A 273859-nucleotide genomic window follows, 5' to 3' on the forward strand; every position below is an offset into this window, starting at 1 on the left:
TTAAGTGAATATTCTCAGGGAACTATTGATATAAAGACACCAGGAGAGAACGATTATAATCTGGGGAAATTTGACAACTCCAAATGGGAATTTCATTGCAAGATGTTTTTTAAATTTTTCCCTATTTTCCTATAAGTACAATGCTGTCTCTTATTTAAAGGCACATCACCTTGTATTTGTACTACTATTCCTTTCGGTTAGTCTATTAAGTCTAATTAAATTTAACTACTAAAGAACCACTTTAAAAATCTGGAATGTCTTAATATATTTTGCAAAAAAATAGCTACATAACAATTTCAGCAGATAGGACCGTAATAGAAGAGGATCACCAATATGTGGTTGAATGTTATAATATCCTAGTCTCTTCATAAGAGGTAAAAATTAAATTGAGTTATATTAACATAAAATACATTTTGGCAGAATAAGTCCAACAAATGAATGAGAAAATGCTACATGAAATTGGAACTAAGCCCCAGTGGGTCTCCTTATCCTTATTTCATTCTTTATAATAGTGAAAACTGTTTCTCAATACCTCAATTTACTTTGTGCATGGAATTGTTTTTACTACAATTGTTTACTGGAGAGGAAATTGTCCTACTGCAGTGCGGAATTTTGAATTAATTAAATAACTTATAAATTCCCAGAAATCCCCAAGTGGGATATAATTTAACTGTTACTAGACAAGGGGATCCACTTTACTGTGGATTTTTAGAGTAAAATCTCAGCAAATATCTCATGTCATTTGTTTTTAGATGATCATAAAACAAAATTGATGTTAATCTAGCTCACAGGCACTTAGACTGGTTTTATAGATTATGGGCTGACTCATACTCACTATAGCCATCCATTTTATACCAGCGGCTTCATTAGCACTTCAGGAGGACAGATGACTGGGAAACAAAGGAATCCACAGTATGCTACATGGTGCACATTTCCCAGAGTCTTCCAACTGTTTTTATCCTTTTACTTAAGTATGTCAAAATGAGCTACTTTATTCCCACGTTGAAGGGAGGAAAAGATTATCCCTAGTTTTAAATGGAGAACTGTTAGGAAATTTTACTTAAATTATGAGTGAAACACAGAAACATGGGCAAAGTACATAATGACAGACACCAAATGCACAAAAAGAAATTTAACTGCATGGCAAAGACAAGTTTTCACAGAGGGGTACCATGTACTAGAGAGAACATTTCAATTACTATCTTTGGTACAAAATTACACAGTGTATATACACAGTATCTACTATATATATGACATACACATACTATATGGACATACACACATATATATACATATATATTTAGGATAGTCTTTTTTTTTTTTTTTTTTTTTTTTTTTTTTTTTAAGATCGAGGTCTCCCTGTTACCCAGGCTGAAGTGCAATGCTGTGATCACAGCTCACTTCAGCCTCAAACTCCTGGGCTCAAGCAATCTTCCCATCTCAGCCTCCTGAGTAGCTGGGACTACACACATACTCCATGATGCCTGACTAATTTTTTAAATAATTTTTTGTAAAGATGGGATCTCACTATGTTGCCCAGGCTGGTCTCAAACTCCTGAGCTCAAGTGATTCTCCTGCCTCGGCCTCCCAAAGTGTTGGGATTACAGGCGTGAGCCACCATGGCTGACTAGAAGAGTCATTTATTTTTTTCCTAAATCTGCTTGTACATTCTTCTACAGGGGTATGTTGCAGATAATTCTGAAAAAAAAAATATATAGAAGAGTAATTTTAGGGAAGTTCAGTGCTCTTTTCCTTCTTCTGGTAGGGAAGATGTTCACAAAAATGTATTTATTGACCATTAACTTTTTGCTGTAAGAATTCAGTCATAAAAAAAAAATAGTTTTTTTTTGTTGTTGTTGTTGTTTTTGAGACAGAGTCTCACTCTGTCATCAGGCTGGAGTGCAGTGGTGCGATCTCGGCTCACTGCAATCTCTGCCTCCTGAATTCAAGCAATTCTCCTCCCTCAGTCTCCCAAGTAGCTGGGACTACAGGCACGCACCACCACACCCAGCTTATTTTTGTATTTGTAGTAGAGACCGGGTTTCACCACGTTGGCCAGATGGTCTCGATCTCTTGACCTCGTGGTCTGCCTGCCTCGGCCTCCCAAAGTGCTGGGATTACAGGTGTGAGCCACTGCACCCAGCCCATAAAAGAATTCTAACCCTGGGGAGGATGGTATCTCTACACAACTTATCTTTTGGCCTTTATACTCATTTTGAGGCACAATTAGTTGCCCCAATGCACAATGCTTTCTGGAATACATAAAAGAATGTTCATAGAAAATACAAATATAGGAGACTGTATTTACAAGGGCAGGGAACTAGTGAAGTTATCTGTCCCTCAAATTCAGGTTTTTGGACCACCTGCGTCAGGGTCATCAGCAAGCATGTTAAAATGCAGATTCAGGCCCAGCATGATGGCTCACACCTGTAATCCCAGGACTTTGGGAGGCTGAGGTGGGTGGGGGAATCACTTGAGGTCAAGAGTTTGAGACCAGTCTGGCCAACATGGTGAAACCTGGACTCTACTAAAAATACAAAAATTAGCCAGGCAGGCTGGCATGCACCTTTAGTCCCAGCTACTTGGGAGGCTGAGGCAGGAGAATCACTTGAACCTGGGAGGCATATGTTGCAGTGAGCTGAGATCGTGCCACTGCACTCTAGCCTGGGTGACAAAGCAGGACTCTGTCTCAACAACAACAAAAACTGCAGATTCACAGACCCAATCCAATAATTAATGAGAATCTCTGGGGATTCAGGAATCTGCACTTTTAATACATCCCATGTGATTCTGCCGTGCACTAAAATGTGAATCACTGCTACTTTTCTGCAACCTTTAAGAAGAACTAAGGTGTGCGTCTCATTTTACTTGTGGACGGAGCCCTGACAGCAATGTTTGCTACGGCCTCCTTCTGCAGTTAACCTAAAGCAAGGAGCTGGAGGTAGACGAGGCAAAGGTAAAGGAGACCAAAACAGCATTTTAAAGAAAAAATCATTTATCTTCAAACAGGCTCCAAACCCAAGGTAAGAATGTATGGATTTCATTGTACTAAAGGGAATACACAAACCCTACTAAAAAGAATGCTGGCCAGGCACAGTGGCTCACGCCTATAATCTCAGCACTTTGGGAGGCTGAGGTGGGCAGATCATCTGAGTTCAGGTGTTCGAGACCAACCTGACCAACATGGTGAAACCCCATCTCTACTAAAAATACAAAAATTAGCTGGGTGTGTTGGCATGTGTCTGTAGTCCCAGCTACTCAGGAGACTGAGGTGGGAAGATCACTTGAACCTGGGAGGTTGCAGTGAGCTGAGATTAAAAAAGAAAAAGAAAGAATGCTGAGGATATTAAGAGACAGAAGTACTGGCTGGGCGCGGTGGCTCACGCCTGTAATCCCAGCACTTTGGGAGGCCGAGGCTGGCGGATCACGAGGTCAGGAGATCAACACCATGCTGGCTAACATGGTGAAACCCCGTCTCTACTAAAAATACAAAAAATTAGCCGGGCATGGTGGTGGGCACCTGTAGTCCCAGCTGCTTGGGAGGCTGAGGCAGGAGAATGGTGTGAACCCAGGAGGCGGAGCTTGCAGTGAGCCGCGATCACACCACTGCACTCCAGCCTGGGCGACAGAGTGAGACTCTGTCTCAAAAAATAAAAATAAAAAAAAAGAATGCTAAGGATATTAAGAGACAGAAGTACTAGAAGTACTATAATAGTAATGCATAGTAATGCTTTTAAATGAGCATATAAGTTTATAATCATTTAGATATCTTAGATTTCAATTTAAGGTAAAATGGGCAAGAAACAAAAAACAAAAATTCTTATGTCCAAGTGCTCTGCATCTCTGGTAAAGAAGTTCTTTTTTATTTTCCTAGGGTTATTATTATAATGCTAATTTACTTTTTTCGTTTTTTGTTTCTCCCTGCATCTGATAGTGCTCTTTTTTTTTTTTTTTTTTTTTGAGATGGAGTCTTGCTCTGTCACCCATGCTGGAATGAAGTAGCACAATTTTGGCTCACTGCAACCTCCACCTCCTAGGTTCAAATGATTCTCCTGCCTCAGCCTCCCTAGTAGCTGGGATTACATTTGTGTACCATCATGCCTGGCTAATTTTTGCATTTTTAATACAGATGGGGTTTCACCATGTTGACCAGGTCGGTCTCGAACACCTGACCTCAAGTGATCCCCCACTTCAGCGTCCCAAAGTGCTGGGAGAACAGGCATAAGCCACCACACTCAGCCTATAATTTACCTTTTTAACAAAAAGGTAACAGAATATATTTTCCCATAACATGCCACCAAATTCCTTTTTCTCCTTTTGCAATTTCCAAACAACACTGAGAAATCACCTATATATACACAGTTCAACGGGGGGAGATAGCATGCTGACCTCCACATAGCATCAGAAATATAAGCGATAGGCTGGGCACGGTGGCTTACACCTGTAATCCCAGCACTTTGGGAGGCTGAGGCAGGTGGATTACCTGAGGTCGGGAGTTCAAGACCAGCCTGACCAACATGGAGAAACCCTGTCTGTACTTAAAAAAAAAAAAAAAAAAAAAAATTAGCTGGGCATGGTGGTGCATGCCTGTAATCCCAGCTACTCTGGAGGCTGAGGCAGGAGAATCTCTTGAACCTGGGAGGCGGAGGTTGTGGTCAGCCGAGATCACGCCACTGGACTCCAGCCTGGGCAACAAGAGTGAAACTCTGTCTCAACAACAACAACAAAAGAAAAAAGAAAAAGAAAGAAATATAAGCAATATCCCGCACATCATTAACAATATAAAAACTACAAATTCATTTCCACAAGGACATATCCAAATGGCTAGATTCTTCATCTGAATAAAAAATCACTGTTTCTTGTTATTTTCATGGCAACCCCGCATTTCGTTTAATCACAGAGGGTATTTTATAGCGCTGATTTACACAGTAGGCATAAATCATTGTGTCCACCTGCTACACACGATAAAACCCTAAACCAAAACAACAGTGACAATAACCATCACCCTCCCTCCTCCCCATCAAGAAACCAAAAACACTTTCTTCAGTGCTAAGAATTAACTATTAACTATCATGCTAAAGGTCAAGACTTAATGCATATTTCAAAGCAACTTAAATCAAACCACAGCTTTTCTTACAAATATACCTATACAGAGCAGATAATCAGAGGCACGTTCAAAGTGTCGCTGTACCCCTCTCCTTCCACTACCTGTCCATCTTCCTCACTTTTGGTATAAAATTTAGAATAATAGGTAAGAAAATCAATACAACTACTGAGGAAATTGGTGTTGAAGAATTTTTCACAAAATCAGTTATTTCCCAAATAAATTTTATTTTGAAAAGAATATCACAATATAGTCATGTAAATTTAAATATGGCACATTGAGCAGTATTGACACAAATTATACAGTCATGGCACAACACATTTTGGTCAACGTACCATATATATATGATGATGGCCCCACAGATTATAATGGAGTTGAAAAATTCCTGTCACCTGCTAGGGACGTCTTGATCCTGACCCTGCATAGACCTAGGCTAGTGTGTTTGTCTTGGTTTTTGACCAAAAAGTTTAAAAATTCAAAATTTAAATATATAAAAGCTTATATAATAAGGATATAAAGAAAATATTCTTGTACAGCTGTACAATGTGTTTTAAGCTACGTTATTACTAGAAGAGTCCAAAAATTGTTTTTAAATAAAAGTTTCTAAACTAGAAAATTTACAGTAAGCTTAGTTTATTATTTCTATAAAAATTGTAGAAAAAAAATTTTTTTTTTTTGAGACAGTCTTGCTCCTCTGTTGCCCAGGTTAGAGTTGCACTGTTTTGATCTTGGCTCACTACAACCTCTGCCTACTGGATTCAAGCATTTCTCTTGCCTCAGCCTCTCAATTAGCTGGGACTACATGCATATACCACCACACCTGGCTAATTATTGTATTTTTAGTAGAGATGGGGTTTAACCATGCTGGCCTGGCTGGTCCCAAACTCATGACCTCAAGTGATCCACCCACCTTGGCCTCCCATAATGCTGGGATTATAGGCATGAGGCACCACAACCAATCAGAAGAAAAACATTTTTTATAAATTTAGTGTCGCCTAAGTGTACAGTGTTTATAAAGTCTACAGTAGTGTACAGTAATGTCCTAGGCCTTTACATTCACTCACCACTGATTCATCCAGAGCAACTTCCAGTCAGCTCCATTAGTAAGTGCCCTATACAGGTATACTATATATATATATATATATATTTTTTTTTTTTTTTTTTTGAGATGGGTTGTCACTCTGTCACCCAGGCTGGAGCGCAGTGGTATGATCATGGCTCACTGCAGCTTTGACCTCCCCAGGCTCAGGTGATCCTCCAACCTCAGTTTTTGTACTTTTAGTAGAGACGGTGTTTCGCCATGTTGCCCAGGCTGGTTTTGAGCTTCTGGGATCAAGCAATCCACCTGCCTCAGCCTCCCAAAGTGCTAGGATTACAGGCATGAACCACTGCACCTGACCAGATTTTTTACAAAATCTTTTATACCATATTGTTATAGTATCTTTTCTATGATTAGATATGTTTGGATAAGCAGACACTTGCCATTGTGTTACAATTACCTACAAGATTCAGAACAGCAACATGCTGTAGCCTAGGAGAATTGGCTATATACATATTCTACATGTGTAGCAGGCTACACTATCTAGGTTTGTGTAAGTACACTCTATGATGTTCCCACAACGATGAAATAACCTAATTAGACATTTCTCAGAGTGCATCTCCATCGTTAAGCGAGGTATGACTATACATGTGAAGTCACAGTTCATGTCTGATCATTCCCACTAACAGAAGGTGCAAAGGTATGGTGAAACCAAAAAAACCAGGTAACTTAAAAACCAAAACTTGTGCATATGTTTTCATTTTATACTTGTGTCCAAATGTTTAGATGAGAACTGATACAAATTCACAGGTTTTTAAAAATGCTGCCTGAATAATCAAAACTCTTTTTACTTTTCTTGCCCTACTATAGATAGCATCAGTAATGTTTTTGCAGAGTAGCACCGTAGGACAAACTACTCTCTCCTCCCGTCATAGAGTATAAGGCTCTCTGTATTATGGCTTAAAACATTAGCAATGACTTAATAGTTTTAAACACACAGCTGATTTTGTTGGAGAAAAGTGTTACAGTATAGTCTTGTTAAGAACTTTATGTTTCACTGAGGAAAACATGAATATATAATCAGTGAAAGTGGTCTACATATGATGTAATAATTGTTCATAATTCTTTTTAAACAACAAATGGGGGTAAATAGGAATGAAAGAAGTAAAACACATCTGGAACCTCGTGTTGTTCAGGGTTTTTGAGGCAATTCAGAGCTAACTGCAAGATTATGCTATGAATCTGGAGCCATTTAGATATAGTGAGAATTCTAATGTACCAGAAACAGGCAGAAAGCCATCTTCAGAGAATGAAGACTCAAAGATAAACAGCGGAACAGCAAACTAAAGAGAGAATTAGGCACAAGGAAAAATTTCACTTTTTCATTAGTAGAGGGCAGTAGAAGACACTGAACTTGGGGACTGAATACTGATTACCACAGGTTAGTGCTAACCCTGGGCATAACAATCAATCTTTTTGAATGACAATTTCCTCATCTATAAATTAGGTATAGTGAGAACCACCAGCTTATTTTATGACTCAGAGCCATGAAAATCAAAGATAATAATGCACTTAATATCATTTTGTACACTATAAAGGGCTATTCTTAGAAAATGAAGATTTGATGACTTAAAAAAAAAAAGAATTAAAGATAAAAGCCAATTTAAAATAAAATTATAATTTTTTTTTTATTTTTTTAAGTCCAGGATAGGTATTTATTCAATAGCAGCTGCTGTAGGTCTGCTTAATTTTTTTTTTTTTTTTTTTTGAGATGGAGTCTTGCTCTGTCACCCGGGCTGGAGTACAGTGGCACAATCTTGGCTCACCGCAACCTCCACCTCCCGGGTTCAAGCAAATCTCTTGTCTCAGCCTCCCAAGTAGCTGGGACTACAGGTGTGACTAATTTTTGTATTTTTAGTAGAGACGGGGTTTCACCATGTTGGCCAGGCTGGTCTTCAACTCCTGACCTCAAGAGATCCACCCTCCTTGGTCTCCCAAAGTGCTGGGATTACAGGCATGAGCCACCACCCCCAGCCCACTTCAGTTTTTGATAAGACAGAAATGGGAAAATGTAGACTGGTTTACTACTTTATCTTACGATACAATGTTATTGTAGTATAATATACTATAGACTTAAATATACCATTAAAGAACCAGGAAGGATATTCCGCTAGCCTTAAGAAGTAAACATTGAATATAAATATAACTCTCTACCTCATCTATAACATATTGATAAATTTTATTACAAAGAAACTAACACATAAATGATTTGTCCTATTTATCATAATAGGCCACCAATTACTAGGAGCCAAGCTTCATCAGCTTAAGTCCTAGGTAGCATGTCTCAATGCATACATATTTATATGTTATTAACCATGTTTTCTTTTTTTTTTTGAGACAGAGTGTCCAGGCTGGAGTGCAATGGCATGATCTCGTCTCACCGCAACCTCCGCCTCCAGGTTCACGTCATTCTGCAGCCTCAGCCTTCCTGAGTAGCTGGGATTACAGGCACGCATCACCATGCCCGGCTAATTTTGTATTTTCAGTAGAGACGGGGTTTCTCCATGTTGGTCAGGCTGTTCTCGAAATCCCGACCTTGGGTGATCCACCCGCCTCAGCCTCTCAAAGTGTTGGGATTACAGGCATGAGGCATTGCGCCTGGCTATTAACCTTGTTTCTAACTTCAGCATTGCACATCTCCTTAGTAAAGCAGTAGCCATTAACAAGTCAAGTCCAACCACCATTTTCCTCTGGTCCTCAAGCAGAGACTCAGAACCAGTTACAGATAAACTATTTCATTATAACATGAAATAGCAAGCCTTGGGCTATTGCAAAAGGCTTTTCAAATGTTGACCTCTAACTTGGAGATAATAGAGGGAAGCAGAAATATAGGGTGCTAATTTGTGCTATAACCTGGTCTCATGTCGTGGTATGTTCCCAGTTGCAACATTTTAAATTTACAAGTAAGAAAGTAAAACAAAACTTCATATCTGTGAAAGTGAAAAATTGTCCAGAAGTCTTCTATGCAAAGACAAATTAGCTTTTTCTTCCCAATAACTTACCAGAAAGAAATAGGTACTTAGAAACCCTAAGGGGTTCTTTAAATAGGGGTCAGAAAAAATATATAAAAATAAAAAGCAAAGCAAGAAAGAACGTTGTTTAAAAATAAAATGTTCTTTAAAGATGACTGCCCTCTCTTGAAAGATGAGTGCTATATTAAATGGGTAGATGTATCTCTATAACTCATCATGTTTATATGTAAATTCTCTGGCAGATATAAACCCATCTTTGTCTTCATCTTCTTTATCAAAAATATCCTCCACCAAAGCATCATGATGACTTTCATTCACCACCGCACCATGTTTTTCAAACTCCTTCTTTAAATATGCTTTAACCTATAAAATAACAGATCCCATTAATAACTTGGATTCATAAGATACCCACATTAAGCCAGTCAATATCACAGACATGGACTGTTATTATATTTAGTTAACTGAACTAAATATAATAACTTATTGTAATAGTTAACTAAATATAATAACTTCTAAACAGCCATTTTATGACATAGTTCTAATGATAGTTAAAAAATTATAAGAAACTTTTTCCCTTAAAAAAACTGTTGATAAACTGCTACAGTGGAGACACAAAATATTGCTCAAAGGCAGGGCCAGGTGTGGTGGCTCACGCCTGTTATCCCAGCACTTTGGGAGGCCCAAGTGGGAAGATCACTTGAGGTCAGGAGTTGGAGATCAGCCTGGCCAACATAATGAAACCCCATCTTCACTAAAAACACAAAAAAAAGGTTAGCCAGGTGTGGTTGCATGCGTCTGTAATCCCAGTGGCACCATCTTGGCTCACTGCAACCTCTGCCTCCCAGGCTCAAGCAATCCTCTTACCTCAGCCTCACAGGTATCTGGGACTATAGGCATGCACTACCACATCTGGTTAACTTTTATATTTTTTGTAGAGATGGGGTTTCACCATGTTGCCTAGGCTGGTCTTGAACTCCTGGGCTGAAGCAATTGATCTGCCTCAGCCTCCCAAAGTGCTGGGATTAGAAGCATGAGCCACTGCACCCCATGGACACTTCTCTTAAAACTAAATAGTGGCATCTTTGACTTGAATAAATGTCTGCAAGTAGTGGGTCTTCTGGGTTTGGTTATGATCATGCCACACTGATTAAGTCTAATCACAACCTTCCAATCTCAGAAAGTCAGGCCTGATAAGTGCCTAGACTACAATTTTCCATTTTCATTTTTTTTTCTTTTTTTTTGAAGTGGAGTCTCACTCTGTCACGCAGGCTGGAGTACAGTGGCGCGATCTCGGCCCACTGCAACCTCCAACTCCCAGGTTCAAGTGATTCACCTGCCTCAGCCTCCCTAGTAGCTGGGATTACAGGCACCTGCCACCATGCCTGGCTAATTTTTGTATTTTTAGTAGAGACAGGGTTTCACCATGCTGGCCAGGCTGGTCTCGAACTCCTGACCTCAGAAGATCTGCTTGCCTCGGCCTCCCAAAGTGCTGGGATTACAGGTGTGAGCCACTATGCCCCGCATCCATTTTCATTTCATTCAGATATTTAAAAATATAAATATTGTTTTAAATTTCCCACAAGATTCACCACAACGCAAATCAGCCTACATTTTCAGTTTTAATCACATCGCCTCTCTTCCTTCTGTTTAGACCAGCAATTTCAAATCCTCTCTCCCCCAGCTTTCAAGAAGTACACATATAGTATATATTTATTTTTAAGTTAAAGTGATTTAATGCAGTTTTTTAAAAAAGGGGTGGGGGAGAGCTGATGAAACTCTATGGATTAATGTAGAATGTATTTCTAGGATATATTGTGTGAATAAAGCAAAATGACAAAACAGTATGTATAGTTTGCTACCTTTTGTGTAAGAAAGGGGGAAATAAGAGTGTATTTGGATTTGCAGAAAGAAACATTGGAAGGATATATTAGAAACTAATAAAACTGAGCCGGATGCAGTGGTACATGCCTGTACATAGCAAGACTTCATCTCTACAAAAAAATAAAATAAAACAGAGAGAAAGAAAAAAGTAATAAAACTGGATGTGGGAATAATAGAAGAGGATGTAGGTAGGAGAAAGACTTTAAAAAATATGTAAATAGGCTGGGTGCGGTAGCTCACGCCTGTAATCCCAGCACTTTGGGAGGCCGAAGCAGGCAGATCACAAGGTCAGGAGCTCGAAACCATCCTGGCCAACATGGTGAAACCCCATCTCTACTAAAAATATGACAATTAGCTGGGTGTGGTGGCGTGCACCTGTAGTCCCAGCTACCTGGGAGGCTGAGGCAGAAGAAAAGCTTGAACCTGGGAGGTGGAGGTTGCAGTGAGCCGAGATCACACCACTGCAATCCAGCCTGGTAACACAGCGAGACTGTCTAAAAAAAAAAAAAGTAAATAATAGAAACAAAGTTTTCCTATGTTGGCCAGGTTGGTCTCGAAGTCTTGGCCTCAAGCAATCTTCCTGCCTCAGACTTCCAAAGTGCTAGGATTACAAGTGTGAGCCACCTCGCCCAACCAAGACTTTTAAATAAATGTCTTTCTGCTGGGCATGGTGGTTCACATCTGTAATCCCAGCACTTTGGAAGGCCAAGGTGGGCGGATCACGAGGTCAAGAGTTCGAGACCAGCCTAGCCAACACGGTGAAACCCCCATCTCTACTAAAAATACAAAAATTAGCCGGGCATGGTGGTGCAGCTACTTGGGAGGCTGAGGCAGGAGAATTGCTTGAACCTGGGAGGCGGAAGTTGCAGTGAGCTGAGATTTTGCCACTGCACTCCAGCCTGGGCAACAGAGCAAGACTCCGTCTCAGGAAATACATAAATATCTTTTTGTTTTGAACCATCTGACTTGTTATATATTCAAAATTATTTAATGAAAGGGAATTAAAATTTATCTTGGATGGAAGAAAAAGTCATATGACTGGTAACACTATGAGGTGTTATAAATTTAGTGGCTGTGGATCATGAACCCCTGGTTCGTAACAATTTGGCTTATTCAAGACTTAATCATTTCCTGGCCATTAGAATGAATTTGATCAAAGCATAGAAAGGGACTTGATATCTGACCAGTCAGGACAGAATGGAATATGAGTAGATAAAAAACAGGGATAAATATCTCTCTCCACTTCTTTCCCCACAGCAGCCAGACTAAGACAGGTATGTGTAACAATGGCCGAATTATAAGGAGAAGCCTCTTTTTCCTTTCTCTTTACCCAAAGGCTCAGACTTTGATGGGGCTGGAGCCCTGCTGTGTAAAACCCAGGCTGGGGTCTCCTTTATCTGGGGCAACCTGAACAAAACTGAGCATGTAAGTTGCTTGCTGTTAATTGCTAGGAAAACACTACAAGATGTATTTAACAGCCAGTCTACAGTTTTAACAGAAACTGTCCACATGAGATATTTCTCAGGACAGCTAGCTTCTTATACAGTAACTCCAGATGGAAACGGTCTTGGCAAAATTGTTTTTTCAAAGACCGAAGGGTAAGGATAAGATACAGTGAACCCTAAGCACTGGGAAGAAAAAAAGCAAACGATTGAATGGTGCTTTTTAAGTCTTAATATATTTCTCTCCAAAACAATGATTTATTATGAAAAAGTCCACTTTCAAAGCATCAGTATTTTAAGAAAACTTATAAATAAATGTTATCTAAATAAAAGTAAATTTTAAATATACACATATTTAAAAAGTGAGTTACAGAAACAAAACAAAACCCCAAACAACCAAAGAAAAGCAGAAAGAGGAGTAGGAAGAAGGGAAGGTCACCTCATCTTTAGAGAGTTTCCAGTCATCATTAAGATCCATTTCTTGGAATGATTCATGGGATCTTGGTCCATTTCGAATCTCCAGGAGATCAATATTAAATATCAGGGTACTTTCTGGGGGAATTTTACCTGACATGAGGAGAGAAGGCAGAAAGTTTTAAAAGAGCCAAAAGTTTTAATAATAGAAAATTTATGGTAATGGACAAAGTATTTTTTTTAACTGAATTAAAGAGCCTTCCTAAGATTGTCATATATGATGAAAATTATGTATATTATATTTTACTCAAATAGAATAGAGTAAAAGAAGAAATAATATAAACTAGCAGAGCAAAAGCATTCTATCTTTGGCTTAACAAAATGTAAATACACACACAATGCATATATATATATACACACAGAGATGTACCTAATGGCTTGGGTATTAAATTTCTAATATAATTAATATATATTGTATGTGAAGAAGGACTTAAAGGGTCTTAGATAATTCGGAGTTAAGTATATTATAAGTAATAAACTAACTTTTTGGTCAGAAAGTCCTGACCTAGAAATACATATAGTATTGCCATTTCTACCACTGGAAGGCATTTCTACCTATATAATTGAGTGAGCTCTGGTGTCACACTGTCTGAGACTGAAGTTTACATTTGCCCATCTCTAAGCCTCAATTTCTTCATCCATAAAATGCAGATAATAAATTTCCTACCTCAAGAGTCTGTTGGGAGGATAAAGGGAGAAAAATCCATGCAAAATACTTAGCATTAAGCTTGACAAATAGTAAACTCTCAATACATGTTACTGAGGTATAATTTTCTCACAGGCTTTAAAAATAATGCAGGAAGGTTTAACAATTTCAGAAAGTTAGGAAACACTACCTCAGACATAGAACATTATATATATGTTGAAGACATTTCATGGGATGGGAGAAATTAAAATGAATTTCTGAGAGGGGAGACTAAAAATCTTTAAAAGTGAAAAGAGCTTTGTTAAAATCCCAGGAACCTAAAACAAACGAACACCCATCTGTGGAGTATGGACAATTGTTTTCCTCAAACTTGTTTCCTTATAACTATATTTAACATACAGGTCTGAGTAAACATGTTAAATATTTCTTAGTCGTCCTCCCCCCATCCCACATATTTCCATGAAAGGGCATTCATAAATTCCAAAGAGAAGACTTATAAAGTGTCCTGAAGCTTACCATTTCAGATCTAGACAGAGATGCGACACGTGCTAGGTTGCTGATAAAACTGGTATCTTTCCAAAAGAGGCATGCAAGCATGTACTAAAAGACTACAAAATTAGTGTTAAATACAGATTAGAAAAATTAGTTTCATGGCATTCAGTTTGAAGGAAATGACTCAAATTTAGATCTCTACTTATTGTGAAGTAAACTTGAGTTAAATATAGTATGAGAAAGAGTAATGGACGAAAACAACATACAGTAGTCTCCCCTTGGGTATGTCCCAAGAACCGCATTGGATGCCTGAAACCGTGGATAGTACCAAACCCTATATATACAATGCTTTTTCCTATACATGCATATCTGTGATAAAGTTTAATTTATAAAATAGTCACAGTAACAGATTAAAAATAATAAAATAGAATAATTACAACAACATATCACAAGAAAAGTTATGTGAATGTGATCTGTCTCTCATTCTCAAAATACCTTAATATTTTCAGACTGCAGTTGACCACAGGTAACTAAAACTGTAGAAAGTGAAACCACAGGTAAAGGGGGACTACTGTATATAAATACTAAAGGTGAGATAATAAAGATAAAATGAAAAAATTCTCAGTATCAGAAAAAATTTTCTACATACTTGGTTTTCTTCTCTAAAGAGGATTATAACTAAAAGAAGAATTGAAATTGGTTAGTAAATCTTATCCTATGAACAAGATTTGTACAGATTTGTATATTTTGGAATACATAATGCTTCCCATATGGCATCTATTTTCCTTCTCAGGAAATGGGCTGGGAATCCTGACTCCTCACTTTGTCAGTGGTTAACCTTAGACTTCAGGATGCTATAAAGTCTGTATTTATACTGTATCAGAGTGGTTGTCTGGTTCTGATGACTACTTAAATTTTTTTTTCTTCATTACATAAGTAATACATGCTCCTTGTAGAGCATGTACTTGGATGATAAAACCAGAAGTAAATATGATTCCCAGTATCACAGTCCATTCTTAACATTCTTATTTCCTTGTGATTAACTATGTATATGTACTTTTTCCTATATTTACTATCACATTATATATACTACAGCTTTATTTTCTACTTTTATATATAACACTGTATCTCACACATTTCAGATATAATTTTTAAACTCTTTGGAAATGGCATTTTAAATAACTGGGCCATATTTTATTTAGCTAAATTCTTATCAATATACCACTTAGGACGGTTCCAATTTTTTGCTTAGAAACAATGCAATGATGGATATCCCTGTTCACAAATTTTTTCCTGATATCTAATTATTCCCTTAGGTTTGAAGGAATTATAGAATAAATGCATATAGACATCTTCAGACCTCTTTTTTTTTTTTTTTTTTTTTTGAGACAGAGTCTCACTCTATCCCCCAGGCTGGAGTACAGTGGCATGTTCTTGGCTCATTGCAACCTCTGTCTCCTATGTTCAAGCAATTCTTCTGCCTCAGGCTCCTAAGTAACTGGGATTATAGGCGCACGCCACCATGTTCAGCTAATTTTGTATTTTTACTAGAGACAGAGTTTCACCATGTTGGCCAGGTTGGTCTTGAACTCCTGACCTCAAGTGATCCATCCTCCTTGGCCTCCCAAAGTGTTGGGATTACAGGCGTGAGCCACCATGCCTGGCTCGGGCCTCTTGATATATATCACAAAGCAGCTCTTTGGAAAGTTGCAGGGGTTCTCACTTGAATACCAGTATATGTGTCTGCCCTGAAAAACTAGCACAAAAGCTATCCGGACCAGTTAGCCAGCTTGCTTCTGCTTTGTGACACAGGGAGAATTAAATTCATTTCATGTCGCTCTATGATTTTTAAAAAAATACATTATTAAAAGCTTTATAAATAAATTTTAAATTGGCAATTAAAAGAACTCCCAGTTTGCTGTGGGAGACTTAATATTTGTGAAGTACAACCCATATACAACCCACATCTAAAATGTATTCAATACTTTAATAATCTATATAATAAAAATAACCTATTTCACAGGTTCAACTCATCCAAACACTTATGTTAAGGGATCTTTCTTTCTGCATTGTTACAGTAAATTGGTGAGTTTCAGTCCGGGAAGATGAGAACGTTCTGAAGATGGATAATGGTGACGGTTCCACGATAATGTGAATATATTTAATGCCACTGAACTGTGTACTTAAAAATGGTTCAAATGAAAAATTTTATGTATATTTTATCACAATTAAAACCCACCATATTGGTGAACAGTATTAATAGAGCTCAATGTTCTTTTTTTATTGTTAGTATAGTTGCCCATTTAGACATTAAACAAACTGGCCCTTTCAATTGATAATCAAGACATAATACAGTTGCTAAAGGAATACATGCCCCCATTAACTTCTAGGGAAAAAAAAAAGTTGTAGTGACTGTAACTTATGTCTCCTAATCCAGAGACCAACTCTAGTGCTATAGTAAGAAATACAGAAATACTATTACCTTTTCCTTCTTTTCCATAGCCCAGAGCAGGAGGAATGATGAGCTTTCTCTTCTCTCCTACACACATTCCTTTCAAGCCCTGGTCCCAACCTTTGAGAGCCTCCAGGATGCCCAGGGTAAACCAAATGGGTTGACCATTGTTATGTTTGTGACTATGATAGAAAGAAAACACATTACAACTCCTTACTAATTCTAAAAAAATTTCTTTAGTGCATTTTCCCACCAGTAAGTGGTTAAGTTTATTAGTTTAAAATTTAATAAATACAGCTATTCTGTATTTGCACACATACACACACCTCCAAGTCAAGTTTATAGGAATTCAATTCACTGCCCATCTTTCTTGATGCAAATTTCACATACTTGACTGGGCTTAAGAAAGACAGAGGAAATAAAAACAATTAACAACCATTTGAACATTTGTCGTATACCAGGAATTATTCTAAATTTTATTTTATGTTTTGCCTCTGAACCGTTACAATAAGCTTATAATGTAAGAACCATTACTACCCCATTGTACAGATAAGGAAACACAGGTTAAGTGTTCCAGTCTTTAAACCTAACTCCGAAGTTCAAGGTCTTAACCACAAAGTTATGTTGTCCCAGGAAGGCCACTAGGTTGTAGAACAGGGAGAAAATAATGGAAAAATGGCTGAGTTTGGGAAGGAGATTGAAAGGCTAAGGAGAATTTACTGCCAACATATGTGGGTCCATATGCACACAAATATGGAGAGTGAGAAGCACAGTGTCTTACATACTGCCTACAAACTTTCCTTAGCTGCGGCCTGCTGATGGCTCTGATGAGTAGAAAAGGCTGCTTTTCATCCCTAAATCCCCACTCAGACCCTAGCCTGGTTTCCTCCTCAGGGGTCTATAGTGGGGCTATATAGGAAAGTCTGGAAGAGTAGCCCCTCAAGGACTGGTGTATTAGTCCATTTTCCTACTGCTATGAAAAAATATTCAAGACTGGGTAACTTATAAAGAAAAGGAGGTTTAATGGACTTGCAGTTTCACATGGCTGGGAGGTCTCACAATCATGGCGGAAGGCAAAGGAGGAGCAAAGGCATGTCTTATATGGTAGCAGGCAAGAATGAGTTTGCAGAGGAACTGCCTTTTATAAAACCATCAGATCTCGTGAGACTGACTTACTATCACAAGGAGGACAGAATGGGAAAAACCTGTCCTCATGATTCAGTTACTTCCCACCAGGTCCCTCCCACAACATGTGGGGATTACGAGAGCTACAATTTAAGATGAGAATTGGGTGGGGACACAGTCGAACCACATCAACTGGGGAAGAGGGAAATAGGATGTCCTGGATCATAAGCTGAAGAGAGTCTAGCCTAGGAAAACCAACCTGCCAAACTAAATACAGGGGGGCTTGAGGGCTGAGTAATGTCTGATCCCTACTTAGCTCCCTTTCAGCGCAATAAGGAAAATACTCTATTCAAGGATATCTTGTAGGTAAGAAAAAGAAGTCACTGTACTAGGCTTCATGATTACTAAATCTCGGTAATGCCATTTTTTCCTGTAATTTTGCCCAATGATCAAAGAACAAAATGCCAACTGGAGAAAATTTGGGAAGGCTAGAAATGAAAAAAGCAGGAAACATTCTACTACTCATTACTGACTACAATTTTAGCACAGTTCTTGTTAGGGCTAAGCAATTTACCCCATAGGTTATGGTTCTAGAGATGGCAAACGTGCTTACAAACTGATCATTTGATGGTATTTCTTTTTCTTCAGAGCAGAGTCTCGCTCTGTTGCTCAGGCTAGAGTGCAGTGGTGCATTCTCGGCTCACTGCAGCCTCCACCTCCCAGGTTCAAGTGATTCTCCTGCCTCAGCCTCCTGAGTAGCTGGGACTACATGTGTGTGCCACCACATCCAGCTAATTTTTGTATTTTTGGTAGAGAAGGGGTTTCACCATGTTGGCCAGGATGGTCTTGAACTCCTGACCTCACAATCCGCCCACCTCGGCCTCCCAAAGTGCTGGGATTACAGGCGTAAGCCACTGCGCCCGGCCCATTTGATGGTATTTCTTCATGATGTTTACAGTTAGCAGCTTCTGACCATTTACATGGAGGCTGCATGATAACAGTCCCCTCATCAGGTATTAGAACTCAGTAGCAAACTACTAAATAATATTCCATGGCTACCACCAAAGTCAGCCCAGGTTTTTGGTTCAGAGATCTGAAAGAAGTCAGGCTGAGTCTAAAAGAGATCAGACTAAAAATAACAATGTAACTGAATATTCAAAATGCAAATCACATCATTTAATGTTGGCTGTGGCATTCACCTAGTTGACAAGAATAAAGGGCTGTTGAGAATTCTAAGGCAAGCCATGTTTCTGGAACTTTTTCCCAGGGCTAACAGTTCAGAGAAGAGCCCCATTCATTTCCCCAACCCTCAAGAGAGACCAGGTCTGAATGCCCAGTAAAGGCAGTTTATTAGAAAACTAGGCCAAGGATGGGCTATGAAGATTCACTGTTTTAATTCATGTTATTCCCTCTACGTACAACATCCTTCCTTCCCCACTTTTCCCCTGGAAACCTCCACTCATCTTCCAAGGCTCACTTCAATTACGGTCTCTGGGAATTTTTTCCCTTTCCCCACCCCCATGGAGCATAACTACTTCCAGGTGCAGTTACGCTTTGCTGGCACTTTGAATATTCTGTACCCTGTATCACTTGCATTATTTACTTGTCTTCCTCCCGCCTGTAGATGGTATACTGTTAGAGGACAAGAACCTGCTTCTAGCCATCTTTGCGTCTCCAGGACCAGACTTGTGACCATTCAATAAGAGTTTGATAGATGGACAGATTAATGAATAGATGAAGATGATTAGAAGCTAAAATTTCTGAATCTCCCTAGCACCCAGAACATGGCTTAACACCAAGGAAACGCTCACTAAATACTTTCATAATGGAATGAATGGAACCGATGCCTAATTGAAAATCATTAGGCTGTAAACCATTTCCATGTTCCAATTTCTTCATTTATAGAACAGAAATGATAGTGTAACCACCTGAAAATCCTTCACCTAAACTTCCAAAACCACACCCACCTCATGAATGAAGTGTGACTCTCTAGAAAGAAGCAAATGACTGAAATCATGGTCCTGTGCCTTGACCAAAATATCATCCGTCAGAACAAAAGTTAAGTAGGTCAGTGAAACGGCATTAGTATATCCTTCAACAGGCAAATAAGTGATTGTGTAGTTTGCTTTTGAAGTCGCTGTGAAGTTTTAGGTGAACATCACCCACACCACATTAAAAATGGAATCAAGTCATTTTCTCTAAGAAATGGAGTTTGAGATATGAGCATTTTTTTGGGCTTTTTCTACTTATTGCCCAATTATACATCCAGATATATTTCTGCAATATTTCAAAGATTCTAGTTCTAATTTTTATAATAAAAAAAACTGACAGCCTTTTCCAGACCACATGTTTCCAGTAAGACCTTCAAAGGCCTCGCTCGCTACATAAAACTGGCTTTAAACAATTTCCTTTCCCAAAGAAGGAAATAAGATATTTTGGTTTTGTAAAAGAGGTAAAACCAGGTACAAGCCACCTTTCCTGCTGGAGAGCTGGCATAAGTGAGTGAATTCTTAATTATTATTTTACCTGCGGGGCATAATTACTTACGTGGAGTGAAATAAGGAGCCGTCCTTTTCTAAGTAGCCTTCATAGTGGACCAACATCAAATCCCCTCCTTTGGTCTTGCGATGGCAGATGAATGGCTTCTGGAGAACTTCAATTTTCACTTCTGGTTCAGGGATCAGAGCCCCAATCAAAGAAGTGACGAACAGCATCAAGACTGCGTTGCACAAGAAAAGTCTCATGTTGCTGAAGCAGGAAAGAAGTCCCTACAAAAGCAGCGAAAGGGCGCTCAACTTCATAGATTTAAGAACGTAGTTCAAGGCTTAGGGACAACGGCTTCAGGCAAGTTTAGGACTCCCCCCTTCTTAGAAGACGTGGCACATTTACTACCAACTACTTTCTCAGGGGGCGCGAACCCACCTTTGAAGAGTTAAGCCCAAATGAGGGCCTGATTGGTTCTTATGACGTGGCCGCTGGGAATAGCGGCCTTCCATTGGCTATTGGTGCTGTCCTTCAGGAAGCTCTCAAGCCAATGACGCTGCAACGATGGAATTTACAGCCCGGTTGAGCCGGGCAGCTGCCAAGCGGCGGATCATCCAGTGTGGTCCTAGAGCCCGGGGGTTTTCAGAATTCAACCCCCGTGGATTTTGGGAGAGTGGTGGGGCGCCGACATAACCGGAAACTCCTCCGGCTGATTTATCTCTTTGAAGAGCCCCGCTGAGAGACGTAGGAAGAGTCCCGGGCCTTATGAAACAGTCGGGGTTCCAGGAAAGTCTCGTTTACTCTCGCCGTTGGAGAGCGGTCCTCCAAGATGCCACGATCCTAGGATTTTGCTATTGCTCGTAAACTGTAAAGACTGACATAGTGCTTTAGGAATCACAAAGCGCGTTCCTGTTGCATGAACCTCACTACAACCAGTAAGGCAGGTTCTTTTTTTCCCATTAAAAAGAGAAGTAAATTTAGACCAGGAGAGATTAACTGTCCTGCTTAAGGTTATTTGGCCCAGAAGCAGATGAGCTCTGCCTTCAAACCAGGTCTGATTCGTTCCACAGCACCACGTCATGTTATGGCTGCTAATAATTTATTCCTTAAGTTACCTTAGAGGGTAAATAATGAGTTACGACTTGCAGACTTCCGCTTTAAAGAAGAAATGGTAATCATGGCTACGAATTACACAGTCTCATCTTAGTTTACATTTTCTAGTTTTCTATTTTTCGCCTAAGTTCAAAAGCAATGCATGTTCATTGTAGTCAATTTGGAAGAAATTGGAAAGCACTAAAGTAGGATTTCCAGATAAAATTGGGGAGTCGAATTAAATTGGAATTTCAGATACATAACGAATAATTGTTTTGCATTTTTATTTACTAAATCAGGCAACTTTACACTAAAGAAAAAGAAAGCTCGTCGGTACTACCACCAGCCGCAAATAATCCTCTTAATATTTTGGTGCATGCTTCTGTAACATATACCTAAAGCGATTTAAATCGTATTGTACTCTTTTCCCACCTTCTCTTTCCACTTAATCTGTAGTTAACATTTTTTTCTGGTCAAATATCCTTAGCACAGTGCATTTCCGCACTCTATGTGCATAGGAATCCCCCTGGAGATCTTGTTTAAAATGCAGATTTTGATTCTGGAGGTCTGGGGTGGGTGCAAGATTCTGCATTTCTAACAAGCTCTTTCTTAGGTGATGTCAATGCTCCGAGTCAGTGGACCAACACTTCCAGTAGCAAGACCTTAGAGTCTGGACAACACCTGTTTACACTGGCCTCATAGTATTCTACCCTGAAATTCCAATCATCTCTTTACGCCCTATTATCGGCTACCTCAAGTGTGTGAGATCAATTAGGCAGCTTTGGAAAAAGAACACAGGGGGTATCGTGAGAGGTCACGTAGACCCCCAAACGTCAGGCACCCTTTACAGTCAGAACTGTGCTCTACACTTGTCTCAGGGGCGTTCCTCCTCCCATCGCCTAGTCACCCGTCCGCGTCTCAGGACTCAATTTCCCTGCGTGCCTTGCCCACAAAGTCCGCCCCGCCGCTGCCGCCGCAAAATCCCGGAGTGGATTTTGGGAAGGGGCGCGCGAGCGGCGCACTGGGCATGCGTGAGCGCGTCCCGGGCCCGGCAGGTCGAGGGTTCAGGTAGTGCGCCGTGGCGCCGCCTGCGACCGGCAGCTTGGTCGCCGCACTTCGGGGGCTTCGGCTGCCCCTCGGATCCACGTAGGGCTCGAGCCCGCGCCTCCTTGTGAACAGCGTGCCTGGCTTCGCAGCACGGGCTCACCGGCTGACTGGGCTTCTCGCGCCGAGGCCGCCGCAGTGACCCCGCCCCCGGGCCGAGGATGTGAGGCGGACCGGGCGTCCCCACACCGGGCCCGGGCGCCGGGAGTGGGCGTCTGGGCCGCGCCGGGTGATGGCCCTGCTGCCGGTGCTCCTCGCCTCCTGGGGTCTGGGGCAGTGAGGGGGCCGGCGGGCGTGGGCCAAGTGGCCGCGGGCGCCATGGAGGGGGTGCTGTACAAGTGGACCAACTATTTGAGCGGTGAGTGGCCGCGCCGGGCCAGGGGCGCGCTGGGGGCCGGTCCTTTGTCTGTGCTGCGGGAGGGCGGTGTCTGGACTCGTCCGGGGCGGGGGTCACGGCCCTTTCCTGAGGCCAGCGTGGACCGGGAGTATTTCCCAAAGCAGTTCTCTCACGGGACCGTGTCACCCTGCTGGACGACACGGCCCTCTCTTGGGATTGAGTAAGAGCTGTGGCTGCCCTTTCGCTTCAAGGAAGGCTACAAAGACTGAGATTTGGGATGACTTGAAAGGCACGGTGCTCTCATGGCAGCGGGAGGAAAGCGCAGACGTCCCGCCGTGGGGTCCTCTGGGAATCTCTTGAATTTTGGCGAAGGAACCGGACTCCCTTGGCTCGCAGCTAGGTTGGAAGGTTTCAAAAGAATGCCAGCAGTAACCTGGAATTCCACAGGGGAAAGATCCTTTATCAAAGTCCTCAGTGCAAACATTTTCCCTTTGTCACCTTCTGAGTCATCTGCGTGCACACCAAGGTGTCAGAGTCCCAACTCCACAGTTTCAAAGCTCTGCACAAGGTTTTTATATTTTCTCGTTGAGCATTTCCTTTTGTTTTACAGACTCTGAAATTACCGTTAAATGAATGCAAATATTTGCAACTTTCTTGCCGTGCCTTACAGATTGGCTTTAAAATAGTACCCGCCCTTTTTGCTAGTTTGTGGAGGTAAAAGCTTCATATTTTGAGAAGGTTGTAACTATTCTACAGCTGTGAAAAATTATTCGGAACGATCATTCTTTTCATGTATGCAACTAGTATTTTTAAAAAACCTACTATATGCTGGAAACTGTGCTAGCCAATTTTTTGGAAGTAAACTTTTTATCACAGAAAATAGATTAGGTCTTTAAACTTTTAAAGGCAGTGTGTTTGAAAGCAGAAATGTTCCCAGTATCCCTTAGAGTGGGTGAGAGACGTTTTTCTTTCTTTTGTGGGATAATTTTTAAAAGGTTGTAGTATGGTAATGCGCCGGGTGTTTTAAGAATGGGTGTGTTTGGGAGGATCAGTTGGCATAGTAACTTCGAGGAGGTCACACATAGCACAGCCAAAGGTGCCCGTGTTGAGCGTACCCAGAATCTCTTCCCTTTGCCTAGTATAATTAGCAGTGAGTTCGCCTGTTTATTTTTTTCTGTAATCATTAGTAGAGACTAGATGAGAAGAGGTTTTTCTTGTTTGCTTCAAGGACCTTCCGTGATGTCCGCAATTAGATTAGATGACAGTAACTCAAAGCTAGGCTTTGGTTTGGTGGATGCCAGAGGCTGATCAGCACTGCTAACCTAAGGGGAGGAGGCTTGACCTGGCAGTTTTCCTCTTGAGGTCTCTTTAAGCTCTCAGATGCATATACTTGAGTAAAATTTAGTTGCTGGTCCTTCAATCCTTTCCATTCATTACACACACTTTTTACCTTTTTTTCTTTCATATTCGACACTCTTCTTTTTTTCCCATTCTTCCCCACCCCCAACTTTTTTTGTTCTGTGGGGTTCCCCCCCCCTTTTCCTTCTCCTTTCTATATGGAAAGTTTAGTCTCTTGATACAGTAACTATTTCCTGGTAGTGAAATGCTTTTGCTGTTATTGTTGCTGACTGTCCTTGTGTATCCTTCAATAAAGCAGAACTCTCTAGAAGGATCATTTGGAATCTTTGTCTTGTGATTCCTATCTGTTCCTAAAAAGAGTCTACTTTTTTCTTCCCAAAGTAAGAGAACTTAATGCTGTGAGTGGTGCTAGGGTGGAAACCCTGAAGAAGAGGGCACTGGAGCCATTGCCAAAGACAGCTTTACATGATGCTGCTTGTTCCCTTAACCCACGTGCCCCGTCCTTGTAGGCATACTGTTCATAGAAGCCCATCACGCCACTGGGTACTTTTCCACATACACTTAGAATGATGGTTCGGCATATTCTCTCCTTTTAGGAGATAAATTTACTTGGGAAAGAAATGGTAATAGCCTAGGAGGATCACATGCATTCTTGTTTCCTCCACTCTCCACTTTTCTACTTGGTCTTTCAAAATGAGCATGTTGTGTTAGTGACAAGTTACTTTTTCTTTTTCTGAAGCTTGTTTTAAAAAGCAACTTTTTTTTTCTTGTAGGTTTACACATGGTAACTTTAAAATACATGTAATCCCAATCCAAGTTTTTGTTCATTCTGAATTTTTCTCCAAAGGTAGTGTATAACCCATGCCTCTGTTTGTGTGGTTTGTGTATTTGTCATGCTGACAGCTTGATATGGGATGCCTTGTGTCAAATTTGAGTGAAGTTAGGAAATCAGTTTATCACTTGGTCTTTTGAATCCTTAGGGGATGTTGTTAATTTCATTCAACATCTACTGTGCTAGGCACAGGGGAAGGAATGTTGAACAAAGCCAGTGCCCTTCTTGAGCCTACAGTCTGGTGGGGGAAGAAAGATATTTATTGGATAAGTGGTTAGAACCATGTTTCATTGTGTGTGATTGGTTGGGGAGGAGGGAGGGCAAAGAGGCTAGTGCAGGTTGTTAGAGAAAGCTGCTTTGAGGAAAAGTTTAAGCAGAGTCTGAAGGATAAATCAAGCTGTTAATAGTTCGGTGGAGAGGCCAAGGCAGAGGTGTAGTTAGAGGAAGTAAAGAACTTTTCAGGCACAGGGAATGCCAGTGTCAAGGCCCCAAAGCAGAAGGGAGACGTGTGAGTTTGAGGAAAGGAAAGAGGACCCGTCTGGCTGAGAGCTGAGGAGAGTGAGGCTCCAACAAAGATGCAGGGGTGTGCAGGAGGCCAGATATTTCAGGGCCTCATAGGCTGGTTTAAACACTGTGATGTGATTGTGTGTGTGTATGTGGGTACATGGATGCATGCATCTATGAAAGAAAGAGAAGTGATGAGATTGTTTAAAAGCTTACTCTGGCTTTAGTGTAGCATAGAATGTTTTCTGGTTACATCTTTGTATCCTGCTGCATTTATTGTACTTCACTAAATACTACGTATTATTATTTTGTGAGCTTCTTTTGCCTCTTGAATTTTAAATTGATAGGTATTCATTACTGAAGGTTAGAACTCATCAAGCCCTGATAGTAGCATCTGAGGTTTACATGAGTGTATTTCTAGAATGCAGAAAGAGAAAAGAAGTCTCTTTCTTTAAATGCTAAGCATATTCAGGTATTCTATCCTCCTTCAATGAAATATTTAAAAAAAAAAAGTTTACATGTATTTTCCCTTACAGTCTGGTGCCATCCTGCCTTTTGGACATTCCGGGATTTAGTGCCAGTACCTTTCTTCAGATGTTAGAAGGTTAAACTTGGGATGAAAAGAGAGTGAATTAAAAACATGTTACAGATTCCCACATTGTATGAGATACGCTTCTAAAGAAGCACTGTGTTTGTTAATTTGTGTCTTTCAAGACCTAAAAGTTAGTCAAGGAGTATCATACATGCAGGGGTACACATTAATGCTCTAGAACACTGGTTGAGGAGTCAAAGAGACCTGAAGCCTGGCAAACAGCCCTGTTACTGCCAACTGCAGGGTACTTTAGCATTTTGAGCCTTAGTGTCTTCCTCCATGAAAATAATGGGATTTACCAGTTTATAATTATAAGAACAGTTAAAAATTTATTAGTACTTACAATGTGCCAAGCACTTTTCTAAACATTTTACATAGATTAACTCAGTCTTTGCAGCAATTTCAGAAAACAGTTGCCTTTATTATGCCCATTTTCCAGATGAAGACACTGAGGTATAGAGACATGGATTTGCTGAAGGTCACACAGCCACTTATTAAGTGGCTTCAGAGTCAGTGCTCCATTAGACAATACTTTTAAAGGTCCTTCTTGCTTGATCATTATGTAATTCTAGCTGATTCATAATGTACCTATATTTAAAGTATGTTTGACCTAGAATAGCAAACTCTATTTCGGGAGTGGGAAGTGGAGAGGAATTCAGGAGTGAAGAAAGCTTTGACGCCCAATGTTGTGCATATGTTTTGCCACAAGGAAATTTCCTAACCTGTACTTTCTACTTTGTAGTTTTAGGTCCTTTTCCTGCCCACTCAGCTGATAGGAGGGCTGCTGTCGTGAACTCTAGCCAGCCGCGGGCTGCTTGCGCCTCTCCAGCAGGTTAAGGCTCAGGCACATTGCATTACTGCATCCTGAAAATAACAAAAGCCTGCATCATACTGGCCAGGTGGTCTTCATTAAGGAATAATTTTGTTCCCCCTCAGGTGGAGGAAGGTGACTCTTGCCCTATATACTAGTGCTGTGTAAACAGTACCAGGAAGACATCTGGAATATGAGGATTCCTGGTTTCTCAACCACTGGTCAACCCTTTTTATTGTTAACATTTTAACATCTTTATGGAGTTAATTCATAAACCATAAAATTCATCCATTTAAAATGTACAAGTCAGTGATTTTAGTATATATAAAAAGTGTAACTATTACCATGATCAATTTTAGAACATTTTCATTATCCCAGAAAGAAACCTGTACCCATTAGCAGTCACTCCTACACCTGCCCTTCGCTGTTGGCAATCACGAATCTGTCTGCACAGATTTGCCTCTTCTAGGCAGTTTATATAATTGGAATTATATAATATGTGGTCTTTTGTGGCTAGCTTCTTTTCCATAGCATAATGTTTTTTTTGGATAGCATGTATCAGAACTTCATTCCTTTTTATTACCAAATAATATTTCATTGTATGTGTATATCATGTTTTATTTATCCATTCTCAGTTGAAGAACATTTGGATTGGGCTGTTCTTCTTGTTTTTGTTTTTGTTAATTATTATGAAATAACACTGCTGTGAACAGTCATGTACAAGTTTTTGTATAGACATGATTTCATTTCTCTTGGATATCTATAATACCTAGGAGTGGAATTGCTGGAGTCATATGATAACTATTTAATAATTTGGGAGACTACCAAATAGTTTTCCGTAGTGACTACACCATTTTACATTCTCATCAGTAATCAAAGAAGTTTCTGTCTTCACATTCTCATCAACCTCATTATTGTCTTAGTATAGCTATCCTAGTGGATGTGAAATGGTGTCTCATGGTTTTGGTTTATATTTCTCTGACTTGATGTTGATTATCTTTTTATATGCTGATTATCCATTTGTATATCTAGTTTGGAAAAATGTCTGCATTTTTTGCCCATTTGTTTGGGTTATTTTTTCATTATAGAGTTGTAAGAGTTTTTTCTTTTTTGGAGATAGAGTCTTACTCTGTCACCCAGGCTGGAGTGCAGTGGTGCGATCTCTGCTCACTGCAACCTCCGCCTCCCGAGTTTAAGCGATTCTCCTGCCTCAGCCTCCCCAGTAGCTGGGATTACAGGTGCCTGCCACCATGCCCGGCTAATTTTTGAATTTTTAGTAGAAACGGAGTTTCACCATGTTGGCCAGGCTGGTCTCGAACTCCTGACCTCAGATGATCCGCCTGCCTCAGCCTCCCAAAGTGCTAGGATTACAGGTGTGAGCCACTGCACCCGGCCAAGAATTCTTTATTCTGGGTATAAATTCCTTGTTAGATAGATGATTTGCAAATATAGTTGACCCATGAACAATGCAGGAGTTGGGGTATCAACCCCCACAGTCAAAAAATCTGCATGTAACTTTCGACTCCCCCAAAATCTTAACCAGTAGCCTGCGAATAACCAAAAGCCTTATGACGAAAAGCCTTATGAATAACTTTAACAATTAACACATATGTTATATGTCATATGTATTGTATACTGCATTCCTACAATAAAGTAAGCCAAAGAAAGGGTTATGAAGAAAATTATAAGGAAGAGAAATACATTTACTATTCATAAAATGGAAGTGGATCATCATAAAGGTCTTCATTCTTGCTGTCTTCACATTGAGGAGGCAGAGGCAGAGGAAGAGGAAGAGGAGGGGTTGGTTTTGCTATGTCAGGGTAGCAGAAGTGGAAGAAAATCCGCATGTGCACCCTTGAGATTCAAACCCATGGTATTCAAGGATCAACTGTATTTTCTTTTCTGTAGGTTGTCTTTTTCATTTTCCTCCTGGTATCATGTGCAACACAAAAGTTTTAAATTTTGATGTAGTCTAATTTATCAGTTTTTTCTTTTATTGTTTGTTTTTGGTGTTACATTGTCTTAGGAAACCATTGCCAAACCCAAGGTCATGAAGATTTAAGGTTTTAAAAATAGTTTTTAGCTCTTACATTTAATTCTCATCCATTTTGCATTAATTTTTGTGTACGATATGAGGTAAGGGTACAACTTTTTTTTTTTTTTTACCTGGATATTCAATGCTCAACTCTTTACCGTGTAATTTATGGTTTTAGTGATAAAGTCACAAGCCAGCATTGCACCAATGCTTAAGTGTAAAAGGTTGGAGTCAGAGAGCCCTGAGTTTGAACCTTTGCTCCACTACTTAGTAGTGCTAATACCTTGAGCAAGTTACTTAATCTTCCTGAATCTCAGTTTTAAAATGACAGCAACAATAATAGCCGTACTTAGGTTTGTTAAGAATATGCTGTGGATATTTAGCTTAATGTTAGCAGTTTCTGGATCGTGCCCGTTAGTGTCAGACACTCTGCAGACATGCTCCACTGTGTACCAGGAAGGTTCATAGTTCACTTTAAAGGTAGGTTAATTAGATCACTGTTTTGATTAATGATGCCCAGAAACTTTAGTCTGTGTGTATTCAGCCTTCTATTTGCAAATTGTGGTTCCTCGTGGATTCTTTCTCATATAATTATTGGCCATTGCTGTCTCTTCCATTGTGAAGTGTCTATTCAAATCTTTAACCCATTTTTAAAAGTTAATTGTTTTTATTACTGAGTTGTGAGAGCTCTTTATATATTCTTATTTATTTATTTCGAGACAGTTTCACTCTGTCACCCAGGTTGGAGTGCAGTGGCGCAATCTCGGCTCACTGCAGCCTTCGCCTCCCGGGTTCAAGCAATTCTCTGCCTCAGCCTCCCAAGTAGCTGGGATTACAGGTGCCTGCTACCATGTCCGGCTAATTTTTTTTTTTTTTTTTTTTTTGTATTTTTAGTAGAGACGAGGTTTCACTATGTTGGCCAGGCTGGTCTTGAACTCCTGACCTCGTGATCCACCCTTCTTGGCCTCCCAAAGTGCTGGAATCCCAGGCATGAGCCACCTCACCCAGCTATATATTCTTAATTAAAAGTCCATTGTAGACCGGGCATGGTGGCTCACACCTGTAATGGTGTGGGAAGCTGAGGTGGGCAGATCGCTTGAGGCCAGGAGTTTGAGACCAGCCTGGCCAACATGGTGAAGCCCAGTCTGTAATAAAAATACAAAAATTAGCTGGGCGTGGTGGCACACGTGTGTAATCCCAGCTACTTGGGAGGCTGAGGCAGCAGAATTGTTTGAACCCAGAAGGTGGAGGTTGCAGTGAGCTAAGAGGTTGCAGTGAGCCAAGATCACACCTGTGTTCCAGCCTGGGCAACAGAACGAGACTCTGTTGCAGATAGATAGATAGATAGATAGATAGATAGATAGATAGATAGATAGAGACTCTGTCTCAGATGGATAGATGGGTGACAGAGCAAGACTGTCGCAAATAGATAGTGTAAGACTCTGTCTCAGGTAGATAGGATAGGATAGGATAGGATAGGATAGGATAGGATAGGATAGGATAGGATAGGATGAGATAGATAGATAGATAGAATTAGAGTAGATAGTCATCAAGATGAGATAGATAGATAGATATGAGTCTGAACTTAAACCATGGTTTCCTCACTCCATTGTCTTGAGTTAAGGTGCTGGTAAGACATATGAGAAGCAGTGTGCAGAACAAATAAATATTTAGTTTGGTAGCGCAAAGCACACAGGAGAGGTGACCTACATCTTCTAGCAGAAGGTTTTAAAGATAATTTGATATAATGTATTGTAATTATAGTTGGTCTTCTCACCATCTACATGGTAGACTCTTAACTAATCTGTCGCTCCTTGAAGCTGGGATCTTTTCTCTAAATCTCCAAACCTGACACATTATAACTGCTCAGAAAATGCTTTGTGAATTAATTAATGGTAAATTAAGAAGCCTATAATTTAGCTAATGCTTGATTAACTGTTACAATGAGGAGTGTTTCTTCTTTCTTCCGTCCTGCCCAGCTACAACAGAACTCTTACTGACTGACCTGGCAGAGGAACCCAAGGCTTTGCTGTCCACATCCCTGTCTGGAACTCCCCTAGAGAAGCTGAGGTTGGGGAGGGCTCTAATGGGATGAGGTATGGCTGAGCGCTCAGGTTGGACATTAGAAAACACCAAGGCTATGGAGGTCAGGGGTAGTAAATGAATAGCTCTGCTTTGCTTCAATTTAAAATGGTAGATTATTTCACTATTAACATCTCTATATAGCATACGTAATATATGATATCATAATATACATGGGTTATGAACATAGAAACCATAATTTATAATGAATAAATTGTCTTGACTCAACATTTCAGATTGTCAATCCTATCAAGACATTAATTTCACTTTTTTTCTTGGCATTAGTTACTTTCTCTTTTTTTATTTAAAAAAATTTGTTTGGAAACAGGGTCTTGCTATATTGCCCAAGCTGGTCTTGAACTCCTGGCCTCAACTGATCCTTCTGCCCCATGAGCCACCGTACCTGGCAGTTACTATCTCTTGAATCAGATTCTGGGAAAGATGGGAGTTTTCTGTTACTTTGTGTTAGGATAGGTTTTGAAAGCTGAGAGAGACTTCTAGGCATCATCTAAACTCCAGCTGAAATTTTGTAGAAAAGGAAACTAAAGCTGAAAGAAGTAAGGGACTTAACCTTTTCTTTCTCCCATTCTGTTCCCCCTTTATTATGGTCACTAATTTTTCCTCTTATTGTTAATGAAAAAGCACCTTTTGTTCACTTTTTTTCTTTACTTTTGGCTAACTTTTCTAGAAAGAGTTTAAATAGTCCCTTTTCATTTTTTTTTTTTTTTTTTTCTGCATTTCTACACAACAGTAGTTCTTACGGATTTTTTTTTTTTTTTTTTAATCTTCAACTTTAAGTTCAGGGGTACATGTGCAGGTTTGTTACATAGATAAATGTGTGCCATGGTTGTTTGCTGTACAGATCATCCCATCACCTAGTTATTAAGCCCAGCATTCATTAATTTTTCCTGATCCTCTCCCTCTCCCAACCCCTCTTAAGGATTTTTAAAATTCACAATATGTTAATTTTTAAATTGTTTTTCCTGTTAAACAGTAAGATTATGAACTTCTGCTTTCCCAGAACACCTTAATTTTTAAGGCAAAAGTTCTGAAGGAACTGTGGTAGACTGAAAGGCAGAATGATATACTCTAGCATGAGGCTAACTAGTAGGCATTCTACTAGTTGTTTATTTAAGAGTCATTATTGGGCCAAGATGTAATAAGCCCATTGTAATTATTACAATAAACTGAACAAAATACAACAATAGAATATTGCATTTTTTTCACATGCACATGGAACATTCACCAAGATAGACCATATTCTGAGCTATAATAGTAAACCTTGCCAAAACTTGTCAAAAGAATGTTCTGTGTCTTTAATAGAAGTAAACTACAGACCGGGCGCGGTGGCTCACGCCTGTAATCCCAGCACTTTGGGAGGCCGAGACGGGCGGATCACGAGGTCAGGAGATCGAGACCATCCTGGCTAACACGGTGAAACCCCGTCTCTACTAAAAATACAAAAAAATTAGCCGGGCGTAGTGGCGGGTGCCTGTAGTCCCAGCTATTCGGGAGGCTGAGGCAGGAGAATGGTGTGAACCCGGGAGGCGGAGCTTGCAGTGAGCCGAGATCACGCCACTGCACTCCAACCTGGGCATCTGAGCAAGACTCCGTCTCAAAAAAAAAAAAAAAAAGAAGTAAACTACAAATTAATAACAGGTGTAGAGAATCCTCTGAAATATTAGGAAATTAAACAGTACACTTCAGAGTAGCTTATGGGTCAAAGAGAAGGTCTCCAAGAAAATTGCGAAATAATTTGAACTTAAAATGAAAGCACAACAGTGGTTGGCCAAGGGTAAAGGGAGAGGGGAAGGCTTGATCACAAAGGAGTAATACAAGGGAATTTTGGGGACAATTTTGGTAGAATGGAATTTTCTGTATCTTGATTATTGCGGTGGTTATTAAAGGACTATGCATTTATCAAAACTCAGAATTGTTCGCCAAATAATGAATTTTATTTTATGTAATTCTTAAAACTTTTAAGTGTCTATTTAATGGAGTACAGTTTTTCATAGTGATGTGTTTGGATGAGGCACTTGTCACAAGGCTGCTGCCAGAAGAATGAAGCGAAGCTACAGTACTTTCTAGTCAGAAGTGGGTATGACTCATAAGTAATTACTTTTGGTTTGGATCTTTTAAGGGAATAGGAACATCTCCATTTAGAAATTTTGACTTAAAAACGGTGGTTGCTGTTGGGAAATTTAAAAAAAGAAATTTTAGTGTAAAGTTAACATGAGGTATGCCAGTTTAAATCCAAATATAAATGCATTTTTTGAAGAAAGTTATGCTCATTGAAAACATATTGTTCAACATTAATTGAACTGAAAAGCCTTTTGGCTAAGATTTTTTTAAAGTAAATTTTACACAGTTGTTTGTCCATTAAGTATAGAAAGGCACTGCACTATGTGAGAAAAGAATAAGCTGGTAGCAGTTTTGGAATAGTGATTTTTAAATCTTTAATTTCTTTGAATAATGTTTTGTAGTTTTCAGTGTTTTACACTTATTTTTAAAAATTTATTGTTGGTCAGCTGTGGTCCTCACGCCTGTAATCCCAGCACTTTGGGAGGCCAAGGTGGGTGGATCACCTGAGGTCAGGAGTTTGAGACCAGCCTGGCCAATATGGTGAAAGCCCATCTCTACTCAAAATACAAAAATTAGCCGAGTGTGGTGGCGGGCACCTGTAATTCCAGCTACTTGGGAGGCTAAGGCAGGAGAATCGCTTGAACTCGGGAGGCGGAGGTGGCAGTGAGCCCGGGTCACGCCATTGTACTCCAGCCTGGGCAACAAGAGTGAAACTCTGTCTCAAAGTAAACTAAAATAAGATTTTTTCTTAAGTAGTTTATTCTTTTTGATGTTATTTTAAATGGATTTGTTTTCTAACTTTCATTTTCAGACTGTTCATTGCAACTGTACAGAGATACAATTTTAATTGTATGTTAGTCTTATATCCTATTTCCTTGCTGAACTTATTTATTCTAGTAGTTTTTTTTTTACTGGTTTCCTTGCGTTTTGTTTTTGTTTAAGCCCGTCTGTGTTTAGAGCTGGGTTTGCTTCTTCCTTTCCAATCTAGATGTCTTTTATTTCACTTATTGACTAATTGCCCTGGCTAAAAGCTTTAGTACAATGTTGACTAAAAGTGGTAAAAACAAACATCCTTGTCTTGTTTCCAATCTTTGAGGGGAAGCATCCTGTTTTTCAACTTATACACATTAACTATGGGTTTTTTGTAGATGTCTTTATCAGGTTGAAGTTCTCTTCTAAGTTTGTTAGGTATTTTTATTATGAAAGGGTGTTAGATTTTTGTCAAGTGCTTTTTGTACGTTTTGTGAGATGATCATGTGATAGTTTAGAGCTTTTGTGTTTGCAGAAAGACCCAGTTCATGCAGGCTTAAAGTAAAAAGGGATGTTTATTGGTTCATTTAATAGAAAAGTCTAGGGGGCGTCTTACCTTCAGGAATGATGTGGGCTGATCAGGGGGTTCAAACAATGTCATCCAGATTTTCTTCCTTCTCCTTCTATCCCTCAAATCCTTCCAGTCCCATTCCCTTTGTGTGTGAATCATGTTTAGGTCCTATGTGATGGCAAACTGCTGCAGGCAGCTGCAGGCTAACTTTCTTAAGACCAGAGAGAAAAGAAATAGTCCTCATTTCTTTATGCCTTTGCCCAGTCCCAGTAAAAGTCCCAGAATTGTCTCCAGTTGGGCCACTTGCCCATTCTGGGTATCATTGAGGATAGGGGATGTGAAGCTTCATTTAGGCCTAAATCACATACCTACCCTGGAGCTGGTCACCCCCACCCAAACCCCATGGATAGAGTGTGGAGAAGGGAGTTTTCGTCCGTGGAAAAGTACTAGGTAGATGCTGGATTGCCAAAAATTAAATGTCAAGTATACTTTCTGTAGTGAAACAATCCAGGATAACACAAAGTGTATGAAATTGGTATTTAAATACTCTTTTTTAACCCCCTACCCCATCCCTGGCAATGATAGCTAATATGAGCTAAAACTCTCCCCTGCTCGTTGAAGTTTCATGTGTAATCCTTCCAAGCAGGGAATTTGGGTGATACCACATTGCATCTCTAATAGAGGATGGCATAAAAAAGGGTGGAGATTGGATAGGAAGATAGTCTAGTGGTCATCTAAGGGAGCAGGGAGTAGTTCAGACCAACAGTTTTCATCTGCCCTTTAGTTCCCTTGACTGATCATTTCTGAGATAACTGCAGATTAATTTAAAATAGAAACTGGATTAATGGTCTCTTTTTCATCCATGCCTGTTTTCTCTACAATTCATCATTCCTGGGCCGTATCCCAGTTTCCCAGCAGTGGACATTATGAAAGAGCAGTATGTCCTGGTGCTAATCTGAACTCTCTCCATCACTCTGCATTTAAATTTTGTCTAATAGGAATGAGATTTCTCTGGTCTCTTAATGTGCCTTTTGAAACTGCAAGAATTTTGTGCTTTAAGAAAAGTTTTTCCTGGTCACAGTTTGTGTAGTTACAAAGGACAGAATAAAATTGCCATATATTGAATATCCCTTGTATAATTATAACCTCCCCTAGATAAATACAGAACCTGTTATAAGGAAGGTAATGTTTCAGTTGCTATCATAATTTACCAGCTACCTTTTTTTTTTTTTTTTTTTTGAGACAACATCTCACTCCGTCACCCAGGCTGGAGTGCAGTGGCGTGATCATAACTTACTGTAGTCTCGAACTCTAGGCTCAGGCAGTCCTGTCTCAGGTGTATCACCTTGCCCAGCTAATTTTTAAAATTTTTTGTGGAGACAGGATCTCACTATGTTGACTGGGCTGGTTTTGAATTCCCAGCCTCAAGCAATCCTCCTGCCTCAGTCTCCTAAACTGCTGGGATTACAGGAGTGAACCACGGAACCCAGCCTTCAAGCTGCTTTCAGAATTTACTGCAGCTGTGCTTTGGGTGGGGTTGAGAGCTGCTCTTCAACATTTTTCAAATTCTTGTAAGATAAAACTAGTTTCGTACATTTTTTTCAATTTTAGGACACTTTTTTTTTCACATTTCTTTTTTTTTTATTATTATACTTTAAGTTCTAGGGTACATGTGCACAACGTGCAGGTTTGTTACATATGTATACATGTGCCATGTTGGTGTGCTGCACCCATCAACTTGTCAGCACCCATGTAAAAAACTCGTCATTTACATCAGTTATAACTCCAAATGCCATCCCTTCCCCCTCCCCCCTCCCCATAATAGGCCCCAGTGTGTGATGTTCCCCTTCCCATGTCCAAGTGATCTCATTGTTCAAGTCCCACCTATGAGTGAGAACATGCAGTGTTTGGTTTAATGTTTTTGCGGAAGTTTGCTGAGAATGATGGTTTCCACCTGCACCCATGTCCCTACAAAGGACACGAACTCATCCTTTTTTATGGCTGCATAGTATTCCATGGTGTATATGTGCCACATTTTCTTAATCCAGTCTGTCACTGATGGACATTTGGGTTGATTCCAAGTCTTTGCTATTGTGAATAGTGCTGCAATAAACATACGTGTGCATGTGTCTTTATAGCAGCATGATTTATAATCCTTTGGGTATATACCCAGTAATGCGATGACTGGGTCATATGGTATTTCTAGTTCTAGATCCTTGAGAAATCGCCATACTGTTTTCCACAATGGTTGAACTAGTTTACAGTCCCACCAACAGTGTAAAAGTGTTCCTGTTTCTCCACATCCTCTCCAGCACCTGTTGTTTCCTGACTTTTTAATGATTGCCATTCTCACTGGTGTGAGATGGTATCTCATTGTGGTTTTGATTTGCATTTCTCTGATGGCCAGTGATGACGAGCATTTTTTCATGTATCTGTTGGCTGTATGAATGTCTTTTGACAAGTGTCTGTTCGTATCCTTTGCCCACTTTTTGATGGAGTTGTTTGGTTTTTTCTTGTAAATTTGTTTGAGTTTTTTGTAGGTTCTGGATATTAGCCCTTTGTCAGATGAGTAGATTGCAAAAATTTTCTCCCATTCTGTTGGTTGCCTGCTCACTCTGATGGTAGTTTCTTTTGCTGTGCAGAATTTGGCTTTTGTTGCCATTGCTTTTGGTGTTTTAGACATGAAGTCCTTGCCCATGCCTATGTCCTGAATGGTATTACCTAGGTTTTCTTCTAGGGTTTTTATGGTGTTAGGTCTAACATTTACGTCTCTAATCCATCTTGAATTAATTTTTGTGTAAGGAGTAAGGAAAGGATCCAGTTTCAGCTTTCTGCTTATGGCTAGCCAATTTTCCCAGCACCATTTATTAAATAGGGAATCCTTTCCCCATTTCTTGTTTTTCTCAGGTTTGTCAAAGATCAGATGGCTGTAGATGTGTGGTATTATTTCTGAGGGCTCTATTCTGTTCCATTGGTCTATATCTCTGTTTTGGTACCAGTGCCATGCTGTTTTGGTTACTGTAGCCTTGTAGTATAGTTTGAAGTCAGGTAGCGTGATGCCTCCAGCTTTGTTCTTTTGACTAAGGATTGTCTTGGCAATGCAGGCTCTTTTTTGGTTCCGTATGAACTTTAAAGCAGTTTTTTCCAATTCTGTGAAGAAAGTCATTGGTAGCTTGATGGGGATGGCACTGAATCTATAAATAACCTTGGGCAGTATGGCCATTTTCACGATATTGATTCTTCCTATCCATGAGCATGGTATGTTCTTCCATTTGTTTGTGTCCTCTTTTATTTCACTGAGCTATGGTTTGTAGTTCTCCTTAAAGAGGTCCTTTATATCCCTTGTAAGTTGGATTCGTAGGTATTTTATTCTCTTTGAAGCAATTGTGAATGGAAGTTCATTCATGATTTGGCTCTCTGTTTGTCTGTTACTGGTGTATAAGAATGCTTGAGATTTTTGCACATTAATTTTGTATCCTGAGACTTTGCTGAAGTTGCTTATCAGCTCAAGGAGATTTTGGGCTGAGATGATAGGGTTTTCTAAATATACAATCATGTCATCTGCAAACGGACAATTTGGCTTCTTCTTTTCCTAACTGAATACCCTTTATTTCTTTCTCTTGCCTAATTGCCCTAGCCAGAACTTCCAACACTATGTTGAATAGGAGTGGTGAGAGAGGGCATCCCTGTCTTGTGCCAGTTTTCAAAAGGAATGCTTCCAGTATTTGCCCATTCAGTATGATATTGGCTGTGGGTTTGTCATAAATAGCTCTTATTATTTTGAGATATGCTCCATCAATACCGAATTTATTGTTTAGCATGAAGGGCTGTTGAATTTTGTGAAAGGCCTTTTCTATATCTATTGAGATAATCATGTGGTTTTTGTCTTTGGTTCTGTTTATATGCTGGAGTACGTTTATTGATTTGCGTATGTTGAACCAGCCTTACATCCCAGGGATGAAGCCCACTTGATCATGGTGGATAAGCTTTTTGATGTGCTGCTGGAATCAGTTTGCCAGTATTTTATTGAGGATTTTTGCATCGATGTTCATCAGGGATATTGGTCTAAAATTCTCTTTTTTTGTTGTGTCTCTGCCAGGTTTTGGTATTGGAATAGTTTCAGAAGGAATGCTACCAGCTCCTCCTTGTACTTCTGGTAGAATTCGGCTGTGAATCTGTCTGGTCCTGGACTTTTTTTGGTTGGTAGGCTATTAATTACTGCCTCAATTTCAGAGCCTGCTATTGGTCTATTCAGGGATTCAACTTCTTCCTGGTTTAGTCTTGGGAGAGTGTAAGTGTCCAGGAAATTTTCCATTTCTTCTAGATTTTCTAGTTTATTTGCGTAGAGGTGTTCATAGTATTCTCTGATGCTAGTTTGTATTTCTGTGGGGTTGGTGGTGATATCTCCTTTATCATTTTTAATTGCGTCTATTTGATTCTTCTCTCTTTTTTTCTTTATTAGTCTTGCTAGCAGTCTATCAATTTTGTTGATGTTTTCAAAGAACCAGCTCCTGGATTCATTGATTTTTTGGAGGGTTTTTTGTGTCTCTATCTCCTTCAGTTCTGCTCTGATCTTAGTTATTTCTTGCCTTCTGCTAGCTTTTGAATGTGTTTGCTCTTGCTTCTCTAGTTCTTTTAATTGTGATGTTAGGGTGTCAATTTTAGATCTTTCCTGCTTTCTCTTGTGGGCATTTAGTGCTATAAATTTCCCTCTACACACTGCTTTGAATGTGTCCCAGAGATTCTGGTATGTTGTATCTTTGTTCTCATTGGTTTCAAAGAACATCTTTATTTCTGCCTTCATTTCGTTATGTACCCAGTAGTCATTCAGGAGCAGGTTGTTCAGTTTCCATGTATTGAGCAGTTTTGATTGAGTTTCTTAGTCCTGAGTTCTAGTTTGATTGCACTGTGGTCTGAGAGACAGTTTGTTATAATTTCTGTCCTTTTACATTTGCTAAGGAGTGCTTTACTTCCAACTATGTGGTCAATTTTGGAATAAGTGCAATGTGGTGCTGAGAAGAATGTATATTCTGTTGGTTTGGGGTGGAGAGTTCTGCAGATGTCTATTAGGTCCACTTAGCACAGAGTTGAGTTCAATTCCTGGATATCCTTGTTAACTTTCTGTCTAATGTTGACAGTGCGGTGTTAAAGTCTCCCATTATTATTGTATAGGAGTCTAAGTCTCTCTGTAAGTCTCTAAAGACTTGCTTTATGAATCTGGGTGCATATATATTTAGGATAGTTAGCTCTTCCTGTTAAATTGATCCCTTTACCATTATGTAATGGCCGCCTTTGTCTCTTTTGATCTTTGATGGTTTAAAGTCTGTTTTATCAGAGACTAGAATTGCAACCCCTGCTTTTTTTTGTTCTCTATTTGCTTGGTAGATCTTCCTCTATCCCTTTATTTTGAGCCTATGTATGTCTCTGCACGTGAGATGGGTCTCCTGAAGACAGCAAACTGATGGGTCCTGATTCTTTTTTTTTTTTTTTTGAGACGGAGTCTCGCTCTGTCGCCCAGACTGGAGTGCAGTGGCGCGATCTCGGCTCACAGCAAGCTCCGCCTCCCGGGTTCACACCATTCTCCTGCTTCAGCCTCCTGAGTAACTGGAACCACAGGTGCCCGCCACCACCCCCGGCTAATTTTTTGTATTTTTAGTAGAGACAGGGTCTCACTGTGTTAGCCAGGGTGGTCTCGATCTCCTGACCTTGTGATCCGCCTGCCTCGGCCTCCCAAAGTGCTGGGATTACAGGCATGAGCCACCACGCCTGGCCAGGTCTTGACTCTTTATCCAGTTTGCCAGTCTGTGTCTCTTAATTGGACCATTTAGTCCATTTACATTTAAGGTTAATGTTGTTATGTGTGAACTTGATCTTGTCATTGTGATATTAGCTGGTTATTTTGCTCGTTAGTTGATGCAGTTTCTTCCTAGCATTGATGGTCTTTACATTTTGACATGTTTTTGCAGTGGCTGATACCAGTTGTTCCTTTCCATGTTTAGTGCTTCCTTCAGGAGCTCTTGTAGGGCAGGCCTGGTGGTGACAAAATCTCTAAGCATTTGCTTGTCTGTAAAGGATTTTATTTCTCCTTCACTTATGAAACTTAGTTTTGCTGGATATGAAATTCTGGGTTGAAAATTCTTTTCTTTAAGAATGTTGAATATTGGCCCCTACTCTCTTCTGGCTTGGAGAGTTTCTGCCGACAGATCTGCTGTTAGTCTGATGGGCTTCCCTTTGTGGGTAACCCGACCTTTCTCTCTGGCTGCCCTTAACATTTTTTCCTTCATTTCACCTTTGGTGAATCTGACAATTATGTGTCTTGGAGTTGCTCTTCTCGAGGAGTATCTTTGTGGCGTTCTCTGTATTTCCTGAATTTGAATGTTGGCCTGCCTTACTAGGTTGGGGAAGTTCTCCTGGATGATATCCTGCAGAGTGTTTTCCAACTTGGCTCCATTTTCCCCCTCACTTTCAGGCACACCGATCAGACGTAGATTTGGTCTTTTCACATAATCCCATATTTCTTGGAGGCTTTGTTCATTTCTTTTTCCTCTGTTTTCTCTAGACTTCTCTTCTCGCTTCGTTTCGTTCATTTGATCTTAATCATTGATGCTCTTTCTTCCAGTTGATCGAGTTGGTTACTGAAGCTTGTGCATTTGTCACATATTTCTCGTGTCATGGTTTTTATCTCTGTTAGTTCGTTTATGGCCTTCTCTGCATTGATTATTCTAGTTATCCATTCTTCCATTCTTTTTTCAAGATTTTTAGTTTCTTTGTGCTGGTTACGTAGTTCCTCCTTTAGCTCTGAGAAGTTTGATTGACTGAAGCCTTCTTCTCTCAACTCGTCAGAGTCATTCTCCGTCCAGCTTTGATCTGTTGCTGGCAATGAGCTGCGTTCCTTTGGAGGGGGAGATGCATTCTGATTTTTTGAATTTCCAGCTTTTCTGCCTTGCTTTTTCCCCATCTTTGTGGTTTTATCTGCCTTTGGTCTTTGATGACGGTGACGAACTGATGGGGTTTTGGTGTGGGTGTCCTTTCTGTTTGTTAGTTTTCCTTCTAACAGTCAGGACCCTCAGCTGTAGGTCTGTTGGAGATTGCTTGAGGTCCACTCCTGACCCTGTTTGCCTGGGTATCAGCAGTGGAGGCTGCGGAAGATAGAATATTGCTGAACAGTGAGTGTTGCTGTCTGATTCTTGTTCTCTAAGCTTCGTCTCAGGGGTGTACCCAGCCATGTGAGGTGTGAGGTGTCAGTCTGCACATAGTGGGAGATGTCTCCCAGTTAGGCTACTCAGGGGTCAGGGACCCACTTGAGTAGGCAGTCTGTCCATTCTCAGATTGCAACTTCCATGCTGGGAGATCCTCTGCTCTCTTCAAAGCTGTCAGACAGGGTCATTTACCTCTGCCGAGGTTTCTGCTGCTTTTTGTTTAGCTATGCCCTGTCCCCTGAGATGGAGTCTACAGAGACAGGCAGGCCCCCTTGAGCCGCGGTAGGCTCCACCCAGTTCGAGCTTCCCGGTGGCTTTGTTTACCTACTTAAGCCTCAGCAGTGACAAGCACCCTTCCCCCAGCCTCGCTGCTGCCTTGCAGTTAGATCTCAGACTGCTATGCTAGCAATAAGGGAGGCTCCATGGGCATGGGACCCTCCCGGCCAGGTGTGGGATATAATCTCCTGGTGTGCCGTTTGCTAAGACCCTTGGTAAAGTGCAGTATTAGTGTGGGAGTTACCTGATTTTCCAGGTGTTGTGTGTCTCATTTTCCCTTGGCTAGGAAAAGGGATTCCCTTCCCCCTTGCACTTCCCAGGTGAGGCAATGGCTCACCCTGCTTCAGCTCTCTGGTCAGGCTGCACCGGCTGACCAGCACCGATTGTCTGGCACTCCCCAGTGAGATGAACCCAGTACCTCAGTTGAAAATGCAGAAATCACCCGTCCTCTGTGTCGCTCGTGCTGGGAGCTGGAGGCTGGAGCTGCTCCTATTTGGCCATCTTGCTCCGGGATGGGGGTCTTTTTTCACATTTCAACAACCGTGAAATCAAGAAGCATCTTAGAAACCTGTGCTATGTCATTGTTTAGTTGGTAGAATTTTTTTCTTTCTTGTGTCATGTAAAATAATGGTGTGTCTTAAAATCGATGATGTGATGGTTTATTCTGGTTGGATCTGGAAGGATGTTGTGGAGGCAGTTAACATTTGAATCAATAGACCTAATAAAGTAGATTGCCCTTCCTAATGTGGATGAGCCTTATCCAATCAGTGAAAGACTTGAAGAGAACAAAAAGACTGAGTAAGAGAGAATTCCTCCTGCGACTGCCTTGAGCTGAGACATTGGCCTTTTCTAGCTTTCATTGGTTCTTCTTGGGTCTTGAGCTTGCTAGCATGGAACTTATCCTGCTAGCATGGAGCTCTCCTAGCTTGCTGATTGCAGCTCTTGGGACTTCTCAGTCTCTAGTCACATGAGCCAGTTACTTACAATTTCATTACATGCACACATACCCACCCACACATCTTTATAATACCTTTACACAGACACCCTAACACCCTACTGGTTCTTTTTCTTTGGATAACACTGACAAATACAGATGGGTCCTAAATTTGATAAAATACAGTAATTGAGGCTGTTCTAAATGCTTTCTACACAAACGTCATGGTGGATTTGGGGAGTGTTCACACCAGCCAGCATCATGGGAGTTGAGGTGTTCACACCAGCCAGCGTCATGGGAGTGAAAAGATGCTGTTGTTCTATACCAGGACAACTTTCTGGGAGTGGGGAGCCAAGGTTTGGGAGCTTTCGTGCCTTAAGGGGCAGTATAGAAAGAGAGTTTTCTTCCCAGCTCTGTTGTGTACTTCCTTTGTGACCCTAATTAGGTCACTTAATTTACCTGGGATTGGTTTCCTTATCTATAAAATATGCTGGTTGGACTGTGTGATTTCAAAGACCTCTTCCTTTTCTCAGGTTCTCAGAAATTGACTCTTCTGTTTCAGTGAGGGGAGGTGGCCTAGAATGTAAATAAACACTTTTGCAAAGAGCTGAAACGTCACCAATAATGTCTGACTCCTGGAGCACTGATTCTCTGCCCAACAAGATACAGTCTGAGGATTGATTTGGTTTTTCAGGTTGTAATGTTTGTACAGGAGTGGTGGCCTTCACAGTTGAATTTTTGTCGAATTTGAAGCCAAGGTCTAGAAGTATCACATTGTTTGTTTGTTTGTTTGTTTGTGACAAGGTCTCACTCTCACTCAGGTTGGAGTGCAGTAGCACAGTCATGGCTCACTACAGCCTCGACCTTCCAGGCTCAAGCAGTCCTCCCACCTCAACCTCCTGCTGGGACCACAGGTGTATGCCACCACACTTGGCTAATTTTTGTATTTTTATTAGAGATGAGTTTCGCCATTGTTGCCCAGGCTGGTCTGGAATTCCTGGCTTCAAGTGATCCACCCACCTTGGCCTCCCACAGTGTTAATATTATAGCTGTGAGCCACCATGCCTTGCCAGCATCACCTTCTGAAATAAAAATTTACAAGTTCATCCCAAGAAGTTTGCCAGCTGCTAGCGTAGAGATAAGGCCTAAGGGTTCCTGACACTCATTAAAGGGTCTAGGTCTCTGGGAAAGAAGTCCTTTATATAAAATGTAATAAGAAGAGCAAAAGCCATAGTTTAAGACAAGATTACTTATCTTTGGTGAGAAGATAAGTTCAGATATTATGGGAGAGTGGATGCTGAGAATTAGTGTTAGTTTTATTTAAAGAAGTAAGAGACATGGTACCTGGCAGGCCTGAGTATTACGCTTTCTGGAAAAGCAGACCCTGATTAAGTAAATGATGAGCGAAATATCTTGCCTACTTACCCAACTCCTTCACATAGATTTAGTGCTGACTATTCAGGCTTCTGGTTACAGTGTAGTTCCTTGTTCCATGATCTTGGGCTGGGGGTGCTCCAGGAAGTGCGGTAGCCTCCTATTAAAACGTAATAAAGTGATACCTTTGGTGTCCTACCCACTTGGTTTGTGTGAATCAAACCCCAAGGGCCCATCAGATGTCTGTAGCTGAGCAGCCCGTGGGGCTCTGCCTTCTCTCTGGCTTCCTCAGCCATGGCAGTCCCATGAGAGAAATGTATCCCTAGAGGGCTATGGCATTTCAGAGAAAGAAAAGAACTGCATCTGACTGAGGAGGCCTGAGAAGACAAGGTTTACACAGAGATAGTCAGGAATGATTTTTTTTTTTTTTTTTTTGAGACGGAGTCTCAGAAAAGATCTCCGCTCACTGCAACTTTCGCCTCCTGGGGTTCAAGCGATTCTCCTGCTTCAGCCTCCCGAATAGCTGGGATTACAGGCACTTGCTGCCACACCCAGCTAATTTTTGTATTTTTAGTAGAGATGGAGTTTCACCATGTTGGCCAGGATGGTCTCCATCTCCTTGTGATCCGCCCACCTTGACCTCCCAAAGTATTGGGATTACAGGTGTGAACCACTGCGCCTGGCCGGGATGACATTTTATGAAGAGATCCAATTGGAGCAAAAGTTCAGAGACAGAAATACAGCAAATAAGTGCTTTGACTAGAATATAGGGTGTGTGAGAGGACTAGATAAGATGCATATTTCTACTACATATGGTTTGTCCCCTGAAATTCTCTAATATTGAAGTGAATGTAGTTAAGCCTTGAATGTTTTAAGATTACCTCATTTCAATGGATCAATACTAAATAGTAAGTCAAACAATGTTACCTTTTCCTAAGGGTCATAGGATTCTAGACAGGCTTCTTAGTTGGTGCTCTGTATGACATTTGTTGAAAGGACCTTGTCATCTTTGTTGCCTTATTTCTAAGTTTTGGATAATTTTTCTTAGAAGAGAGGAAGGCAAGCGTGTGATAACTGTAATGTTCAGGACATCCTAATTATTCGTCTTAGAAAAAGTAAAAATCACAGACTACTGGTACTGTATTAGGAAAGAAATAGAATACAAATCTTTTATTTTTGTAAATCCTATTACCTAGAGAGTCATCAGTGTACTTGTTGCTTATCCTTCCAGACTTCTGTAATCATGTGACTAAAAAATACATACCTCTGGCTGGGCGCGGTGGCTCACGCCTGTAATCCCAGCACTTTGGGAGGCCGAGGCGGACGGATCACAAGGTCAGAAGATGAGACCATCCTGGCTAACACGGCGAAACCCAGTCTCTACTAAAAACGCAAAAAATTAACCGGGCGTGGCAGCAGGCGCCTGTAGTCCCAGCTACTTGGGAAGCTGAGGCAGGAGTATGGTGTGAACCCGGGTGGCGGAGCGTGCAGTGAGCCGAGATCATGCCACTGCACTCCAGCCTGGGCGACCGAGCTAGACTCCATCTCAAAAATATATATATATATATTTTTGGGGGCATTTTTAATTTTATAAAAATGGAATAAAACATACAGGTCTCTCTAACTTAATTCTTTCTCTTACAATAATCCTGGCAATGTAAAGCTCCTTGGAGCTAACCCAGTATCCTATGTTAGGCTCTATTTCTGTATCTTGGGAGGTACTTCATACACAGGCAGTAATTGCAATGATGCTCTTGCTTTTGTTTTCAGGTTGGCAGCCTCGATGGTTCCTTCTCTGTGGGGGAATATTGTCCTATTATGATTCTCCTGAAGATGCCTGGAAAGGTTGCAAAGGGAGCATACAAATGGCAGTCTGTGAAATTCAAGGTGAGGAATCAAGCAACTTGCGAGTTTTATTTTTCTCTCTGTTTTCCCTCAAAAACAAAAAAGCCCCTGGCCCCTGCATACCTTTCTCTGCTGCTTCCATAGTACAGACCAAAGGACGTAGTGTTATGTGTCAGAAGAAAGCCTTGCAAATAAAACCCAAAACTGTAGCCAACTTTTATAAGAAGATTGGCTAAGAGGTGGTCAAAATAAATGAGAGCAACGTGCTTCACTATTCAACTAGCACTCATTCCTTAGTGACCTGCTCACCTGGGACCAGTGGCTGTTAGCAAAACTTGAAGTCTTTACTGCAGCATCAAACACTTTTGTGTTTAAATCAGGATGGACACACACACACCCTCCACCAAAACAAAACAAACAAAAACCTAACAGACTTTCAAATAGTCTTTACTTCTTGTTTTTGTCTTGAGACATGCTGACAAGGTGTGGCTCAGAAGAAAAACAGATTAAATGGGAATTTAGATAGTGGATGTGGGTGAAAGAGTTCAGTTTACTTGTTTCTTCTCCTGAAGGCCTCTGAGAAAATTCTCACACTTTTGGTCTGACTTGTCAAGGGAAGTAGAAGATGGAAAAGATTGTATTTTTGATTATTTCCCAATAAATCCAAGGAGGTAAAAAACACACCCTTGTTTCTTGGCCTCAGAGCAGCCTACTTAACACACATACCCACTGAAAGAGAGGTTCCTTCTCTATTCCGATAAGGGATCAGTTTAACTGAAAAGTTAAATTGGGTGATTATTGTTTGGGCCAAAGTCTTGGTGATGCCTTGGGGGTATTGCAAGGTTTTCCCTCTTGATTAACAGAGATGTCTAAGATGAGATAAGTGAACAGAACTTTGTGTGAATTAGGAGAGGTAATGAGGACTGGCATCCTCTTTGGGAAGTAGCCTTCAATGACTGCCATCATTTAAGCTGAAGAAGTTGGGTGGGATGGAGGCTACCCAGACAGGGCTCTTCTAGGTCTCTGATCTCCCTTTGTCTTGGTCCCAGTTCATTCTGTAGATAATACACGCATGGACCTGATAATCCCTGGGGAACAGTATTTCTACCTGAAAGCCAGAAGTGTGGCTGAAAGACAGCGGTGGCTGGTGGCCCTGGGATCAGCCAAGGCTTGCCTGACTGACAGTAGGACCCAGAAGGAGAAAGGCAAGTATTGATTGTCCTTTGCTGTGGAAACCTTGGGAATCACCCACTGGCATCTCTGATTTCCCTTGTTTGTTATCTTGCTTCTGACCAGAAGTATCATGCAAATGCTATGTATCTTAGTATAATGTAAGCCAGGGTCCATATCTAACTCTTCTTTCTTGGCATAGCATAGTGCAAAGAGTGCAGGCTTTGGAGCCAAACACAGCTGGGTACACATGACGGCTTTGCAGTTTATTGACTGTATAACCTTGGCATTGGTCACTTAACCTTTCTTACTCTTAATTTCTTCATCTTTTAAAAAGAGGTAATAGATCCTACCTCAGGAGGATTACCATGAGGATTAGTGATGATAAAATGGTTGAGTATCCAGTCTGTGGCCAAACTTGACCTTTGGTGAAGAGTAGTTGAGCCGGATAAGCCTTGGATCAGGGTGTTTTCTGTAGCAACACCCTGCTCCTCCTTACTTTTTTTCTGGGGTGGGATGGGTGCTTAATTGTCAGGTTCCTGTTGCTTCATGCTCATTCACTGGACATTGTTAAGTTCTCCAGAGAACCGTGGCCTGGCTTTCTCTTTGGACTAGGGCAAGAATACCAGGGCTTACTGCCTGGGTCCTAGTTGCTACCTTCCCTGCCCCATGGCCCTAAAGGTACCCTGAAGAGATGAGCTGGGGTGGGGTGAAATGGGAAAAAGTGTTCCAGGGAACATCTATCATGACAGGTGTGGCAGTTGTGCTTAACTCTTTACATAGATTCATAAATTGGCCTCTTCATTGGTTGTTTTAATGTTAAATTGGGAGCAAATTCTAGAAGCTTTTGGCTTCGACTCAGAGCAGATGGTAATGTGTATGCAGTTTTTTTTTTTTTCATGAAGAAGGAAACAGAAAAGTAGTAACAATTGTAACTGAGCCCACAATGCCAGGGTGAGTGGAGAGCATTGCTAATAATAATGGCGGGGTGCCATTAGTCTTGACAAGGCAGCATACCAAACCAGTCCTCAGCTGAAATTATGAACGGTGTTCTTAGTGATAATTGGACGCTACAGAATGTTTTTCCCAGGTAAGAGTAGAGCACTGCATTAGTAGATAAACAGCTATGACCCCATTTTATAGATAGGAAAAACTCTCTGGCAGAACTGAGGCCAAAACTCTGAACCCCTTAGCTCTGCTGCCAGTTCTGACAGGAGTGGGTCAGACAGTATATTGTCTCCTTCTTTGTATACTGGTGATTATTCGGTATGTTGACTTAATACATAATGTATACTACTTTAAAAGACTGGAGATCTACTTTTTCTGTTTTTTCTTGTTCTTATGTCTTCACCTGTCACATTTGCAACCATACTTTAAAGATTTGTCTTTGGGCATATGTTCTGTGTGGTATCCTAACTAGTAAGGATTCCACTTCTGCGTAGTATCCTAACTAGTAAATCAGTTGTTTGTTTTGGTTACTGAATTATCATCATTTTGTTATTTAGAGTTTGCTGAAAACACTGAAAACTTGAAAACCAAAATGTCAGAACTAAGACTCTACTGTGACCTCCTTGTTCAGCAAGTGGATAAAACAAAAGAAGTGACCACAACTGGTGTGTCCAATTCTGAGGTAAAATATTATTTCTTAATATTATTAATATACATGAATAATATAAAAGAAGTGACTACCAGTATAGCCAATTCTGAGGTAAAATATTATTTTATTAATATTACTGATATACATAAAAAGCACCAGACATTCCTTCAGGTGGTGTTTACTCTCACCTAATTTTATGACTGTCTTGGAATTTACTATTTTATAGAGGAAAAAAGTAACAAAATTAAACAAAGAGAAGCAATATGTACATTTCATCTTATGCAAGTGTATAGCTTTCCTTCCTGGAATGAATTGGGGATTAATTAATTGATAATATTTGAAACTTTTAACTTTAGTACTGTCATACTAAAATATGTTTCTCTCCAGTTTCATATTGTTTTGTTAATTACAGACTTGTGTAGCCATTTCTATAGCCGTAGCTATTAAGATGCCAACTTAGTGTCTTACATTGATGTGCGTCTATGAGACTAACAGTATTTTGTTTTACCTTTGTAACTGGGCTTTGGAATACACTAGTGCTTTCAAAGATGGAGACACAGCTTTTTTTCTCTTCGTTGTCAGCAAGGATTGTGATTTTTAGTATATATTAATATAGTCGTTATTCACTTATTTTAAAACATACATTAAAAGATTTCTCTGGTGTTAAGCTGTGTATAGAATGGCTCACATTAACCAGGGTGTCTGCTCTACTTTCAAAGAAGTTTCGATCTGACAAACAATGCATCTGCAGATTATAATGAAAGATTTTAATTTATTTTCTTAGGTAGTAGTAGAACACTATACTGCTGGTAGTACGTGTGTTTTGAGTTTTTCTTAAAAAGGTGATTTAATCCACTTGCATTCACTTCCTTTTGGGTGCTCTTACTCATTCAGCAGCTGCCTAATATGTATGAGATAGACTGTGAGGGGACTGGGAGGGAAGATGAAGGATACCAAAAAAAGCATTTCAATCCTGCTCTTGGGAAGTTTATAATCTAGAGCAGTGATTCTCAACGAGGGATACTTTCGGTTGTCGTGACTGAGGGAGTTACAATTAATGCAACGTAAATTGAACTACTTTACTACCTAAGGCTTTCAGCAGCTCCCTCATTGCTTGTAGGTTAAAGTCAAATAGTGCTGATAGTTACTTGATTAATAGATAAATTGGGCTTTTCTTCTATAACTGATGTACATATTTCAGCAGGTGGATACATTATTATTATTTTGTGGACAACCTCTAAGGGCATTCCACAATTGGGCTTTTTCTTTTTTGGCAAGGTAAAGGAGTCTTCCACTCTGGTTTTTTCATAGGAGGGAATTGATGTGGGAACTTTGCTGAAATCCACCTGTAATACTTTTCTGAAGACCTTGGAAGAATGCATGCAGATCGCAAATGCAGCCTTCACCTCTGAGCTGCTCTACCGCACTCCACCAGGATCACCGCAGCTGGCCATGCTCAAGTCCAGCAAGGTAAAAGTCCAGCTCAGTTTGGCTGCAACAAGGCATCATGAAAAGTTTCAAAGTTTATAGTGAGTTATGTTCTCTATTACCCTTTAGTGACTTATAAAGACAGTTTTTTAATGGACTTTGCTTTATGTCCTTTTTTATATCTGTCCTCAGCACCCCATATCCAGTCAGTTACTTGTGGCAATTTTACCACCTAAACATGTTTCTAATGTAGCCTCTTTCCAACCCCTTGTCCAGTGAGTCTTGCCTAAAGTTGTGATAGTCTTCTAACTATTAATAGTTGCTTTCAGCCTGACCTTTCCAGTCAACCATATTTCTATTAATGCAGTATAAATTGAACCACTTAACCTAAGCCTTTCAGTGGCTCCCTCATTGCCTGTAGGTTAAAGTCAAAACTTCTTAACTGCTTCCCACATTACCAGCTCTTTCTCTGTCATTACCTAGCTTGAACATATTCATTGCTTGTGTTAATAGTTCCTCCCACACCTTTGTGCCGTTTTCCAGTGCCGGGAATGCTCTTCACCTCTCTTTCCTGGATTAGCTCATACTCATCCTCAAAGACTTAGTCTCTTACCCGAATCCCTAAATTGGGCTAAAAGCCTCTCTTATACATACTCCTATTTTATTTATATTCCTTGTTTTGTACTGAAATGATATTTAGAGCAGGAACCCCATAGTGTCTACCTTTATACCTCTAGTATTTGATATAATACTTGTGTCATAGTTTGCTACTTATTAATGTTTAATGAGCATAACTGAAATTACAAAGAAAGCTAATCACTGAGTTTGACTGTGATAATTAGGTCTGTCAAAAGATCATCTTCCTTTTACTTAGAAATGTATTTGTATAAATAAGAAGGACTAGGTGGAATCAATGACTCCCTTTTGGGAAGACCTAAAATTGTTTCTGTTTAGTGGGGCTAGTGTATATTATGGTCATATGGTCGTATTTACCGTTTTGTATGTAATAAGATCCTCAATATGTTCTGTTCAAAGTTTTAACATGTGAACTTTCCTTTCTTTGCTTCTTTTAAAGATGAAACATCCTATTATACCAATTCATAATTCTTTGGAAAGGTACAGTAGCTATTTTTCTTCTTGCTAAAAATTTTTAAAAAAAGGATATTTTTATTCCTTGTTTAAAAAAAGATACTTTGATCATGTAATGGTTTTTCTCAGGATTTGAAATAATATGGAAGTGAACATATCTGACTTTCCTCTTTTGAATGAGCCTGAATCAACCCAGAGCAGACCTTTTATTTAGCACTAATAGGGAATATGTTGGCATTTTCCCTAAGATGGATCTCACCCATCACATCTAGTAACTTTTAATCTCTCTAGGGTGTACTGAAGGTTGAAACTTCTCTTGTAGAGGAAACTTCTCTCGGAGCTTTGTTTTAAGTGTGCTTTTATCTAGAAATGATAGTAGTGCTATTTTGTTGTGTTTAAAAATAAAAATCTTAGGTAGTGTTGCAGGTTGAAAAATAACCTACTATCAAAATCTAAACTATTTCTGTTCCCCTAAATGCTCCTTCAATTTTTAAGGTGATTTAACCCATGAAAGTGGGTTAAATTACTGTAGCCTCAACATCCCGGGCCCAAGCAATCCCACCTCAGCCTCCCAAGTAGCTGGGACTACAGGTGCATGCCACTATGCCTGGCTAATTTTTGTTATTTTTTTGTAGAGACAGGGTTTCACCATGTTGCCCAGGCTGGTCTTGAACCCCTGAGCTCAAGCGATCCACCCGCGTTGGTCTCCCCAAGTGTTGGTATTACAGGCCTGAGCCACTGTGCCCGGCCTCAAATTATTTAATAGTTCGTCTCTTTATATACTATTGCTTACTTCTTTATTACAAGGATTGTTCCCAATTTAGTTATTTCCAGTTTTCTCCTATTCTAAATATTCTTACTAGGAGCATATTTGTAGGTTTTTTGTTGTTGTTGAGGTCTTTGCCTCTATATGCTCCTACATTTTTAATTACTAGGTTGAAATACAGTATTTTTTTTTTTTTTAAGAAAATAGCAAATACTTTTCCTGAAGTTACTATGTAGCTTGGACCCTTCCTCCTTATTTTTATTAGAAGAAAATATTTTTGTTCTAATTAGGCTAGGTATAATCACCTAATTATAATAATAAGATATTATGATTGTTCCTTTAACTGATAGAATTAGCTGTTCTACATGCATGTTAATTGGCTTTTTCTGTTACCCTAATGTGCTGACATTTCCCTCTGGATGTGTTTTGATCCTCCTGGGTTTTTTCTCTCAGACATGCTTTATAAGGAGTACTCTCCCTGGCCGGGCATGGTGGCTCACGCCTATAATTCCAGCGCTTTGGGAGGCCGAGGCAGGTGGATCACCTGAGGTCAAGCATTCAAGACCAGCCTGGCCAACCTGATGAAATCCTGTCTCTACTAAAAATACAAAAAATTAACTGGGCGTGGTGGCAGGCGCCTGTAATCCCAGCTACTCAGGAGGCTGAGGCAGGAGAATCACTTAAACGCGGAAGCCGGAGGTTGCAGTGAGCCAAGATCATACCATTGCACCCCAGCCTGGGCGACAGAGCGTCTCAAAATAAAATAAAATAAAATAAGATAAGATAAGATAAGATAAAGTTACTGGCCGGTCAAACACAGAGAAATGGCCAGTGGTGTAGAGAGAGAGAAGACCCCCAGGGAGAAGTTGAGGAAAGTAAAGTGTACAAAGTGGCACTTGGAGAAAGCTGATTGAAAACCAAAGAGCTGTCAATGACTATTTCCTGATGCTGCTGGGGAGCAGGAAGATTGGGACTGCTGAGGGTGCTGGGAAAGCCATTAAGGGCTCTTTGATTTCTAAATTGCAGCCTTGAGGCTGGACTGCTCCCATCACAGGCCTTGGAGGCAGAAGACTGGGAGGTTTGGGTTGATTTAACAATTCTTTCAGTGGATGTTGAAAGGATCACATTTACCTGGGCAGTCAATTTATGACCAGGCTTGGCAGGTGGCTCATGCCTGTAATCCCAGCACTTTAGAAAGCTGAGGTGGGAGGATTGCCTGAGGCTAGGTGGTCAAGACCAACCTGGGCAACATAGTGACACCCCATCTCTACAAAAAATTAGAAATTAACTGGGCATGGTGGCAGGCACCTGTAGTCCAAGCTACTCAGGGTGGAGTGCTCAAGTAGGAGGATTGATTGAGCCCAGTATATTGAGGCTGCAGTGAGCCGTGATTGTGCCACTGTACTACAGCCTGGGTGACAGAGTGGAGACCTGTTTCAAAAAAAAAGACCAAATAATGACTTTCTGGCTTTTTTTCCTTTTAAAAAATTTGCAGGCAAATGGAGTTGAGTACTTGTGAAAATGGATCTTTAAATATGGAAATAAATGGTGAGGAAGAAATCCTAATGAAAAATAAGAATTCCTTATCTTTGAAATCTGCAGAGATAGACTGCAGCATATCAAGTGAGGAAAATACAGATGATAATATAACAGGTAAAAACAAAAGTAAAGTCTGAAACAAACCAGTTTTAGATGATAGAAGATTTGGGAATTTGATGTATATCCACGATAGGGATTAACCTCAAGACCATGTAGTGGTGTCTCTTAAGGAGGATATTGGCTGGGTAAGATAGGTTTTGTGACTGAACAACATTCTTTCATCCAATCTGACCCTGACCTGGTGTTGAGAAGGCAGAGTGAAGAGGAAGATTCCTGCTCAGTGTTCTTGGCTGTGTTCATGGGCTGCAGTGAGCAGAGGGCCTTCAACCCTGTATCTTAAAAGTCCTTTGAACTTAGATTATGATGTTAGACTTAACAGTGTGTAAAATTACCGCAGTTCAGTTTTTCATCCTCCCGGTTTCTGTTGGGCCTGAGGATGTCAGAATTCCCCAGTCACCATGAAGTTTCTACGCAGTCTTCTCTGTGTTTACCAAGCCAAAGTCCCACATTTGAGGTAATAGGTCTGTAGTTCAAATATGCTAATCCCTTGGCACTAATCGCTAAAATCTACTTCAGATCAAAGACAACTATATTAGAGCTTTTAATTATAAGTACTTAATAATTTGAAAATGAAATTAAAATTTCCTCCTCATCTACCTTGAAATAAGAGACCTTGTTTTTTCTTGATGAATTGGGGAGCAGTGTGAGAGTTGAGGGAAGGAGCTGTGTTTTCTTAGCTGTTAATCTGAGAGAGACAATCCACACATCATTGAAGTCTTATCTCTTGGGTAAATAATAAAGAGAGGAGAAAATGTCTGTCCAAACAGTGCAGTCATTTATTTGCTCTGATAATTTTGCTTCTAGGAATTGTTCTTCAGTGAATAGTTAGATTTAAAGAGAAAGACCTATTGACAGGGATGTTCTTTTAGGCATTACAGTCATTATTTGCAGTAGTTACATTTTATTGAGTCACCATGACCACTGAATTAGCAAATACTAAACTGTTGCTCCTGGGGGAAATACAGGGTTAGGTTCCTGCAAGCCTCTGGTCACAAAATTTTTGTCTACCAATCAATACGTAGCCTTGTTTTATGTGTGTTTTCGTTTAAAGACACTTTAATATGTATTGTTGATTCATTAACATTGAACTCACAGCAAACAGCACTATTACTCATGCTTGAATGAAGCTTATCTAACACACATCTTTTTTCCCTTAGGCACATCACAGCCTTTTTGTGGGTAGGAACACTAGACGGTACTATACTTGGGAGCCCTTTTAAACAGCAAAAACAACAAAATGCACAAACATGCGTAAAATGTGGCACTAAGGAAGGACATTTGTCCGTCCTATGAGAGCTGAAACAAGAAGGCAGAACATCACATTGCTCTACCTCAGCTAGGAATATGTGTGTCCAGCAACAAAGTTTTCACCACTCTGCACATGTCCACAAATGACTGCAAAAGTGCCGCGTGTATTGATTTTGGGGTTACAAAATAAATTTTAGCAAGTAGACAAATTCACAAATATGTATAGAATGTGCTAATAATGAGTAGTGATTGTATTTATAATTGTAAAATTTTGGAAGCTACCTAAGTGCCCCTCATGGGTGTGATACAATATAACATGGTCATTAAAATCATGGTTTTGAAGGGTTGAATGATGATGATACATTGTTTAGTGAAAGCAAGCAGGATTCAAATCTACACATATTTCAAGTTTTGTTTGTGTCTGTAGATGTATGTATATGTGTATGTGAAAAGTGTTTCATGAATTTTTATTTCTATGTATTTTTCTGTGTTTTAGAAATTTTCAACAATGAATATGTATTTTTATAATAAATATATAATAGGTTAGTAATAGATATTTTCTACTTTGCAGTCCAAGGTGAAATAATGAAGGAAGATGGAATAGAAAACCTGAAAAATCATGACAATAACTTGACTCAGTCTGGATCAGACTCAAGTTGCTCTCCAGAATGCCTCTGGGAGGAAGGCAAAGAAGTTATCCCAACTTTCTTTAGTACCATGAATACAAGGTATTCTAGACTCTCTAATATCACTGATGCTTGGATACTAGCTTCTATTCTGGAAAATCAGTCATGGTGTTCCTTTCAGGTGACGGCATATTCTAGGAGAATAGAGAATGTAGTATACCAAGTACCTGCTTTACTGTTTGCTCTTTCTTACCAATGAATAAGAAGGAACTGATTGTGAAGTGTGCTCGGTGAACAAATGTTAGCTTGCTTTGGTGGATTATCTTTGGAAAATTATTTTATGAGACCATATTAGAAAAACAGTCATTGGGGCATATCAAGTCAAATGATTTGCCCTACAGAGAGGCAGCTGTTTCTATGAATTACCTCTGAACTGCAGAGTGCTGATACTGTATTTTCAATCTTTTCTCCTCCATATCACCAAATTGTGTAGCTTTAGTGACATTGAGCTTCTGGAAGACAGTGGCATTCCCACAGAAGCATTCTTGGCATCATGTTATGCTGTGGTTCCAGTCTTAGGTAAGATTCCTGCAGTTGCCTTACATTCATTCATCTCTAGAATCTGCCTCACTGTAGTTATTTTGCAGGAGAAATACCCCGAACTGTGTGTACAGTGAGATGACCCTTCTTAGCTATTTGTTCAAATCACCAGACACATAGTTAAAACTTTGTGACCTTAAGCATTATTGCATATTCCCATTTCATTTCTAATTATGATTAAATACTGACCTCAGAATAGTGTAATTTAAAAAGGGGATCTTTCTAGAAACCATACATAAAAGTAAAAAAAGTATTTGAGGAATAGGCCTTCAAATATATTGGCACTGTGAAAAAATGTGTTTTACCAGTTAAAACTTTTTTGTTTTTGAGACAGGGTCTTGCTTTGTTGCCCAGGCTGGAGTGCAGTGGCATGATCTCTGTTCACTGCAAACTTCACCTCCCAGGCTCAAGCAATCCTTCCACCTCAGTCTCCTTGGTAGCTGGACTATATGCGCATGCCTGGCTAATTTTTGTATTTTTTTGTAGAGATGGGTTTCATCATGTTGCCCATACTGGTCTGGAATCCCTGGGCTGAAGTGATCCTTCCCTCCCAAAATGTGAGCCACCATACCTGCCCAAAACATATTTTCTTTCTTTTTTTTTTTTTTTTGAGACAGAGTCTGGCTCTGCCACCCAGGCTAGAGTGCAGTGGCGGGATCTCCGTTCACTGCAAGCTTCACCCCACCAGGTTCATGCCATTCTCCTGCCTCAGCCTCCCGAGTAGCTGGGACTACAGGCGCCTCTCACCACACCCGGCTACTTTTTTTGTATTTTTAGTGGAGACAGGGTTTCACTGTGTCTGCCGGAATGGTCTCCATCTCCAGACCTCCTAATCCGCCTGCTTCGGCCTCCCAAAGTGCTGGGATTACAGGCTTGAGCCACTGCGCCCGGCCTCCAAAACGTATTTTCAAAGATTTTTTAAAGATATATTCTCTCTCTCTCTCTAGATATATATGTAAAACATATATATCACATGTATATCACATATCACATACGTATCACACATATATCACACACATATCTCACACATATATCTCACACATAATCTCACACATATATCTCACATATATATGTAAATAAATAAAATATATGTTATGGCTGGGCACAGTGGCTCATGCCTGTAATCCCAGGACTTTGGGAGGCTGAGGCAGGCAAATCACCTGAGATAAGGAGTTTGAGACCAGCCTGGCCAACGTGGTAAAACCCCGTCTTTACTAAAAATACAAAAATTAGTTGGGCATGGTGGCGCATGCCTGTAATCCCGGTTATTCAGGAGGCTGAGGCAGGAAAATCACTTGAACCTGGGAGGCAGAGGTTGCAGTGAGCCGAGATAGCGCCACTGCACTCCAGCCTGGACGATAGATAGCCTGTCTCAAAAAAAAAAAATGTATATGTATATATGTTATGTGTATATATAGGTGTTGTATTTATATTTATAATAAATATATCTATATTATATAATATATATAATAAATATATAATATATATTAAATGTTATATGTATTATATAACATTTATAGATATATAGATATATCTATATATGTAACATTTAAATTATATGTAATTTATATATATAACAAATATATCATTTTATATATTATATATAGTGTTTATATATATAAAAAAGTTTATGTCAAATTCGCTTTTACTTGTATAAAGTCAGTAATACCAAGAATGGCTAATGTGTTGAAATTTGCTTTATGACCCATTTAACAATACATCTTTTGTAAAAATTGAGGTATAACTTGTGTAGGACTTAACTGTTATGATTCAGTGAATTTTGACAAATGCATCTACCTCTGTAATCCATATCCTTATCAAGAAATAGTATGTTTTCATCATCCTGGAACGTTCCCTGTGTCACTCAGTCTAAAATAACCATTTTATTGATTTCTGTCACCATAGGTTAGTTCTGCCTATTCTGAAACTTGAAATAACTGGAATATTATACTCTTTTGCCTCTGGCTTTTCTCATACAGTATGTTTTTGAGATTCATCCTTGTTGTCTGTATCAGTAGTTCATTCCTTTTTATTGCTAAGTAGTATTCCATTAAATGAATATACCACAATTATTTATTCACTCTCTTATTGATGGATGTTGGGTGGTTTGTAGTTTGGGACTCTTTTTTTTTTTCTCTTGAGACAGCCTTGCTCTGTCACCTAAGCTGGTGTGCAGTGGCACTATCTTGGCTCACTGCAACCTCCACCTCCTGGGTTCAAGTGATTCTCCTGCCCCAGCCTCCCGAGTAGCTGCGATTACAGGCCTGTGCCACCATGCCCGGCTAATTTTTTTTGTATTTTTAGTAGAGACAAGGTTTCACCGTATTGGCCAGGCTGGTCTCAAACTCCTGACTTCATGTGATCCGCCCACCTTGGCTTCCCAAAGTGCTGGGATTACAGGAGTGAGCCACCGCTCTTGGCCAGTTTGGGACTATTATAAATGAAATTGCTCTGAACATTTTTGTGCCCATGGGCCTATGCTTTCATTTCTCTTGAGTAAATACCTAGGACTGGAATTGCTGGTTCATAGTTTAATTTTATAATAAACTGCCAGACAGTTATAATGGTTGCACAGTTGTTCATAGTGTATGAGTATTCTAGTTGTTTCACGTCTTCACCAGCATTTGGTGGTGTCAATATTTTGTTTTTGGCCATTCCTGCATGTCTCAGTGATATTTCATTGTGGCTTTAATTTGCATTTCCATGATGACTAATGATATTGAGCACTTTTATTGGCCATCGCTATCTCTTCCATTGTGAAATGTCTGTTCAAATCTTTCACCCATTTTTAAAAGTCAATTGTTTTTCTTTTTATTACTGAGTTGGGAGAGTTCTTTGTATATTTTTAATTAAAATTTCATTGTAGACATGTGAGTATTTTCCCCCAGACTATGGCTTGCCTCCTCCTTTTCTTAATGATGCCTTTTCAGAAGTTTTAAATTTTGATGAAGTCCAGTTTCTTCTTTTATGCTTAGTGCTTTTAGTGTCTTAAGAAATCTTTACCTATCCCAAAGGTCATGAAGATATTCTGTTTTCTTCTAGACTCCTCTAACTTTTACATTTGTGCCTATGAACCACTGGAATTATTTTTTGTGTGTGGTGTGAGGTAGGGAGTTGAGGCTCATTTTTTTTTCCCCCTTGTGGTATCTGGTTGCTCAAGAACCATGGGTCAAAATATGTTTTCCCTTTTACATTGCTTTGGCAACTCTGTCAAAAATCAGTTGAACTTATAATGCTTATAATGTGGGACTGTTTCTGGACTCTCTCTTCTGTTCCAGTGATCTTATGGTATCTTAATTATAAGGCTTGAAATCAGATAATGTAAGTCTCTCAGTTTTTTCTTTTTCAAGGTTGTTCTGGAAATTCTAGGCCTTTTGATAAATTTTAGCTGTTCAATTCCTATTTAAAAGTCTTTTAGGATTTTGATTAAGATTACATTGTATCTGGAAACCAATTAGGGGAAAACTGGCATCTTAAACAACATTGAAGGCAGGGCTTACTGGCTCATAACTGTAATCCCAGCACTTTGGGAGGCCAAGGCAGGAGGATCGCTTGAGACTAGGAGTTTGATCCTGACCTAGGCAACAAAGTGAGACCCTGTCCCTATAAAAAAATTAGCCAGGTGTGATGGCGTAAGCCTATAGTCCCAGCTACTTGGGAGGCTGATGCAGGAGAATCACCTGAGCCTGGGATATCAAGGCTGCAGTGAGCCGTGATTGCACCCTGTACTCCATCCTAGGTGACAGAGCAAGACCCTGTCTCAAAAACAAAAACACTGATAATCTTCCAATTCATGAGGATGCTATATCTGTTTACTTAAGTCATTTTAATTTTCTCTCAAGAATGTTCTATATAGTTTTTAGTGTATAGCTATCATACATCTTTTGTTAGGAATAAAGTTAGAATTTTTTGTTTATTCTGTTGTAAAAAGTGTTTTATTTAATTTTCCAATTATTAATAGCATGTACATATAAATTGTGTTTATATGCTGAGTTGTTTTTATAATCATGAATGAGTTAACTTTATAAAATGTTTTTTCTTTATTTGCTGAAGTCATTTTTTTTTTTTCCTGTAATTTGTTAATGTAGTGAATTACATTGTTTGGATGAATTTCATTCATTATCTTGATATTTGTTTCTATCATCTTGCTACTTATTTTCTGCTTTTCTCTATATGTTCTTTGTTCCCTTTTTAAAAACTCCTTCCCTGATTTCTCACCAGTTAATCAATTTTTTTTTAGTATTCTGTTTTATTTCCTCTTTTGGCCTCTTAGCTACCTATCTTTGTCCCTGCCTTTCTTTTAGATCAATCAAGTTTTTTTTTTTTTTTTCTTTTTAGAGTTCCACTATCTTTTCTCTTTTGGCTTTTTAGCTATACCTCTTTGTTTTATTTTTTAGTCATTGTTCTTGCCCAACAGAAATATTCCAACCACATATGTAATTTTAAGTTTTCTAGTAGGCACATTATCATAGTAAACAAAAATTAATTTTAATAATGTATTTTAAAACCTAGAATATCTAAAATATCTCAACATGTAATAAATATAAAAGAATCATTGGGCCGGGCGTGGCAGCTCACGCCTGTAATCCCAGCCCTTTGGGAGGCCAAGGCAAGTGGATCACAAAGTCAGGAGATCGAGACCATCTTGGCCAATGTGGTGACACATGCCTGTAATCCCAGCTACCCGGGAGGTTGAGGCAGGAGAATCGCTTGAACCAAGGAGTTGGAGGTTGCAGTGAGCCGAAATCATGCCACTGCACTCTAGCCTGGTGACAGAGCGAGACTCCATCTCAAAAAAAAAAAAAAGAATAATTAATAAGTTTGGGCATGGTGGCTCACGCCTGTAATCCCAGCACTTTGGGAGGCTGAGGTGGGCAGATCACTTGAGATTAGGAGTTCAAGACCAGCCTGGCCAACATGGTGAAGCCTGTCTCTACTAAAAATACAAAAATTAGCTGGGCGTGGTGGTGGGCATCTATAATCTCAGCTACTTGGGAGGCTGAGGCAGGAGAATCGCTCGAACAGAAGGTGGAGGTTGCCGTGAGCTGAGGTCACGCTGCTCCACTCCAGCCTGGGGACACAGTGAGAGACTCCATCTCAAAAAAAAACAAACGAAAAAACCAAAAGAATCATTAATGAGATATTTTGCAATCTCTTTTTCATACTTAGTCTTCCAAATTTGGTATGTAGTTTACCTCCAGTACATTTTGGTTAGTACTAGCCACACTGCAAGTACTAGCTAGCCACATATCTAGTGGCTACCATATTGGACAGTGCAGCCCTAAGGATTACTATATGAATCCTAAACTTATAAGATTGTCTTCATCTCACCTGTCACTTAGGGCCTCATTATAACTCACCTTGGAGTAGTGTAATAGAAAAAGATGATAATAGTATCCTGGAAGCTTTTGAAGGTGTTTAGATAATGATTTGGAAGCAAAAATTAAAGTTGTTGAGGATCTGCTAAATTTATTATTTCTTTATTATAAAAACATTGCCACTTAAAATTGTTTTTTCAGAAATGTTTTTGATCTTTTCTTCTAGACAAACTTGGCCCTACAGTGTTTGCTCCTGTTAAGATGGATCTTGTTGGAAATATTAAGGTGAGCATACTGGTTTGTCTCTGTGGAAACTTTTAAATAAAGGAAAATGTTGTCAACATTTTTGTGCTTGGCAAGAATAGATCAAAAAGTGGAAAATGTATCACTGTTCTTTAAGAGAGCAAGCATCTTTCTTCTCACATTGTGAATGCTCAGTAAGGGAATTACTAAGCCTTTATTATATGCTAGAGTTAAGCTTTATGGGGAGTAGAAGATTCATTTTTAAAATGAAACCAGGACTGCCTTTTCATGTGCACCGTGTGGCTCAGTAGGGTTTCACTCTAATGTCCACACTGATTCTGTGCTTTTTTAAGTTGAAATGATGACAAGTTATATTTTTCTAAAAGCTAGGTTATATAATGAAAATAGCTGTCAGTGGCCTGGGACTCAAAAGGCCCATTTCCAGTGGTAGTTGTGGGACCATCAACAACTCACCAAATTTCTCTGAGTCTCTTCTTCCAGGTAAAATAAGGGATGGGTCTCCTTTTAAATGTAGATTAAATGTTACCTTCTTGAGGATACAGTACCTAATAAAAATCTGTCTTTTTTGTCATTGGAGACTAGTCTTTGAGGAAGCACTATTAGGAATTCCTGTAGATATACCTTTCTTTATTGTATTTAGGTGGAATAGTTGCAAGTAGTCTTATTAGAACAAATGATTGTTGAGTTTTATACTCAGAGTGAAAAGTATCTGCCAAAGACAGCCATGAGAGAGGTTCTGAGGCAGAAAAAAGAACTTAAAGAACAAAACTTTAAACCCTGAGACTATTTAATTCCAGTTTAAGCTACATAGAATTCTCCAAAAAAAATATTATCATGAAAACATAAGGAAGAAGGTAATAGAAGCTTAATTTGTTTTCTTAGAGGCCTGCTTGCCAAACTTACAAGTCTCAATACTATACTGAGTTGCTTGATAACTTCGGCATTTTAAACTTAGGTTGTTTCCCTGCTTTCCCTGCAGAAAGTAAATCAGAAATACATAACCAACAAAGAAGAGTTTACCACTCTCCAGAAGATAGTGCTGCACGAAGTAGAGGCGGATGTAGCCCAGGTTAGGAACTCGGCGACTGAAGCCCTCTTGTGGCTGAAGAGGTGAGGCAGTTGGGGTGGGACAGCAGTTAAAATCTAGCTAAAAAAAAATTACCAGCAAAAAAAATTGTTGCACAAAGGAGACTGCTTCTGAGTGAAGGATCTAGTTGAATTGTGTAGCCTTTTCTAGAAGGCCTAATGAATAATACCACTTTTTTTTTGCCTCCCTTTTGATGGTGATAAATATTGTTAATAAGTATATAAGATAGGAATCTTAAAGGCATTAAAGTCAACTGGCTTCTCTTTAAATCAATAGCTCTCCAACTTCAGTGGCATCAGAATCATCTGGAGGACTTGTTAAAAACACTAGACTCAGAACCAGTTTCTGGTTGAGTAACTCAGATGGGGCCCCAGAATTTGCATTTCTAGCAAATTCCCAGGTAATGCTAAAGCCACTAGTCCTGGGACACATTTTGAAAACCACTTCTTTAGGTATATCAGATGAGATGAAGGATGGGCTCCAGAGCAAGCTAAAGGGAAGTGAAGGGAAGAGGTTCAGGAAGGAATGCCATATGATTTGACCTATTCACTGCTGTGCCTGAGATGTTACTGAAATGGAAGCTAATGTCTGCCGTTTCTTTGTACTCATTCAACATAAGGGAACTTTGAAAGTAATATTTCTTCCTTTATTTTGTTTTAGAGGTCTCAAATTTTTGAAGGGATTTTTGACAGAAGTGAAAAATGGGGAAAAGGATATCCAGACAGCCCTGAGTAAGTGTTCTTTATGTTTTGTCAGATGAATCAATAGAATGTGGAATGGAGACCCCTAGAGGAGGATACAGGGTATAGGGGATATTTCTGCTTTTCAGGATTTCATTTTGTTTCTTTTCTTATTTTGTTATTATTCATTGCTTCCTATATGCTTTGTTTTAAAAGTACCTATGAGACAATGACCTGGTAATCTAGATATAACTTACTAAAAATCAGTATATTTTAAAGAAGTGCTGAATGGAAAGCCATCTCTTAAATATAATAGGAAGACCTAATATTATCAAGAAGTTAGTTTTCCTAAATCTTCAGATATATTATAGTCCTTGAAAATCATACATATCCAAAGAAAAGCTTGAAGTCCATAACAGCGGATTGGCGTGGGGGAATCCCAGGGATATGTCCTGGAGTAGGATTAAAGGTTTTCATCATCCTGTACTCCTCAAATATATAATGCTCTGTGCATCCCAGTTTCTAGTCGTGGAGCCAAAATGGGATGAAGGGCTTGGTCAAAGGAGATCATCTTGTATCTCCAGCACCTTAAGGTAGTGACTGCAACATTGTAGGTGCTTAATAAACATTGGACAGGTAGGTAGATGGATGGATGTGTGGATAGAGCCATTTATCAGACCAGTTTTGGAAAATGTTGAGATTTGGAAGCATCCTTACAGTGCTTCCAATGGAGTGGCTGAACTCTCACCGTTGATCTGTAGGAAATTCTTCTAGCATGGGCCATGAGGCATGTGTGGAGAAAAAAATGAACTGTGACAGAAACTAATTAGATGCTTCTGGTTTGAGAGGGAGCTAGTGTTCTCTGTGGCTTTTTTTCAGTGTCATAGTTGGGTTCTACTTCCTTCTGTTAGTTCTCTCTCTGGGCCATGAGTCCTCAAGAATTGTGCCCTCACATGATTTCCCGAGTCTGCCCCATCTAGCAACTGCTGATCTGCCATAAAAATGAGAGCTGACATTTTGATAGCACTTTGTGAAGAATTTAGACTTCATAAACTTAATCCTCATTTCTATCCATTTTTACAGGTTAGGGAACTGTAAGATTAAAATATTGCTTAAGACCAACATAGGGAGGCCGGGCGCGGTGGCTCAAGCCTGTAATCCCAGCACTTTGGGAGGCCGAGACAGGCGGATCACGAGGTCAGGAGATCGAGACCATCCTGGCTGACACGGTGAAACCCCGTCTCTACTAAAAAATACAAAAAAACTAGCCGGGCGAGGTGGCGGGCGCCTGTAGTCCCAGCTACTCGGGAGGCTGAGGCAGGAGAATGGCATGAACCCGGGAGGCGGAGCTTGCAGTGAGCCAAGATCACGCCACTGCACTCCAGCCTGGGCGGCAGAGCGAGACTCTGTCTCAAAAAAAAAAAAAAAAAAAAAGACCAACATAGGGTCTGAAGCAAAGTGGCTTTGACGCCCCTGCTTTGAAGGTCCACATTTCTCCTACAGAGGGTCTTCTCCACCATCCCTGGGCCACCTGCATTTTTACATTCCCCATACATCCCTGAATTTCAGAATGGTCTCAGTTATATTCTCCCCTCTGTGTCCTGATTTCAAGTACTAAAAGTGTATTCAGCATGTCTACTCATGCCCCCTAGCCCGTGTCTGTCAAGCTTTATGGCTTGTGGAGTGATTAGGATCAGGAGCTCTGGAGTGGCTCTCTGGATTCTGCCACTCATTAGTGCTCTGCCTTTAGGCGAGTTATTTAACGTCTCTGATCCTCACTTTCCTCATCTATAAAATGGGAATGGTGATATTATTTCCCTAATAAGTTGGTTGTAAATATTAAGTAGGTGTATGTGCATGTGAAAAAATTACAGAAGTATTTGGTACACAAAACAGTATGGCCGGGCGCGGTGGCTTATGCCTGTAATCCTACTACTTTGGAAGCCTGAGGCAGGAGGATCACTTGAGTTCAGGAGTTTGAGACCAGCCTGGGCAACATGGCAAAACTCCACCTCTCCAAAAATAATACAGAAATTAACTGAGTATGGTGTTGCGTGCCTGTAGTCCCAGCTACTTAGGGGACTGAGGTGGGAACATTGCTTGAGCCAAGGAGGTCAAGGCTGCAGTGAGTTGTGGTCGTGCCACTGTACTCCAGTCTGGGTGATCAAGTGAGACCAGACTCTGTCTAAAAAAAAACAAACACTGCTCAGTTGTCAAGATTAGCATCTATTGTTGTGATAATGATGTTTTGTCATCATTATCATAATCATGATACATGAAGTTAATAACCTGCCAAAAAATAAGACTTACTTGTCCCAAATCAGTAATGGAAAGTTTACAAAGCTTAGGTGCCAAGCCAGAAACTTCTCTTCAAACTGACTTATTAGTATGGAATTTTCATGCCAGTAGAAAGACTTCTCCACCTGTTGGAAATGCAGAAGATACAGGGTTCAGCACTGCGTGCCCAGTGGACTCCGCATGTCTTATGCTGCTATTACTTTGTTAGGGCTGTGTATGGAAGGGGAGTAGGACAATGTTGATCCCATTTAGCCCACTGCAGGAGCTGGGGTGGAACAGAACCCATCTGCTTATGGGCTTTGACCGCCTGCTAGAGATAGAAAGGAAACTGAGGATATACCATTTCTGTCCAGTCCCAACCCTGATTCTGCCCACTTTTCTCTCTCCTTTTCTCCTCAAGGTTTCTCATCAAACCTTGTACTTGATTTGGAGACTGGGCCCAGGGGATGTGTTGACTTTGTGAAGAAAGAGGAGACTTTGAAGGGCAAATGCTGCTTTGTGACTGCAATAATCACAGCCAGTCTCAGCTTTTTCTTCCCTCTCTTCTCCTTCGGCACAATTTTTGATGGAAAAGAGAAGGGAGGCTGTAAATTTGACATTTTCATCCTGATGTTCAGGCTTATTTCAAAGAAGTTGTTTATGATTTAAATCCTATCTTTGATTGTGGAAATCCCTAGATTCTTGCTGCTGCTCAGAGTGAGGAGATAAAGTTCCACTATTAAACCCACCCTTCCTCCAAAGTTCCCCTATTAAACCCACCCTCCCTCCCCCACAGACACAGACACAACAAGCTCTGTGTAAACGGTTTTTTGAGAAATGTTTACACAATAGTCATTCAGAACCTGTAGGTTCCTTGATGCATATTTCTTCTGGGATAATGGTTCCTTTTTCTCATTTTGAAGTCCCAGCCTTTATAAGTAGAACTGATACCTTGTTTGAAATGAGGGAGGGTGAATAAGTAGGTAAAAGAGTGTGCAATTTATATGCCATTTAAAGGCAAATTTGTTGACTTTTTTAAATTCTAAAGTTGAATTTAAAAACAGCTATCACTTATAATAGAGCACCCAGTGTAACTACTACACTAAGTTCTTGATAAATATTTTATTTAATCTTCCAAATACTCTCCAGTGAATAAACTGAGGTTTAAAGAGGATAAATACTTTCCCTAGGGTCTCAAAATCTCCATCAGTGGTTCTCAAGCTGGTCCGAGGTCAGCAGCATCTTTATCACCTGAAAACTCATTAGAAATGCAGACTATCCAGTTCCACCCCAGACCTGCTGAATCAGACACTCTGATGCTGGGGCCTGGCAGTCCATGGTTTAACAAGTCATTCGGGTGATTCTAATCAATGCTAAAGTTTGAGACCTAGTCATCTAGACTTGGGCCTTTGAGGTTCACCTGTCACTTGTCTACATCTTGATCATTTTGAGATTTTGACAGCATCTAAGAGATTTTTAATAAGCAGAAGTAAAACCGCTGAAATTAGTTATAGCATCAGTTGATTTTGCCTCCTTTTCATCATAATTAGACAGCTTTCCAATAAAAATACTGCTTAAGAAAGGTTTGAGGTGAATGTTCATGAAACTTGTGTGGTCTTAGTGGCCTTGGAAATAGGACATTTATATGTAAAAGTCCTAAATAACATATAGTAGAAGTCATGACTCAGTTACCTTTCTGGAAAATGCATCTCTAGTTATTGCATTGCTGCAACTCTGTGATCTGGAATACTTCCAGCATCTGGAAGAGGCCTTAGACTTTCCACTGCCCCTTTTTGCAGTTGAGCCATTACTTGGCTTCCCCATAATGATGATCAGAGTGGAACATTTTGGGTGGTTTCATGCTAAGAGCTGCTCTGTTCCCTTAGTGTCCTCTAAGATTCTATAGAGGTCATTTTCAGGAGGGAGTTGAGTTCACAAGGCAGATATGTTTAATGATCTGCCTTAGAGCTGAGTCCCCCTCTCCATTGCATATTCCACATCAAAAAGAGGTTTTGGAAAGCATCCTTGCAAGTGGAAGGAAGGAAAGTTGCTCTGGCATTTCATGCACCATTGTGTTAAATGTTATATGCTCTGTGCTCAGTGGGATAACATATTGCCACATACCTCACTTCAGAATGATCCCATAAATGTCAGTAAAAATTAACACAACCAAGATCCTTCTCTGGCATAGAATAGAAAAGATTTTAAAAGGATGCTCAATCACGTATTTAATATGAAAGGCTTTCATGGACAAGGAGAGATAAGTGAGAGAGATAAAGTCAGAACTCATAATCAGATATTTGACATCAAATCATAACTTGGCCATTCTGAAAATACTATGGAACGTGAATTGTTATACTCTTTCCAGAGCCATTTGCAGCATATGCCTCCGCTGACAGGACTGGCTGGCAGCACAAGCGTTAGTCTTAACAGTGCCTGAAGTTAACAAAGGGCATCTCTGGGTACTTGCTTTATCTCTTTGCACTTGTTATTGTCCATACAACTCAGTTTACCTTAAGCTTAGTCACTATGAAGAATTCAGAGGTTACTTTCCTAGTAGCTCTGTTTTTAAAAATACATGCCCAAGTGCTGTAATCCCAGCGCTTTGAGAGGCCAAGGGAGGCAGATCACTTGAGCTCACGAGTTTGAGACCAGCCTGGGGAACATGGCAAAGCCCCATCTCCTCAAAACATACAAAAATTAGCCATGTGTGGTGGCACAAGCCTGTAGTTCTAGCTACTTGGGGGCCTGAGGTGGGAGGATCACTTGTGCCAGGGACGTTGAAGCTGCGGTGAGCCATGTTTGCACCATTGCACTCCAGCCTGGGTGACAAACCAAGATTCTGTCTCAGAAAAGAAAATTATAAATAATTCAGCCATTTAACAAATATCTACCACTTGACCTAATAGAAAAAATAGTTCAATACAGTTAAGTACCTACATGTCACCCCTTAATCCTGTGACTCCCATCGTTTTCCAGAGATCATCATCCTGAATTTGCTGCTGTTCATTATGTAATACATGTTTTTATACTTTTACTGTATATTTATGTGTCCATAAGCAGCGTCTAGTATTGTACTACATGTTTTAAACTTGTATATGTGGTATCATATTGTATACATTCTTCCTTCTTCACTCAGTGTTTTCAGATTTTAGCCACTGTTGACGCTTGTAGTCTTGGCTCATTCCTTTTCCTTGCTGTTTAGCAGTTCATTGTATGAATAGACCACGGTTTAGAAAAACTAATATACTGTTAATGGACACAGTTGATTACAGATTTTCACTGTTAAAAGCAATTATACAATGTACATGTTTCTTTCACACGTGTTCTCTATCACATGGAAAATTATGTCCAGAGAGCACACCAGAAAAAGGAGGAGGCTTCTCATAGCTAAGAGGGACTGGCCCAGGGACTTTGGCTGTCTACAGACTGGTAATTCATGGAGCCTTACTGCTTGAGAAGCTGTGCTGCCAGAACAGTGGTTCTCAAACTCTAGCCTGTATTAACCTCACCTGGAAGGCTCCTTGAAACACAGATTGCTCTGTAGGTCTGACGTGAGGCTGAGACTTTGCATTTCTAACAAGTTCCCAGGTGATGCCGAGGCTGCTGGTTTGGAGACTGCACTGGAAACTGCTGCTGTAGTACATAATAAAATTGGAATGGCTGAACCACATGACTGGATATTGCCAAATTGCTCTCCAAAGTCTATAATTACCAGCAGAGTAGTGAGAGTTCCCAATACTCCACATTCTTTTTAGCACTTGTCATTGTCAGCCTTTTAAATTTGTGCCTGATGGCTGTAAAATGATAGAATATTGCCAAAGTTTTTGTTCTTAGATAACAAGTAAGGTTGAGCAGCTTTTCCTGTCTTCATTGGCAATTTGATTTCCTTCTGGTGAGTTGCCTGTTCATGTACTTTGACCACCTTTCTCTTAGGTTTCCTTTATCGACTCCTGGGAGTTCTTTTTATTTCCTGGATATTAATCTTTTTCAGTTATGGGCTAAAATGTCTAATCTTCTTCAGTTATGGGTTAAAATGTCTTCTTTCAGTCTGTGGCTTACCTTTGCTCTTTATTTATGGTGTCTTTTGGTATACAGAAGTTTCAGTTTTTATGTAATCAAACATGTCATTCTTTCTTTATGGCTTGCATTTTTTATATCTTGTTTAAGAAATCCCTTTTTCCCTTGAGGTCACAAAGATGTTCTCTGACATTTTCTTCTCAAAGTTTTGTAGGTTTGCTTTCATATTTATGTCTTTAATCTTCTTGGAATTTATTTTTGTGAATGGTGTAAGGTGGGGATATAATTTTATTATTTCCAATCAGAAAGCCAGTTGTCTTAGCAGCATTCATTCCATCACCTGTTCTTTTCCCCACTTGTGTGTAATACCAACTTTGAGAGAGAAAGAGAGAAAGAAAGAGAGAGAGATCTGTTCTAGACTCCATATTCTGGTCCATTGTTCTTTCGCCCACCTATGCTTTAAAAAGACATGAGTTATCGGATGAAGATTCTTACTTTTCTGAGTTACTGGACCGTTCTCTCTAGAAGTCATAGGACCTTAGGGCAAGCACACTTCCCCAGTGCCTATCTGTTTCCCACCAGCCTCCTGCCAAACTTGACTACCTGCTTTCAAATCTCCTAGTTCCTAATTCTTGCCTCAGAAATGTCTAGTCAAGCACATTTGCAGAGCTATGATTGTCATTTCCTCAGCCTGGTGAGTAATTCCGTCCTTTTTGGCTTTGGTTATCTACTTTCCAGGCTTTCTCTTAAGACTTAGATTGATATTTCTCTTGTCTTCTCTACAAGCCAAATAACTTTACCAATTATAGGTTTACAGTAGAAAAACACTTTCCTATACAAAGTTCCTGGACAGAATGGTTGTCCACCAACAGTAATGGAAGGGTTGTTCTCTTAGTTACTATGAAAGCTTTAGGCATAATCGCTAAATACCTGATAGCAAGTTTCTGAGTTACTAATAGTAAATGAATGAGAACTGTGCTGTTTCCATAACCAGAATAAGGTGCTAATTCTTTCAGAAAAACGATTGGAAAAGGCCTATTTTTCATTTTTATTACATTGTTTACAGAGTAAATACTAGTTTTTTGACAGAATGTTGTGATGCAACAAGAGTGTCCCCAGGTCTCATTGCTTTTAACTTTGTGACCTTGGGCAAGTCACTACCTTCCTGGGTCTTCCATGTCTTCATTTCTAAAAGGAAAAGAATTAGGCAAGGTGATTGTCAAGGCTTCCTACTCAGAAATTTTGACTCAGTCTTTGGGGAACTGACACATCTCAAAGAACTGGGAGAAGGGTATCATTTATGTCTTTCAGAGGCCAAAAATACTCCCAGATTATAGAACATGCATGATGATAATGAATGGGTATTACAGTGAAGATTAATGTATTTCATTATCTAGTCTTCTCTAGGTAACCAAAATAGGTCAGGCTTAGACTTCATCTTATTTTCATGCAGCCAGTCTCACATGGCAGGGATATTTGCAGCCTAGAAGTCAGCTAAGGACTTTGGGAAGTCTTTTTTTTTTTTTTTAAATGACTTTTATTTCATTTGTTGATTTTAAATTGCAGCAGTGATCTCAGTCAAGACCCAGCCCAAATTCTTTTGACACACCTTCTCCCATTAGATCATCTGGCCCACATTTTGCCAGGTGGAACTCTCCTCTGGCAAGGTATAAGCATAACAAGGAACAGCTGCTTTGTCTACTAGGGCCAATGGGAAGACAGATGTGCTGCTGTACAAACACTCTCCCATCCTTAAGCCAGGCTCCCCATGCTGTTTGGACTCACAGCACCTTTGTCTTCCTTGTCTTTTTGTTGTCTTTTAGAAGAGGGCATGGGAAAGAGTTTCTAGGCTTTTTTGAATAGTTAGCTTGAATGGCAATGTATAGGAAAAGTATAAGGTCTCTGAGGTTGGCATAACACCGAATCCAGAGTTTTTTTTTTTGAGACAGAGTCTCTCTCTCTCTCTGTCGCCCTGGCTGCTGGACTGCAGTGGCACTACCTCGGCTCACTGCAACCTCCGCCTCCCAGGTTCAAGCAGTTCTCTGCCTCAGTCTCCCGAGTAGCTGGGATTACAGTTACCCACCACCACACCTGGCTAAGTTTTGTATTTTTAGTAGAGACGGGGCTTCACCATCTTGTCCAGGCTGGTCTTGAACTCCTGACCTTGTGATCCACCTGCCTCAGCCTCCCAAAGTGCTGGGATTATAGGCGTGAGCCACCATGCCTGGCCCAGAGCTCTTTTAAAAAGCAATCTGTCCAGCCAGGTGGGCCTTGGAGCTGGAGGGTCAGGCACCAGTACAGCTGTTATTTGCTACAGACTGTAAAGAAGTGTGAATTTCAACTTGTTACTTCCCTACCACAATTCTGAATCAGAATGATCATGACTTTGCTAACAGAAGAAGGTAATATTCTCTGTACAGGGGGAAAAAACTAAGAATATTTTTCCAGAATGCCCACTGTGGTTATCTCTGGGAGAAAGGATTATAGGTTTCTTTAGCTCTCTCCTTTTAAAGTATTTTCCTTATTTTCAACAATGGACATCAATCGTGAAACCCCAAAAAAGCAATAAATGTTATATTTTTCAAAACTTCCACTATGCCTCAGGTGGAAGATCATAATTTTTGACATGATGGATAAAGGTCCTCACAATTTGGCCCAACCCAGTTTGCAAGCCTTGGTGTTCTTCAGATCCAATGAATTTTGCTCACCATCGCCCAGCATCCCATGACCTCTCACAACGCAGTGATGCTCGCTCTGTCTGCAGCACCATCTACCACTCTGCTCTCTACCCTATCCAGCCTTCAGGATTCCTTCTGAGAATTTTTTGTGTCCACACGGCTCCCCACCAGCCCAGGCTGAATTAGTTTCTCCATTCTTACTGTTCCTGTAGCACTGCATACAGATATGTACTCTAGCAGTTACTGACTTATACAATAAAGATTGTTACACGACTGGCTCTTCTATAAACCATCAACTTCTTGAGGACAGGGAATTGACTGAATTTAAATCACCTAAAGATACTACTGTGTGGTAGACTTGCCCTGAATTCTTGTTGAATAGAGCAGGTGTTCATGGTAGATATCCACCAGCAGATTTTAATGGTATTTCTTTATTTCTAATGGCATTTGATGCCCTGCCTGGAATACCAACACAAGAAAGAGGATTCGCAGTATCTTACCTTGGTAACTTACCTCAGGATGTTTTCCATGGACCTGTACACTCTTGCCAGCCCAGATGGCTGCTCAAATGGTTGAAAATTTGGTTGTCTTGCTGGTTTTTATCAGAGGCCCATCGGTACTATACACTTTGTGAATCAGCAACCCCTTTCTTCACATTTCTCAGGATATCCTCACTAAGGTCTTGTATACCATCTGAAATTTCCTTGATGCCATATGTCTTCTTACAGAGAATCACCTATGTTTTGTTTGGTTTACATTGAAGACATACATCTTTGACCATGCCCTAGTTTACTCAGACTGTTCTCCTAAGAAAAAAGTTAAATTTAATTTTGGGTTCTCCTTTAGGCTCTAAGAGTCTTCTTCATACTTGAATGTATTAATTATCACTTATTGCTCCTACTTTACCATTAACACACTGGATAATGGCATTCCAACATATCCTAAGCTTTAGAGAGCCAAAGGAATCTGTTGTTATATTTCACATGTACAGTCTTTTATATAAAATATATTGCAATATGTATTATGTATTTTATGTAACATAATTGCATTTTGTGCAGATTTGAATATGTAAAATTGAAATGGTAGGATATACTAAAAGTATTAATAAAGCCTCACTCCAATTTTTAAAGTAAAGTTGACTAGGATGACATAATTTCAAAACTGGAAGGCTTGAGTCAATTGTAAACTGTGTTGAAGCTGCAGCCACATGGCAGTGCCATTTTGGCCAGTAAAATGCAAATAAATACCTGACTTCCCTTGACAATGTCCTGTGAACCACATTGCTTTTCACTGCATAGGAACTTGTACTTGTGGTTTTAGTGTCTCTTTATCTGTTATTTTAACATCTTCTCTTGTTAGAATTGAAAATATTTTTGTAGCCTTAGAATGTCACACTAAGCATTCATGAAATGGTGGTAGTACTTGTGCTGAAACTAGCACATGAAAATAAATACGCTTGGAATAGAATTTAGATACGGAGAAACATGAAGAAGGTCAAATAGCCCCCATGGTACACTGTGCTGTTAATTTAGAAATGAGTGCTCTGTTGCTACTGGAGATGATGCTTAGGAAATAAAGTGGAACATTGAAATAAAAATGCATCATGGTGATGTAGATCTGTGCTTCCTGAGAATGCATTTAATCCTGTGGAGAAATCAGTTTTGAATTTTGCATATATTGAATTATTCAAATTTCAGGAACACATCCTTTGCATAAAATGCATCCATCTGGTTCTTGGAATTTTTTTCATAATTAAAATTATGATATGCCAGTTTCAAAATCTCCTTTTAAAATACATTGGGACAAAAATTATAGATTAAAGTATGAAACATGAATGACTTTTATTAATATAGTTCTCACCAATTACTTTAGCTTAATAACTTCAAGCCATTCTTTCCATAAATATTTTTGAAGGTTTCTAGCTCTAATACTGTATATCCAGGGTCATAGGGTCATTTAGGACAAACATTTGGTATCTCAGAATAGAATGTTAAAATTGGAAAGAACCTTAGAGATCATTTTACAAAGGAGGAAACAGATGGTTAGAGAGGGCAGCTAAGGGACTGGCTCAGGGTCACAAAACATTTCAAAATATTTCTAATTGTATTGTCTCAATTTTTCAATATCCTTTCCTCCTCCTTTGTTTCTTCATATGTATTGACCTTTTCCCACCACGATAATAAGCTGAAGTTCAGATATATTGATGGACCCAGAGTAAGAGTGGAAGTGTCTGCATTTCTTTAAAAAAAAAATTTTTTTTGAGATTTTTTTCCTGCTTTACATTTTTGGGGTCCAAAATCTTGTAATTAGATTTTTTTCATAATTTCCAAATACCAATAGTATTGTGCTACTATGCATTATACAAATATGGCCAAGCACGGTGGCGCACACTTGTAGTCCCAGTGCTTTGGGAGGGCAAGGGGGGAGGATCGCCTTAGCCCAGGAGTTCCAGAACAGCCTGGGCAACATTGCGAGACCTCGTCTCTACAAAAAATTAAAAATCAGTAAGCTGGGCGTGGTCATCCACACCTGTAGTCTTAGCTACTCGAGGAGCTGAGGCAGGAGGATCACTTGAGCACAGGAGTTCAAGGCTGCAACTATTATCACACCACTGCACTCTAGCCTAGGTGACAAAGCAAGACCCTGTCTCTTTAAAAACAAACAAGCAAACAAAAAAGTACATTATACAAATAGCACATCAAATTCTGATGAGAGTGTTCCTCATGGAGTTTTTCTTCTTTTCAAGATAACGCATATGGTAAAACATTGCGGCAACACCATGGCTGGGTAGTTCGAGGGGTTTTTGCGGTAAGTGATCCTTCTTATCTCCTATTATTAACTGTATTGGGTGTGCCAGTGGCTAGGGCTAGAAATCTCTTCTTATCCAGTTATTTATCTAGTTACGATTGTCAGAAACAAGGTAGTGTGTGTGTGTCTGTGTGCGTGTGTGTGTATGTGTGTATAGTGTTTTTGTTTGCTTTGTTTTTGAGGATAAGAACAAAATGTTATTTATTTCATTTACATTTATAGGCCTTTGGTGTGTGGAAATGTCAGCAGTAAAAAGTATCTAGAATAGCAAAGACTGTTAAAGAAATATGAATAAAAGAGTTGATGCTTTACCCTAGCCAATTCTAATTACTCTAGCCAGTTCCAATGACCTTGTGAAGATTTGCCTCATAAGTGGTTGTCTTTCTGATAAGGTAGTAAAAAGCTTAAGTATCCTAGCAGAAGTAGGTAGGAAGCAGTGACCCTAAATACTTATCATTGAAGGGAAATTATGCATTCAGGTGATGTAGTCAACCTAATAGCTCCCTCTGCTGCTCATTGTATTCATTCCTTTTAATTCTTAGGTCTTAGTTGATTTTTTTTTTCCCTAATTGAATTTTGTCTTTGAATATTAACTGTATTGGGTGTGCCAGTGGCTAGGGCTAGAAATCTCTTCTTAGCCAGTTATTTTCATCGTGAAGGTGTTTTGTATTCATATGTTTTGGCTCTGATTACCCACCACCCTCTTCTTCCCAGCATGTTTAACTAGGAAGAACAGAAACCTGAGACTCCTAGTCTCCTGGGGAGGTCACTTATCCTGCTTTATAAAATAGCAGGAGTAGGTGGCTCCTTTACGTCAGCAATACACTCTGTGATTCTTCCCATCCAGGAGAAGGTCAGTCTTAGTCAAATCTGGTCATGAAAAGGCAGTCTCATGCAGTTGTATGTCAGGAAACCTCATAGAAGGTACTCACATTCTTTGGAAGGTTGGGGAATAAAGTAGCCTTGTAGATGGTATCTTTTACGGATGTAAAGGATGTATCATTTGCCTAAAGAAAGAACTGTTTGGGTCATGCTTTATTAGGGAGGCCAGTAAAGTGGGAAGAATGTACAGCACAAGAAATCAGATTCTAGTGAAAATGAAATATTTTTTGAAAGCATGGAGATTAAAGCTCCATATCCCATTCACTGTTCACTGGGATAGGTGCTGGACCAAATGAAGCTACAGACTGCTCACCCTTACCTTCAATACACCTTGAATAATCATAATTGCTTCCATGTAGCTATTGGCACTTGTTGTGTACCAGGCACTCTAACAGGTACTTTCATATTCTTTATCTTCATTAATTCTCAGGATTAACTCCCACTATTTTATACTTTCAGAACAATTAATTCCAGTCCCCACGTACTAGAGTGAGGCTATGTCAGAGCCTAGGTCTAAACTCAGATCTGTTATCTCCAAGGTGCTAGTGCTCACCTCCATTAGAGCTCTCTGCAGTGAAGACAGTCACTGAGAGGCCTCTACTGAGTTCTTAGGCAATGGATGCTCACTGTGTACATTGATCTCCCTGAGTGAATATTGTGATTGCTAGCTTGTGCCTGACACCTGAGTTGCCCCAAAACAAGTGTGGGGGGAAGGGTTCATTATAGAAGGCAAAATTTAATCCTGAAATATTGAAGATCCCAGAGATATTGTCAATAAGAATGCAGCTATAGTAGAAAACTTATCAGCATAAATCTTTTTTTCCTTTATCCTATACTTTAATGGATGCAAAGCATAAGTCTTTAAGAGGACTTTATAACTTTATTATGCTAATTTAGACTCATAAAAAATTTTAGAAATCATGGTAGAAAGGGAAGAAATTAAAACTGTCCATATTTTCCTTTTTTAACATTTTTGTGTTTTACCGTCTTAGCTTCTTAATTTACATATTCTTTTAAATATTGACCTATTTTATATACTTAAATATAATATAGATGTTTATATATACATGCATATCGTATATGTGTATAATTATCTTTATTTTGTATACTTACTCTGTATGTGTATATACATTTTTTCTACCTTTAGCTTGTATAATTTTATATCCCCCCAACTGAATAGAATCTATCATTATCATTTTTAAATGCCATAAAAGAGTCTTTGAAAAAAACACTATTTTTAGTGACTGTATAATATTTTCCCTAGTATGGAGATATCATAATTTATTTGCTCAGTCCTCTGTGTGAGAGACTTAAGCTGCTTCTAAGTTTAGAATAAAACAGGTTGGAAATAAAACAGCATCTGTTTATATGCATTTTTGAATAAAATTCTTATTTCCTCAAAATAAATTCCTAGAAGCAGAACTGCTGTGTCGAATACTAAGAACTACAACCACAGTTTACAGTTTTGAGCACTTAACATGCACTAGATGTTGTTTTAAGTGCTTGACATACATAAATTTCTAGGTCTCATAACCCTGAGATATATTCCATTATTTTCCCTGCTTGTAGACAGAGAAACCTGAGACACAAAGTGATGAGGTAATATACCCAAGGTTGTAGAGTAAAAACATCTTGAAGGCTTTAAATATTATTGCCAATAAAGGTGCCGGTTTTTAAGAAAATAGATTATGTGATGCATTTGGCAACAGCCTTATCAGTAGAGGAGTCTGTAGCTAGATTGGCCCTTTCACCCTCTCTATTACTCTCCAAGTCATGCCTACTCCGGAAGGTTTATAAGTTTTCTAACATGGTAACTTGCAGAGCCAAATTCATGTTAACTAATCTCAGTTGCTGCGGGAAACATTGTTTACATCCAAGGAATTTGACTTATCAGCCAAATAGTGACTTTTTAATCTTTGAATTGTCTACTGAGCTGATATCCATTTCAGGCAAGGTGGCTGCCTCCATCTTGGTCACTAACTAGCCTTCATTTGACCTTTTTGGTTTCATCTTCAATCAGACTGGACAGTTGAACTCTATTACTGGTTCTCCCTTTTTTTTTCTAGAGTGCTGATGGCTGAGTGTAGAATTCTAGGTTAATAAACATTTTCCCTCCAAATTTTGAAGACATTCTTCTATAGTCCTCCGGCTTCCACTATTACTATTGTAAAATCCTATTCTGTTATATATAATCTGTTCCTTGTCCCTTTCGAGATGTTTTAGATTGTTTACTTTATCCCCACATTCTGAAATTTCGTGATGCTCCCTTTTGGTCTTTATCACTCATTATGCTGAGCACTTGGTTAGGTCTTTAAATCTGAAGACTCCTATCCTCCAGTTCTGGGAGATTTTCTTTTGTTATGTTTTTGGATAACTGCCTTCTCTTCATTTTCAGTTTTCCTACTCCCTTGTACTTTTACCATTATCTAAGTATTTATCATGTGCCAGGCAGTGGGCTAAATACTTCCTACAGATCCCATTAATCCTTAAAATAAGGAAAGTGATATTAGTCTTCTTCTGTAAATAAGGAAACTGAGATTCTAGGAAGTTAAGCACTTTGCATAAATTCCTCAAACTAGTATGTGAAAGATCTGAGATTCAAGTCCAGGTCTGCTTCATCTAAGTCTGTGCTTTTTAGCCACTGCATGACAATGCCAGTCACTCTCTTACTGCAAAAATGGGGAGGGCTGATTCTCAAAGACTTTCAAAGTATAAGGAAGATCAGGAAAGCAACTGTGGAATGATAATTCAAGATTCTCCAAAAAGCCTCTGCTGAGATCTAGTGAACACCAGAAGACAGATTTTAGCAAGCTTACGGAATATTGGCCCGCAAAGGAAGAGAAGGATAAGATGCCTAGGAAATCTGTTAGGGAAGTGGCATAGTATGGTGGTGTGATTGAAAAACACAGAGATGATCCAAGTTCAGAGCCTAGCCCTGGCACTCATTAGCTGTATGACGTTTACATATAAAATAGAGATATAAACTGTACGGGGTTCTTATAAAGATCAACTAGAATAAACTATGTTAAAGCATCAGCGCACAAGCAAACAACAAATGTTAGCTCCCTTCCTTTCTAGAAAGCATTCAAGAGCACAAAGGAAATATTGTTATATGGGGGAAAAATAGAAGATATGCAAAGAAATATATAGAGATGAGATACGAGAATGAGATGCCCTGGAAGACGGGCCATGTGGGAATAAAGACCATGATGGCAATATGCATATAGATTCTGAAGATCTGAGGGGAATAGTCTGGATCACACTGTGGATCAGAAGGGAGCTTTTCTCAGACTCTCTCTCAGCATTCCCTGATGTGATAGCATTATTTATCCTTAAGGTGGCCCAAGTACACACTTGTTTCTTCTAGCCTTAAAGTTATTTGAATTGGTCCTTGAAACATAATTTTAGAGAAGCCACAAATTAGAAGGGTAGTCATATTTCTTTACTCTTGCTCTTCTCAGCTGTTTGTATGTGTGAAAGTATGTGTGTGCATGTGCACATGCATAAAAATAAGTGTGTGAGAGACAGACTTGATGCAGATTCTCATGGGTTATTCTTTTGCAGTTAGCTTTAAGGGCAGCTCCATCCTATGAAGATTTTGTGGCCGCGTTAACTATAAAGGAAGGTGACCACCAGAAAGAAGCTTTCAGTATTGGAATGCAGAGGGACCTCAGCCTTTACCTCCCTGCCATGGAGAAGCAGCTGGCCATACTGGACACTTTATACGAGGTCCACGGGCTGGAATCCGATGAGGTGGTATGATGGCTGCTGGGCAGCACCTCCTAACTTCAGGGATTAAAGTGCTAAAGTGTTTTGTTGCCCTACTTAATTTCCAGCAACAGCCTCAACCCTCTCCAACCCCTTCACTTTGGGGGATGGACAGGAGGCGGCAAAACCCAGTGCTTTTATAATTTTTAAAATGCGTATGTGTTTTGTTTAAAGATCAAGGTGCTATATATTTCAGTTCAGCAGGCCTACTGGAAACCAAATGATAAGCTGCTGTAGACTTGAACAGCAAGTTATAAGAGCAGATTTAACAAACAAATTTGCTGTTATTGTGTATTGTATTGTTTTTATATTTTAGTTCTAATGGGCCACCCAAACCCAAGCTGAAAATCAACAAAACCCATATTAATCCATAATTCATAGTCAGTATTTCAGCCAACTTAGACTAGACATTTGGAGGTAGTATAAGCTGCTTTGTTGAAGCTGTGTAGAGTTTGCTGTTCCTAGATGTTCTTCAGTGGACCCTCTTCATTGCAACTCTGTCAGTGATAAGGGCCTGTGTAGTAAGGATGTTCAGGGCATTCACGTGACAATGCAATTGTGGGAGGCGAAGAAGATGTGGACAGGAGTCCCATCCTTGCTGACAGGCATGAGACCGTTGCTCTGAGAAGATTAATGGTGTGCCCTAACCCCAAGTTGGAGGGGAGAATATGAGAGAGGCGGGACAGGTCATTTGAGATGACACCTCCCAACTGCCTGCCATTTACCAGCATGTTCCCCATGCATTATCTCAATTGGACATCACAAGGAATGATACTCAAAGGGATTATTACCCCACTTCAAAAGCAAGGTTTAGAAGTTGGGGGATCTGTTCACAGTCACATAGTTTCTAAGCAGAGGAGCCAGTTAATTTCCAACTGTGACCTGGACTGCCTCTGCACCATAGTCATATGGAGTGCTTGTTCAAACAGCAGATTCCCAGGCCTTATTTTGACCTAAAGAACCAGAGTCTAGGTGGTGGGACATAGGAATCTGCATTTCGATAAACTTCACATGCGATTCTTCTGCACACAGTATTGAAAAGCAACTAGATTAAATTCTAGTTTACAAAATTACCAGTTTTCTTCAAGAACTAAATGATATGTCCTTTTTTTTCAAAAAGGAATAGGCCGCCATTTAAATAAAATAGCTAAATGGAGAGTGAGAAGTGGAGCAAGTTTACTCAGCAGCATTCTTAATTGAGCCAGCATTGACACCCAGCCAGTAGGCCTTTGCATTGCATTCAGGGGCCATGGCTCTGAACCTGCTTACCAGTTAATCTCGGTTTAATCAGCAAAAATGCAGAGCAAGCAAAATGTAGCTGTTTATCAATCTCAGAAGCTTTGGGACAGCGTCAGAGTTGAAAGGTGAGACTTAAGAAAACAGTTTCTTAAACTTCTTAAAACTTAAGAAACATTATTTCATAAAACAATGTTGAGTGGGCATTCTTCTGCACAGTGTGATGCTCCAACCCTGGCCCTAGTCTCAGTAGATCATGCTGCCTTGAGTGTGCATTGGAAAGAAGCCATGGGTACCTTCCCCATTAGAGGCTACTTCCTTCTAGTAACAGGAAGGGAAGTTCCAGCATAAGGTAGTTATCCAGGGTCAAAGGTCCTTTGAGGGGCTTGGTTGAGTTGAGCATCATCTCTAGATGATGCTGTTCCTGCTGCAGATCTCTAGGATGGAGGGAATTCTCTCTTTAGTCAGAGAAGTTTATGTAGGGAGGGGTACTGGTTTTGCCTTTGTGTGTTTTTAAACAAATGAACATTTATTTAGCTCAGATTAATTAGGTATTTTGCCCACATAAAGACTTCTGGAAAATACTTAAACTTCAAAAATCAGTATCACATGTTTTAAGGCTAGGGCGAAAGGGGGGGTATTAAAATGATGTTGATTATTTTGTATTTTGCCAAGGGGTGTGTGTGTGTTATTTCCCTTCCACTCTCATGAGCAGTGAGTATAGATCTCCTTCTCTGATTAGTAAGAATATGATGGCAGGACTTGGGGATAGTCCCTGCCCTTGACATAGCCCCCTAAAACGGAAAAAGAAAAAGCAGCCAGTTTTTGCTTGTAGTTGGAATGAAGATGTTTTAGGTATTGTACCATTTAGAGGGGATGATACCAGGTGGTTGGTAGAATTGTGCAGCGTGATCATTCTAAACAGCTGCTGGTGCTCCCTGCCACCTGAGGTGAACTCTGTGGTCTCTTGGAGAGGTAGCAGTCTGAAAATACCTCAGGTTTGCCACCCCAGCTCTGAATACACACAAAAGGAAAGCTGCTCAGCATGGCCATTTTGCATTTGTATAGGTAGTGCCTAGATGTACACAACTCAATTTGCCGAGAATGAGGGGCTTAATATTATCTGAGATCATTGAGAAACCAGATCAGACAGAATAGCTTGAATAAGTTGCATTTTCCAATTACCCTGTAGAAAGAGGGTAATATTTTTAATAGGTATTTTCCCCACTGGAGCATATTAAGTTTGCCTAAGATGTATAAAAGTTTAAGATGTATAAAAGTTTGCTTAAGGAACTGAGGATCCTTAAATAAAAATATTAGAAATTGAACCTAATACTAAACAGTAAATTCAGCTTAACCTGAATCCGGGCATAGTCAGAGGTTCCTCCTACATCCACAGTATTTGCTCTCTGTTGTAGTTAAAGTCATAATTTGTGCTGATGTGTAGTCACTTTGCAAGAAAGGGGCAATGAGAAAAGATATTTAAAGCTTTCTCTCCATTGCCCTCCAAGACTTCTGGGACACCTAAGTTTACTTTCACCATTGCTGTGAGAGGAGGTGAGAAAACTCTAGTATTTTGTTGGCAGAGTAATCACCTTGTTGTCATTGCTCAAAGCATTTTTAGGATTATTTTTCTAGCATAACCTTTAGAGAGAACTGGAAGAAAAAGGAAATTGGTCTGTTAGGTATTATAGACACAAATAAGTAACATTAGGCTAACCCCTTATGAGACAATTCCACACAATTTCATTGTGCCTGTACTTCTCCCTATGGTAAAAGCCAGTGTTTACACTTTGTAGGTATCAGGGTGTATTTGTTGAATTAAACAAAATATTTTCAATGATGGCAAGTCTCTTGACTTTTAAAAGCAAGCTAGATTCCTTATAGCTAATGCTGGTGAGAAATGTTAAATTGGAGAGATCCCTTTTGGGAGTGAAACCAAATTGTAACTGTGAGGAGATGATCTTCTCATTGGCTCTTGATGTAGCTCTGAAGGGAGTTCCAGAAGAGGAGCTCTCACAGAATGTTGGGCCTGTGGGCCCAAGACATTGACTTTGAAGGGTAGTTCTCATTAGGATATATAAGTAGTGGCTTCAGGCACCTTCTTACCATTATTTGCATGTCATTCTGATTATTAAACTTCCCCCAATGCCATATTCAATGATGAGGGATTTCTGAACTTCATAGTCCAGCCTTGTTGCTTTTCTCTCTTCTTTGCTGCTGAAAATTGCCAGCAGTACTGCCATCAGCACGCCAGATCTGCCCCCACTTATGTTTGTTCTGCCCCATTTCTCAGGAGCAGCTTCTAGCACATATGTAGAGCATCTGGCACCAACTTAGCCCAGGGCTGGGTGCCTGATCAGAGGGGATTCTGTTTCCCCACCTCCAGACTGCAAGAGCTTCTTAAGAAGGAGCCCATATTCCCATTTGTAGCTGGAAAGCCGGTGAATGACATGACATGGGGCACCTAGGAAAGATGATTATTAGAGGGGTGCAGCTGGAAAATTTGCACTCTTCTCCTTTTGGTTATTACTTTCCATGTATATTAACAAAAAGTTGATGCTTTTAACTTTATATTTTCAGAAAAGTGTTTTTAATTAAAAATATGTGATAGGGACCAAATAAGTAAAGTACATTTTTCTCCACTAAATTTGAAGTGAGGGAAAGAGGAGCTGAAGTAAGAGGTTTTTTTTAAGGAAACTTGATCTGATTGTGAAAATCATACATATGGAGAAATATCAGATAAGGCAGTAGAGTCAGAGGGTCATGAGCAATAGACGATGATGTGAGGCATTTGGGGAACTTTCTGGAGGAAAATTAAGTTTTTTCCTAGCAAACTACCATGTCCTATGAGAACCTGGTTATATAATGGTGCATTTCTGAATCACTGATTAAAACCAGTTGCTTCTGATTTTAGTCACAGGTTTTACAACTATTCAGCTCTCCCTCATGTTTCATTTCTTTTTTTAAGCTAATCTATCAACCTTTTTTAAATTTTAAAATTTTTAGATGTAGAATTTATAAGTAAAATATATTTTCAGCCATTGTTCTGTTAGCTGAGCTAATGTGTTTGGTCTTTGAGGGCCTGACTTCAGATACTCTGTGATCTTGTAAGGTCTCCACACAAACTTCATTATGTATGGTAAATTTGTATTCCTATGAATTGTATATAGAATGCTTTCGTTAGAAGTACATTCTACTTCTGTACGTCCCTTTGTAATCTGCAGTTGCTTACTCAGGGGTTTCATAGTCATTTCATAAAAAACAATTCACTAGCTGTCTAATGGTATTTTAAGACTGTTTATCTGTATTACAAGGTCATTAGGAGTTCTTTCAACAATTCCATAAATATACTGTTTACTAGACCTTCCCTGTAAATGTTCCCAATTCCCATCCTGTCTCAGACAGTCAATAGTCCTGTGTACAGTGACCATTTGCATGATTTCTCATTGCACTGCTGCATTCAGGCACTCCAGGGCATGATTAAACAGTCATTAACAGTGCCTCTCTGGTACAGTTGATGCATGCATTGATCTTTCTCCTCTGCTGTTTTTATATAGCCTTTAATTAAAAGGAAAAAAATACCACTACTCTGCAATGCAAAAGTCTTCAAAATTCTTTGTTTCCCGTATTAATCACTTCTGTTCCAGAGTGAACAAATGTTTTCAGCTAAGCTATGTGAGAATGTAAGAATAACATCCTGCTTGTTCTAAATATTTCATATATTTAAAGTGTGGTCAGTATTTCCTCCCTGTACCTTACAAACAGAAACCACCCTGGGATGGTGGATATCCCTTACAAAGTCGATCTTACCCACACAGACTCCTGTGTATACATGTCTGTTTATAGGTGTATATGGAGTCAGTGTTGATAGGAAGGATGCTCTAGAAGTACTTCTGTTGTTTCCTAGAAGGCTATGAGCCAGTTCCACGGCATGTTTAATGTATAATTCCCATGTATCATGAGAATTTCACTAGAATGTCATTAAACAGCCCAACTACCTCATGTGAAATTGGCTGTGGACAATCTGTCAGATGAGAAATGTGGTCAGATAAATTTAATCTGGTTGATAGATTTAACAAATTGATGTCTACATAAAGAAGAAACATGATAGACCAGATGCCAAAGGCTAAAATGTACATAGATTTCCTTGGATTAATTTTTTAAGTCACTGTTTAATTCCATGCCTAGTATTCTTATGAATGTTTGTGGTTTCATAGATTTATGCACTTTGAATATCTGTCACGTGCAGTATTAACGTTACCTGTTCTTGTCTCTCAGCATTTTGAATGAGCATTATAATCAGAGTAGAAAGCAAGTTAAACTATAAAAGTGTCAAGTGGCTTGTTAACTTCTTAATTTAATGGGCCTTTACTTAGAATATAATATGTTGGAGCCTCTTGGGACCAACCGATGAGCGACAGTTTCATGTTTAGATTTGTATTGTTTCTCTGTCCAAGTCCTTATTCTGTATCTGGCGGGGAGGGGGGAAAGGGGAGGGTTTTACTTTTTTTGCAAAAATGTTTGAAAATATCTGTCAGATTTTATATTCGTTAGTTATAATAAACTTATTTTTAAAGTATTAAGTTCTGAAAGATTTTTGTGTGGTTTTCTGCCTAATTGAATATGTCAATAAGAAGTCTCATTTATGCAACACACATGACTTGCTGGGCATCAACCTAAGCCCTTTACAAATATAAGCACATATCATCCTCCTAATAACTCCATAGGGCAGGTACTGTTGTTATCCTCGGGTTACAGCTGGGAAAACTGAGGCATATATTGGGGAAGCCCCTTGCCTAAGATCCCACAGCTAGGAGGAATAAGCCAGGCTACAAACCCAGGCAACCAAACTCCAACATGATTTTTTTTTTTTTTTTTTTTTTTTTTTGAGACAGTCTTGCTCTGTTGCCCAGGCTAGAGTGCAATGGCACAATCTCAGCTCACTGCAATCTCCACTTCCTGGGTTCAAGGGATTCTCATGCCTCAGCCTCCTGAGTAGCTGGGATTACAGGCGTGCGCTACCATGTCTGACTTGTAATTTTAGTAGAGATGGAGTTTCACCATGTTGCCCAGGCTGGTCTCGAACTTCTGGCCCCAAGTGATCCACCCACCTCGGCCTCTCAAAGTGTTGGGATTACAACTTGAGCCACTGTGCCCAGCCCCAAGCTCCAAAATTTTTATGAAACTGCTTAAAACCTAAACAAAAGATGATTTTGAAGCATCAGAGGGCCTCTGGAATGGCCTTGCCCTGGGTGTTTTAAGCATTCAAGAAAGACTTGCTCCTTTCAGAGGTAGCTATGTTCTTTGGCTTGGTTTAATTCTGTTTTCAGAGACACTAGATGCAGAACAATTAGTAGATTAATTTGCTAAGCATAATGTTTCAGTGGCTGTGTGCTTAATTAGATGACATCAGTAGCAGACACTTTTTTGCCTAAATCACTTGATGCCAAAGTAGTGTTTAACCTGTCAGGTTTCGCCTCTCATACACTTGTTTGTGCATATTAGGATACCTACAGATATGTATGACTGGCATTGGAGAGCTGTCCTGTCCACTCGCTTCTCAGGGAATCTTCCCACTATTGCCCACTTGAGCCCTCTCCAGCTGCCTCTTTAAACACAATAGCAGAGTCCATTAGAATTAAGAGTGGGAGGGATTGAAAGAAGAGAGACACAGGAGTGTTGAGTGGTAGGTGCTTGAGCAAAAGGGTCAAGTAGAGTTGGGACTGGGGTGGCTATGTTGCACCATGTGCAAGAGAAGGAAGAAGAAAAAGCTGGTGTAGAGGAAGGATGGTATAGGCACACTGAGAAGCACTGATGCAAAATCATGTAGTAGCCAGGGACACCAGCAAAGTTTCCTTGAAGGCTGGCTTCCCTTTCCTAATTCCAGCTGTCTGGAGGCCCTTGTTCCTTGCCCTAAAGTTCCTCTTCTTGAGAAACCTGTACCTTTACAATACACTGCCTTGACCTTTTTACTTGCACGAATTTTAATAGGCCACTATCCCTTGAGACAATCACTATGACGAGCTCCTCTATCATTGTTTCACACTGAATATAGACAAATCTTAAAGCAAAATCCAAATGAGATATGTTGAAACACCACTGTCTTCCTCACTGTGTAAGAAAGGAAGTGCCTTTCAGACCAGTCTGTATGGGCTTATTCTAAGTTATGAGCAGTACCCCACTGAACCCCAGGATCTTTCTCATAATGGCTTCTTATAAATCTGAAACATTAGTACCGCTGGAGCAGGCTGTGTAAGGACCAGCTATCTACCTCTGGCCTCTCTGTGCCTAGGTGAAGGAGTGTGCTCAGATGGGAGGTATATGAAGGGAGTTCATTTCTGTTCTTCAGCTGTATCCTTTGGGGCGGTTGGACTGCTGTCTAGAGGATGAACAGAGCTGGTTTCAGAAAAAGAATGTGTTTGGATGTCTGTCCCAACTTCCAGTGGGTAGAGGAGTACAGCAGCCTTGTGGTCATGAGGGTCCAGCTAAGGAGAACAGAGTGTGGCTGTGCATGCCACTTGCTATTACTCCAGAAACTGCAGGTACTGATGCATTTTCTGTTCTACCATCACTCTACGATAACCTGGACACACTGGAAGATCTGTGCTCATCTGTGCTGCAGTAGAGAAACCAAAAGAACAAGAAGGAATAGAATGACCCTAGAGTTGATATTTTTATTTTTTCTTACACTCATGTTGGTAGGTTAGAAGAGATGCTCTTTTATGATATAAGCACATGTCCTGTGTGTGTGTGTCCACATGGATTGACACACACATCCTGCCACTGTCATTATTGTCATCCTCTCCAGAGGCATGAAATGGAGATAACCACTTTTGGAGCAGTGTGGTTCAGGTTGATGGAGAATTGATGAACGATGATGGTCTGACATCAGCACTGAGGACACAGATCACGTTTGGGGTGATTTGCTATATGAATGCATTGTCCTCAGAGAACAAAGTTGTCGCATCTTTGCTGACACTTGTATATGGCCAGTTTTAGGACCTTTTGCTTTGGCTTGAGAGTCCAGCTTGTTGGAAAGGATTTTAGATATTGTGAAGTCAAATCCTGCTTCAGAGTCTTTTATGAGATCACCTTAGACAGTGAATTCCCTCATCCTCGCCTTCCCCTGATCATTATACTTCAGTGACCAACCCACTTCCCCAGAGTTCTGTGGAGATGTGATGATTCTTCACCTTGTTCCTAATTTAGACCTGGCTCTCTGCTCTCCTCCCTACAGATAACCCTTCAATTATACTTCAGGCACAGGTCACTCACCTGGGTTGTGGTCTCGGAGCTCCAATCCAGACCCAGCTGCCTCCTGACCATCCCTTAGAGACCCTACCTTCACTTGAAACCCCAAAGCCAAACTTGGTTGCACCTAAAGCTTTTCCATCCAGGTCAGTTGAGTCACCATTGTTCTAGTCTCTCAGGCAAGAAATTCGGACACTCCGAACTCTTCTCTCACTTCCTCACTATACCTGCTGTGACAGCAAGGCCTGCCTCCGCCTCCATACTCCCAGTGCTGTGCACAGCTACAGCTTGATCTCTGGATTCTCTGCTCTTAAACCTGTCATGGCCTTCCAAACCTGAAAATGCTCCCTGTGACTCTATGCCAGGCTTTAAGTCCCTTTACAAACTTGGTATGCCCTTTTCCTTATTCCTGGAAACCCCTCAAAATCTTCCCAGACTCAATAAATCTCTGCTATGGATTTTACCTCTAAACATCCCCTGCATTTCTAAATGATACTTTATGAATTACAACTTAGGGATGGGAAGTGTGACTCCAAGGTAACTGGACTAATTCTTTGGTGTTAGGTTCTAGTTATTGGCGTAGCCACATCTCTCATTAAATCATGAACTTTACCTTCATGTCAGTGTGCCCCGCACCTGACAATGCCTTCCTTGTCTGTGGTATATTTCCAAAACTGTCTTAAGAGTTGGGCGTCACCACCATGTGCTTTGTGATTCTTTCAGATGTGTTAGTTCTGTTAGCCAGCTAGATAAAAATATTTTTGAAGCAAAACCATACACTTCTATTCCCTCCTGCTTCCTTGGCTGCTCAAGAAATACTTTGAGCGACTGACCACACAGAGTATAAATAATTTATGTGTTTTTTATATTTTGTCTTTGTTAATGCACATGCAAAATGTTTGTATTTTATAGGTGCTTATATATATCAAATTATGAACGATTAGAATGCAAGGTCCAGCTCATGGTTCTCACCCTGTTTGTGCATTAGAATCACTGGAAGGACTCAAAAACCAAGCAAATAAGAAAAAATATATATGCCACTTATAGCTGGGCATCTCCCAGACCACTTTAATCAGGCTTAGGAATGTGGCCTGTCACTGACGTTAAAATCTCCCCAGTGATTCTAATTTGCAGCCCAGAGTGAGAACCCCCAGAGCTGCTGGTTTAGTCCTTTAAAATTGTACTGTGGGATCTTTCAGGATAATTTTGGTCAGATCACAGTCACTTCATCCCCTAAAGCTAAACCTAAAGAACCACCAGACTAAATAAAATTCAAAAAGTAAAACTCAGTTTAAAAAATTCACTAGCATCCAGGCAATGGAAGGAGCTCCACCTTGTTTTTATGTCTTAAACTTCAAAAGATGACAGTCAAACAAAAAGACCAGATTTTCCTGGTAAGAAAGAAGAGCTCCTAATCCCACCTGCTAGAGGGGATTGGCAAGATGCAGAATACTCATTGAAATTTCAGGTTTTGGAAAGAAGTTGACTGGTGAATAGGGGCAGGATGAGTATCTTTATCTCTTCCTTCCTTTGAGTGGGGGTGTTGTAGGGTGGGGTGGGGTGGGGGTGGGTTGGGGATGGAGTTTGCTGGGGAGAGATGGGTGAAACAGAGGACTGGAACTAGCTCATCCCTGAATTAAGAGACAAACCCACATTCCAAAGACTGTGTCCTCTGTACATACAGTAGATATGTCTTCTCTCCATTCAGAATTCACTCTGGTGCAGGACTTAATGCAAGTATCAGAAGACAGAGCAGAGTCCAGTCCTCTAGTAAAAGCCTCTACACAGCTCCTTCCTCCTCCATATAGACACAAAGACACGGACAGGCTGGGCTCATACTTGGCTGGTACACACTAATGTGGCTGTGCTGGTTATTAAAATATCAAAATACTTCCACACCACAATGGAAAGAATCACTTATCCAAGTGTCTCATGCTGTTCTGGCCACCCCAGCCCCTCTCACAAGAAGCCCCCCACTCCAGACCACCCTACAGACCAGCAACTACAGGAGTAACATGTGGCCTAGAGCTATGACCAACCTCTGTTCTGTCTGCTCAATGTCTGTGACATGTTGGTGCTTAAATATTTTCAGTGTTATCCATTCGGAAAGTATATAGAACACAAGCCTACAGGGCAAAAGAAATAGATGCCAAACAAGATGGGAAATATGTCAAGGAGAATACACCGACACTGTATGAAGGCAAATACCTGGTCTTAACAGAGCTGCTCACCTTAAAGATGAGCAAATGTACGGAAGATGGCCTGGCAACTATGTGACTATGCTACAGCCAGAAAGGGGATGGGGCGGAGTGGGAAACAGATGAAACCAATATGGAGAAACAGCTAGCCCAAGAAACAAAAGTTCCCACAGGTGTGTTGTGCTCGCAGAGAACTTAGAAAACATGAACTCAATAAAATAAGTACTCAGGAACTGGTGAAACAACAGATTCAGATAAAAAGGCAGATGGCAGAGATAAGAAAACTTGCCTAAAATAATATAGAACAAATAAATGTATTAGAAATAGCAAAAAACATGGTTGAAAATGGAATTGATAACAGAAGAAAAGGCTTGAAATGATGCAGAGAATGAATTTTAAAAACAGGGATTCAAGTAATTCCTGAAAGGATAAATGTAGGAGTATCGAGATATTCTGACATAAGAGTAACTGATGACCAAAAATAAAAAGGAACTATAAAAGTATCTGTAGATAAAATACAAAAGATTTTTCCTGAAACGAAGGAAGGAATCTTTAGATTAAAAGAGTGCACTATGTTGTAGGAAATCCAACAGAAAACACTTGACACCAAAACATACCCTGATGAAGATCCTGAACTTCAAGAATGAAGAAACAATTCCTCACCATTCAGGCAGAAAAAGCAAGTCACCAAGGGACCTCAAACTTCCTTTCCACAAGATTCTGTGACAGGAAACAATGGAGGAGTATTTCCAAAGTTCTGAGTAGGAAAAAAGAATGACTCAAATGTATTATTGCCAACCAAGTCGTCAAATCTAATGTCAAGTTCTCTTAAGCAGAACACAACACCCGAGTGCCCTTCTTAAGGAAACCATTTGATAGGAAAGATGAACCAAATAACTCAATGATGGATGAGCTGGTAGAAAAAAAACTGGTGGTGAACCAAGATCAAACTGGAAATTATAGTCACAGTTAGATACAGATTATAAATATTACAAACCCTAAGATAGCTAATAAATTGGGAATGGGAGAAGGGAGGATATAAGAGCACTCATACCCTCTTATTTTCATAGCAGAGACTTGCTACTGTCTAAACTTTTTTCAAAAACACATAATTTCTTAAATTTTTTGGTAATCTTTTAAAAAACAGATTTCTAAAAAGAAATATGTATTGTTCCAGTTCACTTTAGTTTCTTAAATACAACCCAATTAGCTGAATGCTATTTATTTAAAAATAAATGTGATAAGAAATAAATTAAAAATAAATGTGATTCTACGTTTATAAAAATTCCTCAGCCAGGCATGGTGGCTCACACCTGTAATCCCAGTGCTTTGGCAGGCCAAGGCAGGAGGATCGCTTGAGCCCAGGAGTTTGAGACCAGTCTGGGCAACAGAGCAAGACCCCTTCTCTACAAAAAAAATCTTTAAAAATTAGCCAGGCATGATGGTGCATGCCTGTAGTTCCACTACAGGAGAGTGAGGTGGGAAGATCACTTGAGCCCAGGAGTTCAAAGCTGCAGGCCACTGCCCTCCAGCCCAGGCAATACAGCAAGACCGTATCTCTAAATATATATTTCCTCTATCTCTCTATGTAGAGACAAATCAAGAATTATATTCACCCAAAGTGGATTACCATTATTTTTAGGTGGGTGTTGATTTTGTTTTACTCTTTTTTTTTTTTGTACTTTACTATATTGCTTGACTTTTGTTTGATACCCATGATATCTTTTTATTTTTTAATGGAGGATGGGAGGTGTTATTCTAGAAACAAGGTTAAAAATCACTGTAGAATGTGGTGGGCCCCTGGCAGGTGCTGCTCCTTATAATGACATTTGCTTCATACCTCCTATCAAGGTTCTTTAAAATTGCTAGCTTTATCTCACCACCTTTTTTTTTTTTCACTGATATTTTTTCTCACAAGTTGCTATTCCTTTATCCACATGAAGCTATTGCTCATCCAAATATTCTATTTTATACAACTCATTAAGTGTTGGGACATTCTTTTGGGGCTAAAAGGAAAGACTGAATGCCAGTATGATACCTAGGGACTGGACTTGCCCAGTGCATCTGAAATAAATGGAAAATCAGGAAAAAAAGCCATTTGGAGTGGCTGACAGTCATCTTACAAGAAGCCAGAAAGACTCTTAGCAACATGGGGATTTTGCACATGAATTGGCTGCAGTTTATCAAAGGAGCTGAAAGATTTCTTTCTTTGTGCTTCTGTGAGTTTGGAAATGAAATGTCAGTCCTTTCTCTGCCCAAGTGAAATTGCTGGGCCATAGAACTTTAATTCAGGATTAGCTTATGCTGATCAAACCCAGCCATCCAGAGATGGCAGATGAGAGAATGAAGCAGTAAACTTTATTCTACATGCGTTTGTTTTAAGGACCATTCAGCCTTATGTTCATAGAAGCCCATGGAAACCCTATAATCTCTTGTGGCATGTGTGTGAGCAACTAAGGACCCTCTCTCTGTGTGTTACACAAGACTTTTATAAAATCCCAAATCCTCAACTTGATTAGTATGAAGAGATGATCACAGGAGTGTGGAGCGGGAAGACGCCTTCATTCATAGTGAGAGTCATATTGCAAAAGATTGTTATAAGGATCAAGTCGGGAATTGTGCACAGTGTCTAGCACCGGGCAAGAGCTACAAAAACGGTGGTGGTGGTAATAATAATCGTTGTTATTGTTTGAAAGGGAAGTATGGCTCCATCATGCCTGGAGTTTACCTGGCGGAATAAGCCTTTCCTTATTTGGTCCACTTGTCCCTGCCCTCACAGAAGATTCACTGCTGCCCCTAGTCTCCCCGCTTTGCACTGTGTGTCATGGCACCTTCAAGAAGAAGACCCTCATCTAATCATGTCTGTATGTGAATGTGGCACTACCTCTTCCTTGCCTGAGCCCCGGAGCCAGCTGCAGTGCTTCACAGCTGTATCCCAGTTGGAGGATTCCAGAATGGCTAACTGAGCATTAGGGTGCACCTGACACTCTCCATAGGACCCCACTCTCCATACTCCAGAGGATGTCTATTTTTCTGCCTTCATCTCCTCCCCTTATTCTGGAGCACACTCTTATTCCTTTGAATGAACTGCATTCTCCACTCTGAGCTCTGGTTGGGCTGCCGGTCACAGTTCCCAGGCCTCTGGCCACAGCGGGGGCATATGATCCAGAATAGGCCCATCATGGGACTTCCCTGGGACTGTGTATTTAGAGACTGGGAGAGAGGATCCCTTTCCCCTACGGTTAAAGTGAGATTGAGAGAAAGAGGATAGGGATATGACATTGAGTTCTGAATCGAATCATGCCTGGGGCCACCTCCATGCTTGCTTTTTCTGGTTATGTAAGTCAATAAGTCTCACTTTATTTAAAGCTCGTTGGAATTAGGATTCTATCACTTGTAACCAAAAGAAGCCTGGTAAGTTTTCAAATAAGTCCAAGACATGCCTTTGGTCAGGTTATCAGGTTTTCTCTCAATGCTTTCCTCCTCTGCATAACATATGGGCATGTTATTTTATAGTGGGGTTAACAGAAGAAAATTGAGAAACATGCCTAAACTGGGGCCAACTGGGGTCCAATTTCAGTTATAACTATTTGGTCTGCTGCAACATCAGGACACTGGGCTGTTAGCTTTTACTTCTTTCCTAAATTAGAATAATAATTATGAATACTTGTGTACTACCAACCATTGTGTGAAAAACTTCATATAGGTTCTCACTTAACCCTGAGAGTAGCTGTGAAGTGGACACTATTATTAACCCCAATTATAGGGGAGAAGAAGAAATGTTGCTTGTCTTGCTCAAGGTGGGTGAGAAAGCATGTGGGCAGTAGGACTGTGAGCCCAGACAGGCTGCCCCTAAGCCCACAGCCTTACTACTATGTGGCTATGTCCTGTGATATAAGACAGAGCAGAGGCTGGAATCAGACTGGGGGTCAAATCCCAGCACTGCCACACCCTCACCGTGGGATTTTGAGCATGTTAGTTAACATCTCTGGATTCACTTTCTCCTCTGTATACTGAGATAAAGAGATTACACAACCCTGCTCATAAGATTCTTGCAAGGATTAAATGAGGCAAGGGATGTAAATCACCTGGCATGTTGCCTTACTCTCCTGGACAGCCAAAAGTTTGGTGTTTTCATCATGACCCACTTCCAAGTTTCCTAAGCTCAGCTGCCTGCCGCATCCATGGGTATTCAGCTCCAAGCAGCTCCTCTGCTTCCTTCTCATCTTCCTGGGTGTGAGCATGGAAACCATGTTGGACTTGGAATGGTCAGATTGGACTCCAGTGCTGCCCTTGCAGTTTACAGTCTGGGTCACCTTGGACAAATCCTTTAACCCCTTGATCCTTTGTTTCTTAGTCACTAAGACTGAGATGGTGTTGTTATGAGGATTAGCTGAGATGACACATTGCTAGCATATAGCACTGTGCCTGGCGCATGGCTAGTACTAGTTATGATAATGGAATGGTTAGGGGACGTATGTATCTGTTTCTGACGGGTAGCTAATTCCTTTTCAGCTCACTCTAACTGTACCTAGACAAAAAGGAAATTACATTATCAGAAGGGACATCTTTAGACTGTTCATAAATGTCATCACTCATATTTAATGTCTTTTTCTTTTAAGTTCCTTTTAGTTCTTTGATTTAATCTGCTAAATATTAGGGATTGATAGGAGAGCAAGTTTCTACTTTTTTTTTTTTTTCCAGATGGAGTCTTGCTCTTGTTGCCCAGGCTGGAGTGCAGTGGCGCAATCTCGGCTCACTGCAACCTCCACCTCTCGAGTTCAAGCAATTCTTCTGCCTCAGCCTCCTGAGTAGCTGGGATTATAGGTGCCTGCCACCACGCCCGGCTAATTTTTTGTATTTTTAATAGAGCTGGGGTTTCATCATGTTGGCCAGGCTGGTCTCGAACTCCTGACCTCAGGCAATCCACCTGCCTCAGCCTCCCAAAGTGCTGGGATTACAGGCGTGAGCCACCGTGCCCAGCCTTTTCTTTCTTTCTTTTTATGATTTCTTACAAGTTTTTATTTTTATAAAGTACTTAAAATATCTCAAATTTCAGAAAACAAGATATTTAATCACATATCCAAACAGAATTCTCTAATATAGCCCCTTATCAATTCCCTGCCTCCAAATCTCTCTCTCATGAGGAGACCTGTCATTGGATTTAGAGTCCACTCTAATTCAGTATGACCCCATCTTGACTATATCTGTAAAGATCCTATTTCCAAATAAGGTCACATTCACAGGTACCAGAGATTAGGATTTAAATATATCTTTTGGGACTGGGCACTGTGTGTGTATGGTGGTGTACACTTGTGGTCCCAGCTACTCAGGAAGCTGAGGCAGAAGAATCGCTTGAACCTAGGAGGTGGAGGTTGCAGTGAGCAGAGATCATGCCATTGCACTCCAGCCTGGGCAACAAAGTGAGACTGTGTCTCAAAAAAATTAATTAATTAATTAAATGAATCTTTTAGAGGAACACAATTCAAATAATAATACTAGATATCATTATACCTAAGAATATGATAGTATTTTCTCCCCAAGATTAAGGAACAAGTAAGGATACCTGTTGTCACCATAACCACTTCTATTCATTATTGAAGTTGAGGTCATAGCCAGAACAGTAAGTCAAGAAGAGACAATAAAAGGCATACAGATTGAAAAGGAAGAAATAAAAACTACTTGCAAATGATGTATATAAAAAAACCTAAGGATTCTGCAAAGACTATTTGAGCCAATAGCTAAATGTAGGATGTTTGCAAGATGGATCAAAGTAGAAAAGTAAATTGTAGCTGGGCATAGTGGCTCACGCCTGTAATCCAAGCACTTTGGGAGGCCAGGGCAGGCAGATCAGGAGTTCAACACCAGCCTGGCTAACATGGTGAAACCCTATCTCTACTAAAAATACAAAAATTAGCTGGGTGTGGAGGTACACACCTGTAGTCCCACCTACTCGGGACTCTAAGGCAGGAGAATGGCTTGAACCCGAGAAGCAGAGGTTGCAGTGAGCCGAGATCGCACCATTGCACTCCAGCCTGGGCAACAGAGTGAGACGTGGAAAAGAAAAAAAAGAAAAGAAAAGTAAATTGCATTTCTACATACCAACAAAAACAATTCGAAAATGAAATTTGAAAGACAATGCCATTTAAGACAGAATAAAAATCTGTTTTAGTCTATTGGGGCTGCTGTAACAAAATACCATAGACTGGGTGGCTTATCAACAATGGGAATTTATTTCTCACAGTTGTGGTGGCTGGGAAGTCTGAGATGGTGGTGCCAGCATGGTTGGGTTCTGGTGAGGGCTCTCTTCCAGGTTGTAGACAGCCACCTTCTTGCTGTGTCCTACATGGAGGAGGGAGCAAACAAGCTCTCAGGGGCCTCTTTTATAAGCACAGCAGTCCCATTCATGAGAGTCCTACCTTCATGATCTAAGCACCTCCCAAAGGCCCCACTTCCTAATACCATCACCTTAGGCACTAGGATTTCAACATATGAATTTGGGGAGAACACAGAGATTCAGACCATAGCAAAATTTGTAATCAGGGAAAATTTAATAAAATATGTGCAAAATCTTTACACGCTGAAAACTATAAAAATATTCTGCAACAAGTTAGAGAAGACCTAAAGAAAAGAGCTATACCACATTCATGGGTTGAAAGATCTGATATTGATAAGATGTCAGTTCTCAAATAGATCTCAAGGTTCAGTGCAATCCCAATCTAAATACCAGCAGGTAGATATGACACTAAAAGCATGAACAACAAAAGAAAATAAATAAATAAATAAATTGGACTTTATCAAATGAAAAACCTTTTGTGCATCAAAGGACATTGTCAAAAAAATGAAAAGATAACCTACAGAATGAGAGAAAATATTTGCAAATCATACATCTGATAAGGGACTAGTATCTAGAATCTATGAAGAATTGTTATAACTCAACAACAGAAAGACAACCCAATTTAAAAATAGGCAAAGGACTTGAATAGACATTTCTCTAAAGAAGACATACAAATGGCCAATAAGCACATGAAAAGATGCTCAACGTAGTAGGGAAATACAAATTAAAACAACAAGGAGATACCATTTCATACCTACTAGGATGTCTGTAATAGTAATTTTTAAAATGCAGAAAATGAATATTGGTGAGGATGTGGAGAAATTGAATGTCTTGTCCATTGCTGGTAGGAATGGAAAATGGTGCAGCTGCTGTGGAAGCAGTTTCACAGTTTCTGAAAAAGGTAAACATAGAATTACATTATGATCCAGCAATTCCACTCCTAGGTATAGACTCAAGGAAATTAAAAGCAGAGACTTGAGAGATACTCGTATGCCAATATCCATTGCAGCATTGTTCACAGTAGCCAGAAAGGGGAACCAACCCAAGGGCCTATCAGCAGATGAGTGGGTAAACACAATGTGGTATATACAAACAATGGGATATTATTTGGCCATAGGAAAGAAATCAGGATCTGAAACATGCTAACATGGATGAATCTTGGAAATAGTATGTCAAGTGAAATAAGCCAGACACAAAAGGACAAATATTGTATGACTCCACTTATATGAAATATCTAGAATAGGCAAATTCATAGAGAGAGGAAGTAAATTAGAGATTACCAGAGGGCAGCCAGGTGTGGTGGCTCACACTTTAATCCCAGCACTTTGGGAGGCATAGGTGTGAGGACTGCTTGAGGCCAAGGCCCAGAATTCCAGACCAGTCTGTGCAAACACAGGGCAAATGCAAAACAAAAGCCCTTCTCTACAAAAAATATTTTTTAAGTTAGCTGGATATAGTGGCTCATGCCTGTAGTCCCAGCTACTCAGGAGGCTGAGGCAGGAGGATTGCCTGAGCCCAGGAGTTGGAGGCCACAGTGAGCTTTGATTGGGCCTCTGCACTTCAGCCTGGGTGGTAGTGCAAGATCTTGTCTTTAAAAAAAAAGAAAGGCCGGGCGCGGTGGCTCAAGCCTGTAATCCCAGCACTGTGGGAGGCCGAGACGGGTGGATCACGAGGTCAGGAGATCGAGACCATCCTGGCTAACATGATGAAACCCCGTCTCTACTAAAAAATAACAAAAAAAAACTAGCCGGGCGATGTGGCGGACGCCTGTAGTCCCAGCTACTCAGGAGGCTGAGGCAGGAGAATGGCGTGAACCCGGGAGGCGGAGCTTGCAGTGAGCTGAGATCCGGCCACTGCACTCCAGCCTGGGCGGCAGAGCAAGACTCCGTCTCAAAAAAAAAAAAAAAAAGAAAGAAAAAGAGAGAGAAAGAGATTACCAGGTGCTGGAGGATGGGGAATTATTGTATAATGTTTACAGAATTTCTGTTTCGAACAACAAAAATGTTCCAGAACAAAAATGTTCCAGATATTGTGCACAACAAATGATGCACAACAATGTGAATATTTTATGTTATCTATGTTTTATGATAATTTTAAAAAATTAATAATGTAATATACCAAAAGTTATTGCATGAATTATGCACTTTGAATTGTATACTTGAACTGTACACTTTAAATGTATGAATTGTGTGGTATGTGAATTATATCTCAATAAAGTCGTTCTAGAAAATACCAGCAATGTTTTTGTAGAAATTGGTGTGCTAATCCTAAAATTTATGTAGAAATGCAAAGGACCCAGAATAACCAGAATAATCTTGAAAATTAGCAAAGTTGGGAGACATATATTAGTGAATCACAAGACTTTCTCTAAAGCTGTACTAATGAAGATGGTATGTATTGGTGTAAAGGTCCATGGAACGAGAAAAAGTTCAGAAATCAGGCCCCACTTATATAGTAGTTGATTTTTTATCAAGATGCCAAAGCAATTCAATGGTGAAAAGATCACTTCAACAAATAGTGCTAGAACAACTGCTTATCTCTATGGAAAAGATAAACCCTACCTCACATCACACACGTGAAATTGTTTGAGATAAATTATACAACTGAATGTAAAAGTGAAAATTCTGGATAAAGCTCCTACAAGGAAACATAGGGCAGTATTTTTTAGGATACAAAAAGCACTAACTATAAAGAAAAAAATGACAAATTGGACTTCATCAAAACTAAAAACTTTACAAAAAAACAAGCCATAGATGAGGCACAGTATTCACAATACCTGCACATATGGCTGAGAAAAGCTTTGTATCCAGACTCTTACAACTCAATAATAAAAATACCAGAACAAATCATTAAAAAATGCACAATGACTTGAACAGCTGTTTTATAAAAGACTACATACAAATGCCAGTAAAATATGAAAAAGGGTTCAATATCATTAGTCACCAGGGAAATGCAAATTAAAACTAAACTGAGATAGCACTGTATACATCCACTAGTTTGGTGAACATTAAAAGAACAAAAACAACAAACATTGGCAACTGGAATTACCATACGTTGCTAGTTGGAGTCTTAAATGGTATAACCACTTTGGAAATTGATCTGGTAATTTCTTTTAAAGTTAAACTCTATGACCCAGCAATAACGCTCCTAGGTATTTTTGCAAGATAAGGAGTTTTTCCGTAATAGCCCCAATGACCCATCTTCTCCTAGAAGATACATTCTGCCTATCTGTTGATAGGCAAACTGGTTTGTCTCTTCACTTTGCTAAGTGAACAGATAAACACATTTTGGTGTGTGGAAACAACGGAATACCACTCAGCAATCACAAGGAGAAAACTACTGATAGACAATATCCAGCAGCTTAGATGAACCCCAGAAACATTATGGTGAGCAAAAGAAGCCAGATACAAAATAGTGCATACTGTCTTATTCTATTTATATGAAATTCCAAAACAGGCAAAAGCTAATTTATGGGGCAAGAAATCATAACATCGGTTGCCTGGATTATAAGGATGGGTGTTGAGTGGTAAGGGCCACAACAACTTGCTTTTTTCTTTTTTTTTTTTCTGAGGCAGATTCTCAAGGTTTCTTCCTTAAACCAATTAATATGGTACATCTCATTAAGAGATTTTCTAACCTTAACCATCCTTGCATTCCTAGGATGAATCTAATTTGGTAATGGTGTATTTTTAGAAGACATTTCTGGAATCAGTTGCCCACTGTTTTATTTAGGATTTTTGCATCCATATTTAGAAATGAGATTGGGCTTTAATTTTTCCTTCATATACCATCCTTATCTGATTTGCCATCAGAATTGTTACGCTTTGTAAAATGAGGTGGGCAGTGTTCCCTCATTTTATATTCACTGGAACATTTGTTTTAGATAACGATTATCTGTTCTTTGAAGTCTGGGTATAACTGGTAAACCTTCTGGGTTTAATGGGTTTTATTTTTATCTTAATTTAATTTTTTTTTTTTTAGTATGGAGGGTAGATTTTAAAACTCCCAATTCAAGTTATAAATCTAACCAAAAAAAATGTATTTCTTCTTGAGGAGTTCTGTTAAGTTATATATTTCTAAGAAACTGCAGTTTGTCTATGTTTTCAGTTTATTAATTATGGGTTTTAAGTAGAATTGTGCATAAATGACCCTGAGAACTTACTCTGTGTAGTCTGGACAAGATGCCTGCTAGGACTGGTTGCGCCTTCTCCTAGAGAGAGAGACTGCACCCAAGTTCAGCTTCCCACAGAACCAGTAGCTCCCTTCCTTTGGCAGGAGGGTCTGTGGCTTGCCAGAACACCCCAGGTGTGGGGCTTTCACAGCAACTCCAGTAAACAACAAGCACTTAAATACAAATAACTCATACTAAGCAGTCTGTATGCCTCCCACAAACAAAGTTAATTCTCATGCTGGCACTGGTAGAAGATAGAAGAGCCTGGGGCTAGTGATACCCATGAAATGCAAACCCACTGTGGGTCTGGCTCATCACCCTGGTCCTGCCGTGATTCTCTGTCCAATAATGGGAGGACAGCGATTCCATCTCAAATGGTAGTTTATATACCATTGGTCATCTCTAATTGCTCACTCTGTCTCTCTATTAAGTGCACTAAAGGTTTGTCGTGGTCGTTTTCACTTTTATTTTGGAATAATTTTAGATGTACAAAATGTTGCAAAGTTAACACAGAATTCCCATATAACTTTCACCCAGTTTCGCTAATGTTGACATTTCATATGACTATGTGCATTTGTTAACAGAGATTAACATGGCTGGGCACGGTGGCTCACACCTGTAATCCCAGCACTTTGTGAGGACTAGTCAGGTGGATCACCTGAGGTCAGGAGTTCGTGACCAGCCCGGCCAACATGGTGAAACCCTGTTTCTACAAAAAATTAGCTGGGCGTGGTGGTGGACGCCTGTAATCCCAGCTACTCAGGAGGCTTAGGCAGGAGAAACACTTGAACCCAGGAGGTGGAAGTTGCAGTGAGCCAAGATCGCGCCATTGCACTCCAGCCCGGGCAACAAGAGTGAAACTCTGTCTCAAAAAAAAAGAAGAGATTAACATTAGTGCAACACTGCACTACAGACATTATTCAGATTTTCCTTTTTCTTTTTTTCTTTTTCTTTTTTTTTTTAAAGACAGAGTCTCACTTTGTCACCCAGGCTGGAGTGCAGTGGTACAATCACGCCTCACTGCAACCTCTGCCTCCCAGGCTCAAGCAATCCTTTCATCTTAGCCTCCCAAGTAGCTGGGACCACAGGCGTGCACCACCATGCCTGGCTAATTTTTAAATTTTATGTGGAGATGGGTCTCACTTAATTGCCCAGGTTGGTCTCAAACTCCTGGGCTCAAGCAGTTATTCACATTTCAGCAGTTTTTTCATTAATATCTTTTTCCTGTTTTAGGATCCAATACAAGATAACCACACTGCATTTAATGTCATCCTATTTAATTTTGTAAAACTCAATTGTATTGAGAAAAATTAACATATCATAAAATTTACCCACTTAGCATATATAATTCAGTGCTTTTCATTATATTTACAAAATTGTGTAGTCCTTACCATAATCTAAGTTTAGAATATTTGCATTACCGCCAAAAGCAATCCTGTACTCATTAAGCAGTCACCCCCTACTCCTCCCTCCTATAGCCCTAGGCAACTAATTTTTCTGTTTCCATTGATTTTCCTGTTCTGGACTTTTCATATAAATGGAATCATACAATGTGTGTGGTGTTTTATGTCTGGCTACTTTCACTTAGCACATTTTGCAGATTCATCCATAGCATAGTATTTATCAGTACTTCATTCCTTTATATTGCAGAATAGTATTCCATTGTATAGGTATATGGCATTGTGTTTATCCATTCACCAGTTAATGAGCATTTGGATTGTTTCCATTTGGGGGTTATTATTAATAATGGTGCTAGAATATTGTGTACCAGTCATCATGTGGATGTATGTTTTCATTTCTCTTGGGTATGTATCTAGGGGCACAATTGCTTGGTCATATGGTAACTGTGTTTAACATTTTGAGGAACTTCCAAAGTGTTTTCCAAAGTGGTTGCACCATTTTACGGTCCACCAGCAATATATAAGGGACTCAGTTTCTTTACATCCGCATCAGTGCTTGTTACTATCTGCTTTTGTTTTTCCTTTTGTTTTCAATATAGCCATCCTAGTGAGGGTGAAGTAGATATCTCATCACGGTTTTGATGTGAGTTTTTCTTTTGGTTAATGATGTTGAGCATATTTTCATGTGCTTATTAGCAATTTGTATATCGTCTTTAAAGAAATATCTATTCAAATTCTTTGCCCAACTTTTAATTGTGGTGTTTTCTTATTTTGAGTTTTTTTGTTTGTTTTGATGGAGTCTCGCTCTGTTGCCCAGACTGGAGTGCAGTGGCGCGATCTTGGCTTGCTGTAACCTCTGTATCCTGGGCTCAAGCAATATTCCTGCCTCAGCCTCCCAAGTAGCTGGGATTACAGGCACACACCACCATGCCCGGCTAATTTTTGTACTTTTAGTAGAGACGGGGTTTCATCACTTTGGCCAGGCTAGTCTCAAACTCCTAACCTCGGGTGATCCGCCTGCCTCGGCCTCCCAAAGCACTGGGATTACACGTGTGAGCCACCACACCTGGACCTTATTTTGAGTTTTAAGAGTTCTTTATATATCCTGGATGCAAGTCCCTCTTCATGTATATGATTTTCAAATATTTGAAAATGTTTGTCAAAAATCAATTGACTATTAATATAGCAGTTTTGATTTCTGTAACTTTGTAACAAGTTTTGAAATAAGAAAATGTAATTCTTCCAACTGTGATCTTTTTGTAGATTGTTTTGGCTATTCTGTGTCATCTTATTTTAAATTTTTTTCATTTAACCACTTTTGGTTTTGGGATTTTATTTGTTGTTTCTTAGTTTTCTATTTCATTCATTTCTGTTTTATTTTTATAATTTCCTAGCTTCTATGTTCTTGGGTTTGCATATTTGCTTTATAACTGTAAAAATGAACATTTATTTTATCACCATTAGGACTTTTTTTTTTTTTTTGAGACAGGGTCTCGTTCTGTCATCTAGGCTGGAATAGTGTGGCATGGCCATCGCTCACTGCAACCTCTGCCTCTCAGGCTCAAGCAATCCTCCCACCTCAGCCTATCAAGTAACTGGGACTACAGGTGCATGCTACCACACCCAGCCAATTTTGTATGGAATGATACATTTCTCAGAAGTACCCCTGTAGTTAAGCAACACATGACTGTATATAAGTATATATATATTTTAAATCCATCAGTTTAAAAATAGACTCTCGGATATAAGACATAAAAAGCCAACCATAGGCTGGGCGCGGTGGCTCAAGCCTGTAATCCTAGCACTTTGGGAGGCCGAGACGGGCGGATCACGAGGTCAGGAGATCGAGACCATCCCAACATGGGCTAACATGGTGAAACCCCGTCTCCACTAAAAAATACAAAAAACTAGCCAGGCGAGGTGGCGGGCGCCTGTAGTCCCAGCTAATCGGGAGGCTGAGGCAGGAGAATGGCGTGAACCCGGGAGGCGGAGCTTGCAGTGAGCTGAGATCCGGCCACTGCACTCCAGCCTGGGCGACAGAGCGAGACTCCGTCTCAAAAAAAAAAAAAAAAAAAAAGCCAACCATATGCTATTCACAATAGGCATGCTTAAAATCTAATGATCTAGAAAGACTAAAAACAACGGAATGGCAAAATAATTACCAGGTAAATATTAATTTTTAAAATTGATAGCACAGAATTTTATAGCCACAGCAGAGGCCAGAACACAGTGTAATTATGCTGCTATTAGACAAAAAAGACTTTAAAAGTATTTAGGGATAAAGAAAGTCACTGCAAAATGAAAACATGAACAATTCACTAGGAATATTCGACAGTTCTGATTTTCTGTGCAACAACTAACAGCATAATTGACAGAAAGAGATGGAAAAAATGAACAAATTCACTGTCAGTATGGGGTAGACAAAAATAGAATATGAAAGGTTTGAACATGGCGATTTTCATGACTCAGCATATACCAAAAAGTCAAGATTTTCTGACCACAATGTACTACAATTTGAAATTAGTTAACAAAAAGATAACTCCTTACAAAAAACCTTAAAAAATACTTCTAAATGATTCACATGTCAAAAAAGAAGTCATAAATGAAATGAGTACATACTTAGCACTGAAAGAGTATGACTACAATACATAATAAAATCTGAGGGATGTAGCTAAAGCAGAACTTGAGTCATTTGTGGGTTTAACTGCACACATTCAAAAAGAAAAAACTGGCCAGGCATGGTGACTCATGCCTGTAGTCCCAGCTACTTGGGAAGCTGAGGTGGGAGGATAGCTTGAGGCTGGTAGGCGGAGGTTGCAGTGAGCTATGATCATGCCACTGCACTCCAGCCTGGGTGACGGACCCAGACCCTGTCTGGAAAAAAAAAAAAAAAAAAAAGCCCATCTCTATAAAAAAAAATACAAAATTAGCCAGGTGTGGTGGCAGGTACCTATAGTCGCAGCTATTTGGGAGGCTGAGGTGGGAGGATTACTTGAGCCCAGGAGTTCAAGGCTGCAGTGAGCCGTGATAGACCACTGCTCTCCAGCTGGGGCAACAGAATGAAACTCTGTCTCTTTAAAAAAAAAAAAAATTTTAACATGTATGCTTAACTTAAGCTTAAAGTTTATCAGTATCTCTACCTTTCTCCTAAAATATACAAATAATCTTAGAACATTTTAACACCAGTCACTTGCCTCTTGTCTGACATGTTTTTGTCATCTGATAGTTTTGTGCCTCCTTGTTTTTATGTCCCTCAAATTCATCATCATTACTATTAGCAGTAGGAGTGGTGTTTTCTACAGTCAGTGGTTGCTCCGGTTTACCCACATTTGCTATTTCTTTGGAGATCATTAGTTCTTGCTTTCTGCATCTTTCCTCTGGTTTTGATTTGCTCCTTCTGGAAGTAAAATGTTCCCATAGTAATATTTTCTGGAAGGGCCTATGAATGGTAAACTCAGTCTTTGCCTAAAAATGTCTTTTTTCTGCCTCACTTTTGAATTACAGTTTAGGTAGTTATAAAATTCTAGCTTATCAATTATCTTCCTTGTATATTTTGAAGATATTTTTCTGTTGTCTCCTGGCCTCTGACTATTGAACACTGTGCTGTCAACTTATTTTTTGCTTTTTTATAGGTAGTCTGTCCTTTATCTCTGGTGGCATTTAGGATCTTCACTTTGTTTTGTGGTCTGCAGTTTCCCTATTATGTCTAGTGTAGATTTATTTTCATTTCTTATCCTTGGACTCAGTGCAGGCTTTTATTCTGCAGATTCTTTCCTTACAATTCTAGTAGAGTCTATGTTATTATCTCTTTGAATACTACCACCTCACTATTCTCCCTATTACTGTTTCTGGAATTTCTATTAAATACATATTAGACTATCTCATTCCTTGCACCTCATAACCTCCTTTTAACATTTTCCATCTCTTCATCATATTGCTGCATTTAGCATAATTTCCTCAGATGGGACCTCTAATTTACTAATTCTCCCTTCAACTTCTTTTTCAGCTTACAAACTTTTAATTTAATAGCTAGTTCTCATTTCTAGACATTCTAATTTGTTTCTGTTCAAAATATTACTTTTTTTTTTTTTTTTTTTTTTGAGACAGAGTCTCACTGATGCCCAGGTTGGAGTTCAGGGGCATGATCTCAGCTCACTGCAACCCCTGTCTCCCAGGTTCAAGTGATTCTCCTGCCTCAGCCTCCCCAGTAACTGAGACTACAGGTGCACACTACCATGACTGGCTAATTTTTATATTTTTAATAGAGACAGGGTTTGCCATGTTTGCCAGGCTGGTCTTGAACTCCTGACCCCATGTGATTCACCCACCTCAGCCTCCCAAAGTGCTGGGATTACAGGAGTGAGCCCCACCTGCCCCACTTTTGGGGTTTTTTTTTTTTTTTTTTTTTTTGGTTACAATAGTAGCTAAACTCTGTGCCAAGCATATGTGTACTTTTCTAAGCACTTTACATATATTAACACACTTAATCCTTACAACAACCCATTGATACAGATACCATTAGTATACCTACTTTACAGATGAGGGACTTGAGGCACAGAAATATTAAGTGACTCACCCAAGGTCACCCAGGTGGTAGGTAATAGTGATAAGATTTGAACCCAGCACTTTAGCTTCAGTTTCTGTGCTCTTAACTACCATGCAACAGTGCCTCTCATGAGGTTTGTTCTTTTCTTGGTGTTTTAATTACATCTTAGGGCTTTAATAATTTTAAACATGTTTATTTTACATTCCCTTTCCAATTGTCATTCTATGATATGAAGTTTTAGGGTATCTTTTAGTGTTATTTATTGTGTCTGCTGACTTTTAAGTCAGCAGGATTTTGTCCTCCTGCATTTCATTATTTGTGTTTGTGAGCTTATCTTTAAAGAAGCCTGTTTTTCTGTAACAATCCCCTGTGACCTGGTTGTAGATGTGTCCCTCAAGAGCAGTTTTGCATTTGCCACAGAAAGATCACCAGATCTGGACCTCTTTTTTGGCTGTTTATCATTTTGGGAGTCATTTATCATCATGGTTCCTGGACCGTCTGCAAACTTGAACCTCCAAATTTGAGGTAGAAACAGACCCTGAGAATTAATTTCTCAGAGGATATTTTTCTCCATCCAGACAGAGGCATATAAATTCTTTTTTGTCTCTCTGTGCCAGTGAATCGATGGTTTTCTTAATCTACTCTTTTCAGGATGGGTGTAGCCTTTTAAAAACTGCTGCAGTTTTTTAACTAAGCCCAGCTGTGGCAGCATCCCACATCCTTACCACTCACTTCCCTCTTTGTTACTGACACACCTGGAGACTTCCTTTCTCTCTTTCCAGTTCATTCATGCATTTAAAATAATTTTCGCTGTATTTTGTCAAGCATTTTAAGGCAGTATGGCAGGAGAGTTTTCAGACTGTTTTCTCATATCTTCTTTTAAGAAAATTAGGAGTCTCATTCCACCCTTTAAAAAAAGTATGATGTTAATTATTTTCTCTTGGTAAGAGTGATTAAAAAATTGGGGATATCCATAGAAGTGTTAGGAGGAAAATGCAAACTACTCATTGTACCACTACCTAAAAGTGGCCATGATTTATATGTTTTCTCCTTTTTGTATTATATGTGTTTAGATATACATATACATATATGTGTGTGTATATATATGTACTATATAACTTGATTCGTGTGTGAATATCTGCTTATGTGTGCGATTTTTCATCTAAAGTGTATTGTATTTTTCTTACATCATTAAAATTCATTGAAGAACAAACAACTGAAGAAAAACTTCTGTCTTAGAAGCATAAGGATAAATGGGGGGCATCTTCCTGCATATATTTGATTAGCTGTTCTGCAAATCTACACTTCTGCACCTAGAAGTAAAAAAGGGACTAGCTGCACTAAGAGCCCTAGAATCCTAATTAACATTGTGCTGCTGATAGATGCCTTACATTTAAAGCAAGATCATTTGTTTCTCTCCCACAGAAATGATTTTCATTGACTATTCTGAATAACTTTATATTTCCGGTCTCCAGTTTGCTGCAACTAAATCTTAACTACTCCCCCATTCTAGCTTTCTTGTTGAAATTTCTCTCTGAGCAAAGCCTGGAATGTCTGAAGTCATTCCCCAACACAGTTGCTAGAGATGGGCTGTGAAATAACAGAATTTAGCAGCAAGTCTCTCCACAGGCCAGTGTATAAAAAGGATCTGAAACCTAGGCTGGGAATGACAAGTATGCTAGAGGGAATGGCACTCCCCTGCCCGCCTTCCAAAAGCAGTTTGGCTTCAGGAGAGTGGGTGTGTGTTTCACTTGGTCTTGCAAATGTAGGTCTAACTTTGTCACCGCCTTTCCGTCTGCCCTCCAGCATCTGTGCCCAGTTGACGTAATGACTGTGGAAGGCAGATTGAACACTATTGAGAAGACAGTCTGGAAATTGCGAGAGGCAGGCAGGGTCAAGGATGGAAAGCATTCTTGGGAGACTGGGGTTCTCAGCTCACAGTAATTGAGAAATCGATTCAAACCCATGGCATACAATGAAATTATATGCATGTGTGTGCATTTTCTAGAAGTTACCCCATGGCCCTTCCAAGTTAAGTTAGCACTATACAATGTCTTGGCCAAATGAATTTGAGCTCCAAGTTAGGTACTTGAGACTCAAATTAGTTCCAAGCTAGTTTCTTAAAATTTATAGTAGAAATAATAGCCTAAAAATGTAATTTATTAAAAATTAAATTCAGGGCCAGGCACGATGGTTCCTGCCTATAAACCTAGCACTTGGGGAGGCTGAGGTAGGAGGATTGCTTTAGCTCAGGAATTTGAGACCAGCCTGGGCAACATAGTGAGACCTCATCTCCACTAAAATAAAAAATTAGCCAGGCATGGTGGCACACACCTGTAGTCCCAGCTACTCAGGAGGCTGAGGCGAGAGGGCCACTTGAGCCCAGGAGTTCAAGACTGCAGTGAGCCATGATCATGCCACTGCACTCCAGCCTGTGTGACAGAGCAAGACCCCCCCTCCAGAAAAAAATTAAAATCTTTAAAAAATAACAGTTTTGATTTACAACTACCAGAATTTATGAGAAAAAGAATTTTAAGTTTCAAAAGTTTAATGTGTACACTAAAAAATGAAAGCACAAAGCTTACGTTGCCAATAAGATATTAGAAACAGATTAGAAGTATAACTACACAACTCTACTTCCTGCAGATTAAAGTTTGCCAAGACTTTATTTATATTTTTATTTTTTAAAAAATTTAAAAACTGAGATGTTGATTCATTTCTAACAGGGACACACAAATGTCTGATGGTAGCCCAGAAGGGCTGTCACTCAGAATCAGGTGGGTGCAGAGTGGCGTGCAGGAGATGATGACCTAGCATGAGACAGGATGCATCACATCTGGGTGACGCCTCTCTCCAGGGAATCAGCCTGGACTAAATGCCTCTCCTGGGTCAGGATGCCCCGCATGCCCCGAGATGCCTTCTGGAGAGAAGGAAGTATGTGAGAGTATCCTGAGTTAAGTGAGATCTAAAAGGCCTGAGAAAACCCTGAAATGACTGAGTCTATCTGGAGCTTATTTGATTGTTTTTCTGCCATCAGATAGAATGAGATCTCAAAAGACAAATTAAATTATATTACAAGAAAATAAAACTCAATCGCTTGCCTATTTGAGTTTGTGGCCTGTGAAAATCTTGTCCACCAAACTACGAGAAGCAACATGAGGGGCTTTATGATAACTCTGCAGGTAGGTGGGCATCTCATGGAATCCAAGGGGAAAGGCATGGGCTAGGCTGAGAAAGGACTAGAACCAGGAGCCGAAAGTCATTGGGATCTTTTCTCAGCTGCCACGGCTGCATATCTGTTTCTGTCTTCTCTCTCTGAGGCTCATCTTTCTCCACGTCTCCCATTCATCTGACAGAATATAGTGGCATCAATGCCTAAGTTACGTGACACAGTTTTAGCCACATGCAGATTCTACCTTTCTGTATCTTGGTCTCATTCCCAAATTCTTGGACAAGAATCTGATTGGCCCACTTAAGTCCCATGTCTGTCTTCCTCCATTCAATCAATGGTGGCCTGAGGGGCATTAGCCCATGGTACAGATATGACTGCTGTGGGTTTATCACCTTGGGTCAGGGGACAGTTCCCAGGTAATTGGAAATGGCTGTGAGCTGGGAGGACACCCCAAAAGATGATGACTTCTCAGTCACTATGGGACCTATCCCTCACTTTTCCCATCTAGAAAATAGAAGGAATAATATCTATAATATTCCTAATTTTAAGTGAAGGCAAAGGGAATTAACATGTATTGACTTCTCTCCATGTAGGAAGTCAACCAGCTTAGCACATCCTGAAAACAACCCTAAGAGGTGGGCATTTTAATTTCCTTCTTTATAGATAAGAAAATTGATGCATGTGGAGGTTAAATACCATAGTTAGTACATGAAAGCTCAGATCTAAACCCAGACAGAACCTGTGCTGCAGCCCTGGAAGCAGCTGTTAAGATTGAGATAATGTCTCAAAGCCGTGCATTACATTCTCAGCTATTAAGAAGCTGCCGAGGACAGTATCTTACATGTAATAAATGCTCAGAATTGGAAGTCTCATTAATAAGAGCACTCTCCCTTCAATTGCAGAGGAAGTCTTATCACAGAATGTTTTGCTCCAATTAATCCACCAAACACCTCTGGGAAGTGGGCACCCATCTCCTTTGGAGAGGTTTCTGCCAAGACACATTTTATTACAATGAAAAGGGAGATGAAAACAGCCGCTTATACCTCTTTTAACTGTAACTGACCTTCAGCCACCATTTTGCTGCAATGGATTTGAGAGCTTCCATCTGCTTCATGTTGAGGTGTGAATTTGTCACCTTAGGAACCTGTTGTCACAGTCTTTAGGATGTATTTATGTGCTCTGATCTTCTGGCCTCCTGATGCTAAATATAACTCTTTTTTATTGGTACCGAGCTGATGTACAAAACTCAGGCTCTTTTTGTGAATGTTTGCTGAATGAGAGATTTGTTAACACCTACTGTATTCTCAGCTCTGAGAATATTAAATCCCTAAGATACAATGCAAGCCTCTGAGAGCAAACAGTCTTCTCTGTGCTATCAAAAAGCTAAGAACTTGGTCATTAGGGAATTGGAAATCAAAGCCACGATGAGATACCTCTTCATACTCAGTAGGATGGCTATAATACAAATAATTAAAAAAACAAACAAAAAAAAACAGAAAATAATGTGTTGGCAGGTGTTAAAAGAAAAATCTTTAGACAAATTAAATTTAACAGAGTTTAACTGAGTAAACAACAATTTGAGAATGGGGCAGCCTCTAGAATCAGGGCTGCTACGTGGTTGGCTAACATTTACGGACAGAAAAGGGAAAGTAATGTACAAAAAGGCAGAAGTGAGGTACAGAAACAGCTGGATTGGTTAGCTCAGGGTTTGCTGTATTTAAATACAGTTTAAACAGTTGGCTGCCTGTGACTGGCCAAACTAAGACCTGTAAAGGAAAGCAACATGCCTGTGATTGGCCAGAACTCTGCGATTGGTGCAAGTGTAGGTTACAACAGTCTGTTTACATATCCAATTAGGTTCCAGTTAAACCTTTAGGCTGAACTGAAACATGTAAGGAGGCAGCTTCATGCTAAACTTAATTTAATACAGTGATGTGGAGAAATTGGAAAAAAACACAACTAAGAACCAATTTTAAAGTCACCAGTCAGGTCTAGTTTGGGTGAAATTAATGCATGTTCACTTGAGAGCATTAGTTGAAACTTCCTGTAATTCAATTGGCTTGATTGGTGGCCAACTTGCTTTGGTTAAAGATACAAATAAGGGACTTCAAACACCGTAAGTAGGTTTCTGGTCTGCTTCTCTGAGCATTAGTACCACAGGTAGAATGATCATGTAATTGATCATCCAAACTGTGACAATTATTTCCAAGACAAATGCTAAAACAAAAAGGACACTGGGACAATAGGCCAACCCATGGCTGCCTTTGCTGGAGAAACACCAGTAACATATTGACAACCAGACAACTGACTTTTTCTTTACCAAATCAATCATGGTAGATCTTACCATTAATCTATTTAACCTGTGGGAAAAATGTAACAATGGCCCAATGACTGAACCAAAGGATACATACTGTGATTTACTAGGAAGCAGCAGTGGCAGGGTTCCACATGAAAAAATAGGTATCTTTTTCTCTTTTTCAGGTCTGCCTCTTCTTTGACCCATGCATGCTACCGTTTTCTTCCATGGGAGGTTGGTCAGAAAGTGGCAGCTCAGGGTAGATGTCAGGAAGACAGTAGTCAGAAACAGACCCAGAGAGGGATTTGGGCCACTGTGATAAGAGAGGAGTGGTTAAAGGTATGAAGAATTTACAGTTTATTGGCTCGGCACGGTGACTCATGCCCGTAATTCCAGCACTTTGGGTGGCTGAGGCGGGCGGATCACTTGAGATCAGGAGTTCGAGACCAGCCTGTCCAACATGGTGAAACTCCTTCTTTACTAAATATACCAAAATTAGCTGGGTGTGGTGGTGGGAGCCTATAATCCCAGCTATTTCGGGGGCTGAGGCAGGTGAATCGCTTGAACCCAGAAGGCGGAGGTTGCAGTGAGCAGAGATTGCACCACTGCACTACAGCCTGGGCGACAGAGTGAGACCCTGTCCAAAAAAAAAAAAAAAAAAAAAAAAAAACCTACAGTTTATTGATTTCCTTTTCTTTACAAGGAAAAACAGTTGGCTGCCTTCATGTGTGACTTTTAATCTTGTATCTCTGCCCAGAGGCACATTTTGGAGATGATGCTGTTTAAATTTCCAAATCAATAAATAATCAGGGTCAAAGATCCAAAACTAGCAAATTGCTATTTCCAGGAAAAGATGCTGGCCTTGTCAATGTGATTCTGTCCTGCACATACCAGGGAGTTCACACTTTTCCTGCCCAGTCCTAGAGTTGCTTGGAGCTATTCATTCTACAGAAGTTCCATCCAACTATCTTGGTATGATTGCCACAAAGAACGTTTGAAGAGGGCTGAACTAGGTGGGCCTTAGAGACCTATAAAGGAAAGTAACATGCCTAGATTTTTATGTGTATATAAAGCACTGTAAGCGCTATGACTAAAGAAATGAGAATGTCAGTGTGAAACTTTTTGTGATTCTGCCTGGGCGTCCATCAGATGGCCTTTCTTCTAAGAGGTAGAATCAGAACACATTGGCTTAGACGCTGCTGTAGAAAACTGGCCCATCTGGCTATTCTAATTGTTTCAGAAAAGAAATACCACTGTATCTATATATGGATCTCTTGGTGTCCTCACTGCCAAATATACATAGATCATACAAGACCCTAAAACTGTTATCTGTTATGCTTTTGGCTACACTTTCCACTGGGCTTTTTTCCCCCACTTTCTTAAATAAGGTTATTATGACTCACATTCAGCTTCCTATATTCTATGAATTCACCCCCTTCCAAGAAGTTGTTTTTTTAAAAATCATGGTTGTCTAAAAGCTTTATAGTTGTAAATTTCTCCTTTCCTTATGGTAGTACCTTGCTGTCTGTATAGAAAAACAACCACAATGTAACTGTTGAAATAGATACCTTTTGCAATGTCTTCCCAGCTCAGTACCCCCTTCCACTGAGAATATCTCCATCTCCATGAGACATAACGTTTGTGATGGTTCACTCTGCTCTCCTGTCCGTGAAGGGACTCCTGAGTTTGAGGTGCGCCAATCAAATTGGAGCTGGGGTTCAGTAATAGACAACCTGTTAATTGGAATGAGGGTAATGGAAACTGATGAGCAGAAGCTGCCATCGTAGAAAAGCATTCTCATCCACATGCTAGGAGAAGCAGGAAAGTGGATATTTTAAGAGAAGAACAGAACAGATGTGCAAAGTAAAGGATGGAAAATGATCTGGCTAGAGACAAAGAAGAGGAGGGGTGGGAGAGAGAGAGGAAGGGACTGGAAATAGTAGTTCCTGGTAGTTTTCTAGTTGCTGGTTCTCAGCTGTCATGAAACCCACTCCTGTCCTTGGGTTCTGTGAGATATTCTAGACTTTTATACAAAGGTCTCCTGATTTTTTCCCCTCTAAGCTAGCTTGAATGAGTTCCCGTTATTGACAACCAGAAGACCATTGACTAAGACAACTAGAACCTACTTCATCTTCTCATCTCTTTTGAGTCCCAGAACAGAAGAATGAACCTGGATTCTTCCTGAATTAGTGAAATACAATTATAGACATTTAGATCTGATATAATTTAATCCAACATATTTATTTTATGGATGAAACAGTAGTGTCCAAGGAAGTTACATGGCTTACCCAAGGTCAAGGTCACACAGTTAGGGGATAGTAGAATTGGAACTAAACCTTAGGTCATTTGAATGTCAGTCTGGCTTTCTTTCCACTAAACAAATCTGCCTTTTAATGAAAACATTCAGCGTCACACTTGGTGCAGAGAACAAGTGCTCCCTCTTCTGAATGATGTGGTAGATCCTGCAATCAAGGGATTCCCGTCCTCAAACACAGTGGTGGGCCAGAGATCCAGGCTGAGCTTTTAGAGTATCACAGACTTCTAGCATCAGTGATTGGCTCAGAGGTGGGCTTCAGCTCCAAGTAGAACTACTTAAGGACTTTTTAGGGAGAATAATCAGGCACTTAGAAGGAGAGAATGTGGATCTCTCGTTTTTGAGCTCTGAGAAATTAAGGATCACATGAGCTTAGAGCTGCTAGGGGTTGTCTTTTCAGCATGAGAAGACAGACTGCTGAAGAACAGAGCCAGCACAGAGGAAAACAGAACCGAGAGATGGAGAGAGATGGATACCCGATAACTTTACCTGGGCACCTAGATTTAGCCATGCCTGAAGTTATCTAGTTCCTGAACTTATCAGTTACCTGACCCAGTGCATTTTCTTTTCTACTTAAGCTAGTTTGACTTGACTTTCTAGTATATGCAGCCAAGTAAGGTATAATACCAAAACATTGATGGCTAATCCTAGTTTAACTTTACATGCTTTTGCTTCTTATTTTTATATGCTACAGAGAGGCTATATCTATGGGTCATTGTAAACAGATGTCAGCTATTTTGGTTAAAATGTATTTAATATGACTTATTAAGACTAAACTAGGAGAAGTAGTGACAAATACAACTGTGTGTGTGCTTTTGTTTTCCAAGGAAGAAGAATAAGTTTGTCCTAAAGCAGTAGATGGGCTTTTTTCGTTTGTTTCTGACCTCTTTTACACTTTTAGGACTTATGGAGGACCCCAAAGAACTTTCGTTATGTGGGTTCTGACTATCAATATTTACTGTATTAAAAATAGAAACTGAAAATCTTTAAAATATTTAGTGATTCATTTGAAGATAGCAATGATGAATGCATGTGAACACAAATAATATCTTAGTATTATTATAAAATTAGTTTTGACCCTGCAGGCCCCCTGAGATCTGTTCTAAAGAAAAATGTCAGTTTGTGTGGGATAAAAAAGAGTGAAATGTAGGACAAACTTGGAAAGTGAGTTTTATTTGCCTTCGTTTATAATACTTGAGTCTGAAAAGGAGCTCCATAATCTGTTGAAATCTTAGCAAAGTTTGCCTAATTTTGGTAAGCCTTTTTCGTTGTTTTACTGATTAATGCTTTCACCGACAATGTAAAAGGTTATTCATTACTTGCTGTGTAATCTGCCTGCATAGCAAAGATTCTAGGTCTTACCAGAATAATTTCCTGTGCTTTCTGTTGACCTTACTAGATCCTCGACTATTTAAAAAGAAAAAGTACAAAAGGTTTTCACTTATGAAAGAGCAAAGGTTCTTTTTAATCATGTTGCCTTCTATGTTTATTTCAAAATGCTTTTTTTGTGACTCAAATAAGTAATAAAGTATTGTTTCTAAGGCACCCAAGATCCTATCTTAATCAAGCATTCAAATATGTTCTGATAAGTTTTTTTTTTTTTTAAATTTTTGTTCTCACAAAAAAATCAGATATTAAATTTAGGAAAAAATAAAAAAAGATCAGATTTTTTTTTTTTTGCCATTCTTTCATCACAATTTTTTAACCTTTTTTATGGTAGTAAAATACATGGAACATAAAATTTAACATTTTCCCTATTTTTTAATATATAGAAAATTAGGATATCTATTACACCTAAAATATCTTTGAGATTTTCCAGTGGGTCCCTTGAAAATCACAAACTTGTTTCTTTCATCACATAAAAAGATAAGGGTTAGGTTTCTTTGATGTGTTACTATTGTAGGATTTGTATGAGAAGAGTTATCAAACCAGAGAAGGTACTTAGTCTTTCCTAGGTTAAATTTGTGTAGATAAAATATTGTTAATGTAACTATTTCAGAAATGGCATACAGATGGCCCCTAACTTATAATGGTTTGACTTATGATTTTTCAACTGGGTTTATTGGGGTAGTAAGTGCATTTTTGACTTCTGACATTTTTGATTTACGATGAGTTTATTGGGATTTAACCTCATTGGAAACCAAGGAGCATCTGAACTTTAGAGGAAATCCCTGGAGATATATCAGTGCCCTGACTGCTCATGATTTATTTTTACCCTCAAGGAAAACACTGATCAAACTCTTATGAAATTGGTGTGTTTTCTTGTATTTATCAGAGTCCTGACAATGCTTTGCCCAATGATATTAGACAACAGTGTAGTGTTCTCAATCCTAATTTCAGTTATTATTTAAAATGTTTCCTTAGCCTGGCCACAGTCTTAGATTTTTAATTTGAATTTACTATCTCCTAAGCTAGTTGTTTTCAACTATGGAGTTTTATAAAAATTAAAATGCCTAGGCCCTACTGCTGAATCTCTTTACTTCATATATTTGGTATATTATGTCTCATAATTATGTTATATCTCAATGTATTTTTCTCCATAAAAATTGTGTTCCTCCATTTTTATAAATCAGATTTTTTTGAATGCAAACTTAATTATTATCCTTAGAGACAACTTGCCTATTTTTTTATTTTTATTTTTTGGAACGACTTTATTATCTTTGGCATGCCACAGAAGCAACCACATTTCTTTACTGGTTGCATTATAATTATGCACCCCTCATCTGACCTGTCACATTTGAGGGCTACCAGTTATAAATTACAAACAGCCACTCTAGGTCTCTGTCATCTGCAGATTTTTTTTTTTTTTTTTTTTTCACTCTGAGGCTTATGTGAAGGCCCTGCTATGAGCTACAGGCCAGATTTTGTGTCTTCAGCCAAGGACAGTCTCAGGCTTGTACTAAGGCCCTGCAGGCTTGTGTGAAGACCCTGCTAGAAGCTACAGGCCAGATTTTGTGTCTTCAACCAAGAAAGACAGTCTCAGAGCTTCATGGCGAAGGACTATATTGGATACTTCAAACTGTTGATACTTTAAAACATAGACTCTTGGGTATAGCTTTCTGAGCTGATATCTCTTAGATAACTCTCAGCTCAGATGAGTAAACTCAGTCAAGATCTCTAGGGCTCCTTTTAGTCTGGAGAACTGCTAACCCAAGATCCTCAGGACAAGAGTTACTTACATAAGACTAAATGAACTGAGAAGGGACATTTTATTGTGTTTTTTAAAATAATGTTGTTGATTTTGTTTCAATGTTCTATAGTCTGGTTGTAGACATAAACCGATTTTTTCTAAGCTATCTATAACCTATAAAATTTAGTAGACTAGTTTTGTAAATTGTATTAGTTCATTTTCACACTGCTGGTAAAGACTTATCAGAGACTGGGCAATTTGCAAAAGAGAGGCTTAATGGACTCACAGTTCCACATGGCTGGGGAAGCCTCACAATCATGGTGGAAGGTGAAAGGCATGTCTCACATGGCAGCAGGCTAGAGAACTTGTGCAGGGAAACTCCTCTTTATAAAACTATCAGATCTCATGAGAGTTATTCACTATCATGAGAATAGCGTGGGAAAGACTCGCCCCCATGTTTCAATTATCTTCCACTAGGTCCCTCCCACAACATGTGGGAATTAATGGGAGCTACAATTTAAGATGAGTTTTGGGTGGGGACACAGCCAAACCATATCATAAACTGAAATGAAACATCTAAAAATTGTATTTGATTCTCACTGATCCTATAGAATCCAGAAACTTACTGAATCTCTTTGCTTTTCATGGCAGTATAGTTATATGTAAAAGCTCAACAGGAATATCTTCTCCTTCTTACTAGGATATAATTGGATGAATCGGTTGTACAACCAGGGGCTTACCTGGAGTGTCCTTTTTGAGAATTATGCTTATTTTATCAGATGTGACCAGCCACTTTTCAGAAGCTAAAGTTGACTTTACTTATGGAGCCAATGCATACAAAGCCCTCCTAGGAAAACTGGCTGGTGTCTGGCTTATAGGATCCTAGCCTTACAGGAGGTGAGGAATATTATTCCTGTCAGGCCAGATAACTCAAGAAATTTGGAGAAATTTTAAAAAGAAAGAAATTAACCAAAACATATAGATACTATGGGTGACATTTTTTGGTTAAAGCTTCTAAAAGATCATTTGGGATTCCTTATTCAAACTTCTAGACAGAAGTTAACTTTGTAAGTGATTAACACTACATGGACCTGGATTTTGCAAGCCAAACTTAAGAATAATCTTCCTTTGGAATTGTTATGATCACGAAACGATAGGGGACACCAGGGAAAAATTGTAAAAGACTTTGAAATAGACCAAAAGGTGGACTGGTGTCTTCAGTGGAAAACTGTGCCTTGTTTTAGAGCACCCCCCTTCCAAGTTTTCTGATTCTATAAATGATGTGCCTTTCATTATCTTTGAGCTCCTATATAGAACACTTCCAGGAATGTAAAAAGTTCTTGTCTATAGAAATAAAAATTGTGTTCCGTGAATAGCAATTGATTATTGTCCCATGGATATTAACCAGTTTTACATCTATTTGTACATTCATTTCAGCATTCCTGATTCAATGATAAAAGTGTAGTACATTGAATGCTCCTATATAGCATCTTATTAGTTCCCTTATGAGTTAATTAAGAAGTTAAATAAAATCTTTGATGTTTCAGCCTCTATTTTTATGTGTCATGATTTTACCTTTTTCTAAAAAGTATCCTTTAAAGTTATTTGCCTATTGTATATTTTCCTATTTCTTTGCTTTCACACTTTCTCTATTAGAAATTGTGTCTCTTGTAAACAGCATATAGATGAGTTTTGCTTTATTTTTATGTATTTATTTATTTATTTATTTATTTTGAGACAAAGTCTTGCTCTGTCACCCAGGCTGGAGTGCAGTGGCATGATCACAGCTCACTGCAGCCTTAACCTCCTGGGCTCAAACGATCCGCCCACCTTAGCCTCCTAAGTAGCTGGGACTACAGACACAGGCTACCATGCCCAGCTAATGTTTTATTTTTTGTAGAGACAAGGCCTCACTATGTTGCCCAGCCTGGTCTCAAACACCTGAGCTCAAGCAATCCTCCTGCTTTGGCCTCCCAAAGTGCGGGGTTTATAGGTGTGAGTCACTGTGCCCGGCTGTTTGGTTTATTCTGTCTGGCACTCTGTGTTTTCATCTGTGGGTGAAGTCACACCTTGATTCCCATATTCACATTGATTATGATTACACTTAATTGGAATTAGTTATTCCACCTTGGCTTCTTTTTATTCCTTTCTCGCTATCTACTGGATTGATGGAGATTTTTTTATTATTTTCCATTTTTCTTTCTACTCGTTTGGAATTTTTCATTCTTTTTCTAATACTTAGTGGTTACCTTTGTGGCAGAGACTGTTAGATGCCCTGTGTCTTAGTCCATTTTTGTTGCTATAAAAGAATACCTGAGGCTGTGTAGTTTATAAAGAGAAGGGGTTTATTTGGCTCATTGTTCTGCAGGCTGTACAAGAAGCATGGCACCAGCATCTGCACCTGGTGCAGGCCTCAGGCTGCTTCCACTCAAGGTAGAAGAGAGAAGGGGAGCCTGTGTGGAGAGATCACAAGGCAAGAGAGGAAGGAAGGTAGGGGAGGGGGCAGGCTCTTTTTAACAACCAGCTCTCGGGAGTGAACAGAGTGAGAATTCACTCATTACTGCAAGGATGGCACCAAGCCATTCATGTGTGATCCACCCCCATGAGCCAAACACCTCCCACTAGGCCCTGCCTCCACCACCAGGGATGAAGTTTCAACATGAGGCTTGGAAGGTCAAATATCCAAACTCTAGCACCCTGCAATAGTCATTCTCCTTTTCTTCCTTAGCAATAAAATTCTGGAAAATATACCTTGCTGAAAAACTACTGATACAAAGGAAACAATAATATGTAACAGGAAGTTGCTGGTTGGGACTAAAAGAGTAATTACAGTTGGCCTGTGTTCCTCTGTCCTTCCCCCTTTTATCCTGCTTGCAACGTGGGTGTAGATGGAACTCCGGAAACCATCATGGACCATGAAGCAACTCTGAGGATGGAAGCCACACACTAAGGACGGTAAAGCAGAAAGAAGAGCTAAAACCCTGATTATTAAGAAGCGGCCAATTCCATCCTGCACTGCCCACCTCCAGATCTCATTCATGTGAGAAACAGAAACTTCTATCTTGTTCAAGTCACTTTAGTCAAGATTTTTATTATCAGATGAATGCAATTTCTAATTGATACACCTTAAAATTTTCAACATGTACACCTGATTTAACAAAATCTAGAATTAAGTCAATACCTCTACATGCATTATAGACCAAAGGTCATGCTATAAGAACTTTGGGTATATAGTCACATTTTAAAAATCTTGTTTAATCACTGCATTCCTTCCCCATCTCACTCTGTCACACACTCACATATTTATTTTCTCAGATCCTTACAAGTTCATGAGGCATATGTCCTTATTCCATTTTTACAGATGAGAAAACTGGGGTTTGCAGGGGTTAAGTAACTTATCCAAGATCACACAGTTAATTAGTGGCAAAGTTATAATTTGAAGTCTTTCTAACGCCCAAATGTTTCCATCGTGTCACATATCTGAGCTGTGCTCTTTCCATTAGCCACTTTCCCATTATCATAGCTGATGACATGCACAGCCACCATCTGGGGCAGGCTTTAGTACAGCACTCTGTGCCATCATCCAGATCACCGAATCATAGTAAATGGGTGTGTCATAAGAGATAAGGCTGCCATAGAATCACAGCAGCTTCCGGCTTAGTAAATTACCTGGATACACACCTTTTCCTAGAGGAAATCCCACATCTTCATAGGAGATCTGGTGTAATGCTCTTGGGACCTCTCTCTAGAGGAGAAGCTAATATCACTGGGTACTAGTAAGCCTCAACAAACATAATAGAGACAGAACTGTCATCATTATCAGAAAAGTAACAGAGAAAAATGTTAAAACAATGGTTTTGTGACCTTAAAGTCTGTGTTAGTCCCTTAGCACCACCGCTGAGATTTTGCCGAAAGGGACGTTTTGTGTGTTGGGCTTACTGAAGCAAGCCCTTGAAAGTGTTCAGAAATAGGGAAAATGAGAAACTGTTCCAGCTGAAAATACGGGCAAGGGGGAATCATTGAAGAAGACAGAATATTGAAGTGTTCAAATGAATAAAGAAGCTAAAACCCAAATCGTAAGTATTTCTGTTTCTTTGACATATATAAAAGGAAAATGTTTACCAGGTGAATGTGATCAGCTAGGCATGTTTTGAAGGCAAATGTAACCAAATCATGTAACCCCTAACTTGCTCAAATTCTACATCCCAACCTTTCAGAGGAATGTCCAAAAAGGAAATAATTTTGTAAAAACTAAGGTTGGAAGATTCAGAAAGAAAATTCAGAATGAATTTTCCTAGCCCCAGAGTAGCAGGCTGAAGGAAATCCTTTTCCAGAGCTTTACTGGGCATTTGGGATAAATCACAATGACTCATTTATATAGATCTTCAACTTTTGCTGATCTTCCAACTTGATTTTCTTTCAGACTCTAGTTGCAGTGACACATAACCTTTGGCACAGGCTTAACTCATATCTGTCCTCTACTTATCCTCCCCGCCCCACTGCCGGGCTCATTGTTTTGGAGCACAGTGCAGGGAGAAGACAGCTCTCATCCTTCCTGTGTTGCTCTCCTGGGAGTTACTTCTCCAGATCCTATGGTCTTTTCACCTCTCCCATCAAACACCTCTCTCCTGACCACCGTCTCATGGAACCTGGGGTCTACAGTCCCTCTTGATACAATGAGACAACCTTGGGCTCAGGTGAAGGGTGAATGTGGAACCACCTACGCTTCCCTCTCTACCTACCTCCTCCTACTGTATAACTCCTATGTGGATAGAGCAGATTTATCAAAAAAGTAGGACTAATTAAACAGACTTACAACATAGGAGTGAGTGAATCAAAGGTCAAATTATGTTAACATCAAACTTACACTAGAATAAAAGCCATGGAGAACTTGAGAACAGAGATGGGCAGAAGAGTCAGCATTAGCAGGACAGTCTAGGGTGGCCTGTAGATTCCATACTGAGCTCCTGATGTCCTAGCCAGTGGGGTTTGAATATGTCTCCTCTTCTTGCCAACACACATCTCCCAAAGGCAAATGGTGATTTTCAGAGACAGCAAAGTCCAGATTTCTATAAATGAACAGAAGCATTCCTTAAATACGATGAAGATTGTACAACTCTGCCTGCTGGTGGGGATAAGTTTTTTTGTTTGTTTGTTTTGTTTTTTGAGATAGGGCTTCCCTCTGTCACCTAGGCTGGAGGGCAGTGGTGTGATCATGGCTCACTGCAGCCTCGACCTCCAGGACTCAAGGGATTCTCCCACCTCAGCCTCCCAAGTAGCTGGGACTACAGGCACATGCCACCATGCCCAGCTAATTCTTGTATTTTTAGTAGAGCCAGGTTTTCACCATGTTGCCCAGGCAGGTCTCGAACTCCTGGGCTCAGTCATCCACCCACCTTAGCCTCCCAAAGTGATGGGATGATTATAGGTGTGAGCCACCACACCTGGCTAGAGAGAAGTTTTAATTTTCCTTCTACTTCCAAACCACAGCCAAAGGCTATAGGAACACAAGAAAAGGGGTATGGGAGCCCCTGGTGTTTCTTCACCTACTGGCTGCACAAAACACCTGGCTGGAGTTCTGAAATGACCACTGCCCTGTGCATGAGGCCTAAATACATCCCTACAACCTGGGATGTCTCACAGAACTCTCCCCAAGCAGGAGGGAGGCAGGGCAAAGGTTTATTATCTTCTTAGCTAAGCAACTGTTGGCTTTTCCAGTTGTTCTAAGGAAACAAAGTTTCAAGCAGCTTCTGCAGATGGACTTTCCAGGATGAATTTCAGCTGCTTTATGTGCACACCCTTTCCATTAGTTAGTAAAAATGACCAAAACACGACTGTTGCAAGACCTTTCTCTCTAAATCTGTGGTTCTCAAGTAGGGGCAATTTTGCACTCTGGGGACATTTGGCAATGTCTGGAGAAATTTTTGCTTGTCACAGTGGAGAGAGGGGAGGGTAGAGAGAGATGCTACAGGCATCTAGTGGCTGGAGGCCAGGGAATGTGGCTAAAAATCCTACAATGTGCAGGACAGCCTCCAATAACAAAGAATTTTTGGCTTCAAATATCAATAGTGCTGCTGTTGAGAAACCCTGCTCTAAAGACGTGGGAAAAAAATGAGATTTAGGTTCATCTGTGACCAATATTACCAATCATATCATCCTCATGTCACTCCTGAATTTTACTTTAAAAATTCATTAGCTGATCTTCTTACACATCATCCCTAAGAAGTAGATTAAGAGTAATAATGGCATGTACTAAGTTCTTACTATGTGCTAGGTTCTGGAATAAGGACTTTATATACTTTATGTCACTGTTGTCCCTGTTTTCAGAAAAGAAAACTGAGCTCCGAGCAATGAAGGAAGTTGCAACTGGACATAAAACTTAAAATGGCAGAGGGAGGAATCAATGCAGACATAGAGTTCTGAAGCTTTTGCTGTTGCTCTCAATGCATTTCTAAGGAAACCCAACAGTATCCATTTCACTGACCAATTGCTTTGTACCCAAAATTCTATTTTTCATAAGAACTTTTCATTTTCTGACAAAAACTATTTGTTAAATAAACATAACTTCATAATTGTGATTATTCATCACTTGGAGCAAATTTGACTATTTTAAAACACATGGATTTTTTAAAAATCCACTTTAAATGGTGGTGCCAGGTAAAACTGCAAGGAAGCTTGTGCTATCTGGAGACACCCATATTTTTTTTTTTTTTTTAAGGAACATTTTGTAACTTTACAACAGCATATTGCATTTTTATATTCATGTGCCTATCTCCTTCATTGTCCTGTGTATTAGTTTTCTACTGCTTTGCATGAAGAATTTAAACAGACCTAACAGCTTAAAACAACACCTATTTATTAGTCCACAGTTCTGAAAGTCAGAAGTCCCAGCACAGCCATGGCATCACTGGGTTCTTGCTCAGGTTCTGCCAAGGCTGAAATCATAGTAATAGGCTCAGTTCTTGTCTGGAAAAGACAAGTTTGAGAAAAAAATCTGCTTTTGAAGCTCATTCGGGTTGTTGGCAGAATTCAGTTCCTTGCAACATTGGCCTAGGCAAATAATTTATGACTAAAACCCTAAAGGAAGTGCAACAAAAACAAGAATAGACAAATGGGCCTTAATTAAACTAAAAAGCTTCTGCACAGTAAAATAAATAATCAACAGAGTAAACAGACAACCTACAGAATGAGAGAAAATATTTGCAAACTACGCATCTGACAAAGGACTAATATCCAGAATCTACAAGGAACTCAAACAACTCAACAAGAAAAAAACAACCCCATTAAAAAGTGGGCAAAGGACATGAATAGGTATTTCTCAAAAAAGACAAACAAGCGGCCAACGAACATATGAAAAAATGCTCAACATCCACTAATCATCAGAGAAATGCACATTAAAACCACAATGAGATACAATCTCACACCAGTCAAAATGGCTATGATTAAAAAGTCAAAAAACAACCGATGTTGATGAGGGTGCAGAGAAAAGGAAACACATACACGTGTTGGTGGGAATGTAAATTCGTGCACAGTGCTTGGTTCAGAAGACACACTTTAAAGAAAAAAGCTGGCTGAATGTTTATAACGTGTCTGTGTTTGTAGTGTTCACGTCCTGCGGGCGAGGACCCTAGTGCATTTTCTGCAATCCAGTAATGCCTGTCCGGTACATGGCAGCCAGTGAGCACTCAACAGGTGCAATCGTTGGGCCACACACTCTTGTTTGAAAATGTGCTTTATCCTCTTGACCTTTTTAGGTTATGCAATGTGAATTCAAGCTGAATAATACTGAAGCCAGTCTTACGAGACTTATTTCTAAGAAATATTCAGCTTTATTAACGCAAATAAAAATAATCACACGCCCTTCCTTTGCAAGTGAACATTCATATTAGTGTCTGATAAATGCATTAAGACGACACATTCCTTAAATCAATCGGAGAACAGAACTTTGGTTTCTGCAAAAAGAAAAACTCCCTTTTCCCTAGATTTTCTCAGCTCCTCCAGTGCTAGCCCCAGACAAGGTCTAAGTTATCTGCAGTTCTTTGGCCTCCCTTGCATTTAAATCGCATTTGGGTAAACGCTTCGTGGGCTTTCTAACTCCACAGAAACGCTAACCAGGTATTGGGCGCTCGCACCGCTTCCAGGTAACCAGCGAAGCTGCGGATTCCAGGCCCGCGCTGTGACGTCACCGGGCTCGCAGGCCACGGCGCGGTCTCAGGCTCCGGTGATTGGCTGGGGTCCATGACGTCACGGCCCGGGGCGGTCCCGCGATGGCCAGGGCCCCGGGATGCTCCGGGTTTGTTTAAAAATAAAGGGGGGCGGGAGCGCCCAGGAAAATCCGGGTGCCCACGGGGGTGCCGGCTGCCCCTCCCGCCGCCCCGCGTCCCGGCCCGGCCGCACCAACCCCCTCGGCGGCCCGCAAGGGGGCGGGGGGAGGCGGGGCGGAGGAGGAGCCGCGGGCGCGGCGCCGCGCTGTCCCTGGCCGCCGCCCGCCCCACTCCGCACCGCATGTAAACAGTCCCCGCCGGCCCAGCCCGGCCCCGGAGGAGCCCGCGCAGGCCGAGCCGAGCGCCGCGCTGCCCGCCCGGGAGAAGGGCGCCGAGGAGCGGGAGGGCGGGCGGCGGCGGGAGGCGGGCGCGGGGCCGCAATGGATTTCCAGCAGCTGGCCGACGTTGCGGAGAAATGGTGCTCCAACACGCCCTTCGAGCTCATCGCCACCGAGGAGACCGAGCGCAGGATGGATTTCTACGCCGACCCCGGCGTCTCCTTCTATGTGCTGTGTCCGGACAACGGCTGCGGCGACAATTTTGTGAGTGCCTGGGGGAGGGACCGCCGGAGCCGGCGGGAGTGTGGACGCAGCGGTGCATCCCTGCGCCCGGGCTACCGCGCGGTGGGCGGCGGTGGGCGCCTAGTGGGGGGGCGTAACCCGCGTCCTACTCCCCGCATGCTCCTCCGGGGAAGCCCCGGGCCGGGTGGTGCGGCCTCCGCGCCTCGGGTGGGGCCCGGTGGGCGGCGGGCAAGGCGCCCGGAGGATCCGGGGAGCCGGGTCGGGGCGGGAGGTGTGGCGTCCCCCTAAAGGCCACCCCTCTCCCCGCTGTTGCGGGCGCCGTTTCGGGAACCCGACCTGACGGCCAGTGCGCGTTGCCTGGCGTGGAGCATCCCTGGGGTGTGGGTGTCACCCGCGCCCGAGCAGCCTGGGCTGGGGCGCACAGATCCTCCGGCAGAAGCCCAGGTCCAGAGCTTCCCACATCCAGGCGTCCCGTCCAGGTTAGGAATCCCGCACCCATCCCGTGCCCAGCCTCGGCTCCTCGCCTTGCCCCTCCCGGGAGAACCCCGCTCCCCGCCCTCGCAGGTTAGTCCCTGCACTGCCTGTTTGGACACAAAGCTCTGTCCATACTAGCGATGCCCGATCTCCTGGACCTTCGTTGCGGAATTACACCCCGGATCTTAATACGCACGCGCGCCTGCGCATACACCCCCAACACACACACACTTATGCTCACACACTCACCCTCACACGCGCACACTCACGCACACACGCGGGCACGCCTCTCCCCCTGCCCCCGCGCTGCCCTCGCCGCCTCTCTGAGCTGCCCGAGAGGTGTGTGTTGGCCCGGGCAGGTTCTCTCCAGCTGAGGCGGTGGCCCCAGCCTAGCTGAAGCCTGTCGGCGTTTCCAGATGAGGGGGAATCCCCTCAGCCCCGGCTCAGGGGGACCGGGAACTGGAACTGCGGTGTCCAAACCTTCCACTTTGAATCCTGCGCCCACCTGGGATCCCGGCTCTGGCAGTTGAGGGAGGGGATGCAGAGGGCAGGGGAGTCGGGGTGGGAGGGGCGGAGTAGGGCGAGCACGGTGCTCATGAAGTGTTTGTAAGGATGGGGAATAAATAATGATCCCCAAATGTAAGATGGAGGCGGCCGTGGGCGCGGGTGACCGTGTGGTCGCCGGCCTTGTGGGCGGAGGTGGGGCGGTGTGGGGCGCGGCCTGGTGCAGGCTCCTCAGGTGGGGGAGACAAAGCTGGGCCGTGGTCCTGCAGCCGCGCGCCCTGACCACCTATGGGAAGTTCGCGAAGGAGTTGGGGAGACTGCAAGACCGCCTTTCTTGGTCCTGGAGAGGTGAAGGCTTGTGTATGTCTGGCCAATAAAGCATTCCCTCCGCGCACACGCACCCCCCGAAGAGGGCAGGGATCCACCTGGACATTCCAGAAGTGGCACTCCAGAAAAGGGATGGCCTTGTGTGACAGCCAGATATGAGTTCTGGCTCTGTGACTGTGCTCAAAAATACCCACCCTGAGCTCAGTTTCCACATCCAAAAAAATAGGTATAATAATGCCAGCACCGAGGTGTTCATATAGGTGACTCACTGAACAGTCCCTGATACACAGCAAGAGCCCCACAAATTTGGGGTTAGAGACCTGGGGTTCCCCAGAATTTAGAGCTTGTCTCATTTTTTAAAGAACGTTGGTTTTCCCGCTGTAAAATGGGGCTAATCAGAATGCCTCCAGAAGAACCAACTGAAAAATAATATTAATGCCCGTAAGCCCATCTTAACAGTAGGTAAAGTAAGTAAATAAGTGTTCTTTTTGCAAGGAGTGGGAGATCATTAAAAAGGGATTCACTCCATCGCAAAAGTGTGAGAAAACCCCCAGGATACAGTGGAAAGGGCACCAGAATCCAGCTGACTGTAAAATGTTAGGGTTTGGCTAGGGTCCCTTCCAGCTCTGGGCTTCCTTCCTCTGCCAGCGTCCTTTCTCCCTCCTGACCATGTGAAACAGGACAAGAATGGCTCATGGTTCTGGATTTCACTGGGGAGAAGCCCACACAGCCTTCCTGCTGGGACTGCCCAGGCCATACCCAAAGAAATGACTCCAAAGACAGTAAGTGGGCCAGGAAGACAAAAGGCTGTTCTCTTGCCATGAGTATGTGTATCCAACCATCGTTCAGAAGTAAGAAGTACTATATTATTTGTATCAGGCCTTTCTCTTGAGGCCACCCATATTTTAAATATTTTCCCATCTGCATGAGAAAAATGCTTGAAAGTGCCATGTAAACTGACAATTTAAATAGAATAGATGGAAAGATAGAGGATGGGGGTGGGCAGATGATTCCTTGGGTGGAATGGAACTTTCTCCAAGTTCTGGAGGCTCTAATGGACAAGATGCCAACCTCAGGAGTTTTCTTAGCCAGACCTCTTGAATCTGTCCCAGGCCAGGTTTGTCAAGCTACTGTTTGCCTCTAATAAGTGTCCTGCCTCAGTTCTTTTCTTTTTCCCAGGAAAATGTATTAAGCATTAGACAAAAATGTGAGATGAGTGGAATTTCTGTTAGTTGAAGGACTTAGCAATAAGAATATCTACGTGAGCATTTCTCGATTTACAAAAGTATTTCCACATCATTCATTCATTCATTCAGCAAACATTTATTGAGGGTTTACTTTGTGCCAGGCGAGTGCTATCTTGAATACAAATAGGATCTCTGCCTTCATGTTCCTGGGGCAATTTTTACTTGTCTAGGAAGCAGTGTGGTGCGGTGGTGAAGCACACAGGCTGTAGATCAGATTGTGTGGGTTTGCACCTCAGCTCCCCACATTTGTGTGCCTTGGGGAAGTTATTTAACCCCTCTATGCCATACTTTTTCTTTTTGTTTGTTTTTCTTTTTTTGAGACAGTCTTGCTCTGTCACCCAGGCTGGAGTGTAGTAGCACAATCTCAGCTCACTGCAACCTCCACCTCCCAAGTTCAAGTGATTCTTGTGCCTCAGCCTCCCCAGTAGCTGGGATTAAAGGCATGCACCTCACACCCAGCTAATTTTTCTATTTTTAGTAGAGACAGGGTTTGTTATGTTGCCTAGGCTGGTATCGAACCTCTGGGCTCAAGTGATCCTCCCACGTTGGCCTCCCAAAGTGCTGGGATGATAGGCGTGAGCCACTGCGCCTGGCCTCTATGCCATACTTTCTACATCTGTAAAATTGGGATGATAATATTAGTACCTCCTGGGCAGAGTTGTTTGAGAACAGTGTCTAAAGTAGGGGCAGCTTAGATAGTCTAAGCCACTGTCATTTTTCATCGTATCTCCTAACTTGTCTCCTTGCTTATAACCTCCACCTCACTCTTACTGTAAGTACTGAAGTGGGGGTACTAAATAGATCCAAAATGACTGCTTGGGGAGACTGACTCTAAGCCACTCTCTACCCAGCAGTCATGTTGGTTCTATTTAAAATATAAGCCAGATCGTGTCACCACTATTCCCCACCTCAGCTGAACTGACTTCCTATCTTTTATAATAAAACCTAAGCTCTTGCCTTGGCCTCAGGCCCCCACATGATCTACCTTCCTGCCACACAGAGCCTTCTAGTCCTTAGACGTGCCAAGTGCATTCCTGCCTCAAGGCCTTGGCTCTTGCATTCTGTCTGCCTAGAACCCTCTTGCCCCAGATCTTTACACGGCTGGTTCCTCGATACTCCTGAGGCCCAAGAGAAACCTTTCTGACGACATGTTCTTTCACCTCACCATCTTTTATTCTTCCCATAGCACTTGTTAGACTTGGCATTCTCTTTTTGTTCTTCTGCCTCCCCAACTGGACTCTAAGCTTCATGAGAGCAGAGGCCTTGTCTGTGTTATCACTGTGTTCTGGCATTTGGAACAGCATCCAAACATGATGGGTGCTCAGTACATACCTGTAAGGATGAGTAAATTATAGTCTAGTGTAAAAGACATGTCAAATGTCAAGAATTCAGTTTCAAAGAATAATAATAATAACCGTCACTTATGTTCAGTTTTTTATGTAGCAGACGCTGCTCTTGGCACTTTACATATGCCAACTCATTTAACTTTAGTACTCTCACAAGGCCATCTCTATAATTATCTCTGTTTTACAGAGGAAGAAACTGAGACATGGCAAACTTTACTAACTTTTCCACAGTTAATAAGTGGTAGAGCACCTTGAACTACAGCCCTGTATTGAATGCATGGCATCACAGGAGTGACAACAGGGGACCCCATCTAGACTGGGTTCAAGGGTCGCTTCTTATTGGGCCTCACAAAAATTCGTTGAGGTAGATATTATTATTCCCACTTTATAGGCAAAGAAACTGAGGCTCAGGGAGTTTAAGGGGCTCATCCAGGACTGTACCACTAAGAAGTGACAGAGCAAGGACTTGAGCCCAGAGGCCTGTCCTCTCCACCATGCAGAATGGCCCACAGGTGGGGTCAGGCCAGTAGTTCCAGGGGCACGAGATCAAGGACGCCTGTTTATTTTTCCTCCATTCTGGGTCCCTTGCACATACTTTCTCTATCTTGCTCCACAGCCCATCCCATCCATGCCGACCCTTGCCCCTCTGCCAGGGACCCCTCTCTGTGGGCCCCATCATCAGGGCCTGCGGTGAAACAAAGCTGCTAGTACCCTGTGTGTGGAAGGAGTTCAAGGGCATGGCCACCCTACCTGGCTCTACAGGTTTGACAAGGGAGGGCTCCTGGCCCTGGTCAGTGGGGTCCGCGGAGTCCTTTCTGCCAACTTGGAAGGTCCTTGGGGTCCTGGCAGGCTTGGAATGGGGTTTCAGCAGCCACTTGGATGCCAGATAAACAGAGGGGCACTCCTAGGCACGGAGCACCAGCTGCGTTCCTTCCTTGTCCTGGGCCACGAGAAATGAGGTCTCAGAACAAAGAGCACTGCCCTGCCCCTCTGGGGGCCTGGATGCTGATGACTGCGGGAGAGGAGGGATTCATTTCCCAGATTGCCCAGCCTTTCCTGTCAGCCCAGTCAGACACATGTTAGACTCTAACATTTTGTATAGTTTAATCCCTCCTCAGCACAAAGACAAAGGTAGTAATCATGATATTATTAAAGAAAAGGGCTTTATTTATGGAAGAACTGTGATTTAATTTTACACGTGTTTATAGAGGGGTGTGTGTGTGTATATATATCCCCATTTGTGGTCTGAACACATCTTTATTATTAACTATGTGATCAAATAACAGCCTTCTTATTTTGGAGAAAGAAAATAGAACTTATTTAAATGAGATTGAGTCACGCTTATGTGGTGGTATAGTGGAGAGAAAGTACTTTCTTGTCTGATTTAAACTCTACCCTGTTTCCTCCTCTGTCAGATAGGGACAGTCATGCCTGTATTACATGATTAGAGTGAGGATGAAATGAGCTGTGCGTGTGACGTTCTCAGTAGACAGAAGGCATTCCACAATGGCGGCGCGTGTTCATACAGAGAGGTTATTTCTGGGAAAACGATAGGTCCTTTGTATATTCTTTGAGTGGTAGTCATGAGGAGAGTAGTTATGTTAATATGAGCTGAAGTAGATGGGAATAAGCGCTTTTTGGGCCCCTGCTAAATGAGAGTCGGTCTACAGGTTGTCTCCTGAAATCTTTAGATTCCCCCTTATTTTACGTGACTTACAAATGAACACACTGAGGCTCAGGTTAAACATTGTGCACAGAGTGTAGTTGAAAGGGTGTACACTCCTCCGTTGACATTCTGGCTCTGCCCTTGTTCCCTGTGTGACCAAAGGCAAGTTACTTAACCTCTTTGAGCCTCAGTTTCCTCACTGGTAAAATGGGTCAGTGGCTGACACACAGATTGGGTTAGTCCTAGGTGTGGCCAGCTGTGCTCTTCCCACCATGTGCAGAAATATGTTTTGAGGTGGGGCCGGGTGCGGTGGCTCACACCTGTAATCCCAGCACTTTGGGAGGCCGAGGCGGGCGGATCACCTGAGGTCAGGAATTCAAGACCAGCCTGGCCAACCTGGTGAAACCCTGTCTCTACTGAAAACACAGAAATTAGCTGGGCGTGGTGGTGCGTGCCTGTAATCCCAGCTACTTGGGAGGCTGAGGCAGGAGAATCACTTGATCCTGGGAGGCAGAGGTTGCAGTGAGGGGAGATCGCACCACTGTGTTCTAGCCTGGGTGACAGAGGAAGACTCCATCTTACAACAACAAACAAACAAACAAACAAAAAAACAGAAAAAAAGAAATATGTTGGGAGGCATGTGGTGAATTGTGGCTTTTATCTTTTTCTGCCATCTGTTCCCAGGACAAGAATCAGGGTTTTGTTTTGTTATTTTGCTTTAGAGACGGGGTCTCACTCTTGCCCACGTTGGAGTACAGTGGTGTGATCAGAGCTCACTGTAACCTCGAACTCCTGGGCTGAAGCATCCTGCTGCTTCATCCTGGCAAGTAGCCAGGACTACAGGTGTGCGCCACCATACCCAGCTGTTTTTCTTATTTTTTGTGGAGACTGGAATCTTGCTCTGTTGACCAGGTGGTCTTGAACTCCTGGCCTCAAGCAACCCTTCCGTTTTGGCCTCCCACAATGTTGGAATTACAGGTGTGAGCCGCCTGGCCAGGGATCCATTTTGGATTAAGACACACCAGTTCAAAACGGACTCCCTTGGTACCGAGTGGCAGAAAACCCCCACTTCAGTACTACGGTAAGAGTGAGTCCCAGAGGGAGGAGACACAGGAGTGCGTTCTTACCTCCCCTGCCACCCCCACCCCGCTTAAGCACCAGGAAGTCCAGCTTCTCACCCACCGGGACTTAGATAGTAGGGGCGCACACATTGTGCTCCCCCAAAAATATCTGTAGGATTGAATTACCTTAATGACCGGAAACCACGTTTTGGTAAACTGGATATTCCGATCTACATTGTACAAAACAGGAAGGTGCTCATTTTCCTATTTGCAGGTGACATAGTTAATGTTGTCTTAGGCTGGGCGAGCTTTTATGGTAAACTCTGGCCTGACTTCACAGGAAGAAGGGTCACAGATGGCCTGTAGTCAAGTCAAAGTTCTTATCGGATTTTCTGTAGGAAAGAGTAGACCACTCAGGCCAGGTTCGATGACAGCTACTTCACTGCAGCTCAGGCCAACCTGAGGTTTGGAGTTGGCTATAGTCAGTAATGGCAATTGCTGAAGTTCTCCCGGAAAGATATTTAAATGTCACACCACCCCCAACCCCCTTCAAATGTGTAGTTAGCCAAAGTTCTTTTTTTTTTTTTTTTTCTGAGACGGAGTCTCACTCTGTCACCCAGGCTGGAGTGCAGTGGCGCGATCTGGGCTCACTGCAAGCTCCGCCTCCTGGGTTCATGCCATTCTCCTGCCTCAGCCTCCCGAGTAGCTGGGACTGCAGGCGCCCGCCACCACGCCCGGCTAACATTTTGTATTTTTAGTAGAGAACGTGTTAGTAGTTCACCATGTTAGCCAGGATGGTCTCGATCTCCTGACCTCGTGATCCACCTGCCTCGGCCTCCCACAGTGCTGGGATTACAGGCTTGAGCCACTGCGCCTGGCCGTTAGCCAGAGTTCTGCTGTGCCCATGGTTCTCAAAGTGTGGTCCCAGAACCAGCCACACGAACATCACCTGGGAATTTGTTGGAAATACACATTCTCAGCTCACTGAATAGTTCATTAGCTAAATAAACTGATTACCCAGCAAAGGTGGATACATTTCTATTCTGTTATTGTGTTTGAGTGATACACTTTTCTCAGTTAACTTTGCAATTTAAACCCCCACCACCCCACTCTGATCCACACTGAAGCTGGAGAACCCCTGCTTCCCTTTAGTCCCTGAAGCCTTCCCAGGCATTTCTCCTTTTGTCCAAGGGAGGCCTGCAGGCTGCCAACGCTCTGACTACTGCCTTGTTGGAGAGTCAATATTTTCCATACCCAGATTCATGTTTGCCAGGGCATTGCATTGTTCAGAGCATTGTTGAGAGCTAGAGGTTCTCTGATTCCTGCTATAGTTTTTTTCCTGGTCAAAATGAGTATTTGGTTACAAATGCTTAAAATATTTGCCAAGTTGAAGTTACTGTGGCCACGCCCAGTACCACAGGACTCCGGGCCTTCAGTTGTCCATTTGTCTTTGTACAGGACTAGATCCTATTTTCAGGATCACCAGCCCTGCCCCTAGATGGTCTCTCTGCTCCCCTTGGTTTTGGAATGGGCCCCTGTATCTTCCTAAGAGAATAACTGCTCTGCCCGCAACCCCCCGCCTGTTAATTTTCCTGAAGAGCACGTCTGTTTTATCTGTGGACACCACCTCATGAGATTGATAGTGCCTCTTTCTTTGCATGGGCTACTTAGAAAGCTTTGTTGGCAAATCTGTGTCCCATCTGTAGCAAGTAGCCAGGCCCTCATACCTTGCTGTTTGTCCTGGTCTCACTCTTGGATCGATCTCATGTCTCTTCCTTTGTCTTTTTTTTTTTTTTTTTCCCCCCAATGACAGACTTATTTTTTTAGTTCATTTTGTCTTGTATCCCGTGATACTTTGCCAGCTGCCTTGATTCATTTTGAAAGGAAGGAATTTAAATGGAACACTTCCTTGTTATGAGATACAATGGATATGAGACAACTAGCATTTAGTAAATGATGTCTTTTAAGTGACTCTGTACACCCGGATCTGTCTGAGTCCAAACCCCATGCCACTCTATCATGTGGACAAGGATTCAGTTACAACATTTTTTAAACCTCAAAACCTAACAGAACTGGTAATACAGGTGGAGATAGCCAAATGAAGGCAGTTTAGACAGAAGGCCCTTTTGTGGATGTTAAGTCTTCCTTCAACATACAGTCCTAAATCGCTCTAAAGGGAGAGTAATGGAAATTGTGGCATGAACAATCTCTTCATGAGGTTAGAAATGCCTTAGAAACACTTAGCTAAATAAACTGTCTGATTACCAAGCAGTGGTGGCTACACTGCAATGTATGATTCTGTTATTGTTTGAGTGATATACTTTTCTAAGTTTACTTTGTAATTTGAAGCCCAGATGTACTTACTTTTTAACAAAGTAGGTTTACAAGCTTTTCATAGGTGCACCTGCTTCTGAATTAACCTCAACCCAAGTTGCCTCGGGCAGTGCTCTCAGTGAGTCACATTGGGTGTCTGATTTACTCATTGTATGACCATAGCCTTGTGGCAGATGGTAAGCCCACCCTTTCCCCTCTGTCTCCCCCATCCTCCTACAGATGCAAAGGGGGAAAGAAGGTACTTACGTCCACCATTTACTGAATATTCACTGCATGCCAGCCAGGCACTGCGCCAGGTACTTACTCAGCTACTCAGCTTCAAGTTTTCTGAAATGTGGTGCTAGATGTTAATCCCCTCTTTAACTTGGGTAATAATTTGAAATAAGCTGGAACTTTTACACATTTGAGTATGAAAATGGATGCTGAGCCGAACTTACTAAAGTAGAACTTTTGTTGTTCTTGCAGAATCTCCACTGATTAAGAATCAAGTGGCATAATGGATATACAAGTGCTTTGGGCTATTATACTTTTGTACAATGGAAGAGACTATTACATAAATGACATTGTGGTGGTTTGACAGCTTTAAGGGCCTCTCATTAGTAGGGAAGAGCATTTGAGCTGTTCACTAAATAGAGAGCCCAGACGTTGTCTTTATTGGGTTGGGGAAGTCTCTAGAGAAGTCTGCTGGCATGAGAGCAACGTGTGTTGGAAATGGACCTTTACAACTATGAAACACAGATAATTGGGGTATAAAGATGGTACCTTGGCACCTAGTTATTCTCATTTGGATCTGGGGAGTATTTAAAGTCTGTAGGTGTAGAAACCCTGCAATGAGAAGAAAGGAGAGGAAATGTGTTTATTGAGTGATAGGGATATGGGGCAAGTGTGTGCTTGGCATGGACCATGTCTCCACATAAGACCATATCCTCCTATCTAGCCCCAGCATCTTGTTCTTATCTGCCAGATAGCTTTCTCCCAGACCTCAATACTTTTTTTGTTTGTTTGTTTTGTTTTTTGGCCAGTGTTTAGCCATCATGGATCCGTCCCAACTAAAGAGTGATTCTTGTACCTGACAGATGCTCTGGTGTTACCCTGGTAACCCCGTGTCCCTGACTCACTTAGATATGCAGGGCAGGATCTTCTGCATTAAGAATGCTCAAACCTGTTTCTTGGCCTTGTTCCAGATCTTTGAACATTTATGGGAGAGGCTTGCCTAGTCTTAAAGATGTGCTAAACTGGATATCCTCATATGGAAAAAAGCCTTACCCAGTCTTCAGAAAAAATAAAACCTAGACTGGGCATGGTGGCTCACGCCTATAATACCAGCACTTTGGGAGGCTGAGGCAGGTGGATCGAGACTAGCCTGGGCAACATGGCGAAACCCTGTCTCTACCAAAAATACAAAAAAATCAGTCGGTTGTGGTGGTGCACACCTGTAGTTCCACCTACTTGGGAGGCCAAGCTGGGAGGGTCACTTGAGTCTGGGAGGCAGAGGTTGCAGTGAGTTAAGATCATGCCACTGCATTCCAGCCTGGGTAACAGAGTGAAACCCTGTCTTTAAAAAAAAGAAAAGAAAAGAAACAAAAAACCCAAAACCAATCTCCTCTTAGTATGTGTTAGATTGTGAAATGATGCTTCGGTATGATGTCCTCTTAAAGCATTTTAGGAAAGGGAAGTTTTCAGAAAGGCTTTGTTTTCCAGTGACATAGTGGTGACTTGGTGGGTTCTCTTAAGTTACTTGCATTTGGAGGTAAATTTACCACCATGCCCACTCACAGGCCGATCTGGGTAAAGAATGTCTTGTTCCAGTTAATGCTTACAAACTGTGCTTAATTAATCTTTCAGCCATAGCTGAAAGCAAAGTTAAGGATTTTGAAGGCAAAGGCTCTGGTTTCTCCTTCCCATGTCTGAAAACCGCCCTTAGCCTGCACAAGGTGAACAGTGGAAATCATTGGTGAGGAATGGCCACCCCCTGCCCTCTTTACTGTGTAGGAGCACATCTGATGACGAACAGAGCAGGTGAGGTATGGACCAAAAGCTTGGGGGCGTCTATAGATTAGACATTTTTTTCATACCTTTCAACACAAATCAAGAATGAATGTATGAATTTTACGTAGAATGGAGGCCTTCTTCAGATTCGTGTCATTAAGAAAATCTGCTTGACTTTTCTGAACTTCACACTGAGTGTAGTGACTTTGTGTCTTTGTTTTCTCCTTCCACCACCCATGGGCACGCAGCACGTGTGGAGTGAGAGCGAGGACTGCCTGCCTTTCTTGCAGCTAGCACAGGATTACATCTCCTCCTGCGGCAAGAAGACGCTCCACGAAGTCCTGGAAAAAGTCTTCAAGTCTTTCAGACCTGTAGGTGCCTGCTTGGCTTCTAACCACAGCTTGTTTTCTATGGTGATTGTGTTTAGAATAACAGGGGTGGTGGGGAAGGTGGGCAAAACCTGGGATGACTAATTGTTTTTCTCTTGTCTGCCCTGTGGCTTAGAGATAGCAGCCAGTATAGGGAGGGGTGGGAGGAGAGGGACGGGATGTGACACAGCTGTTTGCTGCAGGGATGATGGTTATTTCTAGCATCACTTGAGTTGAGAATCCCTGATGGGGGGGAAGCAAACAGATCCTTTATGAGACAACTGAGTATTCCTGTTCTCCTCCAGGAGACTTAGAACCATGGCACTTGCAAGCCCGATGGAGGTTCTTTTATAATAGTGGGGCCTATATTTGGGGATTGCTGGGAAGCTGTATACAGGTTATATTAATACCTCCACGTTTGTGGGTATGGAAAGGGATGAAACTGGATACTGGCTCTATTCTATTTTTAAAAAGTCTCTTATATTAGCTTACTGTTGCTTTGTTTTCCCCTTTTGGGATTTAGGAATGTGTATTTCTGTGGCTAGCTGACAGTCTGTTTTCATTCTAGCTGATAAACGTTTAAAATGAATACTGACTTCTATTTTGAAGATTATCTACTTCTTTCTATCTTCATTGGAAGATAAAGTCCCATCACCAGTGTCTCAATGTTTCCCCTAAGTTCAATTCCCTGCCCACTGTAAATACTGCACATGTTCAATGGTATTTGCTAGAATTTCTATTTATTTTTTCAAATCTGTTTTAATGCTGTCTCCTCTGCTGCATTTTCCAAGCTTTTATCCTGTTTCTTTGAACATAGTAGGCTTGGTTGCATAGTAGACTGTGTCTGATGATACTTCATTTTGTAAGTCTGTTTGGTCTTCTTTTGTTTCTGCTAGTTCTCAGACCTGGTATGTTGTTTCTCTGTGTGTGGGATTATCTCTGGGTGCTAGTTACTGTATTTGAAAGTTTACATGTAGGAATAAAGCGAGGCCTGAGATGACAGTACCTTCCTCCAGAGAGGATTTTTGTTTGCTTCTGTCAGGACTTGGGGGCCTATTAGTCTGAGACACCTTAGCACAGTGTAAGGCTTGTGGTTCTCCGATGGCTCCCGGGGGTGAGAAGGTAGGATGCGGGTCTGGCCTCCTGTGGCTCCTCCTCGTTCTGAGGGTGTGGGCCTCTGGGGGCTCAGCTTCAAGTGGGGATGGTGTACAGTCTGCTCCTTTGGAAGACCCTGGACTTTCACTTTGGTCCCTCTAGCTGTTAGAGTAGCACGAGAAAGCAGTGAAGTTTCTAGCTGCTTCTTCCAGGTCAACAAATGCCCTCAGGACAAAAGCAGCTTTTTATATTTGGCTTACCTCTCCTAGTTCATACTTTATATTTAAGAAGCTGTTTTTCATATTTAATTCAGCTTTTTTAGTCATTCTCAATGAAAGAGTTGGGCCCAGTCACTTTGTGCACCATTATAAGAAGTGGGATTTCACTGGCTTTTGTCACTCTGATTTGCTTAAGCAAATGATAGAAATCAAATAGAGTGACAAAAGTCACTGAAATCCCTTTTTTGTTTGTTAATTTTCTAAGCCAGTTTGGCACATTCAAAATAGATACTTGACTTAAAAGTACCAGTCTGTCCCACATTCATTCATTCAATAAATATGTATTGGGTACCCACTAGGCACATGGCACTGTGTACTGCATTGTTCCTGGCACTGGAACTAAAGCATGAGAAGCTTAGATCTCACAGAGCCTGTGCTCCAGTGGGGGGAGACTGGATAGACAAGGACACACATAATGTTGTGAAATGATGCTAGTGATTAAGTGCCAAAGAGAAAGGAATCAGGGAACGGGGTAAAAAGTGTCAGGGGTCCTGGAATTTTTGAGTAGGGAACCAGGGAAGGCTTTGCTGAGAAGGTAACATTTGAGGAAAAACTTGGAGTAGAGAGTGGGCCATGAGGAAATCTAGGGGAATAGCATTTTCGGTAGAGAAAGCAGCAGGTATGAAGGCTTCAGGTTGGACGACACCTGTGTCCAGGGAGCAGGAGCAGCCAGTGTGGCTGAAGGAAGTAGAGAGAGGTGAGCCGGAGGAATTCCAGGAGTCTTGCAGTCACAGAAGGACATGGGCTCTTACTCTGGGGTGATGGGGAGCCCCCCAAGGGGTTAGGCAGAAGAGGGATGTGACCTGACTTCACGTCTTGAAAGTCTCTCTCTGATGACTGTTGAGAATAGGCTGTGTAAGGAGGGACAGATTGGCCACTGAGGAGGCCATTGCTGTCATCCAGGTGAGAAATAGTGGTGGCCTGGACTGGAACAGTCACGGCGGAGGTGGGGTGAGGGATTGGATTCTGGAGATACCTTGAGAGTAGACCCAGCTGGACTTGCTGGTGGATCAGAAGTGGAATGTGGGAAAAAGGGAGAGAAGGGGGACTCCTGAGTTTCTTGTCCAAGCAGTGAAGGGAATGGCCTAGCCATCTACTGAGATGGGGAAGGCTGCAGGGGTGGTTGGTGGGGAGTTTGGGGTTGGTAATGTCAGAGCTCAGTTGTGGACATGTCAGTGTTGTAAATGCCTGTTAGACATTGAAGAAGGGAGATCACATTAGGCAAAATTTAAAAGAGATGGATTCCTCTAAATTTTAATTAGAATAATACCTGTTGGCTAATGCGGTTCGCTTTGCAGCATGTTTCCTCGCAGGGGCTCACTCACTGGCCTGCCGCCGGCTGCTCTTTGTGGGTGTTGTCTGTGGTGGCAGGCAGCCTCCCCCCCCCAGCAGGACTGGCTCACCTGGGAAGGGGAGCCCCAGCCGGTAGTCATTGTGCTGTTTTTCTTTACCAAGTCTCCGGTTGTGTTTTGGTAACCAGGCTAGCCACATGTAAACGAGGAAACAAACGTGGTCCAAAAGAAACCTGGATGCGTAGCTGAAGCAGTTGGATTGGTTGAGGATGTTCTTTCAGGTGGCGCTGAGATGTGTCACGCGGGCCCACAGCTTTGATTTGCTGTAACTGGGCTTCCAGGTTTCCTTTCTGAAGTGGAGCTTTACCTTGTGGGCAGGGATGTGGCTCCCCAGGTGAGGAGGCCTTGACCTGGCACAGCACACCCTTTGGTGAGGAGGTTTATGGGCTGGGCCGCCCTCTGGCAGGGCCTGTTTGCCCGAGGGCAAGGCTGGTGGGAGGCACCTTCCCGGGCTGGTAAAGATGAAGTGCTGAAGGCCTCAGGTTTCTCCCAGTCAGGATGCGCCCCAGACTGGATGAGAAGGAGCGTCACAAACCCGAATAAAGGACCACAGAGATCCCTGGAGAAACTTTGATACACTCCACCTCCACCAAATAGAGCGCTGCTTCCCAATGGCACCATGTATCTGTTTGTTTTATATAAGGGAGCTTTGTTAAAAATAAGACATAGGTAAGGGTTTTGTTGCTGTTATCACAGTTGAAAGTATCTGTTGAAGAAACGCTTACCCAAATGCTATAGCTTATCAAGTGGTTAAACCAGCACATCATTTCCCTGAAAATACACGGGAGTCTCATCAATCCATGCAGCTGCTTTTGTGTTTATCCTGGGCCAGCCCCAGGAGGTGGGTTTTTGCCTTCATCTTAGAGCAGCCCCATCCCGGGCTCTGCACGCCTCTTTTCCCTTGGCCACCCCATTGCCAGCCCTTTCCCCCTGCAGGCTCTTCAGAGAGGTCAGTTGCTATTTGTTGACGGCCTTCTACTGCCCTTTGGAACATCAGTCAGACAAATTCAGTTAACTTTGCTGAAGCTTGGGCACTCTTGCATCCATAGGCCAAAAGAGGGGTATCACCTCTGGCCTTCCTCAGCGGTCCTGCCCACAAAGCTAAGGCTATGCCACTTTATCTAGCACTCTTTTTACACTTTCAACGTACAAACTTTGGGCCGGGCATGGTGGCACATGTGTGTGATCCTAACACTTTGGGAGGCTGAGGTGGCAGGATCTCTTGAGTCCAGGAGTTTGAGACCAGCTTGGGCAACATAGTGAGAACCTATCTCTACAAAAAATAAAAACACCACACCAGGTGTGGTGGCTCTCTTGTGGTCCTAACTACTTGGGAGGCTGAGGTGAGAGGATAGCTTGAGCCCAGGAAGTGGAGGTTGCAGTGACCCATGATTGTACCGTCGTGCTGCAGCCTGGGTGACAGCGTGAGAGCTGTTTAAAAAAATGAAAAAGAAATACAGACTTCATAGCTATACACATTATCCCCCTCTCACTTGCTAGCCTTCCCCCTAACTGAAATAATCAATGTCTCAAAGTTTCCCCTCCCCCCAAGAAATCTGTTGTTGGATTTGAACATTTAAGAAAAGGTCTGCTTTTTTCATTTAAGCCATCTTACTCTTTTATCTTTCCTCTACTTCATCATATTTTCAACAAAATGTATCAGTGTTCTGCTGTTGCCACAACACTGCTTCCAAAGGCGAGGGGCCGGGCTTAGGAATCCCAGGTCTTGCCCTCAAGGAGCGGACTTTCTGGTAGTTGAGATGGCCACGTAAATGTACAGGGGAACCCCATCACAAGACAGAGCATGCATTTGGGTCCAGATACTCCTCTAGATGCTGTGCATGGCAAGTGAGGAAGTCCTATTCCCTGCTCTGCCTACTGCACTCTACTGATTCTTGGGGGAGCTATTTCTGTGAGCATGTTCTGCAGGGGGTTGCTTGTCATCTCTTAATCCAATTTTGAGGGAACAGATACAACAGTCATGAAGAACCCAAGCTCTGTTGGCAGGCTACCTGGATTTAAGTCTCAGTTCTACCACTTGCTGGCTGTGTGACCTTAGACAAGTTACTTAACCTCTCTGTTTTTCAGTCCATTTGTAAAATTAGAAAATTAATGATGATAGTTCCCTTAGGGTTGCAGTGAAGATTAATGGAGTTTTTGTTGGATACTCAGAACAGTGTGTTACCCATGGTAGGCACTAAGTCATTGTTAGTGTGATGTGGATGGGATGAGGATACTAGACAAAATACTGTGGAGAAGTGAACAGGTTACCGTTTGGGGGAACCTTAGATTATTGGTGAAGAGAGAAAACAATTTGCTAAGTGATTTCAACATGAAAAGGCATTAGAAGGGCAAGTCAAAAGTTTATCAACATTGGTTTTGGTAAAATTACAAACATTCACTGAGCACCTGATCCACACGACTCACTGTGTTAGGGGCTAGGACTCCAAGGAGGACCAATGGAAGCTCCTGTCCTCCCAGAGGGCCACGTGGCCAAAGTGCTCAGGGTTACGAATGATTTTTATTTTCTTCTTTTCCACATTTTCTAAGTTTTCTGTGATCACATTATCAGAAAATATATTTTTTAATGAAACTCTGTGGCTTCCAGTGTATTCAAAGTACTAGGAGTATCAGCGTGAGCAGGCTCATTGAGGAACAAAGCCAGGCAGTGGCTTCATGAGGAGGTGGGACTGAAGAATAGCAGGACCTAGATGTGCTCAGAGCAGGGGCAGGGCTGGCCCAGGAGGAAGTCCGGGAAGGGTCCTTCTTGGCTGCCTCAGCTCCATTTCCTTGGAAATGGCTCCATGTGGTGGAAGGTAGACCTGCTCTGCCCTGTCTTGCTCCCATGCCGTTTGGCCTCTAACGGGTACACTTGGCCTCAGTGCCCCCAGCTTTAAAATGGGGGCACTACTGATTTAGCTGTCTTGTGGATTCATGGGGAACTTTGAAATCAGACTGAGAACCCAAAGGATTGTCAAAACCCAGACACTCTGCTAAATTTGGTCTCAGTTTCTGGCTTCTAACAGGTATTAGGAAATGTTTATTGGTTGGGTAATTGAGTGTGGATTCTGCTGGCCGTCTTCCCTTGAGTGACCCACACTCTACTCCACTCCGGTGACTTGCTAATGTTGATGACTCAGAGAGGTATGATTTTTACCTATTTTTCTTGCTACTGGCATGTCATATCCAAATGGCACATGTATGCAAATGACAATGCCAGGCAGGCTGTTGTTGGCACCCGCGAGCAGGTACTGCTACTTGTAGTGGTTTCAGAAACCCCCATCTATCACTTTGGTAAGTGTGAGTTGGATAATCATCAGAGCCTTGCGTTTTTCTTAAGTGACCCTCCGTTGACAGTTGCTGGTCATACACGATTGAGCTAGAGAATGAAACAATGGTTATGGACCTAAATAATGGTGATCATGCCGTTCAGTTTTCCCCACCATCTTTTCATGTTTTATATTTAGTGTCAACTGACAGACTTACTGCTGGGTGGAAAACAGTTTACAAGGGAAAAAATAGCCTACTATTTCCAATTTAGCAGCAAAACTAGATTTTATCTTTGCCCTTTCGAATCCTCTCAAAGTGTTATGGCCTTAACAAGGAACTATTGCTTCCTCGAGTGTATTCTTCTCCTTACCAACATTGTGGACGTTAGGGTCCTGAGTGCCCTATTGCCCTTGCAGTTTTGTGTGCTGTTTGGTTGTTGCTGCTTCCACGGCCCACCCTGGAGGTGGATCCTGTGGTCCTTGTAGATTCTCACTCAGTTGGCCCAAGTCCTCTCCCTGGGGTTGCTGTGTGACTCTGCGTTTCTTCTCTCAAGAAGGAGAGACATTTCTGCCAGAAAAATCCCCCTAATTCTAGTTCACTGGCATGAGCAAGATTGATATTTTCAGTTTGCCACGAGTGGCTGGAGAGCTGCGGGTTAGATCCCACAGGAAAATCCTGTGTCCCAGAAAAAGTCCAATTCTTGCCTCTGCTCATGGAGTCTGGTCAAGAGCCTGGAAAAGAGACAGAATCCACCTGTGAGAAGCTGCCTAGGTGGGTCAGGGAAAGTTTGATGCGAAAAGATTATGCACACATGTGGGTTTCATAATAAACATTGAATGTTGACAGTTTCTCTTTTTTTTTTTCTTTTTTCCTTTTTTTTTTTTAATCACTCACGTTATGAACATTCAAACCATTCTCTTTTTGAGAAAGTATGATGGCCTCAAAAGGTAAGAGAGTGCCTCCTCCTGCCCATTGTGCCACGTCCATCTTGCCACCCTTTTTTCCTTAGGGTCAGGACCCCACCAGGGGTTTCTGCATCCTGCCAGCATCATGATCATGAAGATAAATGGTGCCACATTTCCCAAATACTTTAGAGTTCTACCACCCTTGGCTCTTGGACTAACAGTATCCCCATCACCTGGGAGTCTGTTAGGGATGCAGAATCGGGTCCAACTTGAGACCTGTTGAATCAGCATCTGCATTTGAGGTAGATTGCTAAGCACATTATCCACACCTACACATAGTTAAGAAGAGAGACTGCTTAAGGGGAGTCCCTGGAAGGTGCATATAAGGATCTCTGAAGCCACAGGGCACGTGCTCGATGCACCAAAGCCACGGTTGATTGGCTGTGCTCTCCAGGGCATAGACACCACCTCCCCTTCTTTTATGAAGACCCTCTAGCCCACTGTGCTGAGTGCCCCCCCCCCCCCGCCCCGAGACAGCAGCTGCTAAATGCCAGCTCAATATGACCTCGCGTAGTTTACACTATTATCCAAAAGACCTGAAGTTGACCCTACAGATAACAGATACTCTCCTGGGTCTGAGGAGCTGAATTCTCCAGAGCTGGCAGCTCTGCCTTTTGGGTGCAACCTGTTTGGATGCATGGGCCCCAGCAGTGCTTATGTGATCACCGATAGCTCAAAGGAAGCTTTGTGGACAGCAAGACCCTGGAAATGCCAACTCTCTTGTCCAGAGTGAGCATAAATTCTTTTTCCCAGTCAACTGAAAAAAAATTCACTGAAATAGGAATAAATGATTATAACTGTCAGGAATAATTTAAATGTACCAGTCACTTTCATTTTTTGGCCCACCTTTTCGGTATGAGAATGTGTGGTTGCAGTAAAAGCCAGGGCTCCAGAATTCTTCCCAGTCTGTGTGTATGCCTGTCTCTTCTTCTTGACTGTTGAAAATTGGGATCCAGAAGTTAAATTTAGACTTGCCAACCATAGGTGGCATTGAGCATAGAGGTGAGGATGCTAGATTACTACATATCTGTATGATACGTCCCTTAGAATTCCAGGCAGTCTGTTTCTGGTGCTTCCTATCCATGCTTCCAAATTGTCCCTCCTCGTGAATGTGGACATTAGCATTTCATATTGCTTTTTAAAAAAAGATTTATTCCCCAGTGGAAAACATTGAAACCTCCAGCTAATAGGAATAGCATTAACAGCTGAATGGGAGTCTCCTGGGTGGCCTGGTGGGTAGGGGTGTGAAGTCTGCTATCAGATCACCCAGGTTTGAATTGAATCCTGGCTCTGCCACTTACTGGGTGACTCTGGGCAAGTTACTCAACCTGTCCAGGTCTTATCTGTAAAAGGGGGACAATAAAAGTGTCCAACACAAGGTTATTATGAGGAGCAAAGGAATTAATGTGTGTAATTCTGCTTACGACAGTGCGTTTGCTGTGCCAAACCCCCTTTTTATTTTATTTTATTTTATTTTATTCTAATCTATTTTATTTTATTTTATTTTTTAGACGGAGTCTTGCTCTGTCACCCAGGCTGGAGTGCAATGGCACCATCTTGGCTCACTGCAACCTCTATCTTCCTGGTTCAAGCGATTCTCTCATCTCTGCCTCCCGAGGAGCTGGGACTACAGGCACACGCCACCACGCCCAGCTAATTTTCATGTATTTAGTAGAGATGGGGTTTCACCATGTTGGCCAGGCTGGTCTCGAACTCCTGTCCTCAAGTGATCTGCCCGCCTTGGCCTCTAAAGTGCTGGGATTACAGATGTGAGCCACCGTGCCTGGCCTTAACCTTAGTAGGGAAGGCACTAGGTTCAAGAGGCCAAAGAAGAGACCCAGAGCCAGCAAATGAGACATGGGGTTTTACTGTACTGACATACAGGGGAGAGAGTCCAGCGGCAGGGGCTGGGCAGGAGAATTGCCTTACATGCAGTCCAGTGGCGGCAGGCTGGACCGAAGAACCACGTGGTCCCGTGGTGGTGGGCTGGGCAGGAAAACTGCAACCTCCTGCAATCAGTGTGCAGTGTATATAGGATTTTCACTCAACACCCTCCCGCTAATGACCTCCACCTGGCAACATTCATTTAACCCAGAACACAGGGCCAATTTTAATCCTCTATAATGACCCATGTTCCCTGGGATAGGCCATAGGCTCACGTGTTTCTACTCTCTTCGCCACTCCCGGATTCCCTAGCTCCTTAGAGATAATATAACTAGATTACATTACGTTACGTTACGTTACATCACATCACATATAGTTATGTAGGGCTCCATAGTTTGCAGATCATGGCTGCCTTCAATCTCTCATGTCATCTCCATAGTTACTCTGTGAGATAGAGCGGGTATCGTGGTTCCCGCTTTACAGAGGACACTGAGGCTCAGCAAGGTGGTGACTTGGCAGAGGTCCCCAGCTAACTAGTGATCTGGCCTCTGGACTCTAGTGTCAGTGTCTTTTTCCACACACCCTCTCAATAAATCTGTAGACCCTACACTAAGATGCCTCAAAAGTCCAGAAGGCCACAAAGAACTGCCTCTGCTCTTTCCCCTTTCCAGAAGGGCAGTGAGTGAGCAGCTCTTGAAAGAGCAGTCAGAAAACTTCCAGCCCAGGGACCTGTCAGTAAGTGCGTTGGTTTCATCTGAGGTAAGGTAGGGAGCTGGAAAAAGGAACAGCAGAAGAGAGGTGGTCATGGCTACATGCTTGGTTTCCTGGGTCTTTTTCAATAAGGCACCCTAAGCTGAAGAGAGGAAGGGTATTTAGTGCTACCTATGGTTTGGGTCAATATGAATCACCTAGGGGTGTTATGGAACAGAATCACCCATGGTACGTCTCTTTCGGATAAAGACGGCAAAGATGCAGATGCACACCTCAGCTGCACCCTTTTCATCCAGGACAGCCATTGCTAGTTGGCCACAATGTTTTCCACGGGGCCTTAGGATCCTCCTGAAACTCCAGGCAGCCTCTCCCTGTCAGGTCTGTTAAGTGAGAGGAAACCAACTGGTCATTTCTGTTTTAGTGACATCCCTTCAGTACAATGAACAGTTATATATATATTGTTCAGGTGTTTAGGTAATTTTGCAGCTCCCGGTGGTGGCAATAGTATTTCTATTTTACCAGCTATTTAAATGTTACCACTTACTCGACACTTTCACCTTGCTGTGTCATTGAGCAGCTCTCCAAATAAAAAATTGACCACCAAGTGTAGTCATCAACGTGCCTTACGACTAGCCATCTTTTCTCTCTTTAGAGGCAAACTTTGTTTTTTATTCCATTTATGAAAATCTGGAAGGGAGACAGGAGCTGGAAAAAGAGACTTGCTTCTCCCAAGCACACTCAAGATCGGAGCACCCACTCCGGGGAGCTGAGAGCGCTCTTCCTGCCCTTCCCCTCTACGTCCGCAGAGTCTCTGAGGCAGCTGCAGCATGCCCAGCTCTAAGGGGCGAGCATGTGTCTGCAGTTGGCTGTGTACGCCTTGGCAGGCCACGTGCAGTGTGACCAACAATGCCTAGCAGATGATTTTGTCCTGAATGTGTTCATAGGGCGCTGGGAGACCTGGGAGAGCTGCAGCTGGAGAACTTCAGAGTGAAGGCATTATTTTCATCAGGACTCCCTTTCCCTTTCCCCATTTCAGCAGTGGGAGGGAGTGAGAGGAAGGGGGTGACAGGACACTAGGGAGGCAATGCAATTGAACAGAATGGTCAGTCTTCTTTTTACTGTCTTGATGCAGTTAGTGTTTAGATCACTGGGGCCACTCAGTGAAGGTGCTTGAAAGTGATGGCCCTGGACACCCCTGTGTAAGAAGTCCTTGGGCCACAAGCAGACTGTAGATCTAATGAAGGCATCAGGAGACAGAAGCCTGGTTATCACAGGCAGGCCTGACAGCCAGGGCTGTGGCTTCCTGCCTGCACCAGGAGGTGGTGTTCTTATTGATGAGGCCTAGCAAATGGCACTTGGTTTCTAACCAAAGACCAGCCAGTGCTTTAAAAAAAAAATGTTTATTTTGAACTTCCCACATAATTATACAGCAATTGGAAAATGCAAAAAGATAAAAAGGAAAAAATTACCCATAATCTCACAATCTTTAAAAAAAAAAGGCTTAAAATTTGAGTGTATTTTACTGAAGTCTTTTTTCTATGCATATGTGTATAAATTTTAAGAACTCTGGATCAGGTGTGGTGGCTCATGCTTATAATCCCAGCACTTTGGGAGGCCAAGGCAGGAGGATTGCTTGGGTCCAGGTGTTGGAGACCAGCTTGGGCAACATAGTGAGACCCTGTCTCTATTAAAAATATGTAAATATATATACACACACACATATATAAAGAAACTCTGGGCCAGGTGTTGTGGCTCATGCCTGTAATCCCAACATTTTGGGAGGCTGAGGCAGGCAGATCACGAGGTCAGGAGATCAAGACCACCCTGGCCAACATGGTGAAACCCTATCTCTACTAAAAATACAAAAATTAGCTGGGCGTGGTTGTATGCGCGTGTAGTCCCAGCTACTCAAGAGGCTGAGGCAGGAGAATTGCTTAAACCCTGGAATTAGAGATGGTGGTGAGCTGAGATTGCGCCACTGCACTCCAACCTGGCAACAGAGCGAGACTCCGTCTCAAAACAAACAAATAAGAAAAACTCTGTATCATAATAAAAGTGCTGTTTTGTCATGCTCTTTTTACACTTAGGTGCATCTTTTTTATGTCACGTCGTTCAAAAAGGCCATTTTGAGTGGATATATAAGATTCCATTTCAGTAACACCATAACCATTTTGCTGTTGAACATTTTAGTTGTCTCTACATTTTTAGAAATGTGTTACAAATAATAGCACCAATGAATAATAGCACCATGTGGTTTTAGGACAGAAAATACAGAATCAGTTTTTGACATCTTGGTGGGACAGTCAGCACAGTTCATTTCATACTACTGCTAACATCCCAGATGTGTGTGCGGGCACATAGCTAGCTCTCTGTGCATATGTGGTGCCACATTTTGATACTTAAAAATAGAGACTGTCCAGGCTCCCCAGTAAAACCTAGCCCTTTGGGCACTCATCCGTTGAAGGATTGACATTTCCGTCTAACAAGTTTATGAAAATCATTGTAGGGGTGGTTGTCGGGGAAGTCTGCAGCTGCTGAGTTAAGTGCTGTTTACTGTGGATCTGATGCCTTTGGTTGTCTTCCTGCCTGTGGTCCATTTGGTGCTCACAGCTGCTTTTCTCTCGTTCTCTCCCTGTAGTTACTGGGGCTTCCGGATGCAGATGACGACGCGTTTGAAGAGTACAGTGCTGACGTGGAAGAAGAGGAGCCAGAGGCAGACCACCCCCAGATGGGGGTCAGCCAGCAGTAAATCTGGGGGCTCCCCTGAGAAGCAGAGTGAGCCCCACGGTAACCTAGGCGGGGCCACTGTCTCTCCTGGGTTAGCATTTTGCATTAGCACTTCGAAATAGGACGTCTGGCTCCCAGCATCCAAATTAAAATGAAATACCTTTTTAACGACCACAAAATATCTGTGATGAGCTTTGCTCAGAAGTGACCTGAATTTCACTCCCGCTTCAGTGGGGTTTCTATGGAGTTGTCTTGGTAGCCTTTGCCATTTTGAATTTAGAGTCCATTTTGTGGCTGACTATTCTCTTGAGTTTATGTTGGAGAATTAACATTCGCTGACTCGAATGTAGAGAACTCTGAATGTATTAAGGATATGTTTTGAGTCCTCACAGGTGACCTTACTGAGGGAAAGCATGGCAGAGAAGAAATGCAGTCTGCACTTTTTATGTACTTTTTAAGTGTCCGTAAGTGAAAGGTTTTGCTTATAAAGCATGAATTTTAATATCTAGTCATTAAACTGCACAAGTGCAAATACAAGGGCAGGAAAGGATAATCACTTAGCTTTGGAGTAAGAGGGTAAGAGAGGCCCAGAAGCCTTTAAGTGTTTTGCCATTACTAAGTTACCTGGGTATGTAGCGACTGGTTCGTGGTTAGGTGTAAATGTTACTTGCTTGTTCGATTGCTTCAAAACATGCTAATTCCAAAGCCACTTTAAAAGTCTATAGTGGAAAATATAGATAGGGTGAAAGATATAATTTATTGATTTTTAAAGCTGTTTATAAGCCGTCCCACGTATAAAATGAAACATTTTACCTTCTCTCTTTCTAATGAGATGGCCACTTGTTAAATCATGAAAACATCCAGAATCCAAGTGCCACTTAAACTTTGAAGCCATAGTTAAATTTGATAGAAAAGTAAACCAGGATTAAAAGTTTTTACAAATATAATAGAATCCTTCTTTACTTTTTAAGTCTTTTATTTAAAAAAAAAAAAAAAAAGCCAAGAAAAGGATTCCATTGTGTAATTTATTTAAAAATTTAATCACATATCTCGAGGGACTTAATTGTGGTGTATTTGTAAAGGGACATGAAGGTAGGAATCTTTTAATCGTGGGTTAGCTTGGTTAAAAGGGGACGTTTTAATAATCAAGATACTCAGACAACTCACAGAAACAACTTCTGTAATAACTGGAAATACTGCTGTTATCATTTCGCCAACAATTACTTACTGGGGAAATCCTTTGTAATGCTAACATGGAATTATTCTTGGACCCTTCTGCATCCCTGGTTCTAGTAACTTAGGATGTGGCATGCCTCCTCTACAACACTAGATTAAACCTAACATCTGGGGTGGGTACGTTTCAACAGTCACACATGTGCCTGTTAGGTTGTCAAAGTTTTGAATTAAAAACAAGCAGTAGCAGCAGAGGCCACAGAACTTATGGGAGTCTTGTATATCTTCCAGGCATGTCGGTGTAAACCTGATTGTCTCGACATTTTCTGTTTAATTGATTGGTGCTGTGAGGAGTTCGGCTGCTCGTGGTGAAACAGCGTACTCCAGTTTTAAGTCATCGGGTAAAATAATAGTACAGTGGTTTCCATCTGTGCTTCAGTACCCACTTTCTGTTCTTTTCTTGAAAAGTCATACTAAAGGTTAATTTCAAGTAAAATGAATTTCCTTCTGAGTAGCCTATTAGTAAAACACAACTTAGTGTTTCTTCCATTGGGGTGAGCATATTCTGCCCTTTGCAGCCCTGCCTGTGTTCTGATTGGCTCCATTCATGAGCAAAGGTGATTGTGAGCTGTAGATTACATAGATGTCGCCCAGGTTTTGTAACCTCCATTTTAATGCAGTAAGCCCAGAAGAATGACTTCTGCAAGTGAAATGAGGAAGCTTCACTAGCTTGCTCCGTTGGAAGGTAAACTGAAATTTTATACATTGAAGCTTAAAATCTAAATTTACATATGTTTGGAAATGGAATGGACATTAACATAAAATGTATTTTATCAAAAAAGTGTTTAGACTTTGACCAAATACATGTTGGTATTATTATGTTAATGTTCTCTGTTTATAAAAATTGAGTGGAGACAGACTCAGCCGTTCTGTGGGCTGATGAGAATTCTGGGCTTTGTTTTGCACCAGGGGTAGGAGACAGAGAACATGTCCGTATGTTACTTAATTTCCATTGCAAAATCCCAAACAGCATTAGCAGATCGATTGTTTCCCCTAAAACTTCCTTTTTCTGAATGTGTACACATCCCTTCTTGCGCTCACACACTTGCCCACACACTCACTTCTTGCTGCGCTGTGGCTGCTCTAAGCAGGGCTGTGCATGGTGCAAAGCTGCAGTCAGTGAGCCTGGCAGCCTGTGGTTTCTGTTATGGAAATGGTTCCGTGGTGAAACATGCCCCTGACCCTTCACAGACTTACACGTATACTCACCAGGAGGTGGCAGCGGTGTGGGAGGAGTGTTGACCTTGGACGCAGGAGAGACACCTGGGTTCTAGTTCCAAGTCAGCAAAGGATTGTGTGACCTTGACAAGTCAGTTAACTGATCGTGAACAAGGGGCGTTCGCCCTTCCAGCTGTAAACACTGCCCTTCTGTGCCTGCCTTATGTGTGTGTGTGAGTAAGGAGCAACAGTCAAGGAAACTTTTAGTGATTCGAGAAGAAAATACATGCGGGATCTTGCCCAGGTGCTGCCTTTAGGATGCTGACCCCCGCACTACCTTAGAACATGTTGGTCTGTGAGTGCCCAAACCCCTGAGGGCTCGATCTCATGGGGCTGATGAAATTCTCTTCCTTAAAGGAAAGGGAAAGGTGAGGCCCCAGAGGACTTATCTCAGCTGTATATGCTCTGCCTGTGGAGACATGGCTTTTCTTTGTGTCATGGCAGACTGGGGCTTTGGAAGTGGTGTGTGTTTATCTTACCTGAGAGCGGAAGATGTGTAGGAAGAACAGCTGGAAGAAAGAGAAAGATGAGTACCAGTACTTTTTGCCATGTTATCCAGTAGAGAGAAAGTGACAGTGAAAGTAAAGAGAGAAAGTGTGTGTGTTTGTGTGTGTATGTGAGAGAGAGAAAGAGAGAGAATGAGGAATGCTTGATTGCTTGCTGATCACTGGGCCAGCTCTGAAATCCGAAATCATGCCTTGATAACATTACAAAACCGTGATCCTGGGTTTGAGTGAATCCTAGAGACATTGTTGTTATGGCTGCCTGGTTTCCTCAGCCTGATCACCATGTCGAGCAGACGTCAAGGAATCAGAGTGAAGTACGGAGCCAGGGAGGGAGGTGAGGCCCCGTGCAGTGCCTGTCACCACTGTGGATTCACCTGCACTCAGGTGTCCATTCCTGTCTCCCAAGCCCAAAGCAGCACATGATGCAATTTGTTTTCCAACAAGCAGAGTGTGAAAATTCTCTTATGTAGGGATCCTCCTTGTGTCCTGGTGCCAGAATTAGGTTTCCAGTGTACTTCACGAAAACTTCTCTCCTTTATAGTTGCTGTCATTTTTCATGTATAAACAGAAACCGTCTCTAGCACAATATATTTTTGAATATTGTTTCTGTTTCTTAAGAGCACAATGTATATGGACCTAGGGGAGCTGTGGTCCCAAGTGTCACTGGAATTTATATTTTAGGAATAGGCTTTGCATGTTAAAATTCACAAGTTCGGAAACTGGTATGAACAGATCTGATTTCCCACAGAGAGGCATGAAGGAATAGGTAGGACTTAACTTGGGGTGGGAGGAGATGAATGAAGGAAAATGGGAGAGTTGGGGTCTGACAGTTACCACCTGAGCCCCAGGAAAACTGTTTTCATTTTCACGGCTGTCTCACTGGGGGCCTGCTTTCCTCAAAGGAACTGACTGTATGTTGAGAGGCAATGCCTTGTGTTGGCATGGCTTTGCCACTGTAAAGGTGCCCCCCAGCCAAGGAGACCAACAGGGACCCTGCTCATCTGGTGGGTATCTTTCCTTCAGTAAAACCAGCTGCCAGCCTGAGAAACCTGTCTTTCCCAAGCGCAGGCAGATCTGAGAGGGGCTCCAGGCATCTGGCGGGTAAATCACAAAGCAAACTTGGGTCTCCTTGGCAGCAGGGAGGAAGCAGAAGTGCCCCCTCAGGCCAGAGGGCAGGGCCCACCTCCTCACCGTGCTTCAGGGTTGTAGAAAGAGCACAATTAATGCTCAAGCGATCACAGACCCCTCTCCCCTGCAGTGGGTGTTAGCTCCAAAGAGATGCCATTGCCGATCACCCAGTCTTCGGAGAAGCCTAAAATTTCTTTGAATTAAAAACTGATCCTCTTTCATAAAGACCCAGTCACTTCTCCCAGTTTAGTGATAACAGGTATGACACAAGAAGCTGAAGTCTTTTAGATTTTATGGAGAGTAGTTCTGAAACCTGCCAGAATGCTGGTAGCCTGTGGTGTCCATGGCGATGGGTGTCCATGGTAAAATATCTATAGCTCCTGCTTACCAGGCAAATTGTTAAATAATATGTTGCCTTTTATATTTTTATTTAAATCTGGATTACAAAAATATAGTACCCATGAGCATTTCATGTTAGAAACCCCATTTAAAGCACTGTAAGGCTGAATAGGCACAAGCGATTAAAAGTATATGCCAGGCCACATAAAAAGAAATGTTTTAATTTGCTTAGAGCTGTATTCAAGTTGTTCGGCACCAGAGAGAAAGCTGACAGTCTGTTCTTTGTAAACTGCCTTTTCATGTTTTTCTGTTTTGTTTTGTTTCTCGAGTTTCATTTTTTACTAAGCCCCTTCTGATACCTAGGCAGATAAAGATAAGAGCAGTGCTCGGTACAAATGTCAGCTCTGAAGAGGAGGAAGTCAATCTTCAATGCTAGGGCAGATCTTCACTATCCATGGTCCAGTCTTAATTTGAGCATGAGAGCAAAATTTAGTCATCTACACAAGAAGCAAAAGCAAGGAATAGTTGTTGAGCTTTTGTTTTTTGGTTGTTTCTTTCTTTCTTTTTTTTTTTTTTTTTAAGGCAAGAAGTGTTGCCGGTAGGGTATGTGTGCTTTCTTTGCCTTCCTATTTCCTTTCAAAGAAATCTCTTGTAAATTACAAAACTGTGAAATGGGTTGCCAAAAACTGTTGCCCTTCGTTAGATGCTTCAAACAGTGTAAATCCTGTACTGCACCCTGTCCACCTCTGCTCCCTCCTCCCTCCCCTGAGATTGAGGACCTCATCCGACCATGTAATTACCATTCGCTTGCTATTAAAGAGCCTTTCAAACTCTGGTGGTGTTTGCCTCTTTTTTTTCTGCCTCCACAATGTTTGGTCCTAAAGGACACCTAATGTGGCTTATAAATGAAGAACAAGGAGTAAAGGACTGGCAGCTCGCTGTGTGGTTGCTGTGTGTGAGGAGGCTGGGGGAAGAGAGGGAGGAGCTGGTGACATGAAACACTGCCATTGTTCAAAGATTAATCATTTCTGTGTGATGCATTCATATGTCTATTCTGATGCTATAACTGGTAGTTAGTAATTTTCTTCTTTGAACCAATACTTTAGTTTTGTGTTTGAGAATCCTATTTTTTTCTAGCCTACTTAGGAATTCTTTGTGGCATCAATTAGAAATCTGTATTCTGTGGTCATTCTATGACATGACACCATGTCTCCACCACCTTCCTCCTGGTTATTTATTCACTAAACATGGCATTTAAATAACTTATCTGGAAGTTGATGGTAAGTTCTGTTATTTGATTAAGAGCAAGTTTCTTTCTCCAAATGAATGGGTCTCCATAGAGAGACCCATTAGATTTGATTAGATTTGAGATTGGCTTCACAGGCACAGCATAAAGGCTTGTGTGTATGTTAGATAGTGTGTGGTCCTTTGTTTTCGATGCCGCTGTTAGAGATTGTACTCAAGTGGTGAGCTGTGTGTCAGCATTTCCAACCCCGCTCGGCTAAGGTAGTGGTGCAGCAGCGGGGCAGGCGAAGCCTTACTGATGGACTGCCTTTGTTACAGTTATTCTATCCGTCTCAGAGATAGAGTTCATAAAATGCAGGTTGGCTCCTTTAAGTGCAGGGACTGGTGTTAAAAATACCCATGTTTCCCCCTCGTAATCATTCTGAAATCAGTGGCTGAGGGCAAGAGGTTCTAGCCCAGACTCCTCCTGGGCTGACTGTGGCCCTAGGCATGACCCTCCCCCACCCCACCCCATTTCCGGCTTTGTTTCCTCATCTGTAAAAATAAAGAGTGGGGGACTTGTCCCTGAGTTCCCTTTGGGCACTAGCCCTGACTTGTCTAGGGGAGTCAGGAGTCAGTAGGGAGGACAAGAAACACAGTTATGGAAACACTCACAAAACCAGGGTGGGGCGGCCAGGATTGGCAAAACTGTCCTGGGATTCTGAAGCCCTTTTCCCTAGGATCCCTTTTGGAATTGAAGACGCCAGCTGATACTGTGGCTGTGTGTTAGCCCGAATGCTTATGTCCCTGCACGTTTCTTCTGCCTTCCCACACCTTCCTTCTCTTCGTGAAAGTAATAAGGAGTCAGAACTACAACAAAATGAAATTGGGGTGTTTAGCTTAGGGATGTAATCAACAGTCTCACTCCCTTTAGAAATTAGCCTTGTTTCCATAGTGAAGTTGGGCCAAGTGGGATCCTCCATTGTCCTAGAGTTCATTGTGTACAGGTGTGGGTTGAAGGACAACAAAATAAAACCAGACCCACCACCCAGCATTTAGACCCCACACCGGGGCTGGACTAGGAGGACTTGGTGTCCGTGTACCCGAGTGTCTGTCGGGGTGGCGTTGCCCGGTGCCCTGCCAAATCCGAGTGAATGAACATTCCTGTCTCTATTTAGCAGACTTGGCCCTTTGGAAACGCAAGAAATGCATCCTGAAAAAGCTGGCACTGTGCTTCCCTTTTAGGGCCACCACACGCAAAAATCTTCGAAGTACTTTCCCTGTCTCTGACCCTCCTTTTTTCCTTTTTGGAGTAAACAATGACACTTGTAATGATCTGGGCAAGTTTTAATTAGGCAGTCAAGGAACAAGGTAGGCATTTTTTAAGGGATCATTTAAAGTAACAGAAATATTTTATCCTTATTTTGTAGGGAAATACGGCAATAAATGTACAGTGTAAAAACCAGCAGTAAAATTAAGTTGGCCCTTTGGGATGCTTTTTAATTAGAAGCCTCTAGAGGTCAGCACCACATAAAGAAAGGGCTTCTGAGTTCAGGGTATGATGCCCATTTCCTTGTGGAGCTTTTGGGAAAGGAGGGTTGGCAAATGTCCAGGCTGGGGAAGGAGAAGTGGAGAGCCTTTTTCTTTATACATAAATCCTAACATTTGACTGGGTTGTTTTTTTCCCTGCTCACCCATCTTTCTCTGCAGCTTGCACACCCCTACGTCACACACTGTCAGTTCGATAAACATGACTTATTGACCAGTCAATGAAGTGTTCCTTTCAGCTCATGCTGAGAAGGGCTGGGGAAATGCCGAAGATGAGATGGAAGGCACATTGCATTTTGCTTGGAGCAAGGTGGGAGGATGCTGGGTGTTCCAAGGCCTTTCAAAATATTTGTTAGCCCACAGCCTGTTAAACTCTGCAAATTCCAGTGGAACGTCAGGAAACACAGGTTTCTCCCTAGAATCCATATCTGGCTCCCTGAAGCCTGCACAGATCAGGGGTGGGCTGGGGGAGGATTTGAGCATCTTCAGGAGGTCTGGCCAGAACTGAGATAGTTGGGATCCCCTAAAAACTTGTAGACATGCCTGTGGATCCCCAAAGTACAAGACCCACGAGCTCTGTGCAGTGATGGCTACAGGCTTCACAGACCACTTGAGTTCAAGTCCAAGACCAGAGGCAGCCTTGGGAGGCCACAGAGGCTCCCAGCGTTGCCCCGGGGTTTCATTTTGGCCCAATAAGGAACAGGAAGGGAAAACAATACAAAGACTTTCCTCCCTTCTCTTTTGCTTGCCCCTTCTGTTCAGGGTTTACTGCTCCTGTCTACCAAGGAAGTCTTGACTCACAACACAAATCGTATTGACAGTTATTCTTTGCTGGGTGATTAGATGAGCCTTGGACCCTGAGGTTCTTTCACTCACTGAGAAGATACATTGGTGGAAAAGACAACAAATATGTATGTCACAGGCACGATGGAAGCCCAGTCTTAACATCTTAGCACTTAGTGGCCTAACAGCAGTTTCACTAGTACCATTATATTTCAAAATGCAGGGTTTGGATCCTCGTGAGTGTGGACTATATTCCTTGCAAGTATGGAGCAGTCTGATGACTTTTCAATTGTTTTGTAATGAAGCCAACAGTGCTGAGTAGATGTGCCCCACCTGTGTGTGCTATTACATACACAATTTTTTTTTGTAACAAACTTTTATGTAGTCCTTGCTAAGTACCACACACTGTACTAAGTTTCTTTTAACTCATTTAATCCTTCCAACAGTCCTACAAGGTAGATATTATGGTTGATATTCTCTTTTTACAGATGAGGAAACTGAGGCACAGAGAATCTAAGTAACTCTCGCAAGACCACACAGCTAAAAAGTGCCAGAGCTGGGATTTGGACCCAGGCAGTTTGGTTTCAGAACTCTTAACTACTCTGCTGAATAACAAATGTCATGGGGGTTGGTCTTACGTTTACTGAAATCTCTGACTTTTTTCACACCTCAGCACAGAGGCCCTGCCTGCCCATACACCTCTTGCAGTGCATGCTGCTAATATCCGTGGTTGCCTGAGAACAGATGGAGTGAAGAGAGCATTTCCCTCGCTGTTTGCCTTGCCTGTGGTCAGGTTGGCCGTGCAGGGTGGTTTAGGATAATAGCAGACACATTTTTTTCTGGTATCCATGTACTTGCAAAGATTTATGAAAGTGACTGGAAGAACCGGGGCAACAGTTTATAAAATAAGAGGATCCTCAGATGGGGGCAGAACTGGGGAAACAACCATTGGCTTTCCTTTCTGTACCCTTCTTTCTAGATCTTGGTCCCTGAGGAGCCCTTTACAAGGGTGTTACAGACTCCTGTGTCTCCCTCGTCATAGCGAAGGGGCTTTTGCTCAGACTTACCTTGAAGCAACCAGCAGCAGAAATGCATTCTCTAGTCAAGAGGAGGCCTGGGAGCAAGAAGAGAGCTCTCTTCGTCTGCTGATATGTGATAACATGCCATTGAGTCACCGTCCCACACCAAGGATTCCAGCAGTCTGTCTGTGGCTGCACCCCTCAGCCATCCAGATACATTTCTAGCCTGCCTTCCTGCTCCACGCAGAGGCAGCGCACACACACACCCTCGATACCACTGCCGCTGCTGGATGACTGTCGTGCTACTGTGCAGAAGGAATGAGTGCAAATCTGAGACCCCCTTTCAAAGGCAAACACAATTCACTTTTGAGCTCATTAGCTCATTTGGACTATCTCTGCCACCATTTTCTCCATTCCTATGGGAAAGAAAGGCTGGCCAGATCAGTATCCCATAAAAAATGCAGGCACCCCAAATCTGCTGTTCTTGCTTCTAAGATTCTGAGTGCCATCACATAGTTCCCGAATGACAGGCTTCAGGCCCTGCCGCGGCAGAGTGGGCTTGCTGGTGAGTGGCTACAGGGAGAGGGTGCAAAACCTCAGGAGCAGCACTTTTGTGTTTTCCAAATGATGCACGGGTGAGAGAAAGGAACGCAGGAAAGGTGAGTCAAAAACCTTTGGAAATACAAAAATAAGGAGCATAGGGCTGCACAGGTTTGGAAAGAGGAGGAGGCTGTGTCGTGATGAATGCACGTTGGGTTTCTGGATCTGATGCGTGCCTTCCCGCATTACTTTGGTCATTTAGATGTTTAGTTTCTTCTACTTAGGAATGTTAAGGGGGCATTTTGAGCCCGGGGCTACAAGGGGCAAAAAAAAAAAAAATACAAACTGTTATGCAGAATCAACTTTGGAATGGATCTGGAAAGTCATAATTTAAAAATTTCTGACTTCAGTATTCCCTAAAGTCAGAAATGTAAATCCAATAATGGGAAAGGATGTGAAATGTACAGTCCCCCCTCAAGTCTCACTCTGGGTGGATGCTTTCACCTCATCAGATGCATCTGGGAGAGCTGGCCCGGGTCTGTCTGTCCCACTAGACCCCTTGCTTCCTCACTTCTCTCCCACCTTGCCTGACATGGAGCACTTTGTAATAAAGAGGTTCATTCCCTGAATTTAATATGGGGTGTCATCAAGGCCTTTACTAGACAGCAAGCATATCCTCTCCTTCCCAGCAGCGATGACCTCCCCACAAGAACATGCCCCTCGCCGAGGTCTTCATCTCTCTCTAGAAAAGGAGACCCAAGGAGCAGCGCCCAAGGCGGAGCCTCCGCCTGGATGTGAAATACTCAGGATGCTACAAAATCACCGTGGTCTTCAGTCACAAACGTGTGTTGGCCGCGCCACCATCCTCTCTCTGCCAGCACACAGGAGGAAAAGCAAGACTCACGAAGGACATTCCTGTAGGAGGAAGCAGCAGAAAGCACCCTAAGCGAAGAAGAATGAGACACCGTCCCCATACACACATTCTGGGAAATACAAAACATGCCCTTCATGTTTCCAAGTGGCCTTAGTTTTCAAACCGTACTCAGAGAAAACTCCCTGTATGAAAAAATGACTCTTGTTTAGCCCACATTGTTTGCCAGCTGGCTTTCCATGGCAGCTCTGGCTGGAGAGAACCCTGGATACTTAAGCAGTCCTTTTCCTTCCTCCTGTTGGGATGATGTGTGGGGAGAGTGAGGAAGAGGGAGTCGAAAAAGGGAAAGGGATGAATGAAGTCATCTCAGCGCACATGGATTGTTTCTTTGGTGTTTTGTGGAGATTTCACTCCAGGGGGCTTGGGCCAGCCAGTTTACTTGGGTAGAAGCATACTTTGCTCACCTGGCCAAGGTTTCTCAGTGAAGGATGGCAGGGGGCTTAGACATTCTTTGCCATGCTTACTTTTCATCCTGTATATGTAAAGTTGACCAAAACCCTCACAAGGACTGTGATCCGATCTGCTTTCTGCCATCATCTCCCACCCTCCTGCCTATCTCGTATCCCCAGGCTAAAACTGGTGGTTTGGCTGAGGAGTGGGTTATGCTTCATGGTAGAGCTAAAGTTATCCTGATCTCTCTTGATTTCCCCTTCCTTCAAAGACTCCATTTCTGACCCTGGCCAGCTCCCAAATAGCTCCTGTAATTGGTTACAAGCAAGGCTAAGTGAGATAGTGATTTGATTCTGGAAGCACAAACTGGTGCCCCCATGGCACTGGAGAAGCATCTTCTCCATGTTCACCTCGCAAGCTTTTGAAAAAACCTGTCATTCAGAAGCAAGCCAAAACTGTCATCTCACTCGATGCTAATGAACTCATCAAATCCATTCGCAGGGTTTCGGCTCTTCAGAACGCTGGCCAAGCCTTTGCTTAGTACACGAAAGAATATTCCCTGGGGTGCTTTTCAAACCCTATTCTGACCCCATACCCTAAACTGTGGAAGAACACAAACACAGTTGGCCACATGCTCTTGAAAAATTCAATCTGAAAGCTAGTGTTGGTTACTAAAGATAGGATTTTGATAAAAGTAAAACACTGAGACGTGTATGCTGCTTGCCGCTAGGAGTTCTTCTCCCTGGAGGACAGTCCTGCCTGCCCGCTGCTGTGGAAGAGCATTCCATATGTGGAGTGGAGCAGGGCAGCTACTGGGAAATACAGTGACCTTGACCTCTTACTCCATCAACAAAATAATGGCACTTTTATGAGACCTCTAGAAATAGAACTTTTTATCTGGCACCATCTTATGCTATGCTTTGGAGCAGTGATGTCACCAAGGAGACAGAAACTAGGGAATTCATCCTCTTGGGCCGGGTGACTAATCCTGTTTCCCAACCTCAGAACATTTGCTGATGTCATCCATCTTCCCAAAACCACACCAGCCTGGGGGTAAGAAGATAGTCACATCAACTCACAAATTCACATTTCTGTGACTCTATCGCATACTGTGGGGATTCCCAACCCTTCTCATATTCCTCCCTAGTATTCCGGGAGGTGGTCCTCGGGGGCTGACTCCTGTGCTTGCCAAGTTCATCTTCTATGGCACCCGGTGTTCTCCCTGGCTTTAATGCACAGCCTCTCTTCTGATGCTACAGAACCCCATAATGGCAATGGGTTTGCCAGAGCCCACAGAGGGGCACAAGGTCACCCACCAGAGGAGCCCACTTTCCTGCCACTGCCCACCAGTGTTTACCCTGAAGCTGCCAGCACAAGGCGGTGAGGACCTGGGTGTGTGGTCCAGGGTGTTGCTGCCAGTGACTACAGAGACTGCCACACCAATGAGCAATGAGTGATGCCCCAGTGACAGCTCGCTCCATTTTTATTCATCTTTTATTCCAGCCACTCACTGAAGGGGCATGAGTCCAGACAGTTGGACATTGCTCTGAGTAACAGAGCCAGAATCTCCTTTTCATCCAGCCTTGCCATTGTCACCCATGAACCCAGTTTATGAGCTTGACATGTTTTCCTTAGGATGAGCTCTGCCCACTGAGGCTCCTTGGGTCCTCCTATAAGCAAGCTCCTAGCAGATCCACCCTCCTGACATACCAGTATGTCCAGAAACAACATTAGCTGGGTCTTGCCATCCAGCTGAAATAGGGTGAATAATTCCTTTGGGTGGCCCTAAGGTGCTGAGTGGAGGGGATTTAGCCAGGGCAGAGGAAGGCTAAGGTCCCCAAAGTCTCCCTTCCCCCATAGGAAGTACTTTGGTGAGGAGGCTGTGGGTCAGGTGACTCTTTACACCTGTGAAAGCTCTTTTGCTTAAAGTTGACCATTAAAAAGTGATTTATTGGCAACCTCAGGGTAACAAAAGCCTGGCTCACCAATCAAGGCCAGCAAGTCTCTCAAACTTTAAGGCTCCTAAGAATCACCTGGTGGTGGGGCTGGAGCAGAGGCAGTGCCTGTGAAACATGCAGATTCTTGGGCTGCACTCCGGGGGTCTGCTGGACACAGGAAGCTGCGAATTTACAAATACTCCAGGCTTACAGTTTACAAATACGTCCGGAGGTCCTGATGTAGGTGGTTCATGGACCACACTTTAAGAAACCCTGGGTTGAGCCTGCCTCCAGGCTTACCATGTCATTCACCATGTCTACAGGGAGCCAAGATTCATCACAATGTGACTGGGTGCCAGGAGCTGGGCAAAATTCCTTCATGATCCTAACGCATCTCATTCTATAAAGATAAAATCCTTGTACAGATGCCACAGTGATCTCCATTAACATCTCAAAACTTGGGGGAAAAAAAAAGTCTCCCTTCTAAGCTCACATGGTGACAGAGCTGGGGGCAGCTGGTTGTGCCTAACTCCAAGGCATGGTCTCTCATCTTAGAATGTCACATTGCTTCTGTGACATTTAGGGGACACGAATGAGCAGAGGCCAAGTTGTATTTGGCAGCAGTGCTTGATTGCATAGAAAAATGACAACACTACCCTTGGTACATCTATTGGCCCCAACAGGAAGGAGATGAAAGTATTGCAAAAGGAACAGCGAGCCTAGACCGAATCAGAGGACTCCCAGAAATTCACTGCACTCTCCATGATGTAATTACGCCATTAGGTTGGCCAGTTGAAGATTACACTTCAGAAGAAGTCAGAAGGCAGACGTCATTATCTAAATAGGTCATTCTGTACTCATTTCTTTGTTTACTTGTTTCTTGCCAGTCATCCACTGGATCATAAACCTTATGAAGGCAAAGCTCTTTTTGTCCTGTTCTTCACAAAATCCCCGTGTTTAGCACAGTCCTGGCCTTCTGGAAACCTTTGTGGAATGAATGAATGAATGAATGAATGTATGGGTCATGGGGAGATGAAAGGCAGTGTTACTCTTTCTGTGGGGGGGACATAGGAAGGCTGCTTCACTCTCAAAGCAGCGCATTCTCACTCATTCATGTGTTGAGTGGCAGGTGCTGGAAGTCAGAGCACCCAAGATGCAAGCTCCTGTGCCCCTGCCCTGGACCTCAGGTCTCCAACAGTTGGGCATGTGGTTGGTAAGTCTCTGAGATTTTCAGATATATCGGGGAATAGAAACTGGAGGGGGTGGATGGTACAGGTCTCTGTGCCCCCACCCCATGATCCCTAGATGACCATCCAGAAAGTGTCATCAGCCAACTGGAAAGTCATGAAGCAGAAATAGCCCTAGACATATTCTAGTGGGAAGGCAAGAATGCGTTCTGTGTCCCCTCCTGCTTTCCAACCTAAGGTAGAGGCTGCCCCGGGCACAAGAGCACTTTCAGATCACTGGTGTAGCTTTCCCAAAGCTGCTTGCCTCTGCACCATCTCTGGGAAGATTCAGAAACTGCCCCATTCCAGCGGGATGGCCTGGGGGCAGAAAAATGCTCCATGTGCCTCGCAGGCAGAGGTGGGAGCTTGGGGTGGCATTTCTCTAATGAAGTCACCTAGGTTTTCGCATTTAGAACTGTGGACATCCAGGCTCCTGCTCACTGCTCTCAGAGTCACCAGAAGCCTGGAATGATGAGGCTTCTTTTCAAACACTGTTTAAGAATCTTTGATGAATCCTCATCATCTGCCATCAGGCACCACGATTTCATGATCCCCAAAGGAGTAGGGCAGGTTCCTGAAGACCTCCTGGGGCCGGTCCACCAGTGCTGGGCCACTGACTCCATGGAAGCAGTTGGCACAGCTGGCCTTTGAGACTCTGTGCCTTCAGAACCTGATGTAGTCTGGCTGTGTCCCCACCCAAAATTTCATCTTGAATTGTAATTCCCATAACCCCCATAATCTTTAAGTGCCAAGGGAGATACCAGGGGGAGGTAACTGGATCAATGGGGCGGCTTCCCCTGTGCAGTTCTCATGATAGTGAGTCTCATGAGATCCGATGGTTTTTTTTAGTATCTGGCATTTCCCCTGCTGGCGCTCACTCCGTCCTGCTGCCCTGAGAAGATGTCTACCTTTCCTTTGCCTTCTGCCATGATTGTAAGTTTGCTGAGGCCTCCCCAGTAATGTGGAGCTGTGAGTCAATTAAACCTCTTCATACATTACCCAGTCTCGGGTATTTCTTCATAGCAGTGAGAACTGACTAATACAAAACTCTATTTGTTTCTCGCGTCCATCTGCCTTCCTTTTCCAGTTACATCATTCTAATTGCTGTTCCTTTCCTACTTCTGGGTTCTTACCTCCCTTCTCATTACTGCTGTGACACATTCTCCCTCTACTGACTGGCAGCCTGCCCTTCTCCCTGCTGACTGTTCAGGCAGGCCTTGGTGACCACGTATGTTCACCCCAACCATAGACTTGACCCTTTTGCTTCAAACCCCATAGAAAAATTGGCATTTCCTTGCTATTCTGAAAGATGGGAATGGGAATTTGGATTTGAGAGAACTGTAATAGAGCTCTGACACCTTCCTAGAGTCTGGGTGGCAGACTGGGTTCTGACTGGGACCAGATTCCACCTGTCCTTCCTCCTGGCAAGGTGTGTGTTAACTTCAGGGAGCCCAAGTCATTGTAACTCGTGTACACAGACAACTAAAATCTGTGCCCAAGATGGGTCAGTGAGTCCTGGACTCCCCATGAAACTAGCCACAGCTGCCAGTGCTGGTCTGTGGTGGCCCCAGGCTACGGGATTTGAAGAGCTGGCTGCCAACAGCACCACCTCCTCTCCCAGATTTATCTTGCACCATTGCGCCCACACCTGGGCCTGTGCAGAATGTACAACATGGTGCTGATGCTGTTCAGGCTGCCAGCCCATTGGAAGCACAGCAAATGACTTCTATTTATAGAGAAGGCATTCCTTGGCCACACGCAGCACTCTTGGTCTGCTGAGAAGTCGGCCAAGTCCCTGACAGACACCAAGGGGCAAGACTGCAAGCGTCCTCTGCCAGAGAAGGCATTGTTCTGTCACACACAATGGTAGGCCGGCCCTGGCGTGATGTCAGATGAGTTGACAGTAGCAGCTGCCTGTACGTTCCCTCTCCTCATTTACAGCTGAACTCTGCCAAACTCAGGGAGCAGTCCGGAGTTTTAGGTTTGGATTTTGGAAAATGAATTGCACCAAGAGGCCAGGACCGTTTTGGTCCAGTTGGCTTAGCAAGGAAATGGCCACAAGCCATAGGTGGTAATTTAGCAGTGGCTGCCTGAGTCTTTAGGGCAATGTAACCACAAAAAGCAGTAGAATGGGCAGCCAGGGCCATTGCAGGGCACAGTCACAGAGGCTGGCCAGGAGGTCTGATGGGGAGGCCTTTCCTTCCTGCAGACCCAGCCTCCCCTGGACTCCTCCCATTTCCCGCAGCCTAGCTGGTGGCACCCAAAACCCACGAGAGAGCTGCAACATAGAGCTGGGCTGTCTCAGGTAAATGCAGGAAGGGCTACCCCTCTGTAGGTGAGTGATACTAGCTAGCTTCCTTAGGCAGCCTTTAGGTTTCCATTCGTTAGTTAACTCTGGCTATACCTGAGAAGACAGAATAACCAGTCTGGTGGTTGAGTGTACGCTGTAGAGAAACAGAACCAGCCTTAGTCCCAGCTCCGCCACTTGCTAGCTGTGGGACTCTGAGCTAGTTCATTCAATTTCTCCAGTCCTCAGATTTTCCACTAGTAATTTGGGATTAAATAACCCGATAGGAAAATGAACCAAGGACACAGAGAGGCAATTCATAGAATAAAAAATACAAATGGCCAATAAATATATGAAAAAGTGTTCAAGCCCTCTAGCTGTTAGAGAACTGCAAATTAAAATAAGGCCTCATTCCTGGCAAATGTTACAAGATTGATAATGCCTAGCACTGGCACGGAAGCACTGGCACACACTATTGGCGGGAACGTAAATTGGCTCGGCCACATTAAAAGATCGTTTCTCAGCCTCTATAAAGACTTTCTGTGCAAACCCTTTGACTTCACAATCCCACTTCTCAAAATCTATCCTGGAGAAGTAATTGCATGTTATGGATATAGTGGTCAGTGTAGCATTGCTTGTAATCTTAAATAAAAGGACAGAAAGAAAAAAGAATAGCAGAAAACCCAAGTCATGAGCATGTAATTGCAGGTAGAGCTACAGGTTCTGAGATGGGAACAATTCCAATATACTTGGTTATCTAGAAAGAATATATCAGGGGAACAATACATGTAGGCCAATCACATTATATTAAAAAATGTATATTTTCATTTTTTCTAAGTAAGGCCATGGAAAAGGTCCAGGAGGCTGCACTTTCCACTGTGCACAGTGGTTACCTCTGGGTGAGGACAGTCGGAGGGAGGGAAGGAGACTTTTGTTTTTTGCTCCGAATACAGATGCCCCTCAACTTCATAAGCAAAAATTTCATAAGTCACAATGCATGTAACCAACCTGCCAAACATCATAGCTTAGCCCAGCCTACCTTAAACATGCTCAGAACACTTACATTAACCTACTGCTGGGCAACATCATCTCACACAAAGGCTATTTGATAATAAAGTGCTGAATAGCTCATGTAATTTTATTGAATATAGCACACTGTAAGGTGTCCCTTGTTTACCCTCATGCTTGTGTGACTGACTCTTGGCAGCTGAAATCTTACCACATAGTGCTAGCCCAGGAAAAGATCAAAATTCAGAATTCAGAGATGTGCATTGCTTTTGCATCATTTTAAAGTCAAAAAATCAAAAGTTGAACTTTTGTAAGACCATCTGTACTCTATATACTTACATCTGTATTTTTGCGTTTTTTACAATATACACTGTAAGGTTATTGTTGTCCTCTATCATCCCAGTTTCTTGTAAAGCCGTCAGAGCTAGACTGAATTGGGGAAGGCTGAAGCTGGAGCAGAGTGCACAGGAAATACCAGGCCTTCAGATTTGGACGTGTTAAATGTCAGGCACCCATTAGAATCTTAAGTGGAGATGCTGAGCAGGCAGATGGATAGAAGAGTTTGGAGAATCACATTTGAAGACAAGGCCCCTAGGATGTATGGGCATGAGGAGGAGAGTCCCATTAATAAGACAGGGTGGGGTCCAGAGCCAAGTGTGTGGGCACCCAAGCCCTGGATTCCAATGTCTTTAACACAAATCAATTTCTGCTATGAATCTAAACAACTATAGGGTCCTAATAGATTCTTCCCACACACTGGTATCACTGGCACCTATCAAAAACTCCTTCTGTCTTATTCTTAGCACTGCTCCCTGCTTTTCCTTTGAATGTCCAACTTGGTCTGACTGAACTCCATTGATGGTCTCTGGGTTTCCCAACTTCCCTTTCCCTTGACATCCTGTCTTTGAATCCCCCTTCTGCAAGCTTCATGGCTGCAGAGAAGTCCCGCCAACTCCTGAGTAACTCCACCCATCCCTCACTCTATTCTTCAAGCTCCAACCCAGGACAGCTCCAACATGTGTACAGTTTTTCACACAGCTGCTCATTTAATTCCCAAGAGGCAGATATATTATTAACCTCACTTTTACTATTATCCTGCCCTCTTGACAGATGAAAAAACTGAGCGTTGTGTGGTGGGAAGTGTCTTATCTTCTACTAGAGTCTAGAAAACTACCATAAACTTAACAACTTAAAACAGCCCATATTGGGGCCAAGTAACATGGCTCATACCTGTAATCCTGGCAGTTTGGGAGGCCAGGACAGGAGGATCACTTGAAGCTAGGAGTTCGAGACCAGCCTGAACGATATAGCAACACCCCATCTCTATAAAAAATTTTTTTAAATTAGCCGGGCATGGTGGCATGCACCTATAGTCCCAGCTACTCTGGAGGCTGAGGCTTGAGCCTAGGAGCTTGAGGCTGCAGTGAGCTATGATTGCCACTGCACTCTAGCCTGGGCAACAGGGTAAGAAAAAGAAAATACAACAACAACAAAAACACATTTATTATCTCACAGTTTCTGTGCCTTAGGAATCTGGGTGTGTCTCCACAGAATCCTCTGCTTTGGGAACTCTCATGAGACTGCAATCCAGGGGTCAGCTAGGACTGGGGGCTCATCTGGAAGCTCAGCCGGGCAAGGATCTGCCTCTAAGGCATTCCACAGTTGTTGACAGAATTCAGTTCCACCTGAGCAGTTAGACCAAGGGCCTTAGTTCCTGCCAGCTGTTGGCTGGAGGTCACCGTCAGTTCCTTGCCACATGGGCCTGCTTACTTTATCAATGTGTGTGACCCGAGAAGGCAATAGAGAATCTGCTGGTAAGGGAGGCTACAATCTCTTGAAACCTAATCTCAGAAGTAACACCCCATCACCTTTGGTTAGAAGCAAGTTGCTAGACCAGCCCACACTTAAGAGGAGGCACCCCCACTACACAGGGTGTGAATACAAGGAGCAGGTCACAGGTCATCCTAGTGTCAGCCCACATAGGACAGAACACCTGGGATTTGGGCATAGGCCTGTCGACCTCCAATGCTTGGCTGCTTCCTTCTATGCAACCCTGGATCCTCCATGATTGTGCTCTGCTGTGGCCTGAACATAAAGGGAACAATGATAGTTCTTTCTTCATGTGACTCTAGTAAGTACTCTTTTAGCCAGGGATGTTGAGTAATCTGGTTTTAACAATAGAAACATGGGACTTGCAAATTAGCATGGGTTTCCAAAACAGAATGCAATTTAAAGCTGAGAAGCTGAAGTGATAAACGGAGGAACAAATGGTGTTCTGTCTATAAAAGCAGCTGATAAAAATGCTGTCACCTTTCAAACCAGTCCTGCACCCCACAGACCACAGGTAAATCATCTCTCTCTACCCAGACCCACAAACTGGCCATGTGTGTAACACTGCCACTCCAGGAAGGAGGCGGGCCAGAGGAGCAGGAGAGAGCCAGCCACCACCTCACCGGCCTTCTCTGTGGGTCGCCTTCTCCCAGGCCCTTTGAGTGGAAACAGCCCAGTCCCTGATCAAAGAGTGCCCTGCAGTGACAGCTGGGAAAGATGGCAGGTGTCAGCCTTCTCGCCCCATCTCTGCCACCACTGCTCCCTGAAAACTTCTGGCAGGGATGATTCCAGTGCTGTGGCTTCTCGGCAACCCAGCTTCAGTCTCGGGCACCCCTCTCCTCCCAAGCCTGTTTCTCGGGCTGCCACTGAGTGGACTCTCTTTTCAGTGCTCCTCAGAAGAGTTACTCCAGTTCCCAGGACCACCCCGATTCATCTCCTCAACTGGGACTTTCTATCTGTAGTTCGACCCCAAATTGTATATTGATTTAATAAATATTTATTGAAACTTGCTAAAGGTCATATATATCCTTCTAAAGCACTGAAAAAGATATTCCTTATACATGGGCATATATGTACATAAATACTTGTAATATAGAGGCTAAGAGCATGGTTTTAAAATTAGATCTCGTCATTTAGTAACAGTGAGCTTTACTTTGGCAGGTTACTCAAACTTTCTGAGTCCCAGTTTCCTTTTCTGTAATGTGGACATCATTATTCCTACCTCACAGGATCAGTGTGAGAAGAAAGTGAAATAATAATTTGTGTGCGGCACTTAGCACTGTGCCTAAAACACAATAAATACTTAACAGCACTTCTGTGTAATCAGCACAGGACAGACCATTCCCAAAGATTTCCACTCCCACCAAATCATAGGCTCTTAGAAGGCTAAAACCACAACTGGCTTGTTCATCCTTATATCCCTAACACCTGACACAATGCCTGGCACATGGTAAGTGCTTAATAAACATTTCTGCAATGAGTTAATAAGTGAATAAGTAATACTGCAGTTAATGACAAAAATATTTGTCTGGTGCAACTTTCCAAGGAGCTTAAAGATCTCTCAATATTATTTAATTAGGTTTTAAAGTTCACCTTGGGGCCAGGCATAGTGACTCATGCCTCTAATCCCAGCACTTTGGGAGGCAGAGGTGGGAGGATCTCTTGAGTCCAGGAGTTCAAGATCAGACTGGGCAACAAAGCAAGGCTCCGTCTCTACCAAAAAAATATGAAAAATTATCCAGGCATGGCAGTTGTACCTGTAGTCCTAGCTAGTCAGGAGGCTGAAGTGGGGGAAAATTGCTTGAACCCAGGAGTTCAAGGATGTAGTGAACTATGATCACATGACTGCTCCAGCCTGGGCAACAGAGCAGGACTCTAACTCTAAAAAAAAAAAAAACCAAAAAAACAAACAAACAAAAAAAAACCCACAAAAAAACAAAGTTCACCTAGGATGGCAAGTAAAAGGTTTGACCATTTACTTAGGCCTTTGACCAAGGTGTAAAGGACTAAACTTGACTTGCCTAAAACCATGCAATGAATCTGGTTATAGGTTGGCATGGCTACAGGGTTGGCATTCAGATTCTTGTACTCATAGCTCCCTACTCCTACACATCTAGTGTATTGAGACCATCTTCCTAGCCTGACTGACTTGCCAATAGAGAAAAGCCCCTCTGAACTCCAAAATTTGAGGACTTTCTAATTCTCTGTGACCATGACTCACTTTGTAAGGAACCAATAAGTTGTCCCAGGCCTTGGTGCTGAGCCAATGGTGGAGCAAAAGCCAGCTGCCTGCTGTCCATTAGTCCAAAAGTAGGATCTGACATGCGAGTCCATCCAGCACCCTAGGGTTGATTTCCCTGGGGGGTGGTGTTAGCCACTCAGGATGACCAGTAGCCATTCCTGGAGAATGAGAACAAATCTCAGAATAACATGATCTGCCTCTAGTCTCAGCTTCACTAGCTCCACTTGACCTTGGACAAGTTACTTAACTTCTTTTCACTTTCATTTTCTTATGTGAACAGAAGGGAAAGTAACACCTTGTAAGGACTGAATAATATGATGTCTGACAAAAGGCACTATGCCCAGCCCAGTTCCCAGAGACTGTTTGTGAAGTGTGGATCTGAACGCAGGGCTGGTGTTAATCATCCTTTGTGCGGAGCAGCCCAGGAAAATCTTCTGGTCTCCTGTTTCCCTCTCATAGTCCAGTCCAATTCCCATTGGCACTTTGGGCAAGGCAGTGATTTTCAAGATTTATCTCAGAGCAGAACTCTTTTGTCAAGCAAACTTAATATGGAATGGAATGGAAGTATATAAAACTGATAAAGCTGAGCTCACTTGTCAAAGCAGAGCTGGGGACAACCTAGATCTCTCTTTGTGATTTGCCCCTCCTCATTTTGCAGTAGCCTCCCATACATCTCCATGAGCCCCCCAGACTTCCCAGAACTTGGATGGAACACAACTAAACTAAAGTAGTATTCTAGATGGTCTCTGTCAAATTAATAACAATATCAACACATTATTATAATTTAAATGCTAGCTATAATTTATTATTATTATTATTACAGCTAACATTTACTACAGTTGTTCTCAAACTTTAGCTTACATCAGAATCACCTGGAAACCTCATTAAAACACAGATTAATGGACCTTACCCCCAGAGTTTCTGATTCAAAAGGTCTAAGGTGGAGCCGAGAATCTGCATGTCTAACACGTAACTGACTAGTGATGGTGATGCTGGAGTGTGTGAAGACACTCTGAGAACTGATGATTTACTGTGAGCTAAGTGCTAAGCATTCTGTGTGGAGACTGTTTTTAATGCTCACAACCACACGATGAAATAGGTATTGTACTATTTACATCCCTTATTTACAGATGAGGAAACTAACCGTCTAAGTAACTTGCTCCAGGTCTTACTTACTAAGTGGCAGATTCCAATCTAGGTCTGACTCCAAAGTCCTCACTCCTAACCATGATGTTAAAATGTTAAAATAGAAACCTATTATAAGGAATAGGTCCACTTATTTGCATTCATTAACCAGTATAAATAAGTTCATGTAATGAATTGCTCTGAAAGAAAGGGTTCTAAGGTAGTTGAGGTTTGATGAAGAACAAAAAAAAAAAAAAAAAAAACCAAATCAGGAAGGTTTGAGTAACAGGCCATTGCTTATCATAGTCTGCAAGGTATTTCAAGAATTTGACCAAGAGAGACAGTACTTGTGACAAAAGATAGAAAATTTGGTCAAAAAGACAAATTTCACTTTATTATTCATTTAGTCACTAGTTTATAAAATGTTTATTGAATACATACTATAAGCTGGGGGCTGTTTGGTGCTGAAAATATGAGGGAGAGTAAAAGTAGCCATGGTTCATGACCCTCAAAGCTTACAGACCCCTCAAAGCAACAATACTAAGCTTAGTAACAATTTTGCCCAAGTCATGAAATCTTGACATTCAGCTTTGGCCACATGGTTCTCTCAGGTCCCAGCTCTTTTGGTTCTGACTCTTCTGAATCTTATTATCTTGTATTATTCACTCTATCTGTTGACCTAATACATTTCCATTCTGATGTGTCCAGTTCAGCACAATCCTGACATCATGAACTCAAAAGCCTGCCTTGTTAGTAGATTTTTTTTTTTAATGTTGACTATGGACAAGATTTGGCTTGTGTGTGATAATTGGTAACTATACGACTAACAGGAGGAGGTTTTATAATTGGTCTGCTCTTGTGTTCTTACTCATCACTGCTAATTACCCAGTGTGTCTGATATGCCAGATGGATATTTAATAAATGGTCTAATGATTGGATCTGAAATAACATATTCAGATTCAAGAGAACCATGGTCCTGGGAGGGAGGTCACACAGTTCTCCATTCCGCCATCCAGCACCATTGCTTTTAGATGAAGTTTGATGAGGCTGAATTAGATCCTGACAATTGTATGGCTTTTTTTTTTTTTTTTTTAATTCCAAGGAAATTTTCTTTCATGGGCTTACCATGATTTCTATGAGAACTTATTTTGGGGAAAATCCTCAGTCTTACTTGTTCCAAGTTGGATTTACTTACTCTGGCGAAGTTATGACCTATTAAAAAAGGGGAGAGGGTAAATTTTGACAACTGAGAAGCCAAGTTTCAGGGAACCGTGTTGTCTTAGTCTGCTTTGTGTTACTATAAGATAATACTTGAGACTGGGTGATTTACACAGAGAGCCGGCATCTGCTCAGCTGCTGGTGAGGGCTTTCATGCTGCGTCACAACATGGCGGAAGGTCAAAGGGGAAGCGGAAATGCGCCACGGGGCAAAATCCAAGGGACGTCCTGGCTTGATATCAACCCGCTCTTGTAGGAACAGATCCAGCCTTCCCAGAGTGAGATCTCACTGTCCACTGCAGTAACGGCACCGAGGTATTTATAAAGCATCTGCCCCTATGACCCATATGCCTCCTGCTAGGCCTTACCTCCGAACACTACCCCATTGGGAATCAAATGTCAACATCACTTTTGGTGAGGACAAACTATATCCAAACCATAGCACATGTGAAGGAAAAAAAAAAAGAAGAAGAAAGAGTAGAAAGACTGTAGTAAGAAATCCATGATCGATGCGAAACATGGAGTTTTCGCAACCAGCTAAAGAAACGCTATAGGCTGTCTCCTAGAGACACACATTTCTGCCATCTAATCTGCAGCTTTGTTTATATTAAAAAACAAAACTAAATTTAAGCTTCAAAGTAAAAGCTCAACATTTAGGGAGACATATGGGCTGTTTGCTTTGAATGAGGGGCAGGAGCCAGCCTTCTCCGAGTTGGCCCAGAGAAAATTTTTGAAACACAGAAATGTAATAATAACTGGCACATGGGATGTGGGGGATGAAATCAGCGCTTTCAAAAAGAAAAGAATGAAGAGAATAATAATAATAAGCCAACACATTCAGTTCTTTTGGTTAATGTCAAATTTTACTCACCAATCTTAACAGATCTACTAGTGATTACTCTTATTTGGGTATTTCCAGTGGAAAATTATCCAGTTTGTGAAAAGTCTCAGTCATTTGTTATGAAGGACACAGCTTTCATTTTGTCCCAAAATTAGATGAGACTGAATTACCCCCACCAAGATGATTCAAGCTGCCTATTCGTGCCCAGCTCTGCCCTTGCTTTTGGCAGGGTACAGCATGGCACTTAGCCTTGGCGTTATCCCTGATTGCCTGGCCAGGCCTACATCAGAGTTAACGGGGGAGGAGGAGGAGAAGAAGGAGGAGTTGGTATAGATGACTATTGAAGAGTGTAGGATTTGGAGCAGAAGGACCTGGGTTCAAAGTTCAAATTTGCCTCTTACTATGTAAGCTTCAAGTTCTGAATAAATCTTAATAATAACATGAGCTTATTACAAAGATTTGATGAGATTTTATACACCAAGGGCTTAGTTCAGTACATGGCATGTAATGGTACCTGTTGTTGCTGGGAGTCTTGATCTTAGTATGGGTGGTTTAAAAGAAGAAAGTAAGTGGGTCAGTCTTAGTTTCTAAATCCATTGTACAGTGCTGTCCAATAGAACATTCTTCAATAATCGAAATTTCTGTATCTGTGCTACCCAATACAGTTTAGTATCTTGCTACATATAGCTATTGAGCTCTTCAGATTTGGCTAGAGGAAGTGACTTTTCACATTTAACTGATTTAAATTCCAATAGCCATGTGTGATCTGTGACTACCATGTTAGGCAGCACAACTTTATGAGATTAAAATTGTAGAATCATGTGAGAAAGAACAACATTGTGAGAGAACAGTTACATGAAAATATAAGGAAGCATAGAGCTCATGGGTTTGAGCCAGTCAGAATTGCATTTTTATTGAGTCATGGACACTACTCTTATTATGTCCTTTATTGTACAAACAAAAAAATAGAAAACATTTCCAAACCTTAAATGTCAAACTGTCCAGTTTCAAGATGTATTAGTTTGTTCTCACACTGCTATAAAGAGATTCCTGAGCTTGGGTAGTTTATAAAGAAAAAGGTTTAATTGGGTTGTGGTTCTGTAAGCTGTATAGGAAGCATAGCTGCTTCTGCTTCTGGGGAGGCCTCAGGAAACTTACAATCATAGTGGAAGATGAAGGGGAAGCAAGCACGTCTTACATAGTGGAGCAGGAGCAAGAGAGACAGAGGGGAGAGGTGCTACACACTTCTAAACAACCAGATCCCATGAGAACTGACTGACGGGAGGACAGTACCAAGGGGGGATAGTGTTAAATCATGAGAAACCACCCCCATGATCCAATCACCTCCCATCATGCCCCTCCTCCAACATTGGGGATTACAATTCAGCATGAGATTTGGGTGGGGACACAGATCCAAACCATAACACAAGAGCTGTTTGACAAATTGTAATCCCACAAAAATGAAAGAGATTCAACTTTGATTTAGAATCTACAATAGCAAAATTTTCACCATTTGGTAAACAGCCATGACACATGAGGCAGCATCAAGTCTAATCACTGAGCCCTGTCAAGCACAGGAGAGCTTCCTGAGTGTCATCCTTAAGGTACATGTTGTACCTGTACAGGTGAGAGCCATTTTTTGGACAAGATAATAGAGGAATCCATGTTAATGTAACTCACTGCTGAGTTGGCAATGAGCTCACTCATTGGCAGCCAAATGAAAAAGCCCATATGGGAAGAAATTAATAAAGCTGGCATGTTTTCTGTTCCTATCAGCATAACCCAAGATATAGAGATAAATAATGTTTGTTCAGTAATGACTCAAAGGTGTCACAGGCATTTTGAGAGAATGTCTATGGTAAAGTTTAAATATTAGGACAATTATAGTCCATTGTGTCCCTGGTCCAAGATGAATAAAATAGTGTTTCAAAAAGGACTGGGTTTACATAGTACTTCATATTTTACATAAAGACTCTGCATAGTTGAAATAAAAGTGGCCTGACACTGGGATTCAAGAGTCCTGGTTTTGAGACCTGCTTTGCTGGTTTACAGTTGGTAGTTCTCAACAAGCTATTAACACTCTGTGTGCCTCAGTTTCCACACATTTGAAAATGAGGTTGATACTATCTCATAAGATTCTTATAAAGGTTGAATGGAAAACTAAAAAGCACTTTGCAAATGAGAAGCATTATCATCACCATCATCATTATCTTCATCATCATCATGTTATTTTTACTTTCTCAACAATCCCCTGAGGGAGCAAGATAGAGCAAGTAGACCATTCACAAATGAGACTGAAGGTGAGAGGATTTAAGTGACTTCCCAAGGTCACACAACTAGGAAGACTAGCATTCCCATCACAGCTATGAAAAACTGGGTGAAATTTAGCTGAGGAACATAAAGGTTTTCTATTTTGGATCTCATCCTTTAAATCATAGAATTATAAAAATGAAAAAGTCAGGACTGTGTTTAGATACAAGCAACACAGACCCCTGCCAAGGGTCTTGTGTGTTAGTTAACAACAAGGGCCAACCAACTGGACCAAATACGGCCTGCTTTGGTTAATAAAGTTTTATTAGAACACAGTCACCCTCATTCATTTACAAGCTGTCTTTGGCCGCTTTTGCACTACAACAGCAGAGCTGAATGGTTGCAATAGAAACCCTATGGACCACAATGCTAAAAATATGTACAATCTGGCCCTTTACGGAAAAAGTTTGCCAACTCCTGCTTTAGAAGGCCCCGGTATCACAAACCACACAAAAATAAATGTGTTAAAGAACACATGGCTGTTCTATTTGGTGATTGGCACTAGAAGAGTGTGACTCATGTCCTTGAATAGCCACTGTTGTGACCAGTACTCCTCAGGCCTCAGGCCCCAGATCACATCTGCCTGTGTCCTTGAGACCAAAGAGACTACCTCCGGATGCCAGGAAGTTTTGAGATTTCTGCCATTGTTCACTTGGGCCAGCAAGGCCTTGGGTCTGGAGGAGAATTTGAGCAGCATAAGTACTTAGAAAACAGAAATGAAAAATCAAGTAATTTGTCAAACCCTCCCCCAAAACAGCATAAACTACAGTAGATTCTTGCATATGAAATATCATTTCCCAGTGGAGGCGGGCGTCCTTGCTCTCTTTGAGTTTCAATTCCTGGTTTTGGATCTGGGGGTGTTCACAGATTGGCAAAGTACACAGATGCATGTGGCAACTGGGGACCATTTTGCAATATTAAGTAATAATGTTACTTGAAAAATTTTTTTAGGTAGGTCATCATATAATATGCATGAATTGTGATGCTTTTTTTCTATATTGGTAGCTAGATGGACGTTGAACAGTAGAATTGTGAATGGTGTTATTTTCCTAAAATGATTTCATTTAAATAATTTTTATTTAAATATTTGACATTGTCCATTCAGGCTGCTGTAACAGAATACCTTAGAATGTTTAATTTATAAACAATAGAAGTTTATTGCTCATAGTTCTGGAGACTGGAAAGTCCAAGGCCAAGACACCAGCTGACTCAGTGTCTGCTGAAGGCCTGTTTCTTCACAGATGGTGCCTTCTATGGGTCCTAACATGGTGGAAGAGCAAAAGGGGCTCACAAGCTTTTCACACCTCTTTTATAAGGTCACAAATCCCATTGTGAGAGCCCTCATGACCTAATCACCTCCCAAAGTCCCTACCTTCTAATAATATGAGCTTGGTGATTAGATTTCAACACATAAATTTTGGTGGGATACAAACATTCAGATCATAGCAGATATTCATGTATTATAATTTGTATTTTGCCTCTTAATTTTAAAGATAAATTTTGAATTTTTAGAAGAAAAATACACATTTGAAAGCACAAAAGTTTTAAATTGGGGGACTTTTAAATATTTATTTTTATTTAAATTATTTGATGAAAACATTCAAATTGTGTATGCTTTGAATACCAATATGTCTTATTTTTATAATCCTTTGAGCATTACTGTCAATGAAATAAAATCTAGGCTTCTCATTTTTATTGGTAGTCATGCTTTTTCAGTTTTGGCAATAACAAAAACAATATGCCTATCTTTAATTTTTTTTAAAAAAATTAGAGAACAGATGAGAAAGTGACTGAAGAGAATCATTAATATGGTCCTAATAGGGACTTTAGTTGGAATTGGGTTGATTCCATTTTACTCCAATGTGTTAATCTGTTCTCATGCTGCTAATAAAGATATACCCAAGATTGGGTAATTTATAAAAGAAAAAGGTTTAATTGGTTCACAAGTCAGTATGGCTGGGGAGGCCTCAGGAAACTTACAATCATGGTAGAAGGGGAAATAAACCTGTCCTTCTTCACATGGTGGCAGGAAGGAGAAGTGCAGAGCAAAGTGGAGAAAAGCCTCTTATTAAATCATCAGCTCTCATGAGAACTCACTCTCTATCATGAGAACAGCATGGAGGAACCAACCCCATGATCTAATCACCTCCCACAAGGTTCCTCCCGCAGCACATGAAAATTACAATTTGGATTACAATAAAGATGAGATTTGGGTGGGGACATACAGCCTGACCATATCATTCTGCCCCTTGCCCCTACAAAATCTCATCTTTCTCACATTTCAAAGCACAATTTTGTCTTCCCAACAGTCCCTCAAAGTCTTAACTCATTCCAACATTAACCCAAAGCCCAAGTCCAAAGTCTTATCTGAGACAAGGCAAGCCCCTTCTACCTAGGAGCCTGTAAAATCAAAAGCCAGTTAGTTACTTCCTGGATACAATGGGGGTACAGGCATTGGGTAAATACATTCATTCCAAATGGGAGAAATTTGCCACAATAAAGGGGCTACAGGCCCCATGCAAGTCTGAAATCCAACAGGGTAGTCATTAAATCTTAAAGTTCCACAATGATCTTCTTTGACTCCATGTCTCACATCCAGGTCACACTGATGCAAGAGATAGGCTCCCATGGCCTTGGGCAGCTCTGTCCCTGTGACTTTGCAGGGTACAACACCCCTCCCTGCTGCTTTCGTGGGCTAATGTTGAGTGTCTGTGGCTTTTCCAGGTGCACAGGACAAGCTATTGGTGGATCTACCATTCTGGGGTCTGGAGGACAGTGGCCCTCTTCTCACAGCTCCTCTAAGCAGTGCCCCAATGGGGACTCTGTTGGAGCTCCAACCCCACATTTCCCTTCTGCACTGCCCTAGCAGAGGTTCTCCATGAGGGCTCTGCCCCTGCAACAAACTTCTGACTAGACATCCAGGCATTTCCATACTCCTCTGAAATCTAGGTGGAGATTCCCAAACTTCAATTCTTGACTTTTGTGTACCTGCAGGCCCAACACTACATGTAAGCTGCCAAGGCTTGAGGCTTGCAACCTCTGAAGCAACAGCCTGAGCTGTGCCTTGGTCCCTTTTAGCCACAGCTGGGATGCAGGGTCCCAAGTCCCAAGACTGCACAAAGCCCCAAGGCCATGGGCCCTGCCCATGAAACCATTTTTTCTTCCTAGGATTCAAGGCCTCTAATGAGAGGGGCTGTCTTGAAGGTCTCTGACATGCCCTGGAGATATTTTCCCCCATTGTCTTGGTGATTAACATTTGGCTCCTTGTTACTTATGCAAATTTCTGCAGCTGGCTTGAATAGATCCCCAGAAAATGGGTTTTTCTTTTCTATTGCATTGTCAGGCTGCGAATTTTCCAAACTTTTATGCATTGTCACCTCTTGAACACTTTGCTGCTCAGAAATTTCTTCTACCAGACACCCTAAATCATCTCTCTCAAGTTCAAAGTTCCATAGATCTCTCGGGCAGGGGCAAAATGCTGCCAGTCTCTTTGCTAAAGCATAGCAAGAATCACCTTTGCTCCAGTTCCCAAAAAATTCCTCATCTCCATCTGAGCCCACCTCATCCTGAACTTCATTGTCCATATCACTATCAGCATTTTGGTCAAAGTCATTCAACAAATCTCCAGGAAGTTCCAAACTTTCCCACAACTTCCTGTCTTCTGAGCCTTCCAAACTGTTCCATCTTCTGCCTGTTACTCAGTTTCAAAGTCACTTCCACATTTATGGGTATCTTTACAGCAGCACCCACTACTACCAGTACCAAGTTACTTTATTAGTCCTTTCTCACACTGCTAATAAAGACATACCAGAGACTGGGTAATTTATAAAGGAAAGAGGTTTCATTGACTCACAGTTCATCATGGCTGCGGAAGCCTCAGTAAGTTAAAAATCATGGCAGAAGGGGAAGCAAACACATCCTTCTTCAAATGGTGGCAGGAAGGAGAAGTGCAGAGCAAAGCAGGGAAAAGTCCCTTATAAAACCATCAGATCTCATGAGAACTCAGTCACTATCATAAGAACAGCATGGGGGAACCACCCCCATGATCTAGTCACCTCCCACGAGGTCCCTCCCCCAACACATGAAAATTACAATTCGGATTATAACAGAAGATACAGTTTGGGTGGGAACAGAGAGCCAGACCATATTATTCAATATTTCTGGGAATCTGTTCCTCAGGAAAAGAAAGGAAGTTGGGGGAAAAAGTTCTGTTCCATTTTGGGACTGCACAATCCCATTTAACTTTGCTTTCCAGTGGGTTTAGGTTTCTTTTTCCAGTGACTCATTTGCTAGGAGGCTGCTTCTCAGGGGGCCAGCACAGAGTTCCTTGAAGCCCCACCTGAGGTTGCATTTCTTAGAAGGAGGAGGGAGGGCTGCTGGGCTGGTCTGTAAACAAGGCAGCCTTTGTCCCATTTATCCCGAAGACAGCTTCTTCCCCTGGGGTGCCATTAGGGCAGTCATTCAGGGAGCTAACAAAGAAAGGCATTTCTCTTGTGAAGAGAGACACTCTTCCAAATCCACCCAAGGCACTCCTGGAAAACTGGCACCAGGTGTATTTCATTACTCAAGTGGGTTCCAAGGCAAGCACTCAGCTCTGCCACCCTGGGCCTGGGGAACTTCTTCCACACTTCAAGGAAATAATGCATTCATTTTTTAGCTCATTCATTCATTTAACAAATATAGACTGCACACCTATTGTGTGCCAGGCACTGTGCTAGGCATAGGAGCACAACTGTGAATGTGGTCAATGTTTTCCTGTGCTACATTAAATAGATTTGGTCTTTGTCCGTGGTTCCTGGCACAGCACTCTTGAAACCCTTGGGATTTCCAGGAAGGAGTATTTGTGGCTGGTCACCAGAAAGACTGAGTGGTTAGAGGGTTGGAAGTCTCAGCCCACCTGCCCACCTCCTGGGATGGGAGGAGGTGGGAGCTGGAGATTGAGCGCTATAAAAACTCTTGGACAATGAGATTTGGAGAGCTTCCATGTTGGTGAATGCAGCCACCTGCCGAGAGGGTGGCACTCCCCAGCTCCATGAGATAGACGCCCTTGCGCATGGGACTCTTTTGGACTTTGCACTGTGCACTTCTTCATTTGGCTGTTCATTTGTATCCTTTATAAATTAACTAGTGTTGGGACGCTGAAAACAATTCCCCAAAATGAAGGCCTCCAAAGCCACCTCAGAAGCAAAAAGTTTTTCTCTGACTTTCTGCCCTTCTGTCTCTCAGTCACATTCTCCCCAGAGGCAAGCCATACCAGAAACTAAAATTCCTCTTCCCCAAGATGGGTTATAGAAACCAGAACCCCATTTCCCCAAAGCCAGCCATAACAAAATATGACTCTAACTCCCCCTCCCTTTCTGTGTAAAACCTGGCCATAAAGAAATGATCTGACCTACTTTGTTTTACTGTAGGTCATCAGACTCCCATTCCAGAGAGGGTCCTGTCCCACACCCAGAAGGAAGGATACTCAGAGAGGCCGATAGAACCTAGACAGACAGGCCTTGCTGGGTTTCCTCACTCAGCCTATTAGCATCGGATCTCCCTTTTTGTCCAATCATATTTTTTACATAACTCTCCATACTTTGTTGAACCTAGGCATAAAAATGGACCATTCTCCCTGTATCTTTGGGTCTTCATCTTGAAGGCTACAGGGTCACATAAAATGATGATCAAATAAACCTGTGTGCCTTTTCTCCTATTCATCTGCCTTGTCAGTGATTTTCAGCGAAGCTTCAGAGGGTGAAGGGTAAGTTTTCCCTTGGCCCAGACACCAGCAAATGTAAGTAAAGTATTTTTCTGAGTCCTGTGAGCCACTGTAACAATATGAAATGGGGAAGGGGTCGTGGGAACCCCTGATTTACAGCTGATCAGTCAGAAATATGGGTGGCCTGTGCCCTGCAACTGGCATCTGAAATAGGGATAGTTTTGTGAGACTGAGTTCTTGACTTGTGGGGTTTGCACAAACTCTGGGTTACTAACTCTGGGTTACTAACTCTGATGTCAGAATTGAACTGTAGGACACCCCACTGGTCTTGGAAAATTTGTTGGTGTCAGAAAACATCCCAGAGTTCCCTACCGCAATGAGCTTACCACGTGTGGCAGGGAAGAGAGACAGTGAAACAAGTCATTATGATAAGATAATGAGTTTGAAGAGGGGGAAGAATGAGGTGCCCAGAGGGCCCACAGCGGGGGGATTTGCCCTAACTGAGGACAGATAGAAAATGTCCCTGAAGTTGGGTGCAGTGGCTTGCGCCTGTAATCCCAGCACTTCAGGAGGATCACTTGAGCCTAGGAGTTTGAGATCAACCTGGGCGACATGGCGAAACCTCATCTCTACAAAAAAAAAAAAAAAAAAAAAAAAAGGTTAGCTGGGCTTGGGGGCACGCACCTGTAATCCCATTTACCTGAGAGGCTGAGGTGGGAGGATCACCTGAGCCCAGGAGGTTGAGGCTGGCAAAGAGGGCAAGGAAAGAGTTCCAGGGAGAGGGAGGAGCGTGGGCCTGTGGGAGGGCTGGCTGAAGACAAGGCTGGAGGTAGAGTGGGCCTGCATTTAAAGGACACCTATGCCAGGTAAGACAAACACTGGAATAATCCTAACCTCAGGATGATAACAACTTCACAAAGCCTTTCAGACACCTGTGGATATTTCTCCTTCAGAATGCTCCTGAGCCTCATTCATTCATTCAACAAGTGTCGAGGAAGCACGTTTCATGTGCATGTGCTGGTGAGGAGCTGGGACTACTCAGTGAAATCAGACGTCATCTGTACAATGGAGGAAACAACAGGCTGGCCCTGAGGAGAAGAATCATAGATGCAGGCTTGCTTCTGCCCATCACCTCTTTATGGGATAGCTCTGCTTGCAGTCAGTGTGGTTTCATTGGCACTAATGTCACCTCTGTTAGCTCCAAGGAGGGGCGTGTGACCAGGCCTGGCTAATCAGAGTATCATAATCCTTTTGGCTATTGTGATTGGTTCAGAAATGGACACATGACCTGAGTTCAGCCATTTAAATCCTTCCTCAGGACTTTTGATGGAGCTAATGAGGAAGGCACTCACCATCTGAGACAGCACATAAGAACAGGGTAAGCCTGGAGATGTCAGGAGCTGCCTTTACCACCTCATGGAAAAAGTTTGCCTGAAATTAGAGCCAACGCAGAGGAAAGGCGATCTAAAAGGTGGGTAGACAGATGCTTGAGTTCCTGGGTCCAGCTGTCCCTCCTCCTACATGGATGGGTGTCAGACTTTGTAGTTACAGGAACCAACAAACTCACTTTTGTGTTTAAGTTAATGAAAGTTGAGGTTTTTTTGACTTACAAGCAAGAATTCTGATTAATACAGCAGGTACATGGGCCACCAACTTCACAATAATCTGATAAATGCCGTTATAATAAAGGAAAGGCAAGGAGGCGGGACAGCATAATGTGGGAGGGACTGGTGCAGCTCACACTGCTGGCCCAGCTCATCTCTGTCTGCCCCACCCTGGACGTGCCCTGTGGCGTCAGAAGACAGTTTTCATGAATATTATTGGCTTTCTAGCTCAAAGTCCTGTGTAGGTGTGTGCTCAACCCAGCCACAGGACAGGTTGGAAGTGCTGAGTAGTTAGGACTCAAGGACCAACCTTTGACCCGTGAAGGATTGCATTTAGAGTTTCAGCACCCCAGCCCCCCTACTTCTGGGTGGAATAGTTCAGAGGTGTTCTTTTCTTAACCCTTCATAAGGTCCCTGGCAGGTTGTGCTGAATTGTCCATAGATGGACCTTTTTGCTGGCTTTCCTCCTTTCTCAGTCTCACTCCCCTACTCCTCACCTGGGCATCCTGGGATCACCTCCCAAGTAGAGCATTTGCATCCAAACCCTAATCTCAAGGGTCTACTTTTGGAGAACACAAACTCAGACAGAAGACCTCTGCAGACAGACCATATAGGTTTGGATCCCAATGATGATGCTTCCTGTTTGACTTTGGACAATGTATTTAATTGTATGTCTCAGTTTCCTCATCTATAAAAAGAAGATAGTAATTTCACCATCTTATAAAATTGTTGTGAGGTTAAAATGAGGTACCACCTACAAAGAGCTCCCAACAATGTAAGTGCTGCGTAAATACTGGTTATTGTTCTTTTTATTCTTCTTCTTATTGTTATTGAGTGTTGTCTAAGCATGACCCAAGGGTCTGGGAAATCTTGGAAGAGGTGACACTTTAGCTGAATCATGAAGGACCAGCAGGAGCTGGGATGAAAACGAAGGAGAGGGCCACCTCGAGCAGAGGGAATGAAGGGCTCCACTTTGGAACTCGCTTCTCTGTCTAAGCTAATAATTCTAGGAGATTATATCTTTTTGAAAGCATCCGAAAATACCTTTTTTGGATACAAGATAACTTTTGATACCACTTTTTGTTTTGTATCCACTGCAGAAGAATTAGAGTAGAAGTGGCAAAAAGGACTTCGAGTCCTGTAAGAGTTAAATCACCCAAATGAGAGGTGTGTATGCGTGTGCATGTGTGTGTGTGTGACATTTTCTCCCAAGACAGGAAAAGGGCCTGCAGAATGTAGTCCCAAGAAGAGATGTGCCATGCTCCATTTGAGTTCCTGGGGTTGACAGCAGGACTTCAGAGGGGCGTGTGTCTGGTGCACTTAGAGAATAGAGCCCAGACACCAGGGTCCCAATTTGAGAAAGAGCCCTTTCCCTGAGATTGGCATGAGAGCCATGGGCTTGGGCAAGAGCATAACATCAGAGACTGGTGTCGGCTGAAGACCAGCGAGCCCTTTCCTGTGTGTTTTGCTCCATATGCTCACTCTTGTTCTTGGTGGGTTTTCTAATGTGTTTTGTAATCTCACTTTAGTCAGGCTTTATCTACATGGTCTGGGTTGAAGATGTAGCCCTCCACGGTGGTTCTGCTTTTGATTCTGCAAAATGTCTCATGGGTATTACAGGCTTAGAACCAAGTTTTATGTTCTTTTCTTTTACCATATCATGCAAGCAATGTAAATTTCAAGTCCTAAAATGGAAACAGGCATGTGGTTAGGAACGATCATGGAATACATTTTCCCCATGCAAAGTAGGACGAAAACAGACAAGTTTCCTTGTTGTCTCAGTTTACTGATGAATGGATTTTACCCTAGCTAACCGTTTCGTTAAGCATATAGCTCTGCAGAGCGACAGTTTCATAAGAGGGTTTCAATTCTCACTCTTCATCTTATGTGGGACCAAGGCTTTCTCTCTAATTCACAAAAGACATTAAAATTCAAGTACTGTATTAATTGGGATATATTATTAGCAGCTTCAATAGAGACCCCAAATAGCAGTAGCTTAGATGGGAAAGTTTAGCTCTTTTTCATATGAAAGTCCATGCTGGCACTGTGAAGTAGTCAGAGGTTCAGGTTCTTTCCATATCATCACCTTATCATCCCCAAGGTGCTGACATGGCCCGAAAGGGTTCTTAGCTATGCCTATGTTCACGAGTCAAGCTGAAAGTCATTGAAGGATTGAGAACAAGGATATGGGAGAAATAACAAGACCAGACTCTGCAGAGATTGCAACGCCTCTGCTCCAGTGGAGTTGAAATCAGATTTGGATAATCAAAGACATGTGACACAAATTCAGCACCCATAGTAGATGGTAATTAAGCCCACAGCACTTTGAATAGTGAGGAAACCATCAGGTCTTGGGTGGTGTAGACAAGCTAAGTAGGTGTAAAGTAGTAAACATATGTGTGTATACACACATATATATGGTGTATATGTGTGTGGTATGTCACTGTGTGGTGTGTGTATGATGTGCGTGGGTATGTATGTGTGGTGTACATGTCTGTGAGATGGTGTACATGTCTTTGTGTCTCTGTCTCTACTGCATGTGTTTGTACATGTGTGTAGGGGTTATGTGTGTACCAATGTGTATGTTTATATGTGTTGTGTGCATGTGTGTCTATCCCTGAACTCTGTGAAGCTAGACTGTTTTTTCTGTCACCATTCATTGGAATAAACCATACTTTTAGGATTAAATTATTTTCTAGTCAATCATATTAAGTATAAATCTCATTCCACAAATGCACGTGTGCATGAAATAAAATATTTTCTTCAGCAGAAGTTAATTTCCATCATAACTCCCATCACCTCTTCCCTTTGAGATTGTCTGAGTTCCAGAGGACTCATGTAGCACCAGCATGTGAGACCTAGGACCAGGACTGGGGGACAGCAGGAGGCAGGGAAATTTGTCCCAATTTCCAGGGCCAGAGATCTGGAAGGGGATCTGGGCCCAGCTATGCTGTGTATCATACAGTGGTGGCCAAGCACCTATCAGATGCCCTGCTTGGGACTTGGGTTGTGGATTGTGGTCATTTGCTGTTTTGGTTGTTGATTCACTGGTGAGTGACCCCTTCTGTCCCTGCTCTTTGTGCTAGTTCAGTGCCACCCTTGGGCACATGTGAGCCAACTGCCCTCATGGAGAACTTGGTAAGTTCCACAGACAGGTCTGCCATCTTGCCACTTCCACAGATCTCCCCACTCACTCTGCTCCCTCAGACCTTGGCTTCCTACCTGCCCCTCTCTGAGTCTCAGTCTGGAGCAGGCATAGTGTACCTCCCCACAACCCACCAGTGTCAACCACTGCTGCTTCTCTGCTGTCCTTTCCGTAACCGGGAGAACTTCAGTCTGGGTGAGGCAGGGAGCAGGGCGGATGGGGTAAACTTTATGTCCTCCCGTCAGATACTCTTGCAAATCTATTACCTGTGCCCTGTGTTTTTCCTATTGCTGCCAAGGCTTAGGCTTTTGGAAATTAAAAGCCAAGAACTGACTCTTTAAATGTTTTCTCAACTTTCTGTCATGCCTCCTTATCCCAGAGGCAATGATTCTGTGCCAAGCTGACTGATGGGGAAAGGACACACGGTGGAAAGACAGAGGAGAGGAGAGAAACACATCAGAAAATACATCATGAAGCATATGACCATGCCAGGAGAACCACATGCTGCTACCGAATAGAATAAAATAGCTTCCTGCAATCAGAACTGGGGACCCTGTTTCACACACAAGTGCCTGGCACATGTTTTTGCCCTAGAAGCCTGCATAACCCCTGAGACTTGTCATTAGTGTGACTAGCTGGGGCTGGTGTCATGGGCAATAAAGGAATTTACCAAGACAGTTGTAGGTATAGAAAGGCAGAATTATTAGAGAAGGTATGAAAATATGTTGCAAGGTTGCAATAGGCAGCACAGCAGAGAAGGGGCTGTTTGCAAAGAGGCAGGGGCTGTAGGGGAGTTTATAGGGTCATACTGGAGGGGGCTACAAGTGAAAGAAGGTTGTGCTGCTGGGGCTACGTGTAGAATAAGGTCATTGTGCCCTTGGGTTGTTTGTAATTAGCCATCTCTCAGAAAAATTATTCATTGTTCTCCCCACCTGGGGCCCCTTCCTCATTGTTGCTTACTTTTCAGGACCCCACATTCCACCCCAAGAGAAAACAATGACAAATCTTTGGCATTGGGGCAGAGAACTCATCTTCCAACTACTTCCTGCTGACCTGGGGTGTAGAATTGACCCTACCTATGGTTGTTGATCTGGGAGGTCATTGTCCCAGATTGTGGGACTTAGGATATTGCATCTTGCTGGAGGAGGGGACTCATCACAGAGGGGGAACATGTCAAGGTGAAACTGGTGCCTCATGGAATCCAGGGGAGATTCATAAAAGTAGCAGGCATCCCTGGGGTGAGACAGATATTCCACTCACAGCATCATTTGAAGGTGAAACTGCTCAATTCCAGCAGGGGAAATTTTGTTTCTTAAGCCAGTTACCAAAAAGGTAAAGAAAAACCTTTCGCAGTGTGACTGCTTGTCCTTATTGGAAACCCATTTAGATAACCTGGAAGTTGAACTCAATGAAAAAGTGTTTAAATTTAATTAGATACAGCATAGGAAACCAATTTTAGAGAGACTACTATACCCTAATTACATACAATATTTCTTTCATAAATTTCCTTTCATGAATTTTCTCATGACTTACCCAGAACATCTATGACACACCTGGACTTTCTGGCTTGTCCTAAACATCCCTCTTTTTAAAACAATCAGTCATTTTACTTTAGGCCAAGACTTTACCATACAAGATCCTTTCTCATATAAAGTCTCTTTTCTACAACATTTCTTACCAAAAATACCTCTTTTATAACCTTCTTTTATGTCTCTCTTATTTCCTGATTCCTTTCATCTTGTTTAATATAAAACCTTTAACCTTTGAATTAGACAAAAATTATTTTTATTTTGTTAGGAAGTTAAGGTTTGTACTGCATATTGCTATGTGAGTACATATTGTTCATGAAGGGGGAGCAAATGAGGAGGTGATCTACATACTGTAAGTTATGCCCCCTCAAGAGATTGCTGGGTTAGATTTCTTGCTAGGGCTTGTCTGAATAAGTGTGAGCTATTTTTAAACCCCTGAGTTAGGTAGGACTATTTAGGTTGAAGTTACTGGTTAAAGATTTAGGTAGCTTTCCTGGGAGAAATAGGACTATTAGAGGGAAAGATGAATGCAGAGGTTGGGCAAATATTAAGCAGGCACCCATCTTGGAAAGTATATTTCTGTCCCAAAGGGGTATGAGGTATTTAGACATTACTGGGGACTTGTGGGAGAATGGTAATTGGATCCTTCAGTAATATAAAGAAATGTGAATCTTTTCTTTTGGAGAGAGGGGGTGTCATTTGCCCCCATTACCTGACAGGATTTGGAGGAGAGTTGCTCAGAGAAGATTAGTACAGAGTAGGCAGCTCTTGAACTCAAAAGGGAAATTTATCATTTTACTTTCCATCTCTAGAGTTGCCCTTGGCTTTGTCTTGTTGATGATAATGTTTGATTTGGAAGCCAGCTGGAGCAGAGAGCCCCTTTCACTCAGGGCCATCAAGGGTTGGGATTCTGTCCCAGGGACCCTTAGGCTCTCAGGGCAGTCTTGTTTCCAGTGGCCACGCTAGTGACAGAGGGGGCAAGCCACACAGGGCTTTTTCCATTTATTCCATTGGGTCAGTTTGCTTTCCAGTGGCCTGGCCTTCTGCACTGGTGGCAGTTACCTGGAGGGATTTTCTTAGGGCAATCTGGAAGGGGCTGGGGGCTTATAAAGTAGCCAGTAGTTGAGCCTGCCTCTTGTCCCTGTGTATTTCTCTCTTCTTAGCCCTGTCCTCCTTATTCTGCTCTCAGTTATAAAAAACTGAGGAGGTTAATTTGAGGACTTCCTGCAATGGGGCCATGCTGTGTTACACAAGAAAACTAGATGCTTCCTTTTTGAGAATCTGAAGGTTAAATTTATCTTAATGTTTTAGGATGTAACCCAGAGGTGGCTCTGAATGAAGAGATGGGGTTTCTCCCACGGTGGGACTAGAAAACGACAAGCCACTGGGGATGATGTCTACTAGAGTGGGACACAAGTCGCACTTTCTCTTGGGGCAGGCATTCCACTGAAGAAAGGGGTTCTACTCAAGTCCACTGGGGGACTTCTCAGATGCATTCCTAGAGGGGTGTCCCCCCTATTAGGAAGGATCTCCTGGCATTGGGGTCAACAGCTCTAGGGCCTTACATTGTATGGCCAATCCAGGCATGAGGAATGAGGGTGAAGGGAGGACTCAGCTGGAAAGCAGACTAGAAGAGGGGACAGGAATGTGGAGACTCACTGCTCTGTGGCCACTTGAGATCACCTGATTTGGGAACACCTGGAGCAGGAAGTCTAGCTGTCTTCATGGGAGAATTTAGACTGAGAAAGAGGTGGTCTGAGTTCCCCCAAAACATGTACAGGTTTGTCTTGGTTGAGCTTTCACCACCAATCATGCTATAAGTAAGGATTGGGGGCTTTTGACCAGAAAGGATAGGAGAGAGCCTTTTTCCCTTCTAGGCAAGACAGCCAATGCTGTTTACCACGTGGCCTTCAGGCAACACCAGAGAGCAGCCCTGACCAGTTACCGTAAGTTGACAAAGGGATACTAGAGGTTGGCTGCTGGAAGACTGAAAAGGAGAAACTGAACTAAGATCCCTCATCTGATCAGGTGATGGTGGTAAGATGCTTCCACATGGACACCTTTTAGCTTCATTAGGGTATAGCCCTTCCAGAGACTGTCAGTTGTTTCTGTTTTTGGGTGCTGTCCACGAAGGGTCCCCAGTTGGAAGAGAGAAAGGGAAAGGGGAGAGAGGTCCCTGTAAGAGTCAACGAAATGTTGCAGGTGTGACTAGCTGGGGCCGGTGTCATGGGCCATAAAGGAATCTACCAAGACAGCTGTAGATAAAGAAAGGTAGATTTATTAGAGAAGGTGTGAAAATACGTTGCAAGGTTGTAATGAGCAGCACTGCAGAGAAGTGACTGTCTGAAAATAGGCAGAGGCTGGAAGGAAGTTTTATAGGGTCATGCTGGAGGTGGCTACACGTGGAACAATGTCATTGTGCCCACCGGTTGTTTGTGATTAGCCATCTCTCAGAAAAATTGGTCATTGTTCTCCCCAACCTGGGGCTCCTTCATCGTTGTTGCTTACTTATCTTATCAGGACTCCATAAGACTATTTGAAATTTGTGGTGAAAACTATGTGTATTTCCCCATCTAGTCTAATAAGTTGTAGACTTATTTCAAAGTAACAGCAAATACCACGAATATTTTCTCAAATCCAATATTTACAGGAAATGCACCAGTCTCTGATCTGCCCCTGATGTAAGTGTCAGATGTGCTTCCAGGGCTGTGGCCCATCCCTGTACCTGGTCAAGGGTCCAGCCTGACCAATAACATCACTGTAACTCTAGGATTGAGTGCACACTCAGCCTGAGCCGGGGCTTATTGGCTCTACCTCAGGGTTGCCAGCCTTTGTCAAGCTTCCTACTTTCTGGTCCTTCTGGTCTACACTCCTACGGCAGATGGTCAGGGTCACCTTTCATGAGAAGGGAAGATGTATTGGTAGCCAGGGGCCTGCATGCCATTTCTGGCATAAACACATTGCAGGTTGCAAATCCCTGCTTCACCTTTATGAAAATGGTATTGATGACTTTCAGGGCAGAGCAGTGTTTTCTTAAAGTAGCTTCTGTCCAAAGATAATAGACATTATTTGAAAATAGGATTCTGTGATCAAATCTCTTTAGTAGGTCAACTTCTCAGACTCCGTAATATGCAACAGTGCATCATCGTACATGTCCAAGATGGGGGTATTTATAATATGTGATGTGAACTAAATTCACTTGACCACTGAACACTCTGACCCTGATAGGTCCCAGAGATGCTGCTAGGTGGAACACACTTTAAGGAATATTGTGTGGCATACCCTTCTTGTTGCAATATGTTGTTTTGTGGCTCTGACCACCATGGTTTGGGGTTAGAGAAAATACTAGCTTGTCTAAGCTAAGTGACTGAGAAACAGCAATTTGCAATCATTATGGAAGCAGCAACTCATCATTCCTGTAAATTTCCAGATAAAGAAATCAATGGCTGGGTTGTTGCCACTACTCATTTCAGAGCTGAGTTTTTCTGGCTTTGTCTAAGGTCCAAGTTGTTTCTTTTATTTATGATTTCTTTTTTGAAATACAAGCACAACCTTCAAAACCCTAAAAGATGGTGGAGACTGTGTAAAGCACCTAATGTCTTTCCAGGTGAAAAATCAGTAGCAAATTCATTATTGCATTACTTCATCCACCTGTTATTTAGTACCCTCTATGTACTGACACCTACAGAACATATAAAGTTGAATAAAGCAAAATCCCTACTCTTTGTTAAATTCTGTGTCAGCTCTGTCTGATGTCTTCAGGCATTTATGGTCTAGAAAATGTTACAGTAACACATTTATAGATAAAGGGACACATCTGGAGATGAATGAAGTAAGTGGCTACGACACATTTGCTGCTGTGAGGTGAAAAACTGTTCCAAGGCAGCAGGACAAGGAAGGAAGATGATTACTTCCTTTCCACTTAATTTCAAAAGATCTGAAATAAGGGCATGGGACCCATCTCAAGATGAGTTGTTCAATAGATGTGAGGATCCCGGCTTGGAAGTGTGAGCATCGTGGACAAAAGGAGGCTAACTCCACCGACAGCTCAGAGCCAGTGGTGCCGGGTGATCTAAACCTCTTTGTTCACTGTTGAAGACAGCATCTCTTAGATTTCCTAAATCCCACCGTTGGGAACTGCCAAGCCAGTGTTTCATTACAATCTTGGCCCTAAAACATCATAGTTCATCCAAGAATGACAGGGTTTTATGAACAGAAATTAGGCTCTGGACCAAGTTTGTAATAAATCTTAAGCTTCATTATATAGGTGAAGAAAAATGACCAACTACTGGATGACAGATTTGCCATGGAGCAAGAGAATAGACGCTGTGTGCCATTTCAGGAAGGTTCCACTGCAGATTTTCACTGACTCGTGGGGTGACTTTCTTCGGGGGCAGTAGTGCGGAAGGAGGACAATAAAAGGCAAAGGATAAAAAGCAGTTGGAGTGGATGTTTCCTTCATCCCCTGCTGTATCAAAATCACCTGAACACCCGATGAATGGTAGCATTATATGATGCTTAATAAATCTTAAAGGAGAAAACCAAATCATTTTTTTCTATTCAAGTCTAATGAAGATCTATGTGAAAAATGGAGTTTTCTCCCTTACTCAAAATGAACAAAAGGCCTATTAATACTGTTAGGATGTGACCTCACTGAGGTTAAAAATATTTTCTTATGTATAAAATGGCAGGTAAACCATTCAGGACTAATGTGAGCAGCAAGAAATATAAGAGAGAAGAGGAAATGAAAATGCAGTGACAACAACAGACTTGGATTAACACCAGTATTTTCAAAAAAGCCCAAACAATTTCAGATTCAATAGAAGCCACTTTGCCAAGGACTCCGATGCATTCCATCTATCAGCAGGCTTGCTGCCATTTCCTAAGGAACGCCCCTGGCATCTGCCCTTTCCCCTTGGTTCTTATGCCAAAGCCATCCTGTTCTCCCCTCCTCATACTGTAGCCATCATTGTGTGGCCACGAAGCTGCCAGGTTGCTCTGTTTGCTGCCACTGTTATAATCCACGCTCATGCACTCATGCATTTTTTTCTCCATCTGTAATGAAGGACATTACAGATCATTTATGAGATGACCATTGCCAAGCCTAAACAAGGAAACTAAGACTGGTCCTGGATTGTTTGGTGACCTGCTGAGGCCCACAGGTCCACAGATGTCTGATTTCTTTGAAAGGCCTGGAATCTTTTGCTCTGATGGAGAGGTGGTGCCTAGAGTTGGGGAGTTCTAGGTCATTGGAAGGGATATGGGGGGCTGTGCCCTTCTCTGGTTCCAAGGACAGTTTCTGAGCTCTTCTAAGAAAGAAGAGTTAACAACAGAAGCTGGGGAAGTTGCTTTTATAAAATGACCCATGATACTGGGGTATGACTATACGATGGAAGGTGGAGGTGAGATGCCCAGAGAATGCTGCTTGGTCCTCCCCTCCCTGCCCCCCAGTGACAGTGTCTTGCAGATGTGGGGAGGAGCCGCTTTCCGACTACTACAGAAAACTCAGCGTCTGCCTGGTCACATGTGGCATGGCAGCTTTGAGAACAGAAGCCTGTGATGAAGCAACTACAGGTTAGCCAGGAACCTGGTATAGATTAATGAGTGGATAATCATATACTCTATCTGGGAGTGTATGAGGGAGAATGAACTCAAAACATTGAAAAGAATGAGCCAACTGGGAATTTGAGACAGAGACTGCTGGGGCCTACCAATATCTGGGTGCTCTGTTCTTTCTGTGGGCATAGCTAGACAGCACTTCCACACCCCCTTGCATCTAGATGGGACCATGCAATTAGTCCTGGCCAGTGAAATGTGGCTAGAAGTGTTGGACACCATTTCCAGGCCTGCCTTCTTAAATCTTCTGTGAAGTCATACATATTCTCTATTCGTCTGCTGGCTAGAGGAAGAGGATCTAGGAGAGACCTCTGAAGTCCTAGAGGATAGCTAAGCCATAAGATGGGAGGAACCTGGATCCCTGAGTGACTGTGTGGACAAGTCTCTCATACCATACTACATCCCCATCTTTACTGGATTATGATATAGAGGAAAAATCAAAACTTTATTATGTGAAACCACTGAGATTTGGAGCTTGCTTGTTACAGTTGATGGAAACCAAAACATTTCTCCTCAAAATATTGAGGATTGCTAAGTTAAAAACACTGAAAATGCAGGGGAGCACTCTGCCTCAGCCTCTATTTGCTTGACAGCAGGACATAAATCCTTCCTTACTGGAGATGACCCTTGCTTATTGGCCTAGAGAAGGCACCAGGAGGCACCAGAGGAACCTGGAAACAGATTCTACTATTTTTCCACTGTTTCCCGCCTTTTCAAAGATGGGAACATCTCTCTCCTTTGTCTTGTCACTATGTAGTATTTACGGCTCTTTGTTAAAACATTATTTAAGCAAAGCCTCTAAGCCACTGCCTCAAGAGAGAAATACTTTTGAGGCCTCTCCCACATGACAGGTACAGCACCATGTTAATACACTTCTGCTTGTTTTTCTTTTATTAATGTGACTTTTGTTTTTAGGAGAGTGTCTCAACTAAGAACATAAAAACGCAAAGAAATAAATTATGTTTTCTCCCTTCCATAGTCGTTATCATACTGACTAATACAGAACTGAAGTTGAAAAGCCATGATGTAGAGAGAGGGGCCAAGATTATCTATTTCCTTCCCGAAAGCTTTTCCCTGAACTTTCCAGAAGTACTAATGAGAGTAAAGACATACCCCCGGGTAGTGGAGCTGGCAACCTAACTGGCTTGTTTTGAGTTTAAATTTCTTCTTAATGCCCTGAATGGAAATATTTGTCTCCCTCTCTGTAATATATTCATGTTTGCTTTAATATGAAAATACTATTTATAAAGATTTAGCCCTCAAGTTAAATGAACTTTTAGCCTGTGCCTTGGCATCCCCAAGTAATAGTCACACTGAAGTTTGGCTCCAAAGATCACTTCCCTCCCTCTTCCCTAGTCATTTGGTAAAAAGCAAAGTGACTTCGTGAAACCACCTATGTAGGGGTTCAGTAAGTTAGCACTCTTTAGATTTCAGATGCTTGCTTTAGTTCTTTGAAAACAAAAATAAAAACAACTTTTATCCATTTTTTAATACTTATGTTATAATATTAAAATGTTTAATAACTTGGTTTGACCAAAAAAACAACATATTTTTTAAAAAGTTTCAAGATTTGTTAAACAATACAAAATTACAAGCCCTTGTGCAGTGGCTTACGCCTGTAATCCCAGCATTTTGGGAGGCTGAGGTGGGCAGATCACCTGAAGTCAGGAGTTCAAGACCAGCCTGGCCAACGTGGTGAAACCTCATCTCTACTAAAAATACAAAAATTATCTGGGTGTGGTGGCAGGCGCCTGTAGTCCCAGCTACTTGGGAGGCTGAGGCAGGAAAATTGCTTGAACCTGGGAGGCGGAGGTTGCAGCGAGCCGAGACTGTGCCATTACACTCCAGCCTGGGCAACAAGAGCGAAACTCTGCCTCAAAAAAACAAAAAACAAACAAACAAACAAAAAAAAACCGAAATTACAGCTAGATAGGAGGCATGAGTGCTAGTGTTCTATAGCACTGTAGGATGACAAAGTTAACAATAATATATTACATAATTTTAAATAGCTCGAAAGAGGATAATGAATGTTCCCAACACAAAGAAATGAGAAATGTTTGAGATGATGGATATGCTAATTACTTTGATCTGATTACTATACCTTATATGTATTGAAACATCACTATGTACCTTATAAATATGTATAATTATTATATGTCAATCAAAAATAACATGAAATACATGAAGTCTGGACTTTTTATTGAAGCTATGTCCTTCTTTGGGGTGGCGCAGCCAAGGTGTGAGATGGTGAATGCCTTTTTCCTGCCCTGTACTTACAGCTCAGTGAATTTTCCTTGTGATCTAACTTGGGTCAGACTGCCTGCGAGGGTGAGACTTTAGGCCAGAATCACAACCTGGACCCTGGAGAGTCCTCTAAGCCAACACTTGATCTTCAAACAGGAATCCCTCAAGACTATCTTAGATCAGGGAGGAGACACCTGAGCCAACTCTTCGCCAAACTGGAAACTCCCCGTTCCCTTTATGTTTTCTCTCTCTCTCTCTCTCTCTTTTCTTCTTCTTTTTTTTTTTTGAGATGGGGTCTCGCTCTGTCACCCAGGCTGGAGTGAAGGGGCATGATCTTGGCTCACTGCAGCCTTTGCCTCTCAGGTTCAAGCAATTCTTGTGCCTCAGCCTCCCTAGTGGCTGGGATTACAGGCACCTGCCACCACCCTTGGCTAATTTTTGTAGTTTTAGTAGAGTTGGGGTTTCACCCTGTCATGTTGGCCAGGCTGGTCTTGAACTCCTGACCTCAAGTGATCCATCTGCCTCAGCTTCTCAAAGTGCTGGGATTACAGGCGTGAGCCACCGTGCCTGGCCCCTTTGTGTTTTCACAGTGTTTTTCTTTGCAGCTCCTTAATGATTTAGCTGTATGAATCTCTGAGAAATTCACTGTCCTCGGCAGCACGAGCTTGCTGAGCTGCTGCCATCAGCCAAAGGGTGAGTGTGACAAAGGAGTGGCCCTTAGACCCACTTCTCCACATCTTGTCTTAATTTTGTCATACAGTCTTTACTATAGATTTAACAACCATTATGTTAATATAACACCTTGAGAAAAGCTGTTGGAACCCAAAATAATTGAAAGCAGTGACCTGAAGATATATTGGTATTCCCATATTCATACAGCATTATTCAGAACAGTCAAAAGGTGGAAGAAGCCCAAGTGTCCATCGACGGATGAATGAATGAACAAAATGTGTCATATTCATACGATGGGATATTATTATTCAGCCTTAAAAGGGCAGGAAACTCTGACACATGCTACAACATGGATGAACCTTGAGGACATCATATTAAGTAAAATGATTCAGTCTCAAAAAGACAGATATTGTTTGATTCCACTTCTGTGAGGTACCTAGAGAAGTTAAACTCACAGAAGAGGAAAGTAGAATGAATGGTGGTTGCAGGGACTGGGGCAGGGAGGAATGGGAGTTATTGCTTAATGGGACTGAGTTTCAGAAGATGAAAAAAGTTCTTGAGATGGATGATGGTGTTGGTAGTACGACAATGTGAATATACTTAAGGCCACTGGACTTATATTCCAAAGTGGTTAAAATGGTTAATTTTATGTCATGTGTATTTTATCACAATTTAAGAAAGTTGTTGAGGAGTCATAACATTGGTAGAACGTGTTGGGCTGGAGGCAAATATTCCCTCGCACCCTTGTCACCCCCAGATACAACTCTGCACTTGGAGTAATGTATTTAGTTTTATATTTTGTTTGCACAGAAGAGCGCATTTCATAATTTATTTTGCTGCATTGGGCTTCTGAGCAAAGGACTAAAATGGTAATTTCCCATTTTTTCTTCACAGAAAAGAGCTGGGCTTTTGCACCTTTAATTTCTGTGCTCCCTTGCCCCATGGGGAATGATCAGCTTTTCTGTGTCTTACAGGCTGCTGAAAAGACCACCATCTTCCCAGGTCTTTATCTGGTTCTTCAGGACCCATCGAGGGAATGTCAGGGGTTGCACAAAATGGAGAGGGGTTGGAGCGGGGAGGTGCATCCTAGGAACTTGAGATGAGGCCTTTGAAGGGCTGGAAGAGGTTGCAGCCTTAATGCTAGGAAGGGTTTTGGGGGTTGGTGGATTTTGTGGGACCCCAGTGAGATATTATGTTAATAGCTGGGAGAAACGGGAGCGCCTGGTTGTAGCAAAGGTTCTCAAGGCAAGGTCTGTAGTCAGCAGGGAGGTGCTCCATGCGTGCACATTATGGCAAGTGGCGGGGAGAAGTACCCTCCTAGAGTACCCAACCAACACTGGCAGTGGCAGCAACATGACAAAAGACGCACCCAGGACAACCACCATGAGTTAAGGAACAGGCTGCATCTTTATTTTTCAGGACCAACTAAGTTTCCTGTCCTTGTGCCAGTCACTGAAGGGAGCAGAGGGAGCCTGGGCTTAGGGGGCAGCAGAGGAGTAAGCACTCGGAGCTGGGCATGAGTCAGCTGGGAAGAAACAAAGAAGCGTGTCACTGCCCACACCTTTAATAAATGCCTTGGAACGCTCCCGGCTCTCACAGTGGCACATGTTTTACTCTGCATCCCATCTGTGGCTTCTATTGTCTTCTCACACTGTAGGACACTTAAGGAGATGTGACAGATGGCTGTGTGTGTGCTCCATCCCTACAGGCAGTGTACATTTTTATACATTCCTTTTTCTTTCGTAAAAAAAAAAATGATTTTTCTTTATAGCAAAAGCAATACATTGTTGTGCTATTGTAGAAAAGTATGAGGAGAAAACGAAAGTCTTCCATAATGCTTCAGTGACTCAGATAATCACTGCTACCATTTTCGTGTATTTCCTTCCCAGGGTTCCTCCCACATTGTTTAATCTGTCCTTAGCCACAGTTCCTCTTCAGGTCCCGCTGCCCTGAGTGAGCTAATGGACCTGTAGTCAACCTTCCACATTCCCCAGGCATGGGTTCCCACAGTAGCACACTGAATTAGGAAGGTGGCATGTGACACAGAACAGAGAAAAAACTTACCTGCTTACGGGGGACATCAACTTACCAGTGTCTCAGCTGATTCCTCACCAACCACACCTAATCTCGATCCAGGCAGTTTAGTTGCCATTGAGCTGGTTTCAAAAGTTTATCGGAACTTACACAACATGTATTTTTAAAAACAAGATTGTAAGGGTGGTTAGGTTCGCAGGCCAGCTCACAAAAACTGAGGTGACTGACAAGGTAACTTAGAAATCATTGATAACAGTTCTGAACACAGATTCTAACCCCTTCTAAATTCTGGTCTTTCTGAGACTCAAACGCCATGTCTGGAATCCCTCCCCCTTATTTGAGGCCCCTCTAAATATCCATGGTGTGTAGGTTTGGCTAGGCAGATGGCAATGAAAGGTAAAAAGCAAGGTGAGAGAACTCGGTTGGGAGCGGCATGGCATCATCTAGAGTACACTGCTTCTCATTTGGGAGTCGGAGTTGAAACCACAGGCTTTGGAGTCAGTCCTGCGCCAGGTTCAAATTCCAGCTCTGCCTTTCATTAACTGTGTAGGTTTTGGGCACATCACTTAACCTTTCTGAGTCTTGGTTTTCTCGTCTGTAAAATGTGAAATAGGCCGGGCATGGTGGCTTACGCCTGTAATCCCAGCACGTTGGGAGATGGAGGTGGGCCGATCACCTGAGGTCAGGAATTCAAGAGCAGCCTGGCCAACGTGGTGAAACCCTGGCTCTGCTAAAAATACAAAAATTAGCAGGGTGTGGTGGTGCACACCTGTAATTCCAGCTACTCAGGAGGCTGAGGCAGGAGAATTCCTTGAACCTGGGAGGCGGAGGTTGCAGTGAGCCAAGATCACGCCACTACACTCCAGCCTGGGTGACACAGCAAGACTCCGTCTCAAAAAAAAAAAAAAGGTTAAATAATACATCTTTCTAAAGATGTTTGCGAAGATTAGAGGAGATAAGGCATCATTTGTCAGACTTGAGAATGACATCTTACAGATGCCCACTGCTGATGTGAACTATTTATGTTAGATCACAAATAACTGATAAATATGTGAGTTAATACATATGTTAATTAGCTTGATTTAGCCATTTCACAATGTGTACATATTTCAAAACATATTGTGCACCATAAATATACAAAATTTTTATTTGTCAATTAAAAAAAAAACCAATTCTTCCATACTGATAAATAGACTCATACAACTGTAAAGCCAAAGGCAAGTTTACAAATAAATAAAAACCAAAAACAAGTCAACGGAGTTAAAACTGAAGAGTGTGATGGATCATGTTATTTTGTTGAAATTAATTGAACTTCTCGAAATGTTGGTTTCTAGTGATGCCAGGACACGGTTCTTCAGAGCTTGGCATCCCTAGATCACCATATACTCAATGATGATTTTACTCACCCAAACCTTTCCTTAGTCTAGAGGTTGTAAACTGGAGGACCGTAGGCTGTATGTAGTCCATGAACACGTTTTATTTAATTCTCACAGTATTAATTTTTTCAATCTATTGCTATTATAGAAGAATTTAAAATTTTTACGTAAAATTTGCCTTTCCAGCTTCTCTTAAAAAGCTGGAAAACTGAACCCCACAGGGTCCATATTTCCAAGAGGCCATAAGGTCAAAGCTGAACAATAGCCCCTAGAAGCCTGAACCTGGGCTTCTAGTCTGCCCCTGACTCCACACCACCAGCTGCATTCATTCATGGACCCTGCCAACTCCTACAGGCATTTGGGTGTGTGATCCCTTCTCTATGTGGGTTGGTGAAAAGCATCTGTCCTTTCTTCACCAGCCAGTGACAATTAAAACAGTACTTCCAGACACCAACAAAAGGTGAGAAACCCAAGTGCCAACAGTTGCTGAAATGAGCAGTCCATAGCTGTAAGGTGTCCATCCAGAAGACCTGGCCAATACGCTTCTGTAAGAGCATTTTGAAATTATTATTGAAATAGAAATACAAAATGTTTAAAGTCTCTTAGGGAATTCTTAGTCCCTCCGGGATCCTTGAACCCCAGTTTGAGAACCACTGAGATAAGGGTGTCAAGGACTTAGACCAGTGCCTGGAATAGAGAAAAGACCTAATAAAAAGGCAGGGTGAGGATCTGGATAGCAAAACCTGAACAACGGGAGAGTGGCCAAGTGGTCCTATGGGCTGTCCACCTGACTCTTGAGCTACTGGGTTATGTTCACTGATGTTCAACTTGTGATTCACCATGGTTTGCAGAGCCCCTTCTTTGGGATGGTCCATCCACTCTGAGAACTCTATCCTTATGATTTCATCTTCCTGGACTTCATTACAGGGACCAAGGTAGCAGAAGGGGGCTCCTCCCTTCCTCCTTCGGAAAAGACACTACACACCTTTAGCTTCTTGGAGTCACTGTGTTCAGCTCTTAATCTCTACCTCGTGGACATTTGGATACACAAATGGAGTCAGGGCCTCCTGGAAATCAACTGGGTAAGGCATTTGCTGATTTGTTTCACACCACTTTACAAAAGGGGGTGGGAGAGTGAGGTGAGATATTGTGCTTATTTGATTTGAACAGTCTTAGAGAAATCACCAATACCAGAGAAAGGTAGGAGTATAGGCCTGGTGATCACTCACCAGAATGACAGGATGTCACTGGGCATTGTCTCGAGTGGGGACAAATTTCTAAATCCGAAGTGCCCAGTAATGATCAGGATTAGGTTGATCACCAGCAAAGGGTGAGCCCATGGCCTGAACACTGCTGAGAAGTAAATGAAAAAAGAAAAACCCAAAACTATAAGACATAGAAGTTCATTTGGCTTTGTAGATCAAATCGAGTCTCCAGGGCAGGCAAACTTTGGAGAGCCACATCTGAGTGTGCATCCTTTGAAGTTTGTTTGCTAGCTTAGGAGGAATGGAGAGTAATGAGAATGAAGACTCAAGGAGGGAAACATGGGGAAGAAGTGGTGCCTGAGTCTCGCAGGAGCTTCTGGAGGAGGCCGGGAGGAAACTACACAGAGTGGAGGAAGGGGAGAGAGGGACGAGAGCCCTTCAAGTACTTTTCTGAGAGTTGGCCAGGGACAGAGAGAGGCTGCTCAAGGAGAGGACAGTACACAGGTTTCACTCACAGAAGCCCATCAATTCCTCAATGTGAAAACCAACAGCACATGCCACCGTGGGCACAATCATGCCTAGTCCTCCTCCACTATGTCAGTAAACAGGCTCACCAACTGTGGGGAAGAAGCCTTCTCTCCAGTGGCTGGTGCTGCCGAGAACCAAGTTAGGGACTGTCGTATGTTATCAATTCAGGTGTCACAAATACACTTGTCATCCTTACAGTCTGTCCCAGTGGCCAGATTGACATTCCCATAGGAAGAATCACACTGTGTCCTCTATGTGGTGACAAACAAATGTTTGATGAAGTCAGGACATTGTCCTTGAAGGCCTTTGTTAAAGCATACATGTATTACTTAGGAAGGTCACACGGGAGCATGTTCTCAGCCGCTAACACTTGCCTGAGAATTGCTTTATTCCATTGACCTAGGTGGTTTTAGCAAGGGTGAGTGACAGAGGAGGGATGACACAGACACAAGAGGGATGAGTCTGCATAGGGAGGAAGGGAAGGAGAAGCAAACAGTCTGCATCCTGGGGTGAAGCTTGAGAAGCAACACAGAGTAGTGCAGTGGTCCTGAGGGCCCAGAGTACTGGAAGACGCTGACCGCCATCTTTGCAGATAGAAGTAACGACCTGCCACTCTTGTCCATTTAACCAGACCCAGTGAAATCTCCACCTGCCCGCAGTGATGGAAGGATGCCTTTACATGATTGCCCAGGACAGCAGCCTGAGGGGACAGTGGAGAGGAGAAAGAATCCCTAAGTTTCCTTTAGAAGCAAACACCTCCCATTTTGCAGATGAATAAACTGAGACTCAGAAAAGGCTTGGACTAAACCAGTGATCCACCCTCCACCGCCAAGAAAAGTAATATTTTATATGTGGTAAGCATTTGCAGGAACTTCTGGGCCTCTTCTTGTGAATTTAAACTCTGGACCAGGTCTGTCTGAATTTGCAGAAATATTTAGTTTCATTTGTGTTTCCTCACATTAACTCATGTGCTAAGAACAATGCTGAGAATTCTCTATGGTGTATTTCTGTCATGGGGCCAGCTGTGGCACAAGAAACAGAGGGAACAAGAAGCAAGAAAAGACCTTCAAAGCACCTTCTGACCGGCGCTGCTGAATTCCAGGGCCCAGGATTCTGGAGAAAATTCTGCCCTCAGATCTCATAACAATCAGTGAGCCTGGAGGAATGAAAAGTCCTGTAAGCGAGAGAGGACATTTAAACCTAGAGTATAGTTCCTCAGATTAAAGCCAAGCATTTCCCTTTATTATCCTGGTTTTCTTCACACCACAGGAGAAGTGAATTCCAAAGCACCACAGTGGCTTAATGCTTCAGTAAAAACCTCAGCTTTAGTCATTGTCATGGGCTGAATCGTGTCCCCAGGAAGATGTGATGAGGTCTTAACCTCCAGAACCTCAGAATGTGACCTTTGAAAATAGGTCATTGAGATGTAATTAGTTAGGATGAGGTCACACTGAAGCGGGTGAGCCCTTAATTTAATATGGCTGGTGTCCTTATTTTAAAAATGATATGAAGATACAAGGGAAGAAGGCCATGGGATGATGGAGGCAGAGCTTAGGCTGACACAGCTGCAAGCCAAGAAATGCCCAGAGCTGCTGCAACACCAGAAGCCAGACAAGGCCTGGAGCAGATGTAACCTCAGAGCCCCTAGGAGAAAGCAATCCTGCTGACACTGTGATTTCAGACCTCCAGCTCCAGAACCATAACGGAATAAATTTCTGATGTCTTCAGCTACCCAGTTGGCAGTAATTTGTCAGGAGAGCCTTAGGACACTAATACAGTCACCTTGCATAGAATTGGAACCCAGAAAAAAATGAACTGGACATGACCATAACTGAAAGGTAAGAGACTAGTAAGAGGATTAGCCCCAGTCCCAAATGGCAAATAGGGAGTCCAAATGTCACGAGTCCCCATTGCTTGCCCCTGGTAGACATGACTGAAGGATTAGGGTCCTCTCCCACAGGGCCAGGCTAAGGCCTTGGAGGACTTAGCACAGTGCTTTGGCTGCCCCTAAGTTCGGAGATTCTTGCCCTTTTCTATTTACACGGCTTCAAGTTATACTTTAGCTCCCTTGCACTTCCTTAATCTACCGTTGACTCTTTTTTCTAAGTTTTTAGTGAGCACTGGGTAAATTGAAACACCAGAAAAATTTCATGGCTGAGCAACAGGATGGGATGTAGGGTCCAGCCCAGGGGTGGGATATGGTTACCAAGAGAGAGGAAGCCCAGTGTCACCAGGAAACATGTGGGTTTTATACCCATTCTGCCCCAAAATTTGAGCCAGGAGCCATGATAGACGGAATTCAAAAAGACAATGCTGCAAGTATCTAAGTGTGAAGTCTTTGTTCTTGCTTGGCCAATTAAAAACAAAACTGTTTTCTTTTAAGGCAGAAAAGAAACCTAAATAATACTCCAATCTTCAACAAAGCTGTCTGCAGAAACAAAGAGTTTGTGCAGTCTGAGTTTTGAAGAATGTGCATTGCCTTGCCGCAGCCTTGTCCCTGGCATGGTATGGAAACCTGTATGTACTCCAGTTCTCCCTGCTGTGCTGCCTGTAGACAGAGGCATCAGTGCTTTGCTGGCCAACATTTCTCTGCCTTTCATCTCACTACTGTTCTACTGACACCAATCTCAAATGAACTTTAAACAAAGGCCTGTCTTGTCATTACACCCACTTAACTTGCTGCAATCTGTCTGTTGTCACATTTCTGTCTGTCCTTAGATCTTCGGGATAAACTGACTTTAAATGTGATCAGACCTTATGTCTCTTCATCTGTCATCTTCATGCCCTTCACACTGACAAGCAGTGTTCACCTTTTTAACCACGTGTTTACTGCTGGTGCCATTTTCTCCCCATTTACTTCCTACCATTTTGATATTTGCATTGCATTAATATGCAAATTAAACAAAATGAAACGCTTCTTAATTCAGTTGAGAATTCACAGTTCTAAGCCTGAAGACTGGCTGATTTATTTTTAAACAGATTTTTATAACTCCAAGTTTTGCTGCTGTGTCAGAAAACAAGAACATCTCCAGATGTTTTCTGCCTTCTTTTCTTTTTTCCTTCCTTCCTCTTTCTGTTTCTTCCTTCATTTCATATTTATTTATTTACTGATGTTAAAACATACAGAAAATGTACCATTGTAACCATGTTAAAGCTCACTATTCAGTGACAATAAGTGCATTCACATTGCTGCCCAACCATTGCCTTTTTCCATTACCAGAACTTCTTCATCATCCCACACAGGAACTGTGTACCCATGCAAAAATAACCCTCCATTTCTCCCAATACCCTAGGCTCTGGCAATCACCATTCTACTTTTCATCTCTATGAATTTAAATCCTTTATCTCTTCTAAAATTATGTGGGCAAAGTCATACTGATAATACATTTATAAAAGTTAATCAATTGCCCTTATCTCACACCAGACACAAAAACTAACTCAGAATGGGCCTCAGCACAGATGTAAACAAATGTGAAAGCTAAACTAAGATGTCTGGAAGAAAACACAGAAAACAATTTTGCAATCTTAGGGTAGGCAAAGGTTTCTTAGGATACTCACACACACACACAAACCCATAAAAGAAAAAAAATTGAATTAAACTTTGCACTTTGAAACCTACTATGCAGCAGAATGGAGAAAACAGTGACAATACATTTGTCTGACAAAAGATTTGTATACAGAAAATATAAACAAGTATTACAACTCAACAAAAAGAAGACAAACAACAAATTTTTAAAAACGATACCGACTTGAAAAGACATTTGATAAAAGAGGATACATAAATGACCAAGTAGGTCATAAAAATGTTTCATATAATTAGTCGTTAACTAAAATCAAAATTAAATATGACTAAAATTCCTTTTCTAGCTTTATTGAGGTATAATTGAAAAATTAAAATGATATATGTTCAAGGTGTACAACATGATGATTTCATACATGTATACATCATGAAATGATTACCACAATTAAATTAATTAACACACTCACCCCACATAGTTACCATTGTGTGTGTGTGTGTGTACATTTATGTGTGTGTGGTGAGGACACTTAAGATCTATTTTTAGCAATTTCAAGTATATAATACAGTATCATTAACTATAGTCACCATGCTGTACATAATATCCTCAGAACTTATTCATTTTATAACTACAAATAGTTGAAATTTAAAAGACTCTAACAATACAAAGTATTGACAAGGATGTGATGCAATTGGAACTCTCATACATTGCTGGTAGAAATGTGAAATGGCATGGACATTCCAGCAATTTATTTAAAAATTAAAGCATACAGATTTCCAGTCCAATATGTAAGGAGCTTAGGAGCCACTTCACCTAACAACAAGTACAAAGCTGAACAAACTGAAAAATCAACAACTGTGATCTGTCATCGAAGCGAGGTCACGAGGCAAATTACTATTTTAAAAATGGAAGAGACAGACAGGTGGATATAAAGAATCACAGGTTACCAGAGCAGAAACCCACAAACAGAAACCTCCATGGGAACCAATACTGAGATAAGAAAACTTGAAGTATAACTGATGAATTGCTGGACGCTTAGTGTGAATAAGTCTATGAGTTAAAAACTCTAGCGGGACCTGGCTGGGTGCCGTGGCTCACGCACTTTGGGAGGCCAATGGGGCAGATCACCTGAGGTCAAGAGTTCAATACCAGTTTGACCAATATGATGAAACCCTTTCTCTACTAAAAAATACAAAAATTAGCTGGGCAGTGGTGGTGCACACCTGTAATCCTAGCTACTCAGGAAGCTAAGGTGGGAGAATCACTTGAACCCAGAAGGCAGAGGTTGCAGTGAGCCAAGATCATGGCACTGCACTCCAGGTTAGATGACAGAGGGAAACCCTGTCTCAAACAAACAAACAAACAAACAAAACACACACACACAACACAACTGTAGGGGAACCTAATCCATTTGCTAAGCTTATGCCCTGGAGCTCTACCAGGTTCTCATGGCAAGGATCAGAGAAAAATCCCCTTGTGTTTTCACCAGGGAGAGAAAAGTGCCCATTTTGAAATATACCAGCCTTCTTAAGAAGTACTGTCTTAATGAGAAACTGTTTCACTAGAGCCTAAGCTATTGCGTTTTACCAGAGCCTAACCAAACTGAGGGAAAGTAATTATCCAACTCCAGCCCCTTCAGCCATCCTTTCTCACCTAAGGTGGGTAAAAGAAACTGAGAGGAATTTGTGAAGTTTCTAGCCAAGGGACACAGGTTCACTGGAGGACTGAGACTTAAACATAGGACTGTAGAGTAGGTCCTCTTTCCCCACTGTGTACTACCATATTACTAAAGGTTTATTTACTGTAGCTCCTTTCACCCATTACTTCATGTCTGGCTTGCTACAAAAAAAAAATTACAAGGCATACTGAAAGGCAAAACAACAACAACAACAAAAAACAAAAACAAAAAATGAACTAACCAAAAAAACCACAAAAGCGCAATTTGAAGGGACAGAGCAAGCATTGGAACCAGATTCAGATATGCAGGAATATAGAAATTATCAGATTGTGAATTCAAAAATCACAGTTGTGATTAATATGCTAAGGGATCTAATGGGGAAAAAAAGGCAGCATGCAAGAACAGATGGATAATGTAAGCAGAGAGATGAAAACTCTAAGAAAAATCAAAAAGAAATGCCAGGAATTTTAAAAAACTGTAACATAAATAAAGAATGCCTTCGATGAGCTTATTAATAGACAGACTGTACCTGGCTGAGGAGAGAATCTCTGAGCTTGAGGATCTGTCAGTAGAAACATCTAAAACTAAAAAGCAAAGAGAAAAAAGAGACTAAAAATTAAAAAATTAAAAAAGGAACAAGATCTATGAGACAGCTACAAAAAGTGTAAACCCATGTAACAGGAATACCAGAAGGAGAGGAAAGAAAAGAAGGAAGGAACAGGAGAAATGATGACTGAGAATCTTCCCAAGTTAATGTCAGAATACCAGGAAGAATAAATGCCAAAAATCAACTACACTTACACATAGCATGTTCAAATGGCAGAAAATCAAAAATAAAGAAAAAATCTTTCAAGAAGACAGAGGAAAAAAGGATTCAACCTACAGAGAAGCAAAGATAAGAATTACATCTAACTTCTCCTCAGAAACCATGCAAACAAGAAGAGAGTGGAGTAAAATATTTAAAGTGTTGAAAGAAAAAGACCCACCAATCTAGAGTTCTATATCCTGCAAAATTATCCCTCAAAAGGGAGAGGAAAAATGACGACTTTCTCAGACAAACAAACATTGAGGAAATTAGTTGCCAGTAAATCTGCCTTTGCAAGAAAGTTAAAAGAAATTCTTCAGAGAGAAGAAAATCAATATAGGTCAGAAACTTGAATCTATATAAAGAATGAAAGAGCATTAGAGAAACAATAAGTGAAGGTAAATTAAAAAAATTATTTTTCTTATTTTTAACTGATCTAACAGTTTGTTCAAAATAGTAATATCAACAATGTCTTCAATTTTGTGTGCTTATGTATGTGTGTGTGTGTGCGTGCATGTGCTTATGTATAAGTAAAGTTAATGGCAACATTAATACAGGGTCAAAAGAAAATAATTAAAAATATATTATTATAAGGTACTTGTACCACTCGTGACAGTATAGTATAATTTGGATGTGGACTTGGATTAGTTGTAAGTGTATATTCATAACTCCAGGATAACCACTAAAAACTTTTTTTAAAAAAAGATATAATTGGTATGCTAAGAAAGGAGAGAAAATTTTTTTTTTTAATTTATTTATTATTATTATACTTTAAGTTGTAGGGTACATGTGCATAACGTGCAGGTTTGTTACATATGTATACTTGTGCCATGTTGGTCTGCTGCACCCATCAACTCGTCATTTACATCAGGTATAACTCCCAATGCAATCCCTCCCCCCTCCCCCCTCCCCCCTCCCCATGATAGGCCCCGGTGTGTGATGTTCCCCTTCCTGAGTCCAAGTGATCTCATTGTTCAGTTCCCACCTATGAGTGAGAACATGCGGTGTTTGGTTTTCTGTTCTTGTGATAGTTTGCTAAGAATGATGGTTTCCAGCTGCATCCATGTCCCTATAAAGGACGCAAACTCATCCTTTTTTATGGCTGCATAGTATTCCATGGTGTATATGTGCCACATTTTCTTAATCCAATCTGTCACTGATGGACATTTGGGTTGATGAAAGGAGAGAAAATTGAATCACATAAAATGAATTCTGCCAAAAAAACCCAATATGACAGAAAAAGAGATAAAGACAAAAATAAAAATGAAGAATGAGGCCGGGCGCGGTGGCTCAAGCCTGTAATCCCAGCACTTTGGGAGGCCGAGATGGGCGGATCACGAGGTCAGGAGATCGAGACCATCCTGGCTAATACGGTGAAACCCCGTCTCTACTAAGAAATACAAAAAATAGCCGGGCGAGGTGGCAGCGCCTGTAGTCCCAGCTACTCGGGAGGCTGAGGCCGGAGAATGGCGTGAACCCGGGAGGCGGAGCTTGCAGTGAGCTGAGATCCGGCCACTGCACTCCAGCCTGGGCGACAGCGCGAGACTCCGTCTCAAAAAAAAAAAAAAAAAAAAAAATGAAGAATGAGGGCAGTGAATAAAAAATAGTGACAAGTAGGATAGCTATTAATCCAATATACCAATAATCTCTTTCAATGGCAATGGTCTAAATACATAAATTAAAATACAGAGATTGTCAGAGCAGATCAAAAAGCAAGTTTCAACTCTATGTTGTCTGTAAGAAACACTTTAAATATAAAGACACATACAGGTCAAAAGTAAAGTGATGGTTGGACATGGTGGCTCACACCTGTAATCCCAACATTTTGGGAGGCCGAGACAGGAGAATTTCTTGAGCCCAGGAGTTCAAGACCAGCCTGGGCAACATAACGAGATCCTGTTTCTACAAAGAATTAAAAACAAATTAGCCAGGTATGGTGGCATGCATCTGTAGTTCCAGCTACTTGAGGGGCTGAGGTGGGAGTCCAGGAGGTCCAGGCTGCAGTGAGCCATGATTGTGCCACTGCACTCCAGCCTGAGTGACAGAGCAAGACCCTGTCTAAAAAAACAAAAAAGTAGGCCAGGTGCGATGGCTCACGCCTGTAATCCCAGCCCTTTGGGAGGCCCAGGTAGGTGGATCACGAGGTCAGGAGTTCAAGATCAGCCTGGCCAAAATGGCGAAACCCCAGCTCTACTAAAAATACAAAAAATTAGCTGGGCGTGGTGGTGGTTGCCTGTAATCCCAGCTACTTGGGAGGCTGAGGCAGAGAATTGCTTGAACCCAGGAGGTGGAGGTTGCAAACACTGAGCTGAGATCGTGCCACTGCACTCCAGCCTGGGCAACAGAGCGAAACTCCGTCTCAAAAACAAAAACAAAAACAAAAAAAACAGTAAAATGATGGAGAAAGACATACCATGTTAACACTAATCAAAAGACAGCTGGGGTAACTACATCAATTTCAGACTAAGTAGGCTTCAGAGCAGGGAAGATTTATTATAAAGCTACACTAATCACAAGAGTGTGGTGCTAGTGAAAGAATAGACAGATAGCTCAATGGAACAGAATAGACAGCCCAGAAAAAGACCCACATAAATGTGGTTGACTGATCTCTAACAAAGAAGCAAAGGCAATACAATGAAGAAAAGATAGTCTTTTCAACAAATGGTGCTGGAACAACTGGATATGCACATGCAAAAATATAAATCTAGACACGTCCCTTAAACCCATCACAACAATTAACTCAAAATAGATCACAGACCTAAATGTAAAACGCAAGCTATAAAACTCCTAGAAGATAACATGGGAGAAAGTCTAGATGACCTTGGGTTTGGTGATGGCTTTTTAGATATAACACTAAAGGCACAATTCATAAAAGAAGAAATTGACAAAATGGACTTCATTAAAATTCAGATTTTCTGCTCTGTGAAAGACAGTGCCAAGAGAATAAAAAGATAAGCCATAGACTGGAAGAAAATATTTGCAAAAGTCATATCTGATAAAGGGCTTTATTCAAAATATACAAAAAAAAAAAAACCTCTTAAAACTCAACAATAAGAAAACAAACATCCTGATTTAAAAATGGGTCAAAGACTTTAATGGGCACTTCACCAAATAAGACATACAGTTAGCAAATAAGTATATGAAAAGATGTTCCACGTCACATGCCATCAGGGAAACACAAATCAACATAAGATAACACCACCCACCTATTAGAATGGCCAAAATACAGAACACTGATAACACCAAATCCTGGCAAGAAGTTAGAGCAACAAGAACTCTCATTAATTGCTGCTAGGAATGCAAAATGGTAGACACTTTGGAAGATGATTTAATTACAAAAACAGATACATTCTTATTAGATGATCCAGCAGTTATGCTCCTTGGTATTTACCCAAAGGAGTTGAAAATCTTCATCCACACAAAAACCTGCACATGGATATTTGTAGAAGCTTTATTCATAATTTGCCAAAACTTGGAAACAACCAAGATATCCTTCAGTAGGTAAGGAGATAAATAAACTATGTCACATCCAGATAATGGAATATTACTCAGAGCTAAAAATAAATGAACTATCAAGCCAGAAAAGAAATGGATGTTAGCCTGGACAACATAGCTAGACCCCATATCTACAAAAACATTAAAAAATTATCCAGGCATGATGGCTCACACTTGCAGTCCTAGCTACTCAGGAGGCTGAGGCAGGAGGATCACTCAAGCCCAGGAGGTCAAAACTGCAGTGAGCTATGATTACACCAACACACTCCAACCTGGGTGACAGAGTGAGACTCTGTCTCTTAAAAAAAAGACTTAGATGAAATTTAATGCATATTACTAAGTGAAAGATGCAAATTTTAAAGGGCTACATACTGTATAATTCCCACTGTATGACATTTTGGAAAAGGCAAAATGATAGAGTAAAACGATGAATGGTTGTCAGGGCCTGGAAAGATGGAGGGATGTATAGGCAAGGCACAGAGGATATTTAGAGCAGTAAAACTATTCTATATGATACTATAATTAGTAAAACTATGCTATAATATCATATAGAATATAAAACTATTCTATATGATACTGTTAGTAAAACTATTCTATAATATCATATAGAATATAAAACTATTCTATATGATACTATAACGGTGAATATATGTCATTATACATTTATTCAAACCCATAAAGTGCACAAAACCTAGAGTGAACCCTAATGTTAACTATGGACTGTAGATAGTAATAATGTGTTAGTGCGGGTTCATCAACTGTAACGAATGTACCACTCTGGTGTGGGATGTTGACAATGGGGAGGCTGTGCATGGTGGGGGTAGAGGGTAATGGGAACTCTCTGTACTTTTTGCTCAATTCTGCTGTGAACCTAAAGCCGCACTAAAAAATAAAGTTGTTTTAGAAAGAAAGTAAGTTAATACATATTCAAAAAACTTTAAGCATATTACCATATGACCTAGTCATTTCATTCCTAGGTATTTACCCAAGAGAAATGAAAACACACCCACATAAAGACTTGTGCGCAAATGTTCAGAGGCGCTTTATGCACATGAACTGAAAACTGGAAACAACTCAAATGTCCATCAGTGGGTGATTGGATAAACAAAATGAGGTTATCCATGAAATGGAATATTACTAGCAATAAAGAGGAATAAACTAGTGATAGCCAAAAAATCATTATGCTAAGTGAAGGAAGCCAGAAGCAAAGGCATCCACACTCTCTGATGCCATTTATATAAATTCTGGAAGAAGTACATTAATCTGTAGTGACAAAATGCAGATCAGCAGTGCTGGGCCCAGGGGCAGAGGGTGTGAAGTACTGCAAAGGGGAATGAGGAAGGAAGCTTTTGGGGGCGATGGAAATGTTCTGTATCTTGATTGCGCTGGTGATTTCACAAGTGGGCATGCCAGGGAAAAGTCATCAAAATGTACACTTTAAAAGGAAGCAGTCGATTGTATGTAATTACACATCAATAAAGGCAAAAAAACTCATCAATTAAATTAATATCAATAGTAGGCTTTCACCTGAATTAAGGTTTTTCACTTTTCAATTTTTGCTGGAAAAAAAACTGAGTTCCTCAGCTATTTTAAGGAGAAAAATCTCTGGTATGATTGTTGTTTGACTGCTCTGCTTGGAGAGGGTGAATGGAGGCGCTTGAGCATGGTTTTGAGCCTTGCCTACCTCATTCCCACTCCCAGGAGCATGGGTGATATCATTTCAGAACACATCATGAGCAATGCTCTGGTCTACCTCTGGGCCAGCATGCCGCAGACCTCCGTTCAGTCGGCTCCTGCATCCTCTAACCAATGGGAGGTGGAGAAAGGCCCAGGGATGCCCAGAACCCCAGGAGGCCTACAGATGCTCTAGATCAGCTGCACCTTCCCTTCACCTGCATAAACTCAAACCTGCAGAGGAAATTTCCTCCTAAGCCCAGATGTTAGTCACGCCACTGGGAGACTGTAAAGCCAGTGCCAGGCTGACAGAGAGGCCTGCAAGAACCTGTCTGTTTTAACAGCAGCCAGCAAAGGGAAGGAAAGCCCAAAACCCAGCCTCAGGCAGGAAGACCAGCATGCAACAGTCATAAGGAAGCTGCCCTGCTCCCCGGGGTTCCTGTGCAGGGTCTGTGTATGCATCCCTCCAAGAACGAGCACTTGGGTTTTAATTATAACCTCTACCAAACTTCTCCGCTCTCTGCTCCCACACAGATCTGCAGCTGAACATGTCCTCTGTCTAAATATAAGCATCCCCTACTCTCAGGCAGCCAGACCCCTTTAGGACCTATCTAGCCCAACTACTCCTTCAGGAAACACTATCAGCCACATCTGGAAGCCTCCACGTGGGAACACAGTGCAGACCCATGGGACACACGTGCTCAAGTCCTGACTGTGCTTCACTAGCTGTGTGATTCTGGCAGGTGACCACCAATCTGATTACCATCATCCTCATTAGTAACATATGGATAATAGCTTCCTTACAGATTAGGTGTGTAGATCGCAGGAGATTAAGCGATTTATAAAGTGCTGTATGGTCTATGAAAGTTGACTATTATTAACCATGCCTAGGGAATTCAGACTTCATATGACTTTTCTCTACAGAATCTTCTTACACTTTTCCAGGGTTAAAAAACAAAGGTGGTCTATGATCCAAAAAAGAACAAATATATTATAAAATATTTCTACCAAGTTTGAAAAAACACATTAAGGTCCTTTCTAACCTCTCTCTCCTCCCACACATACACCTTAGCTCTATAGATGAGCTGCGGCTAATGTTAAAACAAATCTATTTTCCCTTAGAAACACGATGATGACACAGGGTAGTGGGTAAAGGAGGGGAGGATTGGCAGGACAGCCATAGGAGGTTACCAACTGAGAACATTCTGTAGCTGTTTAAATTACATGGAGTACAGTATGTGTAGAATGAGAAGGACAGAGAGGTGGTTTAAGGCCTATGGAATATCAGCATTTCAAGATTGGGTAGGAAAAGAGAAGCTTACAAAGGAGAATGCGAAGGAGTCACAAAGGTGAGTATGACAGAGACTGCCAGTTGCCCCAATATCCATCCTCCCTTTCTTCCACAGTGATAGAATTGTTGGCTGTGTGCATGTTTACTTAGCTAAAGACTGCATTTACCAACCTCTGTTGCAGCTAGATGTGACCATGTGACTGTTCCAGCTACAGGATCTGAACACGACATGTGCAACTACAGATTATTCTCTTTAAGGGAAAGGATATGCTCTCTCTTACATATTTTCCCTTTTTCAATGGTGGACTGTGGCTGTGGAAAGAACCATCCTGAACCACACAGACAGGTGAGATACCTAAGGATATTGGAGCAACAAGATAGAAAGAACCTGGGCTTAGGACAATGTTGCAGAGCAGATCCAACACACGAATTCCAATGTTTGCACGACAGTGCAATAAAATCCTGTGCTTTTAAGCCACTATTTCTTTAGGTCTCTGAGATGTGACTGGACCAATATCTATCTTACCCAATGCACATAGGAAGAAGATGATTTAAAGAAGGAAGAGAAATGTGACTGACACGTCAGATAAGATGAGGACTGAAGCTTCCTCTTGGTTGAGCAATAAAAAATTCACTGGTGACTCCAGGAAGAGCATTTTTAAAGGTGATAGGATCATTGGAAGACCAATTTTAAGAGTGGGCTCAAGGCAAGGAAGGATGGACAGCAAGGATCAGCACTTTGTTAAGAAATTTAGCGGTAAGGGAGGCAACAGCTGGAGGGTGACATGGAGTTGAAAAAAATCCTGCTTCACTTCTCTGTTTCTGTTTCATGGAACTCTCCAAGAATGGGACTCCATCCTAACAAAAATTGCTTATGTTCTCAGCCTATTTTACTTACTCATAATTGTGTAACAAACCACTTCAAAAAACTTAGCGGCTTAGACTATGATGATTTATAATTTCTCAGGACTCTGTGGGTTGACTGGGCAGTTCTCTTCGTGTGGTGTGGGCTGGAGCACTAGCATGCTTGAAAGGTCCAAATGGCTGGCTGTGGCTGCTGGCTGCTACCTGGGAGCTCAGGTAGGGCTCTCAGCCAGGGGTCTTGGTTTTCTTCCGGGGGTCCTTTCTGTGTAGTTGCTCGAGGTTGCTCACAGCATGACAGCTAAATTCCAAGATGAAACCTTTCAAGAGTGCACACACATAGACTGCTAGTCTTTTCTAAGGCTTAAGCCTGAAACTAGCATAGCATCACTTTCACCACATTCCATTGTTTAAAATAGATCACAAGGCAGCCCAGATTCAAGCGAGAGGAGACTACACAAGTGTATGAATACAAGGAGGCATGGAAGACCACCAAAATAAAAACCTAACAAGTAGAAATGACCCAGAGAAGAGAGAGAGGTTGCAAAGGGGTTGGAGGGAATTTGGTGGAGGGGTTTGGATATGTTTTTATTCTAATCGTAGTGATAGTTTCACAGGCCAACTCATGTCAAGCTTATCAAATTATACACTTTAAATTTGTACAGTGTACTGTATATCAATTATACCTCAAATACATCTATATTTTTTTAAAAAGCAATCTACTTACAGAGTAAATATTTCAGTAAATTATGGTATATCCATTAGGTAAAATATTTTATAGCAATTATCAGTGATAAGAAGAGTGTGAAATAGCATGAGAAATGTTTCTGATGTAAAGACAAATGAAAAAAGCAAGTGTGAAATTCTGGGTACACTGAACATTTTGTAAAAATGTGTATATGTGGGCAAGGCTAGGAAAGCATTCACAGAATGAAAATACCACCATTAGGCAGGTGGAATAGCATGGATTTTCCCCTTCAATTGTCTGCATTTTCTGCTCTGTTGCTATATTTGCTTTATAATTAATCTCTTGATCCTTCTATTTTTGCACTCATTCTCTTATCTGCAGGCCCTCCACATGGGTCAGGCCTCTTCAGCTGAGGCTCTGGCAGTGTCAGTCCTGCGTCTGTCTAAAGCACTTTGTTCCTGTGTGGTTCACTCCTGATATAGGGCCACTTGCGCGAGAGTTGAGATGGAGACAGGCAGGGCTCTTGGGGAGTGATACAGCACTTACGTGTTCATCAATTCTAATAACAGGCTTGCTCCTTCTCCCACCTGGGGCTGTCACTCTGGCTTCCAAACCCAGACAGGTTTCTGTTTCAAAATTACTTCCTTATTAGTCATTCCCTTTCCACTTCCCTTTTCTGCCACCTTCTTATAAAACACACTGGTTCAGCAAGCTCTGTGCGTCTGAATCACTGCCAGGCCTCAGCTCCCTCCCTCGCTGCCCCAGCTGCTCCCCCACCATTTAGCAGAACCATGCAGGCATCAAAAAATGGGGAAACAGCTACAGCTGGTGTCAGCTGCAAGGTTTCTCTCCTGCCCCTCCATCTCTCCCCCTCTTTCCTGACATGTTATATTTTCACAAGAAGGGACTTGGGGAAACGTGCTATTATTCTTTTCTGGGTGTCACACAATCACAAAGGCAATCTTCCTGGGAGATGGGCTCAGTAGGGCCAATGCCAGCAATGGGGAGAGAAGGGAGTTAGGCCTTTTAATCACACTCCTTTGGCTTGGTGTATCCATTTTACCTGCCATGATGGTGCTTGCTGTCTGCTTCAGATCAGCTCTGCCCCTCCGGGTGATGAGCAAGGAAAAACAGGTGATGGCAGGCTGACATTTACAATCTCATGAGCCAAACTGCTGCCTGCATGCCCAGAAGGATGTGAGGGTACCATGATGGAGGATTGCAAGTGAGAGCCAGAGAGGCACCTGCCAAGCCCCGTCACCTGGCTGCACACACGGTGGCTGCACACACAAGGTGGAGAGGGATTGTGTGAAGGGTGCAGGGGCCAGCTCTGAGCCATATGTTCTGTTGGGGAGGCTTTTCAGCTATGAGCAGGCAGCCTGATACCTGTTAAATGGCTCCTCAAGGTGGCTACACTAAGACTCAATCCGATAAGACAGAATGGCAATGTGTTGTCAACTTGATTTGCTCTTAAAATGGGAGTTTTGTTGTTTTTTTTTCCTTTGGGTAGAAGGCCTGTCAATTTCCAGCAGGGGCAGCACAGTCCGCTTCTGGGGAAAACTTAGGTTCCTGCCAGCGGGTGGGGCAGGTGGCCTCTAACAGCGGTTTTTCTCCTCTCAGCAGTCCTGTGTTCTCCTTCAAGGCAGCCTTTCAAAGCCATCTTTTCTCCTACTTCTCTGCTTACACCTCCCGCTGCCTCTCTCACTGTACTTTTTGTTTGTTTTGAGACAGGGTCACTGTCTTTTTAACTGTCCCTTCTCTTTCCTCTTCTGTCTTTTCGTGTTCCATTTCAGGCAAGAAAAAATGCAAGCATGTGCCCATGTGCACACCCACCCAACCCACACACAAGAATTCTGGAAAGAAATAGAGTACCCAAAAGTCTTCCTTTCCAGCATTTGTGATTTGCATAATTTAAAACTTTGCATATCCCTAACCATTTCATTATTATGCTAAATATATAGTGTTTCAAAACAGTGGGGGAAAATGATCAATTTGGACCCACAATGACTTAAAATTATATTTATGCCTTATCCAGAAAGCTTTCTTTTCAAGAGGAAACTGGGTGACTTTAGAAAATGTATACATTGAGATTACTTTTTAAGGTTAAAAATGCTAACAATAATGTTGAAAAGTGATGATCCTTGAAATCATTTAGATGCTCTAAGTACTGGTAATAAAGATGTCCTATTTTATTTGAGCTTTTACAGATTGAGAAACTGAAGGACAGATAGGACTCGACTCTCCTGAATCCCAGACCCTTGCTGGGTCCCCACAAGGTGGTGAGGTCCTTGAAGGTAGGATCTGTTATATTGAAACATCTTTGCAGCCCCTTTAGGTCTGGAAAACAGTAGGGACTCAATAAATGTCTGTGGAATTTAACTATTTCCTGAAAATGACGAACAATATTAATATGTTGAACATGAGGACTTTTAGTAGGATAATTAATAATTTAATAAATATATATATTCTATATTTTCCTTATATCCTGGTAACCTAAAGGGAATTACTTGAGCTAGCAACCTGCAGCCAGTAACAGACAGCAGCAGCCACATTAAGAATGCCTTATTTTCTGGGCGCGGTGGCTCACGCCTGTAATCCCAGCACTTTGGGAGGTGGAGGCAGGCGGATCACGAGGTCAGGAGATGGAGACCATCCTGGCTAACACGGTGAAACCCCGTCTCTACTAAACATACAAAAAATTAGCTGGGCGTGGTGGTGGGCGCCTGTAGTCCCAGCTACTTAGGAGGCTGAGGCAGAAGAATGGCGTGAACCCGGGAGGCGGAGGTTGCAGTGAGCCGAGATCGCGTCACTGCACTCCAGCCTGGGCAACAGAGCGAGACTCCGTCTCAAAAAAAAAAAAAAAAAAAAAAAAAAAAAGCCTTATTTTCCCAAAGGTATACTATTTTCACATATGGCATTAATTCCTGGGAGTTTGTGAGACAATTGGGACTATTTGTACAATTTCACATAGATTTAGCTGCTTATACTGAGCTGTGTTGCTCAACCTGACTTACTCCAAAGCCCGCAAGAATGTAGTTCGGGTGTGTTTGGCAGGGCTGAATGACGCCACAGTGTTTAGTATTGGGTTAGCCCATGATTCTCCACCCAGGCTACATGTCAGAATCACCTGTGGAACATCTTAAGCAATTCCTATTTCCCAGGTCCCTCCTTAAACCAATTAAATCAGAACCTCAGGAGTGGGGTCTAGGCATTATATTTTTGAAGCTTTCTGGAGGGAGTCTCAAGAGAGGCACAAAGAATGAATGGTGAGAGGGGAGAGCTCCTTCTTGCTTTCTACAAGCTCCAAGTTTGCTTTTAGCCGATAATGTTAGCCCAGTGTTGTTCAAACCTTAATGTGTACACGTATCACCTGGGGATCTTGCTGAACTGTAGCTTCTGACTTGGTAGCGCTGGCCTGATGGTGCAGGTGCAACTGGTTAGCAGGCCACCATGGGCAGCAAGGATCCAGAGTTGCACCAGCCAATATGGTGGCTATTGGGTGTGTGAAACATGGCTAGTCCAGTTGCAATGTGCTATAAGTATAAAATAAACACCAGATTTGGAAGCTTTCGTACCAAAACATAGATATGTCAATAATAATTTTTATATTGGTTACATGTCAAAATGATAATATCTTAGATGTATTGAGTTAAATAAAATACACTGTGAAATTAATCTCACCTGTTCCTTCTTTTCTTGTTTCAATGTAACTACTAGAAAATTTGACGTTATCCTAAGCAAATTAATGCAGGAACAGAAAAGCAAATACCATATGTTCTCACCTGTAAGTGGGAGCTAAACATTGGCTACTCATGGACATAAAGATGGCAACAATAGACAATAGAGACTACTAGAGGTGGGAGGAAGGAAGTAGGGCAAGGTTTGAGAAACTAACTATTGGGTACTATGCTCACTATTTGGGTGATGGCATCTGTTGTACCCCAAACCTCAGCATCATACAATATACCCATGTAACAAACCTGCATATGTAACCCAAATCTAGAATAAAAGTTGAAATTATTTTTAAAAAGAAAATTAAAAATTGCTTATTGACTTGCATTGACTTTCTATCGGGCAGCGCTGGCATAGGAAGCTGTTCACTGCTTAGTGACAACTGCACAGTGGCAAGGGTGTTTAAATGGGACTGGAGGTGAATGCAGTGGCTGGGGGAGTGGTTACCGGCCTGGAATTCAGACTCTACAGGTATAAGTTAAGAACAATCATGGCAATCATTTATGAGCGCTTCTACGAGCTATCACTGTTCTAAGCGCTTTACATGAATTATCTCATTTAGGGCTCACAATAGCCCACAAGGTAAGTATCCCTATTATTCCCATTTCACAGATGGGGAATTTAAGGCAGAGACAGCTTCAGCAATTTGCCTCAGCTAGCAAGTGAAAGGGTTTAGGCTTGAGCTTTAGAAGGCTTCCTCTCCCTCTGGTCTCCTTCTGCCTCTGCCCTCTGTTTCAGTCCATTTGTGCTGCTATAACAAAATACCACAGACTGGGTAATTTATAAACTATACAAATTTATTTCTCATGGTTCTGAAAGCTGGAAGTCCCAGATCAAGGCGCCAGCAGGACTGGTGTCTGGTGGGGGCTGCTCTCTGCTTCCAGAATGGTTCCTTGTTGCTGCATCCTCTGGAGGGGAGGAATGCTGTGTCTTCACATGGCAGAAGGGATGGAAGGGCTGGAGACACTCCCTTCAACCTCAAGCCCTTTTATAAGGACGTTAATCCCATTCGTGAGGGCAGAGCCCTTATGATTTACCTCTCAAAGGCCATATGTCTTAATAATGTTACATTGGGCATTATGTTTCAGCATGAATTTTAGAGAGGACACCATCAATTCAAACCATTCCACCTACCTCCATGGAGGAAAGAGACTGGGGCCAAGAGGATGTAACTACCTGGAGGTCATGCCCCATTTCTATTCTAGAACATGCTACTTGATTGGTCTGAGTGGTGGCTGAAGGCAGATGTTTTGGAGAGTGCAGCAGATGGAGCTTGGGCCCCCAAATCCTTTTCAGTACAAGATGGAGTTAGGGATGGGAAGAGAGGTAGGGCAGGTGGAGTGCAGGGGGCTTCCAGCTGTACTGTTGCCCTGGCCCCCACTAATGTTAGAGGCAGGCCTAGTGCCAGGATTTGATGCCAATGCCCATGTACCAAAGGACTGACAGAGCTGAAGGTGGACTGTGTTCTGAGACTCTGCAGGTCACTCTGGCTCGGAGACTCCCCATTGCATACAACAGGAGAAGCATTACTACTTCAGTGACAAAGTCCAATGGGATTCTGATCTGCAGAAGGCCCTTCTCTGCCTTAGGGTGCAGGTCAATGTAAGGGTGGAGCTTTCCCATCCCTGCCTCCTGGTTGACCATGTTACACTCAAACTCAAAATGATCTGCCTTATGGAAAGTAGTTCCTTTGCAGTAGGATGCAAAAAAAAAATGAAAGCCTCTCTGTAGAAATAAATCACAGTGCTGGAACTTATTTCAATACTTTAGCACCCCTGAAAAATACCCTATCTTTGTTAAAGAATCCACTATGTAGGTGCAGAAAGTTGCAAAAAAGGATGAACAATATATCTGAATTTCTCTTTCTGTAAAATACAGATGGTGGTAAATATGCCCCTGACTCTTGTTTGTTGAGGAAATTTAGAGCTAATGTGGTTTGGATCTGTGTTCCCATCCAAACCTCATGTCAAATTGTAATCCCTAATGTTGGAGGTGGGGCCTGGTGGGAGGTGACTGGATCATGGAGGCAGTTTCTCATGAATGGTTTAGCACCATCCCCTTGGTGCTATTCTCATTATAGTGAGTTTTTGGGAGACCTGGTTGTTCAAAAGATTGTAGCACCTCCTCGCTCTCTCTTCCTCCTGCTCTGGACTTGTGAAGTGTGTGTTCTCCCTTTTTCTTCCACCCTCATTGGAAGCTTCTTGAGGCTTCCCAGAAGCAGAAGCCACTATGCTTCCTGTACAACCTGCAGAACTGTGACCCAATTAAACTTCTTTTCTTTATAAATTACCCAGTTCAGGTATTTCTTTATATCAGTGCAAGAATGGACTAATACAAGAGCATTCTCAAGTCTTACAAAGAAAGCTTCCGAAAAATGGAACACTGCCAGACCCTTCCACTGGCTGGGCCACTGAAGAGCAGAACTTTGAGAGCTGCAGCCCTAGGGTGCTATAACTGTCATCATAAAACATTGGTTTTCTTTGATCTGCCCTGCCTGCTCATTCTTTCCTGGGCAACAGATGGGAACACTTTGATCAACTTCAGGAGATGCCTTTGTGGTGGGCGACTTTTCCTTTGTCTAAGAGCCTGTCCCCAGCCTCATTCTGAGTCCTGGGTTCTTGCAGCATCATCTTTTCAACTGCATGTAAAATAAATTCTTGACATTCCTCTGAACTGGACATGAAAATCTTATGTTTCTTCCACTGGAAAGGGGAAGAAGAAAACGTAGCAGCAAAGTCTCAACAGCAAAGTCTCTTGAAGGTCATGGTAGGGTGAAAGAGATAATCCTCATCTCCTCTGAAATCAGAATCAGAGGTAATTAGTTTCTTGGCAGTACAAGGGGCTATGGATAGACATTGAAAGAACTTTCAGATAATGAGGTTTTTGAACTCCAGAATGAGTTGCCTGGTTGGAACAGAATCTCCTTCCCTTGAGGTCTTTAGAGGCAGGAGCGAGATCCAGGGAGTATGTAAGTGCAGAATGGCTTGCATGGAGAGGGAACCATTAGCTGTGTCTTGCTTAAAAGAATCATGGGAGTAGCTGCAGAATAAAATCAGTCTTTCCCCTCCCTTCTATATGGTCTCAAGCAACTAAAATAAGCCATGGCAGCAGTAATGACTACCTTGCGTTGTATATTTCCAAAATACTTTCCTGTTACTTTGGCAGAGGAGACTAGAGTAAAGGGAGCAGTCCACACAGCTGGTTAGCATCACAGCTGGGGCTGCACAGGGATCCTGATCAATTGCTCTTTCCACTGATGCTTGAAACTCTGAATCTGGTGAAATATTAGGGATGGTAGGGATTCCACTACAGTTTCAATTGCATTTCTGAAAACTTTCTATGTTTTAAAAAATTAAAATAATATGAACTTTGCACTATATCTCCTGGTTAACATGTTGCTGGAAGGTGGAATGGCTTGACTTCTAACTAGCCTTATTAGAATTAACACAAACCGAGGAAGCAACTACACTGAAAAGAGAGAGAGAGAGAGAGAGAGGTCCTCTGTCTAATCTGTCTAATTGCATGATCTACTTAACTGTGAGACAGTATCTCAGGGGCTTGACTCCAAACCAGAAAACCCTGGGGAACATATTGTTGGGAAATGCCCAGCCTTGCTGGAGGCAGAGAGACCAGATGCTCCGATTACAGCTACGTCATCCCAACTCGAGACTTGCGTGGCTCCTTTCCTTAAGAAATGTAGAGTGAAACTATATTGTAAAAAAAATTCAAAATTTCTTTATATCTCTCCTGTAGCTATGTAGTCAAAAGAAGGAGCAGCCAAGTCTCTGTATTCAGAGAGTTTTTTGGGGGGTGGTGAGGGCAAAAGGTGGAGTTCGGGGTTGGATGTAACATGGAAGTCAGCTGCCAATATTCACTTTTCTGAGAAATTGTGAAGTGCTCTGCTGGCTTCCCCAGGCCCTGACTGCAGCCTTTGCCATTCTCACTTTATGGTACAAGCATGTTACCAAAAATGTCAGGTATAGATCAGCAATGTCTGTGAAAATCAGGAAAATAAATATTTAATATTCTTTTCTATTTGTAAACATGAAAAAAAATAGGTTTATTGATTACTTCTGTAGAAAGTATCAATCTATGCCTTGAAAAGCGGGGGTTATATTTTTCTGTTTTAAGTTTTTGGTCATATATGTAATCTATACACACATATATACATTTATCCCCTATACACACAGCCTTCCCCGTATAAATAATCAAATGTGTGTGGGCCTCTGTGTGAATATACCAGATGGATTAAACACACACAAGGCTTACAAGGTTTTTAATGGATGATGACTCAGTGGAACTGAGTTTCATCAATTTTTGTTTTCAACTGAATGACTGGCACCTTCAATTTTACTCATTTGTAACAGAATTTGTGGGGCTCCTGGCTAGCACACGAAACAGTTCTTTTTAATCTGAGAAAGGAAGGAAGAGTTTTAACAGAGTTAATTGAGTGGTTAGGGTCCCTAGAAAGCAACTTCCCTCTGTCAGCTAACAGGAAAGGAAGAAATGGAAACCAAGCAGAAGCTTTTCTGTGTCCATGCCCTGCCTGCAGTGTTAGGAACCTCCCTCTTGAAGTAAATTGGTGAAACCCTTCTGCAGGGCAGATTGGTGATAGGCATCTACTTTGACCCAATTCCTCTTCTAGGAATTTATCCTAAAGAGGCAATTGGACAAGCATAGAAAGACAGAAGTGATGGGATGCACACTAGTGAAAAATGAAAGATTGGAGACAACATAACGTCTGTCAAGACAAGACATTATTTAATATATGTTAAATAAATCATACTGCATCCCCACAACAGGATAATGAACATTCATTCAAATGGTGATAGAGATCCCTATTTCTTGCTTGGAAAGGATATAAATAGCTATTTTTATTTTGGAAAATAATAGATGACAAAGAATGAGAGAGGAAGAAAAGGGTGAGAAGGTGAAGCTGGAGAAGGGGAAACACCATTTTCTTCTCTACAACTAATTGTTGCTGGCAGGACTTGGAGCTGCAATCTGAGAATTCTGAATTTATTTATCTTTTTTTGTCACTCATGGGAAGAGAGAATTCTGCACTTAGAGTGAATGTAATGTGCATTGTCATCAGCTCGAGGAACACCCTGCAGGAGTTAGGCAGGTCTACTCCTGGAGAAGGCCTTTGGCTAGGACTGCTGTTCACAGGCCTGGCCCATCTTTCTGTGCCCTTTGCCAGGTTCCTGCCTCTCTGGGAGCTCTGTTCTTTCCTCTGGGAAGGGAAACAGCCTGAAAGACGATTCATACAAATGCGCAAGTGATTCATCGAGTTATGGGAGCCCTGTCAAAGTAGTTACATTAAAAAAAAACCATTTAGGGAAACTCCTGGCCTGCTGGAGGGAGACTAAATTTGTCTAACTATTGAAAGTTAATTTAGATTTGTACCAAAACTCTTAGAATTTTACAAAAATTTTAATGTAGCAATTCCGCTTTGAAGAATTTATTCCAAGGAAGCAATCATAAATACACAAAACATTTAACTACATAAAGATTCATCATAGCAACTGTTTATAAGAGTGAAAGTTAAGATCTGCCTGCATGGCCAGTAATAAGAGATTGGATAAATTACATTAGCTCCATTCAATGGAATACATGATATTCCCTAAAAATATTATTGTGGGAATATACATATTGTCATGGCAAAATTTTTGTAATATGATATTGACTGAAAAAGCAGGTACCCAAATAAATAATCCCAATGTTTTTTTAAAGTATAAAAATATCAAAATGTTAAAAATATTTGTTCCTGAATTATATATGATTATTTTCTTCTCCTTATTGAATATATGTCACTTTTGAAATAAGAAATGTTATTAAAATTTTACTTTTTTAAAGACACAAGAACTCAAAGTATACCTATAGCATATGACATCATCCTATACTGTTAACTGCACAAGGAGATGTATTTGATACTACATCTGCTTTAGTATATCATTGTGATTCCAGCACCTAGCACAGTGCCTGACATGTAGAAGTTCTTCACAAAGAACAAAGTGGTAGTAACTGGAAGTCCAAATGGAGGAGAAACTCACAACAAACTCCGTACACAACTGTCTAACCTCCTTCATGTCAATTTGATAGTTAAGCTTCATGGAATGAGACCGATTCACTTTTGAATCCCTCACAGTGCCTTGCCCATAGTAGTGAGAGCTCAATAAATGTTGCATAAAACTATAAGTGATGGTTTCTCTTTTTCTCCTGGAATCATTTCTACAGACGTTCCTGCCTTTGATACATGCATGATCTGGTGACAGATCTAGTACATGACAGATCATGTACTAGAACTGGAATAATAGCCATTGTCATAGGACGTTATATAGTTGGGATTATGTTTGTTATAAAGCAACAGAAAGAAAACAAGTAAGAATGGCTTAAAAGAATTGAAAAGCTATTTCTTTCTAATGTTCAGGAAATCTAGAGGCAGGCAACCCATGACTGGAATGGAGCTCCATGGTGTCAGTGACCCAGGTTTCTTCTTTTTGCTCTGCCACAAGTGGCTTCCATTCCCAAGGTCACCTCATGGTTCAAAATGGCACCTGGAGCTCTGAGCACTAGTCTTACATCAACATTCCAGTATCAAGGAGGAAGAGGAGAATGGAGGCATGCCTCCCTCTTCAGAAGTTTCATGTACCACCTCCTCTTATGTCCCATTGGCCAGAACTTTGTCAAAAAAGCCTGATAGACATAGATTTTACTATGGGGTGCCTGGTTCCCAGCTAATGTTTAGGATTCTCTCCCTGTGGAAGAAGGATAGAACTGACATTGGGAAACAACTGGCAGCCTCTGCCACTGACCTGTCCTCAGCCCTCCTGTCGCTAGCCAATATGAGTTTCATTAAGCATGTAGCATCTACTCTGATGATGTAGGGAAGGTTACCATGACAGTGACTTACAATTAACCAGGTGTTTGGGACCAGTGCCAACAAACACTGCCTGAGAGATGAACAGACTTCTTTAGTTGCCCCGTAATGGCACATTTCTGTTTCTGACATGGTCTCCATGGTGTCACAGGGGTGACCCAGGTCACTACTCTCTGCCTAGCAGAGCCAGGCCATGAACTGCAAGTCAGCATCTTTCCTGCAGCAGTGATTGCTTATGTCCCGCATACCCTGGCTGACTGCAGCATTCAAATCATCAGAGAAATCAGGAAGTTGGAGTTAGGGATTCTCATTACATATATGAAGACAGAAATAGAAGAGGCCAAAGTTTCAGAATACAAGTTATTTGACTCTCACTTGTGAGCTCATGGGGTGCTGCCCTTTCTGACATCACTATGGGACTGACAAGCCAGTAGATCTGAGAGCAGAAAAGCAATGATTGGGTTATTTTAGAACAAAGGAAAATAAATGGTTTTATTTGATAAAAAAGCAGAGAATAATATTAATTGTATTAGCAGCTACCATTTAGCTAGGAACTGTGCAAGCCCTATGGTTGCCAGCATCCAAGAAAACCCTCAGTGATACTTGTTTCCTGATATTCATACCTTTGCATAGTCCCCTCCCACATTGAATCAGGGCTGACCTCTCTGATGAATAGAATACAATGGAAGTGGTTTTTGTGACTTCTGAGGCCAAGTCCTAAAATGCATTGCAATTTCTGCTTTGGTCTTTTGGGTTGGTCACTCTGGGAGAAGCGAGTTGTCACTTTGAGGGCACTCCATCAATCCTGTGGAGAGGAACTGAGGTCTCCTGCCAAGAACCAGCGCCACAAATCAGCCATGTGAGTGAGCAGCCTTACAAGAAGATCCTCCTGCCCCAATCTAGCCTTTGGATGACTGCAGCCCTGGCTGACATCCATGAACCTTACAAGACCCTGAACCAGTACCACCCGGCTAAACCATTCCTCGTTTCCTGACCCTCAGAAACTGTGAAATAATTAATTTTTATTGTTCTTTAGGCCACTACATTTTGGGGTAATTTGTTAGACAGCAAAACACAATGAATACAGCCTCTTTATATAATTTATTCATCACAATACCACTCGAAACTAGGTATTATTTCCCCATTTTACTGATAAAGAAACTGAGGCTTAGAGAGGTTAGTTAATTCTCCCCGGGTCAGAGAAGCTGGTAGAAGGAAAGCTGTTACTTTAGCATTGCTCTTCTTGCACAAAACCTATATGCTGAACAACGGCTCACTATGCTGCATGGCATGTGGTCCCAATTAGGATTTCCAGAATACCTGGAAGAGAAAAGCCAAATGTCCCTAAATGAATTGATTCTAGTGAGGGCGATCGTGAGGGTTACATGCCAGCATTCAAAATTATATAGACCCTATAGGCATCTGTTAATCTATGCTCTAAAATTCGCAGCCAGATTGAAACTCAAGTGCATGATTGTGTTGCAAAAATCAAAGTGAGGTTAACCCAGGGACCCCCATTTAGGTGCTTGGAATGTCGAAAGTTTCCCAAAGTTCCAGCAGAGTCTGTGCAGCCTCAAACAATTGCCTTTACCAGGGCCTCACAACCTGATGTCATTTGGGGATGCTGTATTCAAAGTTGCCTGAGTTACACAGAACAGGGATATGGTCTGTTATCTCAGAGGTGGGCATGAGCTTTATGGAGTGGAATGATCATTTGCCTCCTTATTTGCCCAAGAAATATGGGGTGGAATGATCATTATTTGCCCTCTTCTTTTTTTTTCCTGTGATGGGCCAGTTTCCATTTACCATCTTGGCTCCCTGCCAGTGTGCTGACAGTGCCAAATTTGGTTGGTACATACTTGTCAGCAAAAGAATATGAGCACTGCTCTGAAGTCACAGCAAATAATGAGCTTCTGAGATCTTCTCTTGGACTCACAGGTTTCCATATGTCTCATTCTAGCCAGAGGCTTCACTGTAAGACCAAGAAGCCTTTTAATATCTAGTGGAAGTTTCTGGTCTTGTATTGTTGGCTAAGAAAGCCAGAAATGTGGGTGAGAGAGAAGTCTGTTCTTGTTCTCCAGGCTTCCCCCATTGCACTCCAGATGCAAATCTGTTCTGGTAACCACATAGACAGCCAAATAAACAAATGAGGATGGAAAGTCTCTTGCTGAAAAATGAAATGTCACTTCTAAAACAGAATTCATGATCTTCTTTCAGCTCTTTCAAACTTCCCTTTCTATGTTGGTGCCAACATGCCCCTGAGCTCAAAACTTTGGCATTAACATTGACTGTTCCCTCCATTCAGCCTTTCAAATCGAGCCAGTCATCCAGGCTTGTCAATTACGCCTTCAAAATATCCTAGAATTATTTCTCCTCCATTTTTACTTTGCTTTTATGTCATCACCAGATAGGTACCCTTGCCCAAATGTCTTTCCCCATTAGTAGCTCTAAGCTGCCTACTGCAATGATTACAAATTTATGCATCTAGCTTTCAAGACCCTGCATAGTTTATTCCTTCTTAACTTTATTATGCTCAGGTCCCAGTGCTAATCCCCTTGCATACACATGTGCTCATGTGTACATACACAGACACAAACACTGCTGTGCGTGTACACCATGCCCTGCACCATCACTCACCTTTTATTTGGGCTGCCTTCTCTGCAGTTTTGGATGTTCCTTTTATTCTTTTTTTTTTTTTTTTTTTTTGAGACAGATTCTTGCTCTGTAGACCAGACTGGAGTGCAGTAGCACAATCTCAACTCACTGCAGCCTCCACCTCCTGGGTTCAAGCGATTCTCCTGCCTCAGTCTCTTGAGTAGCTGCGACTACAGGCGTGAGCCGCCAAGTCCAGCTAATTTGCATATTTTTAGTAGAGACAGCGTTTCACCATGTTGGCCAGGCTGGTCTTGAACTCTTGACCTCAAGAGATCCACCCACCTTGGCCTCCCAAAGTGAGGATGTTCCTTTTAATCCTTTCTTTGTCTGTCTTAACTCATTCTTAAGGAAAACTTGCTTGCCTCCTGCAGCCCACAGTCATCTCTCCTTTGACTATTTCCACAGGCTATTATTTTCACCACTGGCCAAACCACACCTCTGCACTAGCCTCATTTTCTGTATCCCTCAGCCTTCTACAATCCCTCTGGACTCAAAAGTCTTTGGGAAAACAAAAATAGAACTGATAGATGGTAAAGCATAGCCCCTGACGACCCAGCTCACAAATGCTGTTAACCAGAGCCACTATCCCAGAGACCACATTGTGCTGAGATTCATGGTTTGTTGGGTAGAAGGAAAAGCACCCGGTAATTGGCTGTGACCACAAAGATCAACCACATGAACACCCAGCAAGACAGGCATGATAAAAAGCAATAGAAGGCCTGGAGAGAAAAAAGCTGTGGTGGTAAGTGGTACTGGATGTAATTAGAGGTGGGGACAGGAGTTATGAGCAGCAGACACTCTGCAGGAGAGAAGCGAGTTGATGATGAAGTGAGAGAAGATACCAGCTCTATGGTCTGTAGAGGTGGCAATAAGCTCACTCTCTGTCTCTCTCTTGTCTCTCTCTTTCTCTTTCTCTCAATGGTATAGCCCTTAGGAATGAAGAAGGCTGGGGAAGCAGCAGCTTTCTCTCCTGCCATGTGGAACACCTCGGTATCATGTGTAACCACCTCTGCAATTATCTGCCGGGGGCAGCAGCTCAAGTACCTACAGGTACCAAATGGATAATGTAAATGTGCAAAGTAGGGCAGGTATTAGGAATGGAGAGAGGTGGGAACCATGACAAATTGAAGAGCACACACTGCATCGAAAGGTGCCCAACTGTGCCTCACATTTTCTTAAGATACCATATAGGCTAGACAAGACATATATTTGGGCCAAATATGGCCCACAGGCACCCTGCCTATAATCTTGGGGCTTCACAGGCATATGTGCAGCACATCATGACAACTGGTGATGAGAAGGATGAACTTGGGTTGCCAACATGTTGGTTATGCTCTTTCAGAATTCCAGGACTAATGTGATCTAATGGGGCTACTGTAAGTGTATTTTGGGAGGTAAGCTTGATGACATGGCTTCACCAGCTACCAGCTACAGCATGGTTAGTGGCCCTAAAGGACTTTAGATCACCTCCAGAAGATCTAGAATAAGGGGCTCATCTTATTGTTTCCTCAGTAACATTGGTGGCTTCTACTCTAGAGGCTGTGCCATAGTTAAGATTCTACTTCTGTTACCATATAACTTTTTTTTTTTTAGATGGGGTCTTGCTCTGTAGCCCAGACTGGAGTACAGTGGCAGGATCAAGCTCACTGAAACCTCAAACTCCTGGTCTCAAGCTATCCTCCCACCTCAGCCTCCTGAGTATTTGTGCCCAGATATATTTATATCAATTGATCGATAGATAGATTTTAGTTTTTGTAGAAATGGGGTGTTGCTCTGTTGACCAGGCTGATCTCAAACTCCTGGCCTCAAGCAATCCTCCCACCTCGGTGTCCCAAAGTGCTAGGATTACAGTGGCTCCACTGCGCCCAGCCTCATATTACATTTTCACTTTCCTTCTCTTTACCTCTTGGTTTCTGCTTATTCTTGATTTGTCTTGCCTTATGGCCTGCATTCTCCTTGTATTACTCAACTTCTGTCTCATAGCTGGACCAGTTAACATCTATGTATAGTGCCTTTGCTGGACAGAGCTCTCATGGCCACCAGCTGACCTGCACATGGCTGCTTTGGGCCAAGTGCTGAATATCTAAGTCAGCTTAGCGATGGCCAGAGAATCACAGTAACCAGGAACAAAGCATGGGGGCCCATTCATAAAGAACCACTTATGGTTATCCTCAGAAGGGGCTGTGAGCATAGCAGATACTTGGTGTCATGTCTATGGCACCAAGATGTCTAAAATTACATTCAGGGTAGTCTCTTTAAGAAGGCAGGGAAAAGTTAGTTAAAAGAGGCATCGGAATCAAAGGCTTAACTTAGTTCTACGGAAAGTGAGGCTACTCAAACTGGGTCTTCTTTCTGTATAAATCAGAATTGTATTTGACTGCAAGTAACAGAATACCCAATTAAGCGTTCTTAAATAAATATGGATTTTTTTTTTTTTTTTACAAGTACAGAGGTAGGTGGTTATTGGTATTGGCTCAGCAGCTCTGTGATATTACGGCAGCCATCTCTGAGATTCCTTTTGCTTGTGCCTTGTGGTTACAAGATTGCTACTGCAGATCCAGCATTGCCATCTGTGTTCAAAAAATGGAGGGCCGGAGAAGGTCCTTGACAGCATAGGCTGTCCCTTTTATCAGAAAGGCTGGATTTATGGCTCCCTACCTGCAAGGCAGGCTGGGAAATCGGGCACCTGGCTCTCCAACTAGATTGAAAGCATCTTGTTTCTTATGCATAAGGATTTTTTCATGTTGTGGTTCAATGAAGCATTGGGTGGCTTAGGCAAGAAGTGCAAGATAACAGAAAAAGCAAAGAAAAAAGCAGAGGTTTGAATATGGGCTCCATCATTAACTGACTCTGTATTCTAAAAGTAATTAACCTTGCTGAATGTTATTTTCTTCCTAGAAAAGGGAGGTACTAAATGCCTGCCTAGCAAGGCTGTTGTGAGGATTGAATATAATAACTTAATTACAGTTCTTGGCCCTGAAGAGATGCCCCCAAAGAGTCACTATTCTATTGTGGTGTGCTCTGTTCTGTTTGACGAGTATGTGGCAAGTAGACACAGAGTGGAAGGCAGCAGAACTTGGAGGTGAAGAGCATAGGCCCTAAATCAGGCCACTTGGTCCAGATTTCCCCTCTACCACTTACTAGTTGTATGACCTTGGAGATGTTACCTGGCCTCTCTAAGCTTCAGTTCCCCTGTCTGTAAACTGGAGATAAGAATAGGACTTATCTCCTAGAGGTACATTTGGAAGAAAGAAAGAAGTAATATACACAAAGCACTGGGCACTGAGCCCAGCACAAAGTATGCACACAGTAAGTGTTAGCTATTATTAATATTGATTGGATTTTTTTTCCCCTTGGCCCAGAAGTAAACCTATTGAACCAAAGGAGCAAGTGCATTGCTGTTGAAACTCTTTAAAACCAAGTCCTTTTCAATCCCTAAAGTATTCCAACTAATTATAACTGGAAGCAGCAGCATACCAAGAGTGGGTTTGGGCATGGGGGGGCCTTCTCTATATTCAGGAATTAAGAGGGTTCATTGTCTGTATATAATTTTTAAAAAATAATTTGTAAAACCCCAAGTGAAATAAAACACGGATCTGCTTTTTATGATCACCATCTCCCAACATTTCTAAACAATGTCATTGGTAAAATTACCCCCTCACAAAACTTTTGTTTGCTTAAGTTCTAAACATTGCTGCAGTGACTGTTGAGTTTTAATAATAGATCCATAAGTTGCACATCAGCACATTTTTATTACTTATCCTTTAATAAAGATTGTGTTCTCTATTAAAGTAAGGTACTGGAGAACTTCGAGTTATATAGTCAGCCCCTCATGCCTGCGGCCTCTATTTGTAACAGTTTTGAACTGGGGCTGGCTTCAATTTGTGTCTCCAACTTGAGCAGTTCTTCACATTCCTGCATGCAAACAGCAGACTCAATCAACAACACAGACTTAGTGACTGTAAACACAAAAACATGGAATTTGAGTTACTTCAATTCTGTGTGACTTTGGGAAATTTTATTTCTATTATATTTAAATTTAAATTGGCTAACAGAGCATGAACTATGAGGTATGGTATTTATTTGAGCATGTTTGAGTGATCTTTTAAAAGGAAATTGTTCTTTTAAAATTATTTGTTTTCAGAGTAAAGATCAAGAAGATTGTGCTCATTTCTGATTATTACATGATTACTGCTGAAAATAATTTTGTCATATAGAGGATGTATTAGTTCATTCTCATGCTGCCATAAAGAAAGAAAGGGGATTAATTGATTCACAGTTCTGCATGGTTGGTTGGGGAGGCCTCAGGAAACTTATAGTCATGACGGAAGGTGTCTCTTCAAAGGGCAGCAGGAGAGAGAATGAATGCCGAGTGCAGGGGAAGCCCCTTATAAAACCACCAGATCTCGTGATAAATCACTATCACGAGAATGGCATGGGAAAACCCGCCTCTCATGATTCAAGTATCTCCACCTGATCCTGCCCTTGACATGTGGGGATTATTACAATTCAAGATGAGATTTGGGTAGAGACACAAAGCCAAACAGTATCAGAGGAAGCAGAGATTAAGAAATTATTTACTCTGGTAACAAATCAGTGTGCCACAGCACAGAGGGGACTTAGAATCTGATGTAAGCCCCTCACTCTACAATTATCAGAAGGGAAGTTGTCTGAGGTCACCCAGGTAGGCAATAGCAAGGAGACTAGACAAAACTCCCCTAGCTCTTTTCGACTACTTTTTCCATCTTCTACTCCCAAGGTAACTGAAATAGAACTATAGTGTTAGTGTTTCTCAAACTGTGATAGAGAATCAAGTTCTGAAATTTTTCAATCTATTGCAGACTAATACTAGTACACAGCCCAGACTACTGGCAGTTCATCATTCAAGTTCAACCATCCAAACAGTCACTATCCTGTTGAACAAGATAAGTCCACTGATTACGCACTTGGATACAGCAGCAATATCAAGTTGCCATAAGGGTTTTTAAACGTTTACTCTCAATTTCTGTTCTTATCCCATCATAGAGTGGTGACGGTTTCCTGGCCAGCTTTGAGTAGCTCTGTATCATCTCATATAGAGTCCATAGTAGGGACTTATGGCCAGGAAAGCATCTCTGGATAGTTAGATAAGAAAATTTTAGCTTTTGGGTTGTTCTGATTTGTTAAATTTCTGTGAGGTTAAGGGCACAGGTTTGAATTACCATCAGTATACTAACTGTGTGGTCCAAACATCTTTATGTGAGTTTTCTCATCCACAGAACAAGGGAACATTAGTGCCTAGTTCAGGCGGGCTTTTAAGGCGATATGTGTGTGTAACCAAGGGTGGGGGTTGACATGTAATAAGACCTTTTGTGTATTAGCTGTTATTAATTTTATTGCCCCCAGCTCTTTTTTTTTAATGTGGTGGGAGGAGGGTATTGCAGAATGTGTCACAGTGTAGCTACTATCGTTAGGGGTGTTGTTTTTCTGGCCAGAAACCTCTGTGGCCAGTGGTGCCTTTGCCCGAGTTATTGTCCTGCATCCAGGAAGAATGAGATATGCAGACAAGTGGAGAGTGAGCAAGTTGAAGAGGAGCTTTATTGAGTGGTAGAACAGCTGAGAGGAAACCAGTAATGGGTAGCTCCTCTCTGCAAGCAGGTCATCCCATCACCTCTGCAGCTCTCAGCAAAGGCTTGGAGTGAGTGACTCCTCTCTGCAGGCAAGTTGTCCCAATGAGTGTTCAGCTTTCAGCAGAGAGGGTAGTTTCTGTCTGCTGAGAGCAGGCCCTAGCTCCTCCCTGCAGCTGGTTGTCTGGATGTCTGCTGCTCTCAGCGGAGAGGATGCCCTGGAGAGGCTAGCTCCTCTTTGCAGCTGGTCATCCAGAAGTCTGCTCTGCTCTGGCTGAGTCTGGGGTTTTTATGGTCTTCAGAGGTGGGGGAGTGCATGCTGACTGGTCAATGGGCAGCCATAGGTGGGCCCAGGGTAAAGCACCCTGCCTTCCCTCTCTGGTCAGCAGGACTGGCAGCCTGGCCCCCAGGCTTTAGGACTTTCCCAGGCTGAAGGTGGGGCTTCACCAGGGACCCAATCCCTTCTGCCCAGGAACCTGTCTGCCTCCCCCTGCTGTTCCTGGTGTCCAGCCTGTTTGTCCCAAGGGGTGCCTGCAGGCCAGTGCTGAACTGCCCTCATCCCCTGCCTCAGCTTCCCTCCCATGCTCGTTGGCACCCAAAGTCCAGAGGGGGCTGAGGGAGCAGGAGGCTGGTGTGTCAGCACTGTCCTGACCATGCGTCCACCTGGCTGGGATGCGACAGTACCCAGGCTCGGCCCCAACCTTGCTCTATGATCAGAGCAGGCACTGGGAGCAGGGAGAGGTCAGGCAATGGGAGCAGGCACTTCCAAGCCTGTTGGGGGCAGGGGGGCCTTCCTGGGCCCCCAGGGCACAGAGACGCCCTGGTGCAGTTGCAGCAGCACTCGGGGGAGTGGGGCTCCTGCCTGCTCCCTGGAGTGGGAGACCCAGCCACACCTTCCCACTATAGCCAGTGTCTTGGCAGCAGCCACTCTAGATGGGCTGTTGCTGCTATCACCATAAGGCAGCCTAGGGAAGAAGTTGTGCCAAGTCAGGAGTTAGACCTGTGAGCTCTGGCCTTGTTTTCTGGTGACCTGGCAGGATCACTACGCTAGAGGTGCATTCAGGAAGCAATGACGGGTCACCGTCCTGTGCTAGGCTTTCACTGGTCCCTGGTAGAGAAATGGTCCCTGTTCTCGAGGGTCTCACATTGTGGAGAAGCAGCAGAAGAGATGCTGTCAGCAGATACAGGGTCTGTGGCAGAGGCAGGATCCCATGCAGAAGAACCCCAGCTGGCTCTTCTCCATGGTAAGGTTCCCAGTTTGGGCTCACAGAGAGAGCCCAGTTGGGTTTGTGTTACACAAGGGCACTGTCTCCATCTTTGCTTCCCCTGAGGAGAGATTTCACCTTGTCACGGGACCCACGATGACCTTGACATTGCTGCGTCTCCTCCCATGACACAGTGGTTTTTCACCGGTTCTGGATAAATGAATTAATAATTTCCTCTGCAGTGGTGGTGGTGGCAGCGGGGGTGGAGGGAACAGGAAATACTACAGAAAAGCGGAGATGTATTTGGGTTTCGAAGGATGAGGAGGAATCTGCATTGCAAGGTGAATGCGCAGGGGTGGGACATGTTCTGTGACAATAAAAAGTCCCCATCTTTCTAAGATCTGGCTTTCTCATCTGCAGGATGAGGATAAGGAAACTGCCCTTGCCTCACTCATGGCATTCTTGGGCATGTCCTCTGACAGACCCAAGGCAGAAATGTTTTAGGCACTGTAAACTGCTGTACAAATTATTATATAATACTCAGCCCTCAGCACAAACATTGACTGTCAACAGAGAGGGTTAGAACAATTTTTTTGCAAGTCGATGAATTATTTTAATCTTTTATAAACTGAACTCTCCCAGAATGGTTTTCGTTAATGTCCAATACCCACAACTGAACCACCATGCCACTTGTCTTTTACTAAAACACTGATAAAACAGAATCCAGCTTGCCTTTGTGAATGTGTTAAAAATCATGTTTTCAGGGAGAACAATAGAAAAATACCCAATGTTGTTTGTTTGACATTCCTTGCTAGGATTTATTCAGGCTGCTGATGTCTATATGCAAACAGTACATTTAGAAGCCAAATGGGTTCTGATGCCTTATGAATGTCTTTCTTCTCCCCAATTTGCATAGAGGGGAGGCCAGCAGGAAATGTAGTGGCAATCAAATTTCACTTGTAATGAAACAATGCAGTGTTTTTGACTGTGGATGGGTGTTTAAATAATCATGACAGTAGCAGCTGGTTCCTTTCTTCCTTTGTCCAATTAGGTGCTGTTTTTTCTGCAAGGATTACTCAAAGGCAGTCAAACCTTGATCCTCCCTGGGTCAAAAGTCTGCCTGAAAGACTGACTTCTCATCATCTAAGAAGAAACGCACATTTATTTTTCTGTCTGGGTGTGACACCATTTCAGAGAAAGGTTGCTAGCTTTGAGCTGAAATCTTATTTCATCCCTGGTGTGTAGGTGAAGGCTGTTTCTTCTAGGGGTTGGAGAGAACTGTGCCAGCTGCGGCAAGTACCCAGGATAGCCAGATGCTGTCAGCAAACAAAGAGTCTCGGTGGAAAGTGAGGAAGTGTGCATTAGGGTGAAGAGGCTGAATTGCCACCTATCAGCAGCTCTGGGAAGAGAGAAGCTCTGTAAATAATCCACTTTCAGGCAGTTTAATGCTTTGAACATAGTAACAGACCATGCGCAGAAACCATCTGATAGAGCAGACTGCAAATTTCACTTCCAGCAATATGGTTGTTCTTGCACTACAATCTAAGATTCTGGCAGCCTAGGGAAAAAGAGGGAAGAGAAGGAGGGGGGCTTTGAAATATAGCCTGGCCCTCCTCCCGCCTCCATGATGCCACAGGGAAGAGGCGTCTCAGAAGGGATCCTAGCTATTGATTAGGGCCAGTGTAATTTTCTTTTTCAGAACTTAAGACTGTTTCCCACAACCTGTAGACTTCCCAGAGCAATGAGTCATTAGTGTCCATGGGGCACCTCTTACATGTGCAGCTGATCCCCAGCATCCGGAGAGTGGTATAAGGTTTTCAAAATGGTTTTCATTTACGGTGTTGTATATTTTTCCTCCCAATAATCCTGATGGGTAAGAACAGACATGGAAATTATTTCCCTGAAAAAAAAGAGGTAAAAGAATAAGATGTCATAAAAATAATAATAATAGCTCAAATTTATTGAGCATTTACCAGACTTACTATCCAAATGACCACATTTAATTCTCATAACCACCTTGTAAGGGAGGGACGCATTACTCCCAATTTGCAGATGAGAAAACTGAGGTTCAGAGAGGTTAAGTAAACAGCCTAGGTCATACCAGTAGACACAGCCATTCCAGCTGAGGCAGAGTGGTCTTCTGAATCACTATGCTATGTGGCCTGGGTCTCTTTGACACTTAGTCCTGTTCATCCCCCAGGGAGAGACATTCGACCAGTATTAAGAACCTACTGTGTGCCAGGAATAGCTCTAGACACTGGTGATGCATTCGTTCATTCAACAAATATTTCAGTATTTCCTGAGTGCTCACTACATGCCAGGTTCTGTTTTGTGTTTGGGGTACATCAGTGAACAAAGCTCTCTGTATTCCTGGAACTTACGTTCTACTCAAGCAGGCAGACAAGAAACAGGATATATTTAAGAAAATCACATGGTATATTAGCAAGTGATATACTCTATGGAAGAAAGAAAACTTACAGCATAGTAAAGGGGACCAGGAATGCTGGAGTAGGGGTAGACAGGGTACACTTTTAAATAAAGTGGCCAAGAGAGGTCTCATTAAGAAGGTGGCATTCAAACACAAAAATGGAAGGAAATGAGGGAAGTAACTATGTCCACATATAGGGAAGAGCATTACAGACAGAGAGAAGAGGCAGTGCCCAGCATGTTGAAAGAACAGCAAGAGGGTAACATGGCCAGAACTGTGAGTGAGGAAGAGACAGCAATAGAGATGTGGTCACAGCATGGTGAGGACCTAGTCACGGCGTGCCCCCATGTCACTGTGAAGACTCTTAGTGAAATGGAGCGCCCTGGCAGGGCTCTGAGCAGAGGAATGGCCTGTTCTGGTTTTTGTGTTTAAAGAACCACTCTGAATGCTATTTTGAGATGAACTTTAATGTAGCAAGGGTGGAGGCAGGGAGACTAGGTCAGAGCCACTTCAGTGATCTAGGGAAGAGATAATGCTGGCTCAGGCCGGGCAGTGGTGAAGGTAGTAAGAAGTGGTCAGATTCTGTGGGTGTTTTGAATGTAGAGCCACAAGACTACCAAGTCATTAAATCAACTGAAACCTGGAGTTTCAAAAAACCTAGAGTTAATAAAACTGTTTTCATAATAGAGGAACAGAACATAGGATTTTATGAATAGTGACTTAGAATACTGAAAATTAGTGCTAGCTAGGAAAGAACTATACTTAGACCCAATAGAAACCATGACAATAAGAAAACTAGAAAACATACATTCCTGTTGTTGTTCCTTATTTCATTAAATTCAATGTATTCACAAAAATAAAGCAAGCCTCACTAACAAAGCCACATCATTTATGACTTTGCCCTTGTGATTGTGCTGTGAGTACAGTCCAGACAGAGTTAACAGTATTTTAAGAACCATTGCTTCTTTGTTTTCCAAGCTGAACCCTGTTTTACTCCATTGGGAAATACAAATAATGGGAGAAACGGAAGTAAAATAATGGGGATCATTCCTGATTCCTATGACTATAAACACTTTGTGATTATGAGAATCCTAAGAAAAATGGATTTTCTTCTAGGTTTCATCTATTAAATGCTAATGTGGAGAACAAAGTGGCTAGATGAACTTGATTAACATCTCTCTAAAGGAAGATGAGTTGTACATAGGCAGTTGTCGTTGGCTTGGTGTTTTTTTTTTTACCTTCTCTATATAGCACAGGAAATGTTTTGCTGCTAAGACTCAGTGGATCATCACTTGTTCTTTTATCATGGGTGGGTGTGGGCAGAAGATGAGCATCAACAATATTTACTGCTTGACTCCTATGTGCCGACACTCTGCTACTGTCTAATTCTCCTTTGTATACCCAGTTTATAGTCATTTAACTCAGCCCGACAGTGTTCTTTATTGAGGTGCACACCATCATTAATGTTCACAGCTGAATGAAGATCTTGCTTTCTAAACAGCTACAGAATTGATGGTTTTATATTAAGGGAGCATTCTCCTCAATGGAGCTCACTCTTAAAAGTGGACTCTGGCATTGGATTAAGTTCTGAATATTAGGAGATCACATAGAAGGTCCATACCTTCCTGCTTGCCTGGTGGCTAGTTGTGCAACCATTACCAGATTCCTGATTAAGAAAGCATATGATGAAAGTTTCCTATGAGAAAACTACTATGGATAAAGGCCTAAGCTTAGCCTCTTCAAAATATGATTAAATATTAGGTTGGTACAAAAGTAATTGTGGTTTTTGCCTAATAGTTGAGGCATTCTTATTAATCAGCATCACTATTTCTGGAAGTTCTAGCCACTAAGAGGCAAGAGAATGAAATAAGTAAACCACATTATAATTATTTGTGAGAATTATTAAAAATAACAAAAGTTCAATCAGAAGCCACTGCTAGAAATCACATTACATGTCTTTGAGAAAAAGCCCAGGCACAATCACCCCTGTCTGGGCAGAGCCTTAGAAATCAACTTGCTCACTTAAGGCAAAGGAACATTTACTATTATATCGAACTTTGTCTACACCCAAAAATGGGATTAGAAGAAAGGGAAAGGTTTGTGAACCTCAAGTCCAAAAATAAAAACAAAGGGCTAAAAACGAAAACTCTTATTTTTTAACTGTCTCAAAAGGAAGCCAGACATTACAGACCAAGGACCACTACTATAAAAGCCTTGGATATAAAGTCAAATTTCTCACATTGTAGAACTCTATGCTGATGCTTCCTTTCCCTCCTCCTCCTCCTCCTCCTCCTCCTCCTGCTACTACTGCTACTACAACACACACACACACACACACACACACACACACACACAGAGTCAGTGCTTCAGGAGCAATGACAACAGGGGCTCTTTGTCATAACCTACTGCCAGGTTTGAGAAACCCCAAGGGATACAGTAGATGGTACAGTGATGGAGGTTGTCATTAGGCTGGATGGGGGGAAACAATTGAAAAAATGTACCCAAAGCTCAGTTTGGAGGTCCAGCATAGGAGAATGGCTGGGGGAGGCAGGGACAACAGCCTGACTCATCTCAAAGAATAGTAGAATCAAATATATCCCTCACAGCTTCCAGCGCATGATCTTTATAAGTGTGTCTGAATCTAAGAAGATTGCTTCATAGCAAGACATACTTTCCCCCGTTGCCATGGAAACAGCACCGTTCTCATGTGTCAGGAGCGCATACACACACACACACACACACACGCATGCACACACACACTGTATGTTAATACATTCTGGTGATCTTTATACTTCTAAAAAGACATGTTCAGAGCCAGAATTTTACTAATTCCTATTATCCACTTGTTATCTATTATCTCTGTTGTTATGACGTTAAAAATACTGATTTTAGATTTTTCTTCAATATAGTCTCTCCTAGAAGTGAAATAATTCATTATTTGCCCCTTCACCTACCTCCAATTTTTCTCCCACCCCCTAAATAAACATACTGTAGATCTCAATGCCTATAGTTTATTAATTTTTTAGAAACCTATTTCAGATCCTGGTCAATTTCTTTGATGGGTGTAATGATGCATTTTGTGTACTTCATATTCTTAAATATTCTCAATCTAAAATACTGTTTTCACACTGGTAAAATGGCAATTTCTGGGAAGAATGTTGATGAATCACAAGTTCGTATGAGTGTGGGACTATAGTGGTCTGGTTTAGACTTCAATCTGCATACACTTTAAAAGAAACTAAAGGAAGCTGATATGGAGAAACACATTATTTTGACAAGTGTTTCTTGGGCACCCACTATCTCCATATATGACCCACTTGCCCCTGAGAGCTGATTCCAACTACATGGAGATGCTCACAATCAATGATGAGATGGTGTGGTGCGTGAGAGTCGGGGAACAGCCTTCAAAGCTCACCACAACCAGCTGTGGCTTTCACTTTACCTGAATTAGGTCATAGAGTCATAACCTGTAAAATGAGCCACTTGGACTAGACTGTCTCCCTGGTCAGCTTCAAGATGCCACGACTATACTTCCGTTTCAGAACCAGGCCCATGGAGTGTGTGGTTGCTTAGACAGCCTCAGTAAGTCCCGTCTAGGAAGTGACACAGCCATGTCAGTGGGGGGCTCACAGCCCATCAGGCTTCCCACTCCTTGCTGCACCAGTCTTCACTCCACACGTAGGCCCTCTGGGTGGGGTGGAGCTTCTTCCCAGTGTCCCCTCCCTTCTCCTTCTGCTCACCTCAGATCTACCCTTTGTCACTTGCCTGCTGAGACCAGTCAACTTGAGGCAATCATTCCTGCCAAGTTAGCCAGTGGCTGCATGTATCACACTCAAGGCAACATTCTTACGGTAAAGGTAAAAACTTACTTTCTGCAGATACCAACCTCGGTAAAGTCTCCAATTTATTTCTTACAACAACTTACCTTCTCACGTTTTTTGTTTCAGCCTAAAGGGCAGTTTGTGGAATTCACCAAGCTCTTCACTGCCCTCAGCCTTGGCTTCTAGCCAATGCTGCTGCCACTGCCCAGAAAGCTTCTCCACTCAGCACTCTATTAACTCCTTTCCACCCTTCAGCAACAGCTTCCAAGTCTCTTCCCCCAGTTGAGCCCTCTGCTATTCTCTTTTCCGTCATAGATCTTACCAGAAAAGACAAACATCTCCCTCAGTGGATGATAGATTTCATGAAGGCACTGTGCCACTATACACCTGGTACCTGCCTGGTACACAGCAGGGGCTCGAGTTAATAACTGTTGGCTAAATACATGGATGAACAAATGAATGAAAGCACTGTCTTAACCCAAAGATGAGACAGATGGTGGGAATTGCAGGTCCTGGCACGTATCGATGGGGGAAAGATACATTTTTGAGCAGGTGAAACTTGCCTCTCATCTCCACCTGCAGTGCTCACCTGACTCCTGAAGGACGGGCACCAGCAGCAGAAAATATCATCACTCCCAAATGTAGCTTGGCCTATAACTATTTGTCAACAATAAGGCTTTGACTCACTACAAATCTTTCTTTACATGAATTAAAAGCATTTCACTTTGCATTTGAGCAAGCATGTTGGTGACAGCAGTCCTTAGAATGTGAAGCACAATGGTTTAAACATTAAATTGAGACAGTAAGGCTGAAACTTGTTCCCATCTCACAAAAAACCTTTAGCAGAACAAAGACCAGAATCCAATTTTTATCAATCAAGTCACTTTTCCCCTCTGGGCCTCAGTTTCCTCCTCTGTAGTTGAACATACCTCTTCCTCCACTTCACTCCTCCCAAAGTGCTGGGATTACAGGTGTGAGCCACCGCACCTGGCCTTGATGTTTATATCTAAAAAAAAAAAAAAGTCACTCACATGTGAACTTTTCTTTAAATAATTGGCTATAGATGACACATTTTCTTGGGAATAAAAAAGGCACTAGTAGTGCTATTTTTGTTGTGCCGATTGATGCCAGCAGATTTATAGTTGCCCTACTTGTTCTGTTTGTCTTGCCTGCAGAGTGGATAGGTGGTTGGGTAGATTGCCCTCGACTCTTTGAACAATGGCCCCAGCTTTAAAATATGCTTTCTTGTCCTATTTTCACCACTGAATCAATGTTAATTAGAAAAATCCTTTAAGCTCTTTATGTCTCAGTTTTTTCACATGTGAAATGGAAAGAGTACCTGGCTCTCCGTATGCCCAGAGAAATCTAGCACAGGGTGGTTAGAATTTGTGACTGCTGCCAGGCCAGTTCCATGGAGATGTCTGGCCTCTGGGCAGTATGGAGGCGCAGGCTTGCCAGCAGTTTATGATGCCTCTCTTGCTGGGTCCCATGGAAGGTTGCTAGATGCCCTGACTCCTGGTGTTCTATAGCCAGAGAAGACAGATTCGATGCTACTTCTAGAACAGTGCCTCCACACAGGACCAAGTCCAATCTGGTCTGATCTGTAGCCAATGAGAAAAATTAAAATGTAGTGCACATGTTTGTGTGTCTGTGTGTGAGTGTGTGAGTGTGTGAATATTCACATTGTCAATTGTTCTTTCTTCTGAGATAATGTGCTTCCCATTTTTTGGTGTGGAATTGGTGTTTTTTTTAATGTCCATAACACATACTTGTCATAAAATTTCAAAGTCTGCTTTAAAACACTGAGCTGAAGGACAACCCTGTTATTGTTTCCTAGATCTTCTGTGACCTGGTTTTGACAGTCAATGATTAACTTACTTTGGCTAGAAGAGATAATGCTAAGTGTTGGAAGTTTACTCAGCTTCTTAACTAGAAGTGCACTAACATTTACTAAGGGTACACTGCGTGCTAGGAACTGTGTTTGGTGCTTCCATGTACATTATTTTATTCAGTCCTCTTAGGAAATTCATGAGGTTGGAAGTGTTATAGCCATTTAAAATAAGGGAAATCTGAAGCTCAAAGAAGACAAACCACTTGGTCAAGGTCCTCAGTTGTTAACCATCAAATTCTGAATTTGAACTCAGTTTTTCTGAGCCCAAAGTCCATAGTTTTTAACCTCACTAGCCTAATTCCCAAAATAAAACCTCAAAACTCATATTTCAATCTGGAATATACTTGTATCAACTGAAGGCCATTTGGAGACTGGCATTTTAATTCTGAGACCTACAGAGAAAACATTAAAAGACTTTGGATACAGGGACTTACCGTAAATAGATCTGGGTTGAACAGGACTCTTTCATCCATGACGCCTTCCTATCTGCTGAGTTTGTGAGAGTCTGAAGAGCAGCCAAAGCCAGGGACACAGTGAGACCAAGTGCCTGAGTCACACTGTGACCTTGAGTGCATTCCAGAGATCAGCCTGGAACATCCTCGATTATCTCTTCTGCGATATCATCTATCCTTGATTTTCTATCATAGGAATAATCAATGTTGACTGGACTGAATGACACAGAAGCAGAGGAATCGTTTGTCCTCCAGGACGGTAACCAGCAATCAGCCTTGTATTCAGTGATATTTGGGCCAGTATTTACTTCTTTATCTCATATCTGTTTTGTCTGTGATTAAATTCCACTATGAAGGTGACTAAGAAAGCTAATGTTTTGAATTTTCAAGATTTCATCGTTAAGAAATCTGTTCAAGGAAAGGCCAAGTCTTTGGGCAGAATGACCAAATGCTCCTAAGCCTCAAGTTTGCAAAGCTTATTTTAAAAAGTAGAGTATTGGTCTTTTTCGCTAAAGGTTCCCATTCTGTAGGTCTCATGGGGGTGTACTGGAATCAAACCTGGGGATTGAAAGTAGGCAGAAGATCCAGGAACACACATTGGGAACAGTTCTAAGATACCCACATTTCATTCAAGAGGCATATATAATCATCACTGGCTGGCTGGACACTTTTCCTTTATTGTTTTTCTTTCCAACTGACAGGGATTAAGAATAGACCTTGTTGACCCTACATGCTGAGAACAAATTGCACAAGCCTCCAAATAATCACTTTTTGGAGGGTATGTTTTAGTACAAAAAAATGGACCAAACTGAAGAAGCCTTAGTTGTAGAGTCCAGAGGGTTGAAGTCGGGGAGAGGTGAGAACCAAGGTGTCCTCATGGGCCAAGAGAGGACACCCTGACCCATGCCTTTCTTAAGGACAAAGCATGTGCTGGGCACTGTCAGTGTGAAGTCCATAAATCCACACGAAGCAGTTGCACTGACTCAAAAGTCCTTTAGCATTTACAGACAGTTCTGTTTTTATCGAGCATACAAGCCAGCATATCTTCCGAATGCTGCCTGCAAATGCCAACTCTCTGGCTGGCTGCCATGCTTCTCCAAGGTAACGCGCTCTGTGTGCATGGCTGTCTTCATGACTGTTTATAGGCAGAGAACAATTCTCGTTGATCAACACCTGGGCTGAACCAGTTGTTCGATATACAGGCATACCTTGTTTTATTGCATTTCCCTTTATTGCACATCCTAGATACTGTCTACTGCTTTTTTTTTTTTTTTAAACAAATTGAAGGTTTGTGGCAACCTGGCATTGGGCAAGTCTATTGGTGCCATTTTTCCAACAGCATGTGTTCATTTTGGTAATTCTTACAATAATTCAAACTTTTTCATTATTATATTTGTTATGGTGAACTATGATCAGTGATTTTTTCTTTTTCTTTTCTTTTTCTTTCTTTCTTTCTTTTTTTTTTTTTTTTTGAGAAGGAATTTCGCTCTTGTTGCCCAGGCTGGAGTGCAATGGCGTGATCCCAGCTTGCTGCAACCTCTGCCTCCTGGGCTCAAGCGATTCTCCTGCCTTAGCCTCCCAAGTTGCTGAGATTACAGGCATGCGCCACCACGCCCGGCTAGTTTTGTATTTTTAGTAGAGAGAGGGTTTCTCCATGTTGGTCAGGCTGATCTCAAACTCCCGACCTCCAGTGATCCACCCACCTCAGCCTTCCAAAGTGCTGGGATTACAGGCATGAGCCACTGCGCTCGGCCAATTAGTGATTTTTGATGTTACTGTTTTATTGTTTTGGGGAGTCATATAAGATGGAGAACTTAATAAATGTATGTGTTCTAACTGCTCCCCCGACTGGCTGTTCCCCTGTCTCTCCCTTACCTTGGCCCTCCCTATTTCTTGAGACACAACAATATTGAAATTAGGACAATTAATAATCGTACAATGGCCTTTAAATATTCAAGTAAAGGAAGAGGAACACATCTAATTTTCTTTTTTCTTTTTCTTTTTCTTTTTTTTTTTTTTTTTGAGATGGAGTCTTGTTCTGAGGCCCAGGCGATATGTAGTGCAGTGGTGCAATCTCGGCTCACTGCAACCTCCACCTCTCAGGTTCAAGCAATTCTCCTGCCTCAGCCTCCCAAGTAGCTGGGACTATAGGCATGTGCCACCACACCCAGCTAATTTTTGTATTTTTAGTAGAGACGGGGTTTCACCATGTTGGCCAGGCTGGTCTCGAACTCCTGACCTCAAGTGATCTACCCACCTTGGCCTCCCCAAATGTTGGGATTACAGGCATAAGCCACCATGCCCCACCACATCTCTCACTATCAATCAAAAGGGAGAAATTATTAAACTTAGTGGGAGGCATGTGGGAGGCCAAGATGGGCTGAAAGCAAGGCTTCTTGCACAAAACAGTTGGCCAAGTCGTGAATGCAAAGAAAAAGTTCTTTAAGGAAATTAAAAGTGCTACTCCAGTGAACACATGAATGATAAGAAAGCAAAAGAGTCTTATTGTTGATATAGAGAAAGTTTGAGTGATCTGGATAGAAAATCAAGCCAGTCACAATATTCCCCTAAGCCAATGCCTTGTCCAGAGTAAGGCCCTATCTCTCTTCAATTCTTTGAAGACAGAGAGAAGTGAGAAAGTTGCAGAAGAAAAGGTGGAAGCTAGCAGAGGTTGGTTCATGAGGTTTAAGGAAAGAAGTTGCCTCCATGACATAGAAGTGCAAGGTAAAGTAGCAAATGCTGATGTAGAAATTGCAGCAAATTATCCAGAAGACCTAGCCCAAGATAACTGATGAAGGTGGCTACACTAAACAACAGATTGTCAGTGTAGATAAAACAGCCTTCTATTGAAAGAAGATGCCATCTAGAACTTTTATAGCTGGAAAAGAGAACTCAAGGCCTGGCTTCAAGTCAGCCTTCAAAGGACAGGCTGACTCTTTTGTTACAGATTAATGCAGCTGGTGACTTTAAATTAAAGCCAATGTTCACTCACCATTACAAAAATCCCAAGACCCTTAAGAATTATCCTAAATCTACTCTGTCTGTGCTCTAGAAATGGAATGACAAAGTCTGGATGACAGCACATCCGTTTACAGCATGGATTAGTGAATAGTTTATGCCCCCTGTTGAGACTTACAGCTCAGAAAAAAAAAAAGATTCCTTGCAAAACATGACCGCTCATTGATGATGTACCTAGTCACCCAAAAGCTCTGATGGAGATGTACAGGGAGATTAATGTTATTTTCCTGCCTGCTCACACAGCATCCATTCTGCAATCTATGGATCAAGGAGTAGTTTTGGTTTTTAAATATTATTATATAAGAAATACATGTTATACAATTATAGCTACCATAGGTAGTGATTCCTTTGATGGGTTTGGATAAATTGAAAATCTTCTAGAAAGGATTCACCATTCTAGATGCCATTAAGAACATTTTTGATTCATGGGAGGAGGCCAAAATATCAACATTAAGAGGAGTTTGGAAGAAGTTGATTCCAACCCTCATGGATGACTTTGAGGAGTTCAAGACTTTAGTGGAAGAAGTCACCTCGGATATAGTGGAAATAGCAAGATAACTAGAATAATAAGTGGAGCCTGGAGATGTGACTGGATTGCTGCAGTTTCATGACCAAACTTAAATGAATGAGGAGTTGCTTCTTATACATGAGCAAAGAAAGTGGTTTCTTGAGATGGAATCTACTCCTGGTGAACATGCTGTAAACACTGTTGGAATTACAACAAAAAATTTAGAATGCTACATCAACTTAGTTGATAAAGCAGTGGCAGGGTTGGAGAGGATTGACTCCCAATTTTGAATGAAGTTCTAATGTGGGTAAGTAAAATGCTATCAAATAGCATTGCATGCTACAGAGAAATATTTTGTAGAAGAGTTCATCAACAAGTCCATTATTGTCTTATTTTAAGAAATTGCCACAGTCACCTCAACCTTCAGCACCACCACTCTGATCAGTCAACAGCTGTCAAAAGAGGCAAGACCTTCCACCAGCAAAAAGATTAAGATGCGCTGAAGGCTCAGATTGTTAGCATTTTTTAGCAGTAGAGTACTTTTAAACTAAAGCATATCTATTTTAGACATAATGCTATTGCACACTTAAAAGACTACAGTATAGTGTAAACGTAATTTTTATATGCACTGGAAAACCAAAAAAAGTGTGTGACCTGCTTTATTATTTTATTCACTTTGTTGTGATGGTCTTGAATCAAACCTGCAGTGTCTCTGAGGTATGCCTGTACTTAATGTCATCCCTAACTGTGACAGTGCCTCTTGGGCAAGTTTATCTTTGAGGTTATTTTGGACCATGGAAGGTCACAAAGAGTGAAGTGTATAAAGGATTCCCTGAGAAAAGAGGGCTGGAACTTGAGGCAAGGTGGCAGGAGGAAGAGGAGAGAACATAGCTAAAAATAGTTAGTACGGTGTCCCTAACTAATTGGTGAAACTAGGCCAAGGTTGGCAAAACTTTTGTAGGAGAGTCAAGTCTGAAGGATGGATTAGTGGCTCCCTTGAGTCTTGATCTGGAAGAATTTCTGCAGTCACAGACAGCCTCAGCAGTGATATCCGCAATGACTGATTACTGATGTCTGCCAGGGGCCCAGGAAGGGTGTGTGTGGCGTATTTGTCAGCCATGCTCTGATGGACATGTAGCTACATTTTGAACTTTTTGGCCTTTTGCTGATCTTTATTTTCAGAAACACACACCAGCATTTCTTTTCTCATGCATATTCATGGCTATCTACTTGCTGCTCAAATAAGAGATTTATAGTAGTTTAGGCAGAATCTCTCAGAGGTATCTGAGCTAATGACCAGTAAATACCACTCAGCATATGTCTCTAGAAACTATGAGCAGGGAAGTCTCTACAAGTTGGTCACCCCTGTGTAGTCACTTTTTCTCTTTGCAACAGATGTCCAATACACAGGTTCTCCCATGCCTTGGAAACAACTGTCACCCTCAAATCCTCTGCAGTGGATCATGACTGTGGCAGGATCTGTGACATTCATTCTGGGCTTCTCACAGAAGACATGACAGAGTGATAGGAACTGTGACTGTGCCGTCACCAGCACTTTTAGGTATAACTAGCTCTCTGGAAATCTCTGCACTACTTGAGGGAGTTGGTGTCCCAAGCTGTATCCTGCTGCATGATGTCAAATGCTAGAGGCAGGCCATTTGCCTCGCTCCCTTATTGCTACACTGCCTGGCTCTTTGCTATTTTTATAAAAAATCAAGTTTTCCTTAAATATCAAAGAATTTTGGCCGGGCATGGTGGCTCACACCCATAATCCCAGCACTTTGGGAGACTGAGGCGGGTGGATCACTCAGGAGTTTGAGACCAGCCTGGCCAACATGGTGAAACCCCGTCTCTACTAAAAATACAAAAATTAGCTGGGCGCACACCTGTACTCCCAGCTACTTGGGAGTCTGAGGCGAGAGAATTGCTTGAACACGGGAGGCACAGGTTGCAGTGAGCCAAGATTGTGCCACTGCGCTCCAGCCTGAGTGACAGAGCAAGACTCCATCTCAAAAAAAAAAAAAAAAAAAAAAAAGATTTTTATCTTCAGGGAGTCCCTGTGTTTTAGTCTGCTTGGGCTGCTATACCAAAATATCGTAGACTGGGTGGATGAAACAACAGAAATGTGTATCTTTATAGTTCTGGAGGCTGAGAAGTCTGAGATCAAGATGCTGACTGATTCAGTTCCTGGTGAGGGCCAACATCACAGCCTCTAGACATAGACAGCTGCCTTCTTGCTGTGTTCTCACTTGGTGGGAAGACAGCAAGCTGCTGTCTCAAGAACACTGATCCCGTCATGGGGGCCTCCCTCAAGACCTCATCTAAACCTCATAATCTTCCAGAGGCCCACCTCCCAACACCATCACATTGGGGGTGAGGGCTTCCACCTAGAAATGTGAGGGGGTCACAAACACTTAGTCTGTAACACCCTCCTTTCTGCAAGGTGTGTTTTCATTAGAAAACACCAATACCTTAATAATATAACCAAGTTTTTTTTAACACTAAAGAGTTTGGCTGGGCGCCGTGGCTCATGCCTGTAATTCCAGCACTTTGGGAGGCCAAGGTGGACGGATCACAAGGTCAGGAGATCGAGACCATCCTGGCTAACATGGTGAAACCCCGTCTCCACTAAAAATACAAAAAATTAGCCGGGCATGGTGGCGGGCGCCTGTAGTCCCAGCTACTCAGGAGGCTGAGGCAGGAGAATGGCGTAAACTCGGGAGGTGGAGGTTGCAGTGAGCCAAGATCGCACCGCTGTACTCCAGCCTGGGTGACAGAGCGAGACTCCGCCTTAAAAAAAAAAAAAAAAAGAGTTTGACCTGAACGTTTTGTGCTTTGGGTTTTAGTGGGGTTGGTGTGCTTGTGCTACTGGGTTGAGAGAATAGAGAGCTTTAAGAATTATTAACATTTAGCAAAATAATGATGTTTTCAGTTTTAAAAAGAACAGTAAGTGGTTCGATTCCTATTGCTAATTGTAGAAAACGTCATGGTGGAACTGCGTGGGGAAATACAGAGGAAACTGCAGTGGGTTGGGGAGGAGGACCGTTTTGAACTGCTTTTTGTTAAAGTGAACTGACAATTCTGCTTGTTGAGTTGTTAATACAATGTTGAAATTCGAGTGCTGTATCTGATTTCAATTCCTGACTCCTCCACTGAGTAGCACCGTGACTCTGGGCAAGTTACTGAATCTCTCTAAGTCTCAGCTTTGTCATTTCTAAAATGAAAGTAATAGTAGTTCCTACTCCATGAGACTCAATGAGGAGAAGATTCAATGAGGAGCTGGGAGTGGTGGCTCTCGCCTGTAATCCCTGCACTTTGGGAGGCTGAGGCAGGAGGATCACTGGAGCTTCCGAGGTCGATGCTGCAGTGAGCCATGTTCATGTCACTGCACTCCAGCCTGGGTGATAGAGCCGGACCCTGCCTCAGAAAAAAAAAAGAAAAAAAAAGATTCAATGTGAATGTATGCAAGTAATTCAGGACTGTGTCTGGAACATGGTAAGTGCTCATTAGATGTCAGCTATTATTATTATTATTAGCAGCAGCATGGTGGGAAAGATACAGCACTAGGAAGCCAGAGTCCTCTCCCCAATTACTGAGGTACGTTGACAACAACAACAACAACAACAACAATAGTAGCAACACTCTTATTACTAAGCTTTTAACATGAATTAATTTACAACTGCCCTATGAGGTAAGTATTATTGCTATTATAATCATCCCTTACTTATAACTGAGGAAATTGAGTCACAGAAAGATTAAATAACTTGCCCAAAGTAACAAGGCTAATGACCAGCAAGGCCAGGGCTTGAATCCAGGCAGCCTGTTCCAGAGCTGACATGTTGAACTACCATGATATGTTGCTTTTTTTTGGTCTACACAGTTAGGGCCATGGCGGGAGGCAATGTGTAGACCCAGTAATCTGTTGGGATCCCTCTACGTCTCGGATCCTTGGGAATGTCCCTGAGTTTAGATCTACTGTTATACTCTGTATCAGACAATGAAAAACACAGTTCTAAGTCCTTATCTTGGGAAACTCTCATAACATTTGGCTTAGTGAAGTCAAATGGTACAAAATTCAAAAGTAAAAGGCACACGGTATAAAGTCTTTTCTTAGTTCATCATCCAGCCATCTAGTTCCCTTGCCCGGAGATAGCAAATGTTAGCTAATGGATCAACTTTGAGCAAATTGTTAACCCAAACCTTACCTCTTTATCATCCAAGACAAACACTGCTTCCATGCCCCACCTCCTGTCTCTGCTCTGACTTCCTGGCTGGAGACAGAATTCCCAGTAAAGCAGAGAAACAGAAGTAGTTTCTCTCCAGTGCCAGCCTCACCTTCCTTTCCCCTCTCTTTACGTCTCCCCTCCCCTACCACTCCTGGGTCTTTCTTTCCCAACTCAAACTATCACCATGTTACACTACACTAAAGGTATCCTCAGGAGAAGGTTGGGGACATCTGCTTTAACTTCCACAACTCCTTTGCTACCAGGACTATCATTCTGGGTTTATCACCAATTAACATACCACTCACGCTGTGAAGTATAAGGGCTGGTGTGGCTGGACCACCAAAGAAGACTCATTCGCTGTAATATTCCTAAACACAGAAAGAAAAAAAAATAGGATTTTCTTTCTCTAAGTATTCTAGTACTAAACCTTGTAGCTACATATGTACAGGAACAGGGAGATATCAGGACATGCTATTGATCTCATTTGTAAAACCCCAAAATAATAGCAACAACAAACTAAGCATGCACACATTGACTAGCAGATTAAACTGTTAACAGTGAATATGTTACTTACCAACTATTTTAACTTTTAATAAGAAGCATGAATTTCATTTATATATATATACACATATATTTTATATATATATATATATGATTTTCAGATCTCAGATCTTTTCTCCCCTTTTTATTGTGGTAAAATAACATACGCTTTACCATTTTAACTATTTTTAGTTAGTTGTTTGTTTTTAATAGAGATGGAGTCTCACTATGTTGCCCAGGCTGGTCTCAACCTCCTGGACCCAAGCAATCCTCCCACTTTGGCCTCCCAAAGTGTTGAGATTACAGGCATGAGCCACTGCACCCAGCCTCAACTATTTTTAAGTCTACGATTCAGTGACATTAAGTATATTCACAACGTTGTGCAATAGTCACCACTATCCATTTCCAGAAATTTTCATCATCCCAAATAGAACTCTGTACCCATGAAATAATAACTCCCCATTCCTCCCTCCCCAAGTGCCTTACAACCTTGATTCTACTTTCTGTCTCTATGGATTTGTCTGTTCTACAAGCAGCATCATGCAATATTTGCTCTTCAGTGTCTGGTTTATTTCACCAAGCACAGTGTCTTCAATGTTCACCAATGTTGTGATATATATTAAAATCCTTTTGTATGCAAAAGAATTTTTGTTCCTTTTAAAGGCTGAATGATATCCAATTTTATGTATACACTACATTTTAAAAATCCATTCATTTGTTGGCTGGATTGTTACCACCCTTTAGCTATTGAGAATAGTGCTGCTATGAAATGGGTGTAGGAGTATCTGTTTGAATCCCTGCTTTCAATTCTTTTGGGCATACACCAGAAGAGAAATTGCTAGATTCTATGGTTTATCTATGTTTAACTTTTTGAGGAAACACCATACTGTTTTCCACAGCAGCTGCACCATTTTACATTCCCACCAGCAATGGACCGGGGTCCTAATTTCTACTCATCATCATCAATCCTTTTTTAAAAAAATAGTTATCCTAATGGGTGTGAATCTCATTTTTTATCCCTCACCCCCCTTTTCCCCTGAGTCCCCAAAGTCCATTGTATCATCCTTTTGCCTGTGCATCATCATAGCTTAGCTCCCACTTATAAGTGAGAACATACGGTATTTGGTTTTCCATTTTTGAGTTACTTCACTTAGAATAATGTTCTCCAGGCTGGGTACGGTGGCTCAGGCCTGGAGAGGTTGGGAGGTTGAGGTGGGTGGATCAAGAGGTCAGGAGATCAAGACCATCCTGGCCAACATGGTGAAACCCCATCTCTACTAAAATGCAAAAAATTAGCCAGGTGTGGTGGCGTGTACTTGTAATCCCAGCTACTTGGGAGGCTGAGGCAAGGGAATCGCTTGAACCCGGGAGGCGGAGGTTGCAGTGAGCTGAGATTGCACCACTGCACTCCAGCCTGGCGACAGAGCAAGACTCCATCTAAAAAATAAATAAATAAAAAATAATGGTCTCCAATTCCATCCAGGATCCAGTTTGCTGCAAATGCCATTATTTAATTCCTTTTTATGGCTGAGTAGTATTCCATGGTGTGTGTATGTGTATATATATATGTGTGTGTGTGTGTGTGTGTGTGTGTGTATGTATCACATTTTCTTTATTCACTCGTCGATTGATGGGCATTTGGGCTGGTTCCATATTTTTGCAATTGTGAATTGTGCTGCTATAAACTTGTGTGTGCAAGTATCTTTTTTATATAATGACTTCTTTTCCGCTGGGTAGATAGCCAGTAGTAGGATTGCTGGATCAAATGGTAGATCTATTTTTAGTTTTTAAAGGAAACTCCACACTGTTTTCCATAGTGGTTGTACTAGTTTACGTTCCCACCAACAATGTTAAAGTGTTCCCTTGTTAACACATCCATGCCAACATCTATTATTTTTTTATTTTTTTTTATTATGGCCATGTGAGTTTCTTTTTTTTTTTTTTTTCTGAGACGGAGTCTCACTCTGTTGCCAGGCTGGAGTGTAATGGCATGATCTCGGCTCACTGCAATCTCTGCCTCCCAGGTTCAAGTGATTCCCCTGCCTCAGGCTTCTGAGTAGCTGGGACTACAGGCACACACCACCACGCCTGGCTAATTTTTTATATTTTAGTAGAGATGGGGTTTCACCATGTTGCCCAGAATGCTCTCAATCTCTGACCTCGTGATCCGCCTGCCTCGGCCTCCCAAAGTGTTGGGATTATAGGCATGACCCACCGTGCCTGGCCTCATATTTTTTGTAAAAGGTGTGATGGTTAATTGTGCCACTTTGACTGAGCCATGGGGTGGCTAGCTGTTTGGTCAAACACTATTGTGGGTATACGTGAGGGAACATCTTAAGTCCTGGGCTTCTACAGAGCCAGTTTCTATTAATTGCTTTTTTCCTGTATATTGCCTATACTCCTGTTTCTTTGAATGTCTTATAATTTTTTGTTGAAAATTGCACATTTAAAATGCTATAATGTGGCAACTGTGGAAATTAGATTCTCACCCTTCCCCAGGGCTTGTCATAGTTGCTGTCAGTTATTGTTTGTTTAGTGAGTTTTCTGACATAGTCTGTAAAGTCTGTATTCTTTGTCATGTTTGGTTGGTGAAGTCTCTGTATAGTTAGTTTAGCGGTCAGGTAGCGATTGGATACAGATTTCCTTAAACACCAGGGACCAATGAGTTTCCCAGTTTTTGCAAAGGGGCTCTGTGAGTAAATTGGGGCTAGCCTTCGACACTCAGCCAGGGCCTTGACAATTCTGTTTGAGCCTTCACTGCCTGCCTGCACATAGCTTCAAGGATATGTTGCACAGAGGTGAAACTTAGGGCCTTCCCAGGTCTTTGCTAAGCATCCACACAACCCTGGGCTCATGCACAGCCCTCTGCAGGCATGTGGCCTTCTAGCTCCTTAGGAATATGTCGAGTTCCTACAGACATCTCATTCCCTGGCTTTTCCTTGAAAGTTTTTGGTTAGCCTATTGTTTGCCAACTAGTATCCACTACTTCAAGCGCCTTGAAATTAAATAGTTGCCTCCAAATGTTTTCAATAAATGTCCCCAGGAAGAAGGGTTTTTGCAGCAGGTGATCTTCAGGTCAAGTCAAATAAGGACTGGCTTGCAATCAATGTCTTCCTGGGAACTCCCAGAGAGGGCAAATCCTGACAGATGTGTGGGAATGAGGTTTTGAAGGAACTCTATCTAATACTACTGTGCCTCCTCCAGTGGCTGCCAGGCTGTTGGCTTTTACTGTAATTGTGGACTGTTGATTTTCAAGGCTACCACAGAACTGGAGGAGATGGGTGATGGGAGCAGGGCAAGTTAAGCTTGCTGCCCTTACTGAGATTCAACCATTTTTCTGGAATAAACACTCCCTGGATTGCTGCAAGCCTTGGGTTAATTTACAGAGTTCTGAAAAAGTTGATTCTCACTATTTTTGCTGGTTTTCTCACTGCTTTCCTGGAGGAGATAAGTTTTGGAGATACTTACATTTTTGCCAACAATATCCTAATGAAGTGTTAATGGGGAGAGAGAGTGAGTTGTGTGAAAAAGCAGTGCTGGAGTTACTGTCAGAGGTGGAGTCATTTCAAGTGATGACAGGGCCCAGGGTAAGGCCGGGGAATGGACACCCAAAATGGAGTGCAAGCAAAGGTCACTGCTGCGGGAAGGGGCAGGCAATGGATGCTCAGACCAGACTGATGGGAGGGTGTCCACATGGAGGCTGAAATCCTCCAGGACAAGGATACTACTTGAGGGGAGAAGGAGACTGAACCAGGTGCCTAAGTCCTCCCTGACTGCAGGAGTGACCTGAGATTGATGGATGGTGTCAGTGTCAGTGCTGGGAAATGAAAGTTGTCATATGCATAGCCAGTATGGAAAACAGTGGCAGAGATATTCTGAAGACTGAAGAGGAACAAGAAATTTCAAAAGATAATTATGATATGTAACTAGATATCTTACACCAAGAAGGGAGAATTTTTGTCAATTTAACTAATGTGGTCTACCAGTAGGGAGGATTGTTGTCAATTTAATTAATATGGCCTACCAGTAGAAAAACTTCTTAGTGCCAACAAACTATTTTCACTCATCGCTGCATAAATCAGGAGGTGAAGGCAAGAACTGCAGCCTTTGATAGATGCATCTTCTTGTGGTTCACCCTCTGTCTTCATTCTTGTTCATCTTTTTTTTCTTTTGAGACAGGGTCTCGTTCTGTTGCCCAAGCTGGAGTGCAGTGGCATGATCTCGGCTCACTGCAGCCTTGACCTCCACAGCTCAAGTGATCCTCCCACCTCAGCCTCCTGAGTAGGTAGGACTACCGGTGCTTACCACCATGCCTGACTAAATTTTTTTTTTTTTTTTTTTACATTTTGTAGAGACAGGGTCTCACTACATTGCCAGACTGGTCTTGAACTCTGGGCTCAAGTGATCCTCCCATCTTGGCCTTCCAAAATGCTGACGTTACAGGTGTGAGCCACCACACGCAGTCTCTCTTCATTCTTTAAGGGAGTCTCCTTTCTCTGAGCTTATATTACCTGTTTTATCTCTGAGTTTACATGACGTTAGGGACCACAAGTCCCTGTTGCTGGAGATGACCTGCCATGAGGATCAGATTCGTGACCTGCATTTAGGCCAAGGTTAGTGAAGGACTAGAGAATCCCAAAGAGCCACACACTGCCTTTATTTTTGGAAAGCCATGTTTTCTGCAGGCTCCGAGGGTACTGATTTAGTCATCTTTGGTCTTACACACAGAATCATGAGTATTCATTATGTAAAATTCTTTTAATCAATCTTTTCACAATGTATAATAGCTGTGATCATAAAATTCTAAGCTATAGCAGCCTACAACAGTAATGTGTAAAAAACACTATACACTGAAATGTCCTAACTGGGCCGTCGCCAAGTTATGTCTGAATACAAACCAAGACATCAAGATTTGGGGCTGGAAAACACACTCTCAATGTAATTACTTAAAGCCACCATCACTTGGATTCAACTCTCACGACTGTGAAAAGCACTTCAAGTTCAGCTCTCAAGACTATGAAAGCAGAACCCAGGGGACCCAGTGTGGATTTAGCTGCCTTTTCTCTAATTTTCCAACCACATGTTCACACAAGACCTAGCAGTAAACAGCATGAGGAAAATCAAGCAGGGAAACTTTGCCTCCCCATCGAATTGCTGTAACTCCCTCTCCTGCCTGTCGCTATTAACCTCTGGAAAGAGAGGCCTGTAATTGCCATCTAGTACTCATTCCCATGCAGTCTGCAACATGCAGTGGCCTGGCTTCCATCTCCACCACTCAAAAAAGATCAACACTGATGGATGCTGTGCTCAAGAATGATGCCAATCTTCATCATTCCCTACCTGTTTGCTACTTTAGACAGCGTCAAATGACTGACCTTCATCCCCAAAACTTTCCCCTTCTTTCACCCTCTGGGATACCTCTCTCTATTTTTCCTCTTACAACTCTGACTCCACCTCTTCCTTCCCTGGCTCCTCTTCCTCCAGCAGCTCCTTGCCATTTCCTCTAAGTCCATCCTAGGTTTCATATTGTCTCCCTCTGTATCATCTATCCCTCAGTAATTTGAGCAACTTCCACCTAACGACCTAATCTACATGTTTAATCCACACCTGTGAGCTCTACGCCTCCTGTTCCAATTGCCTACTGGATGCTGACATAGATAGTTAGCAAATATCTCCAGCTCAACATGCCTCAAATTATACAAACTGTTTCCCTAAAACCTGTTTCTCTTCTTGTCTTCCCAGCCACATGGCACCCAGGCTGGAAGTGCGGAGTCATCATTAGCTATTCTCCCTCTCTCTCTGTCTCCATGTTCAGTCTATTTCTTACAAAACCATTCCTCTATCTCTCTCCTCTTCATTCCCACTGCCTTCCTCGCTGTCTCCTTGACTGCAGGAGCTTCCTCTTTTTTTCCAATCCACATTGCTGCCAGAATTCTCTCTACAATAAACAAATTTGATGAGTGTTAGTCCTTAGAGGTTTCCCAAAGCTAGGGTGATTGTATGCCTCTGTTGGCCTAGAACAGTGCTATTTTCTGCTGACTGTTCAGTTATTCTATCTGGGGAGCATGCCCATTAACTCTCAAAAGTGGCCCATTTGGATGATGAATTATGTGATCATCCTATCACAGAGCAACAGGGTTAAAATCCAAACTCTTTAACCTGGCGTACAATCTGTCCCCAAGCTAACTTTCTATTGCCATCTTTCTTCCATCCTGTTTAACTGCCATTCCCCAAACACGCCAGGCTGTTTCCCAGCTCACTGTCATTATCCATGCTGTTCTCTCTTCCTAAACACCGTTCCCCCATTTGCCACTTCTCAACTCCTCCTTAACCTTCACCACCCAGCCAAGGTAGTACCTCGTATGTGAAACAGCATATCCTGTCAAGAGCCTTCTCTCCATCCCCTGCTCCCCAGTGATCCTGTAGTGATTTGTTCAACTCTTTGTCACGTTTTCTACTTTGAATCTGGTACAACACCTGGCACATTGCAGGTCCTCAAAATATTCTGAAGGAGAGGCTTTCAAGAAGCATGAAGCCAGGAGGTTTTTTTTTTTCCCCCCTCCGGTTGTCTCTGATTAGAATTAAAAGCTTTTATTTTCCATATGGGACTTGCTTGAGAAAATCCAACATGTCAGAGCCAAGTCTATTTCTTCATCTGTAGAGTAATAAGGAGAATAATTGCTGCTGCCAAAAGCTACCCATGTGAACTCAATAAGGTAATAAAAACAAGCCCTGCTGTTGAAGTAGAATGTATTGAAATAGAGAATGAGATGAGCCTCCCATCCTCTGTCATCTATCCCTACAATCTGCAGCCTGTGTGGTGTGGGGGCAAGAGAAGATTCCGAGAACTGGCAGATGGTTAAATAGAAAATGTACCTATGGGAGGGAACAATGATTTATCCCAATACAAACGAAACTAATTTGAGAAATAACCACTTATTGAGCATGCACATGGATCAAATATTGTGCTAAGAATTTTACATATAGTTTATCTTTCCAATTTTGTAAGGAGATTGATGGATATTATGATTCCCCATTTTACAGTGGAGGAGACTGGAGCTCAGAGAGGTTAAGTAACTTGTTGATATAGTTTGGCTCTGTGTTTCCACCCAAATCTCATGTTGAATTGTGATCCCCAATGTTGGGGGAGAGACCTGGTGGGAGGTGATTGGATCATGGGGGTGGATTTCCCCCTTGCTTTTCTCGTGATAGCGAGTGAGTTCTCGCAAGATCTGGTTGTTTGAAAGTGTGTAGCACCTCCCCCTTTGCTCTCTCTTCCTCCTGCTCCTACGACGTAAGACATGCCAGCTTCCACTTCAACTTCTGCCATGATTGTAAGTTTCCTGAGGCCTTCCTGGCCATGCCTCCTGTACAGCCCGCAGAACTGTGAGTCAATTAACCCTCCTTTTTATAAATTACTCAGTCTCAGGTAGTTCTTTACAGCAGTGTGAGAACGGACTAATACACTTACCAACAGCACAAAGCTAGTAAGTGGTGGAATTGGGATACGTAATAATAATGCTAATAACACACATGTGCATACCAGGGTGTCTGTGGTGTGCTGCTCAGTTCTCACACCCACCCTATGTATTATATTATGTTATATCTCCATCATCAGATGGAGGCAATGTTAAATAACTAGCCCAAGGTCACATCACTAGGAAGAAAGGGTGCCAGGCGATTTACTCCAGTAATCTTATGCCTGGTCACTACCCTCGCTCTCCTTCAGGTCTGTCTGACTTTGCTATCTCAGCTCTTTTTATGTTGCCAGAGAATCCATCAGATGGCTCTTCCCTCCTTTCTCAAGATGTGGCCAGCAGACTGTCAGCATCAACATCGCCTGGAAGCACATTAGAAAGAATCTCGTGCCCCTACTCCAGGCCTAGGGAGACAGTATCTGCATTTCCACAAGATCCCAAGGACCTGGTCTAAATCAGTCATTTTCAATCTCATCTGCATATTGGACTCCCCTTGGGGAGCTTTAAAGAATCTGATGATAGCTGGGCACGGTAGTTCATGCCTGTAATCCCAGCACTTTAGGAGGCCAAGGCCAGGGAATCACTTGAGACCAGGAGTTTCAGACCAGTCTGGGCAACATGGCAAAACCTTGTCTCTACTAAAAATACAAAAATTAGCTGGGCGTGGTGGCACACACCTGAAGTCCCAGCTACTCGGGAGGCTGAGGCAGGAGAATCGTTTGAACCTGGGAGGCAGAGGTTGCAGCGCATTGAGATTGTACCACTGCACCCCAGTCTGGGGGACAGAGTGAGACTCCTTCCCCCTGTCCCCTGCCAAAACAAAAGAATCTGATGCCTGGACACCACTGACAGTGCTTCTGCTTTAATTGTTCAGGTACGGTTTGGGTATTGGGCTTTTTAAAAGCTTCCCAGGGGATTCTGATGCGAAGTCAGGTTGTGAACCACTCCCTTAAGCAAATACACTGTTGTTTGCCTCCTTCCTTCACTCATTCAAGTGCACCCTGGCACAATTTGCTGGGGAGATGGACGATTACAATATAGTATGATAAGTAGTAGGTCAGCACCATCCCAAAGGCCAGGGGCGCCCAGAGGAAGGCCTGATGCCAAGTCAGATTGCCTGGAGATACCAGATGAGACCTCAGGCTCAAGGACAAAGAGGAGCTCTTGGCTTTGTTGAGTGCTATGTTGAGCAGGGTGGGAGAAGGGAGAGTTCTATTCTCATTACCAAAGTGAAATTCATAGAATTTTAAGCTATCATAGATTATAGAGATTGTCTAATGAATCTAACAGTTTTCAAACCTTTTTTTTTCTTTTTTCTTTTTTTTTTTTTTTTGAGATGGAGTCTCACTCTGTCACCCAGGCTGGAGTGCAGTGGCACCATCTCGGCTCACTGCAACCTGTATCTTGGGTTCAAGCAATTCTCCTGTCTCAGCCTCCCAAGTAGCTGAGGTTAGAGGTGTGTACCACCATGATCAGCTAATTTTTGTATTTTTAGTAGAGACGGGATTTCACTATGTTGGCCAGGCTGGCCTCGAACTCTTGACCTCAGGTGATCTGCCTGCCTCGGCCTCCCAAAGTGCTGGGATTACAGACATGAGCCACCACACCCAGCCAACTTTTTAAAAAACTATAACCTACATTAGGAGAAATATTCTATGTCTCAGCTCAGAATATATATAAAGTTTCATAAAACAATGTTTAGCTTCACTAAATTCCATGCACTTTGATATTTTGATTTATTTATTTTGTATAGATGAGGCCTTACTATGTTGGCCAGGTTGGTCTCCAACTTTTGACCTTGAGCCATTCTCCCACCTCAGCCTCCCAAAACACTGGAATTACAAGCATGAGTCACTGCATCCAGCCTACTTTAATATTTTCTAGTATTTCAATACTATTCTCTTCCATTAGAAAGAAAAAAATACTGGTCATGTTTAGCTGGATTCATTTTCCGCTACACTAACAGGTCACAGTGGGCAGTTTGAAAGACCTGGACCTTATCCCTTCAATGTTTCATTGAGGAAACGATGACCCATAATAACTACATGGCATGGCCTGAGCGAGTAAAGAAAAGTGTGTCCAAGTTCCAGTGTAAAGGACTGGTGTTAGAGACGGAAAAAACCTGTATGGCACTGGTTGGTGGATACTTCAGAGGGACTTGCCTTCCGGAGAAATCCTACTCATTTTTCTGGGAAGTGAAGATACAGTCCTGTAGAGAGGGCAAGATGGCAAATTAATAAATGAGGCATCTGGGTAATTTCTAGGCCCCCTGGATATATCAGTATTACTGAATGTGAATTGTCAGTTTAGCTAGGGTTTGGGCCCTATTGGAACCACCTGGGGCCTTTGTCTAGTATATATAGGACTTCCAGTCATTCTGATGTGCACCCTTCCTCTTCAAGAGCCTAAGTTTCTGCTGATAACAAGCCTTCTCGAGGTTCGAGCTGACGGGGGTATATCCTATCTCTCCAGTATGTTGGGGCAGGCAGGGAAAACAAAGGTGAGAACTGCTGATCTCTTGAGCAACACTTTCCAACATTTTAGATTTCACAGGTCAGTGGAAATTCGAAAACAGTTTAGGAATCAATATCAGGGTGCCAATATTTCTTTGTCCCAAAAAAGGAAATGTACATTTAAAAAGGAAGAAACAAAAAACCAAATACTCCCCAAATCTATGGCCATCTACAACTATCATAAGGGAAAAAGAATCTAATCTTAGACTAAAGATAGTCTTGTGCATGAAATATATTTAACTTTTTATAGATAACAAAGCTACTGCACTGTCCTAATTTTTCTTATTTCACTGTGAACACTTTATTACAGACCGGTGGTGGTCTGTAGACCAGTGCCTGGAACTACTGCTCCAACAGATATAAACTTCTTCCTGAGGCTATTCATTCTTCCAGTGTGGAAATTTGTATTCTTTATATCTTGACTGACATGGAAGACAATTATTTTAAATCATAAAAATATCCATTAAGTCATCTGGAAAATTATACACAAGCCATTAGCTAGATTACATTAAATCTAAAAAACAAGACAGTTCTTATCATTTAGTTTCTCAAGCCATCACCATTTCAAATTTGGCCATGGATGGCTATCATTCTAGTATTGAGCACTGAAGGTAACAGGCGCTTGCTTCCTTTTTTCCTCTGCGTGATGACTGAGTTTCCCAAAGTCCTAGAGAAGCTGGCCTCACTTTCCAAAACTCTTGTTCCTCTCAAGTTCATATGTGTCAAGCTAAGTAAATTTTCTGCGTGGTGGGACTTATATATTTATTTTTAATTGTTCATCCTGTTTGTGAGCTCCAGAAAAAATTTTTTTTACTACTGAAATTCATGAGTTATTATAAAATAAATATATATGAACATTTAATTCAGTATAAAAATCCTGCTGTATTAAAATGAAAACCTAATTGTAGCTGTCATTCTCCTTATTAATATTGGTCTAGACAGTATTTTTCAATTTTTCACCCCATCATTAGTAGTTGTAGGGAGGAGTGTTAAGCAACAGAGCAAGATTTATTGTTAGTATGCCATCTGTTAAAAACTGTACTGGAGAAACCAGACACGTGTACCTCTAAACGTACTGAAATGCTACGTTTTACCAAAGAAATTCTAGGTCATTTCTAATGCCTCTTCGGAATGTCAATGAATTACTATTGCAATTGATTACAAACTCTAAAAAGTAAAAACTCATTATTTTCAAACCCTTTGAATTTGCTGTTTGTACAGATCAGGTCTGGAGTGCCTTCCTAAAAGTTATTTATCTTCCCCTTTTTTGCTTGCTTCACAAAAGCAACTGAATTCTGTCAGTGTTTTTATCTCTCTCATATATTTCTGAGAGTCAAAACTGCCTTACGAGGTTTTTTGTTTTTTGTTTTTGTCCTTTCTTTGCTAAATCTGTATGTTTTTAGTGCAGCACATTTTGTTTTCTCATCTGTATGATTTGCTTGAAGGTTTTGATATTTACATGTTATAAAAGAAAATGTCCAAAGTGTATGAAAAACACATTCCTTGTAAAATCTCATTATTTCCTAATGTTTAGGTCTGTTTGTTTCGATGTGGAGGTTGTAGAAGTTTTTTGGCATTAGTATTCTAAAGAGTTTAGTGTTTGTTTGTGTGTACGTTTTGCCTATGAGAATGATGTGAAAATGTATCTGCATCCAATCATTTGAGCAGTCCTGCAGAAGCTTCTTCCATTCCTACTGTTACTGATGCTGTCCAGCCTTCACTATTTTTTTAATTGAGGTAAAATAGACGTAACACAAAATTTACCATTTTAACCAATTTTAAATGGTTTAGTGGCATTAAGTACATTCACATTGTTGTGCAGCCCCCTCATTCTTTTTTACCTGGGTTACTGAAACAACCTTAAAAATGCAGTCTTGCTTCTAATTGTGCCGCCATTAAGGAAGGAACTAGAAATTGTATCTCTGCTGACTTATTTTCATTGGTGTATAGAAGAAAAATGGAAAGACAGAAGCAGCATTCTTTGTCATTTCTTCTGTACCTTAGACTTCTGAGTTGCTGAAAATGAAATGCAGACAATGTTCTCAGGGCAAAAAAAGGACAAGTACCTGCTGTACTGGTTCCATCCCCTGCTGCAGATCATTCCTTGCTCAGGACATTTCGGCCCAAGCATTTGTTCCGAGAACACATAGAAAATAAAAAAATTTATTTGGCATTAAAGGGTCTGGCCACTGGAAGCACAAAGAAGCTTTCAGAAGTAAATTCTATAGCTTTAAAATGTGCTGAAATGATCATTTCAAAAATTAAAAGGCAAAACTCTTAGATGGCCAAACTAAGTTTGTAAGTGAAAATAAAGAAGCCTGAACTGCTTTGGCCCCCACCAGGGCAGCTGAAATTGGCTGGTGTGCACTGAGTCTTCAGTCCTCTTGAGGGGCAGTAGAGTAGGTGCATCAGAATCAAGGAACCCACTGCTGCAAATAGCTGTGGTTGGAGCCTTTGGCAGTGCAGTTTTGTATCACTAGATGTCAGTGTGGACTTTCCCAACCTCCACCTTCTTGCCTTTGCAGGAGGTGGACTAGACATCACTTGGGGGCCTTCCTCAAGTCCTGGCAAACATAAGGCTATTTTCAGAACTGTAATTTCACCAAATATTTTGTCCACCTACATATATTGACTTTTAAGAGTTCTAGAAAACACAAACAGAAACTTTGAACCAAAGGTTGTTCTTTTTAATGCTGTGCCCTTCTAATCTCAATGCTTACATTTGGAAGCCTGCTTACAAGGATGTTCCAAGGCCAGCAATGGAAAGTTCCATGTAGGGTCTTTTAACAGCAGCATGGCCAGATACCTGCAGGCCTAGCTTCAAGAAAGTGTGGCTCCTTACACTACCAGGGCTCAGGAGGAGGGGCAGGAAGTCAAGAAGAAGTATATTAGGGCCAGATGTGGTGGCTCAGGCCTGTAATCCCAGCACTACAGGAGGCTGAGGTGGGTGGATCACCAGAGGTCAGGAGTTTGAGACCAGTCTGGCCCACATGGCAAATTTTGTATTAAAAACACAAAAATTAGCTGGGCATGGTGGCACACACCTGTAATCCCAGCTACTTGGGAGGCTGAGGCAGGAGAATTTCTTAAACCTGGGAGGCGGAGGTTGCAATGAGCCGAGATCGGGCTACTGCACTCCAGCCTGGGTGACAGAGCATGACTCTGTCTCAAAAGAAAAAAAAAAAAAAAAAAAAGAAAGAAAAGAAAAAAAAAGAGAGAGAAAAGTATATCTGATTAGCCATATAGGGATTTAGTGGCCATATTTATCAGATTTTTTTCCAAGTAGTTTGTAATCAGCTGCCTTCTGAAACCTTAAAGAATAGTCTTTGTATTAATTTTCTCATTGCTGATGTAACAAATTACCATAAATTCAGTGACTTAAAACAACACAAATTTATCTTACTGTTCTAGAGGTCAGACATCTAAAATGGGACTCAAGTGGACTCACCTAAAATCGAGGTGTCAGGAGGGCTGTGTTCTTCTTGGAGTCTTGGGGAGAATCCATCTCCTTGTCTTTTCCAGCTTCTAGAGGCCACCTCCATCCCTTGGCTGGTGGCCCTCTTCAGGCTTCAAAACCAACAATAGCCTTGAGCATTTCTTTGAACCACTCTGACCCTGCCTCCCTCTTTTACTTTTAAGGAACCTTGTAAGCACCCTGGGACCACACAGACCACACAGGACTAGCTCCCTATCTCAAGATCCTGAATTTATTGACAACTGCAATGTCTCTCTTGCTCCGTAAGGTAACATATTCAGAGGTTCGAGGGATGAGGACATGGATATTTCTGGGTGGGTGGAGTCGGCACTTTTCTGCCTACTACAGTCATTACTTTTAAAGTAATACATGATGCAATTTTTCAGGTGATGAATTTTTTAACAGACTAATTCAGTGTCACAAACAACTGTTTCTATTGGAGACTATGTTGGAAAATAACAAGGGCTACATTTCCTTCGCTTATGGAGTGATAACAATGAAAATTAATTTGCCACACCCAGCATTCGTATTTGGTCACCTTCCAACTGAACTGAGCACTAACTCCACTCCTTTGTTGACCCCTATGCTCAGGGTGTCCATTCCCAGAACAGCACTGAGCAGAACAGGGTGAACATATACAGAGAGAGCTGGAGACATGATTCCCACACCAAGAAGCACTGAACAAAGTGAAAGCCAGTGCACTGAGGGACCAGACTAGGGTAACTTGTGCATACCCCTGTGCAAATTCAACATACAGCTGGAGGCCTAAAGCCAAGAGAACCTAACCCCATGCCTTGCCATAACTACAAGGCTGGTTTTGTTCTGCCTATGTAAAGCTGAACTCAGCTCCCTTTCTGGATGAATTTCAACTTCTTAGCTCAGTACGCCAGGTCAGTTACATGCAGCCTTCCAGCCTATTCGCTCACCCTCTCACCTGTTACTCTTCATTCCAGCTATAATTAACTGCTTGAAGTTCTTCAGCTACTCAAAGCCCTCTCTTGCTTCACAATCCCTCAGCCTGGAATGCCTATGGGTGCTGAAACCAGAAGTCTCTCAAGACTCAGCCCAGCGTCCCTTCTCGAACTACATCTTTGTCCTTCACCAGTCCCCATCCCTTCAGTCAGCTCCAGTATGCCTTTACCACATGGTACTCTGATCATCTCTTCATTTCTATCTAAGTCCCTTGACTAGAAGCTATAAGGTTTTTGAAGCTATATGGTGTTTGATTTAACTTTATATGCCCAGATGCTCAGCCACTCTATTTAAAGAATGAAAATATCTCCAGTGTGGGTCCTGAGGTATTCTGATGTTTCCCTGCACTAGGAATGACCCAGCTCAGGGCTATGTTCCAAAACCTACCCAGTTTAGACTTGTATCCCTAGAGTTCAGCCAGAGCCCAGCTAGCTTCTGGGAAACAGAGGGTGGGGTAAATTGACCAGGAGCTCTTGTTGCTCCATCTTCTCATGGTAGAGGAAAGGCAGTCCCGCAACTATGCCTTACCCTTTCCAACCTGGCCTAACTTGGGGGCGTAGATCATTCAATAGCAAACTCAAAGGGAATTGGCCCCCTAAGGCACAAAGTTGCCCTGGCTGAACAGTGGGGAAGACAGCCAACTTCACACACAAACTTAAGGTGGTGATGACAGTCTGTTAAGTCAGTAGTAATTCTGGACATGCATTAATCACTGCTGCCTGCCCTTAGTGAGCCATAGCTGTTACTCAAAGTCTCTTGCATATAGATTGTCTTCAGGCTCTCTAGAAGCAGGCACTGTGGGGAGTTAAAAATAAAGCAGAAATAGAGTTCCTGTACTTGGGAGGCTTAAACAATCTAGTCCTAAAATGTAGGGCTTGCCTTTATGGGGGCTTTTGGCTACCTTTGAGGGAGGAAGTGGTAAGAGAAAATGTCTCATAATACATTTTAATCATACATGTGCAACAATCATTCACGTACAGTATTCATGATTTAAGCAAGTGACAGGAGGCAGTTTGGAGGGTGCATCTGCATTGGAGGAGGGACCGCATGCATTATGTAGCAGAGAGCTATTTTTTCTCCAAGCTAGTCTTCACTTCTGTAGGCTGGGAAAATCCCCTCGGTACCGACCCCATGATACATTTTTCCACTAAATTTTATGTCTTTTTAACAGTATGTCCCCAGTAAAGATCTTGGATTCCTTTCAAAACACTATGTATGGAATATGAGAGTTTCCTTCATAATGGAGTAAAAGCATCATGGGTTGTGGTTGGTTGGTATTAACAGTTTTTAAATAAGGGCTCTTAAAAATAAAAAAAAAAAATGTTCGAAAGCCCAAGTGAATTAATTGAGAATAGAACACGATATAAATATTTAAGCTCTTAATAATACTACATACCATTTTGGTAAGCAAAAATTAAGTTATTTTTATTAGCAGGTGCTGACATTGTATCTCAAGCTGTTTTTAGAAAGAAAAATGATTCCGGAATCTATGTTAAACATAGCCATAGGGCTTCGGTCATCGATTAATCAACATGAAATGCTTTTGTGACACATTTAAGCCTATTTAGGACCCAAAGACTCTTTAGCCAAAGTGTTAACTGCCCTGTGGAATCAAAAGAAAAAAAAAATGTTTAAGGGTTTAAATATTGGAGATTTCAAATAGGTAGTCTCTGATATCTTAATGATAATTTCCTTTCAAATTTCATCTATCTATCTATGAGTATGTGTACACACACACACCCCCCCACACACATCCATCCATCCCATGGTGGAAAGATATAGATTTGTCATCATGACATATCATACTATCATCATTATAGCAGTGATGTAAATACTTATTAGTAAACTACTGCTAATTATTACCAATACATCCTTATGCATCAATAATGTATTAAAATTTCACAAAATGCTAAAATCAATTCCAGTGAGTGTTAGTATATATTGAACTGTAAAATGTCACAACCTACTGGAGATAATATGGAAATTATTACAATCTGCTAGGAATAATAACATTGAGATTAAAATTTGTTTCTCTATTAACACATTTCAAAGTACTCTCAAATAGAGACTGAATCTTTTGAGAATCATAACCACTCGGTGAGACTGGTATTACTATATGATCATCTGTGTTTTACAGAAGAAACAGGTTTAGCCAGGTTAAGTGGCTTGCCCTAAATCCCGCAGCTAGTGTTAGACAAAGCCAGGGCCTAACCCCAGCTTGAGCTCAACCACTTCATGGCATGTACTTTTAATCCTGTCATGATTGGCTCTTGTCTTTTGCTTCTCATTAAAAAACCAATGCAAGTACAGGGAAGGGAAGACAAAATTTTGTTAAAGATATTACATAAACTTTTGATGTTTTCTGAACAATTACCCAACAATGTGATTCGTAAATACTACAAACTAAGCTTTTGAATTTAAGATGTAAGTTTCTAATCACCACTAAGATCTTGGACAGTGTATGTAGGATGTATTAACACATATGTAGGATGTATTAAGATTCATTTTAATGTTTAGATGGTCCATTTGTTTCTTTAAAAAGTAAAATAATAGGAAAATAGGCCTATTTAAAAATAGGTAATTATACATATAGTCCTATTTTGGTAGAGATGAGGTAGTGTACGAACACTTACTTGAAAAAAAGAAAAAAAAAAACCAAAGCCATAACCATCTCTTAAATCCTATAACAAGGGGAAAAGTGGGGTGGCAAAACCTTAGCAAAATGTGTAGGGCTAGTGCTGGCTGCAGGACAGCCCTGCACAGAGGCTGTGGTCCCTGACTGAGAGGACTAATGGGTGTCACTATGCAAATTTGCTGGCCCACACATCAAAGGTCTGATCCAGCAGAGTTTTAAAAGAGAAACCAAGAGAGGAAAGAGGAACGCAAAGGAGAGTAAGGGAATACAAAGGGAAGAGGCTCGCCCCAACTAAACTTCAAACTAGACAACAACAAACTGATTGGTCGGGCATTTTTATTGAAAGCCCAGAAGTAGCTTACCTGTTCCAGTGTGGGTTTGTGGCCAATAATTTTGTCAATGCAAAGTGCTTTAACAATACCTAATTTTGCACCCCCAAAGCCTTTGGTCAACCTATCATTGAACAGCATCAGGAGGAATATAGTGTATTTTGAAACCTTCAAATTTGAAACATTTTAAAGAGCTGGGCTCTCGTCTCTTAATAAGGTCATGAAGGCATTAAAACAACAGTTCTGATTGTAGAGGAAAGCGCCATTTAGACCAGTGCTTCTCCAAACAAGAGTCTGAAGTCTGACGGCAGCAACATCACTGCGCAGTTTGTTAGGATGCAAATTCTCCAGGCCCAACCCTGAGCTATGGAATGAGAATCATTGAGGGTGGGGCTCAACAGCCTGTTTTAACAAGGTTTTCCTGTAATCCTTGTGTGTGCTAAAGTTTGCAAAGCACTGATGTAGACTACTGTTTATCCAAGTGCAGATTACAACCCCTTAGGGGGTTATAAAATCAATCCAATAAGCGGTGACCAGCATTTTACAAAAGTGAAGTCAAATAGAAAGCAGAGTGCATTTCTGATAGCATGGGTATTGTCTCAAAAATCCGTTGCAGTTCTACATATGTGTATACCTGTGTGTACTCATTTGGATGAAGCAGCACTTTTAATTTTTGAAGAACTGGTAGGTATAATAAAGAAGTGACGGCTGGGCGCGGTGGCTCACGCCTGTAATCCCAGCACTTTGGGAAGCCGAGGTGGGTGGATCACAATTTCTGGAGTTCAAGACCATCCTGGCCAACATGGTGAAGCCCTGTCTCTACTAAAAATACAAAAAAATGAGCTGGGCATGATGGCATGTGCCTGTATCCCAGCTACTCCAGAGGCTGAGGCAGGAGAATCGCTTGAACCTGGGAGGCAGAGGCTGCAGTGAGCCTAGATCCCACCACTGCACTCCAGCCTGGCGACAGAGCAAGACTCCATCTCAAAATAAATAAATAAATAAAGAAGCGACACATTTTCAATGAAGGCAGAACTATTTGGTTGACAATAACATACATCGAAAGCTTCATGCTGGTGACTGGAGAGAGATGAGAAAGGTGAGGAGAGAGGAAAGAGGGCCAAGGAAAGAACATAGAAGGCCAGCATTTTATCTCCAGAATCCTTGTGGGGAAAGAAACAAAAAGGCCCACCAGTGAGGAGGTGGAAGGGGCATCCACCGCAAGGGAAATGTCAAGGAGAATAAGAACATAAGTTAATGAGTGACATTCAAGAACTAATCGTTTTAGTACAACTGGTGAAGATATATGTATTCACTCACTCATTCATTCATTCATTCATTCATTCACAAAACATTTTTTGTACCATTGCAAGACCAGACACTATGTTAAACACTGGAGGTCCAGACATGAAGTTTATCATGGAGCCAATTGTGACAAGCAAGATGTGTAATAACAGTAACATGATCAGAGCTATGAAGGAGTTATTGTACAGCACTGAGTGGGAACACTGAAGTCAGTCTGTGATGCTGGGATGGGGAAGGAGGTGGCAGGAAACATCTGCAGAGGGCACTTAACCAAAATAATGACCATATCTTTTTTTTTTTTTTTTTTTTTAGCCCCCTCTAAGCAGGACGTCAAAAAATTTGGTGGTGAACTCACAATTGTTCCTCTCCACGGAAATCTTTAGTAAAAGGCGAAAGATTTAATAATGACCATATCTTTTTTTTTGTTTTTGTTGAGACAGAGTCTCGCTTTGTCGCCCAGACTGGAGTGCAGTGGCCAGATCTCAGCTCACTGCAAGCTCCGCCTCCCAGGTTCACGCCATTCTCTTGCCTCAGCCTCCCGAGTAGCTGGGACTACAGACGCCCGCCACCTCGCCCAGCTAGGTTTTTGTATTTTTTAGTAGAGACGGGGTTTCACCGTGTTAGCCAGGATGGTCTCGATCTCCTGACCTTGTGATCCGCCCGAATAATGACCATATCTTAACATGATATTGCATATAAAGCACTGAGTACCTTTGTTTTTCCATTAAATATGTGTTTGTGTACATAGATACACGATGCATGTCTTTATATGTATACATATATTCTCCGTTTGTTTAAAAACTTGATTCCCATACCCTAAGAGTGATGAAAATCATTACATAAACGACTTATTGCAAATAGTGAAAAATGACAAAGTTATTTATTTCTGTAGTTTCATAAAACACCACTTGTTATTATTTTCAAGTAGAGACTAGACATTTTCAAAATGGGAGTCTCAGAGCAGGCTATTCCCTGGGTATCCAGACCCCACTCTGCCGTGAAGAGACCACACCAACACCGAGGAATGCACTGAAGAGAATTTTATTACATTCAATTTTAGAGAAGTTATAGGATCTTAAAGATGCAGGTGCCCTAGGATTTAACACAAAAAGTCGGCCAGGTGCGGTAGCTCACACCTGTAATCCCAGCACTTTCGGAGACCGAGGCGGGTGGATCACTTGAGGACAGGAGTTCGAGACCAGTCTGGCCAACATGGTGAAACCCTGTCTCTACTAAAAATACAAAATTAGCCAGGTGTGGTGGCACGCGCCTGTAATCCCAGCTATTCT

General features: G+C 41.9%; 3 protein-coding genes, 3 long non-coding RNA genes and 1 pseudogene across 9 annotated transcripts; 2 read left to right on the forward strand and 5 right to left on the reverse strand.

The window, feature by feature from the left end:
- Positions 1-6954: 6954 nt before the first annotated feature.
- On the reverse strand, positions 6955-21542 carry FKBP14 (FKBP prolyl isomerase 14). Its single transcript, XM_003896151.5, has 4 exons — positions 20235-21542; positions 16593-16744; positions 12938-13065; positions 6955-9538 (listed from the first exon to the last, which is right to left on the reverse strand). The coding sequence occupies exons 1-4, from the start codon at positions 20429-20431 to the stop codon at positions 9380-9382; spliced, it is 636 nt and encodes a 211-aa protein (XP_003896200.1). The 5' UTR covers positions 20432-21542; the 3' UTR covers positions 6955-9379.
- A 747-nt stretch (positions 21543-22289) lies between these two features.
- On the forward strand, positions 22290-122037 carry PLEKHA8 (pleckstrin homology domain containing A8). 3 transcript variants are annotated; one of them, XM_021935934.1, is made up of 14 exons: positions 22290-22725; positions 45876-45992; positions 47000-47155; positions 48626-48750; positions 50029-50187; positions 51221-51261; positions 53496-53653; positions 55479-55635; positions 56027-56112; positions 61678-61736; positions 62695-62825; positions 63463-63533; positions 75204-75265; positions 120858-122037. In XM_021935934.1, exons 1-14 carry the CDS (start codon positions 22686-22688, stop codon positions 120897-120899), a joined length of 1404 nt encoding a protein of 467 aa, XP_021791626.1. In that variant the 5' UTR covers positions 22290-22685; the 3' UTR covers positions 120900-122037. The 3 variants fall into 3 exon arrangements, with proteins under 3 accessions (XP_021791626.1, XP_003896199.1, XP_021791628.1); XM_003896150.4 differs by lacking the exon at positions 120858-122037 and adding an exon at positions 79712-85733; XM_021935936.2 differs by lacking the exons at positions 75204-75265; positions 120858-122037 and adding an exon at positions 72384-74698 and having other exon boundaries at positions 22292-22725.
- On the reverse strand, positions 70815-91306 carry LOC103882932. Its single transcript, XR_644918.4, has 3 exons — positions 91221-91306; positions 72971-73263; positions 70815-70967 (listed from the first exon to the last, which is right to left on the reverse strand). It is a non-coding gene; the product is annotated as an uncharacterized LOC103882932 (long non-coding RNA).
- Positions 122038-126222: 4185 nt separating the features above from the next.
- On the forward strand, positions 126223-155611 carry MTURN (maturin, neural progenitor differentiation regulator homolog). 2 transcript variants are annotated; one of them, XM_031665337.1, is made up of 3 exons: positions 126223-126775; positions 135933-136009; positions 137951-138048. In XM_031665337.1, exons 1-3 carry the CDS (start codon positions 126254-126256, stop codon positions 137994-137996), a joined length of 645 nt encoding a protein of 214 aa, XP_031521197.1. In that variant the 5' UTR covers positions 126223-126253; the 3' UTR covers positions 137997-138048. The 2 variants fall into 2 exon arrangements, with proteins under 2 accessions (XP_031521197.1, XP_003896198.1); XM_003896149.4 differs by lacking the exon at positions 135933-136009 and adding an exon at positions 150264-155611 and having other exon boundaries at positions 126292-126775; positions 137951-138073.
- A 4916-nt stretch (positions 155612-160527) lies between these two features.
- Positions 160528-181211, reverse strand: LOC108585030. Its single transcript, XR_001900822.3, has 2 exons — positions 181088-181211; positions 160528-160805 (listed from the first exon to the last, which is right to left on the reverse strand). It is a non-coding gene; the product is annotated as an uncharacterized LOC108585030 (long non-coding RNA).
- Positions 181212-237567: 56356 nt separating this feature from the next.
- On the reverse strand, positions 237568-241642 carry LOC103882930. Its single transcript, XR_002520987.2, has 2 exons — positions 238754-241642; positions 237568-238537 (listed from the first exon to the last, which is right to left on the reverse strand). It is a non-coding gene; the product is annotated as an uncharacterized LOC103882930 (long non-coding RNA).
- A 31239-nt stretch (positions 241643-272881) lies between these two features.
- LOC116274853 lies at positions 272882-273015 on the reverse strand (annotated as a pseudogene).
- Positions 273016-273859: the final 844 nt, after the last annotated feature.

Source organism: Papio anubis, chromosome 4 (assembly GCF_008728515.1).
Source record: "Papio anubis isolate 15944 chromosome 4, Panubis1.0, whole genome shotgun sequence".
Lineage (NCBI taxonomy): Eukaryota > Metazoa > Chordata > Mammalia > Primates > Cercopithecidae > Papio > Papio anubis.

What these genes read in the sequence shown, in the direction of transcription:
- FKBP14 (XM_003896151.5), bottom strand. Translation starts at nt 20,431, where the DNA reads ATGAGACTTTTCTTGTGCAACGCAGTCTTGATGCTGTTCGTCACTTCT. An exon ending in CTATGGAAAAGAAGGAAAAG is followed by an intron (nt 13,066 to 16,592) that starts GTAATAGTATTT and finishes TCCTCATGTCAG; the next exon opens with GTAAAATTCCCCCAGAAAGT. An exon ending in GGAAACTCTCTAAAGATGAG is followed by an intron (nt 9,539 to 12,937) that starts GTGACCTTCCCT and finishes GTTATTTTATAG; the next exon opens with GTTAAAGCATATTTAAAGAA.
- PLEKHA8 (XM_003896150.4), top strand. Translation starts at nt 22,686, where the DNA reads ATGGAGGGGGTGCTGTACAAGTGGACCAACTATTTGAGCG. An exon ending in GTGGACCAACTATTTGAGCG is followed by an intron (nt 22,726 to 45,875) that starts GTGAGTGGCCGC and finishes TTTTGTTTTCAG; the next exon opens with GTTGGCAGCCTCGATGGTTC. An exon ending in ATTCATAATTCTTTGGAAAG is followed by an intron (nt 51,262 to 53,495) that starts GTACAGTAGCTA and finishes AAAAATTTGCAG; the next exon opens with GCAAATGGAGTTGAGTACTT.
- MTURN (XM_031665337.1), top strand. Translation starts at nt 126,254, where the DNA reads ATGCTCCGGGTTTGTTTAAAAATAAAGGGGGGCGGGAGCGCCCAGGAA. An exon ending in ACGGCTGCGGCGACAATTTT is followed by an intron (nt 126,776 to 135,932) that starts GTGAGTGCCTGG and finishes ATCCTCCTACAG; the next exon opens with ATGCAAAGGGGGAAAGAAGG. An exon ending in CCAGCCAGGCACTGCGCCAG is followed by an intron (nt 136,010 to 137,950) that starts GTACTTACTCAG and finishes ATGGGCACGCAG; the next exon opens with CACGTGTGGAGTGAGAGCGA.